This window comes from Varanus komodoensis, unplaced genomic scaffold (assembly GCF_004798865.1).
Source record: "Varanus komodoensis strain SLA01 unplaced genomic scaffold, ASM479886v1 scaffold24, whole genome shotgun sequence".
Classification (NCBI taxonomy): domain Eukaryota; kingdom Metazoa; phylum Chordata; class Lepidosauria; order Squamata; family Varanidae; genus Varanus; species Varanus komodoensis.
The window spans coordinates 16,222,236-16,510,593 of record NW_025335641.1 but is presented as its reverse complement, the minus strand read 5'-3'; the positions used below and the strand labels follow the sequence as shown (position 1 = coordinate 16,510,593).

The window sequence follows — 288,358 nt, the reverse complement described above, 5'->3', positions numbered from 1 at the left end:
AAAGGATAGTACAGGAAAATATAAGTAAATAAATAAAATGCTTTTTCTTCATTTAACTAGACTCATCATTTATATGTTGACATAATTCATGTTTTTCTTTGATTTTTTTACACCCTGCCTCCCAAAAGGTTTGCCTATTAATATTAATGGCTATTTGAATCTCATTACTCTGATTTATGCCTTTTCAATATATTTAAAGCTATGTCAATACAAAGTTATCTGTCTCTTGTGAGTGGCTGGCATAGGACTGAGACTAGAAACATTTTGGTCTGGGACATAGCTTACCAGCCAAGAAGATGTTTTTAATTACAGCCCGTAATGTGACAGCAACATAATTCCAAATTATATTTTTTGCTTTTATGTGTTATATTCTACCCGCAAAGATTTAAACCAGTAGAAGACAGGGATAGTTTTGCACAAATATGAACAATCCTACTAAGCTCTTAAGCCTGAATTAGTAGTATTAAGTTTATAGGCAAGAATTCCTCCAAGCCAGCTGGTTACAAAACCAGTTTGCAGCTAGCTTGAATAAAGATTCTGCTTATCATAAAGCTACTCAGTTTTGACTTCTTGAAATTTTTAACAATGTTTCCAAAGGGAAATGATGAATAGTGTATACAGGCAGTTCTCAAGTAACAAACACCTGAGTTATGAAGAACTCATACTTATGAACAAACTACCATATTGCCTATTAAGTGTAAAAAAGAAACCTACAGAAAATTGCCATCACCATAGAGAGAGAGAGGAAACGAAAGAGGAGAAAGGCAACTGTTAAACAAAACACCATAGAAGGTGAGGAAGGGAAAGGGGAGAGTGGAAGGGGCTCCAAAGCATCATCATAGAGTGAGAGGAAGGCAAAGGGGAGAGAGGAGGACCTCCAAAGCATCACCATAGAAAGAGGAGAGAGGACGCCAATGGGGATACAGGGAGGCTTCCAAAGCATGCCTTCCTGCCCCACCAATCCAGAAAGGGAAATCTCTCCAGCATTTCCTTGCTGCAAACAGGAGGCACTAGTGTATTTGGACAATAGGGGCCTAGAGATATTTGCAGTGTTTCCACTTTCAGGGGGGTCCTGCACCCCTAACCCTCATGAATAAGGACAGTTGACTTTACATGATCCGACTTAAATACAAATGCAACTTAAAGATGAATTTCTATTTTCTTAGGAACAGAAGTCACTCATCACCCAGGGACTGCCTGTACCTAGTTTAATATATAAAATATGGCCACATTTTCAAACTGATTCAAAGTATAGGTTCATAAATGTTCAAGACCTCAGAGTAAGGGAGAAGAGGTTTAGTAGACCTACTCATCTTGAGACCACTTCTGTCCTCCTCTTAAAGAAGCTTCCCCCTGGCAAGCCTTCTTCCTCCATCCCCAGTTCTTGCCAGTCTTGATGCCTTCAAGATGTGTTTGAGGAGACTATTGGCCATGCTGGCTGGGAATTCCAGGGATTACACTCCAGTATATCCAGAGAGTACTGGGCTGGGGAAGACTGTCCTCCCCTAACTGGATTATCCACAGGCAGGTGCAGACTGTCAGTCATGAAGCCTGATTTCTGAGCAAAAGGACAGAATCATGATTCTTGGAAACTCTCATGATTCTAAAATTGATTGCTAATTACTAGGCCTGCCTGTCTTCTATTGCTGTGTCAATACAAGGAATAGTATTGCTGTTGGAATACTTCAATACAATTGATATCCATATTAAACACTGGCTGTTAGACTATCCTTTTTCAGACTCTGCATGTTTATGGAAGATATGAACAAAAATACATTGGAAGCAAGAAGTTAGGCTCAATTGCAGTAAATACTGTAATTGTTCTGTTGCAATAAATCCCTGCTATTTGCTCAGATCATTTCTTCTTGCTATACTGAGCAAATGTGTTCACTGAGTCTCCTAGTTTCAGAGTATAACCAAAAATTGTTTTGATGGCATAGAATAAGGATACTATCTGAAGGGCTATCCAATTCATATTGGATAAAGATAAAGATAAAACTGTACCTTTATCTTTAAAGATACAGTTGTTTAAAGATAAAGAACTGTAATGACTGTGGACCATAAACTGTAGTAACGCCTGGGCAACAAGCTGAGTGTATAGATACATAGAAGACTAGCTCACAGTCTTCTGCACTATGGTGAAATCAACTGTATTTCCTTCTAAATTATAATACGAATTCTACACGCACATCTATTCATTCCTAGCAAGTAGGTGCAGATGATATATTAATTAGCATAGCTAAATTTTATCCAAATGTATGTTCCCTGTGGTCCTCTTTTTCCTACTGATTGGTAGGTGCTAGTTGCTTTCAAAGAGTGGTCAGAAGCTTCATCTTGTCCAAAATGCTGCAGCCATACCATTGATTAGGACCAGTTGTAAGAAGCACGTAACCCCTATTTTACAAGAGGTTCCTTGCACAATTCAAGGTGCAGGTTATGACCTGCAAAGGCCCACATGAATTGGGATCAAATTATTTAAACAACCATATTCTGCCATGTCGACTTGACTCAGTTTTAAGTCCTACAGGGGAGACTCTTTTTCTCCATCCTGCTAAACTTTGAAGTGCATTTGGCAGAAACTTAAAAGAAAACATTCCTATTGGATGGTCCCAGGTTTATTTTTATTTATTTATTTTCCAATTTATATCCTGCCTTTTTCCTACAAAGCAAGGCAGGATACACCATTCTCCTCCTCCATCTTATCCCCACAACAACAACCCTGTGAGGTAGCTTGGGCTGAGAGTCTGGGACAGGCCCAAAGTCACCCAGTTGGCTCCATGGCTGAGAGGGGACTCGAACCCGGATCGCCTGAGTCCCAGTCCCATGCTCTTAACCACTACACCACGCTGGCTCTCAGGTTATGGAACTCCTTGCCAGCCTTACTGGAGCTGGCTATCCATGATCCCTGAGGCTCCACCCCATAAAATCAACACTTTCAACAACAAAATCATAAAAAGTTGGATCACCAGGCTATTTTTGGAGGTCTACTGAGGCTTATTTTTGAATGGTGAACAACCTGTTTCCATCACAGCAGGTTATTATATGAACTATATATAACAATAAGAATCAGACCCTGTACGTTCTTATTTTCTTCTTCCTTCCCCATCTCTTTTTCCTTCTGTTTTTACACGCTTAATCTGTAGGCAGTTTTGAGAGCCTTTCCCTCTATTGAGTGGGGTATAAGTGTTTCAAATAAAATAGTAATAAAATAATACATCATACCAGAAGACACTCCAGGAACTTGCTTTAAAGAAGGGGATATAAATAAATGAATACAGTGGCCCAATTTCCAGAATTTTCATTATGCAAGTTTTCACATGCCAAGGCAACTGATTAAGATCGGTTTCCTTCTTGTTCATCTACTAGCTATAAACTGCCAAAAGTATTGTTTCCAGTTCTTTTTAAAGGTACTCAAGAACCTGCAGACACTCTCCTTGCACTTCCATGCTGATTACTGGTAAAGGATTGAGAGAATTCCTCCGTTCATTCACACACCCACACAGAGTCACACACACATACCGGCCTTCTGACTGTAAAACAGTCTGTTTATGGATCTGAACAATAGAAAGTTAATGTAGTGCATTTGTTAAACAGGAAGTATCCTTTTTCTGAAGAAAGTTTAAACTTCCCCCAACTACAACACTTCCTATGATTCTCCTGAGAAGTGTATACATTGAAACCATACTCCTATATAAGTCTACTCATAAGTGAGACCCACAGAGTTGAGCAGGAACTTTTCCCAAGTAAGTGTGCATAGAGATTGAAGTCTCAGAGGACCAAAATTATTTTCCTGATTACAAGTACACAAATGAATACAAATCATGTTTTGAGGGGGTTTATGTGAGTGAAAGAAGCTGCTTTCATATACTTGATATGCTTTTGGACAAGATTTTTATGCACTCCAACTTGCCTCATTCACAGAAAGTTACAGCAGGTGCCAAGCAGCAGCATCTTCAAGCTATAGTGCCCAGTGTCCTCTTTTGCACAAGACAGTCCTCAGTCTGAAGGGCTGGCAGGGGACTGTCCTCCATTCTGAGGGTGTCTTCTATTTGAAAGGCAGTTCCATCCAAGTACATTATATGGAGAAATACCATCACAAGCTATACCCTGAAGTTGGCCATCAACAGTGGCAGGATACTGATGGAGCTGAGTGCAAAAGTCAGCTGGTCACAGGCTCCTATTCCATGCTGAGATGTACTATATTTCTATTCAACTTATACAAATTATTTCTATATTTGAATCCATACATATAAAATAGCATGTTTAAACTTTGCACTCTCTGCTGTCCTCTTTTGTTCTTTTTAGATTATGCATAGCCCTTTCTTGCTGATTTTGAGTGGTCAAGCTATAACCTTCCCATGTTTCCTACCACTTTTTCTGTCTTTATTCTTACCTCCAGAACATCCATAGCAAAAGAAAAAGCGGAATAGTTGCATGATGCCTTCAGGCTGGTAGGACTAGGAGCTCTCCAACAGAAACATCCTGAGATGATGCATTTCTTTTCCTGAGCTGTGTACTGGGGCCTGGTTTTTGACAATCCTACTGCCTATACTGGATTGGTTCCAAAGGAGGGGTCTGTCCAGACCCCAGGTTGTCCTGTGAGCGCATAAAAGGACACCCTTATTCTCCATGAGCAAAAAGTCAGCCTTGGATCCAGCCTTTGAATCTCCAGGGACTGTATATCAGGCCATAGCTTTGTGATTAAATTAGGTTTGGGGATCACCACTCCTCAACTTTGCTGCTCTCTTGATATCTATTTGCTGTCCTAATAAAAATTAACAAAGGATCGTTAGCTTCATCCAACTAGGCTGTTGCACTGCAGAAGCAGACTTGTCAGATTAGGAACTGTGTATGCAAACAAGTGGCTTTGTGTGGCTATTGATTGCAGTTACCTCTGGGCCATGGCAAACAGTACCCTGATCAAAGGCTGCTCCTCCACTCACATGTTTGGGGGGAAAGGGGGACACAGTCAGGACCTTTCTCTTCCCTTCTCACAGGCAGGACCAGCAGTAGCAGAGCCAACAGCACCAAAAGACAGTTTGGTGCTGAGACATCATCGTGGGTGACCTCAATCTTCATTTGCAGAGAAGCAGACAGGACAGCTCTTCCTCTGAAGGTACCATTGGAAAGGACATTCAGTTCCTCTCATCAGCATCATCGCCTTATGCATGTCTAGACAGAAAAGGTCCTATACTTCCCACATGCTGCAGCCAGACAGGAGTTACTGGGTTGAATGCAAGGCATTCCAAGTCCTGCTTCAGTGAAAAAAAGAAAAACAAACCTCTCTTCCTCTCTCTCTCACACACACATGCACACACAAATCCATTTTGTCTTCATAAGATCACTTGACCTTAACTGGAAATTAGTCCTTCCTTTTCAGTATTGGCAGATTTATTGTTGCTGATTGGCTGGTTTAAGGAAAACATCTCAAATGAGAAATCCTAACTGCACCATTTGTTTTCAAGGTCCTTGCAGCATTATCAATATTTGGCACTGTTTTCATATCCCTTGATCCTGTATGGAACAGAATGCTGACGCTCTCCTATAGACTGGCTGTATGGACCTAGCAGTTGCCTCAGTCTCCTTCCTCATCTGTGAATTCTATTTCAAATGTGTGTACAAGAATGCCCTCATGCTGCTTTTTCTTCTGAGCTGGCCATCCATTCAACTCTTTTGGAAGGCAGAGCGGTCGGACATGCTACTTGGTTTATCCTGCCCCCCATCCCTAAACTAGACTGCTGCACTCAGGCGTGGTAGCAGATGCAATGAAGAGTTCAGAAGACAAGCTTGTTGGCTTCTGTACCTGCAATGGACCTGAGGTGGGTATCAAAATGTATCAGGCCAAAACTTGTAACTTTCTCTCCCTGTTGAACACCAGAAAGAGAGCAAGGTCTGAAAATGCCTTGGATAATGTTTAGATGATACAGCATTGTGTATAAGCCAGCAAGAATGGCACTCTATTTGATACTTGATAGGGATAAGAGAAAACAGATAAGTATAAATTTATTATAGTAAAGCAAAAGGGTGAGATGGGGACTCAGACCTGTGGAGCCACCCACCTCTCTGGGGTCCTCAGCTTTGCCCTCTGGGATTCTCATGGAATCATACACTAGTAGAGCTGAAATGGGGCAATAAGGACAGTGCAGGATTGCAAGTTAAGGCTTCCTGAACAGATGGCTGTCCAACTACCTCTTGAATGTCTTTAGTGTGAGAGAGCTCATGGGCACCCTTGGTAATTGAGTCCATTGCTGTACTACTCTAACAATTAGGACTTTTTTGTGAAGGTCAGGTAGAATCTGATTTCCTGCCACTCAAGCCCATTATTCCATGTTTCTCACCCTGGAATGATTGAGGAGAATGAATCCCCCCTCTGTGAGACAGCTTCTCCAGAATTTGAAAAATACCATCATGTCTCCACCTCTACGCCCAGGCTAAACATGCCCAGTTCATTCAATTTCTCATCACAGGGTCTTGTTTCTAGTCTCCTGATAATTTTTGCTACCTTTCTCTGAATCTTTTCTAGTTTATCTGCCATATTCTTACAGTTTGGTGCCCAGAACTGGACACAATAATGAGGATGAGGCCTAACTAGTGAGGAACAGGAACCACTACCTCACACGATTTGGAAGCTATCCCTCTATTAATGCAGCCCAAAAATAGCATTTGCATTTCTTTCTTTTGTTTTTACAGCCACATCACATTGTTGGCTCATATTCAGCCTGTGATCATCAAAATTCCAAACTCCTTCTTGCTTTTAGTACTGCTGAGCCAAGTATCTCGCATCCCTTTTCCTAGGTGCAGAACTTGGCATTTGTCCCTGCTGAAGTTCATTCTGCTGCTTTCCAAATGCACATGCCACATCCTCTTGGCCTTACCCCCTTTCACTGAGTTGCCAAATGTTTGCTAGTTTTCCAGGTTTTGCACAGCTTTCTTTTCATGCAGAAAAGTTTCAGTGCTTCTCCTACAACTTACTTCCTGGCAGCAGGAGTATTGCATTCACGCACACTGGCGGTTTTGGCATTTTGGCCCTCCCAGCAGTTTCAGGCAGGCAGCAGCAGATGCTCACAGGTAGACCCATCAAGGTTGCTTCAGAGAGTTCTGCCATTTGTTCTCTTGCTGTGGAAAATGCCACCATGGGAGAGTGGCTGGCAGGACTCCTCTGTGCATGCATTGGCCATGGTGCGTCCTCCAGGCCAGGGCAGGACCCAGAAGCACAATTCACTCGTATCCCTGCTTTGCTGCCTGATGCACAAGCGTCAGCCTGCATTTTGGAAGGAACAGTTCTGCAGACTGATGTAAAAGAACGTTGGGGACATTCCTTCCCTGTCTGTTGGAGATTATCCCATTCTAATCAGTACCATGACACAGCCCTGGACAGGACCAGCTGTAGGGGCTGGAATTTGGGCACTTGCTGAAATCCACACCACAACAGAGGCCCCAAAAGCCTATGGCCCTGCTGCTGCTGTGCCTCCTCCTCCCTTGCCTTGTTTCTCCTGCCTTCTTCAAGCAGTGGCATCCATTCAAGCACCCCCTTTCCTTCTTTTGTGAGCAGGTTCAAGCTGGAGAGCTGAGCAAGAGAAAAGGTGATGGTGCCAATGGTAAACATGAGGGATCCATTCAGGAGCGGGACCACTCAGGGAAGTTCACCCAAGACCCTGCTAAATCCAGGACCAAACACAGCCTGTGTCTCCCCTCTACCATCCCAGAACACAAGGACACACTGTGCCTAGACAGGCTGGAAAAAAGGAAGGTCTGATACATCTTCTAGTTCCACCTGCTCTACTCAGGAGCAAATAAAAGCAGGAGACATTGCTAGCACTGTGGTTGCCCAAGGAAGGAAATAAATGCTTATTGAAAAAATCATTGTTTATGGTTGTCACCGATGTTTTCAATGTTTTATTGGAGGTTGTATTATAATTGATTATTGGCTTAGCTGTTTAGAAATTGTGTATTTAGATTTTGATGTAACTCACCTCGAATCTCTTTGGAGGTAGACATGGAAGAGAAGGAGGAGGCAGCGCCAAGCAACTGTCCATGACCTGGTGACCTACACTTGTATGTGGCCAGGCTGTGTATTATGGGAGCTGTAGTGCAGCACCTCTGAAGGGCTCCAGGACGTGGAAGGCTGTTCTAATTCCCAAACTGAAGAGAATCAAAACTATTTCATGCCTACTGCTGTTAAGTCAAAGCAAATGCCACTTCCCAGCTCACACTCCTCTCCCACACTCTGCTTCCAAATAAACATTCTGCTGTTTCATGCATCAAACAGATAAAGAAGAAGAGAAACATTTGTTTTCAACATTCCGGTATCTGCCGGGAAACACAACTGTGATTGCAGAAAGGACAAACAGGAACTCCCACACCTGACAGCCATGAGGAATTCTGCTTCGAGTACGGCACGATTGGCCGACACTTTTTATGAGCTGGCAGCTGCATGACTCATTTATGTGTGTGTGGGGGGGATGTTTTGTTTCTGTGTGTGCGTGTGTGTGTGCGTGCACGTATGTTTTGCTTGTCTTCGCACTGAGAGGGCTACTGTAAATAGGAAGTGGTGATGAGGGAAATCAATTTTGAGCAAACACATGTTTTCTTTCTTTCTTTCGTTCTTTTTTTTTTTTTTTACTATGGTAAAACAGGAAGAGATAGGAAACCCGGGAAGATACTTGATAGACGTTCAACTCCATAAGAGAAAAGGAAGTAGGCACGGTGAAGCACCAGGGTGGTTATTTTTGAGTTGTTGAACGGAAATGGGACGTAGCACAGAAAGGATACAGATAGGGATGCCTCCTGTTGCATAGCAACACACGGGAACAGAAGCTTCTGTGGAAAGCTGAAAGGGGACATCTGTGGGCACAAAAGGGACAGAGTGGAATGCACAGTTAGAGGGAAAGTAAGAGGCTGCTGGTGGCATCGGGTGTGACTTCTATGGAAGTTGCTTACCAGCCTTCCTGCCTTATGGTGGTACTGAGGACGGGAATAGCATCAGCCTTACCCCTGATGTGAGATTATCTTATTGATTCCTGCTGTTCTATTTGGAGCTGATGCAGTCCTGATGTTCACCACTCTGGAATTTTTATTGGGAAGTGGTATCTAAATTCTTGAGATAATAAATAAAAGAAAGCCACTGCAACAAAACGCAGCAGCATGAAGAGATCCCAATCCCTGTCCTGCTGGTTTTTCATTTTTTTTTTAGCTCCACCCCCACACATTTCTCATTGGGCTGTTTTGGAGGGCAGTTCCCCCACTAAGGTTCTTTTCCCTTTTCTGCATCAGCTGAAGTTCACTGAAGTTCTGAAGCCTTCTGCTAGCTCCGTTGTCCAGCTGGGTGGTGCCATTTTTGCCCCATTGGCAGTGGCACCCGCAGCCTAGAAATCGAGGGAATGACGTCTGAGGCAACTTGAGCCTCCATCGAGTTCAGGCTTGTCCACAGTAACTGGCAGTGGCTCTCCGGGGTATCAGAATCTTTCCCAACCCTTCCACCCTTCCACAGCCCTTTCCAGGAGATGTACAGTGCTGGCATGATGTAAGAGGCAAACAAATTAAACCACAAAAGTCTTCTGGAAGCCCAACTATCCATTTGGAGAAGGGGACGGCTGTTGTATTTCTGTGTGATTTCCTGCTCTGATGGGAGGCAAATCTTCCACTATGTCTCTGGATGTGTTGGGCACAATTGGGTAATTCCTAGCACAAATGAGTTCTCTTAGTTCTCTAAAGTTCAACCTTTATGGGGCAATGATTGAAAACTGCTCCAGTTGTAACTCATATGGCCAAACAGTTTGGGGCAGGCTGATCTAAGGCCAAGTCCATTGTAGTCTGATCCTTTGCATATTTATTCAGGAAATACTTCCCTGTTAATTTAATCAAAGATACACTCAAAGACTCATGCATAGCCCAGTGAGGAAAGTCTATTATTCTACTTTCCAGGTCAAAAGTGGGCTGAGATGCAGAGATTCAACTAAGAGCAGTCAACAGCTTTTAAATGCTGCAGCTGAATTAAACCTGTATTCTCTCAAATCCAACCCCAGCACTTCATGTTAATGTATGAAAAAAGAACATAGGAGTTATAATTAGTTTTGATCTGAAGATGGAGTGTTTTGGGGGAACCTTTCCATCAACTGAAAAAAAGGAAAAGCATTTCCCTTTCAGTCATCTCTTGGAAACTGTGTTGAAGCCTAGGAAAAGTGTGCACCATGTTGAATGAGGGTAATCATTGAGGGCAACAAAACAGGAAAAGAGAAGAAAAACAAACAGTAACTCACAGGCTATTTTAAAAACAGTCACTATCCCTCCCCTTCTGCTGTAAAGCTTTATTTTCATCCCAAAAAGGGACAAACTTTGGGTGCACCGGTAGTTTTAATGTGTTCAAACAGAATAGGAAGGGTTGCAAACAGCATAAAAAATAATTCACATTCCTAACATACAGGTCCAATATACTCAGGCTTTCCTGAGTATATTTGCAGAATAAAAGAGCCAGAAAAGCAAAGAAGAGAATGAACACAGGTTACAAAATATACAGGGCACAGAAAGTCATGCAGGGTTTGTTTTTTTTTAATGCAGTTGGGCAAAGATGGCAAGGAAGGGAAAACCCAAGTGAATCTTCAGGATGCAAAGGAAAAATGGAATGCCAAAGGAGCCGATGACTCACTGGTGTTAGCGGCTGTGTTTAAAGAAGCGTTTCTCCAGAGGTTTACCAGGAATCAGCTGCATGTTCACAAACCTTTTCCCCTCTTGAAGACCTAAGTGTTCCTTAACTAAAATAACATCGCTTTGATAAGATTTCAACAATTAGACAATATGTGTATAGGAAAAAAATCTTCCCCTGGCTCCCAGGCATAGACCAAAAACAATTCAAAAGTGTGGGCAAGGAACAATTTTGCTTGTAAGCAATTCCTACACTTGTTGAAAGAAAAGAAGGCACAAGCAAGGTCTGCGGGAGCCGCAGACAGATTGCTTTACTTGAAGTGCCCCCAGTGCAGGGGGCCAGCACACCTGGCCCAGAAAACTCCAGCAAGACAGTCATGGAGTGAAACATTTTCTAAGTGTGAGATTCATGCCCAGGATTACATGTGCAGGTTCTCTTCCACTTATATGCGCTAAAACATTACATTTACCTATTTTTCAATAAAAGCAAATGATTTCAGGCAAAAAGCTACACAAAGACTAGAATCCTTTGTGTTTTCATTTGTTGTATGGGGAGTTTTTAGAGGGTGGAACATTCCAAGCCACTCACCACCTGCAATCAGAAATGGTACAACACACAAGAGCTATTCCACATGGTTTTTCTGATAGTGTGTTTTGAAGTTGTCGTTGTGACAAGTGTTTAGAAATGGAGGTTGACCTTAACAGAAACTCTTGAGCCTTTTATTATGAAAAGACCCTTCCTCATGCAGAGAATGTCCCATCTATAACTCCCTCCCCGTGTTTCCCACCAATTTTCCAACATTTTTTGCATAATAGTCTTCATTAAGGGGGGAAATGACTACACAGCTGCTGGGTCCTCACAACAAGATACCTACACAAGGATCACGTATGGGTTGATTGAACCACCAGTTGTTGAAATGTGATTGCTGTACTGTCTGAACCCAGCCATGATAACAAACTATGCTTTCTTAACTGCAAACAACCCACAGTTCACATCCCAAAAACAAACCATGGGTTCCCTTCATGGTGGTGGTTAATGTGCCAGGCTTTGTTCAGAAATCACAACAGCCCAAGTTTCAACAAAATCCCCAGTTCAAAAACAAGCCATCTTCAATTCAGCTTACATCCTGAGGGTAGGTTATCGTGCTGTGTGAACCAATCCATGTCTTTTGACTGGTAGCAGTAGGAGGTGTCCATCTGAGGCAATTCTTCTCTGGGCAAGACAGAGGAGACAGACGGCCACACTCTCGTGATGTGTTTCAATGGGAGTTTAGATGACCCCAGGAGGCATAGGTGACTGGCGGAGATGACTTATCATTTTCTCCTTTCCCCCTCTTCCCACTAGACAGGAGGAGGATGTGAGTCACCTCTCTGTGTATACAGGACACAAAGGAGAACCTAGCACTTCTGGAACTGAGTCTGAAAGAAGGACAGAAAGGGCGGAATTACTCTATGAGAACCGACGTTGCTGATGGTAGCCCTAGAAATCTCAAAGGGGACAGCTTCTGTCGGAGTTAATGCTGTGACTCTCTGTCTAGGGATGGATGATCATTTTGGAGGATTAATTATTTTTACAAGAACTTGCACAGACAGACAATTATCTGCACAACTGGGATGGGAAGATTTGATTTTAAAAAAATGAACATGGGAAGCTGACAAATATGTCTTACAAGACTGCGATGCTTTGCTTGCTTAGCTCTTAAAAGCCTGACTGAATTCCTGTGTTTTCAACAATTGTTTCTGGTGCTGGTGTTTGGTGTTTGCCAATGTTTTTAATGGCAGGCTCATCATCTTGAACAGCTACATGGCAGCAGCTCCATCCTAATCATCTCGGTACTGGGAATAGCTGGGCCTATTAAATACGGATGGTGCAGATGCATGAGAAATTCATTGTGTTCATTTTTTAATGTAAAAACTTGTCAAAATCCACTTTTTTTCAGGAAAGGGGTAGAAAGAACTAGACATTTTTTAAAATGCAGATATAGGAGAAAATGCAAATACCATATTTATCCATTAGTATTTCCATTTTATGCTCAACCTATGTAGGTATATAAACCCATACCAATCCATTATATGTTCCAAGGTACTACCTTCTAAAACAGTTAAGCCTGAATAATAATTGAAAATACTACCTGCCCCTCAAGGTTTTTACCAATTGGACAACTGGGGTAAAAGGACAAAACATTACTGTAGCAACGATCCTTCCTATAGGAACATTTTAAATGGTCCATTGCACAATACACTTCCTTGATGTTAAACATTTAAATAGCAAGGAGAAAATTAATCTAGCTTATTTTTGGAAGCACAGATGTTGCTAATATTTGGGAATCTTTACATGTGTTTGTTAAGTCATTTCATGTGGCCAATAATGATCTAAGATTACAAAGAATCCACCAATTAATGCTAGTGCTGTGTGAGGAATCCCATTTGGAGATGTGAATCCACTGGATTTCTTCAGCACAGCTCTCCAGATTCCAGCCTGCTTTCTCTCTCTCTGCCCTAAATCCACCGCACTCTAAGCCATGTCATGGGTATCCAGGAAGAAGAGAGTCCAGGCAAGGCCCATGCATCTGCTGTGTAAATGGAGTCCCATTTCCACACATGCAACTTGCATGCTTCGTGTACTTTCTGCAAAGAATTATGTGATTTGCTAGCATTCCCAAGTATCTGCAAACTCGATCATAGTTCAGCTCACTTCCTAACAAGGATCAAGAGCAGGAATGAGCAGGAATGAAGCCCCATGAGCGGCAAAGAGCCGGGTTCCTTCCAGACCTACCCATCCCCAGCAACTGTGAAGCCTCACATGGCTTAGTATTAGCTAAGCCAAACCTCTCCGAAAGCAAGATGTCCACCAAAGGTGTGATGTGCATGGAAATGCAGCCATAAAAATAAACTGAAGTTGAAGGTGTAGCTGAATTCCCAGTGCTCTTTCATTAAGGCGTTAAGGTGGCTCTGGTGTTTCCTGGTTGAGTTTACACAATCATGGTGCCAAGAGGATGCTTCTGGTGCAGTTTGGCCTTTACCCTGTGGGGCTGCACAAGGTCCCTGTGTTTTTTAACCTCTAAAAGAAGATGCTGAGGAAAGTCACATGAAAAGCTGGGCAAACTGGCATTGGTATGTTGACAACGTGAAGCTCTGCCTCTTGTTTCCACACACCAGTTCTGGAGAGGATGTGGAACTCCAGAATACATCTCTAGGAGCTGTACAGGGGTGGATGAGGGCAAAAAACCCCTGGAATATAAACCTGAGAAAATGGGAAAAGTGTCCATGGGAAAGCTGGCAGAGGTGTTCAGGTTCTAAGTGGGATTGCATGCTTGGTCCAAAAGACCAAAATTAAGGCTATCTGGGGACATGCTGGTGAATTTAGTAGCCAGACATGTCTGTTAGGAACTGATCCTAGTGCAATGGTTGAAACTCAGCCAGGATGCAGCTGATCTAGAGTGTCCATGTGTCATCTGTTAAAGAGCACAGCCTTCTACTTGAGTATCTGCCAGTGGACTCTCCTGTCTGAACAGCATTTGAAAGGCTGTCCAGTCTAAGCCTAGTTTAAAGATAAAGCTCAAAAGGAGAGCTGGGCATTGAAGTTGCCCATGGCTAGTACCTGGACACTACTGGGCAAGACACACAGGTCACTTCCTGTCTGGGTCACCGTCTTTCACACAATGCCAAGATTATTATATTCCTATTTAAGTTGTAATAATTCTTTCTAAATTTGCATAGGCATATGTAAATTAGCCTATGCACACCTGATGCAAATTGCGTGTCTGTGTTTTCTTTCTCGTTTCCTTTTTTTGCAACTCACAAGTGGCAACCCCAGGTGCTCATGCTTTGGGAACATCACAAATACGGTAATGCCGTGCACGCTACATGGCGTTGCCTTCGCAGACAGAAAGGGAGCATCCCCTGTGGCGGAAAGCAGCAGCCCACACGCTGGTGAACACGAGGCATTTGGATCATGCTGCACCTGTTTTGCACCCCTTGCATTGGCTGCATCTTTGCTTCTGATCTCAGCTCAAACTGCTGCTACTGGTCCTTAAAGCCCTACCTGCTGGAACTTGAATGAATGAGTGACTCTTTCTCCTTACCAGCTTTTAGACGTTCTCTCCTGGCCCATGCTGTCAAAGTGGTGGAGGGGGGGAACATTTTTGTAGAGATCTATCCCTGTGCAACAGTAAAAATGCAGGACTTAGAGAACCAAGGAAGGGAAGGGAGTTGCAGGAGACACAAAGGGCCAGAGAGACGGGACCTAGTGAAAGAGAAACCATCAAATACCTGGAGAATACTTCCTTGTCTCCAAGGCTCAGGCTCATTTTCCTCTTGCGGCATTGTTGAAGGTGAATCAGAACCGGTTGTTCACATCTCCCTTGTGCCTTCCTTCCCTTTCGCATTCCTTATAAAACCATTTGAAATGAGCATGCAGCTAAGCAGTCATTTTCAGAGCCATCCGGTATGTAATTGTCGAGGAGATAACCATAATAACTGTCCTAGCAAATTTATGGCTATATCTTGCGTGGTTCTGAATGGCTCATAGTTACATTAGCCGTGTTCACTCTGATTGTTTTCTTCATCAGACTGTAACGCAACATGAGCAAGGAGCAAACCTTATCAGCCTACTACGTCATGCTCTCCTAGAGCTGTCATTTTCCGACCTTTCTTGAGTCTCCACAGGGTCTCCACAGGGTAAATTTAATAAACTAAACCTAAGTTCCTGCTCCATGTCACAGGCAACTTCGCCTGCCTGGACAAATGGTGAAATCACATGTATGGCAAGACACTTGATGGAACGAGAAGAAGGGAAACCATGGAGAATTCTAAACGAGCACATCAGTGGTATCAGACCACTCTTTGCCATCATCCACACAGTAAAACTGCTCTACCTCCTGCAACTTCAGGTGGGGCCTCAAATGTTTCAATACTTCCCTGTAAAAAAAATATACATAAAAAAATCCTATATATCAAAAAGCTGGGTTCAAACCCGTCTCTATTAGCATCCCTTTTGGGATATACCACGAATTCTCCCTTCATAATGTGGCAATACTTGGTCCTTCATCTGCAACCCAAAGTGGTACAGTCCAGGCACACTTTCCTGTATGGTCTGCTATTCACACAAACCGGTTCAAAATCTGGCATGATGCCATTAGCATGACAATGGCATGGCTCTACCATTCAGGCTCTCTTTCCCTACTTTCCTACTCAACTCTTTTGTCTTATCTTACACATGGTTGAATGGGTCCTTAAAAGGGACAGAGCAGCAAAATGTATAGCAGATGGAGAATTTTCCGGGAGTACTGTGAACTATGCATACTCCAGTCTTCAGCAAAGACTGGAGGAACCCACTGGGATATTCGCCTGCAAATTCAAATAGCATCACTATGTTTTTCTGCCCAATTGTGTTCACCTTCTGTTGCTCCTTATACTTCATCTTATTCCACTGATTTTAATGGAACTTCCAGAACCACTTTAGAGATTGAGATATTGACAGTGAGCCAATAAGAAAAAACTAGAAATCACCAGGGCTTCATGCCCACGATTCATGTGCATCACTGTAATGTACAAGATAGATCTTAACTAGTGGGACCTGCAGGAAAATGTGCAGACTCTTAGACAGGAATCTGGCCAGCCAACTATGTCCTCTTTCAACAGGCCATTCCATTCATGGTTCTTTACTTTGCTTTTCTGTGTGGCAATAAATATTCTTGGTTTCAGAGCATGCCGAATCCTGAATTAGCATAGGTTTGGTTGTGGAATATGGGCCCCTTTTGAACATTTAAAATGTTTTTGTGCTGCAAACCTTGGAACTGCCAAGCATATGGATGCCTCTCTCTCGATTAGAGGTGGCCTCATTTTGGCCACTTCTTGTCAACACTCTCCATCTGAGTTTGCTGCTGGAAGGAGGAATGTGCACAGCAGGAAAATGCACAAGAGGACCAATCCTGACAATTTATGCAACTGCATATCATGGAAGATTCAAAAATTTGTTTTGGACATTGTGGTGTTGTGGAGGGACAGCAAGTATGACGCTCTGATGCAGAAGAACATAAGAAGAACCATGCCGGTTGCATCAAGGGTCCACCTAGTCCTGCATTATGTTCATGCAGTGGCCAACCAGCTGCGCACAAAAACCTACAAGCAGAACATGAGTGTGGCAGTAGCCTCCAATCCATGATCCCCAATAGCTGGTGCCAATAGGCATGCTGCTTCTGCTTCTAGAGGCAGCATATGGCCATCATATGCTACCTGCATAAGTCCAATATCCTTTGAAATGTGTCCAATCCCCTATTAAAGCTATCCAAATTCTTTATGAACTCTGGGATGAATGCCATCTGGGCCTGCTGATTTATTAACTTTGCCTTTGTCAATACGGTCAAGAACTTCATCTTTTGTCACCCTTTTGCTCAGTTCCTCAGACATCCATTTAGGCACAGGTATCCATTCTATCTGTTCTTCAGGGAGAACAAATGAAAAGAATTCATTCACTTTTCAGCGATAGTCCAACTGCCTCCCTACCTAGTTTCCTGCTTCTGGTATATATTTAAATAATTCTTTATGGGTGGCTTTCATGTTTTTAGCAATATGCTCCTCAAAATGCTTTTTTTAATCTCTTCATTTATGCTTGTATATTCTTTGTGCAAATTTGTGCTCTTTTTTATTTTCCTTGCTTTGACAAGACCTCAGTAGCTTTTCTCCAGTAGCTTCCAGGACACTGCTCTTAACCAGGTTGGTAGCCTCTTCAACTTGGTGCTTTCTTTACTAAACTGTGACATATATTCTACCTGACCTTGTATTATTGTGGTTTTGAGAAATCTCCAAGGGATTTTAAGCATCCTGACTTCCTGTTTACCAATTCATTTTAGAGAAGTTTCTAAAGGTGACTTTGTTGGATCCCTTTGGGATTTCTACTTAAATATATATTAAATCTGATAGGTTTTCCAATAGTTTCACTGGTTCCAATTGGTTCAGCAACATTTATGTCTCATTTTAGGTCTTGGGCAACATAATTCAGGATTAAATTCAGGGTTGCTACTCTTCTGGTTGGTTTCGTGACCAACTGTTATAAGGTAGAATCATTTAGTCATTTAGGACACTGAGAAGTGTAACCCCATTGCCATGACTGGAATATGCATTTATTGAGTCAATGTGGGGTAGCTGAAGCTGCCCATTATTGCAACACTTCTGGAGGCTTCCCTGATTTTCTTTGAACCCCTTGGGAGTGAAGATTTCCTATTTAGGGGAGAGGATGAAAGGAATGGGTCTTTGGAGGGAGCAAGAGGCAATTGCCAATGTGCCAGTGAAGTGCACAAAAGTAGCTGGTTTCAGAAAGGATACTGTTCAGAAGGGCTGAGTTCCTTTTCATGTGTTGTTAAACTAAATGATACACCAGATTTTCTAACTTGGATGGTTCCATTTTTGAGCCATAATTTATGATCTGCTCTATAAGGCCTGAAAGCCTGAGCCTTCACTGAACCCAAACCAAAGCTATCCTATGCTTTTTTCTCTCTCTCTATAAGCAGTCCCTTCCACTAATTAAGCCTGTACAATGATTCATCAACATAGAGCTATGTATTGCTTTTATTACCCCCTCCCTTTTAACCTTAACTGTGTAAGGTTCTTTTGCACCACTCAGTAACCTCTGATAGAGCAAGAGTTCTACTGGAATTTTCCTTGGGATTTAGCACCCTACTAAAGGTAAAGGACTTCTGTCTAGCATTTAGTCCCCTTTGCTGGGTCCATACTTTGGTGTCAGCTGATAAACAATTTCCTGGGGCAATTTAATAGTTAAATAGGTGTGTAAGTAAATAGCACTTACTTTGCAATGCTGTATAAGTTTAGACAAAAAATAGTCCAACAGCACCCACAACAAACCCCTGCTCGTTGTGTTGGCTAGGACATGCCAGGAATTGTAATCCTTCTCCTGTATAAACTTTCGTAGGATTTCACCCTTAACCACTTTTCATTCCTGTGGCTGCATTGGTACCTTAACTTTCCACATTCTTAAAAGTCAAGGTGTTCCTGTTAAAAGAGGGCCTCTGATCTGTATAAGTGGTAACACCTGTAAATATATTAAAATATTAAAAATGGAAGTGGCTAGATTACCAGCTGTGCAAACAAATATAATCTGATTTGATTGGCATGAAAGATACTCCCTCACACACAGCATCTTAAACCCATGACCTTTGGGTGTTTTTGCATGATCCTATGTTCTGTGCCATATGGTTAATTTCCATGGCCACATTGTAGCACTACAAATGCAGAAGGAACTGCAAAAGGACTGCAAAAGCCTAGGCTGAACCTGTCGGATGTAATGTTAGGAAGTGCTCTGGCTGTGGAGAAGACATTGTTATGAACAATAATTTAACCCCATAGCTTTTAAACCAGGATCCTGAGAGTTATTTGTTCTTGGCTTCAGTAACTATAGTTACTACTTAGCCAGTGGTATCAGAAAGGTGGTTACATTCGTGTCTTCTTTTGTACTGACTTAATCCCTATTGTTTTATCCTATTGTGCCACTGGCATACTATGCAGGTGATCCCCCACCTGATCCCTCACCTTCCCTCAACCTCTGTCTGTAACTGAGAGGTTATAAAAGTATCTTGTACAACCTCCAACTCTGTAGTCCCTTTGGGGGTTACCTACATGCTGCATGTATTTCTTGTATGTCTGAATAAAGTGTAAATGTTCTTTTGATTGTATCCCCCCAGAACACCTGCTTTCTGTCTGGTTTTTCTTGTCCCAGCACTTTCCTTACTCCACAGATGATATTGCCATTTTATTCAGTGTGCAGGTTAAAACGCAAAGAACATTTTAAGTCTAGTTTGGTACTTAGATGCACAGTACTGTGTTGTCAGACATGACATGTTGCAAATGACCCCTGAGGTTCCTGCTCTCCCTTTCCCAGCCTTTGATGCTTTGCCTCTTTCTTTCTTTCTTTCTTTGGTCACCAAATACAACCAAAAGGGCAATGGGACATTTCAAGAGACCAACACAAAAGTGAGTTACAGTGTACAACTATTGGCTTGTGTGTTTTAAATTCCCAACCATTACTGTCATATCTCTGTAAGGTTTCAAGGAAGGCAAAGAGTCCTGGGTTGTCTTCCCAGACAGCCTAGTGCTGGACATATGCGCTACATGTTTCTAGCCATTGCTCTACAAAGGACGCACTGTTCCACATATTTATGTTGCTTAGCTCCCCTTGACTTTAATGGGATCTAAAGGAGGTGGCCTAACAGCCAAAGTGTTTAGCAGCTGAGAAAAAAATGCACTCTCCAGCAAAATCTGATGTACTGTAATACTTTTTATAAACAGAAAAGGTGTTTCTCATATAGGAAATTAACTTCCACAGGTTGCAGTAGCTGCATATAGAATGCACTAAGTGAACAACACAGAGAGAGAGAGAGAGAGAGAGAGAGAGAGAGAGAGAGAGAGAGAGATATGAAAATGAATTGCAGTGCTAAATTTCAGGGTAGGAACCATAACAATCTGCAAATCATAGCACGGGACAAGATTTTCAAGATAAATCACGACCCTTGCACAAAATCTGTCATCTAAGTGCCTATGGGACGTGCTTAAAAGGTACTTGTTTACATGAGTATTGTGCAATTTTAAGCATTTTTCTGATCATTTCAGTCTATTTTATCCATTAGCGGTGCCTCGTCTGGAAGTCAGATGAAAAAATAAGTCACCATTTCTTTCAATCACAATGCAAGCCAGAGTTTGCTTGGAAATCCTGTGCCACAAAAAACCTCCCCTCCCCATTCATACTACCATAGGTGATATATTTTAATATATAAATAATAAAATAATAATGTATTTTATTTAATTTATTTTATTGGTTATATGTTATTTATTATATTGTTATAGATTGTTTTATTCTATTTTTATTTTAATGATTGCAAACCGTCCTGAGATGCTGTGCATAAGGGATGGCATATAAAAGTTTTAAATAAACAGATACATAATTAAATATTTTGCATGCCATTTTACTTATAATATGAAAGATTAGAATATTCAGATAGATGTATCTGGCTGGAGAATCCCTCTTCCATGAAGGGTCCCTTGCTAGTGCTTACATGATCTAAGTCATACCAGGTTCTATAGATGTGAATTTAGTTCATAGCTTAGATGTGTGCTCTGCCTAATTGCTGTGGTTTTATTACAGCACAGTGATTAGATTCAGACAACACTATAACCCCCACTGTGGGTTGTTGTTGAAATGCGGGATATCATTTTGTCTGAACCCAGCTGCTCCAAAAGACCATGGTTTGTTAACCAAAAATAAAACATGAAAAGAACCCATAATTTGTCTTTGGGTTGTAAACTGTGGGTTATCCATCTTTGCTGGGTTCAAATGAGCAAATTAGTCAGGAGCAACTTACCCTTGTTGTTGCTGCTGCTGCAGTTGTATGGTGCCCCACGGCCCATAGGGCTCCATGGGATTGTAAGTGATCCATGTTTGCACATCTTGGCCCCCTTTGATTTCACAGAAGGCAGCTCTGAGAGAAGGAGGCTGGATCAAGTGCAAACAGCAGGGAAAAGGGTACTGTACCTTCCTCATCTTCTGAGCCAAATACAAATACACACCGTTGCATAAAGGCTTTTTTGAAAATTAAATTTGGTGGTGCATCATGCATCGGAAAGACATTGGGACTTCCAGTTGCGCTGGGTGGCCAGGTGTTCTACAAAAGGGCAAATTCTTCCATTTGAAGGTGCCCTCTATTTGAAGGGCTCTCTGGTCCCCAGATCTGGTTTAAGGATCTAAAACCATGACAGTAGAAAGCAGAGGCCTTGGAAGTTATCCATCAACCACTAGCACCTGGATTGAAGAATGAGTAGGTGTGCCAGTCATGAGGTCACAGTCCTCTATTACAATTATAGGAATTTGTTCTAAATTCCCATCCTGTGTCAGTGTAACCCAACTGAAGCTATTTCCATGAGGTCTTGGGTAGGAGGGGCAAGTCAGCAGCAGGGGAGTCCCCAGAGGCAGAAGGCCTGTGACCTGGGACTGATGGACCGATGGTCTCTGATTTTATAGGTGCCAAGCCTATGCTGCAGTTCTAGCAAAAAGATCCTTCTTCAGCATTGGTGTGTGGAAGGACTTGTCATGAGCTCAAGACTCTCCATGTTCCTTCTGGGGCTTTCTTACTATTTTGCTCTTGCAGGGACCTGGTGCAACCTTTCTGTTGTGTGCAGTGAACTCTCTATAAAACTGGAATAGGACTGTTGTTAAGTATATGCGACCAATTACTTTGTTTTATAGATTTCTGATACTATACATAGATTTGATTATTTAATTTTCTGACTTTTTTCTGGAAGCAACTCATGATTTTATTGCTATGCAGAGTTAATATCCAAATGAATCTGTGGTCTGTATTGGCCTGTTGGGAAGGTTGCATCAGCGTATGCAAATGTTATAGAAATCTGGATCCTTTTGGGTAACATTTCAATAGCCATCCTCATCGCAGGACTTCCGCGTTACATGTAGCTTGGACCTCTGCAAATGACAATATACAGATCCTTTCTTTATATGCACCTCATAAGGGTAAACATAGTGCCAGTAATAAAACCAGAGGTCCAGTTTGGTGGGACCATCATAACCAGCAAGCCAAGTCTTGCTTTAGGAGCAATCCCCTTACCACCACAACCAGGTAGCATTTTAGCATTCAGCAGTTCTTTCAAAGGTCAAATTTTATGCTTGGTTCTGTGTTTCTTAGAATGTTCTTGTGGAGAAAGGACAATATTCCGTAGGAGGGAGGAAGAAGGAAGCATTGTACAATATGTGAGGACCAATCTAAGCAAGAGAAGGGCATCGGAATAGCGTGTCCGTTGTTTGAGATTAAAAGCAGAGCTGGTTAGATAAGAGGCTTGACTAATATGCCTGCCTTGCATTGAATCAAGGAACATGTAGTCCTTTCCATGTTACAATGTGGCTTTCCTCAAGGACAGTGTTAATATGAACACTTATTCTTCATTGCATATTGGAGAGATACATATAAGAGGAGACTTCATGTTTGCATTTACAGAGTCTGCTTCTGTTATCTTATCAAGGAGACCAAACCAAGGGAGTCCATGCCCTCCACAATGAATGCTCCTTCTACCCCTTGTCCCAGAATATGTGCTTGCCACAGTCTGTTTTTGCAGGAGCTCTGTCTGTGTTGCCACAAACGGAGAAGCAAGCATTATGCTTACTGGAGGGAGATACACCCCACTAGAAAAAGAGGGATCCTGTTCACCTGCACTGCTGAATCTGTGTCGCAACCAGGCCTCTTTCTGCATGAGCTGGGTCAGTAGAGGAATGTCCACCCCACTTCTCTCCATTGTGCATGTAGCATTGCATATGCAACAAGGGCTTCACCCAGATGACAATATCGGGGGCGGGGGGAGGTGCAAAAGTAGGTATACAGTTATAAGAGTTTTACCGAGTTCCTCACCCTGTGCCAACATATGCTTGAGTGTAGAAACTAGACTACAGGAATGTGTAAGCACTGAATGCCGGCAATTTAAGCACTTAGGAGATTGGGCTTAATTGCAATTTGTATGCCATCCTTATTGTCACTTAATAAAGCTATTGTTTTTTTCATAATAAAAACTGTATACCTACTTTTGCACCCCTTTGTATAAGGAATGCCCCCATTCACACACACATTTCCCCCTGATGGAGAACATGGAAAGATGCTGCAAATCAAACCACCATAGCCTTATTGGTCACTCCAGGCCCAACAGAATGTCACCAAGAAACAGCAGTGGTACCCACCTGCTAGAACATCTCCCATGAGCCATTCTAGAAACAGAAATGGTGGTACTTTTCAACTAGGGATGTGTGAGGAGTACATTTTGAAGGTGGGGATCCATCGGATCTCCTGGGCGGAGCACCCGACTCCAGTCCACTTTCTTGCAGCCATGACTCCAAATTCCTGTCAAGTGTTCCAGTGTTCGTGTGGTGCTCAACAAGAATCAAGTCCTGCATGATTGCTGTACAAGCAGCATTCTCCTTCCAGCCATGTGATTTCCAGACTTTTTTGTGCTGTATTTATTTGTAAGCCGCCCCGAGGCTTCGGCAAATGGGGCAGCCTAGAAATTTTCTAAATAAATAAATAAATATGTGATGTGGAAGAAAGCTGCTGGTTGTCAGGTTCTACAAGCATTCGCCAACTTCTTCTCAACTCAGCTCACTTTCTAAGACAGGGCCAAGCTTGCAACAACATCCATGAATTGAAGAGGGACAGATTCCATGGAGCTTCATTGCAACACTAGTTTTAGCATCCCTGCAAAACAAGCTTGTTTACACAGGTGTCCCTTGACCTGTAAGGGATTGTGCCAGTTCCCCACTTTATTTTCATTCCTGGAGTAAAGTTTTTAACTTTTTATTATTTCATATTGTTTATGTGTTTATCGTCAAGTAGGAATTCAAAAATATATAATAAATTGCATAGAAGTATTAGAAATAAATTAATCATGCAGATGGGCTTTTTATGCCATGCATTAGAAGCATGTACTTCAAAGAGGGATCTGGGAGTTTCTGTCTAAACTTGCATAGGATTGCATTGTAAATCATTAATCCTTCACTGATACATTGGGATGCATAACTCAATGTGAGATGGGATCCCACCACAATTTTCTTTTTTATTGTTGCATTTGTTTGTTGATCTGTTTTTCTTTTTAAAAAGAAAGTGAACAAATAATTGAATCAGAAATGGGGAGGAGATGTGTGTGTACATAAAATCAATGGAACTCATGTTGCAGGTTTATCACATTTAATTGAGCAAAAATTGATGTTTTGAGTATATAGGACACTACAATGTCTTTTCAACAAGGTCTTAATTAAATCAGCCAGTTGTTGGAGATGTAACAACTGTTTCTTACATGTTTGTTTTGGCAATGTCCATTGGCTGGTTTTTTTTTTTTGTGGGGGGGGTTGGGAGAAGGGAAGAATGTGGGTAAATGTTGTGACAGAAATTTCCTTAGTATTAACAGATATGCATATTTGTCTAAACTATCCATCTGTCTTTCAGATGCAAGGTCAATGTAAATATATTTTCTACTTGCTTTGGACAGCTAAAAGACCAATACTACAACACTTGGAATAATAAATATCTACCTGAAATCACACAATGGGTAAAGGACTTAAGTAAACTTCCAATTTTCAAAAGGGTGATTTTTAAACATAACCCATGAACAGACATATATGTGGATATTTTAGGTGACTTTGTTAAAGTCTATGCATGAATATCTTCAATAATAATAGCATATCTTGCTATGTATAAATATATAGAGGTCCATAGTATATATGTATGCAATAGATGTCTTAAGGAAGTCACTGGTTTTTTTATCCCCCCTTTTACAGATGATTGTCTTTCATTTTGAAATGCACAATAAAATAAGTTAGCAATGTTGCAGCTCATTTAAAACACAGTAAGTCCTCATTAATGTAACACAACAGGAGAAAATAGAATGAAGGAAGGAGTGGGAAAGAGCTCTTGGAAAAGAAATGAAAGAAAATGCTTTGAAGAATCCATTACTGCTGGTGAGACTGAGAAAGGGAGTTTCTTGTATCTCCCGCTTCAGCAGAGTCGTTCTGTAACTTTCTGAGAACTCTGTAACTTTGCCCAGTAGCAAAGCTGAGCATGCTGGCTAGGCATTGACTGAGTTCACCCATCATGGCAAACAACACTACCTTGTCTCCACAGCATGTGGATTTTTACCTGAACTTACCGGTCAAACACTTGCATGGTTCCCACAGGAATGTGGTTTCCGTGCTCCCTGCTCCATCCTCCTGCTTTCACCACAAATCTCAGCAGCCCTACAAGTGAAATTTCCTTCCTTACTCTGTCATTCCCCATCGACCTCAGCAGCAGCATCCTGATTGGCTCTGAGTAAATCCTGAGGCTTTGAGTAAATCAGGCTTTGACCTCATTGGTCATCCTGAGGATTTGGTAAACCAAAGGTATGCAAAAACTGACTGAGTTTGGATGACACAATGGACCAACAGTGGTACAAAATGTTCTGTTTATAATTGATTGGTGGATTGATCTTATAGGCCACTTCAATAATCCTAGCAGACTTCTAAGCAGTTCACAATCACAACACATAAAAAGAGATAATAAAATAGTGATGTGCAAACCTGGCCATTGTCAGTGTTTATGTTAAATACAAGTCCCAAAACCTCTTCTCCTTCCTGGTTCTCCCATTGGCAGTATACATTCTGACTAGGGGGTCTAGGAACATGAACTGGAGGGGATCCCCCCCCCCTTAGCCTTGTTCACCTTTCCAACCTTTCTCAGGAAAAAACAAACATGGTAAGATTTCTCATTTTCCCAGCATGTGCAATACCTCAGAAAGTGGCTTCACTGGTAGATGTTATTTAATCCATGCATAGCAGGTCAGACATATTTAAACAGGAGAGAGGGTTGTGTCAGGAGCAGTGTGGGAGTAACTATCTGTTTGTGCAAGCGAGTTCTGTGTACACATACAGTTTCTGATAAGATTCAGAAAATCACAGGTCACACACTAACAATGAGGCCCCAATTCATTATTTCAGGGGATGCTACAATAATGCTGCAATAAACAGGCCATGAGCTTGTTAGCAGCTGCTGAAATAAAGTGCAGCACAAAAAGCAGGAAATCCCTAAGATACAGGACAGGCAATTGTGAAAAAATTAACTGAACAAAGCAAAACAGCAAAAGACCTACAAAGGTGAAAATGCTTTGGAGACTTATCCCCCCACGTGTAGACCCCACTAATGTTCAGTGGTAGACTGAAGTCATGCAATTGCTTTTGGAAAATGAGGCAAGAAACCAGTAGAACATTTGTAAAAAAGAAAATTTAAAATAAATCAACAATAATGAAACGAATGCACAGGTGCACTTTTCAGTGATATTCAATTGTGTTTTACAGATATTAATGTTTTCTGATATTAATGGTTTCAAATCATTGCCTGTTGTTAATAGTTTCAAATTATTATCAAATCAATATGTGAGCTTTGCTTCTCTTCTGCAGCATCCAACCAAGTACATCTTTCCTGTTTCCACTAATGCCTCTCATTCAGGCTACTTTCTCTGGCTTTCCCTTCATTCATCTAGGTTACTCCCCACTCTTTTTTATGCTCCAATTATTTTAATTGTTACTTGGTCTTAATTGTGGTTTTTATATTTATCACTGGATGCTGTTCCATTTTTTTATCTTATTTTATTTGTGCTTGTTGTAAACCATCCCAAGACATCAGTAATGGGACGGTATATAAAAGCTTTAAATAAATAAATATACTCCCAGACACCTTCACATGTCCTTGCTTGGGCTAGAATGGCAATGTATCCTCTGTTCTGAAGGCATTCTCCATCTGAAAGGCCATCCTGCCCATGTCCAGTATTAAGGTGCCATCAGATACAGAAGCATCAGCAGGAAGAGCTGGACCTTGAAGTTGTCCATCAGCAACCCCTGAAGAGGACTGAGCACAGGTCATTTGAATATGGTCTTCCACACTGTGGTGGGATGCATTGCATTACACTAATTATAGTAATTACTTCTAAATGCACATCTACATATATAAATTAACATAGGTGAATTGTATACAAACTGGTGACCTCTTTTGCCCTTTTTTTTGGTGAGCCTTGTCTTCATTTTTAATGGCTATATGAACTTCTGCCTTTTGAGGCTCCAATTTCTTATACTCCTTTTCCTCTAGGACCTGCTCTTGGCCCTCCTGCCTGCCCTGCCGATTTCTTTGATCAGAACAGTGCTGCCAATGGGAAGCGGAAGCTCTCAGCCTGCCCCTCCCCCGATGACAAAATGGGACCTGAGCCAATCACTGCCAGAGTCTTCATCATTGAGATCATGCTGTCAAACACCCCCCTAAATGCAGTTTGCATGTTTCAATGACTTTTTAGCATGCCTCACTCCAAATGCTCTACAGTCATTTTCACCAATGGAAATAAAATCCAGTGTACTTGTTAAATACAATAAATGTTTGTTTTTTAAATCTGGTTTATGGTAGCATATGAACTAATTTTGGTGCACAGAACAATAAAAGGGGAGTCAAGCACAGCCTTCATAATGTTTTCACATGCACCAGCTAAGCTTGGTGGAACCCATCCCAAACAAGCTCAAAATAAGCACAGATTTAATCATACAGTTGATCGATGGTTTTAAAAGAAATAATGGCTTTGCCTTTGTGGGTTGGTTGTAAAAACATTATTTGGCCACAAATATTCTTAAGGCACCATAAAAAAACAATCTACTTGCGTAAATCAAAGAGTATAAACCTTGCAGAGCAATAACACTGATGTCTATTATCCAGATATGATTGATTATCCGCTTATCCAAAGCTCATCTAAATGCCAATCTCTGATGCACAATGCAAGCAGAGGTGTTTCTATAAATAGATGGAAAATAACTTGACCAAGCTGAATCTAGTACCCTTTATGCACTTCAGAGACATGGAAAGACAGATACATACATACAGACATACATACATACACATACACACACACACACACACACACACACACATGCACACTCCTGAATGGAAACACATTTTTATCTATACAGTAATTAAGTCAGATTTATTAGTAGCCACTAATGCTTCCAAGGAAAGCAATGAACTCCCCCAGGACAGCGTCCCCTAAAATACTTAAGCTTATATCACATGAAAACCAAATGGGAAAATTTAGCCGATTGGCTTAATTTGTGGAATTAATTTATCTAATTGGTTTAATTTATCCCATAGAGTAAATACATTGATTTAGCTAATATCACCAATAGAATTAACCCAAAGAAAGTTAAATATGCTTGTTTGGGCAATTGAATACATTAAGCAATGAGTTGCGATTGTGGTTTGGCAGTTGTTGCGTGTTTACTAAATTATGGCTTCTTGAGGTACCCTCTAGCATCTTCATTCCTATCTATCATGCCACAGATAACAGAGATGGTCTGAAGCACTTAAAGGTTTATTGGATGACAGAACCGATGCTCATAATGGCTATGGAGTTCATGAAATCATTAAAACTAATCCACATCTTGATCGCTGTGTTTAAGAAACAGATTAAATTTGGGACTCTTAGTCTTTTAACATCTTAATTCAGAACTGTTCTTTGAGCTTTTGAACACCTTGGAAAATAATTAAAATGGCAACCTGCAGCCATACCAATTGATGGAGCTCCAGGACATACAAGGGATTTCAGAACGGAATTGGTATCCCACCCTCTCTTGTATTGCCCATTACAGTTACAGAGAAAACTTTTGACTGTTATGGGAGAAATGAATGCAGGCTCTCATATCAGCAAAGTATTGCTTAGTAATCTGTACGACCTGGATCTGAAATCAGCACTTTGTTTATTTATCTTTTCTTCTCTCTCTCTCTCTCTCTCTCTCTCTCTCTCTCTCTCTCTCTCTCTCTGGCCAATACTAATTTTGGCCCTATGAACGGGATCATGCTGCATAATTCTACTACTACTCCCATGGCCACAGATGATGATGATCATCATCATCATCATTTTTTCTATATTTTGGGTTGAATCCAACATAGCATATACATGATACCTCCAGAAAACAGTTGATCAGCCATTCGGTAGGAAATGGGAAACAAAACGAACTAGAACCAATCTTTTGCTCCCAATCCCAAAGAGCCAATTGGTGGAATATTCACTTTTCATTCAAAAAAAAATCTAAATACATAATCTCAGCTGCTGGATTGGACGGCAAGACTGTTTGTTCAGCATCCATTTGCACATGAGGCTCCTCAAGGAGGAGGAAATTCATGAACAGCTTATATTGCCCCTAGGTGGTTCAAGGCAATTATCACCATAAACACAATGCATTGGCATATGCCATATGTTTTATACGGTATCCTAAAAGACAGGATTGAACTATCGCTTGAGGGATGACTAGGCAATTGTATTTACTCTTAAATTTAGAGTCTAAACTATGGCAAATGTGGGTTGCTTGCAAACCCTAAGAACAGCGGTCAGTAAAATATGTGGTTGCTAGCTTCTCCTGATTTTGCTTACTACAGCCTTTCCTTGTAGTCTGCTCAGAGAACACCAGCAATTTTGTTATCATGATAAATGATCCCCATAGATAAGTCACTCTTTTTTACCTAAAGCCACAATTTGCTTCTTCCTTTAGGTCACAGCCTGATTTTCTTTCTGAGTGATAGATTTATTACTTTCTTCCTATGTGAAAAAAATAAAAATCATTTGCAAGCAATTGCCCAAAACTCAATGCTGTCATAAAAACATTGTTCGTTTCTGGCCTAAACTGATGTACAGTGTAATGAACAACATTAGGTAAATACAAAACAATGTGCAAAGTAATGAAGTGATGTAAATATTTTCTGTGCTAATCTGAAGCACTGAGGTTACGGACACATTGCAGGACTTTGCTGAAAGAGAAAGCAGCAGCAAATACATTTAAGAAGCAATATTGTACGCCAGAACTAACTAAGCTGAAATGCCACCAAGCAACTCAAGCTAAGATTAAAATTAAGGCCAGTGTTTCAAACTAGCATCCAGACATGGCTTCATGAGAGAAGTCAGAGGTGTCTTAACTTCCTAATGTAGGGGATGCAGTCCAGGGTATAATCCTATGACCGGTAAGTATTGTCTGGCCAGTCATAGGAAAAGGTGGAGGCCCCACAGAAAAGGGACCACTCTTGTGAGGACTCTGTCTATCCCCACAAAATAGTTGAAATCCGCTGTCTAAAGCTTTCTGAGGATAAGAAGAATGTCTCATCATCACCTCTGTGCTCCTCCCATGCTTGATAGGATGCTAGTAGCCTTTGAAGCTTGGAAGGTTTTGCACATTCAATTAGGGCTGCACCCTCAACATCCTAATTGTTTAAGCATAGTCAAATTCAGGTGTGGCTACAGAATGACTCCTTCCTCTTTTAGCCCACCAACCCCATAGAATGAGTTCTTAAGGTACCAACTACCCAGAGTATTTATGCCTCAAGCAAAGTAAGAAAAGATGGAAGCAGCTTGGCCGTGATTCACACTGGCTGGTGATAAACTTTCTCCTCTTAACTCCTTTTGTCATGAAATGGCATCGTCAATAGGGTGCCAGTATATCCTTTTCTTTTCTTATTTTATATTTTATTTTATTTTATTTTTACAGAGGAACATCCTCTATTTGAAAAACTGTCTTGCCTGATTCCAGTTTAAAGATAAAGATAAGCGATCGTTGCGCATGAACAGTTAGCACCTGGACAAAAACTGAACAGGTGGAGACAAAGGTCACCTGTCTTCTACATTTATGGTGAAATGCACTATTTTTCTAGTTAAAGTAGTTCAAAATTTTCTACCCTATAAAATAACATATGTAAAATAATATGCAAATCACTATCATGTGCAAAATATTATGCAAATTATCCCTTTGGGTAATTCATAAATGGCTCGCCTAATTGCCGGGAACTTGGTGAGGCCCGTGTCCTCACCATCCATGATGCGGTCTCTTTTGCAGCTGCTCCTGCTGCTACTGTCCAAGTGAATGGGAAGCGACAGCAGTGAGAAGGGCCAGTAAGTTCTCCTTCAGTCTGAGAGATGGTGCTGGGCGGACATATTGGGAGAGTCAAGCAAATGCACAGCTGCATTGGTCCAGAGGAGAAAGAGGTGATCTCCCTTGGGCTTGGAGCCCACTGTCTTTATCTTGCCCAACCATGGGTAGCATCCCATGGTGCTCCAATGCACTTGCGGGACCCACCACTCATGCAAAGGAGCTTTGCAGTAAAATGTGTGGAAATTTTTACTTCCAGAACTGGACAAGACATCAGAGCTTGCAGAAGGGAGTTCTGCTGAGCTGCACTGATGGAAAAACTGGCTTTTCTGCTTGTTTCTGGGGTTGTTTTTATTATAGAAGCAAAAAATCCCCATTGCACAAGGAGTGTGTCCACAATGCAGTGGAACCAGTGGAGGTGGAAAAGATATTTATTTCTTTATTTATTTATGCACATATTTATATGCAGCCTATAACTGCCAAAAGGCCTTCCTGGGGAGCTTACAACCTCAGGCTGAGCATTTCCCATACCTTCTTCAAGCTTCGTATAGAAGTGAAAGGGTCTAGCAGCACTATCAAATCCTGCATGTGAAGTGAGTGTGAAGACCATAAGCTATTGATTAACAGGCTCTTCACAAAAAACAACCAAGGGTCTTGTAGTACTTAAAGATTAGGCTAACTGGCTATATACTCATACCTAAATAACAATGATGAATAGGCTTTCTTTACACTCTGATGTTTACTCATTGAGTTAATTCCTCATTAGGCAGCTAAGTATGTTAAGCCCATGGAGGGGGAAATCATCCCCATTTAGAAAATGTTACAGTTCACCAGTGCTACAGTGCTCAGATCTAAATATCTCTTTACTATAGAGCACTTGCCCAAATAACGTTCAAGAAATTTTTGTGGAATTCTTAAAAAGTTTCACTTTGGAAAACACTGCTGAGGAATAACTCAGGTTGGACAGGCCATTGGTTTTGATATGTAAAACTGATAAGTAATGAGCTAGTGACACATTCTGGCTAAGATTACAAACTGGGAAGTCCCTAGTTTAAATTTTGACACAGTGGTGAAGTCCCAGGGTAGCCTTAAGCAAACAATGGGCTCCCTTTGAAATTCTCTTTAATCTGTAATGTAAGAATAATAACCCTGATCTATCAAAGGATGGTATCAGGGATGGGCAAACCTATCAGTGTGGTGTAATGGTTAAAAGCTTGGGACTGGGGCTCAGGCAATCTGGGTTCTAGTCCTTGCTCAGCCATGGAGCCAACTGGGTGACTTGGGGCCAGACTCTCAGCCCAACCTACCTCACAGGGTTGTTGTTTCTTATAATCACATGGAGTTTTGTCCTTGTTTCTATAAATGATGGCTGCAAAAAGAGGTGATTGGCAGGCACAGAACAGACACTATTCAGAAGCTGAACGCAAGGAGCTCAAAGCAGATTTGCATGTGTTATTCTCAATATTACCTTCTGACTGTGCACAAATTCAGCCTAATGTTGCCAAAGAGCCAATGTGGGGCTCAAATGGGGTTCAAAGGCACCCCTCTTCTTTCCATGTACACCATCCAATTTTATTTCAAAAGGACTTCACTGAGTCCAGCTTAACTATCATACTTCTGTTTTCCCCTTTCCCATAGCAGCCCCAATCACATTATTCAAAATCATCTCATCCTTTTCCATCCTGTGTTGTTCACTGTGGAAATGGCCATATCATTCTATGGGCATGAGCTCTGTGCCTAAACAATTGAACCTCTTCAGCCCAAGGGCAGAATTCCATCTCAGAGCAGCTCTCAATGGCTGCATTCCAGTGGTGGGTGATGCCAAAACCCGCCAAATGCCAGCATATTGTACCTTAAGGCTGTTACTGCTGGTAGCTAAGCTGTAAGGAAAGCATTTCTGCCTTTAGAATGGGGAAACTGCATATAAGCAGGGTAGGAATGGAGTCAAGGGAGGAGGGTATGGCCACCTGAGCAAACCTGGAGCACCTGAGTTGAGCCCTGGGCAAGGGACAGTACAGCCCTGCTTTGTGCTGCTATCAAGCTAAACATGTGGAGCTTGGCAGCACGGAGAGTAAATCATCCAAACGGTGATTATAACATATTCTGCATAGTGCGATGGTTTCATTCAAATCAAGAAGAATGCAAGGAAAATCCCGGGTAAAGGCCAGAGGCTGCTCTCGCCATGCAAAGTGAGCATCGTATAAGCATCTCTTCATGCATCATGTTCCTCCTACTGTTTTAGCAGTGCTCATTGCTTTTAACATACATAAGAGTTCCATCCGAATTATTTTATGGCATTTAAGTGACTTTCTCCCAGCTGAAACCTTGTTCACACACACACACACACACACACACACACACGACCACTAGGTTCTCCCACTGATAGCACTGCTTCGTTAGAGCCACAACCTGTTCCCCTCCCTTCTGAATCTGCCAAAGTTCCCACTCATTTTCTCTAGAGTTATGCAAGGGTGAGGAATGTCAGATCTAAATATACAGATGCTTTACATGGTTCGTAAGAATTACCGCCTAGGAGTGGTGAGCTTTCTTAAGAGCTGCTTATCTTTATTGATTTGCAGTGAAGTTTGTTTTCTCTGAGATGCTTTCAGGACTGTTGAAAGAAAGAACTTTCCCCTCCCCCTCTCCCTGATGAAGCCCATCCCTTGTAAGAAAAGAAAATAGGATTGGTGATCATTAGCCAGTTTTTATGTTATTTGCCAAGATAAGGTTTACAACTCTGCAATAAGGCCAAAAAGAAAGAAAAAAAGCAATCTCTCTCTGGCTCTCGCAAAACAGCTTTTTAATACAGAAAGGGAGATGCAAAGATCTAAAAGATTCTGCCGTTCAACAAAAGATCTGCTATTGTTTGAATGTGGAGAAAGACTGATGACAATAGAGTGTCTGTGATCTAGCTCGCTGTCATATTCGCATGCCATGACAGACGCCATCTCCAATATTTTCAGAGTCAGTGGGAGGCTGCAGAAGGATTACCTGCTTCCTCCATAGCATGTGCGTGCCAACATGCCCAAATGTATACATGCACAGGGGCTTCTCTCTGGGGAACCGCTTTCACTCCAGAGGATGACTTCATTTTCATGGAGGTTCTCGAGGGCTGCACTGCAATGCTGGCCAGGGCCAACGGCAAAAGCACAAACAAATACCAATGTGTTGTAGTTTTGAGCTCTTTCTGCCAGGAACTGAGCCGCAGGAAAAGCATTTCAGTGCTTTAGGATGAGGAAAAACTGGAGAAGAACCAGGAAAGCACCAAATGATCATTCATTCATTCATTCATTTCATTTATGTACCACCCCACAGCTGAAGCTCTCTGGATGGTTAGACAAAAGCATCAAGGGAAGAGGGCTGGCCATGGAGGCCAGGACTGGGACCAAAGGAGGCCATCTCTGACCCCCCCAGGCCAGTGGTTCCTCTCATTCTGAACACTCCTGGATTTTCCCTCTGTATCACCTCCTATGTGTTTTTCATTCCAACAGGGGCTTATATGCCCATTCCTCAGAGGGAAAGAATCTAGGAAGTCACTTCTGCTTTCCTCAGTCCTGTCATTGCTTTCTTCACTTGCAGAGGAAAGGTGAATAGGCAGAAAAAGCAAGGCAGGACTCTCCAGGGACTGACTGATGCTTCTGCTTCCATGGAGGACCTCACAGGTGCTACCCAATGATGTCAATCCAGCTTGTTTCCCCATATTCACTTCATTCATTCATTCATTGAATCATATTTATGAATTGTGTATATTAAAGAGATTTCTAAGTGAGGAATAAAAACACCCAAGGCTTCATACAGACAATAAGATTGTCTTCCCTGTTAGGAAGACTCTTGGGAAAGGTTAGTTTTCAGTAAGGGCCAAAACCCCAGATGGGTTGTCACTGTGGATGTCAGAGAAATCTTCAGCGGGCTCAAAAGAGGCCAGATTTCACTAAGTCCCCCCCATGGATTCTTCAGCACACTGGCTTTCCCTGGTCGCATGAAGTCCTTGAGGCTTGTGGCCATTTTTTAAAAGGTTTTGTGCATTTTGGAGCAAATGTACCTACAGAAAAATGCATGAAACAAAAAGCAGCCATCAAAAACGAGCAAATCTCCCCACAGAGTAAAGCATGAAAACATACATTATGGAAAGATTTGTGCATTTTCAACTGAGCGGTTCATTTTTGAGAGTGCAAATGTGTAAAAATGAATTTACTCAACTATGTACTAATGCACTTGCACAAATTTTGAGCTGGCAAATTGGACAGCCAAGTGAAAGTTGCCTGAAAATCCACAACGTGAGGGCAGAGCACTTCCTCTCCATTCATATCTTAGCTGTCACTTGCCTAAAATGCAGAAGTAGCCAGCTCAAGGCAATTTGCTAAAGAACAGTGCTAAAGACAGGATTCCAAGCTGTGGTTGACCAGTCTTCCAAAACCTTGGATAACTTCAGGCGTTGGCAACTGAGCAGGTTGGCAGTGGATCAGGGGCTCTCCTAAGTATCCCAATCCAGAGTTGAATAGGGTTATGCACAAGCACACACTATTAGTCAAAATATGGCACAGGGAATCTCTGCCCTTTGACTTGCATGCACACATATCCACTCTCACAAATCTGTGCATATATACTCAGAGATTTGAAGGTTTTCATTGCCCACCAGACATGGGGCTGACCTTGCGCTCCATTTCAGATGGGATGGATTTATTGGTCCTGCCCTGCCAGCTCCTATTACAGATGTGAGATGAATCTGTTTTGGAAATGGGGATCCGCCAGATTTCCTTGACTCAGCATCCCAGATTGCAGTCCATTTTGTTGAAGCCCTGACTGAGTCCAAGTTCTTGGCTAGCACGACCCATGTTCCTGTGGCACTCATCAGGAATCAAGCCACATGCTGCACAAGCAGTGTCCCTCCGTCACATGCAGCAGCCTTTGTTTGCACACGATACAGAAGTTTTCCAGTTGCACAACCCTCATTCCATTTGTGTCCACAGATCTTTTCTTGGTTCAGCTTGGTTTCAAAGACCGGGCCAAGCACAAGAGGAAATTGGCAAATGTTAGAGGGATGGATTCCACTGAGTTTTGTCCCAACTCTACTCAGAGTTCTAGACTTGGGTTGTAGCATCTTTCCCCAAGCTACCTCCCTCCAGATGGCTACGCTGGCTTGAAATGATGGGACTTACAGTCCAACACTTTTGAAGCGTATTAGATTGGAGAAAGCTACATGCGGGAATAAGTAGATTGGGAGACATTTTTATCCCTGTCTTGTAATACAAGAACCTGGTATTACACCATTAGGCTGGTGGAAGTTCCAGGATAAATCTTCCACGCTGCACCTGGTTAAACGATGGAATTGGCTTCCACAAGGCATAGCAATGCCACCAACTTGGAGACTTTTAAAAGGGGATTGGGCAAATTCATGGAGGAGACTCTCAGGGCTACTATGCTATACGCTACTACATGCTACCTACAGCACCAGAGATGGTGCCTATGTACACCCTTTTCTGGAGAATATGAGCAGAAATCTGCTCTTGTACTGATGTCCTGGTTTGGGGTTTTCTGCGTGCAGCTGGTTGGCCACTGTGTAAATGAAATATTGGAATAGATGGACCCTTGGTCTTATCCAGCATGGTTCTTACATTCTCTCAGATAAAAGCTTCCTGGGTAACCTTGGGGCAGTTTTCCCCTTAGCCTAGCATAACCTGTCTTAAGTTATGATAGTGAAGACAAAATTGAAAGAACTTCATGTATGCAGCCCTGGTAAATTCAGGTGACTGCAGGGCACACATATAATAATGATTATTTTAAAATAATAACAACTAGAAGGAAGGAAGGAAGGAAGGAAGGAAGGAAGGAAGGAAGGAAGGAAGGAAGGAAGGAAGGAGATCAATGTATTAAACTGAAAATACTTCATCTCCTTTTGGTTAGGTTGAAGATCATACTTCCTCGGGCAAACCTGAAGAAAGAGGTCCCAGTCTGCCAAATGTCACACTGATGTCAATGATCAGTTGAGTGATCAGTTGAGTGAGAAAGGAAGCCCCTGATATCATGGACAATCTGATCAGACTTCAGTGGCCAAGCACTTACTCTTCTGCTCACCATTGGCAACTCCTCTGTAATGTTTCTTGGTCACCCAAGACAAGTGAGACTATGCCCATTATGCTCGCAATTTTAAAAAAGGTAATAACAACAATAGAACTGTACCACTATCTTGGGAAACACAAACTTTCCTTTGCACTCTTGCCAATGCAGCTGCTAGGACAAAAGTTAATGGACTGGGTGAGATCACTACATCCTGATCTCATTCAGTATATAATTGTTTAGAATGTTAAACGGGTGAAGGAAAGCAAGGCAAGAGATCAGGTTGGAGGGGAATGCTGAAAAAAGGAAGGCTCTTGCCCTTATCCAGGAATATACACATACAAAGTCCACTTCATCATGAGGATCTATTTTGTTTGTTTGTTTGTTTGCAATTTTGGATACCACTCCACCTCCAAACAGATTCTACAGTAGTGACCAAATTTTTAAAAATGAGAACAATGCATTAAAAACATCAGAAACAAGGCAGTATTAAATCTGTGGCTGGCTCACAAGAAAGGATTCCTGAAACAAGAAGGGCTTTAGCAGGAACTGAAAACAGCACCATGCTGGTGCCTTTGTGAACTTCCAAGTCAGGAATTCCTTAGAAATGGGCCCGCCACACCTCTTTCCTGCTCAGCCATGTGTCAGTGTGTAGCCACCTGGAGAATGTCCTCTGAGGACCGCAGTGACCAGGCAGGTCTGTGGTGCTCTCTCAGGTATCCTGGTCCCAAAACCTTAAGCCTGACCTGGCAATGAATCTGCAGCTCTAACAGGGTGTCCAACCATATCCCCCAAGTGTGGGAGCTTTATGCGCATCCTGTGCAGAGTAGGAGCAGCAGCAAAGACCAACCTTCTTCTCTGCATCCTCCTACCCTGCATATTTTGCTAGATGGGCATTTCCCCCCATTTCCCTCATTTTAAGTGCATACGATTTATTCTGTGTTCACATTTTGGATACTTCAGATGCATTCCATACTTTTTACAGGTTTCGGTATTGTTTACATTTATTACTGTACAGATAATATCAGTTATGTTGTTCATTTACTTATCATTTATACATATGATGTCCTTTGTTTCAAAACTAAGGCCCAAGTATGCTTCAGGAATTGACCTTCTTTTCAAGTTTTAAAATAAATTGTTAGCATTGGAAGCATTGGATTTTTCTTCACTTTTTCTAAACTAAGCCTACAGTTCTGCCTGAATTCATTAAATATCATTAGCAAGTTAATGGTTAAACATTGTATTTGTCATGCCATTGGTACAATATGAGCAGCACAATTGTTACAACTGAAAGCAAAGGTACATAAAGCCATTCAAGACTTTATTAAAATATGCCCATGAAATGCAAATAAGGTGTCCGATTCATCAGAAAACAATTACTACAAGCAGCACACACGCAACAGCACTAAAAATTGGAAATGTCTCCCTATGCAAATGTATACGCATTTTAAAATGGGCTTCAATTCAGCAAATGAGCATTCACAGTGCAAGCATCCAAATAAATAATGAATTCCACAGAAATTCTATTCCTAAGAAACAAAGTAAGCAATTTGAGAATCTGCTCTTTTTCCACTGAACATATATAAAACTCCCACACTGCACCAAGATGTTGTACTTGATAGCTAGATGCACATGGTGCAAAGGTCAGCTGGTCACAGTCCTCTACACTATGGTCAGATGTATTGGATTTCTGTTTAAATGGCAGTCATTTTTACATCTGCATCTCTACACATAAATCAGCATCACCTTTTGCCCTCAGTTTTGGTACTGTATGGCCCCCGTTTTAGCCAGTCACAAGCAGCCACCCTGTTCCTTCAGAGTGATTCTGTTGTGCTCTGTTTCGTTTTATTTTAATAGTAACTGACCATTTCTGAACATCTCTGTGTGTGGTGCTTTATTAAATACACTCCATTGGAAATTGGTGTTGGTTTTTGTGTGGAGAATTCAAACATCCAATTCCTGTGATCCCACTTTGAGCCTGAATTGATACAGTCCAGACGCGGCGTTCCTATGTGCTTATACAAGAAATGCGCACTGATTCCAAGGTGAAAATCGGAGCTCTCCAAGTAGCCATGCTGAGAAACAGCGAACAGCGGTGGCAGCATTCTGAGAAGTGCCAAGCACACGGACAGAGTCTACCAAGCATTTTAATACCTCCCCACACCCGGCATGCTCTGGAGAATTATAGTGATCCCCAATTTTCCTGGCTTGCAGAAAAGGTGTGAAGAGGCATGTTTTTTCATTAGCCTTTTAAATTATGTTGTTGTGATGCTTTTAACGATCTTGTTTATACTGTTTCACCATGTTAGGAGTTGGCTGTTTTAAATTCCTATATACCACCTTGATGAGTTTTTTTTTTAAATAAGATGGGGATATCGAGCACAATAATGACATCAATAATAACTGTATTTAGGGCAGTGTGAGGAACTTGAATAATGGCTAGATGTAGCTGCCGGGAGCAAAAGGGCGATGCAGAAGGTGAGGGGGAAGACGTGGAGCAACATATGGGCAAGGCTAGTGGGGGGCGCTTCCCGGGCACTGGGGCGTTAGTGACTGTCCAAGTCCGTTGGGCGGCGGCAGACACCAGCCATGGCTCCAGGAGAAGGGGCAGAAGCTGATGTTTTCTATTCCTCTTTCCCTTGCCTTCCTTCTCCTCTTCCTATGGGGCTCTGGGCTGAGCAGGGCACCATTGCTTTCCATTACAAAACAGGGCTGTGAGCATCTGTGGGGGAAAACCTTTGCTATTCTGCATGGTTAATCCCCCACTGAAAGCTTTATAGATCACATCCAGAGAGGCTGATGTGATGAAACAGACTTCATTGTGATGCAGGTGTCCAGGAAACCCAGCTGCAAGATGGTTCCTCCCCAGCAAGATCAAATGAGCTCAGTCTCATATCTGTGCTAAACATTTTGTCATGTTAATACTTTACTTCAAAAAGCAGCCACACTTTAACCAGCAATGAAAACAGCAGACAAACGGTACAATCCAAAGGCAAGAAATCCTGTTCCAGCTCCATGGAGCTACGGGTCATCCAGAAATGGGAAAAGAATAAGGAAGGCCATAAGTGGGAAGTAGCCAGAATGACTCTAGACAGAAATAGCTCTTAAAACCGGTGTTGTTTTCACTGTCCCTATGAGTACGTCTGATCCAGGGACAGTGAAGGAAATGCATAGAAATGGATTCACCACATTCAACTCTGCTTCCCATTCTTAAAGTAGAGTGTGAAGCAAAGCAAACTAAAGATATCGCCCAATATCTCCCCAGAGCTATGTCCCAGACCTGTTTGCTGCTCAATTTCCCCCTACCCCTAGCTGAAAAGTATGGCTGCCACTTGGAGTGGTTGTACAGTCAGGCCAATCTCAGGTCTGCTGCTCCACATCACTCCTCAACATGTACTTACTAGCCCAAAGAGTTTAGGACAGAGAGGAAGCCAATTGGGCCAAGCCATTTCAAAGCATACCTGACCTTAAAAATGGCCCAATGTTTCTGTGATACAGACTTGCACAGAAGAGATAACCAAAGGAATTCAGTAATAAACTAGGAACCACCCTGATAAAGACTAGGTTGAGGATTTCTGCTATGGAGGAGACAAGCAACTGGGCCTGCTTAGGATTGTCAAATAGCCAAGAACGTACAGGCCTGGCCAGTAAAACCATCTCCATTGTACCAGCAGTAAGTTCTGCCTAGGTCCCAGTTTTGCTCAAAGTGCCAGTGTTTTGGGATGCAACATGGTCGTTTCACCCAACCACAACTATTGGTGTCCACAGTGCCACAACAAGTTATGACATCATGTGGCATTATGTGATTCCCCCTCTGCAGGCCTCTTTCTGGTTCCAAGATGGAAACCGGGTAATCTTTCTTAGAAGTCAGGGCCCCAGTGGTAAATTTACAATGGTAAATTTTGAAGTCCCTGCATTCAACATGAAAGTCTACCTGCAGACTGACTTCTTTAAAGTATTTCTAAGCCACCTTCCATGACCGAAGCCTTCTCAAGGCAACTTAGAATTTGTTACTTAACTGTTATTTAATTCATCTCTAATTTTGGAGGCAGCTATTGGGCCACAGCAATAGTTGTAGGTGACACTGGTAGAGGATCTTTTGCAGACAACGGCAGTGACGCTCATGCTAAGTCTGGTTAGTATTGCACAGAAGGCAGTGGTAATCCACTTTGGAATTCTCTTACCTCAAAACCATAATAAAACAGCACAAATGTCATAAAAGCAGCTATATAAAACATTTGAAAAGGAAATATATTCACAGGAAGGCCAGAATAAACCAGAATAAACTCTGGGTCTTCAGAGTCTTCCTAAAAGCCTGCAAAAGATGAGACCTGGTGGACCCTCCATGACAATGTATTCCACATGTGTTGCTCCACTGTGGCCCCATCTCTTGCGCTTGCCCAGCTAACTTCCCTCAAAGGTAAGCAAGTGCGGAGGGCTCATTAGAGGACCAGTGGTCCTTCTATAGGCTGATAGGAGCTGATACAAGTGTAGTGTTTATGGCCATGACTCCCAAGAGAGACCAAAATGCAGGTAGCTGGATAGATCCATGAGTGTATGTGCATGCAGGTATGCATGCTTGACTGCCTGGCGACAGTGACACACGCACTGGTGACTTCCCGACTTGACTTCTGTAACGCGCTCTACGTGGGGCTGCCCTTGAAGACGGTCCAGATACTTCAATTGGTGCAGAATAGAGCTGCCAGGTTGCTGACGGGGACTGGGCATTATGTTCACATGACTCCAGTCCTCCGTCAGCTTCACTGGCTTCCCATTGAAGTCCGGGCCCAATTCAAGGTGTTGGTGATGACTTATAAAGCCCTTAACGGCTTGGGTCCTGGTTACCTGAAGGAGCGCTTACGTCCATATATGCCCGCCCACCCCTTGAGATCAGTGGGAGAGGCCCTTCTCCAGGAACCCTCCGCGAAGGAAATTAGGAGGGTAAGTACTCGGAGGAGGGCTTTCTCTGCGGTGGCGCCCAATCTATGAATGCGCTCCCCAGAGAGGTCCGCCTGGCGCCGTCTTTATTTGTTTTTCGGCACCAGGAGAAGACCTTTTTATTCAAACGCTATTTTAATTGTTAATATTATTTATTTATTTTATTTTCTGGCCAGGGCGACTTAATTTATATTGTTAATTTATATTGTTTTATTGTATTCTATTTATTTATGGTTGTGAGCCGCCCCGAGGCTTCGGCGAATGGGGCGGCATAGAAGTCCCATAAATAAATAAATAAATAAATAAATAAATAAATAAATGATATGTATGCATGTCCTTTGCAAAACAAATGGCTTTCAATTGCCTGTTCAGTACCAACCAACCACAAGACACTTTGCTTTATTTGATGGCACTTTGCTACCAGGGATAGCTTACAATAATAGATTATTGCTAGAAAAATCCCTCCCTTTCCCCAACTATTGCGAGGATGGCAGCTGTGCTCAGAAGGAACAGGGAAGGTTAGTGTGGGGTTGAAAGCAGATGATGCCATCATTCCTAGTAATCAAATGTCCTGGAGCTCTAACCCTTTGGTTGTAGCGAGCCAGGGTTCCACCACACTACTGTGCTGATGGGATTGTAGGCCTCCTGATGGTGTGCATTGACACACGTTGTGCATGTTTTCTACCAACAAACTGACATAGATCAACTCACAGGAGGACTTCTTTAGCAGCCCAGTAAAGTCTATATGCTTCATAAAGCAATACAGGATTAAAGGGGACATCTTGGTTGGTCCTGAGTGCACCATCCTCTCCATCTAGATTTCGGCCTGAAGTACCAAGGAAAAGTGTAGGTGCAAGGAATGCAAGTTGTAAGCTCAGTTTATGATATTGCACAATGCCATTACTGATTATGGAACACCTCTCCTCAGGCATCAGACTTAGCTTCCCATTTCCTGGCTTTGTCAAACTTGAACTGACACAAGATAGCCTTAACTCATGCCTTAAACCAGCAAGGAGTTTTTTAAATCATTGAGTACAAATTAAGAAGGGTAGAAACCTAGGAGTAGATCATCATTGCCAAATGGAGAGACACAGAAATGTGCTCATAACCAGCTTCCACTGGTCAGCAGGGGTCTTGGTACTGTTTATTGCATCTGATCCAACATCTGGAAATCTGTAAATTGGACTATCTCCATGACTGTGTTTCAGCAGCCTGTAAGAACAATAAGCTGTGTGTGTGTTTTAGTGACTTGAGGCCTGTGTTATGCCATTGGGCTCATTCAAAGTACCCTAAACAGCTTAGCAAGACAATGGTGTCAAAGCAATGGAGGCTTAAGGCAAAGTACAAAGTACCTCACGTAGCAGCCACTTTCAACATTGCTGGCAATCAAATCAAACAAGATAAAGCAGAGAACACCTAATTCATCCTCCTATCACTCAGAGTCCCATTCTTTAAGGGCAATTCTCTACATCTTTCTTCACTTTCCGTAAACTAAAAAGGAAAAAAACCCTGCAGTAGGACCTATTTAGGATAAAGCCAAGAATACTGTGTACAAAATTTTGCTGCACAACATTTTGCTTTGGTTTGAAGCACAAAGTAGCTTAGTTCTGAGCTAAGCTCAGCATGTTTAATAGAGGGATGCACAACCTCAGGCCTGAGGGCCAGACTGGCCCACCTGGTGCCTCAGTGCAGATCTCTAGAGTTCCCCAGAGATCTGCACCATACCATCTTCCCTTGACCACACCTGGCCAAATTGCCTCTTCTCAGGATTAGTTACTGGCAGTAAGAGCTTTCAGTTAAAACATGCTTGTATTCTGGTCTTCCCTTTAGCCTTTGCACCCTCTCCTTCTTTCCTCAAGTACAGTCACCACTGGAAGGGGAGCCCTGGAAGAGTCTCTGGAACAAAATATATCCCTTAGGCTAAAGAGATGCCATGCATCTAGAGGGATATCCCTTTCAGTTCTCAGTGGTCAAAAGTTATACACTCCAGATAAAATTAAGTTATCTGACACAGGGGCACAGAGGTTACCACTTGGACTCTAGAGGTAAATAACATTTGTTTTTATTTATAAACGTGTGTTTAGATTTCTAAACGAGAGGGGAAAGATAACATCTTTGGTGATGTTTAAGAATATCTAAGTTACTGAATGACACTAAATCCAAACTCAAACGATGACATGCTGCCATGAAAATCTGAGCACGTCAGCTTGCTTAGATTTGCCGCACATTGTCCAAACTGTCACCATCGGCTCACTGCTGCTGGTCTCCAGCATCTCCAGAATGTCCTCAAGTGCACAACTCAGCCTCCAGCATCCCTAACGTCCTATCCCTGAATCAGTGTAAAGATGGGTACATATCCTTCCAACAGGGCTGGCCCTACCTTTAGGTAGACTGCAAAGGCAATGAGTGTTAACTCAAAAGCTGGTTATATCATACAATATCCTGCACAAATTGTGACCAGCATACCTGAGAGAAGACGGTCCCCCATAGAAGCCAGCCTGTGTTTTAAGATCTTTGGGGGTTGACCCTCTCTCGTCCCACCACAGTCAGAAGCAAGTTTGGTGGGGACATGAGAGAAGGCCTGTTTGGTGGTAGTTACCAGGCTTCAAACTCCGTGTCAAGGAAGGTTAGCTTGATTCCATCCCTGGTGACCTTCCAGCTGCAAGTAAAGGCATTTGTGTTCAAGCAGGTCTTTGGTGTGTAAGTTCGTCTGTTGCTGAAGGGGTTTCACCAGGTCAGATTTTTAAAAATTTCTTCTATTGTTGTATATTTAATTTATATTATTCTATAGGTTGTTATTGTTTGTATAACTTAAGTTTATTTTCATTTTAATTTATCAGTGTTATCCACCATGAGCACCTTTTTTATGGAAAGGTGGGCATAAATCAAATAAATAGGGTACACATCTACAGTTCAATGTGTATCTACCTGTGTGTAAGACCTACTTTGTTGGAGGTAAATATGCATAGGATCAGGCTACATCCTCCACTGAAATGAGTTGGCTTTACATTGCAACATTGCATGCAATCTGCTGCAAGTTTACTCAGAAGTAAATCCCACCAAGTTAAATTGAACCGGCTTCCACATAAATGTGTCTAAGGTTGTAGTTCAGTTCATTCATTTCAATGGCACTTAGTCACAACTGCCTTCCACTATATGGCTATGAATTCAGGTTTCCTCATCAATTGCCCTTCTACTTAGCAACTCTGCCTCCCTTTGGAATATGCAGCCACCCAGTCCCTAAATCCTGTACATGACCTGCCAAACACCTTCACAACAAATGCACAAGCTTTCAAGCAGACTATGACCAGCCTTTCTTACTCAGCAATAAGAATGTTTCTGAATCACAGCAGGTCATCCAATACCAGAAATTCAAGGACACAGAAGGAAGAAGCAGGCCAGAGCTGTCTGCTAGGGTCTAGTTTATGTTTATGCTGTATACCAGTGGGCAGAGCTTGGCGGTTAACCAAAGAAAACATTCTTTCAGTCTTCCCCATCAGTTCTCATCTGATACAATCATAACCAGCTCACCTATTTTAATGAATGGAATCATAGCCTTTTCCCTTCCCATTGCGTCTCACATGGAGGAAAATAATCTGCCCCACTGTGTTAAAACTAGAATGTCAGATAACACCACCAAACAGGGAGAATTTCAAGAATGAAAATAAAACAAATTCCCACTGGAAATGCTCATTAGTGCAGTGCCAAAAGCTCATACAAGCTGAAGCATGTGTATTGGCTTCATTAAACAAACAGCTATTGATTACACTCAAAAGATGCCAAGGGGTAGTTGCATAAACTCTTCAGCAGAGGGGAAGATGTTAAAAGAAGCCATTTGGATGATATTGCTCAGATGACTGCAGTGGCAATGCTCTCTTTCTCAGAGCCTTTGAGACCCCCATGAAGCATGAGCGGTGCTAATACAAGGTAGCAATCCTTCTCTAAGCACCAGGGAAATAGAGGCAAGTGAGGGGCTTTGGTGACTGTTGATAGCCGTCCTTCTGGACCATCACCTCCTTCTCCTCTTCCTGCTTCCCATCTGACACAGAGAGAGAGGACTGGCAAGTTAGGAGGAGGAGAACAGGAGGAAATCCACTTACCAGTCTACCACCTCTGTTTTTAATGTATTGTTTTTATCCATTTAGCTCTTTTATACTATTCTCTGCTCTGGAATCTGCTTAGATATGGAGTGGTTAAAATACTGGAAAGACAGGCAGGCAGGCAGGCAGGCAGGCAGGCAGACTTCCCCTCTGGTTGGATTCTGTTTCCTCCACTGCTCAGAAGGAGACTTCATTCCCACTGAAATCAAGAGGACTTTAATTAGGTCATGACTAATTCATCCCATCGGTTTCAGGGTGACTAAATGAAACCAAGTTAGTTGGAACTATAGCCTAGCACCCTGGAACCTCAATAAACAGAGCAGAAAACAACAGCAGGATTAAATACTTGAAACTGGCAGGTGAGTTAAAACCATTTCTGGCTCCAAAGCATGCCATACAACAAACCGCCACTCAAGAAGCATTGATGGGATAGGCTTTCTTTGGGAGGGTCTTCCAAAGCCTGGACACAGCTGCTAGGCAAGACTTTCCCTGACCACAACCAAGCTTTCCTCTTATGTTAGAGGGGCTCTTAAAAGCTCCTTTGCTGAGGGTATCAATAGGTAGACTGGCTCACAATGCAGCGGGTGGCACCTTCTTCCAGATATCCCAGTCCTACACCTCAAAGGCACTGGACTCATCCTAAAAGAAGGATTTGCTTCTAAGCACTAGTTCTCCAATTTCCAACCATGAGGCAACTCTCCATGTCTGCCATCTCTGCGCATCAAAGAGGGTTGCAGTTCACATGGAGTGCTGGAAAGGATGTTACATCACATCCAAGACAGTGAACCTGATGCCTAGTGGACAAATCCAGAGTTTGGCACCTCCCTTTTCCCTACCTCTCCCACCTTCCCCTTTACATCTGGTGGCTTCCGAGCATTTTCATGAGCTTCCCGCTGCTCCATTCTAAAAGACTAAAATGCCTTCTCTTGTTTAGCTTCATTACTGGCAGTAAGAACTGGTCTTTTTGATATCTGAGACCCATTGCTTTGCCTTTGGTCCTTGACCTAAAGAAGAGAGCTCAAGACCAGCTACAAAATCAAATATGACCCCCAGGCTGCAAGATGATTGACACTCCGGTCTTCCAATAAATTGAACACATTCATTCCAGCAATTTCATCTATATAATGGAATTTGCAACACTGAGCATAATGGGTTTTATAAAAGTGTATTTGCTACAGCTGATTATCTCATTGAGGTACCCTGATAACCTCATAAAGAACCCCAATTTTTCATCAACGTAACTGGAAACTATTTGTGTGGACACTTGCACAAGAATAAGTGAGAAACTGGGAAATTCTAGTCACCTCCAGAAATGTGGTCCTAAGTAAACTCAGTGGAATACAGATGATAGATAATCTGTGTTATTTGCATAAACATTTTGGATACAGTTAAAGGGGAATAGTACACACATGTACACGCATGCAGGCTGAAATTCAAAGGGGCTATGTACAAAGTTCTATATTTTCTGTCTATTCTTCCTTTCCACTTTCCATTGTGAATAGTGCCTGGAATTCACTTTTGAAAACTACAGCTGTAACAGAGCTGCTGCAACTTGGTAGAATACCAGAACCTTGCTTAAATACAAGTGCTTTCCAGTGTTTCATTAGCCAGAGCAGCACTTTGTATGATTGATTTTCCCTCATGTCAGGTGCTATGTTTCCCACAACTCCAAATACAATAGTCATAAATCTAAAGGGCATACATTCCAGGTTACGCACACATCCAGGCAGGTGAGATGGCTTCTTGAACTTCCTAAATGTTTGCAGCTCGGAAATTTTGTATCCTTTTTCACACACACAGCCTCCTGTCTTCTTCCCAGCCTGTATTCCACTCCAGTTTTCCTTTTAGCAAGTTGGCATAACCTTCACCAACCTGGTTGCTCTCCAGGCTTGCTGGACCATACCTCCTAAGGTGGGAACAGTAATCCAACAGCCCAACACATATGACGGATACCAGGTTGGAGAAGACTGTGTTGGCCATTTTTCACACTCATGAAGATCTTGATGTGCTGTTCCACCATGCCCTTCCAACACCTGCTTCTCTGCCTCACCACAAGCTGTCCACACCTGCCTTATGCTGAAGCTGGGTCAATGGCATCAAATCCCATGAGACACCATCAGACATTCTCTCAGAGGCAAACCTGAGCATGCAAGGAGAGGTAGTTTCTAGGCCTGTCTTGCTCTCCTCCATTGTTGTGTTCCTTGCCTTCAATTTGTGGAGGGCAAGATTTCAAAGAGGAAATTCTCCTATATGCATGAAGATTCTCCAAGCAATTGAAGAACGCAATAGGGCTACTATCTCCGACCACACAGCTGGTGAGAGGATTGGTCTATAAACCAATGATCCAAAGGTCTATGGTCCAATACTGACCATTTCTCAAATTACAAATGGTAGGATGAAGACTTAGGATAGCCTAATTTCATGAAAACCTCTGTTCCAGTCAACATACAGACCTGAAAACTGCAAAGGCTAGGCCCACATCAATCATTCAACCCTGAAAGGCATTCACTTGGTTATAAAACACAACCCAGAGAGAACAGCTCCCCCATCTGCAAACAGAGAAAAGCTCAGGAACTCTGTATCTGGGAGCAAGATCGCCTAGTGACACAACTCAATGAACAAGCCTGACTCAGAAGCGTTTTAGAGATTGGGGGATATCTCATATTCTAAGCTATTGTGAATAAGAGGTTGTTTTGCCAGGCTGGCTGTTTTCCCTCCATGTCCTTTTTTGGCTTAGCAGCAGACAGGCATTCTCTGATGTACTTGCCACTTCTGGATCTGCTGTGGAGTCCTAGCAAGAGCTGTGCTTGGAAATCATTGTGTGTGTGTGTGTGTGTGTGTGATGCAGACAGTTTCAGCAACTTCAGTCCTCAGGGCCAGGCCTTGCCGTTACTGCAGTTCTGAGGCCTACAAGTGGTCTGGCTCCAAGGGTTGATTCCAGTGGGATTCCATTTTCAGGCAGGCATCCAGATGCACAGAAGGCTGCGCAGGTGAATCAGGTCTCACATGTGACTCACAGATTCCAATGCACTCTACTCAGAACTCCCACTGAGTTCAATAGGCTTACTTTCACCTTGGTCCCTCTCCACCCTAGATAGGGATTTTGGAGAAATCTGCAGAGGCATAGATCAAGTTCGGATTCCTATGAATCCAACTTACAGATTCTGTAGCAGACTGGCTTTTCCCAAGTTGCACAGATTCCACAAACTTGGAGTCCATTTTTTTGTTTTTGGACATTTTATGCAAATTTAGTCATGGGGGGCAAAAACACCAACCAAAAATACACATCTCTTCCCATAGATGCATGAAAATATGCATGCGGCACAGAGCAATTTCAGAAGTGTGAATTTGCTCAAAGATGTACAAAGAAGCTTACACAAAATTAGATTCTGCCAGTGATAGAATCAAAAGGTGCCTGACAAGACAGAACACACAGGAAGAAGAACCTTAATAGGGTCCATTCTTCCCTAGTTCCAGATGTGTTGGACTACAAATCCCAGACGCCTGCAGCCAGATCTATGATCATCTTTGACCATTAGCCATGTTCACTGGAGCTGATGAGAGCTGGAGTTCTCCCCACCTTGCTCCGTTTTAGAAAACAAAGGGTGAAGACTGATTACTTTAAAACCGGCTGTTCCATTCCACCTTTGTGGGAAGATCTTTATTTTATTATTGACTGAGAATTATCTGTATTTTCCTAGCATTGCAGACCAGCAGTGGCCAACCACCTGCTACTTGTTCTGCAAATACAAATTCTTTCCCACCCTCTGCCTCTTTAATGACAACAAAGTGTGGCATTTTCTCACAGTGAGACCTGGAAAGCTCTCATTTCTAGCAAATGAGCCTTCCAGATAAGCTTCAGCGTAGCTAATGCACCTCATTAATACCATTTTTCTCAGCATGCCAATAAGTTAGGCCAATGAGTAGTTAAAAAGCAAGCAGTTGCTGGGTAAGTCTTTCGAAGTTTCAGACACAAGTGCATGGTGCAGCTCGTACAAGCAACCATTGTCTGTGCAAAGTGTCAGTTCTCCATCTACAATTCCTGGGCAATATGGTTGTTCACCACCAAGTGCCAGCAATACTGCTATAATTAATGATTACGTAGGTGCTGACTTTATGAGTAGTAATACATTACTGCAGTATGAGTTCAAGCTAATCTAGCAACTACCCGTCTTAATAACACTAATGTGTTACTGAATCCATCAGAAAATGATCTATAGCTTGGACAGGCAGAGAAGACTTCAAGACCTGCTCTGTGTGATTTACTGACCCTCCACAAGAGCTCTGGATTCACAATACACTAACCAGTCATGGTAACCGCCACCACAACTAAAAGATCTTTTCTGCCGCCTCCAACAGTGCACTCCTATACATGTTTACTCAAAAGTAAGTCCTTCAGTGATCAGTGAGGCCTAGCTGCACCTGTACCACTGAGGGGGGAAATCGACATACTCCAAGAATTCAGTAAACTATCAGTTCTGATTATTATCCAGCCTGGCACCAGGCAAGCCTCAGCAGGGACTGTGGCCTATAGGACTGCGGTGCTCATTAAGGGCACAACTCTATACATTTAGACAACACACATCCTACTACTCCTAGCATCCCCTAGTATTCCTTGCTTGGGATGCTGGGAGCTATAGGGCTTTTTCTGTCCAAATATGCATAAGCTTGTACACTAAGCTGTGGAAATGGAGAAGTTCTAAGGAGATGGAGGGAAACCAGCATTGGATTACTGAGTGGTAGGATTGTGTGTTCAGTTCTGGTGTTGAAAACCAATTTCCAGACAGAGCATGTGCCCAAAGACACCCTTTTTTCTATTCTCAGGGTATGTCCACACCCTTGACTCACAGTTTTGTCCTACTTGGTTCATCCTTGGAGATCTACTAGAAGCAAAGTTGATTCTGCAAGTCTGAAGTCTAATCTGATGCATATACCAAGTAGATATGGAACTGTTGAAGGTCAGTTGCAGAAACTGGCAGAGAGCCAGTGTGGTGCAGTGATTAAGAGCTGGGACTGGGACTCAGGCGATCTGGGTTCGAGTCCCCGCTCAGCCATGGAGCCAACTGGGTGACTTTGGGCCAGTCACAGACTCTCAGCCCAACCTACCTCACAGGGTTGTTGTTATGGGGATAAGATGGAGGAGGAGAATGATGTAAGCTGCCTTGAGCCCTTCGTAGGAAAAAGGCAGGATATAAATCGAAAAATAAATAAATAGTAAATAATAAAATAAGGACATGTCCGCATGGCAGCTTCCCCCATTCCAGCTTCGATGCTTTACCACTGTAGAGTCAATGAAGGAAGCATCCTGTGAAACGACTGGACCTTTTCTCTCAGGACAGCAAAGCCAAGCATTTTATTCCATATTGCCATTGCAAACAACACAACGTGAAGCAACAGGTAATGACACAATGCCAACATTGAGCCACATTAGCATATTGAAGGCACAGTTGACTTCAGTGGTGTTCAAAGTGAGTGAATGCATACATTGTCTTGCTTTTGGAAACAAAGCTGTTTTATATGTAACACAAGCATCACAATTGTAGAACCTGAAGTGTTTGATCCTGTCTAATATTGGAAGCTAAGCAGGACTGAAACCTGGAGGGGTAACTTAAATATTGTGTATCACCTAGAAAGCTTCAGCTTTGGGCATTATAGAAATGTAATGCAGTCATCATCAGCTAGCACAAAGATGCTTTTACCCTGGGCAGCTGCCAAAATCTGCCCCAAAATCTTCTTCCTGAGGCTTTGCACCATAAATAATGTGTGCTATTCTCTGTGTCTCCCCAAAGGCATGCTTTGAAATGGTCATTCTGTAAATGAAAATTCAATAAAAGTGACTATTTGTAAGACTTAAGCTCATTTTAAACCAATAGTACCACTGAGGGGAAAAATCGACATACTCCAAGAATTCAGTAAACTATCAGTTCTGATTATTATCCAGCCTGGCACCAGGCAAGCCTCAGAAGGGAGACCATTCTACAACTGGGGGAGGGGGGACACCACTGAAAAGGCCCTCGTTGCCTCTTTCTTGACCTCCCTTGGAAGTGACAGTCAGAGGAAGGCTCCAAATGCAAATAGCAGTTATATGGTATAGAAGTGTGTGAGAAAGTGCATTATTTTGTGTGGGTGAAGGAAATGTAGGAAACTGTACAGTTAACTTATTTTTGCCTCCAGGGGTAGGAAAAACATCAGATGGTAGATTTTTAGAGAGGAAGAACACTGCTCTAGCTTCTCCAAGCAAGGCTTGAGGGTTATCCATCAGCCTAGCCACCCTCTTGCTATTTCAAAGGGCTGCTTTTCATGTAAGAGTCAGAAGTTCTTGGGCTATCTCTGCTCCAGCATCACAAATCCAAACCTGAGAACCAGACAGCTTGCAAAGTTCCCACATTTGTCTCCAGGAGTCACAGAGTTAGGAAGAAAGCCAGCCGCAAAATACTTCCTGTTAGGGGGCATTGCACAGCTATTCCAGCTTTTTCTCCTTAATGAATCTTCTGTGATAAGAAAGATGGGAGAAGCAGTAGCAAAATGTGGGAGAGTTACAAGGGAAAGGTGACAATGTCTAGATCTCCCCTACACCAATAAATGAATAAATAACCCATCAGTGAATACAAAGGTCTGATGGTACAATTAAGCAACCCACATCTAGCAATCCCATCTGATCCTTGAAAGGAGATGGAAAATCTCGTGGCATTCAGAGCCACTGAGGGAAGGAGTTCCTTAAGCCCTGAAACAGAAGCATTTGCTAGAAAAATAAGGAACCCCATTGTTCAGGTTGCCCAGTCAAGGAGCAGTTTTCCATATTAACCAAAAGGGCCTACTCCAGGTGTGCAGAGACTCAGCCTCAAAGGCCCAATCCAGCCTCTCAGAGTTCCCGTTCTCCTGCCAACCTTCCATCATGTAGTTTTCCCAGCTTTTGTGCAGGTTCTTTTCCACCCTTTTTTTCTAAGAGCTTTCTCCTAAGCCTTTCTTTAAGCTAAATTATACTAGGCTGATGGTTTTAGGTGTACTGCTTTCACTTTGGGTCCATCTGTTTTTCTTTGGACCACTCACTGCTGGGATGCAGCTCCTGAGAACATCTTTGAAATAGAATGTGGACTTTGGACTGAAAAAGGACTCAGATTTCTGAGTCCTGAGCTGCACCCCAGAAGAGGTCATCTGGTCTCTTGATTCAGTATGTATCTGAACCCTGCAGAGGGCCAAAGGGAAGAGTGTGATCTAAGTCTTACCTTCCTGGAGCCCAGTTCTTAAAGAGGCAGTACCTTGTCTCAGAGGTATGTATTTCAGCAAGATACACCTCCTGATGCTTCCACTGAGACTTGAAAAGCAGCAAAGATGGGATCCTTAGAACAGAGGACATCTTTACAGAAGTATGGTATAAAAGGGCCCAGAGCTCTGTCATAAAGCAGAAGATCTCAAGTTTATTGGAATCTCCTGGTAGGGGTGGAAGAAAGCTCAAGTCTGAAACCCTGGTAATATCTCTGCTAGTCTATGCAGAGTCACCCATCTTGGCTAGATGGACCAATGGTCAAATTCAGTATAAGGCAGCTTCCTGTCTTCCTATGTAATTGAAGACACATGAGCTAAGGGGGATGCTTTCAGGAAGCTCCTGGAAGATAAGCCAGTGCAGAAAGGATCCCATGTAGGTAGAAAACATGAAAGCCACTGATATGCCTCACTGTGGTAAAAGGTAATGAAAGAAAATGTTCCTAAGCACAGAAAAAGAAGGGGTCCTCAGAACCAGCGACTGCACTCAGGTATGAATGTGACTCTTAAGAGCCAAAACGTATTTTGCAGAATGAGATGTGGCTGCCAAACTGCTTCAGATTCAGACAGAGCACTGGGCTCTCCTTCTGAAGTCAGAGGGCACTTTCGGAAATTTGACAGGGCGTGGTGGGCATTCCCACAACATTGTGATGGTGGGGGCTTGCCCATTCATAAAATGTCTGCCATGGGAGGCACAGCTGGTTATAAAACATTTGTTCCTAGAAAGCAGACTGGTGAGCCTAAAATAGAAATCTCTTGCCCAAGAAGCTAAGTAGCACCCAAAGCCAGAGCCTGAGCTGAAAAACGCAAGCCCACTCTTTGGATCCAAATAAAAAAGGCAGTGGGAGGCAGCACTTAGCTTTTCAGCATGAGAGCCTCCCTGTTCATGAATATTTTAAAAAGACATCTTAAGAAATAAAATAAGGCAAGAGGTCTACTGGGCACTGAGAGAAGCTTATTTCTAAATTGCCCTACACAGCTGCCTCCTTCTAGTAAAAATCTGCATGGTACTGAACAGTCCTTATGCTGAGTTTTTATGGCTATGTTTACAATATGCAGGGGGAGATTTGTAAAGGGAATTTTTCAAAAGCAGAAGTCCTACTGAGTGCAATGGGACTTTCTCCCAGGTCACTGGGCCTAGGGCTGCAGCGCCAGAATCCTCAGCCTGGAAGTGAGGAAGGACCTACTTAGTCCTTGGGAGCTGCAACCTTCTGCCAACATTTACTGCTAACAGCCTGACACTTCGTCCAGGAGACAGCTGTGACTTATCACTATGCATCCGCAGTCTTAATATGTTGTAAAATTGCTGTCCATAACGTTAAAATGTAGTAAAAATGTCATTTAAACACTGTTTTCCCGTTCAAGTGTGATGGTATGGATGCAGTGTATGCCATCCTACACTGATGCAGCTAGAATACATTTCACAAAACATTCAACACATCCTGCAGAAGGAGGATCAAATGACACGTTACTTTAAATACGTAGCATGCTGCTCCGTCCACTTTTGGTTTATTTGCTTGTTTGTTTATGAACTTTAAAAGTAGAGCCCCCAGTCTGGATTTTGATCACAGCGCATGTGCAAGGAAGGCCTCTGAACACCAAAGAGGGTAGATTAAGGCAGTAAAATTTGGGGCCACAGTGATGCGATAGTTGGAACTGAGGACTTGGGAAATCCTGCTTCTAATCCCCACTCACTGGGGACCTTGGTGCGGTCATCACATGGTTCTGGTTTTTGGGATAAAATGAGGTTCTCTAAGCTACCTTGAGCTCCTTCCAAGAGGAAAAAGGTGGGATGTAAATGCAACGTAGTAGCAGGAATGATTAATAATACAATTTGGATTGTACCATTTCAGAATGCAGATGAAAAAGAATGTGCTGCTTCAGAATAGGTATGTGCGAAATGTTAGAGGATATTTTGTTGGTGGATGCAAACCCTCAGTAGGTTGGATGCAAAGACGGCTCGAGCGGAAACTTTCCCCATCCTAGTCAGGCTAAAGGAATAAAGAAGCCACCCCAACTGTGAAAGAGCCATTATTTTCCCCGGACAGTCATATTTAACCATGCAATAAAGAACTTAAGCTATGGGGAGGGGGGGAGTTTACACTTTTAACTGGTGACTATTGGACAAACAAGCTGGCGTTGGTCTCCTGTCTAATGAATAGGTACAATAAAATGTTTGTGTCAGACAGAAAATTGCCGTGGGCTTGCCCTACGGTATTACGATGGGATGTGGCGCAATAAATAGGCTGACAGGCCTAGGTTAAGGGATGAATGTTTGCTTGTTCTGCCTTCCAGAGGTATTTACAGAAGCCCAAAGAGCTTATGGTTGTTGTCCTCTTTGTAAAGAGATGATGACATTAAGTGGCCAAGACACAAACATGAGTTTATAAGTGTTACACTTTACATCATGATAGGGTGGGGGAGAATGTTATCCTTTCAATACGATCTGCTGACCCCCACAAGTTTACAGCCTTCCTCCCTCTGTTTCATAGCACCTCCCCAGCACCAAAGTTAATCATTTCTCCATCCTTATCTGCCAAGAGTTCTTATCTCCTTCTTGCTGTCACTTTATAACAGGGCTTTCTTATCAACCCTCTTGGGGTCATGTGACCAAGCCAAGCCTATCCCAGCTCCCAATTCTTCTGATTAGAGACCATCATGAAATGGGATGACTGGTTTACAGAGGGTCACTAATGCTGGAAAAAGTACAGAGTCCATCCAAAGACAAGCCTGTTACTTTCTGAATTATTGGACTTGTGAGTGTCTGTGTGTGTGTGTGTGTGTGTGTGTGTGCATGCGCGCATCGTTGACAGACTACTCCCTGACTTTCACTGAAGGTTACTGTAGTCTGCATTCCAAGGCCAGTTAAGTTTACAAGCCTCACCTTTTGCTGTGCTCAATGCTCTATATCTGCAACCCAAGGGCTCTATATATTTGCTCCTAATTATGTCTTCTGGTTCGGATACCAGCAGCCCACAGGATCCTATAAAACATGGACTTCTTCCAGGTGGTAAGTAAGAGTTTTCCTGACTCTTATGATCAGGTGGCCCAGCAAAATGAGATCCAGACCTTATCTGCTATTCCATATTGGGGAAACCATCACGATAGGGAATCCCTTCTCAGTTATCAGATGGAAATTCAGGTGGACCTTTGGAAAACTGAGGCTGACAAAATCCGAAAGTTCTCTAAGCGTACATTTATGCTTCAGAACTGCATGAATCCAGCACGTATATTTAAAAGTGTAAGGCAAGCGTGTGGATGACTAAGCAAGCAGGTTTTTCTCCAGATGTAACATATTTATTAAGGGCATGATGTAGCCCAAATTAAGTGAAGTCCCAGTCATTTCGTGAAGGAAGTCAAGCGCATGCTTAAATCCTTGGTCTTTAAGTAAATAGGACTGAGGGTGGATTCTTCTAATTGAAAGAACTGTGTAATAATGATCTAGAGAGAGAGAAAACTGAGAAAATGTTACATACATTGACAATTGTTTATAAAATTGCTAAACTGGCATTTGTGCTAAAATGAGAAGTAGAAATAACCAGAAACTCATTTGACCTTTGCAAAACTCTAATTGAAAAAATCCAAAAGATCTCTAAGTTTGTATGACCTGCTCTCTTACAACACAAAGTAAAAAAAAATAGTAACTCTTTTGACTAATAAAATAGTTAAGTTAAAATTAAAAAATAGTATTTTAACTTGGAATGTTGCAATAGCTAGTATATTAGTATGTTATGCAAACCTCTTGTTTCAGTGAATTGTTTTGCCTCATTATTTCTACAATTCTGTGAATGAGGGCTCTTTGTTTAAGATCATCCCTTCCCCTCACATCAATTTAACCAAACTGAAACTTCTGGAAATGTCCAATTCATTTTTGAAGGTTGGATAGATGCAGGTTTTCACATTCATGGTTTTGCTAATTTCACTGGGGGGAAATAAGACTTGCTTGCATCAATGGCTCATCATGTCATGGGATATGGGTTGGAGTGATTTTAAATATAATTTCTTTTGCAATGGTTTTTAGCCTTTCCTATTGTAGTCAACAGCAAAACTCCTAATGTTGCCTAATTTTATGTTGTGAGCCGCTCCGAGGCTTCGGCGAATGGGGCGGCATAGAAATGTTTTAAATAAATAAATAAATAAAATATTATGCTGGAAGAAGTCTGGGTTATAAGAAAACAAGTATGGGCAGGTATCCAACAAGCTGTGAGATGTTCACTTTTTCAGTTTAACAGATTAATTTTGCAATTCTGTGCACACTTAGTAGACAGTAACCCCCACTGAACCCTGACTTACAAATTCCCATGCATAGGACCGGCTCTGTTATATTCAGCTTCAACGCAAAGCACTTTCATGCTATTTGATACAGTGGTGTGCTGTAGCAGTATGCTTACTAACTTGGGAGTAAGTGCTATTCAACACAGTCGGATTTACTTCTGAGTAAACAGAGATAAGATCTCTGTGACACACATTTTTAAAAAGGCAAGTGTTTTTCACATAAGAAAAATCAGCACGTGCCAGCTTGTTCGACATAAGACAAGGACTTCAAAAAAGGTCAAGAATCATCAGATTTTCAGTCAACTAAGAAAAATATTCGTCCTTAAAATGAAAATCAAGCTTGCAGAGTGTATCGTAGTTCCTGCAGGAAGGTGCATAGGCGGCTGCTACGTTCCTTTATTCCTCAGTGTAAGGCCTGATCCACCATGTTTCCTTCCTGTGAACATTTTCATTTCTCCAGTCACTGTGTGGAGATGACAAAGCTGCAATTACTAAGCCTTCCCCTCTACTCTTTGGTAGGGGGTTCAGATAAGAAGGATACTTTCCCCCTACAAGGACTTTATCACCAATGGCATGTCAGTGTGCTGATAAGCTGATAAAACTTGCAAAGAGTTCAGTTTTTCTTTATGGAGACATTTATCTGATCTTATGTGTGCTTATTCAGAAGTAAATCTGAACAAAGTTCAAGAGGACTTACTTCTGAGTAAACATGCTGCATGGTGTTTTGCACACACAACATGCACACACACAATTACCAAAATAAAATACCCCAAAATAAAAGCCCCACATGGCAACATAATATTGCTTTACAATACATTCAATAGAATGGGGGTCTTGAATTTCTTGCAGCCCCATGATTGAATTCCATTTTGGAGAAGCTCTTTTTGGGGCCCACATTCCAGTACAGGGTGGGACCAAAGACCAAAAGGTCAGATTCAAAATACAAAGAACAGCATTTAACTAAGCCTTTAGAGAAGTGTTTTGACCTTTTAGAATGAGGAAAACATGTCACAAAATTTGGGAAACTAGCAAATAATTGGCAGCCAGGTAAAGGGGTGGGACCATATTGCCTGTATACTATGTACGGTATAAATGGAATATATTTATGCAAACAGAAGTAATGGAATGGCTATTATGAATTACTTGAACACCAGCACCTGTGAACAGATTTTGCAAAGTCTGTGCTTGCTTACCTTACTAGTTGCAAATTCTCTCTTTCTCCGTTTTTCAGTAGCGAGTGAAATAGTTGAATCATGGGTGAGGCTTGACTGGCAAAGAAAATTCTTCTTTTGGGGAGTGGGGGGATGCTAGCCATTTTGAATACAAATGATTTGGTAATCACTCAGGGACCACACATGTAATAGGTCAGCTCCAGCATGTTCCATGGGGATCGGGCATGTTTTTGAAGAATGTTGGCATTCTGAACTGGCATGACAGGTGAGGGCCACAAGGAAAAGTCAACCAAAATAATTGAATCGTTTGCTCAGAGATGATTACAAATTAAGATCCATAGGAAGTTCCATAGTTCCATAGGAATGCCATTGACTATGTAAGAGAAATAAAAGGGAATGTAAATGCCAGGATGTCAGGAACAAAGCATTTGTGTCATTTGGTGATAAGAACACCCCAAGCAGTCGAAAGCAAAGGTGGACATGACGCCTGTAGATGGATGCCTGTCATTACCAGTCAAGTTGGACCTAACTGCTGATGGCCGCAGTGGTTGCTTCTTTAAGGAAGATCAATGCTTCTAGTCCTGGTGACTGAATGCTAACTGTGTGCACCAGTTGCTGGAGAACATGGGCAGGAGGATTCTGCTTCTGTTGTGTCTTGCTTGTGGGTTTCGGAAGGCACCTGGCTGGCCAATGTGTGAACAGCATGCAGGATGAGATGGACCCCCATTCTTATCTGGCGGGGCTCTTCTCATATTCTCAGCACCACTGCTGCCATTGCATAACCTGTTTAGTGCTACGTAAAGGTATGATAGGGGCTGTACAAATCATTGCTGCCCAGTTACTATTGCATTACAGCTGCTTTCCCCAATCTGGAGCCCTCCGGATGGTTTGGACCTCACCTCCCATCAGTCTGAGCTGGCATGGCCAATGGTTAGGCCTGCTGGGAGCTGTCAGCTAAGAGCATCTCTCTGGGAGAAGGGCGCTCCACCACAAGCCATGCAGGCCAAACAGATCTGTGCCAAGCTGGCTTTTGCTCTTGGTAGAGTCCAAGATGACATAGGAACATAAGCCCAATTTAGTCAGATCAGGGTCCATCTAGCCCAGTGGTGACCTTCAAAGGCCTCTGGGAAATTTTCAAGCACTGCATGAATATTTTTCCCTGTACTTTGACCTTGACATCTTTGTTCAAATGTACACTGCAGCTGCAAACAGAGGATCTATCTATCATAACTCGTAACCTATGAAAGGCCTATCCTCATGGCTAAAATATTTTGCTGTCCAAAGCTCAGAACAAGATGGAAGTCATGCAACACACACACACACATTCCTTATGCAAACTGGAACAGAAGTTAAAATTTTATTTCAGTGCTGTTGAGAGGGGGCAAAGCAAATTTATGGTTTCTTCCTCACATCTGCCACTTGAGGTGGTTGTCTCTTTCCATGTGATGGTGATGCTGGTCATGTGTCCTCAACAATTTTGCTAACCCCTTTAAAGGGCTTTTAATGGCCTACATCTCATGGGCTTTCCATGGATTGTCTCTGTGTGTGTGCGTGCGTGCGTTTGTGTGTCACTTCCTTTTGTCTGTCCTGAAAATGTTCATCATCAGTAGGAAGCCACCAGCAAAGAGACTCAGGCACATTGGTGAATAAAACTGATGTACCCCAAAGCTCTACCAAAAAAAAATAGTGCCCAATCCGGTCAGATAATTCTCCAATTGCTTCTTCAATGCACCTAGCATGGAAGAGCACACAACCTCTCTTGGCAGCTGGTTTCACTGCCATAGTGGTCTCACAGGCAGGAAATTCTTCCTTGCATCTAGCCTGAACCTGGTATCCTGTACCTCCTTGGCCCTACACATTGTCAGACCCCTGGAGTTTTTCACTTGGAAGACATCTGTTCCTCTTCTTAAAAAATAAATCATCTGAGCTCTATCAGGTTGTCTGTTTCAGCTTGTTTGCTTAGCTAATCAGAAATACACATTCTTCATCCTCAAGCAGAACCTGCCCTATTGTTATCAGAGTGAAACAGCTGATTTGGAGTGCCACAAAGGGACAGCAAATTGTCGCTGATGTCATGTGTGGTTGTTGCATTTCTAACACCAGGGAGGGAGAGAAGTGCCTATAGGAATTCCCACCTCAAATAGCAAAAGAAATCTATCACCTCCCAGTCTGAGAGACCTTGATGGGCCGGGGTGCTATTCTCTCGGGGCCAGCCCTCCCATGAAGTGGGGCAAGGAACCCGCGCCAGTGGCAGGGTGCTAAACGTTGCTGTCTTCCCCACATCTCATCCTGCGGCAGTGCTATTCCCAAGGTGTCCTGCGGACATCCTGCCAGGCGCTCTTCCACTCTGCATTTGCCACAGCAAGAGAGTGGCCAGAGGGATGCTCTGGAGGCTTCCCTGTGTCGCTCTCCACATATCCTCCCATCTTACTTTTGGCACTGCCATCACCCCAGTGGCTCCGTAAAGAGCCATGCAAGTCCATCTCTCTTTCTTTTCTTGTGTCAGAAGCATCACGGTTAAAATAAGGCATATTATAAAACATGTTATCTTAGAATTTGCTATAAAGCAAGACATTTAAAATATAAAATCAAACATGTACACATTAAACAGATCTAGCCTAGAAGCTAGTAACATTAATTGCGTTCTGTTGAGCCGCCATAAAACCCTCAGGTGTGCACTGATCAGAGCACAAAGGGCAGGTATATGCATTTGTTGCAGTCTGCGTATCACCACAGTCACAATGGCAGAGCCCACCAAAAACCCACCTGTTCAGAGCATCTCTAGGTCTTGTTATACCTGCACGCAGTCGATTCAGGGATTTCCAGACTTCCCAGCTTTCATCAGACCCAGGAGCAAACTCCTCCATTGGCTCCATCCATGCAAGTAAAATAAGCATCTGTGGAGCGGTCATGAAACCCGGGAAAGCTCTTGGGAGGGCCCCACAACTGCTTTTTCCAGCCCCACTGCTCTTCATGGGGTGGATGCAGCCATGCAAAGGTAAGGAAAAGGGAGTGCGATGTTGTAACAGGGGGTCTTCTCCCAGCTCAGGTGATGAGTCACCTTGTGCAGGGTGTGCGTTTGCCCCTCTGTCGCAGGCAGCAAAATGTCTTGGGCAGTGTCTTGTCAAGGAACATTTCAATTTGTTCCTACAGCTCCACCTTTAGAGTCTCTAAAGTCTGCCTAAAATGAGTCCAGTTAATTAGAAACATTTCTTTATGGAGGGGCTTCTCTTGAGGCAGAGGAAGAACCAAGGTTAGTCTCATCAACCCTGGAAGTTCTGTTTCTTTCTTTGATGCTTCAGTGTGTAGTTGGTCCTGTTGGACAAGCCAGCTCTCAAACGAATACAGTTGGATACATGTGTACAGTGATCAGGGGATGTGTGAAAAAGAACAGCTTTGCTGCTTGCATGTGGAAACCTGGACTTTTTTCTTACTGAAGATCAAAGTTAGTCTCCAATTCTCACTGCCGCCTCAGGATGGGGGAGCAATTTGTTCAGTTTGCATTTAGTGTGTAAGGACTGATTTTGCAAAATCAACATGAATATTAGGAAAAATGCTCAGGGAAAATATTCATCAGAAATATTTTTGCATAGATGAGCAATAGGATAAATCTGTAGAAAAATGCCTGTATAATAAGAAATAGACACAAAATGCTGATGAATTATCAGGTAACTAAAAAACAATTCTCAAAGTTCAGGACGAACTTAATTTAATATTGGAATAATGAAGAATTGAAAGAAACTGGAAGTGACAGGTCCTTCCAGCTGCTCCTCGATCACTGTAAGTCTTGAGTCAGAAGGACCAGAGACTAATGGACTGTACCACTTTTTGAGGGACTTTGGTAGGATGTCCTTCTTATTGGTCCCTTCTCTATGAATGGTAAGACCCAGAGCCATCCCAAGACATTTTAATGCCTGAACAAGATGGCGGCCTTTCCATTACATGTATGGAAACCAAGCAGCCTGACAGTTGAATCTTATGTTAAGTCTGGCTGTGCCCTCCACGGCACCTAGGCCAACTTGCGTCAGGGCATATGGTAGTCACCACGCAGTTCTCCAATCCCTTGCCATTCGTTGTGCTGCATTGCATTGCGTTGCCCTGCTCCCACCCCACACCTGTTGCATCTGCCTGCCTGATGGCTTGCTAGTGTTATCTCCACATATTTGTATCTTCTTTGGAGTCCAGTCGGCTCCTCCTCCCAAACAGACAGAACAACATATGCAGAACCTACTGCTTGTTCCACTTGTTCGTCTCACTGCACTCTTGCTCAGAGACGGTAGGCGACCAGGCAGCAGTGCAAAAGAGGCGAGACCACCTATCAAAGCTAAATTCCAAAAGACCTCTTGGTTAATTCCCCATTTGCTTCTTCTGCTGGTTTCACATAAAACTTCCAGCAGTGACCACCAGATACAGTCTCACGTTCACTCTTATCAACTGAACTTCTGCAGCTATTTTATAGTCTCCCACATAAATCACTCTCTGAGCTTAATTCTGCCACCCCCACCCCATCACCTCTTATAAAAATCACAGACTTCCTGATAATATAATGCTTTCAAAGTCTGGTCTGTTTGACTGAGGGGGTAACTGGGACATTGACTTGAAAAACTGGCCTAGGCAGAAAGGAAAAACAAGCCACTCATCACTTCTGCCTGTGAAATTCTGCAGCTTGTATAATGTTTATTGCCACCTCACTAATGCCTGAAACATCAGCCTCTGAGCTCTACTGAATGGGCTCCTTTGCACTAATCTTATCAAAGAACACCAACCGAGAGTCCAGAGTGGAGTGGGGAGTTTGGATTGTAAGCTCCTTGCAACAAGGTGCTGCCTCCACGCATTCGTTCGTTTTGAATGTCTATCTGATTTTTCTCCCCAAAAAGGTTCAGTTCAGCTCTTCAGTTTATCTGAGGACAGACTCCCATGCACGTTGAGACAGAAAAACTTCGTACAACACCAAGCATTCTCCAGCCAGCTGGGCGTCATAGGACTTTATCTGGACATCCATAGGAGTGTCCTGGTAGTCTATGAAGTCCCACAGGGTTCATGGGCTGTGGGCATCCTGGGCTAATGGGCAGTAAACCGGAGGTCACATGCTGGCCAACGGTAAAGCTAAAGTTAGTGGTGAAGGGCTAGCAGGGTAGATTAATGCAGACTAGTTGGCAAGTAATGATTAACTAGAATAACAAAGCCCCGGGTTCAAATCCTGCCTAAGCCACAAATTCCCTGTATGACCAAGGTGTTGAACTTCAGATAAGGTATGGAAAGCTGGGTTGTTTTTATTTATTCCAGCGATGGGCAGGGCTAAAGGTCAAAGGGGCAGGAGGAAAGCAAAGGGACAGGTCCTGTTTAGCTGAAATGTGTGTAGCTTAAAGCTATGACAGGCAGTAATTAACCCTTAGGAGGAGCAACTATGGTTTTAGAAAGGGCTGGGTGGACACGGTGGAACTTCAGCAAAGCAAAGACACCACCAAAGCAACAGTAGTTGTGGGAAAGTAGGTGGGGCCAAGGCAGGAGGCCTGGTCCATAACATCGACCATGTTTAGAATGAGACCATAAAACTTCCAGTAATCAACTAACCATTTAGTCTGCTATGCCAAACCTTCTCCAGCAAATATTTTGGAAGGTGTGTTTATTTTTATGGCTTGCAAAAGTATTTCAAATGCTCCTCCCACTCACTGCTAGTCACAACTAACTTTTCCATGTGCAGTTCCCTGAACCTCCTCCTGTGTAAAAGCATATAGGATTGCTCTGTAAATTGCACCAACTTCAATGGATTCAGGCTGCAGACCCCTGCCCACTTTCTGAGATTAAAACATGCTGAAGCAATGAGCAGTTTTCTAGGTAAATCAGAGAGGCTTGCTTCTGAGCAAACAGCATAAGATTTTGCAGTTAACTAACTTTTGTTGGCATGATAGCATACCTTGGCAATAAATCCCAAAGAAATCAAAGCACCTGAAGTAATTTTTAAGTGGGGCTTAATCCAAAATAGGGGAGCACAGGATTACAGCTTTGATTAAGGGGGAAGGAGGCGTGTTGCTGTTGCTGTTGCTGTTGTTATTGTTGTTGTTTACAACAAGGTTGCAAGGCCTACTGTCCATTTCCATGCACATTACCTCCCTGTGCTCCATGGAGTTTCCTCCCAGAGAAAGGCTCATGGGTACACTGCCTCACATGGCAACCCTCTGCTCGCTTACCTAGGATAAACTGAAGAGGGCAGAGGGTGCCCTTTGCTGCTCCAAAGCACAATGCCTGGTGCTCTCAAGGAGGCATTTTTTGGAGCAGAAGTTCTGCAAGACCCCCAGGGCCAAGCCTTGGAGATGGCCTTTCCATGCCCAACAGGCAGAGCTATTGTGGGGTGGCATTTTTCAAGGGAGGTAACTTTGAAACGCTCTGATGGAATGGGCGAAATGAAGGTGTTGAAAACGACCGGGGTTCCGGAGAGGAACAGGCAGACGAGCTGCACCGCATCCCGCAAGAGGCGGAATTACTTTTACGACCTCTGCCTGGGCGACCTTCTCCTTCGCGCTTTCCAAAGAGCAGGGTTTGGTGCGTGGAACCGGGGATGCTGCTGCTACTGATCGCACGGGCGCGCCTTGTCGATTTCACTTGGAGCCGCTGGCGCCGAAGCGAGCTCGCTCCCGGGAGCCCGGATTTCCCTTCGGAAGAGCAAGGAGCGCTCTTACAGGAACCGGTTTGGGGAGACGGGGAAAATCCTGGGACAGATTCAGACGTAGGAATGAGGACTGCCTATAGGAGAAGAGGAACACCGGGGCACTGGAGAGGGCGACGTGATGCAGGACTGCAAGGCAGCGGTTTCAGGCTGTCGGTCAGTTCTGCTTGGCAGACCTTTTCCCAAACTGCTCCGCAACGCGGGGATTATAAAAGGAGCGCCTGGCGGACTCTGGACCGAGGCAGCTGGGGGAAGAGACTCTTCCCTCGCGTGTGCTGACGTGCTCTTTGCATCCTCGTGGCGGAGGATCAGCACAGGCAAGCGGGCGCGGGAGGCTTTCGAGAGCATCGCTTTCCCTTAAGAAAAGAGTTTCTCTTTGACCGCGCGCGCACACGTAGTTTGGAAACTGCGCCTCACTTTGGAAAGCTTCCCAAAGGAAGCTTAGGAATGGAGCCAGACCTAGCCAGACCTAAAGAAGGCCACGCTGTGGGACTTCCAGCCAGTGGGAGTGTCAGGGCTGACCTGTGCCTTATTAATTTAAAAGGATCTACTCTAAGAATTACTACTTCTGGATGTCCTCATTTCGTTTCCACAGAAGGAGGTTTAAGGTGCACTTCTATGCATGCCTAGACAGGAAAAGGCCTACAATTCCCGGAATGCCCCAGTGCCTATTTTCGGGCTAAACTAGGAGATTGCACCCTTAGGGAATTTATGTGCCCCAACCGTTGTACTGGGGGAGGGGGCATGGGCTGCAATCTATATGACTGTAAATCCAAATTAACTCTATAGATGTGATCTCCAAGAGATCGTGCACAGGAGCATTTTTACCTGGTGCTTTTTGGATTTCATTTTGCTGCTTCCCACACAAGCCTTGTCAAGATGGGTCCCTGATGCCTGTGCTGAGTGGCTGAAGTTGCAAGATTAAGTGACATGCCCAAGGCCACCTAGGGAGCTTGTGGCAGAGGAGGGATCTGGCAAATCTCCTTCCCCACTGGAACACATAGGAATGATGCAGTTATAAGGCTCAAGTCCTTAACATGCTTCCATGGGAGTAAGTCCCATTGGACTCAATGGTGCTTCCTTTTGAATAGACATGTACAACACACACACGCATGCACAAGCTTTTCTGGACTGATGCAAATCAAGTGAGAAACATGACTTGCATGCCTGAAATCCTGTGCAGAGAGCAATTCTGGTGATACAAATTTTATGTTCAACATAAACAAGCAAACCAGACAAACCAAAAAGTGAACATTTTTAGCTGGGACCAAGACAAGCAGATCTCTGATTTCCCTCCAGGCAAGGTTTCTGAAAAAGTCCTGTGCCATTAGTTTTTTAAAATACCTACCTATGAGTCAGTCAAATGCATTGAACCAAAGTGCATCTTAGGAAGAGAAAGATGCCTCATTACACAGAGAAGTTTGCAAACTTGGCATTGAAAGAATGGGGGAAAACTGGGTTTGGAGTATCATCAAGGTGACTGGAGGTGCTAAAAGCTCTCAATCAGGTTAGATTAGATTAAATTAAGTGTGGGCCCAGGAGTCCACTGAAAATGACTTCATCCTCAGTTGCTGCTACTCCTGGGCAAATGGGGCTAAGCACATGGCCCCTTTCCCTTAGCATGGCACTGTCAACCACGACTGATGGAAGCCCAGCACAATCCTGCAGGTGCCTCCCCTTCGAAGGCCACAGCATTGCCCTTTGGCCCACAGATGTGAGTCAGGACCTGTTCACAGAGAGGGGAGGGATGATGGGATTTGTGGTTTATGCCAACTCCTCTAAAAGAAGTCCCAGGGAGTTCAATGGGACGTAGCCCAGGCAAGAGCATGTTCATGTTGGAGGAATGGAATATCAGCCTTTGTGGTGCTTGCTCCAAAGTAAGCAGGCACAAGATTGTTCTCACCCTTGCTGTGATGCCAAATTCTGTTCGCTAGGTATAGATGCAGTTGTAAAATCATTTGTCCTTCTGCTGGCCAGGTGAAGGCATGGCCTGTCAATGGCCCTGCTTTGAAACCCTCTCAGAACTAGCAAGTCCCATGTATTTTGGCAAACACAGTCTCCTTCGCCTTGTGTCCTTCGGTTAGGGTGAGTAACAGGTATCAAATAGATGCCGCTTAAGCAGTATTATATCTTTCTTGTCTTAATATCTCTGCAACTAGACTCCAGACACTGGTTGGGTGGATGGAAAGACAGATCTTCTCCATGGCCCTCGATAGACAGACATTAATTACACAGTGTTTGATTTGCTGGCCTGCTGCTCCACACCCAGAATAAGTGCAGATGTGGGATGCAGACAAGTGTTCTAATTGGTCCAGCCTGGCTGACCAATGCAGTGATGCTCAAACAACTTCCAAGTCTTCCACTCAGAATCCTGCCTACAGGAACACAGTGAAGTCTGCTATTGCTGGGTCCCAGAAAGCACATCCCCCCCCCCCCCCGCCGCCTCTTTGTGGTGGAATTTATCAACCCAAAAGACTGAAATTTGGCATGTTAATGGCAAGTGAGAGGAACAAAGTGCCAGGTCACTATTAACTCCCAGCAGAACTAGGAATTAATTCCTAGCAATGTTTTATACACCCATGAACCTGTTTAAGGGTCACCTGTAATCATTACTGTATCCCAGGCTTCCTCCTCCTCTTCCTCCTCCTCCCTCTTCTGCACCTCCTCTTTAGAACACAAAGAGTCCAAAAGCCAGGGAAATGGGATTTTAAACAGATCAGTGTGGTGCAGTGGCTAGAGCATTGGACTGGAGCAGGAAAACCCACGGTTCAAATTCTCACTGGGTCATGAAGCTCTATGCGTGCCTTTGGGCTAGTCACTTTGGGCCACTCTCTGCTTAAACTGCATTATGGGGCTGCTGTGAGAGAAAGAGAAAGGGTTGTGTAGGCTCCTTGGAGGGAATGTCCGATATCAATACCCATAATAATAGCAATAGTAAAAATATATATTAAGTGGCTTGCATATAAACCATATTAGCCGTCTTTGGCTTAGGTGGAAGGAACAGTTATGGGCAAAATGCAAAGGTCAGAACTTGTCCTTCTTGCATTCACTTTTTGCCACCCCCGTTTTCAGGGGTGCCCCCCCCCCAACAGGGATTAAAATTGAGCCGTCCTGGAATACTAAAGGACCCAGGAGCCTTCCTGAAGACCTCCCCCCTTTAAATACCTACACAGAGAGAGCCTTCAGGTGGTCAACCTGGAGCAACATCTCTGAATGCGCTGCGTTTTCCTACTGCCAGGGCTGCAGCTCCCGCGGATGCCATGATGCGCGAGAGTTGGAGGGAACTGGAGTGGCGAGACCCTTTGGGAAGGGAGGTCCCCTCCGCTCCTCGGCAGGAGCCTCTCCGGTGCAGCTGGGAACTGGGGTTGAACGCAGCAGGAGGAAGGCGAGGAAACTTGGGGGGGGGGGCGCCGCGAACGCGCTCTTTTCTTTCCCCGTGCGCAGCCCCTGGCTGGTGGCCGCGCCTGGCCCGACTTCGGGGCAAGCCAGAGATGGAGAGTGGAGGGAAGAAAAGAAGCTGAGGGCGAGAGCGAAAGGGGGCTTACTTCCGCGTAAAGGACAGGGAATCGGGGCGTTAATCTGTTGCATGACTGTGAGAAAACTTCAGCGCCAAGAGCAGTCACCCAGTTCCTAAAGTCTACCCCCTCCCCGCGTCCTCCAGCGCCTGAGTTCCTGCCTTAGATCAGCGTTTCCTAAACCCAGCCGAACTTTTGCATAAATCGTTTCTAGGTCCGAGGTCCTCAGGATTGCGCTAGGAAAATTCTTTTCTTTTCTTTTTTTAAAAGGAAAAGAAATGCATCCGTCTCAGTCGTTCTGGGAGTTGATCGGCATCTAATTTCGGCGCAACGAAGGTCTTCTTCTAAGTATAGCAAGCCCTCCACCGGTTCTAAGTTTTTGTTTTGTTTGGGTTTGGGGTGTGTTGCGGCGTGGTGGCTGCTTCTCACAGGAACGGCCAGCGAGGTCGTGATTAATCTCGTGGGGAAAACGGTCCTGCCAGCCCCCAGCCGCCGGTCCTAAAACGAGCTGATCGGGAACCGGCATCCCAGAAACTTGAGCCCAGATTTCTGCTTCCGAAATGAAAAGACAGTTTATTTAAAGGCAGAAAGTGCGTGGCCCCCGCCGCCCTTCCAGTGACTTGGGAAAGTTCAGCAGGACGTGGAAGAGGAAAAAAGTTGTCCTGAGTTGGTTGGCTGACCCGCTTACAAGTTCACTAGGGGGTTTCGGGAGCCTGCAGGGCATGATCCATCCAAACTCGAGCACGTTTCGAACTCCGCGGATTTTGAGGGATGCCTTCCCATCCGGCTGTGCTTCTATTTCTTCCCCTGGAGAACGCCATTCATTTCAGGGGGGATCGATCCCTACTTGAGGGGGGGGTAGAGTTAGGTTAGGGTTAGGGGCGGGGGTTAGGCCCATCTTTGGTTCGTCGGGACGTAGGAAACTAGAGTGGTATTAAGCCGTGGAATTCAAAGGGAGCGATTTGCTCCGACTGATGTTGCGGAAAGAAGCCCGGGCTGGGCTGGCAGAGAGTGAAAAAGCTTTTTACCAAGGTAGGGTGAGCTGGCAACATCAGGGGACATGAAACTGCTGCGCGCAAAGAAAAGCCGCGATCCAGAAAACACACTTAAGGGGATGCGGAGAGCTGTAGGGTTCAGTTCACACAACTTCTTCCAACCTTGCGCAGGACGGGCCAGGACAAGAGCTTCCTTGGTCTGTCCCTAAACATGGGGAGGGGTGTTGGTGGCATTTGCCCCGGAGCAAAAAGCAGAAACAAACTTTTCCTCTAGGAGCAATCCCTGAGGGCCGAACGCCGGCTCTTTCCCCTCCACGTGGCTCCGGCTTCTCTTGGAGGCGAATTGCAGCTGCTCCCAGCTCCTTAGGCCGGAGGAATCCAACCCGAGGATCCTCTGCGCGCTTGCTCCCTCCGGATCGCGGGCGCCCGCAAGACGGCCAGGCGCGGGCCGCATCCTGCGCCCGTCTTCCCCGGGAGTCAGTCCCGCCGGGGTCGGCCGAACTGCCTTCCCAGCTCGCTGCGGCCGGCGCAGCGGGGCGCGAATGCAACGCGGAGAAGCCCCGGGGTCAAAGACGAACCGACGGGAATTCTCTCGCCCGGGGGAACAATCCGGGAAGTGGAGCAGCTAACGGCGTGGTGGTGGAGGGTGGTGTGTGTTTAACATTAGGAAAGGACGAAGCCCCCGAGAACCGCACGGGTCGACCGAGCCGCAGCTACAGCTCCGTGCGCGCGCCCCCTCCTCATCCCTTTTAAACTAGGAAGAAGAATGAATGGGTCGGTCTCGTTGGACCACCTCACCGGGGAGGGGGTGAGTAGGAGGAGAATGCAAAAGAGGGGAGGGTGGGCTAGAAAAACTGATTGGGCTTCCTCCTCATTGGCTGCACAGGTAATGTCGCGCCCCCCCCCCCAGCTTCCTCTCTCCGCTCCACACGCAAACGGTGGCCCTGAGCTCCCTCCTCTTCGCGCGCTCGCCCTAGCCCCCACCCCCGCCTCCCCCGAGCTGAGGAGCGCCTCTTTCTGCGCACACAAGTGCAGCGGGGCATTTCTTCGGAAGCAGAGTGACTCCGGAGTAGGGGGGCTCGGAAGTGCGCCGCTCTCTCGCTGCGCGCGGGCAGCGGGGAGAGGCGGACGGGGCGAGGGGTCAGGGCGCGGGTAGGCTGGGCAGGTCGCCCTCCTCTCCTCCGCTCCTCCCCGCCGCGCCTTCCCCTTAAGCGGATCTCCAGAAGCGAAGTCCGCGAGAGGCAGAGCGGGCGCTCCATTCCCGCCTGGGGATCGGGGCGCTCGGCGTGCCTGGAGGCTCCACCCCGAGGTCGCCAAGCCCTCCGCGGCGTCCGGCAGCGAGCGGGAAGAGGGCGGCGGCGGCGGCGGCGGCGGCAGCTGCCGATCGCGCCCTCCTCGCAGCGGCAGCCACAGCAACACAGCGGCAGCGGCGGCCGCCGCCTCCTCCCCCGTCGCCGCTTCTCTTCTCAGCCCATCCCTCGCCCGCGCCTCTGCCTGCGCCCAGGTGCCGCCGGAGCGACACGGAGCGCCACCCGGCCCGGCCTGGCCCACGGCCGCCTTGTCATGCTGCCCAAAGTGGAGACGGAAGCCCTGGGACTCGCCCGGTCGAATGGGGAACGGGGGCAGATGCCGGAAAACATGCAAGGTAAGGCGCGCCAGGGAGCGGGCGAGCGGGCGAGCGGAGGAGCGTGAGGTCTCCGTCCGGAAGGCGGGCGGGCGGGCGGGGACCAGCCGAGCTGCCTCTCGCCCGGCGCGCCGGGAGGGCTCCCGGCAGTCTCCTCCCCTCTGGCAACTTTCAGGCTCCCGAAATTGGCGAGGGCGAAAGCTGTGGCAGGCGCGTGGCGAGTTCTCTCCGAGAAGCGCAGTCTGAAGCGTCGGAAAGTCAACGCGCGTGGGTGCGCGCGCGCACGCAGGATTTCCTTGGGAGTTCAGCCGTCCTCGGGTCCTGCTTCTACTTCGGATCCTAAAAGGCCGTGTGCCCTGGGCTTGCCAGGCTGCAAACGGCCGCGGCGCTCAACGCGGCGCGGCTCTCCTGGGGTGTAAGTGCTTTGGAAGCCCATCTACGGTCGGGCTGCTTCCCGAGGCGCGCTGCGGAGAAACTCGGCCCCTGCGTGCGCGCGGGGACTTCTCTCCAAGGAAGTGCGCGGGATGGCTGGGCGGGGGGGCTCCACGCGGGGTTGGCGTGCTGGATCTGGGACTGGATCTGGCGGTGGGTTTGGGCCTGTGTTAGCAAGAGAGGGTGCCAGGAGCCCCTGACGGCTGGACTTGCTGGTCCCGGAGAACAGTCCCAGCTAACCTGGAAGCTGTCGAGCAATCTGCGGGACTTGCATGCATGTCACTGTGTTTGGGATGAGGCCTTAAAATAAAAGTAAGAAGTGGGATCCGCTTCCATTGTGCTTAAGAAGATGCCAGCTTTAGAGTAACACGGAAATCTTCATCAGGCACAATGCCACACAGAACTTTACTTCCACTCTTTCTGCGCCTCTGTATCTCTGAAAGTTGAATGAAGCGTCCGTTTCCTCAGTGAGAGGCTACTCCAAAAGTGTTTTAGAGCTATTATTTACTCCAAACAGTCGCCCATGAAGAAATTCACTGGGTTTTTTAGTCCGATTTCTGCGGGGAAAGGGGGAAGTTGGCAGAAAAACGCACGAGAGATTTGAAAGCGTTCGCCCAGAAATCTCCTCCTTTGGACAGCAGCAACGGGCTGTGATGTCTTTTGGGGAGCGAACTAAACTCCAGGAGGCTGGTGCTGTGCAAACGGAAAGCAAAAAAAATAAATAAATAAGGCAGGGGGAGCCTGTCGTTTCGTCTGTACAGAGTGTCCCTCCAGAGATGCGGAGGCGAAGGGTCTGTCTTGGGAAACTGGGAAGCAAAGGGAAGGTTTTCCTCTCACACAACCCTTTTCCGGGACAGAGTAGATCGCGGTTCCCTTGCAGAGGACCGAATCGTAAGCGGGCGGCCGGGGACGCTCCGTCCAGCCTTTCCGGGGATAAGATTCAGAAGGGCAGCAAGTTGGAGAGGGGCTGGCACAAGTTCTTTCCATGGGGGTCCCGACCTGGATAGAAGGGGATGAAAACGAGTGCTCTGGGGGACAGACGGGCTCCTGGTTCTTCTCCTTTCCCGTGATCCGAACAGGTCCGTGGGGCACCACGTGCGGCCGACCACCGGAGGCTTCAAGGTCGCGCGGGGATCTCCGCGCCTCGCTCCTGCTCTCGCCTTCCATTCTGGAGTCCAGAGCCTAATGAACAGTGTGGCGGGGTGGTCGCCAAGACTTGGCTCTTCCTCCCAAGTAGACCCCCACGGCAGCCAGCCGATCTGGGGGATCTCCTTCCGCAAAGGCTCTCTTTCCCCTCCCCGTCCAGTCCATCCATCCTGGCCGCCTCGCTAAAGCTGCGTTTCTTTCCGCGAAACGCACGTGCCGCGGTTTGCAGTCCCGGGGGGAGCGAGCGCGCGGGGCGGGGGCAGTTAAAAAGGCGCTTGCTGCACAGTCAGCTGCAGGCGACTTCTTCCCGACCATGCGGTGGCCAGAGCACGGGAAGGCCGTCGTAAGAAGCGCCGGGCGCTTCTTGGAGACCGGAGGAGTGCCCAAAAGTTTCTGCAAACAGTCGATCTCAAGCAAACTTTGCAGGAAAGAAATTCGGGTAGACCCGCCGGTGGGTTGCATCCTCCGTGGCAATCTACCCTAAGCCCCATTCACTTCGAAGGATCTACGTATACGTAGGATTAGCATTGGGTAGAACCTGGGGTGGAGGGCTGCTGGCAAGAGGAGGGCAGCGAAAATGGGGAGGGGGGGTTAAAGGCCAGGGAAATGGCCTTCAGAGAAAGTGCTGCGGAAGAACTAGGAGCTCCCCTCAGACCAGCTTGGTAACGCGGGGGCGGGGGGGATTTTGCAGGTGATCTTTCTCTTGCATCTTCAAGGCGAGGGGGAGGGATCCCTGGGGACTCGAGCGGCGCGTCCCATTCATAACGCTGCTTCCCAGCTGGGTGTGTGTGAGAGGGGTTTCTTCCCAGTTGAAATAGTGATCGATCGATCTTAGCAGGGAACTCGAGGGTGACTCTGGGATCCGCTTGAGTCACCCCTCCCCATAACCCTCCGTACTCTGGAGGCCTGAGCAGCCCTGGAGCGGGAGCCCCGAGGCGTTTTGGCCGGAAAGTTGCTCAGGACGCTCGCAAGGGAGCAAAGCCCACTGAGCTCAGTTGGAACCAAGACTGGCCTACTCAGAGGTTAGCCTCAGGCGAGTCCGATTGGGTTTACTCCCTACCAAGAGGGTTGGTTGCTTTAGGACTGCGGCCTCGGTGGACCGTCTTCAAGGCTTGCAGGCTGGCGCGCGTCAAGGCGCAGCGGACTCATTTCTGCGCGCTGCGATCGCGCCCGACGTTTATTTAACTTGGACGTCGGTTCCTTGAAAATCAGCGCCTCCAAGGCGACGTGTTTACGGCGGGGTGTTTATCAAGTCCCATCGACACAGGCGTGCTGCTCTTAAACACATCACGGTATCTGGCATGACTTCACCAAGTAATTGAATTACTGGAGGGAAATCGCCTCGGGGCGTGGAAGTCGGGGAAGTCCTTCCCCATGTGTGGGTTTGAGCTCAGGTGGCCCCTGGAGAAGGGGGCTGACTTGGGGTGCCTTGAGCAAGGGCAGAGGGTTGTTGGTTATGTAATGCGCTGCTGTTGCTGCTTCGGTGCTCACAGAAAGGCGTTCGTGGGAGCTTCTGCCTCGCCGAGGCAAAAGGACTGACCAGGCCTTGGACACTGGGCACCGTGGCTCTTTCATGAAGGGGAGGGGGCGTTCCTGCTCTCCTTGGGCCCTAAAAATGTCTCTGGATCGAGATGCCAAAGGTCCCTCGCGCACTTTTGCAAGCGCAATTGCGCTCTCACAGAGCCGTCAGAGGATTAACAGTCCCCCCTACACACAGAGACACATTCTCTCTCTCTCTCTCTCTCTCTCTCTCTCTCTCTCTCTCTCTCCCCCTCTCTCCAAAGACTGGCCTCCAAAATCGCCAGCAGCAGCCTGTGTGCTCCGGCTTAACTGGGACATGGATCGCACAGAAATCCCAGGTTGGCGAGAGGGTCGGAGGCTGGAAGCGTGTGTCCTCTTTCGGAGAGCACGATTTGGAAACTGAAAGGGGGTGGAAGCAGAGGGGAACCCCAGCTGATAGTCACCTCCTGGATGGAGGGGTCCTCCGCCTCGAAGTTGCTGCCCTGCGACCCTCAGATCGTCCCTACACCACATGAGGCAGGGCCTGCCAGACCCCTCGTGGGCCACGAGTTTCCCTATTATTGTTATCATTATTAATAATAATAATCCTACCTGCAACAGGCAAAGTAAAGCGCGAAGCCATGCGCCCATCTTTTCGTCTTTCTATCCATGCCATTTCAGCACTAGCCGGAACTCTCAAGCGACGAAGAGGCCGGGCCGAGGTGCAGCGTGGAAGGCGCACGCAGAAAGGAGCTGGCGGGGAGAAAGTTTTTCAGCTAGAAAGCTGACTTCCAGAGCCCTTTCTTTATTTCCCTTCTGTGGCTTCTCTCAGATTGGGAAAAAGGCGTGGGGAGGTCGCAAGACAAGTTTTCGTTTTCTAACAGCGCAATCATTCCTCTGTAGGTCTATCCAGAGGGAAGTGTCCAAATCGTGTAGGACTGGCTACACAAGTCGTTTGGGATTCTTGAATCAGCTGCAAAGCTGGGCTGTGTGAATTCGGTGAGGGGTGTGCGAGAGACAGAGAGAGAGAATGAGGGGGATATTGTTATTCCCCAACCTTCTTTAGCAAGATTGCAAAGCAGAGCAAGTGGCCCATGCGAAGGCCACTTGCTCTTGCACCGCCTGGCCCTCGCAACGATTCGGGGCTGCCGTGGAGTTGCCCATCTATTCCAGCCGAGGAGGGAGAGACCTCAGGGCCATGGCTCGGGGGAGGAGATGCTTTGCACAGAGCAGGCCGTAGGTTCGATTCCCGGCAGTGCATCTCCGGGTAGGGGGTGGGGGGACTCTCGCGAGCCGGGAGTGCCGCCGCCAGCCACCATCCCCAGCTCTGGGCTGGCTGGAGCAAGGGTCAGCCTCGGCACAGAGCGGCGTCCTCGGTGGCCTTCGCCGGCATCCAGGCCTTGCCTGCTCTCCTGGAGCGGCTCGGTGGCGTCCCGTCTGTCGCGCCCTGTCAATTTCACTTCCCACTTTCTGGAGAAGAAAGGGAGGGGGATGTGATGCTTCCTCGGCTCCCTCCTGGCCAAGGAGTCTGGCTGGGGAGAAGCCTTTTGCGAAAGGCTTCGTGCACGCCACCCGCTGCAGGGGATCCCCCCCCCAACACTCACACACACGCACACAGCCCACATCTCCGGCTCCCTCGGCCTGACCACAAAACAAAACGCACAACTCTCAGTGAAGCACGATTTTAGTTCTCCCCACTTCGGGCATCTTTCCCCCACCCCACCGCACCCATCCATCCCTCCCCTTCCCAACACCAACAGAGCATTTCGGACGTTGCTTAAAACACTCTTCTGGGCTCATGCTCCGGGCGGCCGCTTCTTTACGTACACGATGGTGGATCTGGAGCAAAGAGGTGGGAGGCAGCGCTCGTGGGAACGGGGGAGGGAGACGTCATTTCTTTTCCGCGATCTGCTGACTGGGCTTTGGGGGGTGGGAGTTCCATGGCAGCCCCCACCTCGGCAGCCACCTTTGCAGCTCTGCACCCCTCCGCGCCCGGGTCCAGGAGAACATTTCTCTGCCTGCGCTCCCAGCGCGGGGTCCCTGTGCGTCTGGACGAGAGTCGGCCCTCAAAAGATCCGCTGCATTTTCGCCTTAGGTAGCCTGGAAGTGGTTGAAGGGAGGGACCGGGCGCGGGGGCGGCGGCGAGATCTCAGACCGGCAGATTTTCCTGTTTGTGTTGCAGGCATCAAGATTTTTTTTCCTTGAGCCGGTGCGACACTGATTCCCTCCTTCCCGCTCCAGGAAACTGGCTCACTCGTGAGACTCTGCCCCTAAATCTGCTGGTATTTTTTTTTTTTTTCCTTGGGTTTAATTCTTACGATTAGTAGGACAGGAATTTCCCTGAAGGATCCTCTTTGCCACTGAGAAGAAGAGGGTCCCTTTTAAAGCACGCACCCGTCCTCATGTTTGTCTTAGAGTTTGGTTCCTTCTTTTAGTTCCCAGCGTGCGAAAGAGTTTGGAAGAAAAACTCCATACAGGGGAGCAGGGTCGGATCCGTGTCGAAGGCTGAGCGGCTCACTGACTCTGAGCGATTCCGGCGTAAAGTAGAAGCGTTTGGTCGGAAGAATGGATTTTTAGACAAGCTTTTGGGGATGCTATGATTTGGAGCTACTTAAAAAGAAAAAAAAAATAAAGTTCTGTTGGAGACATTGATTTTCGACTCAGGCTACTGGCTTTGTAAAGTTTGGAAGGAGGTTAGGTAAATATGAGAGAGAGAATTGTTACAGTAACGCAGAACTTTGGAAGCAGAGGTGGAAGTGATGTTACTATTTAAGCAGGTTTTCGACTTTTTACACATTTTCTTACGCGTTTTTCATTAAAAACATTAAACCGAAATGTTGTTTGCCTGTTACAAATACAGTGGCGGATGCTAAGTTGAATAACAAACCTTGAATAATAAACTGAACAACTGTAAGGCTACAGCCCCTGCACACCGTTTTTGGATGCATGCTGCCGTGAACATTGGGGGATTACTTGTGAGTAAATATGCATAGGAAATGCTTTGGGAAATAAGACGTTTTGGCCACCCAGGTGCACGCTTTATTTTCCTAAATGAAATCTGGAAGAAAAAAGAAGTCTGGCTCAGTCATTCAAATCTATTGGGTGTTGCTGTTGATTCAAACTAATATTTACCTACTTTGAGTGTTTAAAGTGAGTGGGGACAGGAACTATGCCTGGCCAGCGAATTGTTTCTCTAGCTCAGAAGCAATGGATCAAAGTTTGAGATGATAGAAACATTTGCATATGTTCTCATGGGGTATTATTCCCCTCACCTTTACTTTCTTGTTTTCCAGTGTCTCAGTTTAAAATGGTGAATTACTCCTATGATGAAGACCTTGAAGAATTGTGTCCAGTCTGTGGAGATAAAGTCTCTGGGTATCACTATGGACTACTTACCTGTGAAAGCTGCAAGGTTTTGTACAATTTATTTTATGGGAAGAGGGATTGAAAACTCTATCAAAGCATGCTGGATGGTCCTATTTCTGACTCTTTTGATGGGGATAGAATGTTATGAATAAATCAAAACTTTCTTCTAGGAAGACAGGAATTTTGTAAAGAGCAGGAAATGTCTCTTTTTAAGCCAGGGAAAGAAAAACTCACCGGGTGTTCTGGATAGGGTAGCTATATTTACTGCCTTTAAATATTTGGTTGTCGTGAAGAGATGCAGTTGTAGAAGGGCTTTCGTTCCCAGCTGTCCTCAATATTGATTTTAGTTGATTTATATACATTGAGTATTATTGTTCCTGTATCTTGTCCCTGATAAATTCCAGGGCTACAGAATTGAAGGCTACTGTTTCAGGTTTTTCATCTTTCAGAATGCAAATGTAAATTTCTCTTGTAATTCTTTTTATGTTTACACACTCACACACACGTGCAATTACACACGAGCACACAGAGATGCACACATTTTATGTCAATATTTATTTAGAAGGTTATCAAGTAGAAATCAGTCAAATGATTGTTAAACATCATACGTCACTATGCAAAAGAGTTTTGCACTTGGATTTCATTTTTATGCATATGTGCCCTGGGCCTCAAATTAGAGTCCAGTTCTGTGCAACTAGTCATGTAAAGGGGAGACAGAAAGGGAGAGAGAGATTCTTAAAATAATGATATTTTTAGAAAGAATTCTTCTGGTGGTCTGAAAATTAAATGTTTGTAAAACAGGCTTTTTGGTGCTATTCTGTGTACCAGTGTAATAGGATTTAAAATACTTTATTATTTTAAATTCCTTAACCCTATCCAATTTTTGGACTATACAGAAATCTTTCTGCAATAGCAGCTAGTCCCAGTGAATGGTTAATCAGAAGAAAGACCATTCTCAGTTCAGTGGCATAGAACACAATTCTATGAATGTCTACAAAGAAGTAAGTTCCACTGAGTTCAATAGAACTTACTCCCAGATAATTGGGTGTAGGATAACATCTTTATTCCTGAAGTAAGTGTGCAGAAGGTTCTAGTTTAATTGTCCATTATGAATTGTTTTCATATGTACCATAATGAGACATGGCAGTCATTCCAGAACAGATTAGGATCTTTAAAGTCCTCATTCATAGCTACAACAATTAATAGAACAACAGCAGTAGACCAACCACTTCGCAAATTAACAGTTACAACAAAAATTGCTGCTTCTTTTGTATTATATATATTGCATTTATACCCTACCTTTCTTCCTCCTACAAGGAACTCAAGGTGGCTTGCAAGGTTCTTCTCTTGTCCATTTTATCCTTACAACAACAATCCTGGGAAGTAGGTTAGGCTGAGAGTCAGTGACTGCCCCAGAGCTCCATGGATGAGTGGGGACTAGAATCCAGAACTCCTGTGTCTCAGACACAGTCTAGCCACCAGGACACATGGGCCGTCTAAATGTAGAATTTAACTGCAATGTTCTAAATTAAGATAGCAAGGAAAAAGTTGATAACAGAGAGAGCTATGGAAGATAAGGACAAGAGCAACTGTCCAGGCAGGCACAATGACAAGCATGGGCAGGGGAAATATGTGTACACATAGCTGTGCTTTCTTTAAGGTGAGGAATAAGGGCTTAAGCCTCAAATACCCTGTGCGTGGCTTCCTCCCACCTTTTGTGGGATTTCTTCAGAATTCTACATCTAGTCACTCATATATGTAAAGCTGAAAGTAATTTCCATTCTTTCTACAGGGTTAATTTCATTTTCTAGAGAATATGTGATAGACTATTTATCAACTGATGTTGGTAGATATGCAGTAAGGAAGTCTCTATAGGCTCTGGTGTAAGTCAACAGTAGTGCAGGCTAGGCTGCAGTCTAGGCTGTGGAAACTCCTGTCTGTGGCCTAGTGGGTCTCTGTGGGACTGGAGGGGGTAATCCGGAATCAGGCCTGCTATTTCGCAAGGGCTCCATTGGCATAATGACTGTAGAGCAGTGGGCTTGGTGAAGGTTTGTGAAATGTGAAAGGATCTTCTGGAATGAGCCATCCATGCAAAATGGGTGAATGTTTTGTGTCTACTTTGCAGGGATTCTTTAAGCGAACCGTCCAGAACAACAAAAGGTACACGTGCATAGAAAATCAAAGCTGCCAGATTGACAAAACTCAAAGAAAGCGTTGCCCTTACTGTCGGTTTCAGAAATGTCTCAGTGTTGGAATGAAGTTGGAAGGTAAGGCATGAAGGTGTTCCTCTACACTATAAAAAGCAGCACATCTGCATGCTCCACCTTGCATATTATGTAGACTATATTATGTCAAGTTGTTTGATAAGGCTGCAATTCTATCTTACCAGAGTCAGTGGGACCAACTTCTGAATTGCCGTGCATAGGAATGGACTGAGCATTGCTGCCATGGGTGCCTAATGCCCGGGTTATGACCTGTTTGGCTTGCCAGGACTGCTGATGTATGTGGTCCTTTAGTCATCCTTTCGTACGCAAGGGCTCCCTTGTTATATTTGCTGCTGTTGTACTTGCGGGCTACCTTAAATGTAAGCATTACAGAAATGGCAGATCCGGAGGTGTAACTCTACAGTTACAGCATCCTGAAAGAATGTGAAGCAGTTGAGCTAAGCCTAGACATTCAGACCCATAGAACTGATTCTTTTAATCAAGCAAAACTAAATCAAAAATAGATATAATGAATTATTGACGGGGAGGCTGATAAACTGTTTCTACGGTAGCCATTCCTGCTATGTTTGAAAGTGTGGAATAAGATAAGATGGAGGAGGAGATGTAAGCTGCCTTGAGCCCTTTGTAGGAAAAAGGCAGGATATAAATTGAAAAATAAATAAATAAATACAAAACAGCACTAGAAGGCTAATAGATTGGGTATTTTTCTCATGCTTAATTGGCCATCCTTAGAATCCTATGTAACCTTTTGAATGGAAAGATTGTGCAACTCGTCTTATCATTGACAAACCAAAGATTGACTAGCATTTGTTTGGTTGTTCCAGTAGAACTGGTTACATATAAGAGAACTAAAATGTTCTGTGTCAGATTTTCAGATTTCTCTAAATGATATGACTTTAGCATATTCTAGTCTACAGAATTTGCAGGATTCAAAATTCTGGTTAAGAAAGACTGCCATTTTCCCCCCTCTAACTTCTAAGTTTACACTGAAACTTCAGCAGTACAGTCTGAGTAAATATAGAAATGGGCGATTTGGGTAAGCCACCCATGCAGGGCAAGATTTGCAGGATGCATTAATTTACTGATAATAAATTGGCATTTAGTTGTCTGGAAATGTGTGAGCACCTTTACACCAAGAACTCAAGTTAACTCAGAAATGAAATACAGGGAGATTCTTAATGGCTTGCCTCTAAAACACACACAGAGAAAGTTGCAATGGATAATGTTATCATAAAGTTTTGACAATTGTTTGCAGGGTACAGTTTGCCCTAAACAGATGTTGAGTGACATGTTTAATACTCAACGTATTTATTTAGTCCTACACTTATTGCATTTTGGGAAATATCAGTCTACTAAGAGCTCTTTCTTTGTGTAATTTGCCAATGCAAATATTACAGGAATGATGTGTGTAATTTTGTTGCAGATTCCAAAGTTTGTTTTGCTTTGTTTTTTATGTATAAAGCATTTCAGTTGCTGGTTTTCTTCACTGGTGTTTTAACAGTGAAATCATAAATGGAGAAAGGGAGAAAGTTCCACTGAAATAAGTGAGAATTTCTACTGAGTAAATATGTTTAGGATTCTACCATATATGATTTTGAGCTTTGCAAGATGCAAGTGGATTAGGGACAATCACTGCATTTTAATAACTTCAAGCTTTAAGTTAAGAGATTAATAAAAGCTGGAGTTGATAGATGGTATGGACTAATATTAATTTGTGTGCCCAAAGTCTTAAAACAGGCGTGTTTATCTTTAAGGCTATGTTGGTTCTGAAATGAATGCCAAATATTTGTTCATCACACAACAGCGTAATTCCCAAGCTATCCCAGACTTTTTACATAGCTCAGAAAAACACCAATATTGGTGTTTTTGTAATATGACAATTTATTTAAATATAATTGATGGATTGATTTGTCACTTACTCAACAAAAGGCAAATTACCTACTTTTCCCCATCAGATTCCCAGGGTTAAAGGATCTTTTTGAAAATTCTCCTTGAGAATACTCCCCACCCATTACAAGAGGAGGTCTTGATAATAGTTTTAGGTTCAAAATAGCTACCATAATTAGTGCATTATTCTTACTGTTTTGTTTTGTTTTTTACTCTATAAAAGATCACTTAAATGTGATCCAAAGAGAAGGCAGTTGATCTGCTTGCATTGCAGTGACACTTTGGAGATTTACTGACACCACAAGTTATTTAAGAACAGTGTTGGAAATAATGGCTATAATCAAACAAAGCACTTCTTGGTATACATGAGGAAATATCCCATTTTCCCTTATGGATGCAGCCTTTTCCTGTACATTGAATTCTGCTCTGGAAGCCCCAGGTTGTTTTGGAAGGCTCCAAGGGCTGATCTTCAAAAGCTTTGGTGTTCACAAAAAAAAAAAAAAAGAGTAAATAGACCCTGAATGCCAGTTCCCTGCCAAATCATTATTTTATTCATCTGCCTCTCCTATCGCTAAAACTCCTTATAAAGCTGATCAACAAGGAAAGAATTCAGTTTGCAGCATTTGAACATGTACGCCACCTCTAGTATTCCTGAAAATACACATGCATCAGGAATACTAGAGGTCTCATTAAATCACAGCATCAGTGCATCTGATTTCACAAAAGTGAAGCAATCATAAATGCACTATCAGGGTTTAATGGTGGTTTTTTGAATGGACACAGCCACCATTAAAAAAAAGGTGGGGTGTATCACTGTTACATGTCAGTAAACCTTCCGAATTATGTGTAGAATTTTAGTGGACCCATTTGAAGACACATTTGATGGGTTTCTGGCAATCTTTTCTTTAAAGACAAAACCTGACCCTATTGCTGCTCTGCTGTGTTCTCATAACCCAACTTCCCCTTTACTATCAGAAAAATAGGAAGACAGGCATGCTCCTGATAGCATAAATGCCCATGACATTTATATGGATGTTTGTTTGATTGTGATGCATGGTCTTAAATTCGAGTTCATAAATTACAGTTTAGGCTGAAATCATTAATTGTTAACACATCTTTATGATAATGTATGGCCCTCTGTGTACCTAGGACTTTCTAATACATTTTTAATGGCACACTAATCCTGAAGATAAAAGGTTAGGAACATCACCTCCAGCCATCTCAGCGTGTCACCAAGCCGACAAAGGCTCTTCTTGCTATCTGACGGCCAGTGGGAAGAAGAGGCTTGGGGGAGCCTTCCTGCCACGGCTTTCAAAAATAGGCTCTGGCAACATGCTGCTGTGACAAGAGACCACCACTCTGCTCCTCAAGGCAGTGGTTGCAGTGGGTTTTCTTGGTTTCTTCCCCATCCTAATTCAGTTATGAGCTGAATGGGATCAGCAGTTGCAGGTTCCGTGCATCTTTGCTGTAGATGACACCAGGCTGTTTGGACCTCTCTGGGGAAACCTCTCCTAAAGCAGAATATAAACAAAGTGTTCTTGGAACAGTTATAGCTAATGTGAAATAAAAGGCAACTAAATAACAGTATTGGCAGTAGCTTTTATTTGTTCCCATCCCACCCAGCCAGAACATCTGTGAACATCTGCAATTTTCGAACAGTGTAGGTCCTGAGAATTTAGCAGTTGCCTTGAAATAGCATCCCTTTAGTGGGCTAAGTATATTAATTAATGAACATTTTAAAATGTGGTTCTTAAAAGGACAGGGCACAAGCTAGCCAACATTAAGCACCTTGAGTCCTACTGATTTTGGTGGAAGTACTGCATGTGTTTAACTCACTTCTGCTGGAATTATTGAGGACTTTAAAGTGCTCAATTTTGACTGGAACATGCCCATTGGCTTTCCCTACCCCTACTTTGGAATAAAGAACACCTGATCAATCAAAATTTCTCTCTTCCACCACCAGTCCACAACCTACACAGATACATACACATAATTTTGCTTATATCATGCCCTCTGGGAGATTCCAGGGTAGTTTACGAAAATGTTTTAAAATTTGCAATAAAACAAATTAAAGCAAGGCAAGATTAAAGCAAGAGCATTAAAACATCACAATACAAAGGGGTACTATAAGCACATCTAGTAGATTTAAAAACAATGTACAAATGATTTAAACACCTCAGAAATAAAAGAACTTGCCTGGCACTGAAATGATGCCATAGCAGGGACCAGTGAGATGCTGGGTAAGAGTATTCCACAGCCACACGGCCAAGTAGCTTTTTCTCCTGTACCACCTGCCATGGGACCCACAGCATAGCAGGCACAAGAGGAAACAGGCGGTGCTTCTGGTCTTCTGCTTCCAGGCCAGGTGAAGGACTTTAATGATCAAACCTTCCCCTTCGCACTGAGTCACGAAACAAGCTGGGAACCAAAGCTGAGGTGTGATGTGACCCTAAACCCAATGTCCCCAATGCCTCCTTCCTGCTTTCTTTGGGACTAACCACACTTTCAGGACAGGTTTCAGAGGTAGCCTGCATGCACAGTAAGGTAAGTTGCCAGGGCATGGATCACTGCGGCCAGCCTATTTCTGTCCAGGTACAGTCACAGTTGCAGCACCAGACTAAGCTGGCAGAAGATGTTCCACTGGCACAGGTAGCTCAAAGAGCACTCACAGACTGTGAGCTTGGTCCTTCAGGGAGTTCCTCCCCCAGGGAGGTGACCTTCTAAAGATGACCCTAAATTTAAGCAAGCTGGATTCACTTCACACGCATGCCCCAGTTTTAATGCCTATGTTTTTCTCCCTCCACCTCCAGCTGTGAGAGCTGACCGAATGCGTGGGGGTCGAAACAAGTTTGGACCAATGTACAAGAGGGACAGGGCACTGAAGCAGCAGAAGAAAGCTCTCATCCGAGCAAATGGACTCAAGTTGGAAGCCATGACTCAGGTGATTCAAGCAATGCCTACCGACCTGACAATATCCTCCGCCATCCAGAATATCCATTCTGCCTCCAAGGGCCTACCTCTGAACCACACCGCCTTGCCTCCCACAGACTATGACCGGAGCCCCTTTGTGACCTCTCCAATTAGCATGACAATGCCACCCCACGGCAGCCTACAAGGTTACCAGGCCTACGGCCACTTTCCGAACCGCGCAATCAAGTCCGAGTACCCCGATCCATACACTAGCTCCCCCGAGTCAATTATGGGCTACTCGTACATGGATGGTTACCATCAGACAAGCTCACCAGCAAGTATTCCTCATCTGATATTGGAACTCCTGAAGTGTGAGCCAGATGAGCCGCAGGTCCAGGCGAAGATCATGGCATACCTGCAGCAGGAGCAAGCCAACAGGAGCAAACATGAGAAGCTCAACACCTTTGGGCTTATGTGTAAAATGGCTGACCAAACCCTGTTCTCGATTGTCGAGTGGGCCAGGAGTAGCATCTTCTTCCGAGAACTTAAGGTACAACATAAGATTGTTTTACATGACATGATAATGAAATGTAAGTCAGAGCTTGGTAAATTTACCCAGCCTGGTAAATTCTTTTCCCCTTCAGTTCCCTTTTTCAGAGGATTGCACCAAAATAGGCAAATTTCTCCATAAATAGAAAACATTTAAGAAGACAATTCTAATATGGGAAACACTCAACTTCCCAATCCATCCAGGGCCAGTTCTTAAAAATCTGGATGGAAGTCCCTGTGTACTCAACTGGGTTATTGTTGAGATGAAGTTAAGGAGCAGGTCCAGGGCAATCTTGCCAATGGGCCCATCTGGAGTGTGGTCTCTTGGCTACTGCCCAACCAGGTCTACCCTTGAGACTGGCCTTTGCTCTTCTTTTGTAGAATCCTTGCTCATTTGCCTGTCCTCAAGAATTGCAGAGATACGAAGCAGAAGAAGGGAAGCAGGGGAGTGATACAAAGAAACACAAAAAGACCGTATCATAGGCAAGGTATCTTAGCATCAGAGGACTGGGGGAAAGGGATTGCACAGGGAGACCTTGGTGTTTGATGTGAGGAATGAGCTGCGGGCACTTTGCTCACTGGCTGCAGAGTTCACTGAAAGAAAGGACTGTGGGTATAAGTTAATTGCTTGAGCTGGCATCAGTCATTCTTGAGATCAGAGAGAACTGGCATGGAAGGACATTGGACCCAAGACTGTCAAGCTATGGTGCAGCATAGGATATATAAACACATCGCCTAGTTTCTTGAAATGTCCGAGGCATTTCAGATCTGCAGTGTTCTGAAATAAGGGTCATTCTTTGAGTTAGTGGAACATTGGTTTCGATTTCAAGAGGTTCTCCACTAGATACTCTGAGCAAGTAAATTTATAGCTAGCAGAATAGCAATGGCTGTGCTAATTAAGGATAACTTCATATTGGGCTCTGAGTGCCCCAAAAGACAATAGACCCATTTCTTCCAAAACTAATTTTAAAAAATCAATTGGCTTGGAGCAGCAAACTAATAAAGAGGGCAGCAAAGCTGAACATTTTGCTGTCATTTGCTCAAGAATGGAGTTGATGCACAAAAGTAAGAAGAAGGCCTGAAAGAACTGGGTATTTCTAGACTATGGAAAGAAATAATGTAGGATGGTATACGACAGTAGCTTTGAAGAAAGAAGATGGGGAAATGTCAGTTTTGCCTCTTTTTTACTTACTGCATTTATGTATTTCCAAACTGGCAAATGCCCCTGCAGCAGTTTCCATTCATAAAAAACACTTCTGTCTATAACACGTATCACAGGAAAATTGCAATCAATGCAATAATATAGCCAATGAAAAAATTAAAAGATATGAAGAACATTAACAATATTAAAGAATCAACAGTAAACCTGATAATAAGGACAGGAAATTAAATATGAAATGTCTGATGAAAGAGGAAAGACTTAGTAGATATTTATATAATGAAGGTGCCAGGCGGATCCCCCAGGGAAGGGCACACAAGTAGGGAGCCCGTACAGAGAAGGCTGTAACCCAAGAGGAGCCCAACACACCATTCTGGGAGTTGGGTGTCAGAGATGCATCTCCAAATAAGACTTCACCAGTTATGGAAGACAAGGTTATACCTATAATTGTGTCCTGGGACATTTTAGATTGCAACTCACATTAACCCTGGCCATTGGCCATGATAACTAGGATGGGTGGTAATCTGAGACATCTGCCAAGGGCTGCTTTAATTCTGAGGATGTAGCTTTCATTCCAGAAACAGAATATGTGTATGTGAGGTTGGGGGAGAACAAGCTGCAAAGACCCCCCACCCCATCCATGGAAGTGGGTGTCTGGGCAGGAGAGGATGTGGTGTGTTCTTTCCCAGAAGGTTTCCAAGGAAAGTTGCAAAAGTGTTGCCCGATGACATCAGTATAAAGCACAACCTGTCCTAGGTCAAAGAACTAGAACAGGTGACCCTTTGGAACTCTTTTCATTTGGATAATCATCCACTCTAAAATATTACCATGTGTTGACTGTGCCACACTTCAAGGGGGAGGAGATCAGGGAGGCCAACTCCTGATTTCACTTTTGGGTCACCTGTTATTACCAAGAGGTAGATTTCTTGTTTTGTGTAATCATAATAGCATTCCCAGGCTTGAGAACTGTTCTGTAGTAGAATCCAGTGGTGCGTTTATTCATATATTTGTTAGATAGTTTTATTCCATCCCTCCATTAAAAAAATCCTAAAGCAGTGTACAGAGAAAGGCATGTGTGTGTGAGAGAGAGAGAGAGAGAATGAGAGAGAGAGAGAACTGGCTAGGAAGCGCTATAACGAATATGCAAAGCTGAACAATCAAATGAACACAAGACCTTAAGAAGCAGCAAGACCTTAAGAAGCCAGATTAAAACAATCAATAGAACTAAAATGATGACTAAATGCCAGGCAGAATAAGGTCTTTGCCTGGTGCTAGAAGAACAACATGTAGGCACCAGGCAGACTGTCTGCAAAGAGCAGACAGTTGGGGTGCCACCAAGGAGAAGGCAGCTGGAATTAAGGATTTTATAGAATTTCATTTGCTTCACATTTTAAAGCAATCAACCTAATTCGCACTTCCTGGACTAATATGTGTATTGGAATGCAATTATCCTGCAGATTGCACACTCCTCTGAATTTTTCAGTGCCGTTGTCAGCTCAAAAATGTGTACAAAATGCATTTTGGTAGGAAATGCATTCCATTTAAATGCAAAAATCCATGCATTTTTTAAAAAGGCAAACTTGCACAAAATGGAGTGGAACAAAATTATAACTGAATACATAGGAAACTGCATAGTTTCTGGAAGTAGTCTAATCTGTCCGTCCTATTTTTGAATTGAGCCCAGAATCAAGTCAGGACCCAGTAGGTTCCAATGCCTGTTCCTACTTAATAATCTAGCTGCTGCATTCAGAACAGTTTCTGAACCATCTTCAAAGTGAGCCGCGCACAGAAGTGCATTGCAATAGCATCTTGCAATGGTCTAACTTGGAGGTTGCCACAGCATGGAACACCAAGGCTAGGCTGACTCTCTCCAGATAAATTCACCTCATGCTGGACTCTACCATTTCAGATTACAGGAGGTGACATCATATTAATTATCTGACCTCACCCTGCCATAAAAAGTTCACAGCATGTGGTAAATTAGCACACTGGGGAGATTGTGAAAATCTATTCTTCTGATGTATTAGTTTACTATTTTCTGGGAGATTTCTCTGGTCTCCTGCTTCCAAAACAAATCCTGTGACACTTCCCTTCACAGCTTAAGGTGGCACAATCCAGAATGTTACCTCTTCAGTTTACCACAAGGGTGGGCACCAAAGGTTGGCTGGGCTGCACAACTCACTGCAAACAAACTTGGCCACACCTCATTCTGTGCCACTACAATGCTGAACATGCAGCCAAAATTCAGCAGAAGCAAAGAAAAAGACAAGTGGTGATCGTTCTTGAAAACATAGTGAGTGGTGACTGCGTGTCTTGTTTGGAAGCAAAAAGACTCCTGGAAGTCTTGGGAGACTTCCAGGGATGTGATTTTGCTTCCAAAGAAGGGGCTGTTCTTTGCACAATACATTTTCAAAATGGTCGCAACACACACAGAGAGACACACACATTCATTGCCCTTGCTGCTACTGTGGCAGCAAATTCAGTGGCCAGGTGGAGGGGGTGAAAAAATGGCCAGAGGAGTTCCATGTGAGTTAGTTGTTGCCCACCCCTGTCTAGCCCTATATTCTGCACAGTGGAGGAACAGCCACCAGACAATGCCCTTCGCCTTATTTCCAGCTATTCTCCTTACCATTGGGCATGATCATGCAGATGACCAAGCCCCAGCCCAGAGTGAGAAAGTTTATGCTGGCGTAGTTCTCTTATCTGCCTGGATTCCTCTGCATTTCTCTCGAGACAGTCGGGAGAAATCACCTGCTCCAGGTTTTAGGGAGCCCTTGGGAAAAGCCCCTTCAGTGCTCTCCTCCCCAGGCGAGTCTTTCTGCTCGCCAGCATAGCCACCAACGGCTTTCTCCAACTCTTGCTATTGCTTGCTCGACAGGAGGAGAGTCAGTGAGAAAGTAGGACATGGCATCCCCAGGTCCTCTCTCTCTCAGCCACATCATTGTCAGGGCCAACAATAGCCCCAAGCAAGCAAGCAAGCAAGCAAGCAAGCAAGCAAATAGCAGGGACAGAGAGGAGGCACAGCCGCTGGCAAGGGGGCCCTGTCAGTGGCTCCGACTGGGGACTCAACCACGGTGGGTGCCCCACCACCCCACCTTGACACCAGGGCTGCATGATGACACACTGTTTCTTCCTGAAAGTCCAACCGCTGCTTCAGCTGATGCAACAACAGTTCTCAGTGACCCCTCCATAGTTATGGGAAGACAGTTCATTCATCTAGTTACAGCAAGAGAGTTGATCATCTTCTGGAACTAGCTGTTAACATTTCTGTATGAACTGGAAAAAGAATCTGGGGTTCCAAGCAAAATCCCTGCATGAGGAATTGGCTTTCCCATACCAGGCGGGTACTACTACCATGTTTGCTGCAACCAGGTTGGAGCCTTAGGAAGAAGAATGAAAAGGAAGGAGCGGCATGGAGGACCGTAGCCTTGATGACATTCCCAAGGCGTAGTCCAGAGGTGTATGATATTGTAACCATGGCAAAGGTTATTGGGTCTGGAGCCCGCTTTGATGAGAGACTACCTTTGAATCCTATGTATTTTGCTATGAGTGATTTATGTCCACTGTAAAAAGTGGATCTTAGTCAAATCAAGAATGGGGAACTTGTAGCTCTCCAGAAGTTTTTGCCTACAAGTCTCAGGAACTCTAGCTAACATAGTGAAGAGGGATAATGGGAGCTGCAGATGATCACATCCAGAAGGTCACCTGAACTAAATGAACCCAGAGGACCAGCTGCAGGAAAAAGTTGCCATATGGGGTGTTCCTGACCAGGGTGCCAGTTACCGATTACCTTTTGCAGGATGCTCCGTTCCATTGCCTTCTCCTCACTTGCCGTATTCCCCCACTCCAGTCTGTCAACATTCCATGGCTACAAAGCTTGTCTACCACTGATGGGGTGTTGGAGGGGTTTCTCCATAAGTTTACTCCCCCACCCCAAAAGATTTGTTGCACTTCTCACTTATTGGGATTCCCTCAAGTTTGTCACTATCTCTTCCTTCCATATAGATAGTAGTGTTTGGGCTTTATAAAGATCCATACTATGAGTACAACTTCGTTGCTATTATGAATCTCAAGAATGTTTGCTTTCAAAGGTTTTACTGAAAAGCAATGACAGTTAAGGGTTTACATTCTCTTGATTTCAGTGAGTCACAAGCATGCAGGGTAATAGCCATTTTTTTAAATATAGCCAATATTTAAAAATATTTAAATGGAGCCTTTTCATGGATACATTTAAACATTTTGCTGGCAAACTCAAAGTGTACAATTTATTTGGTACACACAGTGGAGGAATAGCTAGCTACGGGCACCATCTCTTCTCATGCTGGAGGAGAGACTTGTGGCACAATCCGTCCAAGTGAATGGGAGCTGCTACTGCACTCCTTTGTAGCTGTTTGCAAGGAGATTTAGGGTGTAAGTTCTAAATCTCTACAGCTGGCTGCGGTGTGAGGGGAATAGCGGGATTTCTTTCTCTCTGCATGTGCATTCCCTGCAGGCTTCTTCCTCCAGTTCTCCTATTCCCACCACACTTACTGACCACAGCAAACCCTTTGCCATCTGGCTCTGTTGCACCAATTCATCCTTGTTTGGCAACCAATGCAAGGGACAATTAGGAGATAGCTTCTTGTTGTGCTCTGCTCATAAGCTTCCTAGGAGCAACTGGTTCAGCACTACTGGACACAGTCACTGACTCTAAGCCTAAGCTACCTCACATGTTGTAGAGATAAAATGGAGAAGGGAAAAACTTTGTAAGCCGCCTTGGGTTCCTTGCAAGAGGAAAAAGGTGGGATATAAATGTTGTTGCTATATAATTCCTACAGTGCTCTTAATAACAAATCCCAAGTTTCTCCCTTTCTTGTCAGCTCAATGATGTGGAAGGAATGGCTTTTCAGAGATAGGAAGCAATTCAGAAAGAACATGATACTGTATATATGTGACTTTTGGGGTCAGCAACTGGAGACCTCAGAGCCAAAGGCTCCCAGGACCCTGGGTATTAACCCAGAGACAAAACAAAGGATCACATTAATCATGCTTCTCACTAATATCATCCTTTTGAAGCACTCAGTACTCTTTGCATGCATCATTGCATCGTTAACACTCTCTCGTTGCAGTTTGTATCATTCAAAGGAGCGTTTTGAACTCTTTGGCATTAGGCTTTGTCAACAGAAGCAATGTTTAAACAGCCCTTCCCTGAAACCTGTTTCATATCCGTACTAGACCTTGTCAGGAAGAGACCAGCAAATTTAGATGGGTTTACTTTTATCCTCACTATTACAAATACCTTTCTTTATACATTCCTGTCTATTTGTGTGAGGTCAGGTGAAATCCACCCCACCTCCCCATGCGTTAAAAGAGGGTTTTTTTGTGTTGTTTTTATGATGGATTTTTACTGTGTATTGTAATTCTTCGAGCAGTATGTTTTTATTGAATTTTCTCTGGAAGCCATGACTGAGAGGTGGCTAGCAAATGTTTTCACCAAACAAGCAATCTATATCTGTGGCACTACTATATAAGCACCACCGTAGTATCCACTCCAAGGAAACATCAAACTGTAAAACTAGCACAGGCTAGAACATGGGTATGCAGGCTGCAATGTGACTGGCAGGGACAGCAGAGGATTGTGGGAAAGCCACATAGAAACACGCTGCATTTTGGTCTGCGTCCAAACTCTCCTAAAAAGAGGCAAAATCTTATCAAGGCATGACTGGAAGGTTCTGCTTACACAATGCAGAAACACCAATGCATACTATGGACATAAACGCTTGTCCAAAACTCTGGTCCACTGGATTAGAATTCATCTAACTTAAAATTGGCTCTTTTCTTTTACCTTCCCCACATTAGCAACATTAATAAATATCATGAATTGAGAAAGTGGATGCTTGGCTTACTTCTTACAGGTGTGCATGTCATCATTTTGATATGACACTGGACCAAAATGTTCTTCCAAATCGTGAGACTTCTAAGCATGTATCCTCACCAGGGAAAAAAACGAGATGGGAAATGCAAAGGAATAAGTAAAATGCCTTCTGCCTCTTGGCTAAAAGTTGTAGATCAGGGTAAGCACCTTGTGATGCACAGGGTGTTTTGGCCAATGGCTCCCCTCAGCCCTAGCCAACAGGGAGTTGTGTTCCAAAATATCTGGAGAACCACAAGTTGTCCACCTCTGCTTGATAAGTGGTTTGATGTTCAATGTAATAAGTTACCTCCAGAAGCCACATGAGGCATTATGGTACCAAGGTGGCATTCCATGGTGCTATTAGTGTCTGAAACAACCCACTAATTGGCAATCTGCTGTTCTTTAATGGCATCCTAATCTACAAAAGGTTGGATGTCTCAATGTGCTTAAGAATAGGACCTGCTCTGGATGACGCTGTGGTTTCTGGTTACCTGTAATCCCCTGATATGTGAAAGTACTACTTTAAGATTGTGCCATAATCTAAACAAACAAACATGCAGAATAATTTAGCCAATTGTAAGACTGGTGTCAAAGAAATGGTCAGTTGTATGAGTAAATTTGTATGAAAAATAATGTTTGGTCAGATGGACAACGAAGGTTGAGGGTGTTTCAACTTTGCTCTTAACTGGGAAGAAAGTACAAGCTTTCTTCATTGACATGAAGGCTGCCATTGTATCGTATTTGCTCAGGATAAGTCCCACTGAACACAGCGCAGCCCACAGATGCATGGAGGGATTTCAAGCTGACCAAACCTGGCTTGCTTGTTTGGTGGAGGAAAGGTTTCTTTGAAAACGTGTTGCTAAATAAAAATCTTGGATCGAATACATTTAATGATGATTGAAAAAGCGTAAAGGTAACAATAAACACAGGAAATATACATGAATAAAGTGTTCTGAAAGGTCAGGCAACAACCCTTTAAAGACTATAAATATCACCTAAGCTAGGTCACTATTATTAGCAAAGGTTGAACAAAAGAAGACGTCCAGAAATAGATACGGTGGCCTGAGTAAGAGATGGTATAAAATATCTTGTTTAACCTTACGCAGAGATTGTTGCCATAGCATAGGAAATGGTTTTAGCTGGCTCATGAGTTCTATGGGGGATGAAGGATATTTCCATGTTGTCAGTTTGCCAAGGAAATTCCTTAACAGGCCTGTTTGCTAAACAGAGGAAATATCAGCCTACTGGGGTGTCACTGGATGGGATGGAAACATCGATCTTCATTCGGCTGCTGGCTGCTGTCAGTTTGGTCTGCTGGCGTGCATGGATTCTCCTGCTGTATTTATAGCCATACTTCATATTTATGCTGCACTTTTTGAGCATTAAAAGTCGCTAGCATTATATGCAGAAGAATCTCTTGCAAACCTTGTGGACTTGGCTCTCATGCCCCATTTAGTCATAGCTTTCTTCCACTTAGCACAATCAGGGACCTTCTTTGAGGAAATAGATAGAAGGGCACAATATATGATACCGAGGTCCCGGAGCCCTTGCTGCCTGCCTACACTTGTCGCCAGTCCTCAAACATTCAGAATTAAGGAACAGCTTTCCTCGTCATTCTTGTCACTGTAATTTATAGCACCCTAATACAAAAATGATGTTTTTCACCACGTACTTTTTTATCCAAGCTTGTATGTATTCAAGGGCACATTGAACAAGAAGCTGTTTGTCTCACTTTTCCATTAGAAACAAAATTCAGTGGGCAAATATGTGCTAACATAACCCTGGCTTCCAATCATTCAAAAAGATACAGAACATTCCGGCACAGTGATAAAGTTTTCCTGTGTTCCAATAATGCCTGTCCATTCCGTACCAGCAATTTCCAGTTCCTTTGTAGCTGGACAGCTTGTGAAGACAAACTCACTCCTAAGTAGTTAACCTGCAACATTGGTGAGAGAGTCGGAAACAGATGTTCACCAGCCTATACAATTTGTTGTCACTGTCAATATTACATGGCATTCTTCCCAACAGAAATTGTTTGTGGCTGGGAAAAAAAGGTCTGGGGGTGGGGGGAGCACTGGGTTCCATTTCTTTGGCTTGGTGCAGTACTCTCTTTAAGAAAATATGATTATGAAGAAGTGGACTTTGAGTCATTTAGAATTTATCGTTCGTTTGGTCAAATTCACCCATAGGCTTACCTGGTGTTTATTCTGTCTTCAAAATTACTATGAAATAGCACGATCCTTCAAAGCATAGATTGAACACCTTGTGCATGTTTCAGTTGGACTGATTTCCCTTGGAGAAATCTGAGCATGAATTTAAAGCAATTCAGTTTTAAAATGGTTAAGTGTGGATAATTCAGTTAAGATCATAATATCCAGTTCAAAGAAGAACTGTCCTACCAATTTTGCCGGAATTCATGTTTTCCCTATTTTCTCAAAATATGTATAGTGTTGCTTTTATATGATTTCCATCTAAATGTTTTGCCAGGATAAAATAGCTAACTTTCTGGCTGCATGTATATTATTGGAGAAAGAGATAGAGTTTGGCCATAGGAGCAGGGTATATTCACCAAAACATCAGTCTGTAGAAGGGAAAGCTACTAGAAATTAGGTACCTATTTCCATCTCTGTTAGCACAATTTTGGAAAATACAATGTGTAATAAACTATGATTCTCATTTCAGTTGCAAAATTCTACTTAAATTTCTTGTTGAATTGTCATGTGATATTCTTCTCTGTTAGTCAGTTCAGCAAATGCATTTAACTAGAATTTTTAAAAAGAAACTCAAATCAAAGACTTCAGCCGCTGAGCTGCTTATAAACATGAACCTCTTTTGTGCCCATTCTTAGAATAGCTGGTGGGATCACAAAAGCTGTCAGATCTTAACAATAAATATCAATCCAAAGAACCATTAGATATAATTACAAAATTCAAGCCTGTGTAAAAATAATTTTAAAGACTTGACTATAATAGGTTGCTCTCTTTCCTTTAAAGCAAAGATCTGTTTCTGCTTTAGTAATGTTTATTTGATTATATCCTAAGGCAGACACCTTTGTAGTGAAATCCTATCCATGTCTACTCAGAAGTAAGTTCCATTGAGTTCAGTAGGACCTACTCCTAGGTAAGTTTGTCTAGGATACTGCCTAATTGACATAAGATGCTTGCAATGTTTTTGGTCAGAACTCAGCAGAAACCCTCTGTGTTTGTGTGTGTGTGTGTGTGTTTTAAATGGCATATTATACCTTTTCAAGGGTTCATTGGATTTCCAGAAAGCTTTATAATATTGGACAGAATCTCAAGGCGTATTGTTCACAGTAAACGGTGGTTTCATTAAATGATTTCCTTTAGACAGCCAACTTCCCCACTTCACTTTCTGTTTTCATTTGTGGTAAAACTAGAATAAATAAACACACAAGCTAGATAATCTGAAACATGCCCCTGAAGAGACACCTACTTCAGAATGTATGAATGTGGCCTGGTACGGATTTAAAGCTGGCTTCCCTCAAACCATGGTTTGCAAGTCAAGTTCAAGCTTTGAGGGATGTACATGACCACCCCATTCCTTTCCCCTAAGCAAATTGCACTTTCTCTTTTCAGCATTAACAGAATACTGTAAACTAGAGTTTAACTGTTATAGTACAATGGGTAACACATATGCAAACCATGGTTAACACTGAGCAAGTTCTCTCATAAGACTCATCTGAAAGTTCCCTTCAATGAGCCCTCCCCAATCTGGGCCTCTCTGAATGTGACTTAACTTATATCATCCCCGTGATGATGGAAGTTGGAGCCCAACCCATCTGGAGGGCATTTGGCTGAGGAATGCTGACTTAAACTATGGCTGCACATTCCAGTTTGCAAGAGAACCATGGTAAGCAAGGTAATGTGAAGAGATCACATTAAACCATGCTTGTTGCTGTCTCAAATACATAGAGGAATTTTCCTTAGAGAATGGAGGAAGCATCTGGAAAAACCGTCAAGCTCCAATGCTGACCAAGGCTGGGAAGGAGCCACTATCATGTCTACGATGAAACCCGAAGATAGAGGCAAATCCAGATTCACTTGGTTTTAACTCTGCCTGGCATCCCAGTGGGAAATCTGTCCATGATGCTTCTGCAGTACCACCACAGCTTTGGCATAGTATGATTGCCAGAAGTTCAGAGACAGAACTAGGGGACCTGGTATGGCTCTCATTATCAGAAGGACAGCTCAGGTGCAATATTAAATACTATATCCAAGAGTAAGCAAATCCAATTTCAAGATGGAGTCACATTCAATATACAAGTTTCCACTTTTTCTCTCTAGAAGGACCCAGTTCCTCTTGGGCTACCAGACCAGATGGTCCTAGATCCAGGCAGATCATTCACAGGCCATTGGAGTAGTTTTGCCATCACATCACTTCTCTCTCAGCTTCATTATATCAAGAATATCTGTGGTTTCAGGTAGATGGAAACTGTAAGTGTAATAAGTTATGGGGTAAAACCTAAAAAAAGGTGGATCTAGGAAGACAAGAAAATGGCTTTGGGCATGTCAGAGTATTAGGCAAGGTGGGAGTGGGAGACATTTCTTCTTAGTGTATTTTCCTAAGCCCTGTTCAGGCATCCATTCTCTAGCTCATGTGGAGAACCTTCATAAATGCAGAAGACTCTCCACTTAGAACTTTTGCCTGTCATCAACTGAAGGAGACATGGAGAACATCAGAATTTTGATTCTCCTCACCGACATTCCATCTGAGAGTCAGGCAACATGTTATTTTGAAGAAATGACCAGTAGTAAGTGCAGGAGATACTCCAGTCTTTATTTTGAACCCTAGTGTGGGGGTACAAGACTTAAACCCTTTGCAGCCTTCCAGATCTCTTGAACTACAATTCCCATCATCCCTGACCATTAGCCATGCAGCCTAGTGCTGATGGACACTGTAGAAGAAAACATCTGGAGGAGTCACACTGGGGAAAGCTATAGAGCATTGGAAGAGGGATAAAGATAGAAGCAGTCCAATTGGAGGTGTCCGTTTTTAATCATGATGGCTATTGCACTGGGGATTACTCTGGAGTGGATTTATAGAGACTTGGTTTTTGAAGATAGAACTGTTGCCCTGCCAGCTTTGCTTTCTTGAAAGCTTTGCTTTCAAGGACCAAGGGAAGGTCCTTGGTCCTTCCCTGTGCTCTTCGTCCTGTTTGCTGCATCTATGCTACGTTATGTGCCTAGATGCAAACTTAGAAATAATATTATTATTTAAACATAAATCCAGTACATCTCACCATGGTGTTGAAGGATGTGACCAGTTCATTTGTGCTGTCTGTTCTAAAGATGTCGTCCAAACCCAGCTCTTCCTTCAGATTTATTTTATCCTTCTGCTAGACTTGGACTGAATAGCCCTTCTAATAAAGGACATCTTCAAAACAGGATTGTTCTAGGCCTTCAAACAAGAGGACTGTGTTCTGTAAAAAAATGACATGTGGCCACCCTATGAACCAGAAGAATGCCATATTCTCAGGCATGGTGGTGATGGGACGCCCACAGTGATGTCACAGATCACCAGTCATAATGAAAGAAAGACCCTGTATACAAAAGTGACCATTGTCTTGTTTGAAGGCTAGTATGTTTACATTTTAGTTGCCTCAGGGTGGGGCTTCAAGGCCAGCAAACAGATTTCATCTTAAAGATGCACCCACACAATTGATTTATTTTCTGTCAGAAGTCCATTTGCATTCCCCTCCTATTGCATGTGATCTGATCCCGTGAAGGTTTCTGGATTTTGATGTTCAAGCTTAGATTGGCCTATATTTAGCACAAGTTTAGAATTAATCATGGGTCTTGGGAGCACCTGGATATCCACCCATGTGACTTTTAGGAAACAACATAGCAAGTACAAGCACAGTCCAGCCAAATGAACTCCCATTGAGTTTCAACTCAAAAAATCAAGGAAGTGTTCAACTCTCCTGTTGAAATCAACAGAATGTAACAGTGTTTCACTTTGGCCAAATTCTTTCTTACTTGTAGATGTTTCCAGGTATCATCTTATAAACTCTTCAACAAACTCCTCTTCCCTTATAACAATTCAGAGAAGCCATGTTTTGTCTGACATGAATTTCAGTACTAGAACCTTTATTTTACTGTACAGTTTCCCCTGTGGAATTCGCATCTTTGGTGATCTCTTGATCAGCTTGCTTTGAGCTTTGAAAAATCTGAAAATAAAAAGATTCCACACTGGAAGGGGTTTTTCCACTTGACTAGGTGGACACTGATATTCCCATTTTGTTGCCTACCAGTTTTTAGTTATACTTCGCCTTTTAATTGTTTGTTGTATTTTTAATAGGCCTTTTCTGTTGGTGGTGCTGCTGGTGGCGATACAATTTTAATTTGGAGCCATAGTGATGACAAAATAGGGCCTAAAACAAGCAACAGTTAATAATAATTAAATCTGTTTTTGCACAGAAATGTTTCAGGGCCAAACCAGGCAAGAGATCTGCAATCTTTCAGGGCTAAATCCTACACATAGTGAGACAGGAAAAAGTCCTATACTCCATCCCAAATGGGGCATACTGGGAGTTGTCAGGCTTTTTCTGTCTTAACATACATAGGACTGTACCCATGAAATATTTCTGTGTATGTTTTAAAAAGCTGGAGAGAGGCAATTTGAATCAGGACCACGGCACAGGAAGCGTCTTTTTTTTGAATCAAGTTTCCTCCTTAAAACTTCCTGATGTAAATGTGCCCCATTAGGGAAAACTTCATATATATGCTTTCCTTGAAAGAGCAAATACGCAGCTTTGTGAGAGATCATTTACACTGGAAAAATGACAAGGGAGGAAAGAATTAAAATGCTTCCCCTGCATCATAGTCCCATTCCAACATTCCAGACTGGGGAAGTGGCATGTCCAGTTCTAGAAAAGAATAGCAACATGGATCTCTAATTTCTCATTCAGATTGTCCCTTGTTCTCTAATGTGCCTTGAGTGTTTCAGAATGAAGTTACGACTATAACATTTAGAATTTACACTTCAACTTCTTCATCATCATGCACTGGATTGTAAAGACAGATAATAATTTACTGAGAAGAGAAAAATTAAATGTCCATACCAGACAAGCCATTAAGTCACTGCAGGGGCAAGGGTAGGTTGTACTTTCATCTGCACCCAACAGAGAACTCCTGAATGTACAAAACAGCTGGGAAGTGTCATGTGTACTCTGCAACTTGAATTGATGAATCAAGAGTAAAAATTCATTCTGATTAAGATTTGTTTCTTTCCAATGTACCATTTTCTGGCCCTGAAGGCAGTAGCTTTTATTCAGGGTACCTTTGGAATTCAGAGTTGTATATTATGTTTTTCTATAGCATAAATACTTTGCTTGTCTGGTGCAGAAAAAAAAAATACTCCGTGCTTTGGTTGTATCCCTAATCATAAGTGTCAAATGTATATTTGTAAGTCTGTGAGTTAGATTTAGAGTCCCAAGATAGTTGGTAGTTTCAAAAGTTTGATTTTGAGAGTGTGGTCATCACATAATTTCAGGTGCTACCCCATAATACTTACTCTAAAGGTGAAAAACAATGCGGGGGCCGGGATAGTATGGCAAGAGAGCAATTCAATGGCCTCTAAATTTTGTCAGGGTAGGCAACTGTTCAGCTCCCCTCCTGAAACCAGAAACAGCTCCAGCCTCAGAGGGGTTAAATTGCACTCCAGCCCCATCCGTCCCTCACAACTGGTGGGGAAAGAACAGAAGATCATGGAATCGGCTTAAGAGAGGCGGCAATGGTGGCTGGATAGGGAGGAAATCGGGGTCACTAAGATACAAAATATCCTGACAGGGCTTCAGTCTCTCCCTAAGAAAACCCATCTAGCTGTACTGCAAAGCAAACTGAATGGGGAAACCTCTTCCTGCTTTGCACTGGAAGCTGCTAAGTGTGGAGGTTTACATGCATTGACAACACAGTTGATATGGTTTCAACCTAACACTCTCCCCCTCCCTCTGTCTCTTCATGTTCAATGTAGCACCAAAAGTGTTTTTCACTTAACTAGTCAATTATGGACAGTCCACACATTCAGTCCTTCCTTTCTCTGTTACTCATGAAATTATATCATTATTCATATTCGGTTGCATGTATTTATTTATTTATACCCCACCCTTTTTCTTTCAACGAAGTCAAAGTGGCTTGCATAATTCTTCTCCTCCTCTCAGTCTTATCCTCAAAACCCTATGAGGTAGGTCAAGCTGAGAGTCTGTGACTGGCCCAAAGTTGCCCAGTGGGTTCCAAGGCTGAGTGGACATTAGAACCCCAAGCTCAAGTCCCGATCCTGCACTCTTAACCACTATACCAAACTGGTTTTCCTTCATTATTCCATCTATTTAATGTTAAATATATTAGACACAGGGGTGGTCAATGTCTAATGGATACAACGGTAATGTTTACATGCTAGAATTTAAACTAAATGCTGCTTTAGTCAACCATTATGTGAGTGAGTGGCATTGTGGTACATTTGAGTGGTAAATGCACAAATGCATTTGCTTCATTTACTATGACTTTTCTTTTCCTTTCAGGCGAATGGGTAAACAGTCAGAAACAGCTTGGTGTGATGTCGGAATACAGGATTATGGCTAAGTGTATCCAAAAAGCCAACTTTACACCAAAAGTTTTTTCAAAATCTTGACTTGTTTGGGCATACTTAATCCTAGTCCTGTATGCAACCATCCTTTCTTGGTTTGTTTCTCTACCATTGCAAAGGGTAAAGTTAATGGATTAAATGCACCAACACTGAGCTAAGACATGCTGTGGTTTATTAAGCCAGAATTGAGTTTAAAGTAATGAGCAAAACTGGCCAATATCAAGCCATAGAACAAACCCCTAGCAAACCATAAGACTTATCTGGTCTAAATAAATAAATAAAGTAACTCGCTCTGTCTCACAGGCCTGAGAGGTTAAAATGGGCATCTTGATGTCCACTGCCTTTTGGCACTATCATATAAATACTTTTTCTACATGAGACTGTTATCTGCCATATCTACTCTGTGTTTCATCCCAGAATTGAGGTCTGAACACTATTTGGAGATTATTCGCTTTCCTGTTTTTCTGCTTCATAACCTCTAGGTGGCACTATGGTAAAGTGGAATAGGACAAATATATAAGTAGAGACATTTGCTTTCACTTTCAAAACTAAAATACCCCATTTGCCCTGCTCTCCAAACTTGGCAAAAGTGGTGTTTAAAAACAGAGGCAAAACTGGAGAGGTTTGTCATCTTGTAAAGAACCTGTGAACAAACCATGGATAGGGAATGATGTGTGCACAATAAATGTTTCATGTACAACTGTACAAAATATTGTAAATATAGTAGAACTTATCAGATACAACGATTTTCAGAATGGGGATGGTAAACCAAATAACACTGTGTATTGTAGTGTACAAACCATTTTGCTCTCATTCGTTCTGCATTTTCAAACAGATCTGCTGAATTATTTTGCAACCCAAAAAAAGTCTGTCCTAGTCCGTAAGCATGTGGTTTTGAAACTGAAGGCAGAAGGGTTCAAAGTCCATTCCAACTTCTTCTTTTTTCCCTTTCCCTGAAAATGCAGACAGTTTTTCTAAATCCTACAGAAAGAAATCTTGAAATATGAACTATTAATCACAATTATGGATGAGTGGCACTCCAGCCTATTCCTCCAAAGGGAAACAAAACCGTGGTTAATGGCTCATTTGCGTAATCATTTTTCAATGGAGCCATATTAAGACTTGTCCATTGCATATTTTTGAGACTGCTTATTAACGAGGGTCAGTCCATATTTTTGGTACCTCATTCCAGAAAGTCATTGTCCTCGTTTTGAAGAGATGCTGTCAAGGTCTTTTCAGATTACTGATCAGTGTGTACTGCACACTCCGGTCAGATTTTCAGCTTTGCCTGAAAGTATCTAGCAGTAAAAACTTTGTCTTCTGGGAAGGGATACATTTTGCATGCATGCATATAATGCATGTTTATGTGAATGCATATGGTACATGTACCAAAAATACCAGTGCATTCCTTCCCTTCCATCTCATCATCATCCATTACAGGTAACATTGCTGAATGTCTTTGAGTGCTAGTGCTAAGATGGAGGAAAATCCAGAGTGGATTCAAATGAGTTCAGGTTTTTATGAATCCAGTCTGACTTCTGCAGTGGAGTGGCTTTTTCTGAGTTGTGGCAATTCCATGGTCTTGTTGACCGTGTTTTAAATTATTTCAGAGGATGTATTTGCACATTGTTTGAAAATCTGCATTATGCTAATGTGCACATTAGTAGAAGTATGAATTTGTAAATGAACGAAGTCCTCAGACAAAAAACCCAGTGCCATCCATGACTGGTTGATGGCACAACAGATGCTTGACACTCCATGAAACACAGGCAAAAGGAATCTAACCAAATCCATACATCCCTCACTAGCAGCGCAGTCAAATCCATTCTCAGATTAAGCATGCTAGGAGATTGTAACAGTCAGCTCATCATCCACACAAGCCTTTGCAGGTCAGGCAGTCACAGCAGAAATTGGTACAATGTACGGCAACAGAAGCAGAACCTTAAGCAATGAGGTGATCTTTGGTGTGAGAACAGGAACCTGTTAACAAGTAGCCAAGTTTTTCACCTGTGAAATGTTGCAGGATGTGAGACTTCAAAGAAAACAGGGAAAGAGTTGAAAGAAGTTCCCAGATCGCTACTTATACTGACATAACAAAAGATTCCAGAGGGGTCCTTTCCCTATGCACCCACTCCCCATTTTGTGAAATGGCACAGATTCTACAGCCTTCCTGGATTTGTCGAAGGGGCTGGGGAGAGTCCTTAGAAAAGGGAAATGTTTGGCTCGTGTTTAATATTGCTTTTTAACTTCCCATGTTAGCCACACTGCGCTGAGCCTCCTCTTTTGATCTCTGGTGATATTTTTCTCTGTTATGTCATAGAGGTCACCTGGCTCATGTGTGACAAACTGCCTGCATAAGTCACAGTGCCAGTGGCAGAGATTTGTAACCATGTCCCTGGTCCATTGCTTTTGAATTATTTCGCGGGGCCCTCTGCTTTACATTTGCACTCTGTTGGAAGATGAACAAGGAAAGGGAGTAAAATCAAGGGCAGGGTCTCATCCTGAAGGACAAGGGGAAACAGGTGGAAGGTTAATGGCCCTGGAGCGTATCCACAAGCCTCTCTGGCTTGATATATGGGCCTCAGGCCTAAAACAGGCATTGGCTTTCAAAGATATATTATTTCATTTGAGGAGAGACATTCGGGAGATCCTGCATTTGTCTGCTGATAGATGATCCTCTGTCCACAATTGTTTATGGCGTGTGAGTTTTCCTTGGGCCTGCTCCCGTACATAAAAATTCTGCTGAGCTCTCCAACCTTTCACATGCCTTTAAGAATGGGACGTGTGCGGGTCTTCTGGCAGGCTGCAGGCTGGATTTTTGTCGCTGCTATTTTAGTCATTCCTTTTGAACCGCTAAGGCAAGTTTGGGAGGAGGGACCGTGGGATGAAAGGCACTTCTGTTCATTCATACATAACTTGATAAGGGGCGGCCTTGCAAAAGGAAAACAGAAACAATGTTAGGAATCAATTGTGTGTGTGTAGCTCTACTGGTGTCATGGGAGTGGCGGAAGGAATCTTGTCATAAAAGGCTTTCTAGTGTCCTTTGCCTGCATAAAGATGCACATCACAATAACTTTGGAGGGTTTTTAGGAACGTGAGCCTCCTACAGTTCAGAGACATGTTATTACTGTCGTACAAGAAGTTATTTTTCACTCGGTTTTGCACTCTCATTGGCTGATTCTTAAAAGCCCCCAGACATTATCTCGTGCAGTGATAGCTCCATATATCTGAGTGAAACCTCAAACCTGCATGCATATTCTGAAAATATAGCTCAACATTTCTGATGGAGCTCCTCAGCCCCAGAAATGAGACCCACAGTTCAGTAATCCCTACAACATCCTTGCAAAGTTGGGGAGCAGGCAAGAGGGCCCAGATTCACCCCAAGCATTTGCAGTTCGAGGGCTCATAGGTTGCAATGCTGCAAGGACCCAGTCTTTGAAAGAGATGCTGTAGGGATAAATGGAGTGATTCAGAACAAGGCATCCCTAATTACCCCACTGATTAGATCATTCTCACAGAAATGGGCTTGAGCAAGAGCAATCTGTTTACAGGCAAACAATGATTTTATACCTGAGTTAATCTTTGAACCAGGAGCTCTTAAGTCATTCTGCTCCACTGTGTTTGCCGGCTACCTGGTTCGCCTCCCCTTTTTTGCACCCATCTTTGGTGGAGTGTGGTTAAATGCAATATCAAGAGCGGTTCCATGACTGTCCTTCATCTGGACGAGAGCACTTTATGCCTAGTTTTAGGGTTCCTATTTATTTATTTAAAACAGTTATATGCCCTCCTTTAGGAGGACGTCTCAGGACGCCTTACAACATTAAAGAGATGAGATTGTCTCTGATATCTCCTGCAACTGAGATTAGTTTGGGAATCAGGTGCATATCTGATCCAACACCCAGAGAGATAAGATATAGCATGAAATAAGTAACAGCACCAGATTCAACAACTAGGAGGATTACAAAGTGATAAAAGAAAACAACTTGTGCCAATAAATAACAATCAAATAGGAATAAACATAACAAACCAACAGTATAAACAAGACTCAACAAAACACACCCGGCACAACAGTATACAGCTTCAAGTTAAAACATGAGAAGTTAAAATTATATAAGTTTTATATTCTAAGACAATATAAACTTAGTCTCATTAACATTTATAAAAAATAAAATAAATTATTAAAATACCTGGAAAATAATGTTGTTTTTGTCGGGCACAAAAAAGATTGTAATGAAGGTGCCTGGTGAACTGCTTTTGGGAGGCTATTCCACAGGTGGGGCGCCGCCACTGAAAAGACCCCTCTTCTGTTCACAATCTTCCTTACCTCCTTGGATGTTGGCTTGAGGCCCATTCATACATTACTAGGGGAGCTCCATTCTTTATGTAGTAGAGAATCATGTCCCACAATCTGAGTGCACATAGGGCTTCCTACCCAAACACATGCTAGGGACAGGTAACCAGGTACTTTCCAGATGTTTGGGACTACATTTCCCATCCACCTCAGCATGGATATCCAGTATCAAGGATTGTATTCCAAAATACCTGGAAGCCACTAGATTGCCTACCTCTGACAGAGACGTCAGAGAATCACTTTGCCCACAATTTGGAGAGAATCACATGAAACATGCTTACACATTGTATGGTTGAACATTTGCATTGAATGTGAGCTATAGCAGCTTAGCAAGAGATATTTGCTTCTTGTCTACTCTAGCCAGGCAGGTTATCGCAGGATACCTACATTGTGACTTTCCCCAGGAGATCATTTCTGCACTTTATATGCTATATGAGTGTCTACCTGTCCTGCACTTCCATGTCACCTGGATGCTTCTAATTTCTGCCCATGCATTTGACTACAGCATCATTGCAAGGCCAACACAATGCCATGTCCCACGTCTTTCTGCCGGCTGAGCAGATGGAATGTTGAATTTGCACATTCATTTAGGGGTCCATAGTCTAGGACTGGTCCTAAATTAGCTAAAACCCAGGCACTCAGGCAGAAATGATTTATGGATCCAAAGTCAAAAGAAATTTCATTTTTAATAACATTAACTGTTTGGAAATTGTCATATGGAGTCTATATAGTTTTCCATTTGTTTAACATTTCTGCAAATGCCTACAGTTATCAGTTGCAATAAAAAGACAAAATTACTCATGTGTTCACAGTGATGTATAGTAATAGTCTTCGACCTTTAGAGAATCAGCAGCCATCTTTAAGCCCAGCTTGGAATTGAGTCATAGAGTTCATTTTTTAATAAAATCTTATATATTGGCTGGGATCCAAATTGCTCCACGAGCACAGCCAAATCACCTCTATGGGCATGTGGGGACTGTACACATTTCCTCCAAAAGCTACTACTAGAGCATCTCTGGCTGTGCTGTGCTGGATATTACTCCAGAGGGTCTCCTGGCACTGAAAACTGACTTTTCAGGGTACATCACGCCATGGTGAGAAAAGATTTGCCTCGGAGCACGCATGGCATTTCACATGGCAGCCTTTGGATCTTACCTTTAATCTCTCTTTCTCTTCTTTCCCCTCTTCCTCCTCCTTTCTTGGTCACTCAGTTTCTTTCCTCATTTCTTCTCAGTTGTGGGGTACTGTAATCATGTAGAACTCAGCCCCACCTCTTGCTCTTAAGATCTAGATATCAAATAGTCTCTTTGAAAAATGGATATTTATTGGCACTTCGCAGCTATAAAACAAAATAACTCTCAAGCTTCTCTAATAAGCTTAAAGAGCCCTGTTGGGTTGTTTAGCAGCCTATAAAATTAAAAATAGATTTATTAATAAGCTGGAAGATAAGCATCTGTGCAGTGCTGGATTTACATATGGACCGAGCAGGCTACAGCCCAAGTCCTAATAATCTAGGGGGTCTTTGGTCTCGCAATATTTTTTTAATTACCAGTAATTTTATTCCATTTGTAATGATAAACATCAGGGGTATACCTAGGTGAAAGATCATTTTCTCTACACAGAAAATGATAAACTGCAACTTACTGATTTTAATGATATAATTGATAATGTGCATCCAAAAACGCTTCAAAGAAACTGTTCTGACTTTATATGTTGTGTATTGTTATAACATAGCTATGAGTCCTGTATGAATGTTCTCTGTGAACATCTTCATTAGTTCCATACTTTGGCAAGCCCATTAAAGTTTATAAATTTATAAACAATCTTTCTATCAATGCTAAAATTGCAGGGATGTTCTACTTTCATTGAATAGATAAAGAAGAGAATAAGGTTTTATTTCTCATGATCAGATGCTATTAAGTTTGGGCCTTCCAAAGTCTCCTAGCCCAGGTTTCCAGTTGCTTTAATCTGGGACTGCCTCTGTGCATACTAAGAATGATTACTGAACCTGAACTAGCGACTTTTCCCAAAACCATTTATCTCAAATAGCTGCTGCTCCACCCTTAAGGTGGCTCCTGTGGTTGAAGGGCCAGCCGGCAAGATCAGTTCAAGTCCTCTAACTGGGCAGCTCATCTCTCCTGACATCTTGTCATGGGGTTAGGGACCAGGCAAAGCAAGGGCTGTTCTTCTCTTCTCCAATCCTTCCCATCCCTTCCAACACATCCCCACTCTTCTAGTCAGCCTAGAAACCTGTGGGCAGCAAAACTGAGGACACTTCAAAGGTCTCTGCCTCTACTTCGTCTCCACAAACTCCCATCTCTGATGTCTCAAGGTTTTCTTCTTCTCCTTCAGAACTGCAGCCATGTTGACCCTGGGAAACACGCCAAGAGTGGTGATTGACTCCACTCACTACAAGCAGGGAACACATGTTTTACACATGTTCAAAATAACTTTTGAAAGAGCATACTGATAAACAGAACTTATGATCTAGAGCTATATCAGATTGACAAGGTCCTCATCTCAGCCATGTTACCCATGTTGGAATCAGCAGTTTTGCTTCAGCTTTGTTTTGTAGGTGTGGTGATATTATTTTTGAGGGAAAATAATTGGAGTAGCTGCCATTTTGTTTTGTTTTAAAAAGCTCTGTTCGGAAGTGCCTTTTGAATGTTGGGGAAATTCAAAATGGCTGCCATTATAAAATATGCCTTCCTTTTTTGCCACTTACTGGGGGCCACCATCATATTGGTCATCAGATTAATAGCTACAGAAAAACACACCCTTACATTCCTTTAAACATTCTGTTTATTCAAGACCCAAAGTGTTAAATAAAACCTCCTCCACTGTTTCAGGCAGGCTTGTTAAAAACATGAATTAACAGTTCATTGGTCCATTCAATCTGTTTTTGAACCTGAAGAACTAGGAAAACACATTTTATGTTTTGATGTCTTTCTCATTTTAAATGTTCATGTCTTGAAAAAAAGAAAGAGGAGGTTGCTTTATTGAAAGAAGACCTGAAGGGGTTTGGGTGGGGTGTGCAGGTAGATGTGAGATCAAGAATTAATACTGCAACCCCGCACATTTTTAATCTGAGGTCGTCTGTGATGTCTTCAATAGGAATCACTTCCAAATAAGCATACCAAAATAGCAGTGAAATGAATTGGTGAAACAAATTTAGGAAAAGAGCCATTACATGAAAACATTCCTCCTTGAATTACTGGGTCACTTTCATGAATGTTTTGGTTGCTTCAGTGTTTCTCCCACACCCTGCTACGCAGTCTCTGTGAAGTCATTTCTGGCTTCCTCTTTTTTGTCCTCCAAAACAGGGCCATAGGTTACATCTGCCAGTTGAAGTCATTGTTCTACAGTGGGTTTCTTGATCAAGGGTAGGCAACCCGGTAGGTGCCAGATGTTCTGGACTACAAGTCCCATCATCCATACCCATTGTAACATAAAGGGTTGTGTACCTGGTGGCTCAAAACATCTGGAGGATACCAGACTGCTTACTTCTCTATTAGATAATCACTTTACGTCTGACATTGTCAGGAGCAAGCTGTTAACAGGATAAGTCTGTTTACTGATAAGTTGTCAAGCTGCTTAGATCGCCTCCTGCTTCCCTTACTGACAGCAAAAAATGATTTGAGTGCAAAGGTCATAGGTTATAATGAGTTACATAAGAACTTAGTTACTGCAGGGCATGATTGTGTGTTGACTGCCCATCATCTTCTGACTGGATTAAATGAGAAAAAGTCAAAACTTAAATAAGAACTGTCAACATTTCAAAAGCCTAAATAAAGCAAACTTGGGTTCTTCTTCACAATCTGACTTGTGCTACAAATTCAATTTATCTTGATCAGATATGAAAAAGGGCCTCTGGAGACAGTCACTGTTTTGTGTAATAAGAGTCCAAGCCGGTAGGAAGTTCCTGTAACATCAACTCCCGTTTTCGGTCTACTCTATTGATTGATGTCTTTGTGCTGCAGTTGTTCTGATACTTGGAGGCTCCAGTAGATTACAAAGTAGGTCTTTCTGGTGTTAACTTTGCTACATACATTGGCCTGTGGAGCAACTGAGCTAGTCAATCAGAGCGGCTGTTGCAAAGCTTCTTGCAATTAATACAGATTAGGATAGGTCAGTACTTTAGATTAATGGCCAGAAGAAGATTTAGAAAAACTAATAAACCGGTAGATGAAATCCAGATACGATAAGACTTTATGGTGTGGGAGGACCATCCAATAACTTGTTTATTTACTGAAATTATGTGAGCAATTTGCTCAGTTGAGAGGGGGCTTTTAAAATGGATTTAATCCCATTTGCACTGGGCTAGCTGAAATAGTGCTGCTTTCCAGAATCTGTATTTTTCAAGTCTCTCAGTGCAATTCATCTCAGAGAAAAGTGCACAAAATGTGCATATTGGAGAAATCTGCATAAAACAGTATCCAGGAATTTAAGGTGCTTGGGTAAATGCATACATTTAAAAATGTGTACAAAATGTGTATATGACATACACAAAAATGCAAATGCTCACACTGATTTTTTTTTTAAATTGCAAACATGTGGATCAATGGAATAGAATGAGTTCAACCTAAAAAAGCTAGCAGTCTTAGTGAGACCAAGATCAGGATATCCATCCATCCATCCCTGTTACATTGTGCATTTCTGTAACCCAAACGTATTGGTGCTGAGGGCTTCTCATAGCACTCCTGGGGTCCAATTATGGAAACAAATAACCAGCCCTTGCTATCTTTTTTCATCCTTTTTGCCCCTTCCTGTTTGTCACCTTACAATCTTCCTTCTGTTCATTGCATTCCCCCACAGTTGAAATTTAGATTGTAAAGCCCACAGGATGGCGTCCTCTCTGTTTTGCTTATATTACATAGCAGGATGCAGAATGCACTGCTTGTGTGGCCGCTGTAGAGCTTTATACTTCAGGAGAACGTCAGATGCTTCAGATACAACTCACCTAGGCCTTCTCAACCAAGCAGACCAGAGCTGCTTCCTGGTTTTTGAAGGCCCTTGGACAAGGAACCCTGCCCAGGCCCCATCCTCAGTATAGCTACCATCTTGCCACCATTGTCACCAGCTCCTCAACTTTTGTCTGTGGGTCCTGTTGGGAAGTGGACCCTTGGCAAGGATCCCATCATGCCTGCCTTGGACATGAGCCCTGAACCAAACGCATCTGATCCTCACTCAGACTTGCTTTTTTCCAGCACCATTGTACTTCTACTGATGCTAGCTAGTTGAAAGGAATGGTTCAGGCTGGGAGCTGCACTCACCTGTAGGAATGTGTCCCACAGTGGGCACGGCTTCCCTGCTCCACATTCTTCCACTGACCTGATATACCACAAGCAGCTTCTATTCTCTGGTTAGAAAAGAATGAATCAGTCTTAGTTTTGCATGCATTAAATCATGATATTCTGTTCCAGTCTAAATCTGTGATTTTATTTTTATCACACAAAAGTTTGCTTTTATTTTCATACGTAATTTCCCCAAATCGATGCATTTGGGAGCACAATGTTGTATACATATGCACATCTTTGCATGCAACTTTTCTGACTATGTGCACAGCATTTCATAAAGTACCCAGTTTTCCTAATATATGCATTCTTCTTGAGCTAAGAACAGCATTGCAAAATTAGGAGAAATGCACACCCTGAAGAAAAACTGTGTTCCAATCTGCATTTTATTCTAGGAAGTAGGAATCAGGTTGGTTCACTTAAAAAATCAGGTTGGTTCACAGGACAAATGAAATTCTGCCTGTCCCTATTTATAATATCTGTCCCTGGTAAATCATTGCATATGTTTTGTCCTGTGGAGATATTTTAAGAAAGGAACATTTTAAAAATCTGGGGTTTATGAATTGTTCAAGGCAACCCACAGGCTTCAGACTCCTCCACAGGTCTCTAGGAGTTCAACCAATAAGTCAAACTCTGAGTAACAGGTAGGTGTATGTTGACTGTACTGCAAATCCATATCAATGCATGTGGATGAACATAACATTCCAGTGCATTGTTCTCCATTCATTTTGTCCAGAGAGTTAACCGGGGGCGGGGGGGGGATATGGAGCCCTCACTAGCCTCTCCTGCCATCATTGCTGCCCCTCAAAAATGTATTGAAAAAGATGGTGTCCAGAAGCCTTTTTACTATTTTAATTCTCTGAAGCTACAATATATATATTACCTTTTGGGAACTCAGCCTCATATATGGCAGGAGCCAAAATGACAGTTGCCATTCCTTGGTACACACACTGCTGCGCGTGTTAGACCTGCAGCTCTTCCACAGAGCTGATCCATTGTGAGATAAACTATTCAGCGACCTTTTAAAAATAATTAAATCATTTACTGAGACCTGTTGTGGCAGCTGGAAGAGGTAAATAACTGGTGTGGGGACTTAGGAGGCTGAGTGTCATTATTATCATGATGACTGAAAATCTTGCTAGGGTTAGGCTAGGCTTTTAGGCTAGGGTTAGCCTGTCACAAGAATTGGTGACTTGGGACAAATCCACCCCAACTAGCCTCTGATGATAAAAATCCTAGTACCTCGCTGCCCTTCATCCCTCTTTCCCTGCTTGATAACATCTGGCCCAGGCCTAACATGCTGAATGTGTCTGAGTGGTGCATCTTCTCTAATCAATATAATCAGACCACTGTGAGATAAACAAATTTCTAAATGTGTAACTTGTTGGACTACTTTTCCCATCTACTCTAGCCAGCATTGCCAATAGTGAGGAATGACAGGAATTACAGTCCTAAAATAGCAGAAGGGCCACGTCTTATCCTCCCCCGTTCTAAACCAGTATGGTCAGTTTACAGGCAAACCTTGGTTCAGATGCCAACAGCATCCCTACGTAATTTATGAAATGCTAGTTAATTTATGGTTTTGCCAGTTAGGCACTGAAGTGCTAAACAGCAGTGCAGTAATCTCCCATGGGAGATACCCTTTGTGTTCTCTAGACAGATTTGTGTTTGCTTTGTTCTAGGTTGGTTGTTAAGAGATATTAAAGCTTGAGATAAGATGAGGTTGAAGTGGCATTAAACTTCAAAGAGATATATTGCTACATACGATTTTATGAATCTTTTTCGGGTCCACTCCTGTTTCTGCAGCCATTGTTGGAAAACACACAGGGGTTGCAAGTGGAGCAGGGTTATTACGTCTTGTTTTTTCCTCTCACTTCTCCCTCTCCATAGATAATGCACAGTTGTAAAAACAAATGATTCCCCATGCCTGTGGAATTCTGCTGAGTTTTAGGTTAGACAAGCAGGCAAAAGACTTGAGAGACATCTTTAGCGCTGACAGCAACAGCGGCAAGGAAATCTGAGAGCTTGTTACATAGGAAGATTTAGCATCCGAGATTCTACAGAGAGAACTGAATGGACGGCATTAGAGGATCTGCTTTTTGACTTGTTGCTTTGATAATGGATAAAAGGCTGTCATAAAGTATATGTTACCAGCTGGGAGTGGACAGAACAATCTCTGCAGAAAGGCTGGTCGCTCAGTACTATATAAAAAAGTCCTTTATATCATTCTTATCTATTGTGGAAAATACAAAGGAGTTGTTTATATCACAGACATCCTTCCTAATAGAGGAGGGAGGTAAGGGAACCATTTTCCCACATAGGAAGCCTATGAAGATTTCAATTAATTTTTCATTGACCCCACTCTGCTCTTTGACCAAGTGCTCAACTTTACAGAGATTCCCATCCTTCCGAGGATTCATGTGAAAGTAACAGCAACTTAGGACAGATTGGCAGGTCTGATTTTAACAGAGCAACTAATGGCCGGAATGTGTGATGGGCTCTGAATGCACCCTGCCTGCCATCTATGCTGCATTTATATGTTCGATTTGCTTGCTGGTTTGTTGTCTTTCAGGTATTTTTTACCCCTGGATGCCCTCAAGCTGCCTTACAATGAAAACGGTTTTTTTAAATACCATGCTGTGCACTAAAACCACACATACACACACACCATGCAATATAATAAAACAAACAGCAACAAAGCAGTGAACATAAAAGACGTAATTACAAACCAAAGAATTTGGACTCCAAATGTCTTATTATTATGAATATTCATTTCTATACTGCCCCATAGCCAAAGTTCTCTGGGCAGTTTACAACAGTCCATAAAAGCAAGACAATAAAATACAATAAAATGCCATAAATTCTTATCAAAGAAATGATATAAAATTTAAAACAGCTAACATATATTGTAAAGAATGTCCCTGTAAAAGAAAAACAGCCAAGGTGGGTAAATCCTTTCATGTCCCTGGATAATCAGGTATGGCTTTAAACTCTTCAGTGTAAAGGGCATTACTATTAAAACTCATGAGAACAGAGTGGACCAAAAGATTACAGTGAAGGTGCCAGGAGAGCGTGACAGGGAAGGAAATTCCATAATTGAAAATGATAGCAAAATATTTGGACACCTAGGGGGGAAAAACCCCTCTAAGGAAGATGTTAATTGGCAGAGATATCACTGTGGGAGAAGGTAGCCCACTGGCTGTCCATCAATCCAGGCTGTTTCGGCAACCTCAGTTAACAGGCTGGCTACCATGTTCTGCATCAGATGATGCTTCTGGACAATGGAGTACAGCAAATTTCAATAATCTAGCCTAGATGTGTGGGATCCTTTCCTATCCAAGGAGGCTGTCCCTGTGAATCCTGAATTTCCAGGGTTCCATAACATGGGGAGAAACTCCACAAAATAGAGAAGGCTCTCCCCTTCAGAAAGTCACCCTCTACATGATGCGGGTGATAAGAAAAGCTGCGTAAGAGGATGAGCTGTTTATCCAGCTCCTCATATGTTTATTTTACTCATATTCAGAATGCTCCCCCACCAAAAGGATGATGCTGGTGCACCAGTTAAAGTTGTAGTACCAATTAGACGGTACTACAAATTCCTGAAAAATTCCTACCTGTCATCCTGTAACCATGATGAATCTAAGAGGATCCTCAAGCAGAACACATGCAGCTTAAGACAGACTACAACCTCTAGAGTAGGTTGAAACACTTCTCACCTGCTTGGTTTACCAAGCTAACAGCACTTCCGTTGTGTTTGGTTTGCATTTCTTCACCCTCAAGAATTAATTCATGATGTTTAACCCTTTGTAAGCCATCCTGAGGCATTTTGCAAAGGACGGGATAGTAATGTTTTAAATAAATAAATAAAATTTACAGGTGCATCATGAATTAGAGATTGAGTAGGTATCATTGGCATATTGATAGCATGTAACTCCCAAACCCCAGAAGAGTTTGAAATGGTTGTTAAGAAGCATGGCGGAAGAGGCCAAGACAGAACTTTCTGGGATATCATAGCATAAATGCCATGGTGCTTAACATGGTTCTCAGCACCATCTTCCAGAATCTATTGTCCCTATAGGAGCAGAACAAATGAAGAGGCGTGCCTCCAACTCCCATCCCACATGGGTGGTGCAGAAGGATAATATCATTGGGTTACACTGAAAGGTACAGAGTAGTCCAGTAGAATCCATAGATCCAGATACCTCCTGTCACTCTCCTGGTATAGATAGCATACTAGGACATAAGCTCATACATTTGTAGGTCTCAGATAGCATTTGTTCAAATACATTGCACCCCAGAAAGAGATCTTCCCCTGGCCAATAACTGAGAAAAGTCTCCAGACCCAGGGAGGGTTCCTCACACCAATCTTCTTTGAGAGGAACGGACATCCCACCTCTCTCAGATAAGCATCTATCACAACTCAGATCCAAACCATGAAACCTTTCTGGCTAGATGTACTCAGCCAGGAAGAACAAAGGGCAAATAAACTGACTGAACATCTCACAGTACCCTGTGCATATTCATGGAATGTGACACAGGCTGTTCATCCTGTTCATATGTAACTACAACCAGACAAAGCGATCATTCTGCTTATGAAAGGGAATCTGAGTTGAATGATTTCACCTGCAGAGTAGATGACAAGGAGCTCACAGTGGACTACCTAGGGCTCCATTAGAAACCTGTACAGAGCTGCCCTTTGCCAGAATGGATTGTAGGCTCAGTTCATTGGCAAAGCAACATGGCAGTCATTGCTGGCAGTCTCCAATCTCTCTAGTAATATCCTACTCACAAAGAGAAGCCACATAGATTGACCTGGTGGCACGATTTCCTCACATTCTTTCTCCAAAGGGAAAAAATTGTTGGAGCAGAGCAATCCATCTTATTTGGCCAACTTCGTGGTTCATCGCTACAATCATTACCAAAATAGCATCATACAGAACTACAGTGAAATATCTCTTATATCACTTGGGTAACAAGTGAATCAAGCCTGAGATGAGTTCACCTCTTCTCACATTTTGGATATGCCATCCACTCTGCCTTGAGTTAATAATAAACTGCAGCTTCATCATAAATCTTGATGTGGCGGTTTTTGAACACTCAACTGCCATTCCTTCCATCCACCCAAAGAACCACATCCCATAAACTGTCACAGTTGCAACAGGGTACAGCAGTTAGAATGCTAAACTTGAATCAGGAAAAGCCAAGTTCAAGTCCCAATGTGCCTGTTCCATGAAAGTCAGGCAGATCAGGGTTTGCTGTGCTAATCTTGAGGAAAAGCTACACATTCCTATCCAGACCCATAAACTTGTAGGTCTCAGCCTCATAAATAGCAGCTGAAGTGGAATATCTGTGAGTGGATTGTACCACCAGAAAGCAAGTGAAGTTCACATGACTGAATGTTCTTCCATACACACTACCTTCATATAGAAACATATATGTTTGGGGTCAGGCTTTGGGCCTTCTCTTTTTCCTGAGCTGCTAGCTTTCTATGTACATTTTCCCCCATGAAAGAGCATCCAATCATGTGAGGCTTCACCATCTGATATAGCTGAGTTAGGTTTACTGATCCCATCTCCTATCTTTAAGAACAAGGCTGTAGTAAATGCATATTGGGGAATACTGATTAGTTTTTATTCTCTTTCATGTTGATTTATATATTTGAAAATGTGTATCTTTGTATCAGATTCTACACTACAACAAAGGCTGATCAAATACCATAACAAACAGAGCTGATCCATAAAATATTATCTCCCACTATGAGTCCATGAAATAGTTGCAATCACTAGCAACCTCATAGGGTTGTTGTATATATAACAAGGAAAAGCAGATAAATTTATTTGGCTTGCATTTTAATGAGAACTATTAAAGACTTGCAAAACAATAACTATGCACCAAAATACAGCAAACCTTTGAAAATCACACTTTGAATTTTGTGGTGCAGTTTTCCAAGAAATAAATGCATACAAAACTGTGTATATTAGGGAACATGAGCACAAAGTTGTGTATATTAGTCAAAATTGTGCACAGAAATGTTTTATATTAAGGAATATTGGCTGGAAAATTAATATATTAGGGGAAATGTACAGAAAAAGCATTTCAAATGTGTGCATTTCAAAAGTCTCAGACTAAATCCATAACTCTTCAATCCTGCTGAAAAAGGACAAAACAACCTAAGACTGGATGCATGAGAAACTGGAGAAATTAAAATGAACAGTTTCAGTCATCCTTCCTTTAGAAAATGAGTTAACCCCACATATGCCACGCAGAGCTCTCTGAGATTGAGAATATAAATGGGACAAACACATAGACACCTCTACCAATATCTCTCTGGTTGATTCTTCCCCTTGTAATTTAAATATTTGCCAGATCAGGAATAATATTAGAGTTAATTATCGATTTCTTCTGGTTTTTTAATGCATTCTGCATATCACACTGTGATGCATCCCACACACTAAATGATGGTTCTTGGCATTTACCAGTCATTGCTAAGTTTTCCTTTTTTAAAAGCAGGACCACAGGAAATGTCCAAAATGTTTGCATCATCATTGTTTTGCAAATTTGTATCCCAGGCTTGTCAAATAAATGTTTATAGGTAAATGCTGAAAATGTGGAGGATTTTTACAAGAGGAAAGAACAATGCAAGAGATAAAAGGCTGTCACCAAAAGTATTCGTCTTCAGTCTCCTCTTCCTCCTCCTCTCTCAACATAACCTTACGTTTACAATAATAAAAATGCTTAGTGCAAGTAAGCTGAATGGCATCACTGTGGCAGAATTTCCCCCTTTCCGCTTCACTTCATTGCCAGCTGCTGGTGGAAGTGGGAATACTTGAAACCCTGATCCAAAAGCTCACATTATATTTGCATCACCTGTTACTACATACTCATCACTACCGGGGAGGGGAGAGAATGAGATATGGACCTGCAGTGACCCGTCCTTTGAAATGGCTACTTCTACTGAAGGTACTTGGTAGGCTTTGACATTTACTAGTACATGTCAGCATTTTCTACTTTGACTATGGAGCTCCTTAAACTCTTGTCAATTATCTGTAAATGTCAGCTTCCACCAAATTTGTGAAGCTTACAGTACAATTCTACGCAAGTTGACTTAGAAGTAAGTCCCACTGAGTTCAGTGGAACCTGTTCTTAGGTAACTGCAGAAGATTACAGCCTTGCTGAAGCATCCATCGATAGATACAGGTGCTGGTACCAAGGCAGGTACAGCTATCTCTTTTCTTTTTTAACACCACTGGGCATTTTATTTATGTGATAATAATTAGCATTGTAGTTGGAAACAAGTTTGGTCTGACACGCTCCAGACTTTCTCTGGCAAAATTCCCAGGGAGAATGAATGAATTTAGAATTTGGAAAGGTGCTATGAAAGTGAGTGTCGTGATCTGCGAATGCTTTGTCAAAGGCAAGCCACTACAAACTGGCATTCCAGCACCAAAAAGGCACACTTTACGCTCTGCTTGTCATTCTATAGTGTTCATTTTAATGATATATTTAGACCCCTGTCTTACTTTGTATTCTTAGGTGTAATTACCCATATTAAAAAAAACCACTCATTAGTGTTCTGTTCCACTGACTTAATTATACCCTTAATTAAATCTTGACAAACGGGGGGTCACTGTTGTGTCAGTGGAATTTGTCACTGTTTGTCAGCAGGTGTCTGGCCCCATCTATTTCTGATCTCCCTATCGCTAACATCCATTGAAGTGCCCGGTTTTCCTCTCCCGCCTCAGACTGCAAACACTGGTTTAATGCATCTCTTTCAAAGCACATTTTTAAATGACAAACACAGGCATTTATTTATCTCTTAGTGAAGTGCCTCTCCCTGTGTTAAGTGTATTTGTGCATGCAAGATCCACAGAGGTATCCACAGCAAATGGGAATTCTTCAGATATGGTTGCCCTCTTTATGCCTCATCCCCTTGGAAAGTAAATGTGTGGAGAGGCAAGTGTGACCACACCTGTTCATTCTGCCCACCCCGTGCCATCCTTTGGGCTGAATATGAAAAAAGGCTTCCTGATCAAAAGCCTTACGGTTTTTCCCTACATGGTTAAGCTTAACTCCGGGCTGTTCCTCTGAATGGATGATTAACAGGAGAGTTTCTGTAACCAAAAGGGAATCAAGGGTAGGGGGTTCAAGGAACATACATTAGGGGTCAGCTCTGTGCCGCCCTCTTGAATCTTTCAGTTGGGAGAAACCTCCTGCATGATGTCAGCTGCTTTATGCTTCTGCCCCCACTTCCTACTGTTGCTTCTGCCCCCATTTCCCTAACTCTACCCTGAGCTGTATAAGGTTCAAAATGTGCACCCCTGCAACCCATTTCGTTCATTTCCGCAGAACTGTGGTGGCATCCAACATTTACCACTGCATATCAAGAGCCATTTTTATGAGTTCCAGTCACAATCTTGTGTCTTGGGTTCTTCTTTGCTCCCTGGCTGGAATGGTACAGATTCGAACCACAGATCAGGAACCTACACAAAAAATGATGAACCAAGCTGAGTGCAACTTGAAATTCCGCTCCACACCGTGTGTTATCCCAGGCGAGCCACAAACACTGGAGGTTTATCAAGCACCTTGTAGGATCCAGATTCATAGCCATTGTGCTCTGCTCAGTTTGCTGTGTCACAAGTTGTCTGTTCTTAAGGAAGGTCAGCTATGAATCACCTTTTCCCGCTCCAGAAAATAAAACAAATAAACAAAAAAGCAAATCACCAAAAAAGAAGAAGAAAGAAGACAAAAGAGAATATGCATTTGCATCTGCTGAATTATATGCAGAGATACAAATTTAAAAATATAGTGTATCTCACCATGGCATAGAAGACATGGGTTGATTGGACAGCTTGCTTATTTAGTCTGGTGTCACTTTTGGTGCAATTGTTGGTGAGCAATGGTTCTTAGGGGTCCTGAAGCCTAAATTGGACAGGGCAGCCATCCAAATTGAGGGTGTTCCTTTGTAAACAGAAGAAACCTGGTCGTCCTGTGTGTTTCTATAGATGTGGTAGTGGGGTACATCTGTGCACAGAAATGTGCTTCTGCGCATGAATCTGTCCTTTGCTGGATCTGCCTTGGCTTTTTCAAGAAAGCAGGAGAGAGGTAGCTGTAAATGAATCCTCTCAGTACAGCCTTTTTGTTTCTATTCAGAGTTGGGGAGGGGATGTTGTTATTTGGGTCCTTTACTTCGGGGAAATGAATTCCCATTGTTAGGTATGAAATGTTCATCTGAATAATTGATCAGTCCAGTCATTCTTCAGTCAAGTCGGGCTTGCTTAATTGTTTGATGGTTTTCCAGTACATCCCCCACTTGCTGTCAGTTGAGTACCAATTCTGCCTTTTAAAAATATTTCATAGAAGTGTATTATCAAAGAGCTCCAGGATGGGGAATCGACACATCCTAGTTCTGCCACTTCAGATTAAAGACTAGATCCAAAGAACTACATAACTAGCTCAGCACCCCAAAGGAGCACTGGGCTTCATTTTCACCAAGTCAGAATAGATGTCTGTGTGTATATCTTGAGCACACGGTGGCGTGTTCACATAAGAAGCAGGATGCGGGGGGGTCTAATTCAAACACAAAAAGAATGACCCTCAACCCCTCCAAGACCTCATTGTGCTCCACGGGGCACTACAAGGAAAGCCAACTGTCCCTGAAGTTCTCAGAAGTCCATCTCAAAGCTCCTTTGATCTCATGTCCATATCTGATTACAAACTTTGGGCTTTAACATTTTGCACAAAAATGTGTGTGTATATTCATGCATATCTTTCCAAATGTATACATTATTTGGCCACGTCTTTGAAGCATGCACATTTTCCCCACTGATTAAGGCATGTTTTCAAAAGAACACATTTTTATGTACATTTTTCCAAGGTATGCATCTTTTCAAATACTTTTTTTGGTATGCAAATCACATGTTGAATTCAGTAAGGTACAGCCTTTGACACAGTTTGATTCTGTGTATTGTCTGAGAGGTGCGAACAGGCAAATCTTCCCTCAGAAATGAACTGAAACAAGTTTCTTAGGAATCCACTGGATTCTCCCTTATCTGGCTGTGGCACGTGTTCTGTATCAGAGCTGGAAAACAGTTAGAAACTAGGCAAGGTAGCAGGGCTTTTTTCCTTTGCCATACCTGCCCCTTTTCCTGTGAGAATCAGACAGTCCCCATTACCCTCTTTTCATTTGTGAACTTGGGCAAAGATGTTCTGGATCGTCCGGCTCACCTAGTCTAGTCCTAAGACAGCCGCCCCCTCACAAACCACTTTTGCAATTGCAGTTTCTGCAGTGGCAAGAGGAGAAGGGGAGTCTTTTGCTGGAAAAAGGTTAAGCATCCCACTGAGTGTTACTGAATATCCTTGGGCATGCTGCTTTTTTATCAACAATTTATCTCCAGGAAAATCAACTAAATGATTTTTAAAGAATTCTATGGGGTAACTAAAATACTCTCTGGTGAGCAAGTCTAAGCAGGATTCCAGACTTGGTAAAATTACCCGGATGGATGAAGGGATGGATGGACGGATTATATTTCTACAGTCCAGCACCCAATAGCAGGAGTTCTCTAGGTGCAGGTGTAAGCCCAGCGCCATGTTTCTTGATGCCTAAAGCACACGTGACCCCTGTCACCACCTCACTACCTTTCTTCCCAGTTGTGAAGCAGCCACCAGTGCCCACTAACCCTCACAGAACAGCCACCAGTCCATCCCAGAGTACCCAGTGCTCACACAGAGTCTCTCAAGAACTGGCTGAAGTCTCACGAGACCCAGCCTATTCTGACAGCTCATGGGATTTCAGGGAACGAGGGGCACGTGCCTCGATAACAGGTTTCTGCTCCACAGGACCCAGCAGCTGCTCAGCAGGAGAATGGCAGGCATGGTTTTCAAGACACCTGATGAACGGGGGCTGAACCCTCCTGTCCAGAAAAGTGGCAGTCCCATTCCACAGGCTAATGTGGCCACATGAAGCCACCCAGTAGAAGGAAAGCCATGTTCACAAAACAATCCATATTTGTTTTAGGCAGGTAGCCTGTATTTATGCACAGTCCTACACATGTCTGTTAGAGCGCACTGTGATTTACTCCCTGGTAAGTGGGAACAGATTGCAACCTTCATGTTATTTTTGGGGAGCAGTTTTAGAATACACATATGCTTACATCTCCACAAGTAAAAGGGATAGATAACTACTTTTTTTAAAAGGCAAATATTTAGGGAGGGGGCTGGAATACTTCTGAGGGGGGTCAGCTCTCCCCTGCCCGCTGTCTGGATCCAGTTTCAAAAGAACAAACAAATAATTGTTCCCAGAATATATAACATCCTATTGGAAATTGAAGAAGATGAGGATGGGGAACAGTCATAAAACATTTCCTAATGAGAAAAGGTTTAAGGATCCTGGTTGGCAATTCTACACACCCTCCTGGACTTCTCCACTTGTTTATATCAGCTGTTGCTTTGTTGCAGCAGTGGGCATGTTCCTCCACCTTTTAGCTGCAGCTTGTGCGGCTCCAAGGAGGCTCACTTTCAGAACAACAGGGCTAGTGTACCCAAAGTTACCATGTACCACAGCCCTTTAATGGTGCCCTGGTTCCCTAAAGAATCCAATGTGCAGTTTGCTGATGCTGGTTAATCCGTCATTGTCGCCTGCGGCCCAGGTGGCCTCCATTCCTCTGTACATCCTTGACTGGCTCATCACCTGCAACCTCTCAGCCTAGAGTTAGGCAGCCTAGCTGTGCTATTCCTTCCCCCAGCATCCCTCTTGCACTGAAGAAATTCCTTCTGCATGGGGCTCCTCTCCAAACTGGCCTGGATGCTTCCGCTAGACAGGATTCCTCTGCTAGAACTCCATTTGGCTTCTCTGGATCATGGGTGTTGGATGTCTTTCAGCCTAAGGACCAAATTCCATTTTGAAGAAGCTTTTGGCAGGGAGGGCATTTCAGTGGTACAAAAATGTGCAGAAGTAAAAAACGTCACCACTGCCATCACAGAGCCAGTAAGTTGGGCGATGTCTGAGGCTCAGACCACCACCCAGCAAAATTTGGGCAGGATGGTTGACTCATTTTACAGCATCTCTTACTTATGAGGATTGTTGAGATCCTGCACTTCTAAATGCTTAGAAGTGGTATATAAATGCTTAGCTATGGTCATCCTAACAAGAGACTGCTATACTGTCCCCCTAGGTCTGCGTTTGTCAATGATGCAGTAGAAAGATGTATCATGTAGACTAGATAAAGACATCCACAAATTGAAATATTTTTCATCATTACTGCACAACTTTCCCTCGTGTAATAACCAAAGAGTTCTGATCCTAATCCCCCTGGTTTTGTCTGAGCCTTTCAGTGTTTGTGTCGTGATTCTGCATGAGCGGTGCCTTAAAATGCTTATTATTAAGGCAAATAAATAATGCATATTTATTAAACAAATTTTCATTTCTTCACTTAGGCATGTGAACTGGTCATAAGGTGGAAGGGAGATCATATAAATAAACAATGAATTGTAAAGCTAAATGGAATGTCTACGGGATGGGACCGTTCTCCCTCCTCTTGGTTACAGCTAAATGAGAGCCATTATGCAGGCTTTCAGATAAACTCACCAAGCTCTTATCTGTACAAACCTGATAGACCTGCCATAATTCTTAGTGAATAACAGAAGTTATATCATTCCGTGTCATTAAAAATGCATTAATCCTTTTTTAGTAACCTTCCTCTAATTCATTGATTCAATTATACTCTGAAGGATAAAGACATTTTGGTATAATAAAAATAGAGTATTAAAAACTGTGTTTTATACACAAGAGGTGTATGCTTGAGAGATTTTGAATGGAGGGGGAAATTAGTGGTGGGGGTGGGGGCAGACTGGGAAGTAAAATATTAGAAGTTCAGTTTTACAAAGAGTGAAATAGCAACCCAGTCCAGCCAAAATCAAGCTGAGAGATCAATGCATTTTAAATTGGTGACCTGAAGAATATGGGTGGGGGATTCATGCTGTCCACCATGGGCACTTCTGACCAAATGAAGAAGACCAGCTATAAGAGCTCATACAGTCTCTTTGCAATGGTATGTCTATCAATTGAATCCTATGACCAATAGACAAGAATCTAGACAGCCATAGGATTTTTTGGAGTCCCAGCTCCAGCCTTGGAAACTTGCTCTGAGATTGGACTCTGAACCGAGAGAGATCTCCCCACCTTTGCAGCTGGAAAACAAAGTGCCACACCAGCTCCAGGTGGACTTTGAGGATAGGGAGAAGGTGGAGAAGAGAAAACAGGGTCTGCCAGCACATGAGCTATCCTAGCAGTGCCTTGTTCTTCCTGCTACCTGCTCTGTGGCCAAAAACAGCCATTCCCATGTTTTGCATGGTGAAAGGAGCTTGGAAGTCACCCTCATGGCCACACTCCTTCCGTTATGCACAGGTTGCCTGTCATCCTTCCGAGTTCAGGGGCAAACAGACAGTCTTGTTGGACTGCACCTAAATGATGTCTCCTATCCTCCTAAAAGTGTCCAGGGCAAGTTTTCTTGCTGGACTGAGCTACAAGGAGCCCCTTTCTTGCTGAATGCAGGTTGCCCTTGTCTTCAAGTGTGTAGGAGCATTGCCTGATGCAATGATTTCCAGGGAAGATTTGAAGCCAAGACTTAAAAAAGGCTTAACGTTAGATGGATTACAACTCATGGTTGTGAAAAATGTCCCATAAACTGCCTGTCAAACCAGGGCTGGCAATGTCTGGCGATTTGGGGTTACATTGCCACCAGAATCCCCTGGAGGTTACACCCCATCCCTGCCACAATGCAAGCCACAATGACCACTGCCACTTCCACTGAAAATGCTTCACTGGCAAAAGGAAAAGCAGCAACTTTGCAAGGAATTCTCTGAGTTCATAGCCCCAGCTCCAACTGTAGGACTCTATTCTGCTTGTAAGCAAGCATGGGTTTCCTGTAACATTGCTATTTTATTTTATTTTATTTTATTTTATTTTATTTATATTTTTTTTGCTGCAGCAGCAATTGTGGCTGGGGCAGGAGGGGTACTAAAAAAAATGAAGGGGGTACATGCACCCCACAGGGCACATGCTGTCCAACCCTTCCCTTAAACAGCTTTTCTGTCTTTCAAATGCTCTTCTATAAGATGGCAATATTTTTATGAGCCATTGCTAATATGTGATTCCATGCCCATAATTTAATCTGCAAAACCAAACTATATATACACGTGCATGGTGTTAATCATGAGCCTGCTCTTGAGGTGACGTTACCACCATGTTGACAAGTGTGTAGCCTTCTCTCGTGGACTGGGCTCAAGGGAAAGCTGTTCTGCTTATTGGATCCAACTGATTTTTGGATCAGGCCCCATGGTAAGTTAAATGATAAACCTACATACAAATGAGTGTGATTCTCCAAGACTGCACTGCTTTATGGGAACTGATAACTTTCTTGTGTGAAGCTAGTGAAGTCAGAAGACAAGTGCCCATTATATGACATCAGAATTGTGGCTGTGTGGAACTTAGCAGCAGTATTTCCAATAACATAATTCAAGTATTTTTTTTTTTCTAACTGGATTGATTTTTTTTCTGTAATGGGAGTAGCACAGAAGCCAGCCACGGGAGAGTAGGAAGGGTAGTGTATTTGGTCCTGAATTTCTGGCCAACACATGCAAGCATTTTACGTGATGGATAACACTGGACATCCCTATCTGTGTGTGTATTGGATGTGTTTTTATACCTAGAGAGAGGGGACAGTTTAAAGGTTGACCACAGGAAATCACATTTGCATTTCCATTGAATGTGCTTTATCTTTACATGAACTTCTTAAGCATAAAGCAGATTTATTAAAAGCAGCATCCTGAGGTCTCAATTCAAGACATGTGGTTTGGCAGGACTACAGATAATTTCTACTGCAGGGCAGAGGTCACTCTTTTACCGGTCTGTTAATGTGGTTGCTATGGGATGAGATCAATCTCCATACTTCACCATATCGATCGAATAGCTCATTGGTACTTCCCCTTTGTGGATTGATTAGCTCAAGTGTGAAAAATGATTGATAGATTTCTGACCCTGTGGATTCTATTTGGGATCCGAATAGGAGCAGCTTTTAGATTGCATTGAAATTACCTATGTATAAAAATGCTGTAATGGAAGAACCCTGAAACTGGCTTAGTGTTCACTACAGACAAAGTGTTTGGGAGTTCAAAACCAAATTTGGATTAGTTATGCAAGAGTTGGGGGCAACTTAGCCATTCCTGGAACCCACATTGAAAAAGCCATGGAAACAAAGTTGGTTTGCAAGTATCAACTGCATGCGATATAGATTTCATCACCATTGCTGATGCTATACAAATGCAGACTGTATCTCTTATGCAGGAATTGAAATGGCCCGTCTTTGCTAGATGAGAAATTCCTTGAGTTTGCTTTTTGAGGGAAATTTGCCAGTTTCATGTACAATGCAGAATGCTGTCAGACAGCAGTAGTCCCATTCCCCAAATATCACAAATCAGTTTGCAAATCAAAAACTGTACAAGAGTGCATAAGATGGCAGCCAGTTAACAGAAAATTTGTCCCACAAGGAAAAAATGCATTCAAAATATGTATATTTACCAAAGATGCACACAAAACTGGATTATATATAAACAATAACCCTGAAATCATGCATATTTACAAAGGGTACAAAATGCATACATGCCACAAAATGCATACCAAAAAGCACGTGAAGCATGGAATGAAGTGGAATAGCTAGATTCAGCCATCCCGTGTAAACAGGATATTGGCAACTGTTCAAACTCATGCAAGCAGAAAACCAGTGCATGAAGTAGGGTATGCATTACATCATACTACTATATGGGTATGATTTACCCATATAGTTTGTCAGTGTGGCAGCAGCAACAACAGCAAAATGTGACTATTTAAAAGCAAAATAGCCCCTTGTGGCAGCTACCACACTAGAAAAAATCAGTGACAGCCCCACAATTTTTCTTAGCAGTGGAACAAGTGGAAGCAGGAATGGAGCCCGGGGTAATTTCCCACTAGAAAGCTAGAAGTTTCCCACCCCTGAGGTAGGACTTTGAAAAGCATGCTGTAGCTTTTAACAAGTTAAGTGGCTAAAAGGCAGTAGACAGTCTGCTTAGAAATACATTTTTCCTGACTGCTATATCTGAGTTCCCTTTTAGCTTTCAAACAGAAACTGTAAAAGAGGGGTAGATCCAACAATTGTGCATAGAAAGAGAAAAATGTATTACTGCTATTTTGTGAACTCTTGCACAAACCAGTGAAGATGAGGGGTTCAACATCAAGTCCTGGCTTAGTATACCCCTTTCCTGCTGCATTCCTACGCCCCACATATCCTTTTCACAGTTATTTGTGAAGCAGGAACTTTTCTTAATGGCTTCCAAGTAAGGCCTACTTCAGAGGCCAGCTTTAAACCACAATTTCATATCCTGGCTTGTTTGGAAGCCATTAATCATAGTTTACCAGTTCTCTCATAACAGGAAGTTGTGATTAATCACAGCTTCCTAACTTGTTTCCGCACTCATCACTGGCCAACACATTAGTCTAGAACATAGGAAGGGTAAATAGCTTATGCTGAAGTGTGTCCAAGAACAGGTTAGAAGACAGGAAGAAAGAATTTTGCAACACTGTTACATTAGTATTAGTGTTAGTTTTATTTTATATCTGTACTGCCCTACTGCTGAAGTTCTCGAGGTGATGAACAAGAATTAATATAATATTTTAAGTATGTTGTTTGACTAATTACACAAAAGCCTACAATGCTTTTTGATTAAAATTACTATTGACATCTATAGGCCACTAGTGTTTTGTCCTTTAAAGCATAATTCAGTGCTCTTCTCTTCCTTGACAGTGTATCGAATGCAATAATTGCATTGTTCCTTCCAGCTATTCTTCAAACTGGAATAGGTTTCAATAAATCACATGTAAAGTTTCTCTTATGTTCTCATTGTAAATATTAGAAAACAAACAACTCATATCTCACAGGGTTCCCAAAGAGATGATGTATTGTGCAAAATGTGCAGTCCTTATTTAGTATGGTAGATCCAAACATCACATCTTCCCTACCCCAAGGAGCACAGCTTCTGCAGGGCAAATGACATCTTTTGGTGTTCTGGAATTATGTTACCACTGGCTAAATGTAATAATTCTTCCAACTGACACAGCTGCTGTTCTTGAAACTGTGGTGTGTACACATGCCAAAGTGCCTATCGGCTACCCTCCATGCCGTTACCGAAGACGTCTAACAATCTGGAAAATGCTTTGGTACTAAATAATTTTAGTGGCTGATATTTTTCTCTGCAGGTGTGCCCAGGTAGTTTTTAAAATATTGAAAATAAAACTTGGTGAATAGCAATCAAATTGGGTATACCCCTTTTGGGGATAGCAATCAAATTGGGTAAGCCGTTTCCTCCTTCCTTCCTTCCGTCCTTCCTTCCTTCCTTCCTTCCTTCCTTCCTTCCTTCCTTTTCTGTGGGCTCTGTAGTTTAATAGTGGAACAAAGCTGCCACTCTTATTTGCACTTAACTGGGAGTAAGACCCTTTGAACTCAGTGGGGCTCACTACTGATTAAATGTGGATGGGATTGCACTGTAATGCAAAATGTCGTGCATTCGTAGCTGTGAAGAAGCCCTATTAAATAGCACTCCTTATTTCAGAATAATCATGCATATGAATGTGCTGTTGCTACTTTAGAAGGGAAATGGTAACAAAGAAATGATGATAACTAATGTTGTGTAGCTAGTTTTTAAGTTACATAATATAACTAATCACTGAAAGTGAGGACTTTTTCCCACAAGTAATACAAGCAGTTACTAATGGAGAAAATTTTTAAGGAAGACTATTAGTCCCAATCCCATGGGACTAATAGTCTAATAGTTGTAGTGTAATAGTTGTACTGTAACACGACTAATAGTTGTACTGTAACACGACTAATAGTTGTACTGTAACACGACTAATAGTTGTACTGTAACATGACCTTGCTGTAATTTGAGAGCTGGTGTTTCTTTTCTATCTTCTTCTTCATCATCATCATCATCATCATCATCATCATCATCATAGCATTTAATTAGGGAAATGTTTATGCATTTTTCTGATTCCATGATCTGGATTATTTTAATATACATATTGTAGCCCTTTTTGAACCAAGGATTAAAAGAGGGATAACACCATTAAAATAAATACAAATTAAATGCAGCACCTTTCTTTTCAGGGCATTGAATTCCCTGCTTTGAGAACTGAAAGAGCAGCCTGTGCGACCAAGGAAAATGGGCACTCCGGACAATATTTGCATGGAAAGTGCACATACTTATCATATATATGTCTGTTTCCCAGAGAAAATTGCACTTCTCTGTGTGTGTACACTGCACTTCCATAGGGAAATAAAGCAAGGAATGTGGTCTTAGGTATACAATGAATTTTCCTGAGAGTCTCAGTTTTCCTTTTTTAAAAAAGGAAAGGAACATGTTTCTAGCCCTTATGGTTATTAATGTGTGAGAGCATACAGACTGACATATCCGAGATCAAAGCAGTTGCTGAATATATCTGAGGGTACATGCAGGCAAGTTTTATTGTGCAGTGCTTTTTGATAGTTAGTGCTCAGAACTCTGCACCTGGAACCATCCTGATTGGTTACAAATGTGAGTTTAGTACTCTGCACAGCCTGTCGCCCTATTTTTGGCTAGCAAATCAGCATAGATCAATATAACACAGTAGAATTTCAGAATTAATCATGCAAAATAAGAAATTTTACACATATTCCTAAGATTGCATAATTCCGGTAGGTTGCATAGTTTAGATTTCTCAGAATAGAATTCGGATCACCACCTGCAGGCTTTTATTATGTGAGTAGGTATGAAGCATACATAATTCTAGATACAGCGAAGGTAGAATGTTCGCAGCAGGCCTAGAGTCATATAACTTGTTTTAGGAATGAGTGTCTTCATGTTTATACCTGAAGATATAAAGGTAAGGAAAGCAGACCTAAGTGGCATTTTAGGATGCTATTAAGGTTGTTTAAAAAAAGAATTTTTATTGCTCTTAATAACATATTTGCTATATGCTGATTATGAGAAATATGCAAATATACACTGTTTATTTTCTTAATTATAATAAATAGAGAATATATGAAGCATTATGCCTAGCATATTAGTGAATGCATGTATATGGCAATAGTTTAATTTTTGATCGGTTCATCGTAATAGTTATTGCACCAGAGATTTGGCTCTGCTAAAAATTAAATAATGCAGTATCCTTTCTTCTACTCTTTCCCCATTTTGCAGTTCCTTAATTCATATCTTGAGGGAATTAGTCACATAAAATATGTGGGCAGGGCACAAGATTGGGGAAGGTTAGTTTAGACTTCGGGTGAGCAAAAAGTAGATCTCCAGATGTTTTGGGATTCAGCTGCCAGGATACCTGAGCATTGGCCATTCTGAAAGTTGGAAGTCCAAAACGTCTGGAGATCTACGTTTTCCCCACTCCTGGTATAGTTCATAAGAATGCTGTGAGGGTAAAAGCACTCTTAGACCCAGTTCTTGTTTCATATGTATTAACAAACTTCACTGTCTGTCAGAGCAAAGCAAGAATTAAGCCCATTCTGTTGTTTGCATATGGCAGGAAAAAGCCAAAATGATGTGTACTTAAATAGTAGTGCAATGTCTTGACTAACAGTCTGTTTGTAGACTTGGATATGAATTATTTTAAAAATAAAATCAGTCTAGTGATCCCAATGGAAGTCTAGTGGCCAGCATACACAGAGATGAAAGGAAAGTCGCGATGCTGCACAAGACCTACAGTTGGAATATGAAATGTGAGACTAATGGACCAAAGCAAGGAAACCATAAAGCAAGAAATGGAACAGTTAAACATCACAGTATTTGGAGTGAGTGAATTAAAGTGGACTTGAGTAGAATATTTACAGTCAGACAGGCACAAACTGTTTAATTCTGGGAATGACAAACTCAGAGGTAATGAAGTAAATCTTGTACTGAGGCAAGATGTAACACAGGCAGTAAGGGGTTTACAATCCAATCAAAATAATATTAGCAGTGTCTGGGGAAATCCTATCAATGTAACAGTGATGCAAATCTATGCTGCAGCTACAGATGCTAAGGAAGAAGTTGAAAAATGATGCAAGCATTCAAGAGGAAATTGATAACAGACCAAAACAAGACATGCTGATAGTCAGAGGTGACTGGAGCACAAAGTAGGAAACCAAGCAAGATCAACTGTTGTGGGAGCATTTGGCCTAGGGGTCAGAAATGAAGCACAATAATGACTCGCAGAATTATGTGAAGCCAACAATCTGTTTATTACAAATACATTCTTCAGGCAATTGATCAGACTACTGTATTCATCACCAGATGACCAACATAGAAATGAAATAGACTGTGTAATTGGAAGTTGATGATGGAGAAGTTGTAGTCTTGCCATCAAAACAAGACCAGGAGTAGATTGTGGTAATGGATATGAACTCTTAATATCAAAAATCAGAGTAAAGCTGAAAAAGATCACTAACAGAAGCACAGAGCCAAAATACAACTTCAGTAACATTCCTGAGGATTTTAAAGTACACACAGAGAACAGATTTGCATTACTGAACTCAATTTGGCCATGATCCAGAAGAATTAAGGACTGAAATGAAAGGCATTAAGGAGGAATACAGTACCTGAAGCAAAAAGGAGAAAGTAGTGTAGATGGATGATGGTAGAAACACTCAATATGGTTAAGGAAGGCAAGAAGCAAAAGCAAAATGTGACAGAAGCAGGGTCAGAATCCTGAATGAAACTTTTCAGTGACTATACCAGAGCAACAAAGAACTAATACAATGACCAGTGCAAAAGAAATAGAACAACAAAAGAGAAAAATTGAGAGACCACTTCCAGAAGATCCAGGATGTCCAAGGAAAATTCAAACCTAGATTAGGAATGATGAAAGGCCAAGAGAGCAACATACAATCTGTCAAGGATAAAACCAGGAGAAGATGGTATCATGGACAAGAAATTACTGTTAGGACAGAATATGAAGAAACACAGTGGTTTTCCTCTAGGTTTTCTTCTAGGCAAAGGAATAGGTGTGTTTTTTCTCCTTATATCAACTCAACAGAACATACCATAAGGAAAGCTGGATTGGGACCAGAGAAAGAAGGGGTGAAAGCTGGTGGAAGACATATTCATAGCTCAAGCTATTCAGATAATACCATATTACTGGCAGAAAGCAGAACTGAGACAACTCTTGAAAAAAGTTTAAAAAGTGCAAAAGCAGGGATGCAGCTGAAAATTAAGAAAACAAAAACCATTACTACATAAGGCTTACAGTTTACACAACTTTAACACCAACAATGAAGACATCCAGGACATTTCACTGTAGACCAAAGCCAAGCTCATCCACACTATGTATGGGTGTAAAAGCTGGACAGTGAAGAAATCAGAAAGGAAGAAAACTGATGTGTTCAAACCATGGTGCTAGAAGACAGCTTTGTGAATACTCTGGACCAACAGAAAACACTTTCAATGGCCAGAATTTTCCCTGGAAGGAAGGAAGAGGACATTGGAGAAGACAATAATGCTAGGAAAATGAAAGGCAGAAGAAAGAAGGGAAGACCAAATTTGAGAGGGCTCAGTTCCATAAAGGAAACCACAGCCTTGGATTTGCAAAAGCAGAGCTGGGCCATCATGAATAAGACACTTTGAAGTGCTTTCATTGATAAGGTTGCCATAAGTTGGGGATGACCTGATGACAAATAACATCAATCAGAACATGGATGGTATGCAAAAGACCACTGAGCAGGGCTGTCAAAGGCAGGAAATTTTGGAGGGTGTTCAGTGAACAGAGTCACCGTAAGTCAAGGATGACTTGATGGTACATAAAAGCAATAGTGATACCAATATAGTCATTTAGTCTACATTGCGTTAATTATGAACTAACTGTGCAGCCAGGGCCAAGCAACCACCCAACCCTGCCTCATCTTTTTAACTGTAAAACAGACATAACTGAAATCTACATTTCAGGTTTTTTTGAGGACTGATAAGGTAAAAAATTGTGAAGTGCCATGTAAATTATGCATAAAAGACAGCATAAAGGCAAGCCAGAATCCTAATTTAAGCCAATTTTATCCTAGTAGAATTCAGAAAATCCAGTTCAATTGATTTGACATTCCAAGACCAAAATACGTTGGGTGGGATACAAGCATAATTATGCTCAGCCCCCACTGAAATTGAAATCAGTCATAATGATTTTCTTTAGTCCTCTTGATTTCTGTAGACCTGCTCAAAGCATAACTAGGTCTGGATCCAACCCATAATACAAAATGAAGAGATAAACTACACAACTCCAAATACTGCTCCTGACACTGTGTGATCCCAATGAATTTCTTGCACACAGAAATCTAGCAAGCTGCAAAGAAAAGATACTTAACTTCCTTTATGCAAGATGGTTTTACTTCGTTTTTGGGAGGTAGAGTAGAGGCATTCAGTGTCCTCACCTTTCCTCTGAAATGATAGCGGGCCAGCAAGAGTTGCATACCATTTGACTCTCTTATTTGTGTAGCCAAGCTTTTAGCGCTATTGATTTTAATGAAACTTACTTTTACATAAAGCGTTGAGGCTTGGGAGAGGCCTAAATGGAATTACTCTACAGAGCAGAGCATTCAGTATCAAGTTCTGTTAGGGGACTGCTTGCAGAGCATTTTTTCAAAAGCACTGTTGTCATCACTTTGAAACCTCTGTTATCAGTAGAGTTTTCGGCAGGAATTATTTAAAAAGGCCATTTTAACAAAAAGAAAAAGAAAAAAGAATGAAGAGAAACCCTGGAAATTACATTTATAATTCATCAGAGATAATGCTGAGTGTCAGACATGAATAACCTGCATGTGATCTAGTAGGCAAAGCAAAACTAAAGTAAAAAAACAACAACTCAAGTGCCACAAAAGCCAATTCAAAAATACCAGAACAATGTGTGATGTCCTTCCTAATCCAAGTACCCAGTCATGGCCTTATTTTCCCCCTCCTTAGAAACCATGGGTAAGTCTGTGAAATGCTAGAACTTGTGTTCCCTTGGGGAGTTCAGCAACCCTGTAAAACATTAGCATGCTGGACAGGTGGTTAGAAAAGAGAGACCAGGCAGTCCTGAAGGGCAGTGCCATTAATGGAACCCTAATGCTTTGGTAGCAGTGTATTGGTCTAGTGCATTTGATCGAGATCCATATATCCTGATTCAGCCCTCCATTGCTTTTATATTGCTTTACACCTTTGACATGCTAGCTTTATTTGCTTTGGCACCTACAAGGCTACCACCCACCATTCATGGCAGTACCCAATACTTATTTGAAATGAGCTGCCTATGCAATAAATGTCCAATAATAGACAATGCAAAACCTTGCCTTGTTTCTAGTTGGCCAAACAGATGTTTAAGGCTCAGTCTTATACAAGTTTAAACAGAACGAAAGCCTACAACTAGCATGGGACATACTGGGAATGTAGACCTTTTCCTGTCCAAATTTGCATGAGTGGACCAATTCATCTGCCAAAATGGACAAGACCTGCTTAACACTTCCTGCTTAACACTCAAGACCTGAGTGAACCCATGATGCACAGGATTTCTGTATTGATAACCATGAGCCCGTAGGAGAGTTATCTGATATAAAATGCTATAGAATCTACTGGATACCATTTTGCTGGCTCTCCTGCATTTCTCCTGGCCTGACTGTGAGTTCTTCACAGCATGACCTTTAACTACTTTGCCTACTTTGATGAGTTTTTGAAGACGTACAATGTTGCATAGAACAGTACCTTTTTTCCCGGTAATATCACTGGATTTGTGCGTCAAGCACAGATCAGGCAGTCACTCAGCATCAAGTTTTGGTGTGCTCAAGCAGCTATCCTGTCCCGACCCAAAGCAACTGTGGCAGCACGGCCACCTTCCCAACCTGTCTGGGCAGCATGCTGGGCACGCCCAGAAGAGATCAGACCGTTTTCCTTTCCCGTGTCATCAATGAGTCGTCCACCCCAGTTTCCTTGTGTGCCAAAAGACAGAGGGCAACCAGGAGCAATTGCTGGTCACCACAGCTGTTCTCCTGCCCACTGACCCAAACAAGTGGGTCTCACTCAGAGAGAAAAGCAGGTCCCCGAGTGCTTGTGGTGAGGATTACTCCTAGCCTTCATGGTCATTCATTCGGTATTGAACCGCTATCCCTCCCAGTAGGTCAAGTCCTTAAAACCATCAAATGCAGGCCTGAATTAGCAGATCTGCTTTGTTGTTCCCAAGCCCCATTTGGAATTGTTCTGTGTATGAATGTAAATCAGCTGAGGTGACACCATTGCGTACATCTGAGGCAGAAATAAAGTCCTCCTTGCAACCTTGGCTTGCTTGTTTTACCAGTGCATAAGAAAGTGACCCATCTACTGGAAAAATCAATCTAACTTTTGAGATAACCTGAACGTTCCCTACAAGAAAGGCATTTCTAGAACTGTTAAGTTTCAGACTTTCAGGCACATGCTTACAAATGTCAGATTTACATGGAAAAATCCATTTGTGGAGAGGAGGGGCATTCAGTGCTGTCCCTCCCCCTGACATTTTAGTAACAATTCCCAAAAACCCCAGACTATAATTAGGAAATTATAGGCATTATAGTCCAAAGTATCTGAAGGGTACCAGGTTAAGTACAGAGAAGTAGGAACAGATCAGAAAGATTTCACTCAAATTATGATTCTAACTTACCCCATTGGTGTGAGCTTAAGCAAACTATTTATTTTCAATCTCCTTATCCCGTCTGTAAGCCCTACCTTACAGTGTTAATCTCACAACCCAAGATAATGTGTAGGAATCATTTTGAACACTTAAGTGTTCATAGATGAAAAAGATTAAAAAAATTGACTTCCCAAAAAATCCCTCCTAAAATGCATTTTAACAAAACCTATGTATTTCTCTTCCTCATACTGAATGGCTGTGGCAGTGTTCATCTTCAGAAGCAGCAATTATTTTTAATAATTGACAGAAACTGGATGGTGGGAAGGATAAACCCTCCAACAATATGACTTTTGTATTGTGCTAACCTCCCTCATTTTTAATACCATTACAAAGTGTTTCTCTGACAAGCGACCCACATTTCTGAGATAAAGCTTGCTTTTAGCCACAACAGATAGCTAGTCTGCAGGTTTCGGTGACAACAAAGACTCGATTCTATGTCTGCACCAATCTCTGGTGTACGCCAACAGGCTTCTCTGGGAACACTTTCTGAAAAAGTCCAGTTCCGTATGCTTGCTCCTAAAGGTGACGCAGCTTTTGGGATGGATCTTTTGTGTAGAAAATAGCAGCAGTTTATTCCCACAACTAGTTTGTACACAGTCCTGCATCCTTGAGGATTTCATGCAAAAGCCAACTACAAAGTGAAGCCCATATCATAACTGCCTGACATGGCAAATAAGATGCATCAAATCCAGCCTTCCCTCAACCAGCTTCAACCCATCACTAACCAGGAACCATGTTCAGACTTGCCCAAACATGACTAGGCATCTGGAGGTACCATTATCCAAATTACTGCACATCCAAGACTGGCTGTTCCCCTTTCAGCCACCTCATCCCATAACTCATCACTTGCTATTCAAGAATCACCTGGTGGGTACATAATCAAGCCCTTCAGGCTATGGATTGGTTAGTTTGAACTCCCAACTTTTCTGTGGGTATTCCTGCTGGTGAAGCTTTCATCTATGTTACAGAGACTACATGACCCTCAAATTTTGTATCACATGGGTTAGAGAAACCTTCATTCTTTTGTGGCAGTTGGTCAACCTCAGCCTTTAGGTAGCATGGAAAGTATCAGCCCTTTCCCTGAACTGGATGCCACTCATCCATTTTGCTTGGCCTTCTAGGTTGTCCAAGAGTGGAAATTATAAGCCCTGATGGTCTGCTGCCAATGGTCCTTCATGCATCCACATACCGTAGCCAGCTCCTAGTTCAGAGTAGTTCTACTATTCCCTTCTAACGTCTATTGCTGGCTTCTCTCTTGCATTCCTTCCAGCAAGCTCACCATCTTCCTTATGCCTCCCTTTTGGGAACAAACCATCAGGAGAACATCAGCCAAGATGGGGCAAGAAGAGAAATACATCTGCTTGCTGATGGAGGAGAGGTGTTGCTCTCTGTGAAGTGTGGCCCAAGGTAGTCCCCCTGGAGATTGTGTCATGGTAAAGCGAGTCCTGGCCCCCAAGAGACTTTTTGCATCCTGTTGAGAGCACAGGAGCAGTGACACACTGCTCCTGTGCGGGTTATCTGCACAACGTAGGTTGACTGCATTAGGGGGAATGACAATAATGGCAATCTTGCCCTGCATTGGATCAGAAAGCCTCTTATCAGGGTTAACTATTAATTAGTTTGCAAGTTTATACTGGAATGCGACTCGCTGGGGTCTTTACCAAATGGATCTGGCCTAGTCAGATCTATAGGACTTTATTCTGCCTTGGACTTCCATTGTGTGTTTATTAACCATTTCTGTATAACTCACTATGTAGCCCAAATATCTAGATATTTAAAGGAATGGTGTTTTTTGTTCCTCTACCCGAAGCAGTGAATGTCCTTATACTGAGGGAAGAATAGGCATCTCCAGCATTTTTCCCCTGCTGGGGCAGATCATCTTTGACAGCATGTTGTTGTTTCTCAGCCTGTTAAAAAAATTCCTCCCAATGCAAAGTGCAGTTTTCATTTGCAAAGTTGCTTCCTATGGCTGAAGCAGATGTTTGCTGAAAGCGTTGTCCTTGCGCATCGTTGGGTTCCGGGGTTTGCCTTTGCTTTACGTGTGATCTCACAGTCTAGCGATGGCTGCAGTACGAGTTACAGCTTCAGCATAGACAACTTCTTATATGGATCCTCCACACATGTGCAGAGTTTTCACACCACGCCACAGATCAGCCACACCACGGCTGAGCCCTATACATTGAGCATCATTGGCTGCAGTCCCATTTTGCTACATGCAGGAGCTTCATCTCCAGCAGCAGGAGCACAGCGATGGTTGTTTACTCTGCTATTGTCTCACACTGTTTGCACAGTGCCGGCAAGTTAATGAGTCACTACCAACTTAGGAGGAGCAGGTGGGTTTAGTAGCATGCCGATGACTCTCAGAGCCTTTGGAAAGTCACTGCCCCAGTGCAAGGGGAACATGGGGTTTTCAGAGTGGCTGCCTGTGATGGAATCAGATGTTTGCTGAATGAGTTTTCATTACCTGATGCTTTGTACTTCAGTTCCCATCAGCCCCAGCCTGTACAGCTACTGGTCAGGAATACTAGGGAGAGGAGCTCTCAAAGAAAATTGTAGTCCAATTCCCAGCAGAGTACTGTAGTGGTTAGACTTGGGAGATCCAGGTTCAAATCTCCCCTTGGCCATGAAGCTTATTGGGTGGCTTTGAGCCAGCCACTCAGCCTGACCTACCTCACATTGTTTGTCTGAGGACCAAATGGAGAGGTGAGGAATCATGCAAGTGGACAGGCTGCAACGAGGAAAAAGGTGGGATATACATGATGAATATATATATATACTCACGTCCGGAGGTGGGGAAGGCTGGTGCACAGCCTTACTTCAACATGCACTGAATCCAACAGGATACAATATTCAGGGCAGTAGACGGCATGAACTGCATAGGTTGTTCTAGGCACGTTACAAAGCAGGATTTTCTTCATGTTGGTGAGCTACACCCTGCCCTGTAGCATCCCTGTATAGCTTTCTCCAGCACGACAATGCCAAGGGCTTTCCCTGAGTATTGGCTGAAGATGTCTTGGCCTTGATATTGCTCCTGCCAGTTGTAGACTCTTCCATCATTTCATGTTACACTGACTTGAAATGTGTTTATTGAATGAGTTGCGTTGCTGCATTCACTTACCTTCTTTGACCTTTATTTCCCTTTGAATGCTGTTTCACAGAAAAGTAACTGATAAAGGAATCATCCTCATCATCACAGGAATCCATGTGTGGTGTTTCAAGCCATATTCATTCCACAAAGCTCAGCCATATTCATTCCACAAAGCCCCATGAACCTTGGAAGACCCACTTGAGTGGAATTCTGTGAGGCAGACTGAGCTGCAGCTCTTCTGTGCATTTATTTAATACTTTTGCAGCCCAATAAATTATAAGCCAATGATTTCCAATAATTACCAGGACTTGAAAAAGACTAATTAAATAAAGAAAAACTAATTTTGCTTTCAGATGCTCTCTGGAACAGAGGCGGGACAACTGTATGCATGTCTAATCTACCTGTTATTAGTCTTAAATTCAGTTATAAATTCTCATCAACTATCTACTAAAACAGTACTGAGAAATGAAAAAGCATTATATTTGAAACCAATTTGACAACCGGTGGGAAAAGATAAGGAGATAACTTACAGTAAACTTTGGGGGCTCATATTTTTTCAACAAGACATAACTGGAACGTTCTTTTCCAGATAACATGTGGCTTTGTTAGAAATGGCACAAGAGGTAAACACAACTGAGACAGAATTTTTAAAAATGGTTTTTTCATCTAGGATCAACCTTGTTTTGTGTTCTAAGTAAAAATGAATTATGGTTGCTTATAGCACCCCGTCTATGGAATACGCTCTGCAGAGAGGTTCGCCTGGTGCCGATGCTTTATTCTTTTTGGTGTCAGGTGAAACCCTTTTTATTTTCCCATTATTTTAATGTTTAGTTAATTTTAACTGGATTTTATCTTGACTTACTGGATGCTGGTTTTGTTACTTTGTTTGTTCCTTGTTGTAAGCCATTCCGAGATGTCAGTAGCTGGAGTGGGTACAAAAGTTTTAAATAAAATAAAATAAATAAAATAAATATTTGTAGCACAGGGATAACATAAGATTCATTTTGACCTACTAATACATCCATCTCCTTTGTTCAACTCCTCTTTCTTTCACCCAGCAATATGGTCCAATGGGATTGTGACTCATAAGTAGTGTTAGAACGTGATAAATTGTTTGTTCTGCACACCAAATTAGATCTTGCTAAAATCCAGTGGATCACCCAACAGCTTGACTGCATGTTGCTAAGGGGCCAAAAGACGGATAATGTTGCATGCATGTTCAGTCTTGGCAATCTGGTTTGTTTCTCAGCCTGTACTAGCAGCAACCAAATAGGTAGAATGGTAGTGGAGAAAGAGAGAAGATCATGGCATCATAGCAAGAGTGAATTCTACTTGATTAAAGGAGGGAAGGAGGACCTAGAGATGTCACTGCCATTTTTGGCCCAGAGGCAAAATCAATGGGAAGTCTTCTATAAAGTCACATGTGAAGCTTTCTTCAGTGAGATTGGCAGAACCTGGACCTCCAAAGCCCCAATCCCTGCCTGGCATAATCTGGCCCTGTCCGTTTTACTTTTGTCCATGTCTCTTCCTTCCTGGAGAAAAGAACTTGGGTGGCACATGGAGGAGCAATTTCTCCAAGTGCCAGTTAAGTTGCAAGGTTTACACTGCTACAGTAATGCACACTCACAAAACTGAATTCCTGCTATATCCAGTCAGTGTAGATAAAGAGCTGCAAGAATTCCTCCAGGGGACAGTGCTTAGAAAATGGCCACAATGGCTGGATGGAGAACTTCTGGGGGCTGGATTGAATGCACAGACAAGAGGTTCCCAATCCTGCTTTAAGAGTCGAGTTTAAAGGCAGTGTTAAGCTTTAATATCCATGCATGTGTGTTTGCAAACAAAATCCTGCTGAGGTACAATGGTCAGTTTTCTATAATCTAAGAGGAGAGGTAGCAGAAAAGTAACGCTATTTCTGCCCAAGCTACCAAAAGCATCCCACTGCAGCTAACTTCATCAACATTATTTGTCCAGAGAATATATCTGGTTATTCTCAGATATATAAAGTAATGACAACAAATGTTCATAAAATGCCATTTTGCCCATAACTTTGAACATATTCAAGGACAGGCCTTTGAACTTCACCGTGAATCTTTCTCCTACCTCCTCTGAAATCTGAAATAGTGTCCCTGCTGAATTACAGCCAAATGTCATTTTGAACTCACATTCTAATCTTAAAATCAGTTTGGTGTTATGGTACCACTGACAGCAGTAAAACTATGTTTGGGGCATCAGTGAAATGATGTTTGAAGCCAAAGTGAAGCTGTGATTAGTACCGGCTATTAACCTGAGTCACAAAACAGAACTGTAAATTGTTTTATTTTAGCTGTTAAAGAAATATTCCACTGTAAAGTAAACTATATTATGACCAAAAACTGTTTTTTTGGGTGTGTCCATCCATTTTCTAAAATCAATGCTTAGCGGACATGGCTTGTTTACATTTCATATGGATACAGGAGATAGATGTTTGGCATCTGGAAATGACCCTCAGGGAAGTCCATCTTGTCCTCTCCCTTTTGACATTTCACTGCTTCACAAACACCTTTCTTTTCAGAAACACCTTTGGCTTGTGACATACAAGCCGGTAGTTTGTAGTGACACTGGTGGTATTTTTCTTGATATGGGTTTTATACAGCTCATATAAGGCAGTAATTTATGTTGGTGCTGTTCTGTCTTTCGCTGCTATTTTGTAGAGTGTACTTTATCTCATTGTTTTATACGGTCTAGTTTTGAAGCTGAATTTCAACGTCTTTGTTGCTTTTACTGTAAATGTTAATTGCCTTGGATTTCTTTTGGAAAATGCAGATTATCTACTTTTGAAATGAGTAATAATTCCCTCTATTTCCAATATGGGATCAGTGATGTTCTATATTTGACCAGAATGCCACCAGAAGAGAAATATCAAAAGGCTCAGGAGCAAATAAGCCAAGCCAAGAGGAAGTCCATGAATGCTTGCAGATCACTCCCCATCAGGAGTGGCTGCAGGTCATGGAAAAGAAGTGCTGTGAGCAGGGATGCTATGCACCCTTCCCAGTGGCCTATCTTCTCCACTCAGTCTGGCTGGCATGAAGGAAAGGGGCACAGCTTATGCAGGGTGTGGGGCTTAATTCCTCTGATTTCCAGGAACTCGAGCTCTGGGCTGCTACAAAGTGAACAGGTGCTCAGAGAACTGAGCTCAGGGAATCTGGTGGATTCCCACCTGCAGATGGATTCCTCACACATCCCTAGCAGTACCCTATTTATCAGTCAGCACTTATCCAAGACAGAGAATTGTATGTGGTGGCCCTTTCTGGGCCTGTGGACATATTTGTGAATCTTAGAAGCTGTGCAGGCACCAGCACAAAATGTCTCCCGTAGAGGATGTGGCTAGTCAATGGCTCCAAGGGAGCCTGGTGAGTCAAAAGGTAGCTAAAGAGGTGAGGGTGGAGAAAATAAGGAGGCCAAGGCAGTGGGGTAGAGGGGAGAAGAAATCCCAAGGCAGTAGGGGAGAGGGGAGAGAATGAGCAATGCTATAGAAAGGGAATGGGAGACGTGGTATGAGAAAATGTGGAGGAAATATGAGGGAAGAGGCTGGGGAGGGAGGTGAAAACAGCAAGACGGGAGTGAAGGGCAGAGAAAGAGCCAGGCTGAAGGCTGAAAAGGGGGACAAAGAAGACTGTCCTAACATTTTCCAGAGTTTCTTTTTTTTTTAAGTAAAGTATGGAGGTGGCAGGGAATGGAGAGTGCCACTAGGTGCATGGGCACTGCATTGGATGAATACTATGGTCACACAATGCAGCTTTGCCATTGAACATTTAGCATGGGCTCTATCTGGGCCAGTGATTCTGTGGAAAGGACACTTCTGATCTTCCCCCACACCACTTCCTGTGATTGCAGAAGATACAAAATGGATAAATGGAAAAGAATCTCCAAATATGCTTCTGCAATGTTTTGTGGGCATTGAAATTCAAAATTTAGACTTACTTTGGGTTATAAAACCTCACCCAACAGTTCCAAACAGGAATCTCTGGGCAGTGTACCCAGGTATCAGACTAATTTTTGCTATTTTGCTCTGTTCGCAGGTTGATGACCAAATGAAGCTCCTTCAGAACTGCTGGAGTGAACTCTTAATTCTGGATCATATTTATCGGCAGGTGGTTCATGGGAAGGAGGGCTCCATTCTTCTAGTCACCGGGCAACAAGTGAGTTTGGAGGCTAAGCATATTGATTTTGTTATTAACCCTTTTTCCAAACAGTAGGGTTTTAAACTGGCCAGAAGTGCTTCTGCATTACAGTGGAAGCATTTCCATTGAACTGCGGCTATGATGCGACACAAGCAAAATGACACAGGAAACATTTTCCTGGTCCATTGACAATAGCTACACACAAGGCCAAATACAACATAAGCACTTTTAGAGAAAATATTCATTTCCCTCTGTAAGAAAGATAATAGTAGGCCACTGTGATATTTGAAGCATAATGTAATATAGAAGAGTCTATTATAATACAAGGGTTCTTCAAAAAGATTCTGCACTTTTTAAACTCTATTTATTAAGAGTTTCAAAAACAAATTACATCACTTTTCTACATAGCCATCTTCCTTTGCGACACATTTTTCCCAGCATCCTACCAACTTTTTAATTCCATCAGCAAAAAATATATATAAAATATATTTATAAAATATAAAAGTGCTGAAACTTTTTGAAAACCCCTTGTATATAGTATAGTATGGCAGTCCAGCAGAAAACAAAACAAAAATGTAATAAATAAATAAAATGAGTAAGTGACAAATCATAAGTCGGCCCAATCTTTAGACCATTTTTCCTTCTTCGTTTGAGGGTAGAGTTAGCATAGTAGTACGTGAACTAGATCCTGGAGTGGCATGCAGGGAAACACTCAAAACAATGAATTCTGACATTTGCAGAACTAAATATTGCTCCGCAGCCCTTCAAAGCATGGCTTCATTCCATAACTTTTAAACTAGGATTGATTGTGTTTTTGTCAATTCTATGCAACCGCTCTGCCAGCATAGAATTTGAAACTGATTATATAATTCAGCATCCTTGAACTCAAGTTTCTAGACCTTAAGATTGTGAAGGCAGGTTTGAAAGTCTCAGTACTGAGAAACATCTCAGGAACTAGAAGTGAAACTGAGCAGAATTTTCAGTTGCCGGGACAAGGCTGCCACTGCCACAGATATTTATTTATTTTATTTATTTAGAAAATAGAAAAAGATAGCTTTTTTTGCTGTTCCTCGTAATTGTAAAAAGCAGGACAAATTCTACAAGGTCAGCATGTGTTGCAAATGCAGTCCACAAACACAGTGTATGCTGATAGCAGAATCCATATGTTAGCAAAACAAAAAACAAAAAATCTTCATTTAATTTCTCTGAATTGGTGCATGCAGAGGGTAGCATCCAATGCAAAAGTGCAAATTGAATTAAATTGTGCTAGTGTCCATGGCCCTTGGAGCAAGACTAACATGCTTGTTGCCACAACAAGCTTTTAAGAGAAGCCCTTCATGGCATCAAGTGGAACATTAGACCCACTGTGACATATGTTACCCCAGATGCTGCCCAAGGCGAACGCAACCTGCTGATACTTTCCAGCAGTACCCTGTACCTGAAATACAAGACAGAGTTTTCTGGTTTGGGCTATTTTTCCAAAATGGCAGTAGGAGGAAAGAGAGGCAGACTGAACAAGGAAATCCGAAATTGCTTTAAAAGTCAAATATACAAAGCACGCATTCTGCCCAGATGCACAAAAACCTCTGCAAAATGACTGCCGCCACCTGCTCAAGAGCAAGCTTGCGATCCTGCATAGCCTGCCACCCGTTTGATGGGTCAATTCCAGCGAGCATCCCCTGCAACATGGCCGTGTGCATTTATAATCTCTAAGAGCTACGCAGAGTAAATGAGCACGACAAGGCAAATTAAATCAAAACCGTGCCCTTTGATGATATGTTTCAGCTCCAATAGAAAAATATGTACAGTGTCATGGGAAGGCAAAATGCATTTTGTGCATTTTATTTCTGATTCAAAGAGAAACCAAATGATGGTCCACTGGCATTTAAGTAGGTGAAACCTAAACTGCCTCCATTTATATACATATGAGGAAACAGTTGCTTGTTTGGACTGCAAGCTACATTATTCGATTGCTATTCAGAATTTGCACAGGGAGCTTTAGCCTTAATTTAAACCATGTAGATCATGCCTTTCTGTTTATAAGGATTGCTCTGCATCAGGCACAAAGTTGTACATTGTATGTGAGGCAGGTGAATAAACTCTCTGATCGCATCTGCATTAACCATAGGCTTCATTCTGTCAGAGAGAAGCTGTTTTAACTCCCATTGATTTCAGTGAGCACTGCATTGCATTATACTCCCAGGAAATGCATCAAACCTGGGATGAATTTTCCAGAAGCTAAGAGCTGCTCTGTATTGCTCCATGCCAGATAATTTCTGAACTCCACATGCCACCTGGATAGCCTTTAAATAAATGAGCATGAGTTGGAAAGGCAAAGCAGAGCATTTAATCACATTTGGAAAATAACAGGCTCAAGTGCAATGGCTGCAAATCATGAGATGCCTGCAGGAATTTCATTTTAGTCTCAGACTAAATCAAAATCATGCCTAACCGGGAACCTTTCTGCCATCCCACTTCTTCGTCACCCCAACTTCACATGTGTGTCTGACGATTTTCCCCACTGAAACCTTGAATGCTGTACAGATTTCTTTGTCTTTTTGGCCACCACAGAAACTCTTCCTTGAACTTACAATTCCATAAATACAAGAGGAAATGGGATGGGCAAGGAAAAGGAAGTAAACAGATTTCGTAACAATTTGTACATTTAAAAAGATGATCTGATCATTCAGCATTTCCTTCAAGTGAAATATCCCATTATTCATTTCTTTCGTTAAATGCTCTCCATCAGGCAGAGTTCATTACAAATTAAAAATGCCCAAGCAAAGGACGTTTTTCAACCAAACTTCAAAACAAAATGAGGAACAGATTCTTGATCATAAGCACAATATTGTGACAGCCCCCATCTGAATGCACCTTGTATTCCATATATGTCAAAATAAATTTAGATTTCCTTAGGTATAATAATGGTGCCTTTACCATGATGAAGATGATCTGCTATTGAGGATACTGAGGAAAAATGGCAGGGACAATGCATGTCAAGTGGAACATTCATTTGTTACTTTTCTGCCCCATTCCATTCCCTGTCAAAAGCAATGCAAAAGTCCAGATTAGCCAGTCATTTCCTGTCCTTTCCCCCAGGCAAATGCTTGTAGAAACCTGAGGATAACATGCTGGTGTTTTTAAAAATCCAGTATACCCCCAGCATCCTGACCTAGCTTCTCTGTACCATAGCAACCTACTCGTCATGTTTAAGCCACCCTCCAGGTAGAGGCCAGAATTCTGCAGCTTTACATCCATCCAGAAGGAATGGATTGGAAATCTCTTCCAATTGCACCTTTACTTAAACTTAGTTTGCATAACACAACACTCCATTATGACATCCAGCCATGGTGGGTTGCTGTGATGTCCAAACCTAGACAGCAAGCCAGCCTGAGAACCCATGAGCTATCTTACCCACCATGAGTTATTGTATCATGTGAACCTGGGTGACCACTCCCAATGTGGATAAGGGAAGTGGTGAATAATGTGCTCGGCAAGAGTAGCAAAGCCACTTTTGCCTTTGCACAGCAGGTGACAGGCTCCCCCTGGAGTTGCTCATCCCCTTCACAACTGCCTCATCGTTCATCAGCATCTTACCCTTTCCAAGACAATAGCAATGGAAAGGATGAGAAGTCAGAGTTGTCCCTGCCTGCTTGCTCACTGGCTCTCTTCCTGTGAAGAAAGTAGGTGGTCCCAGTGACCCAAAAAAAGATGAGGATATGTAAGAGCTGGTGACAATGGCAATGAGAAGATTGATTCATTGAGAGAAGAGATTCATAAAGGGTGCCTTATCAAAGGGCCCTCCAAACCCCAGAAGCTGTATCGCATAGCATGAGTGTCTGTCTGTCTGTCTGTCTGTCTATATATCTACCTACCTACCTAGCTAAATATTTATATACCGCCCCATTCTCATAGACTCAGGGTGGTTTGCAAGAAATCAAAACCAGCAGTGAGTATTATTGACTAAGACAGCATATTAAATAAAACTAAAAAATGAAACCTATTTTGGGAAGGCCTATCAGAAGAGATCTGTTTTTAACCCCCTTTGGAAGGTGGGAATTTGGGAAATCAGTTGCATCTCTTCCAGCAGATTATTCCACAGCTTAGGGACAAATAGTGAAAACGTCCTCTGGGTAGCTGACATTAAGCTTATAGGAGCAGACTTCAGGAGATTATTCCCAGAGGAACTTCACTGGTGAGGCGGAATGTATTGGTGCTCCTGAAGGTATTTTGGACCCAAGCCATCAAAGGCTTTAAAGGCAATTACCAACACCTTGTATTGTATTGGGAAATCTATTGGCATCCAGTCCAAAGACATTACAATAGGTGATATGTGGTCTCCCCTTGATGTCCCAGAGTCCAGTCGTATTTTGTACTAGTTGCAGTCTCCAGAGTAGGGACAAGGGTAGACCTATGTAGAGTGCATGGCAGAAACTGAGCCTAGAAGTTACCAATGTGTGCACTGCTATTTTCATGCCATTCTCTTCCAGGTAGGGATGTAGTGGGCATATCAGCCAAGTAGACACCCTTGACCATGGCTTCTGTGTAGCTGACATATGAAGGACCGGGTCAAGTAGCACCCCCAAATAGTGAACAGCCTTTCAGGAGGAGTGTGACCCCATCTAGAACTGGTTGGCACACCTCTAATCCTGGATTCAGACCCTAAACAGCAAGCACCTCTGTCTTGTTTGGATTCAACTTCAATTTGTTGCTTCTCATCCAGCCCATTACCAGCTTCAGGCAGTCATTCAGAGGAGAGAGGCTGTCTCTTGAAGAAGCAGCAGATGATGGTAAGGAGAAGTAGATCTGGGTGTCATGCCGATAGCATCCAGCGCCTCTCCTCCAGATGATCTCACCCAAAGGCTTCATGTAGAGGTTAAACAGATTAGGGGACTGAATGGAGCTCTGTTTCTGCCAAAGGGGTGGAAGAACCTTCAAATTAGGTATATTTTGAGAGCCTGGGGACTCTTGCCTTTACCTTTAGGTGTTGGGAGATGGAGGGGAAGGATGCCACAGCAGCACTGTGTCACTGCAGGGTTGCTGAGTGGACAGTCACCCTTATGACGTTAGAAGGGTGGCCACCTCTCCATCAACCCCATCGCCGCCACCAGTCGTCCAAAGCATTAATGCTGTCCTCTTTCCTAGTCCTATCCATTAGCCGAGACATAAACGTCTTAAGCAGACCGCACAGGAGGCTGTCCTAAGCTCAACTCAATGTGCCCAAATACTAAGAGCAGCCCAAATTAACACATCTCCCTTCACTCTCACCTCCTAGCAGTGACAGCTCATGAGACCTCCATGGTGCTGCGGCGTATGCCCCTCCCAAAGCTCTGCTTCCCTGGTGGAGCAAGTTGGGCGATATGGCCATAAATCACCTTAGAGTCAAGTGTGCACGGCATATTAAGCTTGTTGATTCAGTTGTAGTAGGATAGGTCTCACTTGCTCCACGTTAGAGGTGCAGGAGTTTTGGTTTTACACCACGGCCTAACTGAATTAGTGCTACAAATGAAACCAGCATTTCCATACGGAGGCTGAGAAATCACATGCGGCGCAAAGCTCCTAATTGTGCAATCCCTGGCAGGACGGGCCCTAGAGGAGTTAGCACCCAAGCAAAGAGCTTCTTCTGTGAGCCCTGCAGCCTTTGTTCAATGTTGTTGTTGTTGTTGAATTTGTAGCCCATGTAGATATTGATTCACTATTTACATGCAAGATTTATCTCTGTCATGCACAACAATAACTTTGCACACATGGATCTGATCACTGTCAGTCACACACAGACCATTTGTGCGTGGCCACTCCTGTTGTAAATTTAAACAAATTCAAGTACACACACACACACACACTTTAATGCAATGCTGACCATGCAGATCACTGTTAACAGCTTTACAAGGGAAGACAAACTGCTCAGACTATTTGTTTCAGCTGTTGAGTCGATGGCTGAGCAGATAACCATGACAGACGCCCCCCGAAGCCTGACTCTGCAGGCGGCCGTCGCCTGGCTTGCCTGTCCCTTCCTCTGGCCCCAGCACCTGGCAAGGACTGTAACTGGCATCGTTTAGGTCTGTAAGCCTGGATCTATTTAGACGCCAGATCAGGCTTGCGTGATGTAACCCGCCTATGACGAGCACAGCCCACCCGCCCTGCATCAGGCGTCTGCTGTCAGCAAAAGCACCAGGTTTCTCCAGTCCCAGGTGGGCCACAAAGGTGGCTGCTTGTCTTGGTGGGTGCCAACTCAGACAAGACTGCAGTATTGACCCGCATGCCCTTTCACAGGTGAGGACAGGTGAGGATAAATATGATTCAGTGGGGTTGTGAGATAAAGGGACACAGCTGATGCTTTTGCAGCTTTTTTTATCCCTTCAGGCAAATTGCTTTAATAAGGCATAGAAAAGAGAGTCTTGTGCTTTATTCAAACTTAATGGGATAGTCGGTCTCTAATTGAAAGGCAGATGTTGGTCAGCAAAAATAGTTAATCCATTGCAGCTCAGTTACTCTGCTCTGAAGCTGAAAGCCTCAAGGTAGCATGTGAGACCACACATGGAAGTGGACTTTTGCACGTGTCGTCGATGTGGGTGCAGCAGCTGCACATCTGGACACATATCCCTGTCTATGGCATGAAGCTTAACCGTGGCACCAGCTCAGTGCTTCTCTGGAATGTGCATCCCATCCAAGGCTATCGGTTGTCCTGCACTGTTACTTACCCACTGCTAGAGATGGACCATACAGTATATCAGGCTACTAGATTGATTGATTGATTTAAAACTTTTATATCCCATCCTATTCATAGAAGTTTCAGGATGGTCCAACAACTAAGGTACAGCATCACATCTATAATTTAAAAAATCCAATTGAAATAGAAATTAGGTCTTAAAATAATGAGAAAATAAAAAGGATTTGACCTGGCGCTGAAAAGAATAAAGAGACGGTGCCAGGCTCACCTCTCTGGGGAGTGTGTTCCACAACTGGGGCGCCACCACGGAGAAGGCCCTTCTCCAGGTAGCTACTCTCCTAATCTCCTTCAAGGAGGGCTCCTAAAGAAGGACCTTTGACCCAGATCTTAGGGGGTGGGCAGGCACATAGGGAAGGAGATATCCAGGTCCTTCTGGATATCTCAGAAAACTGCTTCCAGTCCAAGAGACAAATTCAGTTTTGGAGAACTTCTAAGGGGCGCATCCCAGTGGCAAGTGAGGCCAAAGGTAGAAGGGCTCAGGAACCCAAATCCCCAGCACTGGGTTTGGCCCTCCTGGCTAGTCTGTATAACCAGTTTCACAAAGGTCACTGCTCATAGCACCTTTCATCTGTTTGGGAGGAGGGACGATGTGAGGGTGAGCATCAGGGGCAATGATTGTCTCCAGCTAGAAATATCTGCACTCTGGGGAATATACCGTTACCTCTTTTGAGACCACCTTCTGTTGAACATCATGGAAAGGAACTGTCTCTAGAAGAAGCCAGAAGCACCAGGAAATTGCAACTGGCTTTCTTCTTCTTCATAATGCAGCATGGCTCTATAAATGAATAGCATGTTTTATCGCACTTTGAAGAGTTATCAGTTTTACTATTTGCATATTAGAACTAATTAGCAACCTCTATAACATTATCCTGAGGGAAACCTCTGCTGGCAACTTAATTCATTATCTTCTATTATTGGCATATCATGTTCAAATGACAGGCATCGCATACTGTACAAGTCATCACAATTTTAATTAATTTAATGAAAACTGATTTCACTGCGCCTGCTGTCTCTGTCTAGAATGAACCAATTTCCAGTGTTTAAATATGAAAGTGCTCTGCTTCCCCAGTACCACCACACACACAAAGTACTTGCTGAAGAAACTATATTTATACAATATTAAAAGAATTATACTTGTAGATAAAATGTAATCTGCAATAACTTAAATAATCTGCATAAAGTGCTCAGTTAATGAGACAAATTTGTATTGGTTGCATACTAAATTAATTTTACAGTCAATATAGTCATGTGTAACTGAAAACACTGCTTGAAGAGAGAAGGTTATTTAAGAACCCAGTGTTAATTCACCTGCACGATCTTCTTGGCAGAATCTGGCACTGTTGTTTCTTGCTAATGTACATAACACCATGACTTTGTCACTCTGCTCCAGCATGAAGACCAGATCCTGGTCAAAACATGGAGGGAGCAACTTAAGTTGACGTTGCCTTCTTTACAACAAAAGAGGTAACATACAATAGAAAGACAAAAGCACAATTACAAATATAAAAATAGACCCCAAAAATGTAGAGCACAGCAATATCTTAGAGCATTAATGGTAACAACAGAGAGGACATTCTGATGTCATGAATCATTAATTTTAAACATTCTCAGGTCTGAAATCAGATACAGTTTTTACCAAAATTTGATACTATTTGCACTAATACACATTAGCACTAATTTGCATTCATTAATGTGCTCTTGTACAAGGGTACATTAGTGCTGATCTGAATTAGAGCCTGTAGAACAGAATTATGGTTTAAGAAAAAGTTCTGTCAAAGAGCAAAGGACAAAGATGCCCAACAAATCTCAAAATATAGATGGAAGAAAATTTATAGAACAAATCACCATTTAACATGGTGGAACCTTAAAAAATGATGATAGCTATATACTCATGCTACTTCCAACTTTCTGAAACAGTCCACTGTCTGTTTCTAGTTTGAGAAGTGTCAAGTAGTATTTATATAACATCACAGCAGTATCCATAGAAAAAGCCAAGTCTGCTCTGTAGCCTCCAGTCCAGACAGTTGTGTTAGACTGCAATTCCCAGTATCCCCATGCCAACTAATTGTCACAAGGACCAGGAAGGCTGGAAGGTCACCAAGTTGTGGAAGACTGCTTCAAATCTTTGATGATCTTACTCACTTTATTCATTTTCTTAGTTACTTAGTTATTTATTTATTAGATCCATACTCTGTCTTTTCACTCTAATAGCTTTTATCAGGTTCATACCTGAATACACGTATGGATGTATGAAGACCTTCCCATTAAATTCATTTCCCTATTGTTAGTTTCTAAGATGTGATTTTGTCTCCTGAGACAAGTTACTCAGAGTTACCGTTTTTATTCAAAGACAATAGACAGTATTCAACATGGCTGGTTCACGTTTGTTGTCGACATACCGCTGATGGAAGTGACCTTTGGCAGTATGATGACAGTGCAGACTAGCATGGCGGGTTTCTGGAAAGCAGAATAGCAGAGCTGGATCCTGCCCACTGATGCACGGCCATGGGCACACTTACCATAAAAGGAAACATAATTTGCTCATCCAGTTAAGAATTCTTCACTCCAGTCAGGTGAAACTTCTCACTTCTTTCAAGATCTCATTGGAAAGAATGAGATCTTTGCATTGCATGTTTGCATCGTTGCTCACAGGCCTCCATCTTGGGAAAATGCCTCTGTAGGGTGCATCCTGCTATCTGTCATGGCAGGTGCATCACTGTCTCATATTCCCTCCTCCAAGTGGCTGTTTTCACATGTCCTCCAGCAGTTTTTTTAGGCCATATGAAGCTGCTACAGCCAAGAGGAACATCTGCACCAAAGGGTGCTGTGATGTGAGTTGGAGCACTGGGAGAAGAAACTCCATCTGTACTTCATCCTTGCCTACCAGCTCCCTGGGCCTTGCCACTCCCCTCCCAATCCCCTCCTCCATGGATTCCAGGACTCTCACATGGTGCCATCCACCAGCACCAGATCCAAAGCAAACATATTTATTTATCAAAAAATAGGAAAAAATCTTCTGTATAATAGTCAAAAGAAATGGATAGAAAAATGAAACCAAGATGTGAGTGAGAAAGCAATGTTGAATAAGGGTGGCTACTAACTCTCTAGCAGTTTTGCTTCTTCCAACATGCTTATCTTGTTTCAGATCCAAACTTCCCTACTGCTTGGTTTGGAAAACAGCCACAAAAGGGTTCTAGTGGCATCCTTCTGCCAGCAAGAGCATTGCAAACAGGAACTTTACATTTTCTCCAGAAAGTAAAGAGTTAGATTAACCTAAATCAGGACCCACACAGAGAAATGTCAGCATTTAGATGGCTGAGTCATGTGAACTACACCAGACAGAACGTAAATATCAACTCAGAATCAATCTCAATTTAAATATCAAAAATACTAAAATTCATTATACTATAGTTCATGTACCAGCTCAGCACACATTACATGCAAGGGCATGATAAAAGCAATGGATTCTCCTAATACATGAACTTCAGGTTCCAGAAACATACCTACAGATAAGTATATTCCATTCGGAATAGCAACAGTCCTTGTATGAACCTTGTTACTGCGTATGAAGGTCGATGAAGATGTTATGAATGATCAACAAGAGCCTGGTATTTTCCAGGCATATTTTTAGCATTCTCCTGTAATAATCTCCTGGATGAATTATACTACAACTTCAATTCTCCCCCGTCAGTGACCATGAGCCATGGGAAATGCAGCCCAACACCTCTGGATGGCTCCAAGTTTGGGGAGGCTGTGCACAAAGGATTCTTTGCAAGTTATAGGTCTTAAGTATCTGAATAATATTTTCCTGTAGGTCACGTTCAGAAGCAAAACACAGCCCTCATTTTCCCACTGTGGCTTTAAATCATACATTCTGGGCTATGTGTTTGCTCAAAAAGCTGCCTTTTCTCATAGACAAGTAGCCCATAGATTAAGCAGAGAAGTTAATATTCACTTTAATAGGGACTCTCCCCCCACCCCCTGCCCTTAGAAGAGACATTAACCGGGCCTTTTTCATGCACAGTTGAGTTTATATAAACTGATTGACACCTTTGGGGGTCCTCTTTCCACTGACTCATAATTTTGCTCACTCGTGAAAAAGGTTTTCTCGGTGCTCTGTATTCTCTAGTTAAAGCCGAAAATTCAACTCATCATATTTACACAATAAAAAAATCCATTCTGCCTTGTTTTTAATTGCAAATCTGACTCAAGGGACCGATTCTCCTGCTTAGGAGGCACCCCTGTGCCTTCTACTAGGGAACCAAGTGCAGTCAATTATGGTAATGAAATGTCAATAAATATAAAAATTTAATACAGCCAGCTCTGGGTGAGTGGCAGATGAAGACTTGCCTCCCAGATAAATTTGCTGGTTCCGCAAATATTAAATGCATCTGAAAGAGGAGCTCATGGCCTGAGAGCCCTCCAGTAGCAGAGGGTGGGAGAATCTACCTACTGGGGTTTCCCATTATGTTATCATTGTAATCACACAGGAACACTGTTATTCATGAAATTCAGCTGAACATCTTAACTTATTACTATGAAGTGGAGAGCATCCTTTCTCCCTTACAGCAACTACAAGTGGTTAGTTGACCAAGGGATTTCCACTACCCATTTCCACTCTCACCTGTTCCCAACAAATCACAGGGAAAAAAATTAAACCATGGATGAGAAATGCAGTCAAACCTTTCTGTAATGAACGAGTCACAATCCTCGGCTCCCTGTTGAGTTCCTGCTAGGGGGAAAACCTGGGTTTGTGATGTCATTTTTTTTAATGGCTGTAGGAAAATGAGCTATAATCCAGGAAGCTTCTGGTGCAAACCTTACCTAAGCCATACAATTATTTGTCTTGTGTAGGGAGGTTCAAAATATCTTTAATCTGCCTGTTTCATGGATCTTCCGTCAAACTTTTTTCATCCACTGATTGCCAGAATCAGATTTTCTTTTTGGAAAAGTATGCAAAAATAACAACAGCCACACCAAAATCCACTGCAATTCATACAACTTTTTCTGACATGTAACATCTTGCGTGTCTTTCTGAACATATGATCAGTACACACACACACGCACGCACATATGCACACACAGAGAGTGCTACATAGCAGAGGTTCCACACAGAGATCTACAAATCACGCGGGTTGTTTTGTTTTTTTATATCACTATATTTTCCAATAACTTCCATATTTCCACACACAAAAACGAAATTGCATAGAAATCCAGGCAGTTTAAGAAATGCTCCACATGACCTGAAAGATCTAAGTTGGTATATCAGTCAGATTCATAGAGGTCCAAAGTCACTTGGATCCATTTTAGATTTCTCTGATATTCCTAGACTATTGCTGCAATCCTGTTACCATTTTCCTTAGAAAAAGACCCATTAAAATTTTTGCTAGTTCCATTGCCCCCTACCCTCTGAAGTGGACAACATTTCTGGGCTGCTGAACATGTACAGCCCTCATTGGCATGTTTTGCCCTTTTCTATTTATTTAAAACTTTGTGTACTGTCCCATCACTGACGTTTCAGGATGGTTCACAATAACAACAATCCCTCACAGACTTTAGATTTCTTCCTTTCTTGGGATTACCCCAGGGTGCTGCTGATATTTCCCCATCCTTGTGTATGGACACTTTCTTTTGAACTGCATAAGAACCAACATTCCAGCCTGAACATCAGAAACAGGAGAAAGTATTCTGGAACAGCAACATTCGAAACACAACAAAATGAGGCACACCACACATCGGCACAATGCAAGCAGCCAGTAAAGAGAAAGCTCCTTGGTGGGATGCTGTTGTGTGTGTGTGTGTGTGTGCGCGCGTGCATCATGCGTGCATATTTATGAGAGCAATACTTGTACCATACCTTGTAGGAAGACCTAACTAAGATGCTCACAGTGTTGACCTCACTTTATCTGTGCAACAGTCATGTTAAGTAAGCCAGGCTACATACACAGAGAGCTTTGAATACATATGGAATGAAATGAAATTAACAGAGATAATTAATTGTGAGATTAAATGTATGGTTGCATTTAATATGTCTAGCTTTTTTTCTTTTTCTTGAGAAAGAGCAGTTGTGGCAGGGGCAGATTAGTTTGAAATTGCTGAACTAAGGGTGATTTTTTTAAAAAATCCCCTGCATCCCTACTGGCATAATATCTAAGAAAGACCTTCCTCCTTCAGAATTGCTTTTAGAGTACTAAATGACTCTGTCTAAGACAACTATGGGATGGGGATGCACTTTCTGGTTACAGTGACCCAACAGAAATGCAATATTCTTTTGCAGGTGGATTACTCAATCATAGCATCTCAAGCAGGAGCGACACTCAACAATCTTATGAGCCACGCACAGGAGCTAGTAGCAAAACTACGGTCGCTGCAGTTTGATCTACGAGAGTTTGTGTGTCTCAAGTTTCTGGTGCTTTTCAGTTTAGGTAGGTATTCTTATGATTTCATCAGGATATGGAGGACCGTGACTGATTTGTTCCACTGTTTTGCTGTTGTTTCCCATGCACAGATCCCCACTATGAGCTGATCCTTTTCACTCAGAGAGGCCTGGGAAGTGACAGTGTCATGGCCACCTTTCTTCTCCTTTAGGAAATACTATATGTTAGCAGCAGTGTAAACCCTTATACATATAGGGAAAGATCCTCCATGGATTTCCCCTGACAATCAGTAACCCTTTGAAAGGGGTATACAACTGCAATAAATAAATAAAGAAAGAAAGACAGACAGACAGACAGACAGACAGACACATTATTAGGTGCATCTCATCTGGGAACCATTTCCAAATGAAACTTTTAGAACGAGATGGGAAAGGGGTGGCACCATGGAAATGCACTGCCGAAACAGAAACTGAGCACATGAAGATGAAAGCTTCTTAACCCATTCCTTTACTGGCTGTGCTAACGTTCCATCTGCAGCAATGAAAAACATAGTGGCCATTAAGAATGTGGCTACCAGCATACCACGGTTTGTGCTCAATCCCACCTCCTCAGTGTTGAACTCCCACTCCCCCTATTCCACTTGCATGTACGGACAAGAGCAAAGGTTCCCCAGTTTGAAGGATGGTGGAATTTGTGGAAGGAGGGCTGGAGAATTTCCATCTTCCTGTACCCCCACCTGTATCCTAACCATGATCAGTACATGCTGTGATCATGCATAAGAACAGCGGAGTAGCAACTATCTGAAGCTACATAGCAGGAGGTTTTATCTCTTAACTGCTCGTTACATGTGCCATATGTACATAGGACTGTATTCTGCACAGAACTCCTGTCAGAATCTTTTGGTGCATTTCCCTGAGCAAAGGGTAATGCAAAGAAAGGATGCAAATCAATTGGGCTTGTATCACAGAATATATTAATGACCAGGAACATTTGTTTTATGGTATTTTTCAGTTTTAAAATTTTAAGCTCAGGTTTGGAAATTAAAAATAAGTGGCCATGGTAGAATGAATGGTATAATATGGATTCTGATGCTCTGTAAGGCAAGATTATAGTACACGTGCCTCTTTCCCATCCACACTCACTGTTAAAGAGTTTGCTTGTCCATTGCTTGATCTATTTCAGCATGTTGGAGGACCTTCCAGAACAAGTTGGGAAGTGGCACTAGGCCTCTCAGGTGGAATTACCTTTTTCCTTCTTTCCTCTAGTAGGGGGCTTGACTAAATCTCTGACCTGACCTGCCCTCAGGTAGAAGGAGCTCTTCTACTCTAGCGAGTGTGGATCCAACCAAGAGCTTTGTAGAAGTCCTAAATTAAGTCCATGGATTCTGCACCTTAATACTGCATCCATACATAAACAAAAAATAGGGACATTTTCCTTAACATCTGTGCTTCTTACCTACCATATTCAACCATGCATTTAAAAAAAAACTGGGACAAAGTCAGGCATTTGCTAGGCTTTCGGGTTTTGGCTCTAAATCTGAGATTGTCTCTTCCCAGATATTTATGATCAGGAAAGGTGAAGCTGCCCTGGTGGGAATTAATCTTTTCCCACAAATTAATTGGGTAGACAGCAAGACATCTCTTACCATAGTTTTGCATGTTAGGTATTTTCACACACATTAGGCAGTGCAACCGAAATGTCTAAGGAGCCATGTAGCTTGTTCTGTGATGAAATATTTAAAGCGATCTTTCTCACTTCAGTAGTATTTTAAATTAGCTGAATATCTGAATTGCATTTGAAAAATGCTCACGTTTACTTTAAACCGTTTTTACGTTTGATCACTTTCATCAGCCACTTCAAGTACTTAGCATTCATTTAGGTTGTCTTCGGCGCCCTGCCCTGATATTTCAGGCTGTTTGGCAAGAAGAGGAGACTTCGTTTCAAGGGGAAAATAGAGCAAATGTCTGCACTTAGGCACTTCTTCAGAATATTTATTGAACATTTATATCCCACCTTTGCACTTATGAGGGTCCGCCAGGGAGCTAACAACAAAATAAAACAAGTACGTAAAGCAAGAGCAAACAATACTAATCAAGAAGCAATAAATGATCAATAATCAAACTAGAACTAATGGCCAAAAAGGGCATGACAGAGAAGGGACAAACACACAAGACAAGACACATGAACACACAAGAAAAGAGGCATTAACTTCATTTGCTTCATAATATCATATTATAATATATGATGGATTTTTATTTATTTATTTAAAATATTTCCATGCCTTCCTAAATCGCAAAAAAAAAAAAGGCTTTTTATCTTATTGTTGGTTTTATTGTGGAAATGTACACTGCTCAGAGAGCCCAAGTAGGGCTATAGGCATGGTTCATAAATTTAAATAATAAATAAGGTCAAATTCTCCCTGAAGCAACATCACTTTTCATTTTCATGCATCTTGACCATGAGAAACCAAATGAATTTCTCTTTGAAGTGCTTTGCATGTTCTTGGCACCACCACCAAGAAGACCGGGTCTTGCTAAAACCTGAATTAGTCTCAACTAATTCCAAAGATGCATTTCCATTGATTTTTCTGGTGATGTTCAACACCACCTGATGGGGTGGGAAACAAAAGAGTGGGCAATGAACCTTTGCCATGATGTCACTGCTTTTGGCTTAATTTCAAATAAATTCATCAAGCCAACAAGAGTTTCACTTACTGCAAACACAGAATTTTCATGAGAAATTCAACCAAGTCTGGCTGTCATCAGCCAAGTCTGAGAACCAAGTCTGGCTGTCTCAAACACTAAGAAGTATATGTTTTAAGTAGCCAGTTTCTTAGAGAAGACATAGTAAGAACTGCCATCTGAAGTTTCAAATCATAGTTAGTCTAATTGCTCAAAGTAATAACTGTTGTAAAATAAGTTATTTTTAAGTTTTAGAAATGATCATTCTGAACCCACTTTCCACTGGATAAAATACTTCATTTCTTACAAATATTCACTCATTAGTTTTGAAGTTGGCAACTTGGTGTTTCTTGGGGAATAATACAAAAAGGAATTTTGTGAAAAGCCAGTTAGGCTGCAATGCTTTCCCCATTTACAGGGGAGTAAGTCACAGTGAACACAACAAGACTTACTTCTGAGGAGACACGAGCAGGATTCTACAGTGAGGTTGAGCACCTTCCTCCACGCCTCAACATATTTACTCAAACTTAACTCCCACATTGAACATTCATGGAAAACTAGCCTATAGGCAGCCCATATTTATTGCAGGTATCCAAGTTTCTCTTCTCAGCCCTTAAAATGGCTGCAGTGGAGAAAAATGCTTTTTCCTCCACTGCAGCCATTTCCTTCCCAGCCATTTGGCTATACTTTGGTGAGATCTTTACAACTGTCAGGGAACCACAGTAACCACAACAGTAAGTGATCCAAAAAGAAGCCATGAAAAGCTGAGACAAGTAACTCCCTTCTGGAGTAGCTAGCAACTCACTGAAGTGTTGAACAGGTAGAGGACACCTAGAAGTGTCCAACTGGTAAACCAAGCAAGTTATATTGATAAGGAGATAATATTGTTCCCTCCCCTTTTGCTGCACCTTCTTTTGAAAGCTCTTCCATCTTTTTCACTGACAGCTTGACAACTGGTCCCTGGAAAATCATGTGTAAAGCAGCCTACATGCAGTCTTTGCTTGTTAGTTTCCATGTCTATGACCAATTCTACTTCACATCTCCATTTGACAGCTTTAAAAAGACCAAAAAAAATGACCAGACAAGACTACACATATAAGACAGCTATAAGAATCTAATACGCTCTTGTGAAAGTCCAAAACACACACACACAAAGCCACAATGGAAATAAAATAAATCAAATGAAATGGTGCAATTCCCAAGAACTAGAGAAAAAAGACATGACCATGCTTGCACGTTTTCTGAGGCTCCAAAAATGTTTTTTCCTTTTGCTTTTGTTATTTCATTTTGTTTGGTTTTTTTTTTAAAGAAGAAGCAAACAAAAACAGGTAGCAGTTGAAGTGGGTAGGGAGAGACAAGGCAAATTCTTCCATGGAGGACACAGGGATATGTGCTGGAACCAGCTAGAGACTGAGGAAGAAGGAGAGGAGAAACAAACCATGGTGAGCTTGTCTGTCAGGCATACTGTGGATTGTGCTGCAGTCAACCAATCCACCATGGCTTCTTTGCAGCTTGGCTTAATGACTTGCATACTCATTCATTAGTACATACTGATGCACATTAATATATGAGAACAGAAGTCATTTAATTTTTAGCTTCTTTTTCACATGGACCAAACTGACCTCTTTCTCTGTTTACTCTGCCCATTTCTAGTGGTCCCAGCCATATTAGCTAGAATCCAGTCATGGTTTTCCCTTTACCAAAATTTTTCTATTTGTCCTGCTAGCTTTCATTACTCGAACTCAGTAAGGATGATTTGTCAAAGCTTTCAACTGAGCAGTTTGTAAAGTGAAATGCCAATAGGAAGAAAGTTAGACATCATTTGACCCATGTCCAGTCACTTGTCTGCCTGCTGAGCTTAATGCTAGAATAGGCAACAACTGATAGGTACTCTTCTCTTATCACTGTCAAGCACACAGATAAATGTACTTCATTTAAGAAATGAAGGCTTTATCAATGGGCAAATAATTGCAGAGCAACTATTGATTCCATGTCTCACTTAACAAGAGACAACTGGGACTTGTAGAAATGGTAAACATTTAATCATTATGTATGGCAAACACTGGGCGCTTACTGAAAACAAAGAACACCTTGGTGCTTCTGCAGGCCTCAGTCCCAGCATCTGGCCTCACTCAAACTTGTAAAATCCTCAACCATCTTGGCCCACACTGAGAGCCAGTGAGGGCTGAATTTTGGCACCTGTTGAAGTAAGCATACCTGACATGTTTCATTCTGCTGCAGCTTGTAGTGGGGAGGAAAGGCAATTCATATGCCCATTCTGTTCATTTCATTTTTCATTCAGTTTTGTTTTTCTGCTAATTTCAGTGGGGGACCCAGAGAGTTTTCTTCTGCCCGTAACTTTGATGTTCTGCACCCAAACAGGAGAGGAGTGATTGTTGTTGTTTAGCAAAGTCACATCTGACCCATTGCTACCCCATGGACAACATTCCTCCATGCTTTCCTGTCCTCCACCATCCCCCGGAGTCCACCTAAGCTCACACCAACTGTTTCAGTGACTCCATCCAGCCACCTCATCCTCTGCTGTTACCTTCTTCTTTTGCCATCTATTGTTCCCAGCATTAGGCTCTTCTCCAGAGAGTCCTTCCTTCTCATTAGGTGGCCAAAGTATTTGAGTTTCATCTTTAGTATCTGGCCTTCTAAAGAGCAGTCAGGGTTGATCTCCTCTAGGACTGACCAGTTTGATCACCTTGCAGTCCAAGGAACTTGCAGGCATCTTCTCCAGCTCCACAATTCAAAGCCATATTTTAGCCTGATTACCAGCAGGACAAAATTATTCCATTATTTGCTTCATGACAGATAACAAATATGCCATTACCAGAAAAGACATGTAGTGTGGGGATTCATCTACAAGAATTCAGCACAGTCCTGTGTATCAGGGTCGGCAACTTTGGGAGGTCCGAGGGCCATTTGCATCTCCCAGTGCAGGTGCAAAATTGGTGGAGGCAGTGAAAAAACATTAAAAATGGCATCCGAAGATGCCACATGGTCCAGAAGGGACTCAGTGGCAGTCTCAGAGCCCCTAAATGGTCATAAATAACTTTCGGAAAAGTTCACTTGCTACAGGCCAGAACTATGCTACTTTATGCTGACTGTTATTTTGTGTATTTAATTAATAAGTGCATGCAAGATCGAGGCAGGATGAATCAGCAAATTGGGACAAGCAGAAGATGGGATACACATCTTCATTGGGATTGATAGGCAAGACATTCAATATTTTATATGCTCAGAAGATGTGCATGAAACAATTAGAATTAAGCAATGTGGTCAGTCAAAGTTAGAGCTTTTCAAACCTTGCCAAAATTGAAACTCCAGGAGGTCAAAGCTTGGTAGTTCCAGTTCTGGGAAATAGGCAGAATCCTTTTTCTTGCCAGGTACCTGCCAAGGGCTGATCCTTGAACCATAGTAGGGTGAGGAAAGGTTCAAGCCACCTATATCTGTCTAGATTTTTTTTTACTAATTGTGAGGAGATAGTTGTCTAGTCCAATCAAAATTCAGTGTGCTTCCTTCAGGATTCCTCAGAAGTTCTGCATAAGGAGAGGCCTCCCCGTTCACCTCAAATTCAAGGTGACATTCTCTAACAAACAGAACGATCTTGTGAAATTTCCCTCCTCTTTTTACTTTCCCTCAGAATTCCTTGGATGTTTCACCTGGCCAGGAACACACTGTTTGACTGTAATTGTGCTTTGTATACAATTATCCAGGGATACAGGGGAGACAGAACTGCCTTCAGCAACTTCTGATTGCTCCTCAGGGAGCTCCACCACATAGTTATACGGATAATTTTCTCAGAGTGAATTAATTGGTTTGCCTTAAACATCTTATGCCTCTTTTTAAAAGCTGCCTCTGTATCTGTGGGAAGATTGTGTGTTTGTATGTATGGGCCTGATAGCCATTGGAAGTTTTTCTTTAACAAATCCTCATATATTGTTCCTGTTCATTGGCTAGATTCTTCCTACTGAACTCATATAGACTACTGAGCTATCCAAGTGTATCCATTACTGTAGGAATGTACAAAGTGCTTTAATTTTCTCAGCCTAATATGCTCATCTGAAAAAATACATAGCATGCCCTGATCAAATAGAAGCTGCCAAATAGACACATATACCTCAGTCCTTATTTCAGAATCATGTGTATTGAAAAGTGATGCCAGCAAATATACATTTCCTGAAATTTATGGAAATGTTTGGGATTCAGAAAGGATTGATTAGCATTCAAGGGAGGTGGCCGTTCAATATTTACACTACAGAGATTTGGCAGAAGCAAACGCTTGTACATAAAGCTGATGCTTGTCTTAATTAAAGTGGTATATAGGTGTTAGGTAAGGTTTTTTTTTCCCAGTGCACAAAGCAGTTTAGCAGTGCCCAGATATAACTCATTCTGAAGTTTGGAGTTTAAAGCTAATCAATATGTATTTATAACAAGGAAAGTGAATAACATTTATTACAAGTTGGCAGCTAACAGGAATAGATGGGGGTGCCATTAGTTAAGTTTATCTTTTTTCCAAACAATCACTTCTGACAAAATATTTATCCTGGGGGGTTTCATTATAATTGTCCTCAGTGCTTTTTTTGTAAGAAAAAAAGTGCCGGAACTCATGAAATTATTTACCTTTCACACATAGTCAATCACTGTACACACACCCACACACATCAGTTGTGTAACGAAACATAACGGTCGCCGCCCGCAGTAAGCACTCGGCGTGTGACCACATGACCAATCACAAGCCGAGCAGCGCCACAAGCCGAGCAGTGCCATCACAACCAGTGCGAAGTACGCATGCATCGGATCGACACACAAGCAGCCTGCATGCACCGTTTTAATGATTTTGCCGCCGACCTGCTACGCTCGACAGGGCGATTCAATCCGCATGGACCAAACATCAAATTTTCAAAAGTTACTTTTAAAACTTGGAAAATCTGTTGAAAAAAGGTGCCGGAACTCCGTTCCGTTGAGTTCTATGACAAAAAAAGCACTGATTGTCCTTATTAATTGCTTGGTTACTCCTTGGTACAATGCTCTTCTCTTTCCAAGACAGTTCTGAGGATTTAAAAAAATGCTGGTAATAGCTGCACCGACTTCTTACATAGTGGTCACTAATGCAGTTGCTGCGGCAGGTCCAGTAGAAGAACAGCACGCTGTATTTGGGGTACCTGGTGCAGATTAATTATTTGAATGTTGATGGGTAGGAAGAATGAAAACTTGTCAAAAGAGAAAGGCATATGCTGGTACAGGCAAATTCCAGGGACACCGCTTCCCATAATGCCTGGCTTTGTGGAAGCGGCCCTGAAAGGTCCTTGGGCTCTTGGAGGAACCAGCTCACTCCTCCGTCTTGCAGCTGGTGTGGCTCTTTGGAGAACAGCTGTAGGTTGGGTGATGCAAAGCCAAAGGGGTAAGTGAGCTGTGCTGGGCCAGGACAGGAGCATGCAAATACCATAGAATCATAGAAAAGTAGAGTTGGAAGGGGCCATGAAGGCCATCGAGTCCAACCCCCTGCTGTTGCAGGACACGATGTCACACCATCCCACTCAGATGTCTGTCCAGTTTCTTTCTGAATGTCTCTAGGGTTGGAGAGCCCACCACCTCTCTAGGCAGCTAGTTCCACTGTTGTATTGCTCTGAAAGTGAGGAAGCTTTTTCTGAAATCTAGCCTGAACCTGGGTTATTGCAACTTGCCTTGATTATTCCATGTTCTACACTCTGTTTTGATCTTGATCTTCCCCTTTATGACAGCCTTTGAGATACTTATAGAGGGATATCATGTCTCCCCTCAGTCTTCTCTTTTCAAGGCTGAACATGCCCAGTTCTCTCCGTCTCTCCTCATAGGGCAGTGTTTCCAAACCCTGGATCCTTTTTGTTGCCCTCCTCTGGACCCTTTCTAATTTTTCTGCATCTTTCTTAAATCTTGCTGCCCAGAACTGGACACAGTATTCCAGGTGAGGTCTATAGTAAGTGTAGTATAGTATAGTAAGGAGTATAGAAGAACTACAACTTGTGATTTGGAAGTTAATGCTAACGGAAATAGCATTTCCCCTTTTGGCAGCTGCATCGCATTGTTGGTTCATGTTCAGCCTATTGTTCACCAGATAGGGGGCACAAGTCCGATGTGGTGGGCTGGTGGGACAGGGGAGCTGCAGTGAGGAGAGGAGAGATGGACACAGCACCACCAGTGGTGAGTGGCAGGAGCACCTCTCCTCTTTCAGCCAACAGGGCAGCTTGTGTCAAAAGGTCTTCCACCTCAGTGGTCTAGCCTTAACTTTGGGCAGAATGAGGCAGCTGCCTTGGCCAGTAGAAGCTGAAGGATGAGCAGATGTGGTCAGTCTTTGGGGGAGGTTTTTTGGTATCACCTTGTGATCATAGATCAGATTAGTCTAGAAGTCATCAGTCAATGGATTCAAAGCCTTGTAATCCACAATCACTGATCCATGGAATAAGAATCGTCTATTATTACTACCACTCTACTCTCTAGGTGGGTAGGCATATTAATTATGGCATAAGTTTTCATGGATACACAATCTGAGGAAGTGTACAGCGACCATGGAAGTTTATGCCACAACCCATTTGTTTAGCCTTTAAGGTGCTGCAAAACTCATTGCTGTTGTTGTTGTGACATTATGCACCCCACCTTACAGCGAGGCTGAGATATGTTATCTTGTGCACTTATTGCTGAATTAGGATTTGAACTAGGAACATTATTATTATTCTATTCCACCTTTTTCTTCTCATGAGGGACCTAAAATGGCCTACATAGCTCATCACAACATCCACCTCGTGAGATAGTTTCAGCTGAGGGTAAGTGACTGTCCAAAGTCACCCAGTGAGTTTCATGGCTGAATGAGGACTAGAACCTAGATCATCTGGGTCCCCAGTCCAACACTCTAATCACCAACCAAACTGGCTCTTAATATTCCTGATCATAGTTCATAATCCTGACTACTATGTGAAATGGCATCTTCTGGTTAAAAGTTATAATGGAGTACAGAACAGTTCTAACAGCCTTATAGCTTGGTGCATGCCTTAAAGTTCCATTTTATGAAATGACTCTTTTCTAGAAGGTAGTCACTATGATCCCAACCAGAGCTAGAATTTCCAATGGTTGACTAAGCAGTTGTGGCACCATGTTGTAGTCTTCTGATGTCATTAGCATTCTAATTGCACAGAAATGAAATGTCAACATAAAGGAGCATAGCTCACTTGCTGGAACGGGGAGCATAGAGGCATAGCCTAGTTCATACATGACAACAATCCAGAGTACAAGTTCTCTGTGGACTAAGTATGGGTTCTTGTTGAATCCCAGGTTATGCTGAATTGTTAGTGGTTGTTCTGTACAAACCCTGCACTGTGGTTAAGAGTTGTTAGCCATGACAACCCATGAAGAAAACCTATGATTTGTTGAGTTGGGCACTCTGCATTGTTCTTGGTTAACAACACATAATTAAATCACAGTGCAACCTTTTCTTGTAACAACAGTCCATGATACAATAACAATCCATTCTCAAGTGGTATCGTGGGTTGCTGTTATGTGCAAACCTGGCCATTGAAAGCCACATTTCCAAAGCATACCTTTAATTAGTGGGAGTGATGGCTTAATTAATGAGAAATTGCAGAACGCTGGAGAATCCCTTTCAAGGGAATACTTGATTGCTTACAGTATTGTTGTTCCAGAAGGCTCTGGGAAATGTGCACAGCTGATTTTTATCTCAGATCTCTTAATATGGGGTTAATGGAAATCAAGCAATGATTCTCAAGGCTGTTACAAATGTTAAATGATGAGTTTGACCATGCAAGACTACTCTTTACTTTTAGAGTGGCGGGTAGAGATAGGAAAAGAACATTTTAGATTAATGCATGCATTTTTGTCTATTGTCATGTTTCACTTACCTTCTTCCAAAAAAATGTGCAATTTCTGGACAGATCCTCCAAGCTACTTATTTTATAATAAAAACACAGGGGCTCATTTCAGACATCATGCTGAGGGTCAAGTAACCAGGGCAGTAAAAGGGGCAAAGAAACAATATCTTTCTGCTTCTGTTCAGTCCCCTGCATGTGCAACACAGCTTTTTAAGGTTATATGTGGTCGATTGTATGCTTGCCCTAGGGAAGCTATGGAGCCATAAGAGGCCTGCAGTAATATGTTTGCAAGGCACTTGCAAGATAAAAATCTCTTGCTTCTGCCAGGGTGTTAGAGCAGGAGGACCAGGAAAGGTATACGGAGCACAGCTTTGCTGAATGAGCTTCAGTTGGTGCAATTCAAGGATGTTGACAAGGTGCTTGGATAGATTTGAGAAACTGCCTCCCTGTTGGATCCTTGCCCCTCTTGGCTTATAACAATTGGCAGAGGAAACAGCCAGCTGGGCCAGGGAGGTGTTTGATGCTACCTTGTAAGAGTGAGTAGTTGAGAGAGGGTTGCCTGAAAGAGGCAGTAGTGAGACTACTTCTGGCAGTTCTCCCCAGACCCAGCCGATCTTATTTTTAGGCAGAAGTCAAATGTTTGCTTCCTGGGCAAGTTCCCTCGGATGAGTCCAATTATCTCAATCCAGTTCAGTTGGGATTCAAGCTAGTTTTGGAGATGGACAAAGCTTAGATCACCCTATATGTCGACCGATGTCAAGTGAGGAGCAGAGCAACTTGTGCCCATATTGATTCCCTTTGAGCTTTTGATACCATCAACCATGATATCCTTCTCGAACGATTGGCTGAGCTGGGAGTGGGTTTCACATTGCAATGTTTTTACCCCTGCTTGCATGGTCAGATCCAGAAACTGGTGCCTAGGAGATACTGCTGACTCCCATGGATTCTCAAATATGGGATTCCAGAGGGGGTTTTTTCATTCCCCCATGCTGTTTAACATCTACCTGAAACCTTTGAGTAGCTCTGGAGTGTGTGTTCATTGATACATTGTTGAAATGTAATTCTATTTCTCCTTTTCATTTGGATCATGAGCTGGCGTGACTCACAACTGAGTGTGTTGGCACCAAACCAGAATCCTGGGGGAAGAATTGTTTACATACTTCCCCTCCACATTGTATTTCTCATACATTCCTGGCTCAGTCCAGACAAGACTAAGCTACTGTTACTGTACAACCTCATCTGAATAGGACTGATGTCCCCTGAAGGAGTAGTTTTATAGCCTGTGCGTTCTCCTGGCGTCAGCATGGTAATTCAAGGCTCAGGTGGACTCAATGAAATGGTGTGCCTCACCTTCAGTTGGTGTCCGTGCTATACAGCAATAATCTCCCTTCAGTCATCTTCACTCTGGCAAACTCTAAATTAGATTACTCTGACGCACTCACGGTGGGGCTACCTTTGAGGACAGTTCCAAAACAGTTTTGCAATGCAGCAGGCAGATGGATAGGAGGGAACATAATGCACTGCTGCTTCTTTCCAAATCCAATCCAAGGTCCTGCTTTAACCTATAAATACTTACCTGATCCAAGACCACAAAAGTTAATGAAATGCCTCACTTGTACATGATTTCTTCATCTGAATATCTTCTCCAAGGAAGGCTTTGAGGCTGGTGAGTAAGAAGGAAGGCCTTCTCAGTGGTGGCCCTCTAGTTGTAGAATGCTCTCCCCACTGAGTTCTGCCTGGAACAAGCATTGACTTTTTTGGCACCAGGTTAAGCCTGTCCTCTACTTCCAAGCATTCAGAGCATAGGATCCTTGGGTACGGTCTGAAGACGCATGAGGCAACCACCAGACTGAAGCTAAGTAGGTCTGGGTCTGGTCAGTGCTGGGAGGGAGACTACCTGTGAACTGCATGTGGCTGCTTTGAGTTCCATAATGGAAGAAATGCAGAATAGGAATGTAACAGGATTTTTCATTCAGCAGCTGGTATCTCATTGCCAGTAAGTTTTAGCAGTTTTTACATTTTCTGTGTGCAAGTGTTTCATATTGCATTGTGTTTGTACTTTTTGTGACCTGTCCAGAGAGCTTTGTCAATTGGGCAGGACAGAAAGGAAAGGAAATGCAAAACCTTGGTCAGCATAACATAACTGTGATACAATCTCTGAACTGGCAAACCATGGCTTGCAACTGGCAAGCAAATTGGAAGCAGGCATTGGGATTTGAAGTGGGTTTCTAAGCCATGTTTCCTGCTCACTATGGTTTCTGTGCAAAGCATTGCTATCAGAACTTTAAGAATCTGTAGCCATGGAACAGGTACCAAAAGCATTGCTTCTGTACTTGTGAAAAACTACCGTATACTAGTCCTGTGTTGTCTACTGCAACCTCCAATAGCTCTCCAAAACTTTTTCCCAACTTAGCTGCTGGACAAGCATTCCTAAAATTAGACTTACCAGGGAATGAAGCTTTTGCATGCAAAATATGAACCAAACAAGTATGATTCTTACCTTTCCTAAGAATATCACTCAAATATTTTCATTCACATGCTTGGGGGATTGGGCTTGTAGCTGTATATAAGATGAATGGATGGATGGACAGACACCATCAATCTGTGTTTGCTTTAAAAATCTCTCTTTAAAAACTTCAAGTCAGATTTCAGATGATTGAATGAAGTGCTTTGCTACTTTTTGCAATTAAATAATCAAGGTTAACTTGCCATCATTATTTAATTATAATTATTTATAATTAATTATTTAAGGCATAATTATTTAAGAAATTAATTATTTAAGTAATGCAGTAATTATTTAATGTGGATAATTTAAAGTGGATATCAATTTTTAATTGATAAAACAGTGTATCTCCAGAAAATCATTATTCTCATTGTATTGATCATTAATAGCCCATGACATCCTGAAAGATAAGGTGGCTAACCTTATGCTGAAAAACAAGAAATGGTTGTAATTCCACAAAAATTGCTAGATCATATTAGAAACATAGAAACAGAGCGAGTCAGAAGGTGTCTCCCGGGCCATCTAGTCTGACCTTCGGCACCAGAATATCAACTGATCAAAACACTATTGGCTTGAACTGAAATCACAGCCCACTGGGGAGTTATCAGAGGAAAACACCGTGAAGCATATTTTAAATCTCAGATTTAGGAGTGGGCACAACACCTTTCAAAAAAAACAACTCCTTTAGGAGAGGCCTATACCAAACTGGGAGGATATTAACCCTCTTCCCCTGTACCATTCTCCTGCCCAAAGTCACACACATTGTGATTGTTCATTGGAAGACGTGAAAAGAAGTAGTTGGAGTCATACCTTCCTGTTGGTGTAAGTGTGTGTGCCTGCACAAAGTCTCCCAGAGTCCACTGCACACTATAAGCAAATCCTGCCAGCTTTGCTTTCACTTTGCCAGAAAATGAGACCCCATCCAAGTTAAAAACCACCCTAAATTATTTTGTCATATGCAGGATAAAATCCTACACATACTTCTCCTCAACCCGGGCAGTAAAAATACAGTTTTAACAAATCAAATAATTAACAGCGGCAGCAGCTTTTTCATGACATCCAAAAGCTGTCTAATGCTAGGGCTGGCCCTGAATTAATGATTAGTTTCTTTGAATGAATGAATTTCAGCCCTATAGAATGCAACAGACATACCAATGTATTTCTCCTTTTTGTTCCTCCCTTTTGGATGCAATGGATACACTAATAGCAAACAATTAATCCTTCCTGTATGAAACAGACCAGCTTTTGGTAACTTAAAAAAAATGAAGCATTGTTTTCTGTCCTTTAGCGCTATTATGAGCCCTCAGTCTGTTAGAACATATTGGCTGATTATAGGCCAGTCTTTTCAGAAAAAGCCATGGGTTTCAAGTTAGCAGTAACCATCTATCAATTCCAGAGATTATGGCATGATTTACTGTCCGGGCATGGTGTATTCTCTGATTTTCTGCCTCCTATGAAACATTGTGCTTTCCTTTTCTATTGATGTATCAACTATAATAGTTACAAGCAGCTACAGAAAAATCAATAGTGGACTTTCATTACTGAGCACATAAAGTAAAAGAGACCATGCTGTGAGAGTCTCTCTGCTGTTAAATAGTCACTGACTGCAAGGTACACAATAAATGTCTGTTATTTTGGTCTAAATGAAGGATGTCTGAATTTGAAACATCAAATATCTCAGATTTTGGACACAGCTAGGGCTTCAAGTCAGGTTATCCTAGCTAGCAATTCTTCTCCAAGGCAGGTAAAGAGGCATCTCCGTCTTTCCTACGATACGATCTGAATTTAACAAACAGCAACAAGCTAAAAGAGAAAACGAGCATCCCAAATGACACATTTGTGTGCATTGTGCTGCATTCATTCATGCGCACTCACCTGGCCTGGCCTGTGACTTTTAATTGTATTAATGTTCACCATATTTCCAAAGTACCCTTTGGCCTAAGGTGAATGTTACAATAGCCCACATGAGGTGCACTTAAGTAAGCCACAGTGATCAGGGTGGGAGAAAAAGCTTCAAGGGCTCAGTATAGATGGCTGAATTCAAGGCAGTGGCAGCCCCATCAGGGATGGGGAGCCTTAAAACTAGCGTGCTGAAGCTGTTTTAGACGCATGCATCTGTTTTTCATACCGAATGGCCAGACTGTGAATGGAACAGCACCTGGTTTCTATAGTATCTCATGATGTGTGGATGCTTGATGCTATGCTTTGAGCCACATTTCACAGACCATGTTGCTTTTCAGCTGTGATATCCAAATTTTATCACATAGTAACCCTTTGAGAAAAATGATAACCGTTAATTACAGAGCATGTTCCTTTCCCATAAAAACACGCTCTTGGAAAACCTGAGATGCAAAAACCTACTAGACCCGGCTTGAAAATTTTATGGATTTAGCTTTATGCTCTGTGATTGACTTAGAAGTCTACCAAGTCAAACATAAGCCTGTGACATTACTATCCTGTCCAATGGCTGTAGCTCTCTAAGCTGTTGCCAACAACATATTAAAATGCATAGAAAAGATTACAATAATTGTCCATATGAATTAATCACACAATTTGTTGAAGTAACTAACAAAGCACCAGTATGCTAACTGAATGTCCCACAATAGAGGACAACCTTAATCTGGTGCTGAAAGGATGTTAAAGGATATTGGTGAGTTTCAGTGGGGAGATCATTCCATAACTGGGAGAGGAGGTCCACTGCAAAGGCCTTCCTCCTTGTTGCCACTATCTGTGACCCATTAGTACTAACAGTAACTAGTTAAGGGAATCTAGCATCTGAATTCTTATGGGTCTAGACCCATTGGAGTGGTTCAGGTGAAAGCACCAAGTCCCTCTGCTAAGTAACCTTAAAGTAATGGGCACATTTTACCCTGGGAGGATCCAGAATACAAATTGCCCCAATTCAAGGAGCCTCATACCCATTCAAGCTGAACCCAGGTCCGTTCAAATTAGACCCTGATTCATTTCAGGATTTCCCCTCTTCCACTGCCCTGTTGGCTCTGCCCAGCCTGTTCCACAGATCCTTTCCCACAACCTGCAGTAGGAGCACACTGGCAGCAAGTGCTGGGAACAAGTGGGATGGCACACTATGAAGTAATCCCACGGCACTATCGATCACAAGGGAGGAGTTTAGAGTGCATTGGGTTCGTCCTACTGAATCAGAGTCCAAAGCCAGCTGGCAAGAATTCACCAATAACTGGTCCTGACGTTTCTGGGACCAGCATTCCTGACGTAACCTTCCCCGTGCTTTGAAGTCCATAAAACAAGCTGACATTGTGCTTTTGTTTGTTTTTACTTAATTCTTTCTATACTGCACAATAGCTGAGGCTCTTTGTATTCCCCTTGGAATTCCCCGTTTTTAATTGATATAGATGAGGATCCAACCCTTTGGATCCTAGCCATTCCACCTCAAAAGAATTGAATTTGCTTGCCCTTAATAGCCTCGTTATGAAACCAGGCATCAACAAGGAATTGTTGCTGTTGTTTTTTTGGTCAGAAACTGAATTCCCTGGATCGTATCTCCTCCCTTTTGACTCGCGATCTTAATAGGGCTGCTTCAAGGAAAAGGAAGCACATTCAGTGTCCTTGAAGGCTGATCATTCGGAGCTTAATGCACACTCAGGCAATGGGACGCTATTGAGAAGTTTTCTTTCAATGCCTATAATGGTGATTGGCACAGTGAAAAACTGCTGGCTCAGACTATTGATGGCTCAGCAACCCTTGGCCACAGAAGGCATGTTTTCATATGTCTTATTGATTTCAGGAGAATACCACTGTGGCAGCAAACCATTTTTGTCTGCTGCAGTATGTGCCAATATGGCGGATATTTCATTTCGTCTTGACATCATCCTGGTGTAGTGCCCTTGAGAGCAACTTTCCATGCTGTTTCATCCAAGCATCCTGGCTGGATTACAGCTGCTCTTATTGCAAGATCACCATGCCCAGGCTGTGGTGTGCCCCATCCACCACCAAACCAAATGCAGTGGCAGCAGCAAATAATATTTTTGGGGGAAATGAATTTTTATAACAAAAGAGTGATAAAATGGTTGGATTTAGCCTGTGAATGAATGTTTGGCTGTCTATTTTAGTCATAAACCAGTTTTTTACTGGAGCAGGACTCCTTGTGGATAGCATGGCACTGCACAGTCTGGAATCTTGGAAAGGAATCCATAGAGATAAATGCAACTCATCTAGCCATTGCTACCCACTGAATACCACTGTCCACACAGGGAAAACCTGTTCTTCTCATTTTCCTTGCTGGAGTTGCATAGCATGAATTAGCTGACCTTTGCATTAGTCACAAAGCCACATTCCCCCAGCCACCCCTTCTCGGCCATTTTCCAAATAGAAAAAGGCTTTTAAAACCTCTGAAAAATAATACACAGTCAAACATGTCAATCATGAAGCCACCTCGTCTACCTACTCAGAGCATATTTTTAAACTGGGGGCAGAGGATGGGAAAGCTTTGAGGAAAGTAAAGTTTCACTGAATAAATAACTAAACGACTTCAAAGGAAAGTGAGTTGCCCACCTAGGTGAAGGAGCAAAGGAACCAGCCTTCGATCCAGGTTCTGTTCATGAGTTCACCTGAGAAGTGAATGCAGGGTGGGAGAATCTTCATTCAGCAGCAGAAAAACTTGATTCTGCTTATTTGCAAAAGCTTCTGAATATAGCCTATTATAAGAGGTTTTTTTTTCAAAACCCGCAGCTTAGCAGCCCTTCTCATAGAGGGCCTTGTACTGCATCATTTGATGGGGTCTCTGGTATTGTCGAATCCCCAGTCCACTCCCATGAAATAATTAGCTAAGCTAACATTTTTAACCAAACTCATAAAAGCTTGAAATGCCATGATTTCATGCAAATATCATCCTCATTCCACAGACCAGAATAATGCCTTTGAGCTAATATTTATAACAAGAAGTGTTCGACTGAGATCTCTTGTAATTTTCATCATACCTGAGGCTGTTTTCCTCATTCGATTAGCTGAATTTATCCTGAGGCAAGCCAGACATCTAGCAGCAGCTAAATTCAACAACTGGAGCTTAAAATTTGGCTTAATATATCCCCACTTGGATCTGTCTGCTTAATTCCCTTTCATATGATAACACTGCTTTATTCATAGGCTGGACTTGCCACCTGAACAAACTATACTACATATCTTATTCTAATAACTTAAGAAAACTTCAGGAAAGAAATAAAAAACCCTCAGAAGTTCTTGAATGAAAGTGAAATGAAAACTTGAGACTTAAGTATAAATATTTTGTAAAGTGATGACAGAGGTTTTTTTATTTGAAAAGGCTCTTTTTTAATGTTCTTAGGTTTTGCTCATTTGATATAGATTAATGTTATCAATGTACATAGTCTAACTCACGGGGATTCAACAAGAATTGTAAGGCTGTGTTTCAACAGTAGTAAAAATACATACATTACTTTCTTTATCAAGGAAAAAAACCCTTTGATTTTATACTTTGGAGAAATTGCTATGGGGTCTTCATTAGACCTTTCACCACATATAGAGCCAGGACTTAAATTTCCACATGGAAAGGGGGATTTTAAATGGGGAAAATAATGAAAACTCTTATTAATTCACTTCTGCGGTTCCATGTAGTTGGCAGGAATGCTAATGAACATATAGAAATCCCTGCCAGTACATAGTGCAGAATTTCATAATTACTTTGCTCATTGATCAGAACAAATAGATATTTGTAATTCTTAACTTTGTCAGGAGCCTGGATCAATGCACTATGAATTTACTATTACATTTGGAATGCAACACAAGCTTTGGAGCAGTAAAATGTTCAGAGCTCCCTCCCCAGTTTTTAGTCTTCTACCACGTAGACCCCCAAGAAACTTTTCTGAAGTAATGCCCTTCGCTGCTTTTAATTCCACAAGGAGGAAAACTCCATGAACTCCATTCTCAAAGTAGTGATGGGCAACAGAGAGTAAACATCATATTATATCATCATGCAGGCAGGCTGTGTGAAAACAACCAGTCAAAAGGCAGACATATTGCGGTGATGCATGGATCTTACCCTATCACACCGGCAAACTACCTTGAAACTGAGTTTGCACAAAAGCTCATATGCACAGGACGGAGTTTCATATTAGGGAAAGATTCCATCAATCTCACATGGAAGAACTGATCATTTTCTTAGTAAGGAATGAACCGACTCAGGGCTAAGTTTGTCCATTATGACCTATAAGTTGTTGCTTCCAGATTCATTTCAGAGGAGCAACCGGTTTTCTGTAGCAGACAAGAAGCGACTGTTTTAAAAAAGCATCATGGGTAGCCAGTCACAATTGGCTGTCATGCCATCCTGGGTTCCAAAGAACTGCTCAGGAAGGGTACCCCAGACCCCACCACTCTTCACAGGCTTGCCCATGATGCCTTCAATGACAGCTCCTCCACTGATGCCTACGTGGCATTTTGAAGTGACTGTCACTCATGTGCCACACTTTCTCGGGAAGGGGGACAGAAAATTGTATTCTGTGCTTATATTTTTGTCATTGTTGTTGTCAGACTTTCACAGATGTACAAGTGGGTTCAGGTGGCTGTCTGATTAGCGTAGTGTTGCCTGGTCATTTGTCTGTTCCAGCTCTCAAAGGAAGTGGAGAAATGGAATAGGGAGCAGACTAACAAGGTGAGACTATACATAGGTTAATTTGTGTACCGCTGTTAACAGTCAAGGAGAAAAAGCAGTGAAAGAAGGTGGACCTACTCAAACAAATGAGGTGAACCAGAAAGAGGGCAACATCATCCCCTTAGCAATGTAATCTTCTCAGTTGTAAATGATAAATTGACACTTCTCAGTGATCCTTATCTTTGAAATACTTCCCCAAGTCTCTGTCTATTCTAGAAAGGGAAGAGACTGGCTCCTCCAGTTAATTATTAGGCAACCTGTTCCTGGAAATAGCCTATATACAGTCTTACCTTGTCAGTTTCCGTGAATGTTGCCTTCTTCACGTCACCCTTCCCTTTGATACGTAGGTGACACTGACAAGCAAAGAGCCAAGTCAAGACTGCACGTATCGGACAGCCGTAACAGCACACTTTCAAAAGATGGATAACATTTCAAAAATATTTTAAAGAATTCTCAGGTTCCAAAATATTACATAAAAATACAATCTCAGTTGAGGCCAAAAAAGGAGGCAAGCGGGAGGGTTTTGCTACAGAGGAAGCCAGATGGTAGATGGGGAAAGAAAGGGAGAATAAGCCATGCTGATCCCAGTCATCTGTTGGGTGCGAGCTGGGTCGTCCTGGGAGCAACCCGCACGGTTCAGCTGATTTACAGACGGACTCCGCATGTTGTACAAACCAGCTGCCTGAAAGGTGCAGGAAAGAATGAATACACGAGACTCGTCTTGAGCATTTCTTCTCACTTGGGAACTGAAATGACTTCTGGGACTTAATCTGTAGTCATTTGTTATAGCAAAGCACCCCACGCTCTTCTTTGTATGCCAGAAGCATTGTTCCTGGTTCAAAGGGTTTCCAATCTAGCAAAGGAAAGAAGGCATAGCTGAACTCTTATGTAGGAAGGTACCATTTAACATGCATTTAAAAAAAGAAGAAGAGAAACATAATTTTAAATAATACACCTGGCAGCCTGATGCCATAAAATGTTGTAAAATGGGCTTTTATTTGAGTTGTTAGCTGGTCTGTAACAAATTGTAGTTCTAGCTATCCTTAATAGTTAGAAGCCGAAATGGGATTCACACCAATAATTCCAGCATTCTTCTCCTATGGAAGCATCATCTCCTGCGTTTAAAAGAAACCATCATTGAGCCCAACCTATTATTTCTGCATGAATGAAATACAGTGGTTGTTGTAATGCACTTTAAAAAGGCCAGACTTCCAAAACAATGTATCCATTATTTGACACTCCAATGAACTTTAAAATATTTTATGTCCACAGTAAAGAGACAGTGATAGAAAATTGCATTGCTATATTTGGTCGTAGGCTAGTGACAAAAGTTTTAAGTATCAGGAATGCAGAGTTGCATGATTTGTTTTTCAAGAACAAATTTATTTCATTGTACTTGAGAACCTTTTTGGCTTGCCTACAAGGGGAGTTTCACTCAATAAATCCCATGTTTTCTTTCACAGAAGATGATGCCCAGTCACTGGTTGATGGTTAGTTGATGTTTCCTTCCTGTTTGTTTGTTTGTTTCAGGATCAGGGGGCGTTCTCCTAAATTGCCTCTCCACCTGCAGTATTAATGTGTGCTAACATCAGCAAGTGACCCAAGCTGGTGGCATAAGAAAAAAACTGTTGGTGTACTGCTAGACATTTCTTATTCCAATTTGGATTCTGCCTGAGTTTTTCTTGCATCTTTTTCTGTGGTCCTTTCCTTTGAAAAAAAGGAACAATGGTTAGCAGTGTTTAAGATACCCCCTTATATCTCATTTCTATCCATAGATTTTTTTTCTGTTACACATCTTCTGTGGAATCTTCTTGCCATCCATCTAGTTGCACAAATAATCAATATGGAAGAAAAAATGTCCATACTTACTCAACAAGTGGAAAGGTTTTTATACAGAGGAGGGCCAGGAACTCTTCTTCTTCATCCAAGAGTACAGGGCATGGAATAATGGGTTCAGGTTACAGGAAGACAGGTTTCAGCTGAACATCAGGAAAAACTGTTAGAGCAAGATGACGATGGAACCAGTAAGCTAGGAAGGTTTGGGCTTTCCCATAGTAGACACATTCAAGAACTAGATAGTCATCTGTTAGTGATGCTTTTAACTTGGAGCCCTGCATTGGGCAGGGGATCAGATCCAATGGCCATCTTGACTGCTTCCAGCTCCACTATTCTGACTCTATTTTACCCACACATGGAAACTATTTCAGCATATAACCCTGCAATGCAAACTGCTATTTTAGGCTGTTAGTGTTCAGTCCAAATGCAACACATTTGGTAGACTATAATCAATTCCAGTGAATAGTTGCATTATTAACTTGAGTATTTGGTATTCTTCAAAATCCTCCATAACTCTAAACAGCACATTTAGGCAGATGCAAAACCATTTCTTAGGAAGTATTTTGTTGAGAGTTCCATGTTGCTATGGAAGACTTAGAGTGGGGTTACATTCATATACCATACATGTGGCATGAATGTTAGATCTGGGTGCATTTACAAACAACGTATCAATAATCCTCATGATACCCAATTCTCTATACTTTGTGGAGTATTATGAGCTGTGTACATCACTACAGTCCACATAGGTGCAAGTATGTGTGTCAGAATATTTTCAGACACACAAGAACTATTGGGACTTGGTAGCAAAAAGAAGAAAATATATTTTATACCTTTTGCTTCGCTCTCATTTCATCACTTACTGTTAAAATGAAATAGGTCTGCATCAAATAGTCACTGATTTGAATTTTCAGATCAAAACTAACCTTTTGGACAAGGGGAAAAATTCTCCCAACTGATATTTAGTTTGTACAAATATTCATTATTTAAAATTTCTGTTCAGAGTCATTGTTTCCTGTGTTTTAGAGGCTGTAGTTTCAGCATTTTTTCCTGAATTAAATTCACTGGCAATCTCAGCTAGTAAGTATACCAAATATGATGATGGCACAGTGCTGCTTAACCAGTAAGATTTGGTTATGTGATCCTGTTAGTGAGGTCAGTTCAAATGAATAAATGAAATCTGTAGCAAGGAGTACTAGAAAATAACCAGAAAAGGGAGGCATTTTCTCAGCAGTTCCAGCTATTAAGAAAACACTGGCTAACCCATAAGACTGATATCTTCAGCTGAATGTGTGAATTGACACCACTGAAATGCACTGATAGCATGAGAAGAAGTGCTTTTGTCTGTTGAGTGCTATCAGTTTATGACTCAAGTTTCTATTAATGTCATTACCTGATGCCACAACATTCAAGTGATCCATAGGCATCTGTGAGCTAATTCTTTCTGTCAGATAATCTCACAGGTGTGACAACATAAACACTGGCCATGTGCCCTGCTTTACAGAGGATGCTCTTCTATTTGACAGCACCCTCTCCTTGAAGGGCCACTCGGTCCAAGTCCATTTTAAGGATAATGAACCATCATAAGATGGCCAGTCAGCAGCTAGCATTGCCGTGGTAGAATGAGTTGGATTGCAGGTCAACTGGCCTCACTCTTCCATACTGTTGTGCAATGTATTTAAACGATATTGTTTCTAAATATGCAGCCATGCATATACATTAAGATATGCAAAGTTTGTGCAGGACTGTATCCCTTTTGTCCACCCTTTTGGTGATGCATTTCTTCATTTGATCAATGCATATATGACCATCACAACAACACCGGTAAGCCCAAACAGTGTTGTGCCTTCTTATATCATTGGTTGGCTCTCCACTTGTATGGATATCCTCTATGTTAGCCTTGCAAAAGGCCCATTCATTACAGGTCACTACCATTTCATTGTCTAAAAACATGCTATTCTATCACAATTAAAAAGATCTCCCTGTGTCTGTGTATCCATCCATGTCATAGTGCCATGACCATGAAACCCAGAGACCTGAAACTTGGCATGCTTACTAAGGAGTTTCTAGGAATGGGTCATTTTGTTTTTCTAATGCATTGGGGCAGATATTTAAGCAGAAAAAGTCCTACAGTTCTCAGCATTCCAAGCTAGCCAGGTTGGACGCAGAATGCTGGGAGATGCTCAACTTTTGTCAGTCTAAAGGAAAAGGGAATATGGGGTCATACAGAGACACATGGTAACTAGTCATTAGGGTCTTTCTAGACTTACAAAGGATTCTCTTGTTACAGGAGTTTTTTGGAAGGGTTGTGCTTTCATTAATTTTACTTAATTGCAGCCATATCTTCAGTCACTAGGGAAAGACTGCCCTAAGCAGACCATCACTTTGGTGTCCACAGAGTTTGAAACTAGGGACAATCAGTAGGCAGAGGGTCAGAGTTCTGTGACAGCCCTTTTCCCACAGCTGAGGGGCAGCCCTCTTCCTTCCGAGGTGAAATGATCCTTTTCTTAAGGAGCTATAGGGTGCACCAGGGCATGAATGGGGTCGGCTTTACTCAGAAGGATGTGTCCAAAGGTTTTTTCCACCTTTGCAGAGCTGGGTCCATTTGCAAAGGTAGAATAGAGATTAGGTCAAACAGCTTTGAGGGCCATGTGTTTGGTGAATGCAGCCAGTCAAACATCCATGTTGCTCACTGAAAATAAATTAACTTTCTTTGAAAAGTACTTACACAGCTCCTTGCACAGTAACCGCTTTTCAAAGTTAAATCTCTCATTCTCTTTCATTTTCCTCTTTACAATTCCCAAGCCAGTATGCACTCTCTATAGATTAATCGTACACCAAATTCCAGTTTTTCATGTCTCAAATACGAGAAGGGGGGAAGTCTCTGTGAAACCTAAATATTTTTATATTTCTTCCCCTCTAAAGGCTAGACCCATTTTTTAAAAATATGTGGATGTTCTCTCTTCAAGATGAATTTTGTATGCAAAGATTGAGCTAAAATTTCCATTTTGTGAAGGAGGGATAAACCGTTGAAAATTAGGGTTATGAGAAAATGCCAACAGGCCTTTAGAGTGACTGCAGAACTAATACTGGCACCTCTGTAAAAACAACAGCAGTAGTCTTTATCTTCAGAAGTAAGCTGTAGAGAAGACAAATTCTGTGTCTGGCAAAAATGCTATTGCAAGAGCTTGTAAAAAAATTATAATATATTCTAGAAGACCTCAGGGTTTACTCTCCAATAAGGATGGGAAAAGAGATGCGCCCCACTGTGAGCACAGAGTAAGACTGTTTCATATAAAAAGTTGGTAATTAGTCCCTGAGTGAATAAAGTGGAAAAGATAAGAGATTGATACTTACTGAGGCAACACAAAATGTTTTTTTCCTTGTAGTTAGAAGTGAAAGGGGGTACAGAAAGAAGGAGGCCATTTCCACCCTTTTTAATTGTACAAGTGTTGCAGAACTTGGAAATGCTGATTTCTTAGATTATGCTTAAGCAGAGGGACTCTCACTTTTGCACTCAGATGTATAAAGCACCTGAATCCTAGAAAAGAACAGAAGTGCTTTAAGCTCCAAAGATTGTCTTGTTAAAGTTACAGATTTTATTTCATGGCATTGCTGACATCAATAGCGTTCTGCTGGCAATGCATTTGTATTTCCCCAACATTTGTCATTAGTTTTTCATAGATACTTTTCCCCCCAGAAGGTAAGTAATTTTCTATAAATAAATCAAAGGCTTCACTGCTGTAGGTGCAACTAAAACATATTTCGAAGCATCAAGAACAGAAGTTTTGTTTGTGCCTTCCCTTTCCCTCTTGCAATATAAAGGAGATCAAAGTGACCACTTAATATCCATTTTAATGCATAACCTACTACAGACGTCATTATCCAAAAAGCAACATCTAACAAGTCATACTTTATGTTGATTTTTTTGCTCTAATCTTAAAGTCTGGGTAAGAGACACAAGAAGTGTTTTAAGAAGCATAATTTATTTAATATTTTCCTTTCAGAAACTATCTCCTGCCACCTTGCTTTTATAGACCAGACTGTTATGAAGACTTTTGATTAGAAAGCTATACATTTTCATGACAATATTTTGAATAAATTCCTATATGAATTGAGAGTGTTGGTCATCAGCAGCCGACTCGCCATCATGCATTTGATCTGCTATAAACACCTCTCCTGGGCTGCCGGCCCTTTTTTAGTTTTTCTTCCAAGAAAAAGTTGTAAAACTAACAGGATTTGCTTCAAGTCTCATAGCATGATCTCAAAGACACCCAATATGTTATGAAAGGATAATCCATCAGGACCAAACACCTCCAGAGCAGACCTTAATTCTTTTCAAAAATATATCCCTTCTTTTCACACATCACCTTTCAATTTCTGCTAAGGATTCTAGTCTGTACAAAAACACAAGTTGGGCAGGTGGAATTAGCTATGAGAGGGGTTCACTTATGAATACACGAATGTTCACTGCAGTTAAAAAGAGACATGAGCAAATAGCACAACATCATGGGTATTTTATATGATATTGCAAATGGACATATTTCACATGGATATTGCAAATGAGAAAAATATTTGGGAATGCAGGGTAAAGTTTGTCTGTTGTCAGTATTTTAAACCCTCCATGCCACAAGTGCCAGGCACTTGTCCACACTGACCAGCTGCAGACTTTCAGTGCTCTTAAAAAACTATTCCAAAGTTAGACATGCATCATTCGATGCAGCATCAGGTTAGCTTTGCAGCGCTGTGAAAATCTTTTCAGCTGGAGAGTTTGTGAACATTTTACGGAGTCCATAAAATCCATATCCATAATCTTCAGATTGGGTGTGATGGAACCCACCCCAAGTCCTGCCCAAGTAACAAGAGTGTTTTTCCTTACAGTGTGATGGTTTTCAGCACCAAATGCAGAATAGGAGGCAGCACTGAAAGGCAAAAGAAAGTACGAGAGTTAGGCACTGAAAGCAACAATGCACTTGCTTTAAATTCTGGACTTCATGGTCTTACTGGGTGGGGTCTTTAAATGTGTTACTTCATTTAATTCAAAATGTGGGAGGCCATCACTGCCATCTTTCAGGACCCATCTGCTCATTCTGCTGAATGGGACCCTGAACTTCTGCCTCCAATCCTGTACCGCAAATGGAAAGTGTGGAAGAGAATCCACCAATGTAAAATTGGCCACATGTTCTTGGCTGTGCTCAGCATGGAATAAAGCTTTTTAGGCTAGTATTTCCCCCTTAGTCCTTCTTTGATCAGACATCGGGAACCTTGAATTGTCCTTAAGGGAGTTACCTGCTCCAGAACATCCTAGGACAGTGGTGGCGAACCTATGGCACGTGTGCTGCAGCAGACACGCAGAGCCCTCTCTGTCGGCACGTGAGCCAAGTCACCCCAGCATCACCCCAGCAGCCGAGCATCAGATAACAGTGCACATAGGGGCCATGCGCATGCTCGGAAAGGAGTAGCGATGCCAGGCAATGACATCACAAGCCGCGACTCATTAGCTGCAACTCATCTGAGCTTTCACATGGCCAGTCAGTGTGCTGTCAAGGATATATATATATATATATATATATATATATATATATATATTTGCTTGGACTGGCTGTGAGTGGTTTTTTCTAAACTGAAACTTCAGTATTCAGGTTTTATTGCAGTGTTGGCACTTTGCGATAAATAAGTGGGTTGCAATTTGGGCACTCAGTCTCTAAAAGGTTCGCCATCACTGTCCTAGGATAACAAGCAAACTACTAGAGCAGTAACTTGATCCAGAAGGAGGTATTTCAGCAGTCACTTTTGCTTCAGGATTCAGTGGGGACATTGAAATGGCTGAATAAGTGCAGTATATTTAGAATTATTTGCGAATTATCTTTACTTCAGGAAACCAGAGACGGTCAAAACCATCCAATAGTGAGAAAAAGTAATATACCAACATTCAAACACCATAAAATATGCTTGTCAATCTGTTGAAAGGACAATGGCTTCAGTTCAAATAGGATGGTGGGGGGAGAAAAACCTTAGTAATTGAAAAATATATTTTTGAGCAATTCGGGTCAAGCAGGTTATTTTGGCAGTCACTGGAGTGTACCAGATGATTCATTAGCATAAGGGTAGACAAGTCAAAGGCTTTCAGAATAATTTAGTAAATGTCAAAAAGAAACAAGAACCCTGTCATTTTACATTAGAATTAACTACAGCCTGCTCTGGACAGAGATTTCACCTTGGGTCAGAAAAATTAATACAGAATTATATGAATTGTGTAATGTGTCGGGTTAAAGCTACGCCTTCCTCCAGGGACTCATTTGCTGGCAATATATCACAGTTCTGTATGTTAAGAATCTTCAACCTTTTCCTCCATAAGATATGTGGGGGGGAAAGAGCTGACCTTGTTCAAAATCCATTGGTGTCTAATTGATCTGAGGTATATGCGGAATTTCAACAAGACACTCCACTAACGCTAGGCTGTGATCATTTTCCCAAGAAACTTGGCAAAGGGATATAACTGAATATTCAGCAGCTTGTAAAGTATTCCTTTGTCAAGAGGAAAACGTAGTCATTAAGTGAAACTGCATTTTAGTAAACAAGAATTAGAGGGCATCTGTTCGATTAAAAAATAAATTATGATTATGTCATTTCTTTTGCTTACTCAGATGTCAAAAACCTAGAGAACTTCCAGCTGGTAGAAGGTGTTCAAGAGCAAGTGAACACAGCTTTGCTGGACTATACCATGTGCAACTATCCACAGCAGACAGACAAATTTGGGCAGCTTCTCCTGCGACTCCCAGAAATCCGGGCAATCAGTATGCAGGCTGAAGAATACCTCTACTACAAACACCTGAATGGGGACGTGCCATGCAATAACCTCCTCATTGAAATGCTGCATGCAAAGAGAGCATAAATTATATCCTTTACACAGCTTCCGCTTTTGAAAAAGAAAAGAAAAAAATACTCTGAACTGCTCCAAGCAACACTAATTAAAAGAACTTGGTTTAAAGGAACTTTTCAAAAGTAAAATGTAAAATGGTATAATAATCAAATACTTAATAGAAAATAAGTGATGTATCAGGGTATTTGTATTGCAAACTGTGAATCAAACACTGCACAGTCTCCCCAAAGGAACTTGTATAGGACTTTATCACTGGAATGAAAAGAGATTACAAATGGATGTGGATACCATTGCCAATGTCACAAAACTAAACAAAGGAAGGAACAATTCTTGTAAGTTAAACTTTGCCAGTTGCCACTGTGGAGAAATTAGGAGCACATTTTATCTGTATTATTCAGCTAGCAGGTCAAGGGGATCTGTATGCACTAAACCCCTTCATTGGTTAGCAGAACTGAAAGCATCTCTAAAGCATGCCAAACTGCAGGCATCTTTCCACAGACTGAATTCATATTTCTCCGTGAAAAAGATGTGGGGCACCAATCCGTATTAAAGATCGGGCGTAGGCCGCTTTCACAGTATACATGCATACACACTGCAGCAGCACCAAAACAAGCCAACCAACAAATATCTGCAGAAATCAAGCCTGGTTTTTGGACTGTCTGTGACTCAGGCCTACAAATAGTTGATACGGGAAGGGGGGTTGTGTTGATGAAGTTAGTGTGACATTATTAATATGTTTCCAAAGTTTGTTTTTGTCATTGTATTCATACCATCAGCCAGGCAGTATTCCTCTTCCACAAGCAGAAGGAGGAATGACTACAAGTGTTGGAAGGAAGCTGCTCCATAAGCCACCGTCGTTGGACCATATCTCCAGTGGACTCGCGCAGGCATCACTGGAATGGCTTCTCAAAGCTTTTAGTGCCAAATAAGCTTATGGATACTACTCAGTGTCTTGACCGTCCTCTAAAATAAAACAGTATTTCTTAAGAGAATTCAAACGGTGGCATGTCTTGATCCCATCACATCTGATTTGAATTGAACTGAATTACTTGGATTTAAGAAGGTCGTTTATCTCCGTAACTTCTAACCATACCCTGCGGTTAATCTTGCTTGTGACCTCTTCCACATCCCATGAGTATTTCACTGGCATATAGGACTGGACAGGTCTAGCCATGGGAGTTCATTTCTGAGCCAGCTGTTCAGGTAGTTCAAAAGGAAGTTTGTAGACCTTACGAGCCACCAAGTCAAATGCAGCCCAGCACACATGGATTGCACTAATAACCCAATAATAACCTATCTTTTGCTGCTTGCCTGGGACTGCAAAGAACAGAAAAGGGCTTGCCAAATATCTGACATGGTTGGTGGGCTGTGTTTGGTTTGGTGGGTTGCAGGTTGTGCACACCTGCTTTAGAATTGCCAGTTGACCATTGGTTTATTCCTCTAACCAATCAAATCAGATCCTAGCAGGTAACTAGTATCAAGGTCTGAAAAGTGGACCTCTTCTATTTCAGTGGGCAGGAGCTATGGGCTTTCCTGGAAGGAAAGAAGCCACCATTTTAAATTTTATCCTATATCCTGCAGTGACAACAGCTCAGGGGCACAGTGGGAAATTTAAAATGGCAGCTTGTAGGCCCTGGGTAGGAGCCAATGCCAGTGAGTTCTGTCAAGGCCTCAGGACCTTATGGCTTCAGAACTGGTCTGACCAAAAATCCCATTCTTGCCATGCTCCACTGGTGATCTGTTTAACTCTGCCCAGATTTTACCCAGCTCTACTGCCTTCCCTCCTGTTTATAACTGCACTCTAATCCTAGGGCAGTTGACTTGCTCACTTTGTAGCAACCTGCCAGTTGTTCCCCCTCAGAAGGATGCAGTGGTATGTGCTATTTGCACTATTGTGCTAGGAACCAATGCTTGTGCGATATCAGTAGCGCTTGCTAGTGCAACAGATTTCCCAGGAAAATCATCACAACACAACACAACACAACACGCAATGTTGCATGAACACTGGTTTCCAATAACACAATGTCAATAGCACTAGCGGGAACACACTGCTAAATCCTTCCGGAGGCCTACCTCTTGACCTATCCCTGGTTTGGCCTGGGACAATATTTCTCAAATGTTGTCATCCTTCAATGACCATCTCCCAGGGACTACACCTGAGCAAAGGGAAACCACAATGCATTATGGAATCGCACATTCTCTTGCATTGATGTAGCGTTCACCTCTCATTAGAGGATTCTTTACTCCAGCAGAGAAAATCCAAGTACTTCAGCCCGAACTAGCCTCTGGATCAAATTGTGGGTAATAAAAAGCCAACAGCAAAAACATGTTTCTACCTATGCAAGGAAAAAGATACTTCAAGTGTATACGCTGTTGAAACAAGCAGTGGGTTAATATTATTGGTAGTTCAAAGATTAGGCCAGCTTTGTACAGTACAGCTTTGACATCAGACAACACATGTGAAACCAATTTTTAAGCAAAAATGTTTAACGTGAGGACAGAAGAGTGATACTGCCATGTCTGTGTAGACCAAAGTCCACTGCAGAACCAATACTGAAGGGGATGTGATGATTTCTCTATACAAAATGAAGATATCAGTATTATAAAAAGCAGGGCCACAGTGATGAAGCTGCACGTGAAGCTTTGCCTTATCTCAGAATCCTGAATGGTAAATGTACAGAAGTGGATCAACATAAGTTTAGAACAGGAAAGTATTAATACCTTACATATTTGAAAATAAAAACAAAAAAGATTATCGTGTTTACATTTGTTAGGTCCTGGGGTGGGGTGGGGAGGGAAACTGTGATGATGTTGCAAAGCCGTGATTTCCTTAATGTTGCTTTCTGATTGGTAACTAGTTTTACCAGTACTTAATTACTGTATGTCGTGAGACACTAAAATCAAAAAGGGAATCTCATTTATACTTTTAATTGTTTTATTTTTATTTTTAGATTATTGGCTGCACAATCACTTGTAGAAACTGTATAAAACTTCTGCTCTCTTAGCTTTGTTTGTTTGTTTTCATGAAGATTGCTGGCTTTTAAATAGTTTATTTATATTGTGTATCACAGTTTTCATTGTAGACAATTATGATGCTAATTTATTGTTCCTTGGTTTCATCTTTATATAAAAATATAGCCAGAATAAAGAAGCCAAATATATGTGTTTATTACAGCATGTCTTCAAGTTATAGTTCATAGTTCAGGGACATACAAGGGTCTTCACCATTTAAGATCATTTGCTTGATTAAATGTCTGTAAGATCTTCATAATCCTAATTGTAGTTTCTTTAAAATCTAATGTAAAATTTGTGATTTGCTCCTTCCTTTGTTTCATGCAAACTTAGAGAGGCGCATCCTTTCCAGAATATTTTTTTTAAGCAGTGGACATTATATACCAAAGACAGCATTTATTTCTTTTGTATTAGTACAAAACAGAATATTTTATCACCATGTTCAATTGACTAATATTATTTTTACATGTGGATCAGGGCAGCACAGGGGAGGGATAGAAAATGGGAAAACTTTGCTCTGACAAAGTGATATTTCCCTGGCCAAATAGGTCCTGCTTCAATAAACCTGGTGCTCTGTGGCACAGTTAGCAATGGGCATCTCACCCTAGCCACTCTTGGGATCCTCATGGGAACATACCCCGCAGCAGAAACTCTAAAGGGCAACTTCTGTTCAGGTGGAAATATAATGGCCAGCTCTACTAACCTGCGTGGCACACCTCATTTAAAAAGGCAAGGCATTCCAAGAGGTGCTTGAGGGTCTATTCAACATGTTCACTAGCACACCCCATTCCTTGGATACAGCACCTTTTAAAATCCTAGTCCATAAGAAAAACATAAATGGCCATTTGATGGCATTTAATGGTACCCCAAAATTTACTGCCTCACCCTTATCTAATGATAGGACCAACCCTGTCTTCATCGCTCTAACAATGCTAAATTTAACAGCAGGTGAGGCAGCATTTGTAGTAGCATGTTGAGAACTACTGCTTGGGAAGGCCACTTTTTATAAGTAGTCTGGAGACCTTCCATCGGAAGAATACACCCTGGATTCTAACATTTGTGTAAACAGTCCTGGTGGGCCCATGGGGATAACAAATTTAACTATTCCCAGTATGTGCAAGTCTTAGATGTTTGTATTATATCACACTCACTATTGGTTCTACCCTAGGACACCTTGACAACAATTTTTCAGGCAAACAGGAACATCACTCTTTAAAAAAAATGGAAATCGGGACATTATTGATGCTATTTAATTCACACATACACAAGGCTGTTGAGGATTTTTACCCTGTCACATGTCCAGATTTCATAAACCCTCTGATTTGTTCATTGAAATGCCATGGAAAAATTCACCTAAAATTTAGAAACAATAAATTGCAAAGCACAATTACCTGTAAGCAAAGACCATTACTGGAAACATTTTCAAATAAACTAGAACATACATTAGCCAATGTCAGGGGTTCCAAGAATCCCTCTGATTGCCCAAGTTTCCAAAACCAATGTTAATTATTAACCACTTTGTAAGGAGGCATTTATTTACAATTGCTTTATTGATTACATGTTAGTAAAAGCAGGCGAAAATACAAAGGTTTCGGCTTTGGCTGGTTTCTTATAGTTGTTCAGTGTTTGTCACCAGACGATCTGTAGTGTCTGGCTATTTGTATTACAAATACGTTCTGCAGCTGCCTGGCGTTTAAATCCATGCAACTCTTTTAGAATGTGCAGTTACCTGTTAAAGTTCTCTTAACTGTATCTGTGAAGTTCATGTTGTCTCATGTCAGTTCTTGCCAGGAATTTTCTCCCCACACCGATGGATTTTTATTTCCAGTATTTCAATAAATATTGATATGGCCATTCTGATCATTTTAAAATTGTTTTTATGACAACTTCATTGTTAAATAAAATGTTGGGAACTTTAAAAAGAATCTTCAAGGAGAAGTGGAAAACATTGATGCAGGAAATGTTTTCCGCTGAAATGCATGAAGACTTTTCTTCCAAAAATGCAGGTTATGTCATTACAAACTCCCAGTGAGATATGCCAATTGTTTTTTCAGGCAGATGGTCCCAAGATGAGTCATCTTCAGCTACCTTGCTGCTGTTGAGGAGAGTAGGCAATATGAGCTAACAATGAAATCTGAGAAGCACATTACTCTCAAGTATGCATGAACAGAATTGCATCCTAAAGGATCTGACTTGATAAAGCCAGAAGGAGAATGGTTTTCCCTGACTGAATGCCCTTCAGCTCTCACCAGCCCCAGCCAGAATGACCAGTGCTTTGGGACTTTGAGAGTTAGCAACAAAATCTCTGGAGAACACCAGGTTGGGGAAGGCTAAACATAGAAAGTAGTTAATATTTAAGCTCCCGTGTACAGAGATAGCATTAAAATCCACATCCTTGTGGTGTATCTGCCCCACAGCTTTGACCCATCAAGCTGAATGTCATCCCCTTGCTTTATAGCCCAACCAGGCTTGTTGGTTTCTTTATTTCTCTGATTTGTACACTGCCTTTCCACAAAAAAAGACTGTTCAAACCAGATAAGCTGACATGCCTAGATGGTTGGTCACATTTAGCTTGCTCAAGCCTAGCTGAAAAGCTCTCAACCCCAGTGGTGTGATGGTAAATTTTGAAGGCCACTCATGGCCATCCCCAGAGCCAACAAAGACAGTGGTAGGGAGCAGTCTATTGAGCCAGCACCCCAAATCCTTCCTTTAGAGTTCCAAATCTGTAGGAAGCCATCTGCCCCACCACCCTGCTGTTGGTGGGCACTTGCTGAAAGAATGGGATGGGGACCTGGATGAGCTCTGCAGTTCTGATTGCCCGCATGTGCTTGACCACTCGCTGCTCCTCCTGCTGAATCTTTCTGTGTGCACTCTTTTTCTGAAAGCAAATGCTTCCTCTCCAATGCCCTGACACCCATTCTTACAAATCAGGGTCTTCTAAAGAGATGGTGCCCTTTAAAGACAGCGAGAGTGAGAGAGAGAGTGAGAGTGAGAGTGAGAGAGAGAGAATGAGAGAGAGAGAGAGAGAGAGAGAGAGAGAGAGGCTTTAGAGCATGTGCAACTTGGCATGTGCAGATAGGTGTTGCTGTCCTCAGAATCTTTTTGGTACCTACCACTGCCCTGATAGGCACAATCCTAGGGAGAGGTCAAAAGAGCAGATAACTGGGTTGATCCCTAGGGACAAAACCCATTCCAGCAGTTTTAATCTCCATCAGGAGCAGGGGGGTTTTAAAGAGAATGAGGCTTTCCTATGGAAGACACCTTACAATAAGGAACAATGTATTGTGCTTGGAAAAACTCATCCCTTTCCCCATGCCAGAAGGGAAGGCAGACAATGGCTGAGCTGGGAAAATCACAGGGCGAAGGAAGCAGACCCCCAGATGTCACTCACACAGCACAGATTATTGTAATTACTCTTACAGCTTGTGTCTTCCTATGTTATCTGAAGCCAGTGAGGTAGAGGCAGAGGGTGGCTTCAAAGTCACCCCAGAACCCTACAAAAAGCCATGAAGAACATCCCTCGCTGAGTTTGGAGAACATGGGAAACTGCATGTCACAATGGCAATTAGGGAAATCACACAGGGGCATGGAGAAAAGAAGCCACCATAGCTCTCTCTCCAAATATCAACATCTCCTCGTACCTGAAAGAAAGCTCAGTGGGACTAACTTCTGAGTAGACATGACATGGTTGCATGGTTAAGCTGCAATCCTGCAAACTAGCGATGCAGAACCTGCTCAAGCACCTGGGGAGCTTATGTCATCTGTGTCATGGTGGGAAGAGTTGCATGTACGTGTTCAGCACTATGGGAAGGATTCCTGGTGTAAACTGGGAGAGTTGTGCCTCCTGATAAGGTATGTGTGACCTGTTGACAGCCAGGAAAAATGTGTAGGTATAGAAGGGATATATCATGCATCTCATGTGTATATTTCTTTGGGTATTTGCCCAGCTTACACCAGATGCCTTAGACAATATCCATTGTCAATTCACTATCAATCTCGGCAACTAAGAACTATGGGAAGAATTGTTGGCAGCAAATCTTTTCTTAGGGTTCCCCACCCATCCTCCTATATTGCACGTGCGTGCACACACACACACACACACACACAGCTATCTTGCTTTTCCATCCAATGGTCCTAACATGACTGACAGTCATAAACTCATTCATGTAAAACCATCTTAATAGAAGACACTGAAAATAATTTTGAAATGTCATCTTAGTACACTTAATGACTGACACACCTCTGAACTAAAGGAAAAGCAGAAATCATTCCCCAAAGTCTAACACCATAGAAATGCCTCAGGTCAAATCTTTGCATGCAACAGAACAAAGCGGTAGAGTCTGAAAGCAGTCAAGTGGATTGTACCAACTCAAAATGCCAGTTGAATGTTCCCGGAAAGTATGAAGTTAGTCCAGCTGGGAAAAAGATGGTCCAGAACCCTAACTCTATGCCTACGCATTAGCATATGTCACACACATCCTGGGTACACCCATCCCATTGATCTAAAAGAGGACCTCTCAGAAGCTGCTTTTTTAAGGTGCCCTCAAACCTGTAGCCAAGCCTGCCTGGAGTGATCCTATGTATCACTCTGAACCAGACATTTTAATGCCCACACAGAGGAGATATTTAGTCTTCCTAAGGGAAAGTAGAGAATGAGGTAGCAGAGAATGAGGTGGCTTAGATGGAGTCACTGAAGCAGTTGGTGTGAGCTTAAGCGGACTCCAGGGGATGGTGGAGGACAGGAAGGCCTGGAGGAATGTTGTCCATGGGGTCGCGATGGGTCAGACACGACTTCGCAACAAACAACAACAAAGGGAAAGTATTGCACAACCAGAGTGCCCCAGAAGGCACCACATCTAAAGAGTACCTGATGAGGGAAAAATGCTTGAGTAAAACATGCTCTTTATCTGTAACACACAATATATACAAGCTTTGCAATTTGGGTGATTTTTGTTCTTGAAGGCACTTCAAGAAAATTGGGATATTACTGCCTACAACATGTAAAGTACAGAAAGACCATGGGAGTACAGTAAGCTCAGTGAAAGCCAGAGCAGAAATAGAAGTTTCCAGTACAGCTAATGTCAATCAAGTATTAACTGTACATTTAGGAACATATGGTCCTGAGATGGTACCAATCCACAATGTCAGATGTAATAATATAACAAACTCTAACATTGCTTTGGAAAAATGAGAGTACAAATAGTGTGAGAGGCTCAAGAGATGTTTTAGTGTGTTAAACATCAAATAACAGTAATCTGCAAGCACATACCCCAGTTCATTTATTCCAGGATCCCCTGATATAATCAAAATAAAACAGAGAATGGCAAATTGAATTCAAGAGGCTGGAAATGTAATACCAGGAGAACTTTCCTCTGTTTAGCAGCTGATGTAACTTCCAGCTCTATGTGGAAATAGTGAGCAGTGAATTTATTTTATGTATGTAGCTGCAGAAACTTATACTCTTCATCAGACTCCAGGCCCATGGAAAGGCATTTCTTTTTAAAAGGATAGAAAAGACGGTGCCTCCCTCCCTAAGAGGGTTAACAACATAGAATCTCACATTCATTGATTTATTAATTTGCTCAGATTTCATCTTGTCCCAGGGCCTGGACACAGTCAACCCTGCCATTTTTTTGGAATGGGCTAGATTCATTGATCATTCGGTAGGGGACCCATAGGGTACATACAGGGCTCAGTTTAATACGTTGTGGCCTTCATTCTAATTTCATATGGGTTCACACATACATATGACAGAGAGAGAGAGAAAGAGAGAAGAGAGAGAGAGAGGAGCTCACACAAAGAACGTACTGGGCAATACTGCTCTGCTTTTGCTTCTGGCTTCCCACATCAGCCCCTAGATCAGGGGTCAGCAACCTTAAACACTCGAAAAGCCATTTGGACCCGTTTCCCACAGAAAAGAAAACACCGGGAGCTACGAAACACTTTTGACATCTAAAATGAAGCTAACACTAAATATATCGTTTTTTACCTTTGTGCTATGTATAAAAAAAACTATAGTGTGTTGCATTTATGAAATCAATGAACTGCTACAGAGAAAACAAATTTTTATTTCTGCATGCAACAAAAACATATTGGGCATACTGGTAAACCAGTCTTGTCAGCAGTGAAAGCAAATGAATCTGCCCGCGTACCATTAAATGTTCTGTTTTCTTCTGAAACTTTTCTTTTCTTGGATTTATCCATGGTTGGCCTACCAGGGGTTGAAAAGCGCAATAAGTCGCATGCCAGCAGGTGTCGCACATTGGCGGTTGTGACGCATATTTTGAGCGACAGGGAGCCGCAGCAGAGGGATGAAAGAGCCACATGAGGCTCTGGAGCCGTGGGTTGCTGACCCTGCCTACATCCTTCCAGCTACTGCACCCAATTGGCTTTTTCCATGGGTCAACAACCTTTCATGGGAACACAGTTCCCACTCAATCTCTACTTATCCATCTAGGGACTATACACATAAACACACTTCTGGATGAACAGGCTTCCTTATGACTGCACCATGCAAGAACTACTATTCACAAAATGTCTGGTTCATATGCAACACCAAGTCATAGTTTGGTGTTCTGTGAGTGATCATCATGCTCACATGCTCTCCTCCTCACCAATGTGATAGTTCAGTTGGTTTCTTCTCAGGCACACAAACCGTAATTTGATATTTGGTTCAAACTCACATGATGGTTTGCCCTTGACCTCTTCCAATTCATGAGTGCAAATTGTGGATTGCAATTCTGGTTTGGGGCAGAGCAAACACAAGGTGTAGTTTGAGAGCTGAGGCTAGATTGCACAAAAGAGGACATGGCATTGTGCTGTGAACATTCAAGGATCAGAGAGGGAAGTTAGTCAGTGGAGGAAGTGAGCATCTCCTTATACAACTAGAGTACAGCCATACTCTTCTCCCATAAGATTAGAAAACCCCATCTGGGGGCCCCATTGGTCCCAGGACAGCCATAGCAGCATCTCAAGTAAACAGCAGCCAGCTGGGTTTGAGCCTTCCTTTATCCTTGCCCAACTACTCCAACAGTGTCATGTGGACCAAAATAACTATATCAGGAAACTAGAAGACCCATTGGGCTTCTTTGACATTCAGCCTATTTCATTTCTACTCAAGAAGAGATCTTCGATACTGAGTGTGCTGGATTATTATCATTGCTCTGAAGTATTAAGACATGAGTTATTCATCTTAGGATGTTGAACTCCTTTCAACACACAGGCACACAAATTCCATTTCAGAGACATTCTGGCTGGCTGGAGTCCAGTGGTCAGCCTCTGATTAAGGCAAAGGGCTGATTAATATGCCAGGATGTTTTTGCTTAAGGAAACAGTCCAGCTCCCAGCATGCCTCAGCCTGGCCACACATCCATGTTGAGCAGGGCATGCTAGGAGTTGTAGGAATGCATCCTGAAGCTGTTACGGGCAGTAACAAAGCCTTAGAAGAGTCATTTCAAGCTTTAAGAATGTGGGGCAGGGGACCATAAAAAACCCAGAAAACCATGAAACAATCCATAGCTGTGAGAAAGGGATGGGGCCAGGAAATAGGGTGATGTTTGAGAAACAGGGCTTGAGAAAACCTAGAGGGCCAGACTGGGATGCTCAGCTTAGGATGATCTAAGGTTCTGTACCCCTGATTTATGCATACAAGATAGTTGCAATATGATATGACAATACTATTAATCTTAAGGAGATTGCAATGAAGCTCTGCAGAATCTGTCCCGCTAACCTTCATGGACGTCTTCTGATGCTTGGCCCTGCCCATGAATGCTCACAGAGTAAAGATTGCACAGCTGGCATGCACAGCACAAGCAAAGGCTGTTGCATGTGAAGGGGAAGGCAGATGCCACTCTCACAATTCGTAAGGGGCTCAATTCCTAGCAAGCATCACAAGAATGCTGGGCCCACTCACCAGAATCTCAGACTCGGAGCTGTGACAAGGCAGCCTGGAGTCCAGGGAGCTGAGCTCAGGGAACTGAATAGATTCCCACTGCCCAAATGGGTTCCTCCAACATCCCTAATGAATCTGTGCTAAATGCAACATCAGCCTCTACCCAGCAAGCACAGATTTTGGGAATAAAATACCACAGTGATTCAACATGTTGCCTTTGCTGTAGGAGCATTTAGGAGATGGACTGATATTATATACAAAATCATGGAACAAATCTTTTCCTTGCACGTTGGCCCAAAGTGGATTTCTTTTTTCTCTTCAAGTATCACCCCTAAAATACACACTGTTGTTGTTAGTACGGTCTTTTCCTCACCCCCACCTAAAAATAATTTCAATGCAAGCTGATTTTGGTTATGATGGGCTGCAGTTGTAGAATTCATCTGTTCCAAAGTATGGAAACAATTTGGAAGTCTTCGCCTACTTCACTATAAACAGAATGTCACCATATCCACGTTCGCCGAGGCCTTGATCTAGCAAAACATGTAAGCGCGTGTTCCTCAGCTGAATGGTTTCATTGATAATGAAGGGTGTATTGTTGCAGTTGTGGCCCAAGGCCACAGGATATCCTAGGTCAGCTTATCCCAACCTGGTGCCCTCCAGATGTTTTGGACTACAACCCAATCATCCCCAGCCAGCGTAGGCTTTGTAGTCCCACACACCTGCTGCACAGCAGGTTAGGAAAGGCTGCCCTGCCTGAACATCTTTAGCAGAGTTACTGCAGTTCTGTCCCAGTTCTCATCACCAATCCAACAAAGAGCTTTTTGATAGCTGAGATGTCAAAAATGGTATTCCAACAGTGTTTGACATATATTAAGTTTCTGATTGCATTTGCTATTTCCTGTTTTGCATTGGATAGGTGACATGCAATGCTGTTTCACTTCTGACAGTACTCGTTGGCTAGCAGAGTATGAGCTTTCACAGCCGGTGTCTGCCAAAAATCAATGTTTTGTACATGTTTGCAATGTTTTGTTAAAAATGCATTTGGTGAAAGCATTAATAATGATTAAACTGGAAACATCCACAAGTGCATAGTACCATGACCTCCTAAGGAATTGAGAGAACTGTCTTCTGGTGTCTGTCTGGTTTTGGTTTTGGTTTTTGTGGTACATTTGCTTGCTTAATTTTTAAAAAAAAATGCAAACTGTCTTGAGTTCCTTGGATGAAAAGCATTAAATAAATGAATGAAAAAAAATTAAAACATTCAAAAATTGAGAATTCAAAATTCAAATCCAAATAGAGATGACAAAGTTACACATTTTTGTCAGATCATATGTCCTTATAAGGACATTTGTTTGTGCTATAAAACTAAGAAACCATAAAAGAGAAGCCTGGAATTAAATATAAAATAAAATAAAATAAAGAGAAACATAAATAAAATAAAATAAAATAAAATAAAATAAAATAAAATAAAATAGAAAAACACATGATGTACACCTTTGGTACATCATGGTATGTCTGATCTCTCATGGAATATTACCTGTCTAGCCCTCCTCCCAACACCATATCTATAGAGCTCTCCCAACACCTCTATCTGTTACTACATTAGTCGACTTCTGAAGTTCCCCCATTTGGCACCATCTTTTATCTCCTCAGCACATGGCCAGGCCCCATGAAGAAGAAGCTGAACCCACACACACACCAGGCCCGTGAAAGACCAAGCAGATTGCCTGAAGTTATGGGGGTGGTCCTTGCAGCGCCTCACAAAAGGACGAGGCCTTTGAGGTTGTCATGATGCTGCTTCAAGCAGGCAGAGAAAGGACATCTGAGAGTCAAGCAGGATTGGCAAACCTCTCCATGGGCCCTTAGGAGAGGTTCACTCCTCTTGCCAGCAAGACAGGAGTCCAACTCTAGCCAAGAAAAAGCATCCACCAGAGCAAGAAGCTGGTAAGAGGGTAACCACAGCTGTCTCACCTTTCCTTGAATGACTCTTGGTCTGCCAATTTGCAGCTGCAGGCTTCATGTCTGTGACGCACTTCTTAAAATAATTATTTCAAGCTTTGCATCTATGAAGATTTTCTGCAAACCCATACCCTCCTACAACCTCTTGTTTGCTCCAGTCATCATCCCGACGGGCATTCCTGAGAAGCGACTCTTGTCCACCCTATATCACGTAACATTTCCTTTAATAAAAGTAATTCATAAATATGGTTAAGTCAATAAATAAAGAATCCCAAAGAATCCCAAGCCATTCTTCTGTGAAGAATTAGCATTTCCTTTAATATAAATTTCAAAAATCTCAACAGTAGAAGGGGGAAGAGATGATATGGAAAGCAGCATGTTTAATTGTTTGTTTAACTTCAGGGAATCCTTCACGCAATCCCAAACCGAGTTGTTTTTGCTCCCTTTTTAACAGAAACGTCCCGCAAGAAACCAAATCATTGGATAGAACTTTTTATTATGTCTAGCAGATGCCCTTAAGGCGAGTCCTCATTCCCATGTAATGCAGACTGCCGTTTCAGTCCCGGCGGCAGTCACTTGATATCAGAAGTGGTCCGCCTCTGGAATGAAAACGACACACTTGCAGCAGCGGTACCTCTTAAGCGGCCATGTAGTGATCAAAGAGAATGGCGGAGTAGCATCTGTTAGCTTGGAGAACTGCTTCTCGTCACTAAATGTGCCAAGCTGTCAGAGCTGTCTGTGACCTATCACAGCTACTTTTAACACCACCACCCTACTCGAGTTGCTGTCAAAACCAAGCAGGGCTCTCAGGAACCATCACACACACACACACACACACACACAGAGAGAGAGAGAGAGAGAGAGAGAGAGAGAGAGAGAGAGAGAGAGAGAGAGAGAGAGAATAGTTATAGGCAGAAAAACTTTTTTGAACTGCTCTGTTATCCGTAAAGGTAGGAAATGTAAGACAAGCGAACATTTAAAAGACTGCAAAGTGGAGGCATATCTTTATTTTCTTCCTCATTCTCTCAAAAGCAGGCTTTTAGGTTTTCCTCATGATTAAAAGAAAAGTCAGTAGAGAATTGTTCTTGTCTCATGGGATAAGCAGAAACAAAGCTATTGCAGACGAACTCTTGGAATTGAGTGAATAATGTACATTTCAAGGTAAAGATAGATACCACCACTCCAGTGATGAGAAAGGTAACCATTCTTTGTTCTTCTTGCTCCTTACTACAGAAGGAAGTGTCTTAGGTATGACTAAATGGGTATTATATACACTGATTTACAGAACTGATTTATAAGTTTACTTTTGCTCACAGGGGGCAAAAAGCACACTGTAAAAAGCACACTTGCCAACGTCTAACACAGGGAAAGGGGTGATCGAAACCTGCACTGCTATTGCATTTGGGTACAATTCAGAGTACTGCTGTTTGTTTGTTTGTTTGTTATCCACTCCTTTGCTGCCCCATAACCCAAGGGTCTTTCCCTGCTTTGTCCCCGAAATGCCATTTTTGTTATTTTTGCATTCAGGCTACCTACAGTAGGGCAGCAAGGACAGTGAAGGTTTCTCGACCCACACTGGGGATATTTCCAGCAAATTCCTTTCCCTGCCCATGGATGGAGAAAGTCACACCTTATATCTTGTAGCCCCTCAGATGCATTTCCAGTAACCATGGGATGGTGGTATGAATAATACTTTGATTTCACCTATTTATATCCCAAAATTCCACTTACCAAAGTAGTGAGCTGTTAACAAAGTGCAATGAAACAACTAACAATTGAAAAGAAGAACCAATCAGTCCAAAAGTAGCATAGCGTACTGTTTCAGCTTCCTGCTCAAAATGTCACAATTAAGGGGAAGCTCTTTGGAAAAAGTACTGGCTTCACCTGGCAAGGAAGCACAAGAGGAGCAATTGATCTGCAAGTAGCCAGAGGGATGCTTACAGAAAAGGCCCTCTCACATATCCGGACTCACCTGGCATCCATCCAGGCTGAGATGCCAAGAGGACCTCTCCATCAGATCTTAAGAGTGGCCTTTAGGTACCATGGGCCCAACCCATTTAGGGTTTTACAGCTAAAGACTGACACTTTGCATTGCTGCAGATGTTCTAAAATGAGAGCAAGAAGTTCACACAGCTGTGTTCCCATGAGCATCCTCACCGCAACATTCAGGACCAACTGAAAACTCTTCAAAGCCAGACCCACCTAGAGTGCATTACGGTAGTCAGTCTGAATTCAGCCAAGGCATGCATCCCTGCATATTTAAGCTCACCAGCGAATTTGGACTTGTCTGATTACACAGAATCACATTAATACTATTAATACTGCAGCAATACTATTAACTCTAGTACTTGTCATCCAGACAAAACTCCAATTTATTTAAATAGAGTTCTTCTTGAGAGCAGCTTAGATCTTTACCCTAAATTGCTGATGCAGCTCGGAAGAGACTGCCTGCATTCTGTTTACCAGGAGAAGAGGCATGTGAACATTTCCCAAACATAATGAGGGTACAACTACATGTAGCACAGGAGTGCTATGATGATGATCTCTTCCCATTTTTAACAACAAAAACAACCATGCAGTAGCTCATAATGGAAGACAAATCAGACAGGGGGACAGTAGGTCAATGCCCCCATGCACTGACTTTCCAGTTAAATCCATCCATAGACGCAAAGCTACTATTAGACACATAGGAGAAAATGTGAGGTGCCCTGTATAAGCAAATTCTGGAAGTGTTGAGTCTCACTGATCTACTGTGGAAATGTTGCATCAGCTGTCCTTTGCACATTATGAAGACAACATGCATTTAAAAAGCGGTCCCAGCTAAGTAACAGGGAGGAGTTACTGTTTTCCATTGGCTCATATTTTGCATGCAGAAATTTTACAACTTAGATCAAGCCCCTTGTGTTTTTAATTCACTGAATTCATATCAGCCACTGGTTCCTCCATCCAGAGGGTGGAACTATGCATGACTTTAACTGTATGGGCATGAATCTGTTTTGCAAAAATTCACCCCGTCATTCTTAGAAACATTTTCTACCTTCCCAGGTTTAGCAAATCTAGATGCTCTGCGTAGTGGGAATAATATGGGAATATTTTGAGCTATATGTCATAAGAGCAATGGTGCCTTAACGATGTATTACATTAATACATCATCAGCACTGTGGCATTCTTATGAAATATTAGTTTAATACATCTTAGGAATGCTGCAGATTTGACAACATATTATTCAAATACATAGCAACACCTAGAAAGATCAAGATAAGTTTATAAGGGGTTTTTTTCCTAGCTTAAATTTTGGTGTGTCTTCTTTTAGCATGTATAAATAAAAGTATTGTTCACAAGGAGAACAAGATTTCATTATTTTAGTCTGCAATCTTATATACACCTGTCTGGGAGTAAGTCCCATTGAAATCAATGGAACATGTATAGAATTGCTCTGTAAGAACCTCATACTTCTTTTGCAAGAATACATTTGAAAAATAATTACCTTTACTAGTGAGGAGATCATCAGTGCTTAGAAAATAGTTCTGGCAGTGTACTTTAAGCATACCTTTTGGCATCAGATTTTATACTATATTTCCAGGAGGTAATATCCTTGCAGATAGGATTTCAAGCATGGTTTTAACTGAGCCTCACTTCTCTCACATCTGTACATCCAGCAAAAAGGCTATATGGTTAACACTTCTGGTTCCATTTTCAAAATACAGCATACAGCTGTATTCCTGTACAGCAATATTCAGAATTAATCCTGAAGCCTAAAGACTTTGTAGCAGCAGTTGTGAAAAATTCTGTTATACCAATAACATGTGCTGATGCATTTTTCAGAATAGGTACCTTCTCAGTCTATCTTTAAAAAAAGTCATGAGAGAATTATTTTCACAAAACTGCACTGGACGTCTTGCCATATTCAAATAAGGCAGGTTGCTTGGCAATGCTGTGGAGTAATACAATTATAATTTTATTACAATGAGGATTACCTCATATGTTAAATCATTGCTATTGTAAAGTCAGGGTCGTTCCTTTAGTCCAGGTCCCAACCACATACTCACAAATACATTCTTTCTATATTGTATCTCACTCTTCCTGTAAACAGTTCATAGCTGCCTGTGAAAGTTTCTTACAGAAATAGACCTGCTTAATTTCAGCATTAAAAGCTGCACCCTGTGCCCATTCTCTGGACCATTCTTGTAACGTTCTCTCCTGTTTCCCAAAACTGCTTTGCTGTTTCCTATGGGAAGTGGCCTAGGAGAGGTGATAAGCTATTCCAATGTGAAAACGAACATGTTATGACAACACACAAGCCATGTCTACCAGAGAATGAGCATGTTATGACAGCGTAGGCAGCTAAGATGATGTCCTTCAACTCAGATGATTGGGAAATGGCCAGACCTGAGCCTGGATCAGTGACAACTGGCTTTGGCCAAGCCAAGCGATTGTGCGTGATTGGAATAATAAGCACATGAGAATGATGTCAGACATTCCACAGGCCAGCTCTGATTTGTAGTTTATTTGAGTCACTTTGGTGTAATTCCAGTCTTGTACTGAGTTATTTCTTCTTGTGCAATACAAAAACAAAGCTCGTGTAATTCCAGTCTGAGTTGGGGTGTCTCCAGTCAGATGGTTCTTATCACGAAAGATAAGTGGCATTGTACAGCTATTCTGTCTTGTCTGCCTTAATAGATGTTTGTTCCTCAGACAAAAATAAGACAAGACGTGGTGGGAAAGCACAAGGGGGCTACACAGTCAAGGTGACAACATCGAAACACCACACACAGGCGTGCACACACACACACACACACACACACACACAAAGAATTTGGTAGATGAGGCAGTGTGATTGCACCATAAAAGCCTCAGTGGGAACCATCCCTAGATCTGTCCAATCCTCAGTGTGGAGTAGAGAAATAGGAATGGGTATCTGTGCTTATCAGGAAAGAGGGTAAAAGATTTGCTAAATAAATCACTGGCTAGTTTCTCTCTTTCTACCAACACATCTGACAATCCATGTGAACTATGTAGGCTGTTCTAAGAGGCTTCCTTGCATTGTTCTCCATGGCAGAGCAATCCACAGCCTGATGGATTGTTGTGAGCATAGGACGTTTGCAGACACTTTATATGCAAGGCTATCTACAGTACAGCCTGGAATTTTGCATATATACACGTCCTAACAAGTAAGGAAAGAACTTTGTTTGTTTGTTTGTTTGTTTGTTGCATTTGTACACCGCCCCATAGCTAGAAGGCTCTCTGGGCAGCACACAGCACAATCATAAATGATAATACAGATAAAACTAGAAAATACAGGTAAAAATAAATGACAATAATAACAACAACTATAGAATAAAAATACAACATAAATACAACAGGAGGATAAACACAGTATAAACAATAAAACAACAAACCAACAAAACAAAAAGCAATAAGCTCTACAAGGAGAAATGTCAGAAATGAACAATAAAACCAAGCGAGATGAAACATGGGGTCAGGGGGAGGAGTGGTGACCAAATAGGGGACAGTGAAACATGATTTTGCTTGTGTTAATTCATTCCTTTAACAGTTAAATTTTAACAGTTCTCTGATCCTTGGAATTCTGGCTACCCACCAGGTATCTTGCTGATGGGATGAGTGGTTGTTTGCCTGTTTAGAGCTATAAAATCTAGGAGTAACTTTTCTATTTAAAAGAAATAACCAAAGCAATTTTAGAGCTTACTAAGTTAAAAGCAGAGGAGCTGTGGAAACTCTTTGTTTGGGCCCTCGTCTGGAGCCCTGTGTCCAGTTCTGGGCACCACATTTTAAGACAAGCCGGAAAAGGCTCAGAGGAGGGCAACAAGGACAATCCATGGACTGGAAACAAAGCCCCATGAGGAGAGAATAGAGGAACTGGGCATGTTTAGCCTAAAGAAGAGAAGACTGCAAGGAGAAATGCTAGCACGCTACAGTTATGTAAAAGGCTATCACAGAGAGTAAGGACAGGATCTCGTCTTGATCTTCCCAGAGTACAGATGTCAGATTCGGGCTAGATATCAGGAAAATTTTCCTGACTCTTAGAGCAGTACAACAATGGAAACTGAGGTTGTAGGCTCTCCCACACTAGAGGCATTCAAAATGCAGTAACTGCTTAATTTTACATATTTTTAGTAATATTGACATCCTAATGATAAAAAATGCACTGCAGAGGGGAAGATGCATGGGCTGAATGATTAACCTGCCATATGACATTGGTTTGACCCTTACTCTGTCCTTTGTTTAGCTATCCTGAGTTTCTTGCAATGAAAGCCAGAAAGCAACACAAAATTAATAAATGCAGTTTACATTTTTTAACATTTAAGAGACAGAAGAAAAAGCAACCTTGATCCACTTTATCCGTTCTTCCTTGCCTTTGCTTTTGCCACACTCCACTCATGCCTCATTCTCATCTGCCGTAATCAGCAGGATCACACCTGTTTCAAAACCACAACTCTTTTGGCTTCTGGCTGGGGAGTTATTTTGAAGGTTCAAAGCAAATTTCCAGCCATAGACTGAGTTCTCAAGATCCTTACTAACCCTGTTCTTTTTGTAGGCTCAGGATATCTTGAAAACAGGAAGGTTGTCATGCTGCTGGGGAGCCCTCCTATATGGCTGATAACGGTGGCTAAAAAATTGCTTAGATCTTAACTGACCAAGACCTTAGCACCCTTAGTACCTGGGTGATGTCGGTGCTTTCAAGTCACCTTACAAGGCGTTTCCCCATTCAGACGATCAGCAATGCTGCATTCCAGGACATCATCCTGCAGTGAAACCATGGCTACACGCCCGACTGGTGAACTGTTTCATTGCAGGAAGCAGCACTACTGGGTGTCATTTCCTCTGGGTGAAATCTCACTAGACTTTTACAACTGCATTTTTACAAATATGCAAGCAGAGTACACACACACACCTAAAATGACAGATCACCCAAAAAGAAACACTGGGTAGGTATCTCTAAATGCATCACTGTTCGTTGGTAAAATGCTGTCTCTCATTCTCTCGCTCCCTTCACACACACACACACACACACCTTTTCCATACAATCTGTCAAGTACTTATCTTAGACCCCAAACTGCCTATTTAAGTGACCACCCACAACTTCTAAAAAACATGAAATTCTTTTGACAGATCTCAGGTACCAATAGTTAGGTACCAATAATTAACCAACTAACTAATATTTAGGCAGAACCATCATGATCATTTACAATAATCAGAGCACAAATACTCAATACTCTAAGGCACGCCACATAAAATGATTTCTTTAACTGTGAGGCAGCACGAGGTTTTGAAGGACATGCTTTTTCTCTTTTTGCAAAACATGTTCAGACTCTTGAAAACATAATCAACTTCTACAGCAAAATTAGATCCTTTTTGTCTGTTCTTGGCCTTCCTTCCTGCTGCTGCTGTACCCTTTGCTTGTTTGTGGATTGTTTTCTACAACATGGCGGTTTCTGCAGAAACTGATGTGCTTTCTGCATAGCCGCCAAAAAGGAACACCGTTCCAGCATCCCTCTTATCGGCCAGCCAAAAGTTCCTACTCTCTCTATCTGCGCTTGTTTGGCAGCTTTTTCAGGAAACTGAAAGCTAGTATAGCTTGCTGGTGAGAAGAGCTCAGGACCAATCTTGATGCCGTGCACCTTAAACTGAACAATGGCAAGCAATAATCTCCTTGAGAAAGTCTAAACGCAGCAAGGCGTATCCATTCCATGAATATTTTTAGAAGATAAACAACACATGGAGAAAAGGGGGAAGGGTTTACTGAAAGGACAGAATGAAAAGAAGTGGTAAGAGAGAGCAGTCATACTGAAGCTGCCCTAAAGAAAATGTTACAGCATAAAGCCACTGATGGAAATCTAAATTGGAAATTAGTGCTTGGGATATCTTCACATTAGGTACTGAAACCATCACCAAAGCTTACTTTTGGTCAGTCTGCTCCAACCAGGCAAGTGACATTTGGCCCCTCGGCTGAAAGATGATCTACACCCCAATTAAAAATAGCAAATATCATTTATTTAGTTTCCTATGATAATTTGGATGTGCCTATACTGAACACCAAAGTGTGTTCAGCCATCACTATTAGGAAGGTACTTCTATATTGCGAGAAGTCTTAGTGACGAGCAAATATTATCAAACCCATACAATCTCTAAATATAACGCTTTAACTTGATGAGGTAAGAAACAGCAGATAATGCAAAGGGCTTAAAAGAACTGGTCCAAAGTTTCACTGTGCTCCTCAGCTTTCATATTCCTAGCCAATACTTTTGTGCCTCTTATTTCAGCTTTCCTAGCAAAGTCGAGTGCAGATAGTCGCCAAAATTTATTGCAAATTTTGCAAAGCTTTTGACCTGTATCGTCTTATTAAACTTTTATGAAAAATCAATGGAGTTCAATCATGTTATGGGCTGTTCCTCAAACACGTGTCAGTGGTAAATGGAGAAGTCTATTTATCCCAAAGTCTGAAGGAAGATGTTGCAGCTGATGAAGAGCCCTGGTTGTAGCTACACGCTTTGTGATGCCTGTGAGCTTAGCATGAAGTCCGAAGCGAAATTACATAAAATAACCACCTGAAGAGGGTGGAGTGAAAATCACAGCGGTATGCTTGGAACATATCCCTCTTCTAATGGCACAATAGTAAGTATAGCTACTTAGAAGTAAATCTTAATGAGAAGGACATCTCAAGCCTATTTCCACTCACCTGGTAATAAACCTCCCTAAAGAACTCAATGTTAGTGGACTTTATTAGCTGCCAAAGATGTATAGAATTACTGTTTCAATTGTTAGAGAAATTTCATTTTCCAGCTATTTGGATTATGGACTGAATTTCAAGAAGTCTGTTTGAAATAGAATCTTCTTAGTGGCTAAGCATCTTTCTTGCATATTGAGAAATGAAAGAGATTCAAAGATAGCAAATTTTGTACATATACAAAAGTTATAAATACAGTTTTTATAATTACACATCATCCATCAAGAATTTCCGTTTAGTAAAGCAATTGAAAAACACAGATAGATAGTAATGTGTTTGCATTAATCACCAACCACTGCAATTAATATACAAAATACAGCTGAAGGAGAACAACTATAGAAATAAAAGTGATAGCAAATTAAGACCAACAAATTAAAACAGCACGGTGGATCTTATCTCAAGGAAAGCTGCTAAAAATGTGCACTTGACTGTCAGCAAATTGTCTCAGTCTATGAGGACAAAAGAAATATAAAAAACAGAAGAACGCAATTTTTAAAAATCCAAGACTGTAATTAATACACAAAAATTAGAACCTTGCCAATTAATGATTAGAATCTGTCCTTTAAAAGAAGATGAAATTAGGAGTTAAATCAATGTTATTGGCATTGTCCACCAACTTTCTCACACTGTAGTAAGTTAAGAATAAAACTCAGAGTTTCCATGCTAGAAGCATGGTCTGCCACTCTGCCATCAGTGAAAGAGGTTTTTTGAGGAACCCTTTGAAGCTCACAACAAAATGAACCGATTTCTGTTTGCTTGCTTGCCAAACTTGGTAGATATGTTTGTTTTCATTCCAGCTGCTTTTAGAGAGGCATCATACATCCTCATTATAGCAGAAATAAATGGACAGGAGATGAAAGGTATGCATGGAATCGTCAACACTAATTGTTAAGATAGTATCTCACCCAAACCAGAAATTCTATTTTGCAGGATACATTAAAACTAACACAGGCACTTATTTACGAAAATAAAGTGATAAAAAGAGCATCTCAGTGGATTTAGACAAATTGCTGAAGGGGTGGCAGAAGTAATGAAGCCATTACATGGTGATTTTTTTTCAAAGCAGAGTGATCTTTCATGTGAATATTTTGACATGCCAATGCACAACCTTGGCAAAAGCTGGACACAGAGCATTCACCTGGTTGTAGAACCAGAATAAGCTCTTTCTGCCCCTTCTCCCATCATACAGAAACATGCAGGACAACACTGTGAAGACTAGAGCATCCTCCATCCATGCAGGCTCCCCCCAAGTTCTGCAACGCTAGGACAGGACTGCAAGGAGAGTCCTCATGGAGGCTTCCTTCATTCAGCAGGGCAATGAAGGGGATCCAGCTGGCTCTTCTCTTCAAGTGTTCAAGCAACACACTGATTGGAATGCCGGAAGAAGCCTCAAGGCAAACCCACTGCAATCGGATGGATGTACGTGGATGAACCTTGGTGGGCACATCTGGTTGGGGTGGTGAGTGTCAGCACTGGGGACAGCCTTGGATCACTGGGTGTAGGAGTGGCCAGCTTCACTTTCCACAATGCAGCAAAGGGTAGGACCACGTTCAGGTCCCACAGTGTCTCCCCAAACCAGGGAGAAATTAAAATAGTGGCCTTCGCAGACTCAACTGTCAAGTACTGAGTGGAGCACGGAAGTGGAAGAATGAAGGAATCAGGAACTAAGGTGCAGGAATCAGGTGCAGGCAGACACTGAACCTGGCCCTTAAGCATATGCTTTAGGGGCCACCTTTCCCACCCACAGCTTTCAGTGTTCCTATAAGGTCTTGAGTGACTTAAATGTTGCCTCCAACTATGGTTAAAAGCAGGGGATGCTGCGAGTGGTGGTCCCACAGATCTGGAAAGCACCTGCTTGGGGAAGGCTGTTCTGCTCAGCTTCATTGTTCCAGCATTATACTGAAAGTGTCATAAACCACCTGAGAATGTGTTTTAATTGAACTGAGGTCCATAACTTATTGTTATCTGGTCCAATGTTTTATGTAACTGTTTGAACTGTTTAAATTGCTTTAGATTGCCTATGTTAAAGATTTTATGTTGTGCACTCGTATTTACTTATATTGTGGTGTGTGATCTTTGTAAGAACATTATTGATTATGATAATCTTTCAAATTAAGAAATACAAAGCTAGCCTTCACAACTAAAAATGGGATGAAGGTGATTGTTTTTTACATTTATAAGTAATAGGGATGGAGCTTTGGGAACACAACTGATAACAGAGTGAAGCTTTATACTTTTTCAATCTCTGCTTGTCCACATTACCTTGCCCTTTTTATTACATGGTTTCTGGGCAGAATCCATATGTCAATTACATTATATGGAATACTCGTACTAGACTAAAACATCCTTCAAACTTTAATCTTGCTTTTTTATATAAATCAAAGTGCCATTTTTTAGAGATTTAACCCTTAATGGAGTCACCCAAGAAAAGTTATAGTTATATCATTTAAAATACCAGTGTATGAATCCCATATTTATTAGAGTCTCCAGATGTAAGCAGTTCACACTACAATCCTATGGCCTCCCAACCACATCTAGACAAGTACAGGATTTTTCTGATTCCTAGCCCTTGTTATATGCCATCAAGTCATCTCTGACTTATGGCAGCCCTATGAAAGAAAGTCCTACCCATGACATCCCTGCTTAGCTGTTCTAAATTCAAGGCTGTGGCTTCCTTTATAGAGTCAGCCCATCTCTGGTTTGGTCTTCTTCCGCCATTGACTGTCTAATGGCCTTTTCTGGGAAGTCTTGCCTAGAGTTCAAAGCATCCCAGCTATGAGTTTATAGTTCCTCTTGGAGCCACTTGCTGCCACAACAGAAAGAACCACATCAGCTGCATCCCTGACATTGCAAAAGTGAGAAGAACTATTGGGAGAAGCCTCTTGGAGAAGAACTATTGGGAATGTTCTGGGGGACAGGAAAGGGAAGAGGCTGATGCCACCAAGATATGAGGTGTCCTGGCAGCACCTTGCTCTGCTTCCCTGCCCCTATGAAGCACTGCACTGAGATGGCCACAATCAGCCGTCTTTGCCAGGCTGGAGGAGCACAGAGGTACCTAAGGCAACCCCACCTCTGCAGGCTTCCCACCTCACATAGGATGGCTGCAGTCCTCCAAGTTCAGAGGGTTCCAGTGAGAACAGCATTCAACCGAAGCCAGAGTGAAATAACTACTGTGGAAAAAAATATTAACTATAGGGGCTCTGAGCTAAGACCGAAAGACAAACATGTGGCTCCTTGGTGAAATCAAGGCAGAACTTTCCCTAGAAGCAAAAATGAGGCTGTCATACTTTGGGCACTTTGTGGGAAGGCAAAACTCCCTGAAAAAGACAACTGTGTTAGGGGAAGTCAAAGACAGAATAAGAAAGGGAAGACCAAACAAGAGATGGATTGACTGCGTTAAGGAAGCCTCGGCCTTGAATTTGAAACAAGCAGAGATGTCATGTCATTTTGGAGGGCTTCATTCATAGGGTTGCCTTAAGTCAGAGATGACGTGATGGCACATAACAACATAACAATGACACATTGTGTTTGGGGGTTTAAAGTGTTCTGGCATATTACTATAATAGGGAATGAAAAAGAAACTACTAACACTATAGTACTTTTTGCTAAATGTGTTATTTATGGTAGTCCATACCTATAACATCCCATAGCCAAAGACATTGGGGCATTTCACAAAGATTAAAATCCAATAAAACATAGTATAAAACCTTTCCAGTTATAGGACAGAATGAAACCAAGGTGAGCACCAAAGCACAAGCTCTCAGCAATGTAAAGAACTAAAACCAAGCATTTAAAAACAAACTGGAGGGGCAAAACCCTAGGTAAATCAAAGGTCTTCACCAGGCACCACAAAGAAGGCTATTAAATTGTAAGCGGTGCCACTTTGCTTTTGATATCTCAAAAGACATCTCTACTAAGGGTATGGCAGTATGCAGAGTTATTTAAATTTAATTACTAAGTAATGTTTTAATCAGTTAAATCTCAGGTGATCAATCAAATGTTATTTAAATAGTGGACAGTCCTAACATTCATATTTGAAAGCTACTCTATATTCATTAGGAGCATCTTTCAAGAATACATTCTAGTAATTCAATTCAATCATTATTCTTTACGGCATGCGAGCCTAAACACAAGGGTCACAATCAGAACAGCCCCATGGGTCCAGGACACACATGGGCTTTGTGTTCTCTTTAATATGATGAAATCTTCATTGTGCAGTTACAAATTTCCCATGATGCATAAAAAAATGTTCTGCTTTTAAAGAAGCTGTGGGTATAAGAGAAGAACTAGATTGGAAACATTCTATAAATGCCGTTACCGTCAGTGAAACATGGCATCAACATACACAATTACTCTGGGTACATTGTGCAAAGAATTTATAGCCTGGAACTATTTCTAGGTCATATCTGCATATATTACTCAAATTGTGGTTTTAGTTGTTATGTTTCTAAACCACCTAGAGATGGAATTCTCCTGTAAGGAGTCCTAAAACTTCTTTCGGTCAATCAATCCATTACATGGTTTGAGTGAAGTCTTAAGTCACAGTTCAAGACAGATGCATAGAAACAGAGTGTGCTTCTTCTTGCATGAAATGCTCTACCACACAAACACAGCACCATTGCAAGGGAGCAAAAAGTGCCTGTCTCCAGCTATGTACCAGTACTTAGGATCTTGGTGCAAAAGTACCAAAATAAAACAGTCCTGAATGGTAGTAAATACCATGCATAAGATTTCACTCCTAATTGCCTGAGGGTGTTAAGGGGGTAGGTTCAGAAGCAACCAGTGTTCAGATATGATCCAACACATATTCCAACTTTATAAGTAAAAACCACGTAAGAATGTAGGTGGAGCAGGTCTACCTATCGGATGCATTCTGTTCACCTACCGGATAATGAGATGCCCAAAGGAAGGTCCACAAGCTTGTTATGAGTGCAAAAGTGGCCATCTGCTCATGTTCTTTAGCACCTAGAATACGACATACATGACCCTCAAGACAACGAATGGCCATGGATAACCTTACCCTCTGCAAGGAAGCCTTGTCCTCCAGCACCATCAAGTCTAGATCAGTGCCAATATTCACAGCAGTATTGTTATGCAACATAAAGCTAAAATAGCATTAAAATAACTTCTAAGCAATGTCCATTGAGAGCGATGAAGAATAATTGGCTCAGCCACGAAGAAGGTAAAATTGTGAAAGATTTTGCTTACCTTGGCTCAATCATCAATGCAAAGGGAAACTGCAGCCATGAAAACAGAAGAAGACTGAGACATGGAAAGGCAGCAAAGAAGGAACTAGAAAAAATCCTCAATATGAGGACATTTCACTAGTGGCCAAGGCCAAGATCAACTGCACAACTGTATTCTCTAGAAGCAAAACTGACAAAACTGAAGCTGTCGTACTTGGGCATATCGTGAGAAGGCAAAATTTCCTGAAGGAGACAAGAATGCTAGGAAAAGTTGACAGCAGAAGAAGAAAAGGAAGACCAACTATGAGATGAATTGACTCCATCAAGGAAGCCACAGCCTTGAATTTAGTAGAGCTGAGCAGAGCTGTCATGGATTGGACACTCTGGAGTGCTTTCACTCATAGGGTTGTAGACAACTTGACAGCACATAACAACAACATGGCATCCCCGATCACTATGTATGGCTGTGAAAGCTGAACGGTGAAGAAAGTTGACTGGAAGAAAATGGATGTGTTTCAAACATGGTGCTGGAGGAGAGCTTTGCAGACACCCTGGACCAAGAGAAAGACAAACAAGTGAGTCCTAGATCAAATCAAGCCAGAAGTTTCCCTGAAAGCAAAAAAAGATGAAACTGAAATTGTCATATTTCATGCAAATCATGACAAGGCAAGATTCACTGGAGAAGACAATAATGCTGGGGAAAGTTAAAGGCAGAGGAAGAGGAGGAGGAGATGGCAGCAACAAAGACAAATGAGGTGGATTGGTTACATGAAGAAAACCACTACACTTGACTATGCAGTCACTGAGCACAGCTGTCAAAGATAGGACATTTGGGGGGCATTTACCCACAGGGTTGTCATAAACCAGAGGTGACTTAGCAGCACATTGCAGCAACAAAATATCTGTTACCCTCTTCAAGAGGACACTTGAAACACATTTTATCAGTTAAAACCAAGTCACTTTTAAAATATGAATATATGGTATACTACTCTTTCTCCAGAAAGAGCATATGGGGGTGGGAAGGGCTGAAGACCTGCTTTGCTACAAAGATTGGGCCACATTATGTGTTTTCAGAAAAGTCTCTAGTAGTTTCTTTCCAGTCAACAAAGACGTGCAAGACACGACTTATTTTATATTGTTATTTATTTTATATTGTTATTTTTATATTGTTGTTTTTGTATTTTATTTCATGTTGTGAGCCGCCCCGAGGCTTCGGCGAATGGGGCGGCATAGAAATGTTTTAATTAATAAATAAATAAATAAATAATGCAAGAGCAAAATGAAGAAAGAAAAACTCAGTTATTCTACATGATTGAACTACTTTAACCAATTCTTTTCTATATACAAAGCATCATTTGGCATTTCCACTACAGACAGCTGAATTATTTATTTAAACTTCTCTTCCAGTAACTTTGCCAGAGGCTATTTACCCTATAAGAAGGGTCAAGACATTAAATGTTACACCTTTCTTCAGTGAGAATTCTGCTCATATTTAAATATTTGGTCTTACATATAAATCATGATGACAGTGCAATTTTTAGTGCTTTTCCTTTTGTCCCAATTTTTTATAGTGATACCTTGTTTATCAATACAGCTACTTTGGTTATTTAAATCATAGTTTGTCATCTTAGCTAAGGATTGCTTGACAGATGATCAAACAAACCATGGTTTGGTTCTCAATCCTGGGGTTGTTTGCTTCTCTCCTTCACTGCTCATTACTTTGCTGTACCCTGAATGCATTGCAGTACTGCATTAACAACAATTTAAAGAGGCCTTTTTATTAATTTTGCCTGCTGCTTGCTGCCCTTAAGATGTGAACCTTCAAGGTGTCAGTATATCAGATTGTTCAAAGCATCCATATTCAGGCTTGGTGATGTCACACCTTATGTCTTTAGATGAAAACTTGGGGCCAGATTGTCAGTCACCCATATACAACCCACAATTCTGGGTTTGAATGTAATGACAAGTCATGGTTTAAACAACTTACAGTTCCCAACCCAAGAACAAACCATGGGTTCTTTTTGTGGAATGTTTGTTAACAATCCATAGTTAAACCATAGTTCCAGTTTCTCAAGCCACAACAACCTACGATACATTGATTAATTAAAGCATTGTTTGCCGTTATGTGTGAATCAGCTCATTCTCTACAGGTCCCCCATTCCATGGAGTCCCAGCATCTCCAGAATAACTGGTGCCACCATCAAATTTACATAAAATACTATTTACAAATAGTACAAAATTACTGTACCATTTACAAAGTATAGTAAGATTTTCTGTTTTATAGACTCAGCCAAGTAGGGTGAGATGTGCAACCTTAGATCCACCTATGCTAGAGCACAGGTAGCTAAATTATGCAATATGTTTTATTATAGAACGTAACATCCCAAAACAACTTTTCTTCTGCTACTTTGATGTCCCAATCATCTGCAGCTCTCTAGCTATTCATGGGCAGGGTTGGACTTCGGCCCCCAGGTCCAGACCTACCTGCACCACTGATCTTCAGTTATAAGACACATTTTAATTGTGTGGGATGTCAGATCTGTTTGCAGGATGCATCTCTGGTAGGCAGTAAAGTTGGTATCAAAATGCACCGTTAATGCTCTCTTTGAGAATGTATAATGTGTGTGATTAAAATTGCCCCTTCTTAATGTTAGATGCCTTTAGCTAATAAAGTATTTAGCGTGAGCTCAGTAAAACAGGAATTAGCAAAATTCCAGCAGCTTGTTTAAATGATAAGAAGCCATTCTAAGGAAGGGATCTCCCAGGGAGTACGGAAAAACCTGCAGCTGAAAGCAAGCAAGTCCGGATATGTAACTTGGCACAGGCATAAACAGGAAGTAGAGCAGCTTGCTTTTGGATTGACACTGTGGCTGCAAGGGCTCATCTAAAGGTATAAGGGCTGACCTCTGTCAAGTCTGTCTGTGGAGGCTTTGCAACAGCCTGATATCCCAACACTGAAAGGCACAGGCCTGACGTAAAACAAATGGCAGCAAGCAAATGGGACCTTGCAGCCCACGGAGAGCCATTCTGCTACAGAGGAGATCTGTTGTGCTTACTAATAGGCAAGAAGAAGTCAAGTCTTGTGATGCCTCAAGAAAAGACCCATTAGCAAAATTCAGTTAAGACATGTCCCATTTCTGTTTGTCTTAGCTTTATCCCAACTACTGTCATCCTTTTAAGTTTCACACTTTCTCAAAAGCATTCCTACTCTGATTTTCTTAAGTAGCTTATAGGTGTAATCCTATAGCCATCAGATGTGCCTGGACCACCACAGGAAAGGCCAGTGTTCCAGATCTAACCTTGGGAGCATGTTCTAAGGGCAGAGCTGGGGCTCCAACCCTGCAGCTGGTATAGCTCTTTCCATACCAGCTACAGCTCCAAGGTGACAAGACCAACCTCAGAGGCGCTGGTGCACTGATCCATAGGACAAGGCAGGATATGATGAATCCAAGAAGAATCTCAGCCTTTCCCATTTGCAAGCAAGTGCAAAAAACTTAGGAAGCTGAACGTGGGCTGGGGGAGCACCACAACAATCCTTGCCACTTGCCACTGAAGGGGTAGCCAGAGCTGGAAGAATCAAGCAGTTATGTTCTGGTCCTCCTTCCTCTGCATTGTCCACATTGGCAAGAGATAGTGTGGAAGGCCAGTGTGCAATAGTGCTTAAGAACATGGACTGGGGCTCAGGAGATCTGGGTTCTAGTCTCCCCTTGGCCATGGAGCCAACTGGGTGACTTTGAGCCAATCACAGACTCTCAACTCAGTCTACCTCACAGGTTGTTGTTGCAAGCAGAAGGAGATGAATGATGCAAGCCACTTTGAGTTCATAAGAAAAAAGCAGGAATGAATGAATGAGTGAGTGAATGAATGAATAAGAGCTATCAGTCTTCATTAATTGTAGGAATTCTTTAGGTTCTGGTGTGAAGATTCTCAGCACTCAACTTTGGGCAGCTAGCTACATAAACAGTCATAAATATTGTTTTCAGGCAAAATCCCAGCCTGACTCAGAAACCTTTGTAACCTTTCCATGTCTCGTGAAAACTAATGATTGCCCAGGTGGGTAGGGTTTCTCAAGATCCTCACACTTTATCCCAATCCATGAAACCCTTGAACCATACCTCTGGTGGTTTTCCACAGAAGGCAACCAAGCTTAGGTCCATGAGCTCCCAGTTCCAAATCTGATTGTCCTTAAAATATATCCCAATAAGCAAACTTGGATTTGCTAGTGGTGATTGGAAATGATGCTATTTCCTCACCCCCACACACAAATCTCCCATCATGATGCTCCCGGGGCCTCTCCCTTGCCCCCTTTTGCTTCCTTCTATTCCCACTCCACCACGCTTGAGGTCCGGCGTTCAAAAACCTCAGTTCAAAAAGCTTTTTTGTTGTGCTGTGCTGTCGCGCTGTCTCTGACTTATGGCAACCCCATGAAGGCCCTCCAAAATGTCTTGTCCACAACAGGCTTGCTCAGCTCTTCTAATGTGATGTCATGAGATAAAAACACCCCAGCCATAAACACGCTGCTATATTCGAGAAGCTTAAGAGAATGGTGGGCAGGAAGCAACGTTTGCAAAGATGATCTGTTAAGTGGAAGGCTGAAGAAAAGAAGCCCTGCAAATATTTGAAAGTAAGCAATTAGCATACAATGACCTCTTCCTGCTGTTCTAATGTCCCACAGCACGTACGGAGAAGGCATGTTCATACCGCTATTTTAACACATAAGCAACAATAGTTTATAAAGGCATTCTGCAGGCAGAGGATGGAGCTGAGCCACTCAGAGGTGACACAATATAAACGTTCACTGCATGAAATACTGGAAGTTGATGTAAACAGCTTTTAATAGCATTGAACATTTGTTCACTTTGTTTAGCCCATCTGGATGTTCTATTGTGCTCCATTCGACACTGACTGCTGTCGGGTGACAGTTGATATATGTTAAGTACAAGCAAAGTGCCACAGCCCATATGAGAGACCCTCAGGAGAACACTCACTGTTTTGTGAAACATTCTGTCACCTGGCTACTGCGTCGCCTGCATCCTTAATGGCTCAATGCCAACGTCTTCTGGCTTTATTATTATTATTATTTTTAATCAAAGGAGAAATTAGCTTTTACTGTTTGCAGGATAAGGCAAACTGTGCCAAAGTTCTTCCAAGCAACTCGGAAAGTATCAGCTGACGGGAACGGTTTTCAATATGGATCAAAGAATAAAGTAACTCACTCATTCCAAGAGACTTTGGCACTGTTGATACGTAACCGGCTCTACAAATCATGCTGTCAAAAAGCAACAAAAGAACAATTTAGTAATAAATAAAGCAATGTTTGTGGATTGAAAGAGAGGAGGAAATTAATATTTTAGAACTTGTAGGCTGTTCCTTCTGCATAAAACAATGTGCTGTGTATTATTTCATAGCATTGTCATGGAACCTTATGCCACCCCAAAAGCCCAGATCAGCAATTAGTTTTTCAGGAAAGCTTCCTTAATGAAGGATGCTGGGACTGACACCTTAATTTCAATCCCTGCAAAGGGGCTGTACCTGTCACTCCATTCATACCTCTGTTTTACTTCTGGGCTGAGCTATATGGGGCCTGATTTGATGCAGCAGCCTCCAGTTGCAGTATATAGATCAACTTTACACAGGTAGCAGGAGTTTAAGAATTGCATAATAGTGTTGTTATTTTACTTCTATACCACCTCATTGCTGAAGCTCTGTGGATTTTGAATGACAGTCAATAAACGCAATAAAATGCAAATATAAAACACCGTAACAATTTTAAACAACATTTAAGCATCATTTAAACAACATTTAAACAGCATTACAATTTTTAAACAACATTTTTACAACAAAACAACTAAAACCAGTCCATACCAATGGGTTAAAAAAGAAAAGAAGCTGGAAATACCCAGGGAGTATTTAGCAGGGAGATCTTTCTATAATTTGGGGGCTACCTCAAAGAAGGCTTCTCACTAGCCAAGCCTCCCTTGGATGTGTGCTGTTGTTGGGAGATCCCTGTGCAGTATTCCAGGACCCTTGTACAAAGAAAATAAATTTATGCCAGAAAAATGACTGTTCCAGCAATTGTTGTATGACACATGCCCTACTCTGATACCTTGCCTTTCCTGTAAGCAGCTCAAGAGAGCTGGCTACACACAGAGACACACGAGCAAGGCCATGGCCAGGATCAAGGGTAGGTAGGTAGAACTGGGAGATTTCCAGGAGCCCACTCCCCCGCAAGGGCCCACCAAAAACAGCGCCTGGAGGTGCTCCTGCAGCCTGCTTATTTAGATGCCTCCAGCTCTGGCCGAGACAGCACAGTGAGAAGGAGATGCAGTAGATGCCATTGTCCACCTGCCAAGCAGGTGGTCGCCCTCATGAGAAAGCGAATGGGGAGCAAAAGCAGCTGACAAGAAACGTGTCTAAAGGATAAACGGACTTGTGGGGGACCTACTGCTAGGGACCAGCAGTGTATGATGTAACTAACAATAACTAGCAAACACCCCAATCTTTCTGAGAAACTCTAACAGGAGTATCCCTATCAAAATTGTTAAAGCAGTTGCTCAAAAGAATTCATCTGTTAGAGTATCCTTTCTACAGAAATTTTCACCAGCTTATTTTCTGCCGTGAAAATTCCTGGGACTGAATCACACATGCTTTGCTTTGCTTTGCCTTTTATAGTAAATGGACCCTGGGTTGCAATTCTCCTGCCATTTGATACAGCAAAGCCTTCAGGCAAACTTGCACAGCTGTCAAAATTTGAAACATTAGAGCTGAGTGACACTCTGCCCAATGGCACCCCAAAGTTAGGGGTTCACTGCTCTTCCCCAGAATCCATCCCTCTTAGGTTCAAGAGGCTTCTTCTCGTGCTCAGCCCACACTTAGGAAGTGAGCTGAGCCCACAAGTCATGGACGAGGGATGTCGCCTGCTCAGCAGGCTCCAGGAAGTCAGACTCATGGCCACAAGAAAGAGGGCTGGAGTCCGGAGAGCTGAGCTCAGAGAATCTGATGGATTCCCACATCCAAAACAGATTTCTCATACATCCTATCTAAGGCAAAGTCATTGCACTGGTGTACTCCTAAAGCCTGTGAGACTGGCATGTGTTCATTCCATTCTCCTGAGCTTCACTGGCTCTACAGTAGGACAGAGGGGGCAGGTATGGAAATCTCTTCCTTGGCCTACAAATCTGCCTTGGTTTCAAACTATAGGGACTGCTAAGCTATGTCCTAGTTAGGGAAAAATTTGCCTAGTGGTTATAGATGTTGCTGCAGGCTTCAAACACACGGATACATTTTAATTAATACATGCATTTGAAAAACGAAATCCAGTCAACGTACATTAGTATGCTTACCAAGGATTAGGTGACTAAGTCTTGGCACTGTGGTGCTGACAGGAAGACTTAGACTTATGATTATAGATTCGAAGCACCTATATCCCATCCTTCAATTTATTTAGGATGTCAAGACAGTGCATAGCTAAATGGTCTCATATTTATAACAATAAAAGCAACAGATGAAAATCCTGACTGACTGATTCACCACAAATGTATCGTCATCATGGAATTTCATTTTGCCTCATCACCTCCAAGGGAACCATACCCAATGAAGTTAGCCCATGCATTCAGCTACAAGCCTTTCTTCAGACATTCAACAGAACATTCATGGATGGATAACTGAGCTTTTGTTGCAACCAAACCACACGCACGTGAAAGGGCGCATACACAAAGGGCTCTCTTCCGCTCGTTCATGGTTCCTGATTCTCCAGAAAAGACCTCATGTATGTACAAGTACATATGAAGTGGCATATGAACCACTGTGTATGTTAATACACAGGGAGGTGGGACCTGCTTCCACTCCCAGTATATATGCAGCCCATACACCTCAAAGGTACAAATAAGGTTCAAATGTATGCAAATCAAGAAAAGGGAAATCAAGAGATGGGCATACCTGAGTAACCTGCATATTCCTATGTTGTCAATTATTCTGCTCCGGAGCCTCTTTTTAAGGGTCAGTTTGCTGTTAGAAGCTCAATCATAAATTGAGCCACACTCTATTAGGGTGGTTCATGTGTCCTAATTTACAGAGGACAGATTGAAGTTATTTTCCATTTGAAGCTGTCCTCCCTTTGAAGGACTATCCAGTCCAAATCCACTTTAAAAATAAAGAAGCCTAGAAAGGAGAGGAGAGCAGGGGCCTTGACTTTTCCCAGCAAACTCCACACACAGAGATCAGCTAGCCAAACTCCTACCTACTAGGGTGAGATATATTTCTGTTTCAATTATAGTGATTGCTTTTCCCTTTGCATCTGCACAAATCACTATCACATGCAAAAATATTTGTTTTGGAGGACAAAGACATCTCCTCTTTGGGGCAATTCATAAGCACTCCACTTAGTTATTCCCTTTCCACTAGTTTTCCCAATGGCGTGAAATGAACTACCGTGTTGAATAAAGGAAGCTAAGAAATAACCCTCTAAACTGAACATGTTTCCAAAGAAAAAGAATTCCTTGAAGAAGGAATTCATTGAGCCTCCTTTCTAGTTGTGCCTGTGTATGTCATTCTTCCAAGGAATTCAGCTCCAAATGGAGCCGTCCAATGTTTTTCTTCCCGAGAGGTTGTTTGACTTAGATGGTAACTTGCTCAAAGCCACAAATGAGCTTTGTGGTTGAACAGGGATTTGAACTCAGTTCTCCTTGGCCCTGGCCTAATATCATATCCACTTCACCACAGAATAATAGTTATGGTAGTCAAGGCATTACAGCTAATATTTCTCAATAATTGTATAACGTCTGTCATGTTAGGATTACATGAAATTCTCTTTAATGTACCTATTCAGTCCCTTGTCTTCTGTTATTCCTTCCTTCCTTTTTTCTATGCATTAGTTTAGCAAATGATAAGCATGCTTAATTTGTGCTAGCTATGATCCTAAGAAAATGCATATTACTTAAGCATTCAACAAGTACACCGTATATACATAAAAATCCAACATATCACTACAATTGTTAAAATACGGCATTTTATACGTGTCAGATTTTTAACAAAAACCCATAGAAATAGCCATTAAATTACATATCTAAATGAAAGCCAACCTTCCCCCCAACACACACACAATAATTCTATTTACATGTATTGTAATTGAATGTGTTGGAAGTACCTCTAGTTGCAATTTTAAGGTAGACTTGACTGTATTTGCTCTCAGTGCAAAATCTCATGCTTCTTTGTTTCATACTGGAGTTACTCAGTAAAAATTTAGCGCTGTAAAAATAAGAAGCATGGATAAAAAAATAAAAACATCCCAAATTGTCTATCCAAATTTAGCATGGACTGAACTGCAAGCACATCACACAGGATTTTAGTTACCGTTGACTAGAGCACACCAATCAAATTAATGAAAGCTGAAGCTTCCCATTTACTTACAAGGCAGGTCTGTCTACCCCTTTCTCTATATCACTCCAAACCTTAGTCTCAAGTGCTTTGCACTTTTCCCCCTTCTTTCTCTTCCTCTGAGCCAGCCTTCTCCAACTTGGTGTCCTCCTGATGGGACTCCAGCTCCCATCATGTCCAGCCAGCTTAGCCAGCAGTGGTCTACTTCTTTCCAGAATTAATCTTGCATGCCTGCGTACGGATGTGAAGCCCAGTCACGGGCAGCGTCCACTGTGACCAGAGATTTCTTGCTAATCATGAAATGATGTCAGACGTTTGACACCCGCTGCTATTTTAAAAAGTACATTAAGGGTAAATGCATTGTGATAAAACCTGACCTTATCCGAGAATCCAGCAGTGTATGCCCTGCTGAAATCATGCATCGGATCAGAATGTATAGATAAATCATGCATAATACTCATCTCTTCAAAAACGATAAGTGCAATAAATATACTTAATATAATACCTGATGTGAATTAAATGATAAGATACACACAAAACATTTCTACTGTTGAAATGCACTGCATTTTTACATTTTTTAAAAAACGGATTCATGCTTTTGTATGAACTAAGTTTATTTGCATGTCAGTCTCTTGTTTTTCCAGCAGACCATCATGTCTTATGCTTTAAAAATAAAAGTGACTAGACTGCCCTTTGGAAAAAAATTACTATTATAAAGGAGGACATGCATTCGGTGACACTGAAGTTCCCCAACAGCTGATAGATGTCATACTGTAAAACTGAATGCCACCTAGTTGGTTGTGGGGTGTGGGGTGGGGGGTTAAAGCAAAGATGCTAATTCTGCTGATTAAGATATTGTTTTTCCCCTCTTGTGCCCTATTCATTATGCAAGGCTGCAGAATATGAAGTGTGGTGTGTGATCCGGGCAATCTAATGATCTCCCACACCTGCTCATCTGGTACAATTTTAATTAACACTCCAAGGAGGTTTGTCAAGAGTAATCAAAAACATTGTCGCTTATAAAGCTGTGGCAAGAAATCAATAGTTTTCATCAGAAAAGGTAAGGTCTGGCATAACTGAACCATTTAATTGCTTCATTCCAATAAACAAAAAAACCTGCACATTTTAATGACTGGATTCTGGGGATCAATACTGAGCTGCATATTGCATTAAACAGCAACATGTGGTGGGACGTTCGCAGTCATTTCCATTCAGGAGACTGCATTCCTCTTTTTTATTTTCATCCCGAACGGCCATGGGTTGCTGAGCCTACGCAGTGCTATGATTTATATCCAATGAGTGACCTTTAGGGCTGTAAGACTCGAACGGGTGACTAGTTCTCAATGGTAAGCTACTGGCACTTGACAAAGTGCCTGGAGCAGAATGAATTTACTTCTCTTTTCCTCAATCATCAACAGGCTCTGCCCTGACCCCCATCCTGACTCCTATAACAAGATCCCCTGTCTGGGACTGAAAAATTTACTGTCATGTCTACTTCTCATTGAGCTCAAGTGAGTACTTCTGTCACCTTCAGTGAACTGAGCCTGTAAAAGATTTAACTAAACACCAGTCCCACTTTAAAAACTAAGTAAGGACATCTCATATAACAAAGATAACCTTTGAGCACATCACTTCTTAAAACCACTTTGTAGCTACTGGTATTGGCAACAGCAGACCTGTGATTACTGCTTTGTTCTGCCTTTCTGTAGATGAGTGGCATTCGTTTACTCTAGAGGAACTGTTTTGAAGGACAAGAGACGAGCGCTACGAACCCAGAAAGGCTCTGTGGAGTGGAATTTAAGATGGTTTGTACAGGGCTTTTTAATCCAAACAAACCATAAAGACTTTTCTGGTGCTGAGTCACTATCTGGGTTAAAACAAAAACATTAGGTTTCCTGAAAGCATTTTAGGGTTAATATTCTATAGTTGTTTTTGAAATATTCCTAAAACCCAGGAAGAAAATCTAGTGCAGAAAACTTTACCTTTCTTCTTCTGCATACTGTCAGTTACGCAAGTTCAGAAATGCAGCGATAGAATGAGAATTAAACATTAAACCTCTCAAAATACCTGCTTTGGAGTAAACTAAAGGGCTCCTTCAGAAATGGGTTGTTTGAGTTTGTGCTTTAACTAGATTTTGATTTCCTAAACTGGTATAAAAAAAAAATTAAGTGCATTAAATAACTTTGTATAGTTTAAATAAATGAACTGGTAACTCTAAATAGCTAACAAAGTAATGATCAAGGCTGAAGTCTCATTGGTTTTGAAACTAGCTTTCCTGAAATGAAGGTAAAATATACCAATATATGTTTTTACTAATATAAATACAATATGGGAATATATTTTAAATGCATTTGGCATGCATCTCACTATGCAGGCTTGCTCAGATATGCAAGCACAGAAATTGTACTTTTGTGAATGCTGCAATAACATCAGAAATAGCTGTGAAAATGTTTGTTTATCCATTTTCTCTCTATTTCACCAAGTAATGGTACAGAAAGAGTATCCACAGATATAAAACACCTAAAAATATACCTACCACAATACAGTTTGTGTTATTTAATCATTTTAACCAGGCTGCTTAAAGTCATAAAAATTAAAATTTCAGGACTCCCTCCACATCAACAATAAGGCAATTAAACGGGTGACATTTGATGTTTTATTCCAACCTCTCAGTAAAGCCTTACACCAAATTTTCACTCCCTCTTTAATTTTCAATTCTTCTGCCCTCCCTGCTTCATAGCTCCTAGCTATTGGCTTTTACAATCTGTCCCTAGAGAGCCAGGAGTTATTACCCCTGTCGATGGAAGAGAAAAGGATGTTATTCCCTTGTCACCCTCTCCGACTCCAACAGATTCCTAGCTCTGATCTATAGCCTTCATTGGAGAAAAGCGTCTGACACGCTGTTAGTTCTCAGCCCTGTCAGATCCATCTACCTGAGCTACCGGTATTACTTACTGGAGCTGGAATGACACTCCAGAAGACTCGCAGGAGTCAGACCAAAGGGTTTCGGAAAGAAAACTCCCCACAGAACACTTTTTAATAGTAAGTGGGGTGTCAGTTGCACAACACAGCAGTAAAAATCAGCTGCGAAAGACACGTCCAGCCTATGTAAATTCAGCAAAACACTCTTTGAAAAGAACTCCTGGGTAGCCAGGAGACTGTTTTGTCTGAGACGTGCGTTTCAGAGCTAATAGGTTTTAACAATTTATGTCTACTTTCTGTACTGCTTCTCTTCCAAGCTTCAGAGAGTTAGCAATAGTTTAAATTAAAATCCAATAAATAAAGACAAAAGGCCATGAAATGATGATGATGAGATGGTGAAGATCATGATCATCTCTTCCATTATTTTACATAAATGAATATGGTAATGTCTGCTGAATTCTGTGAGGCTCAAGCAAAAATAAAGGATATAATTTTTCCCAGTTTCTGGACATAAGCAAGTTAATATTGATGTTTACATTTAGATGTCTGTCTTTGGTTTATCTGAGTTTTCAGAGAGACGTGGTATTCAAGAGAGATTGCCAATATGCATGGGTGAATGTCCACATTGAATGAGAACATTAATTATAGCCTGTGTAGCATATATCATGTAGAATTTAAAATTAGCCTGCTATTGTAAGCCTGTGTAAGAGGGTGCTTAGAGTGTTGGATGCAGGACCTGCGAGATCTAATTTTTAATTGCCACATGGCCATGCAGCTCACAGCTCACTTTGTGCCAGGCACTCAAATTCAGCCTAGCCTACCTTACAGGGTTGTTGTGAGGAAAAGGTGGAGAGGAAGAGACTGCCTTGTGTTCCTTGCAAGTAATGCAGTGTAATAATATATGCTTAACCGTGTCCCAAATTAGGGATTCAAAGGTGCCTCCAAGAAGCATAGTTATTTGGACACTACTGCAGAAAAACGACAAAGAATGCCTCTCACAGACCAAAGTGACAAGTGCTTGTTCTGTTTTAAGTAGAATGTACCACGTTCCCCCTTCGTATTCTCTCAACTGTTTGCATCTTTTTGTCTGCCACCCATGGCACTTTGAGCTTTTTCTGCTTTCAGTTTTTGCATAGAATTTTGTTCAGAGAATTTTCCTGCTTTTCCATCACATGATCTCTATCCATACCACATTCTCTGTTGTATAGCAGAAAAATGCAAATACACAAGAGAAAATGCTGCTTACTTTCACTATAGCAAATAAATGCCTCATTTTCCCTTCCCTCAAAAATACTTCTTGAAAGTGCTGCTTAGACATAAAAGTGAAAAAGTCACTACATCATCTAAAGAAACTGTACATGACTGTGAGTAAGAAATGAGGAGCACATAATAAATACCTCATTTAGAAGAGCACCTGAATCAGTACCCTGAAAGCTTTGGGGAAGGAAGGGGAGAGGAAGTAAGACAGGTGCCTTCCCTAGTACATGCACAAGCTCATGAACAGACTGAAACTAGCATCCTTTGCATTCCTAAAACAAATAGAACTTCCTGCAACCAATGAAAGAAGTTAAGAAGCATTTGCTTATACTTAATATTTCAAAGGTAATATACACATGAAGAGCCGGATGGCAAAGCCTTCCTTAGCTGTTTCAAATGAGGGCATATTCTGTGAAGGCAAGTGCAGAAATTAACAGTGGACAGATTTCAGCATCATGAAGATCTCATCATTCATTTTAAAGCATACTTTTAGGGCTATAACTACATTTTGTTACGTAAGTCAGCAATCCTATATTTTGGATTGCACTAAGCAGGGACTTGCACCCAGTAGACTTCTGGCTCCTTCCAACTCTACTGTGATTTCATTTGCTTGAGGTTACAATCTAAGAAAGAAAGAAAGAAAGAAAGAAAGAAAGAAAGAAAGAAAGAAAGAAAGACGAAGAAAGCAAAGCAAAGCAAAGCTTTACATTTTTATTGATTTCCTCTCTTGATATTTTAATCTACCCAGTAGAGATATACTTCTGAGTAGATATACAGGATCACATGAAAGAATTTTTAATTTTGAAATTCATTTCTGTGGACAGGAACTCCAGCCCCCTGCAAATATCACATGACCCTTCATGTGCATTTTGGGACTTTGCTTTGTGGGGAGAAGCATCCCCCCAAATTAAGTAAAAACACCTTTGATGAGAGGAAGCCTTCCATCTATAGATCCAGGTCCTGGATCTTACCAAGTATTACCTAACTGCTATTTTCAACTGCTAACATTGAATTTACCACCTTCACTGCTGCTGCACACTTGTACACTGCTGAGTTGATCCTTCACAGTCCCAAAATCCCCAAGGGTGGATCACCATGGCAGTTCAGATCCCATATATATGAAGTTGGAACATTTTGCCCCTTTGTGCATCACTGCCTCTATAACAAGAGCAGAACCACAAACCCATGCCAGATCAAGAATGTATTAATTTAAACCACCAACAACTAGCACCTTTCCACAAATACATCTTCTTCACAGGAACCTGTAAATGTATAATAAAATTAATGCAAGGATAATGTCATTCATTAAAACCTTTATCAGAGTTCATAAATGCCATCACATTTCAAAGCAAATAAAATAGGGAACTAACAAGACAGAAAAGTATGCATAGCACTTAATCTGAGATAAAGATTATTTGCTACTTCATCTTTTAAACTAAATTGGCACTTTATCCAGGCAGTGCCCTCCCGTCATCAGTTAATTTTCTAACATTTCAACAATATGATAAGCAAAAGTAAGCATGATTATTGAAGATGATTAAAGACTAACCCATTTATTATGGCATAAGCTTATCATATTATTAGTAGTACAACTTATTTCATTTCTATACTGCCCATAGCCAAAGCTCTCTGGGTGGTTTACAACAATCTCTAAGAACAAGACAATAAAACCAAAGGAACATTTAAATAAACAGCTAGGAGATACAGTAGAGAAGCCCCTGTAAAAGAAAAACCCACTGTGGCTCACACTGCATTTTATGCGCTTAAGAATGGTATGCCCAAACCTGAATATCTGGTGGTGCTGGAGTCTGGACAAACAGCCTGGCTGTATGGGAAGAGAAAGGCTGAGACAGCCACCATGCTTGGTCATATGGGCTGTCCAGTCCCTCTAGGACTCTAGATATAGGGTACCCCAGGATGTACTGGGAAATCTCCAGGCGATTTGCAGTAGATATCCAGGAGTTTTGAACTCCCAGTATTTTAACAAACTGAGAGCCAACAGGGCTGCGTGGGTGGTATACAAACATTTTTATAAACAAACAAAAGCAAATAATTGTTGCAAGGAAAAAACACTCTCTCTTAGTCGACTAATTTGTTGTACTAACTGCTTCTTTCTCAGCTCTGGTGTTATATTGCATTTATTATTGTGTTGCATTTATAAGCAGCTTTTGTTCTTGCAAGGAACCCAGGGTGGCTTACACCTTTCTCCCCCACCCCATTTTATCCTCACAACAGCCCTGTGAGGTAGGTTAGGCCAAAGGTGAGTGACTGGCCAAAATCATCCTGAGAGTCTCATGGCTGAGCAGGGCAGAACCCAAATCTCCTGGGTGGTCATTCCGGCACTCTGACCACCACACCACCTAGCACCACCCCATTCCTCATCAGTAAAATAGCATGATTGATCGGTGGTGCTTGATGGAGCTTTTATTCAGCTCTGCTGGCTAGTTTAAAATTGTTGTTTTAGAACCCCTGTTCTTTGGGTGACTCAAAGACAGGTCTTATAAATTCCTATCAAATCCATTCCCCAAACCACTGTTTTGAGTCTTTCTCTGATTAGTAAAAATAAAAAATTTAGTAAAACCAAAAAGCAGCACTGTTCATCATAAAACAAAACCTGCTTGTCTAACAAAAAGTGGTTGTTTTTCCAAAAACAAAGTAACACCTAGACATTGCTAACTTTTAATTCCAGTTTCCCTCCTTTTCATGTAAAAGCACAGCACAGGGTAATGCTAACAACTGTTTAAAAAGAAAGATGTATGTATAAATGCCAAAATAATCATCTCATATTGTATGCAAACAAATGAGTGGGACCTTCTAGTAAATCACAAAGGTCCTTACAGCCAAATGTTGCAAAATAATCTTTTTAAATACATGCAAAGATAACATGATTACAGCTGGAAAGGGATACCAAGTATGGGGAGCATGAAAAAACCCAAATGTTATTAATTCCAAGAGAGGCATGTGAGGCTGTTTAAACCTTGGAAATAAACCTAAAACGCATTCTAAAACCTAGGTCCCAACTGTAAACCCCTCCCGCAAGGTCATTACATATTCTACGTTGTACCAATTGATTATTTCATATAAATCTAGCATGATAATAGTTCAACAGCCAGAGTTGATAATACTCTGAACTGTGAAATTATTATGCATTTACATGCCTCCGCGCCATCCTTTACTTCTCATCTATTGTATTTGGCTGCAAGTCTCAAATATAATGCATCTGAGTGCTAAATTACCAAGTCTATCTACAATCAGAACATATCCTTTGTTGGTCCATTAAGACATCTATATTAGAACAAGATTGTTCAACGCTTGTAGCCTCCCCTAAGGAAGGAGGAAAGGTTGGCGTGGGAGAAGACTCAAGGACCTACCCAAAAAGGTGGGGGGGGCAGGGGGGAAGCAAGCGAAGGGAAGGCAGAATCTGTTCTACAAGGCCTTAAAAAGTAATAAAATGAAATGCGAGGTGAAAGCAGAACAGATACTGGTAAAAAGGATACCAGAACAGATACTGGAAGAGTGTCTGTGGTGTGATCCATGTAGAGGCATTGATATGAAAATGAAAGAGGCAGGGAGAGAAGCATCCCTCTATCTGGAAGGATGCAACAAAACAAGAGCAAAGTCTGGGTTTTATCACAGTAGCATCCTGCATGCAGCGTTGGCCACAGAAGCCGTGATTTTGCAGGCAGCGAGAGTGCTCCCAGCAACATTTTGGATAAAAGGTTGAAAAGGAGATGCATCAGCAGCTAGAATGAAAAATGCAGACAGAGGGGGAGAGCCGTGCAGGAGACTGCATGGCAGAAAGCTGTTGCATTTCAGCAGCAACTTCTAGAAGCTTATCAGATCAAGTGTGTGTGCTTATAGGGATGGTCGCCAGTAAGCTGGCTTCTGAGTAAATACGGGTTGTTCTTTTCTGTTCCAGGAATTCAGGCTTTCCCCTCGACTGTGGGATGGAAAGCGCACACTGCAAATCTGCATAGCAGATTTTTATGCTCCCTGTTGCTGCAACACTTGAGGAGGCCCATCTGCAGCACCAAATGCTGAGGCTTGCTGAGGCTGGTGGCTGTCCAGTCAAACAGGATGGTAGGCAAGGGCACTGAACCGGTAGCTGAGAAGGGGCAGCATCTCCTACCCTGCACCAGATACATGTCTTAGGCCAGGGGTCCTCAAACTTTTTCAACAGGGGGCCAGTTGAAAGGTGCTGGTGGTGGGCACGGGCTGGCAAGGGGGTGCCGGCGGCCTGCTTGGGCTGGCAAGGGGGCGGGGGCAGGGCATGCACGGGGTAAGGCGGGGGCACAGCGAGGTGGGGGCGGAGGTGCGTGGCAAGGCAGTAGCGGGCACGCGACGTGGTGGCTTGCTCATTCGGAGACCATTTTCTCCAAGTGAGTCCACAAGAGCAAGTCGCTGCCTCCCCATGCGCGCAGCGAGGCGAGGCGGGCGGCAGCAGTGGGCGCGTGCATGGCGAGTAGAAAACCTCAGGCGGGCCAGGTAAATGGGCAGGGCAGGCCAGATCCAGCCCACGAGCCGTAGTTTGAGGACCCTTGTCTTAGGCAAAGTTCCCTTTTTCTCTTCGAAACAAGTTGACACAAGGGCTAATGCAAATTGCACTGATGCCATCTCTAGCATAAGACCCATCGAGTTAGCTGGCATAATTCAAGCAGGAAACTCTGGAAACTTGGACAGGGGAGAGAACAATGGGAAAAGAAAATGTTCTCTCCCTTTGGAGCCTGAAGAACATAATTCAGAAAGACCTGGGAATGGAAAAGACAGTTCCCAAAATATTTTTGAGGTCATTTCAGCATTTGAAGCCCCTGAGAAGACTCATCATATTAATCATTATGTTACCTGAGATATCTGTAGCACACACTTCAAAGGATTGGAATGCTTCTTGTACATTACCCAGTAATCCTTCCACACACCTGTAAAGCAGATCAGTAGTATTTGCTCAATACTGCAGTTGGAAAGTGGATTTCCCAAGCCCACCTACTGATATTGAGACTGGCATGACAACCAAACCAGAATCTTCCCGGATTTCTGCTCACATACATACCCACTACAGTGCATCAGCTTTCCCCTCTTCTAATTACATATTTTGAGGATTGCTAATACCCGGGCTTCCAGCAAGCAGCGAGTGCCAGCTGGCATGGAGGGCTCACCACACTTCACTAAGTGACTGCGATTGCTTCCTGACGGTGAAGTACCACAGCAGACCTCCGAGTTGGAGAGACGGATGGCAACAGAAACCAAGCAAAGCCAATCCACTCGCACCGGTAACTTTGCTTCCACTCCACTCTTGCAGGTGTTGCGTAGTGCAAGACCTCCTCTTTGCATTATTATTCATCCATTCATTTCATGCATGCATATATGCCACTTCTTCGGCCAACATGGCACACACAACAGCATACAAAAAGGCAACAAAACAGCATCAAATGAAACCACAAATACAAACACGCAGATTAACATTTGAAAGAAATTTGAAGTCCCTTAAACTAATGAAGTGCACCAACCCCAGGCATTTGTCACCGGAGGGAAGGCCAAGATGGGGGTCCAACTGCCTATCCCCCACAAACTGAAATGGACCAGTCTGGCAGTTTTATGTGCAGACTGGCAATGGGAACGTGTCCTCCACCCCTCCTGAGCTTGGCAGGCTGGCGTAGGGGGCTCGTGGAAGGCTGTGGGGTACACACCTTGCTGGCATTTGCCTGGCTCAAGGGGATGCTGCAATGCAACAGTGGTACCAGCATGCGTTAGGTGAATGGAGCCGCGTGTGTGCCATGGGGGAAGGCGGCTGCCCATGCCACTGCCTGGCCTCCAGCCCTGCAGGATGTGACCTGCCCGGGAGCTGCCAGGGAGTGGCTGGCAGGCACACCATGTTGCTTTCCCAGTAGAGCCGGTCCCCCACTGCCCGACTGTGGGACCTTCACATTTTCTGACACAGGCACAATTTTGCTCCATGCATGGCGGAGGGAAACCTGTTGCTCTGACTTCCGGCAGAAGCCCGATTCACACATGGGCGGCTTCCAAGAGGGAATCTGGTGCAGGTGCCAGCAGTGGTGAAAAACTTGCAGCAGAGGGACAGGTGGGGGGAGAGTTTTCCCTGCAGCAGAACATGAAGAGACTCATCTGGACAAGCCTAGGTGTTGACAGCCTAGAAGAGAAACAGATAAAAACAACACATTGCTCGTGATAATGGCAAATGGATTTAAAATCAGAAATGTTTCCACTGGAGGAATTGAAAGTGGGGAGCCAGAGAGTTATAATTAGTATTTCTGTTGTTGGTGTTATTTCTATTCCTATAATGGTTATTGTTATCATTTCTATAATCACTATTGTTATTGTTTCTGTGATTGCTATTATTTCTATTTCTATTAGTGTTGTTATTATTCTTTCTTCTTACTTAATTTCTATTTCTAGTATCAGTTTTATTTCTATACTGCCCATTAGGAGAAGCTAGCTGGGCAGTTTGTTATAGTGCATATAATACAATAAGAACACAGCATGAAATGAAAAATAACAGAAAACATTATGCTATGGAGTTATACAGGGGAAGCCAGATTTAAAACCACATTCAACCAGTACACCATGTAGCACAAATTAAGACATAAGACCTGTTAGCTGACGTAATGCCCCAATATATTATTTGGTCTAATCAACTAAAGTCTTTCTTAAACTGGATCCAAAATGATAGGAGAGTTGGTACCAGGAGGTCCTCAGTGGGGAACTTATTCCATAACTGGGGAGCTGCCGTTTTCACTAGAACTGGGCCTTCCTCAGAGGTCAAGGGCAGACTCCAGATCCTCAGCATCACATCTGGGTATATTGCGGGGGGGTTGGGGGTTTTGCAGTCCCAAGCTGTGTAGGGCTTTACAGGGTAAAACCAGAACCTTGAATTGGTCTCAAAAGTGTATAGGCAGCTAATGCAAGTGGACCAGACTTGGTCTTATGTCAAATTAATGTGCTTTCCAGGATGCAACAAACCCAAACTGTTCTCTAGTTAACCATTAAATCTGTGTCAACACATTTCCTCAAAATTAGAAATTAACCTGCAGCTCTACTAGGCCTAAGAATTTACTGGATTCACAAGCAAATGTTCATTTTGTAAAATCTCCACCCTTTAGCAACAGTACCTGTGCACAGCCTTGCACACCTGTTTAGGGTGTTTCCAGACAAGGATTTTATTGTGCAGTTGTCCCTCATTCACAGAATATTGCAGGAGATCCAAACACCATTGTTCTTCACGCTTAAGCCTGCCATGCTGTCCCACCACCTTCCTACTTGTTTTCTTCTCCCAAGAAAATTGAGAAGAAAAAGTCAGAATAGTTTCCCAACATGGATCTAGAAACTCCCTTTGTTTGAGTAAGAAATAGGGTTAAGCTGTGTGCATTCCACAGTCACACCAGAAATGTGTGAAACAGCACTGGACATATAATTTGAGATCCAGGTTATCTCAGCTTTCTTAGAATAACAAGTTTCTAGCCCATATGGTCTTGAAAATGGTAATCAATAAAATCTCAGAAGCTTCATGAGTAGAGCAAAGTGTCCTATGATCAGGAGATGGGCTTCAATGCCCTATATAATACCCTATGTATAATATAATGTATCTTTTCCCCTTCCACAGACTCAGAAGCAGAATAAAATTGTGGAAAATAGCTTCATTTTCATAGTTTATATCAGTTGCAGAGACCAGCTTTTCTTGGAGCACTGTTTGGATGTCTTTGAAACAACAGAGCCTATTAATGTCATTATATTGTTATCGATATGGAACATGAAATTCATAGAAACTCGTCCAAGGCAAATCATGTACTCTTGTTGTGATTATTTTAAAAATGCTTTCTTTGGAATCAAAGTTGGTCCTTCCACAGCAGAATCACTCATGCAGCTATTTGGCCAAATTGAAAGGACCAAAGCGGCAAAGGGGTGAGACCCTACCATTTCAGAAATATTTGGATTCCTTCCTCCCCCACCAAGTATTGGGTTGGTACATCCCTTCTCCAGGACAGGAGCACACAGGTCCTACATATAGGCTATTAGCAAGCAAGCCTATGTGTTTGCAGCCCAGCTTTTGGGCTTCCTATACCATGGCATGTCTTAGAGTTCAGGCAAGCACATGGGAGAGGGCAGTGCACCTACAGAAGGCCACATTCTTCAAAACTGACCAGCAGTTCTCCACCAACACAACATCAAAGGATACAAAACTTCCAAAACTCAATGCAACAGTTGAAACAACTAGTTGATGAGTGGGACCGCAGAACCAGAAAATCCTAGTTTGAATTCGGAGTCGCTCAGTAATTATTACCTCATTCTCCCTGATACTAATGGTGGCAGATATTAAGCACAGCATCTGCCTCTTACATCTTGACAAATTCAGCATGGCGTTACATCAAGACTTTCAGTGCAGTTTTACAAGAGTGTAACGTGCTAGCCCCAAAAGCCAGAAACTTCATGTTCAGGAGGAGTATATCTTCAATGCTGGATATAAGCAGTACCAGGGTACCCTTCCTGTGAACTTCCAAAAACATCCCGATAGCTACGGGGTGCTGGACAAGATGCACTAGCGAGGAGATTTTTACGGGCTTAGCACTTTGTTTGCCAAAGCTGATCAGTTACATACAGACAGTCCAAGCACATCTGGTAAAGAGTTGACAAAGAGAGGAAGTCAGATGCAAGGACTGGCTTGCGTTTTATGGTTCCATAAGGAATCAGGCACTAAAAGTCAATGTGTATTATTAAAAACAAACGGCTTTCAGTAACAACAACAAAAATCTATTTCTGGAGATTGTTTGCAGGAATAAAATGTTTATTCTCCAGGGCAGTATTAAAAACTGTAAAGATAAGTGGTAACTGTTCCTGAAGAGATAACTCATGTAATGCAACAGAGAAGAGGGGGAAAACGGAGTATCAGCATTGCATCAGCTAATTGACTGGAATGCTATGCCTCCCACGGTTGTTATCCCACTTTAGACAGCGGAAATTTGGTGCACGCACAGTACCCGCTTCCCTGATTACAAGAAAAATTCAGCGGGATATTTGTACAGCTCTTCTTCGCTGTATGCTTGAGTGCAAGCCCTCTCTTAGGAGGGAAGCTTCCTGGCATGACTTTTGACGGTTAGATGCAAAGCTGTGCCCTCTTCAGACTTTCAGGAATGTGTAGCTCCGCTTCGGCCTTCACTACTGCACCCAGCCATCTGATGAGGTCCGGTGAGTTCCTTTGCCTCAGGCAACATTGCAGGAAGAGGGGCAATTGATTGATTTATTAGATTTCTACCCCACCTTTTTTCTTTTTTAATAGAGCAGCTTTAATCCTGTTACTCTCAGCCTTATCCCCACTGCAACAACCCTGTGAGGTAGGTTGGGCTGAGACCCGGTGACTGGCCCAAAGTCACCCAGTTGGCTCCATGGCTGAGCGGGGACTAGAACTCAGATCGCCTGAGCCTCCATCCCAGTCCAGCACGCTTAACCACTACACCATGGTGAGTCTCTGAAGTGCTGCTCCTTCCCCTCCTCAAAAGGCAGCAGTGCCCAGACGTTTGGAGTGTCCCCTCAGGGAAGAGCAGCCAGTGGGGCTCTCTGGAGCTGTCACCCACCCAGGTAATCAAGGGATGCTCCCGGGTAATCAAGGGATGGGCAGCCCCTCTGAAGAGCTAGACCTGCTGGGGAAAGGGACCGGCGCAGCGCTTCGGAGAGCCAGCCAGGCACAAGTGCCACTTCCGACAGGGTCCTTCTAGGCCAGCCACGGAAGGAGGGCCTTCCCAAGAAACTGCCTGCAGAGGCATTTTCCAAGCAACAAACCCTGCGAGATGATGCAGAGGGCAGGCAGCAGCAGACGGAGGCCGTGGGGAGGGACAGGGTCGAGTCGCGGTGCTGGCATGGGGGGCAGGCAGCATGGCAGAGGGAAAGCATCAGGAGAAAGAGGAAGGGGGCAGTGGACAACACTGCAGACAGAAGACAAGAAGGAGGGAGAGGATGCGGAGGAAGACGGGCAATACCAGGCGGATAAAGGAGGTGGTGTGGGCAACTCAGCCAGAGTGGGATGCGTGTGTTCTCCTGCCACCTGCCGGCACTACTCCCTGCAGCCACTTCACCGTCAGGCAGAGGGGATGAGAGAGGTGGCACCCACTGCCTGCCCCTCGTTGGGAGAGGATTTTGCCGAGGGACTGCCACAGAGCAAACTAACAGCACTAGCAGCCAGAATATTAAGAGGCTGGGGGAGAACATGTATTTATCATACTTTTATCCCATTCTTCAGCTAAAAGGCTCCCAGAGCGGCTTATGTGTGAACTGTAAAACAAGACGGTCCCTGCCTATGGGTATGACACAAGGAAAAATGAATGGGGAGGGAAGAGGAAAATCAAAGTCCTTCCCTTAGCACAATTACAATTCCAGCTTGAAGTATAGGGTGGGGCGGCAGAATTGGGGAGTGACAAAGGGATCCAACTGTGATCTTCCTGACTGACTGAGAAGATCCTGTCCTCATTTCCCAGCATGCATCACCCATCTGGAACATGGTAGAGGGGGTAAATACTTAAACCAGAGCACACCAGATGATGTGATGCTGCCCATGGGTCAAACCCAAAAGGTTTTTCATGAATCCCACTGGTAAAAAGAGGGGCATTGAAAATAAAAGTTCCCTGGAGGATACCCGCAGCAAGGATGGCTTGATGGTTTCTGAGCAAGGACAAGTTATTCTTCATGATATGTTCTCTTCACATGAAACGTTGTAAGTTAGGGGATAATTCAAGCACTTTTGGTATGGGGAAGGCACTTTAGAAAGGTGCTAAGTCTTTTGTGTATGAATTGATATTTCTGCTCAATTTCTAGAGCTTGAGAAGCACCTCCCTATGATTTGCAGTATATTGAAGCTTTGCAGTTCCTCCCTCACACATACAGTCCTTGCAGTTGTTATAAATTGCCACAATCTAAGCCAACTTTCTCCTCGCTTCACGTTGTTTTCTTTCTCCACCCTTAATAATCCTCATTTTGCTTCTGATCAACATGAGATCAGAGACTGGATGTTGAGAGATTGGATGGACTGATAAAGCGCAGTTTTGGCCCCAGCATCCCTCTTGTAGAATTCCTTTTTCACAGAAGTTCCCTTGACACTTCCTTTGTTATCTTTTAGATGCCGGGCAAAACCCTTATTTTCCCCAGTCCTCAAAAATGTATTTTCTGCTATCAAAATATATATGTTTCCTGCCATCTGATGCTGTCATGCAGTCCTATTGTTTTCTTACCTTTGTTACCCAAATCACTTGGGATCAAATGTTGACCAGCAGTGTAGAAATCCACTCCCTCTGCCATAAAAATGAATAAAGCAATGATGACTTTGTTAATATCCAGTCAATTCCATTCCATTGATTGAAATATTGATTGATGGTTAATATTAATTAACTATGGTGGCACCTGATTACATATGCTATTTTTAAGATATAAATCTGTATGCTTTCAATTTAATCTAGAAAGGTGTGGCCGATCTATCAAAAGTTTGTTCTTCCCTTTCATGAGGTAAAAGGGAAAAAATTAAAAGACTGATTTATCAATGTGCAGTTAGAAACTGGTAGCTAGAGACCCAATAGAAGGATTCAGTCTATTTTTGTCTGGTTAATCCATTTAAAATATTCCTTTTCTTTAAAAACACCCAGAGAACGTTTTACCAGTGCAAAAGGTTAATATCATGGACTTTCCCCACCACTGTCATTTTATTTTTTATGTATCTTTACTTCAAACAATCTTCCCAACTAAACAGCGTTCTGCTCTGAAGAAGAAGGAAACGCTGAGGGTGTTTGTCAGCCTTACTATCAAGGAAGTCAAAGGCAGATATGTAGGAGAAGAAAGATTATCACATTAGACAGAGAAGAAAGATTAACTTATGAGAGCCAAGGGAGCAGAAAGATGAGTGAACAGCAGTAGACTGGGTGATGCAGGCAGATTGGTGATGGGCTATGGAAGCACTTTGCCTCTGGATGGCTGGTTCCCAGCCAGCCTACCTCAGCTGTGACTGAACACCATTCACACATGATGGACTTCAGATGCCCTAGGAGGAAACAAAAGGGTGGTTTCAAGAAAGGTTGCTGTGGAAGTCATTAAAAGCAGGATTCCACTCAACACCTTCCAGGAACAGTGTGCCAAAACAGCGCTCTGCTTCTGAAATGCATGTTCATTTGGTCAGACCTGTTACAGATGCATTGATCGTGAAAATCCTTTTTTAAAAATCCTAGCTGTAACATGGGAGGGGGAGAGGAGGTTATCTTTACAGAGCAACTTTTAAGATTACAGAACTCTTGATGTAGCAGAACTGCAGTACCAAGGCCCAAAGGGGAAGGAGGAAAAAAATATTCAAGGCTGCATTTCAGTGTGTGAGGCTGCACAGCCATCCACATTTACCTAGGAGAGAGCCCCCAACCTCATTGAGATTTACATCAAAGTCGGTTTTTGGGGCATGCAGCAAAACGCCTCTTTATACTCTGCTGCCTAAAAACCATGATGCAGAATAACCAATGCATGCATAACTGAAACCCAAAGTATTTGGTTGAAGCAAACAACTGATTCTAGTTAAGTAATGGCAGCATAAATAAAACTACATTAAATCTCAGTGGGGTGAAGAATTTTCTGTAAATATCAGCTGCTCAAGAGAAGGCTAGGAAAACAAATTTCCAAATGGAAGATTTTACTCATCTATAATTTCATTTTGGCCCCTGATAGTTAAATACAATCATTATAATAAACACACTCTTACTTAACATGTTAATTGCACCCTAATTTTCTGGATTATTTACATTAAAGTATGCATCATTAACTACCAAGCATAATCAGTTCATGTAATTTGCCAATATATTAACCTGCACAAAGATTAAGAGCCAGTTGTACAAACACACAGACACATACACACACACGCTACATAAAATGCCACTCACATATTTCTGCATCTGGAAGAAACATTACAAAAAAGGAATAAAACACAAATCTCCGCCAAAGCTAGATCTGTGTACACTAAACGCCCCATTTAGACCCTAGATAGATTACCTCTTTATGGATATATACAGGTGCATGGAACCTGATATAAAATATATCCAATTTGGCCTCCAGGTCCTTCACAGAAAGATTCCATCATTGATAGATCATGTTCCAACCGTGAACAGATGCATATACTTGTTCCGACTAACACACACATGTGTGCACACACAGTTTACACTATTCTATTTAATTTGTATTTTGATTCTTTTATTGTATAACAAGCTTCCACTGAAGCTGTTTTTCTCTAGCTCTTCCACAAGCATATAAATGAGAGACTAAAAATTATATTTAGTGGGCTTCTTTATTTATTTAGTGATTATTATTACATAGTACTGCCTTCCTTTTTAAACTGTATTTCAAAATAAAATTGCACGGGCTCTGGGCACAATCCCTTCCGCTTCCTCCATTGCCTTGTTTTGTTTTCTTTTTTCCTTCTTTTCTTTTTTCTTTTGGAAGCAAGAGCAATTTATGACAGACATAAGCTGTCAAATGCACACAACAGGCTCAGAGAATGCCAAATGAATACGAAAATAAGTAAAATGCAATGTGCTCAATCCTAGGGCGCCCCAACATCTTGGCAGGTGGCTGCTGCAGAAGCTTTTGGAGTTCATACTCTGAAATCCAGTGACCTCGGTGGTTCAACTCCAAAAGCCCAGTTTCTACCCTGTCCCCCTTCCAGACTGTGTTTCAGTGAGGGCAAAAATGTCAAGGGTGGAGAGAGAAGTGGGCTGGGTCCAACTTCACTGTTGGTTTTGTCTTTTTTGCTTATTGCCTTGCATTTATCTCCGCGTTTCCCTCTTGTGAAGAACTCAAGGCAACTTTAATCTTCACAACAACCCTGTGAGGTAGGGTCATCTGAGAGGTAGTGACTGGCCCAAAATTACCTGGTGAGCTCCGTGGCCAGATGGGCATCAGGACCTAGATTTCCTGGGTCCCCAGACCAACACTCAATCCACCACCACACCCTGGCTTTGTTTTTAAAATGGGCAGGGAACCACCTGGCGAGTGCTGGAAATTGTCCAGGCTATGCAGGTACACTGTTGGTGACTGCACAGAGCAAGGTGTAGCAAGAGTCTGATTCCAAACTCGTAAGCAGCTTCATGTGTTCCCATTAAATCGGTTTATCCTCACCCGTGCATTGCACTCTGCCTTATTGAATAAAAGCATGCAAGTCAGCGGGAAAAACCACAAACTGCAGTTGTGTTGCTGCTGCTTGGAAAAGAGTGAATTCAGTTGCAGGCCATCTAGCACATTTCAAGAGCACTAAATTTATTTAAAACTTGACATGTGCCATCATCTGTCACAGGCATCATTACAAGTAGCATTATCTATCTCTCCACACTCCAGTCTATTCAAATGCTCGCCAATTTACCATGACAATCGTTCATTCCAATGGGAGCCCGTCCACAAACATTCCATTTGATTAAATGGATAAAGCTGCAATGAGAACTGATTTCTATTGCATTCAATTTTTTCACTTGATCAGATTCTATACGCCGAAAGAGCCCGGGGAAAATACAATGGAAAACTTTATTTAGAAAGCAGCACATCAGTTTTTGGGGCCCTGGAAAGACACACAACTCCACTCTGCCAGTTCCTTTATATTCTAGCAAGAGAGGAGTTCTCAGATGGAGAATCCCTGACTGTTTGGAGTCCTCCTCATCATCTCCTGGATCGAAAACAAAGAACTGGAACCAGAAATCCCAGGGATGCATTCTAAACAGTTGTCTAACTATGGTGACATGAAAAGCACGTGTTTATGGTGGACATTTCCTAAAGGCTTCCCAGAACCTCTTGCATGTATACAAGTATTATCTCAGTAAACCATGTAAGAACCCCGTAACAATAGGCTCGTATAACCAAAGCTGAATCACCAGCTTACCTAGGGCCACCCAGAAAGTTTATCACTGAGGCAAGACCTTTAATGGGGGACTTCCTTTCTCAGGACTCATTCTCTGAACAGCATTTGCTCTCTCTGACTCATGCAATAGCAGCACAGGCGTTAACCATACCATATTCCTCCCTCAGGCTTATGATGGATATCCCTCCAGAAAATCCATTATTTTTAAGTTAGCTACCCTATGATTTTGCATACACATGCACATCAGAAATGCATTAGAACAGAAAAATAAGTAAACACGTTGTTTCTTTTGATGAGTTCCAAAGAGGACCATGTCTTAAGGAAAGCTGTTTTGGATTTTCTGATTCTGTCGTCTATTCTCTACAGCTCCCTTTGTTCTGGGAGCCACAAAATTTGCCCCTAAAGCTTTTTCATTACAGTAGATTTCAGTTACCGGTTCACAGTAATTCCGACAAAGTGAACCAAATGGACCACGCTCAGTCGCCTGGAACCCTTTCCTTCAGAGCTGGCTCCCCTTGGGAATACTCTGTACGCTATAAAAGCAGACTACTTTCCTGGCATGACAACATCCAGAAACCAGCTACTAGAGAGACCCCAATTACATTTCCTTCCCAACCTTGCTAACCACAGTAGGAAGTCAATTAAGTTCTCTTAAGGGGAGAGACATGTCGCCCTGAACGCTCACACGTTGCCACTGAGCTTTGAGCACCCCTTTTGCCTTTGTAAAAGCGTTTTGCCCTTGTCAGCTGGCACCGGGGGTCGCCCCGTGGTGTAGGGGCCCACTTTGAAGTGCAGGAGCTTATCACTACAGTCCCTATAGCCCTGGCCCCAAGGGACTCCCGAGAATGCAGGCAGAAGTGCAGGCATGCTGCTGATCTCTACCTGTGTGCAAGTATCATATGTCTTTGCAATGCTAATGGGTCCCATTGGCCCATTCAAAGGCAAGCAGACTGCAACCTATTTTTGCATTATAACAGGGATTGCTTGCAACAATATATTGTTGCTAGGAAAAGCCATTTTCCCATCTGAAGGAATGAGAAAGTGTAAAGGAAATGGCAGATGCCTAAACAAGAAGTCTTCAACACTGGGAGCCCTGCCAGGATGCACCATGGAGTTGTGTGTCATCACAACATCACAGTGAGCCACCATAGAGGCTGAGCTGTGCACCACAAGCCCTTGCTTTGGCCATCACATCCCCGGAGAGTCACCCTCAGTCTCCAAAATGCAGCTAATGATCTAGTCTGGTGCACATGAAGTGACCTGACCAACGCCATACCCATGCAAAGAATGCTCATACTTGGTGAGATCAGTGGAGAGTTACCGACTGCATATGTCACCTTTTCCGGCTGATGAGTGCTGGTGTTACAGTCCTAAGATTTTGCCTGCCCCTTTAGTGAGCAAAGCAGCTGCTGCTCTGCCTCCTGGTCAGCTGCTCTGCCTCTTCTTGCCCACCCTCACTGCCCACCTGCTACAGAAAAGCAGGGGGGTTAAGGACCATACTGAAGCATCCACACGCAGGACCAGCACCAGGGATGAAGGAGCCCTGAGTTAGGTATCCTAGAAAAGAACGGAATGGAATCGGTGTTGGAAGGGGCCTCAAGTTCAATCCTCTTTTCCTCTTCCACAAGTGATCACCCACCTGGCGTAGCATTTCCAAGATATTTCATGTCCTGTAATGCAGATGACAGATATCCTTTGAAAAGCACAATACCATTGATACTAACTTTATAAAAACTGAAGTCAATCTACATAGAATACTTTGTGCAAATCCATAGCCATTCACTCAGCAGAAAAGAGTGAGTTATATCTTTCTTCCATTTTCCTGCAAATGGTATTTTCTCTCTTGCATGTTCAAAAGCAGCTTTCAATAATTTTACTAATATTTCAATTATATTTTGGCTAATTCTCTTTTTAGTCATTTCTATTTTCTGGTTTGCATTCTGGATGAATTTTGTTGTTGCTTTCTTCCATTATATTGGTTTTTTTTCTTGTAAGCTGCCTTGAACTGTACAAGAAAAGGAGGCATATTACATGTCAAAAAAATATATAAATGCATATTTATTCCCAGAGCAGGGCAAGGAGGAAGAGAGGTTTTTTGTATTGCATTTATTTACCTAGTGTAAAGATCATAGTTATAAGCACTTCTTCAGGGAAAATTCTGGGCTGCAGCAGCTATTACTCGGGTTCTCTTTTGAAACAAGGTTACTGGGGCTTATTTGTACTTGTGGTTTATTTACAAATATGCAGGTTGAATATTTGGGCAGACACACAGCCTGAACATCCCAATGGACCAAGGAGGTCCACTGCTCCGCTCACAAGGTCCCCAGAGATACAGGCCGCTCCCCACAAATGCTTTCAGCTTACAGAATCAAAAAACTTTCCCCCTAATTCATAACTGCCATCTTCAGACTTGGTTCACCTGTAACTGTTAACCCACAATTGGCAATAACCCACAATGGTTGTATGCCTCTGTCTCTTTAAATAAATTATCCTCAGTCAGCTAGATCATACTTCGATTTATTCATGCAAGTCACAGCAGGACAATTTTGTCCAATTCCATTCTTTTGCTGCAGTGCTCCCCTTTCAGAGAGTCTTTCACTTTTCAGGGGGCACCCAGGCTGCAATAGGAAGGAGGAAACCAAGAAATCTTTGGTGATATTATTCACATAATACATGAGAAAGGCCCAAATGCTAAAGAATAGCATCCCTATTTTAAAAAATTGCAGTTTGGCTAGTATTATACAGTACACCAGCAGCCGCTTCCTTAGCTATCAGTCCAGTCTATATGACAGTAAAGAAAAAGTCATATGCAACCCTTTAATAGTTGTTGCATCTTTAAACACACACACACTTCCTGCCTTTTGAGTTCCCCCATCCATATTTTACCAGTTCTGGAATATAGCCATCTTGACAAGCTCCACCAGAGCCATAAACTAACATCTCAACGTACCAAACCACACTTTGGACATTTTCTAAGATACCTTTCACAGGAACTAACCCTAAGCTTTAAAAACATCATAAACTTTGTTCTGGAGCTGACACACTCTTGCTGCTCTGTGCATTACAGAAACATATCTAGACTTGATGAGATATATGACGTTTTGTCATCACCTCCAGACACTATCTTTCAATTATATATTTTTTAAAGGAGGCAAGCACAGAGGAGAGGGGAGGGGAGGGGAGGGGAGGGGTTATAGGAAAGTAACTTCTGGAAATGCCCTTTGGTTCATAGAATAGTAAAGTTGGAAGGGACAAGAGGGCATTCTTTCATCAGCATGGTTTTGCTCCCAGTCCAAGTGGGGTTGAAGCTACAAAGAAAACAAGTTCATTCAGCCCAAGTGGGACAGTGTGTTTCACCTGTTCAGGAGTAGAATGTAGAATGTGATTTATTATTGCTCACTTGGGGCAGGGAGTGGGGACCATTGATCAGTTAAACCAGAAAGTTGTTTGTTCTTACTTTAAAGAAGCGAGAATAATTTCATGTCTTGGTATAAAGTTCTCTCTGCATTGCAAATTATGGATGGAAGGATATTACGTATGTGCATGTATGCATGGGTGTGTACAAATCCTCAAGGTAGAACAAATGGGGGAAGTAAAGTCAACACTCGGGAGAAATTTGAACACTTCATAGATGTAGAAATGTATGTATGACGTCAAAGAGACCAAAGTTAAGGACCAAGGCAGACTTCCCCAACTTGCTGCTCTCCAGGTATTTTTTGCTCCAGTCGTCAGGAGTGCTGGAGGTTGTACCCCAAACCCTCTGGAAAGCAGAGGCTGGGGTGACCAGATGCAGAGAACGGAAGGGGAACCTAATGTGAGTACTGGGGCAAGCACCAACTACACCTCCAAAGTAACATGTATAGCTCAAAATGGAGAAGCGCCCATTCAGAAAGTGTCGTTCATTATGCATTCACAAAGTACACAACTAAAGAAACACGTGAAATGGTCATTTTGTGCCAAGTCAACAGTTCATAATTAAGCAGTGAACATCTAATTTTAAAAGCTTCAAAACTGCTTATTTTACCAAAATGCGGCTTTTGTTTACTTCAGTGTGTTCACATATAATCATACTTAAACTAAACTGATTAGGTCTAATCCCATTTATAAAGTAACATATGATTTAAAAATACACATAGACAAAGTGTCTAATAAATTATCCAGAATACAAAGAAGAGATCGATGTGTTTTGTGCTGGCGGTTCACAGGCTTTGCTTCCTTTCCCTACCAATCGCTGATGGAACACTTTCTCGTAAAGTGTCCCTTTCCCCGCTTCTTCCTTTTTTGCCTGCAAGTAGAAAAAATAGCTCTAATGAGGATGGGCAATGACAATGGAGAGTGTGCTGCCATCTTTTGGCCAGCTATGTTAACAATGCAACTGAGGACACACAGGGACACACAGGGGAAAAACTGCTCCGTCGTGTTCATTAAGACACGTATATCTTGCAGGCAACTTAACATCCAGTAGTAAAGAGATGAAAATTGGTGTCATCCCTGGTTTTTTTACTGGTCAGTAGCACAGTATTGCTGCAGCAGGAGACCGTAAGAAAAGAGGGTTGCTTGCCTGTCATTGCCATTTACATATATAGGCTCAGCACCCATGCAGAGCCTCATTTTGGAAACCGCTGCAGGTGAGAAGCTTGGCCAGGGTCTCTCTCCTACCACCCCAGTATTCATGTCCTCAGCAGGTCTATCTTCTCGGTTCACTCAGACCACCTGTTGTCTCTCCAGAACCAAGAGAAAAGTAACTCGGTATCCGCACTAAAATGGATAAAAATGAGCCCACTGTGCAGTGAAAATACCATCAACAAAAAGCTGGGTGCCAACACGAAAGCGAAGATGAGCTCAGGATCAGCAGCATCCAAATGTCATCCACACCAATGTTGGAACGGTGGGTGACTGCGGAAATGTACGGATGACCATTCAAAGAACTACAGATACAGGTAAGCAACCTGTCTTTGTGGTCCTTTCGCATCACACACGAGACAAAGAGCAAGCTGACTTGCTATCTGGAGAAGGGTCAGTGTTGTAATGCAGTCCAGATAAAAGAACTGCACAGCACTCAGCTTGGGTTGGAGCATCATGCTCAGCGACATCATTATGAATAAATGCAGGTGGCTTTGACCATGTTGTGGCCCAACACAGGTCAGGCAAGGCCACGGCATATCCAAAGGCTATTGAAGTAACAGCTCTCCTAGTTGAATGTACCTTCTCTTGATTGGTACCTAGTGACCACTCAGCTTATAGGCCTGTTTTGTAGTTTGAAATACCTAAGATGGAAACCTCTGGGAAATGGCAAGAAGACCTTGTGTGGTCAGCTTCCTACCATGGGCGCCCCATACATGGAGAGATGCATCACTAGCAAGAGCTTCTAAGGGAATAAGCTGCAGGAAAGGGATTCATCCCAAAGATTAGACATGGTTGTCCACCACTGAAGTGGCAGCCCTACTACACTCAGGATGTTCGAACATCATCTGTGGTTTGAAGGAACAGAGGAACCAAGCTTGCAGTGCCTCGTGCACAGTTGGGCCAACAGCACAACTGCAACCGTGGCTGCCATCAACCCCAGGAGGTGCGGCAAGGGCAGAAGCCTGAACCTGGGGGAGACATAGCCAGCCTGTGTCTGAAACCAGCATGGCACCAACATATTGATTCGCTCACCTGCCCTGATGAAAAGGCTTGTCCCAGATGACAAACAAACCCAGTCCCTGCAAGAGTTCATGAGAGGGGTAACTTTGAAGAGTTCCCTCCTTGTAGAAGCAATGAATCATCAGACAAGAGGGCTGTTTGAAAAGGACACAGCCTCAAGATACCAGGAGTTGTCAAATTCAATGCCTCATTCCCTTCTAGACTGCCAGACATTCCAAGCTCATCACAAAGGAAGAGACCACTCAGATTTTCCCAGAGGCAAATAGGACTGAGAACAGGCATTGTATTCATGCAGCCGGTGAGATTTATCTATGCATCCTGGTCTTGGCAACTCCAAGGCCAGAGTCTGGAAACCTAGCCCAGGATGCTGACCCATCTTGTGAACTCATCCTCTGATTGAGAGGAGCAGCGGGGGGTTTCTTATTTCACCATCCACTGCTGACATTATCTGAACTGGCTCAGGCATCAGTACCTACCCATCAGGTTCCACCAACATCAGCAAAACCAACCAAGGAGTGAAGAGAATCGGGACCAAAGAGCCTGGGGAGATAGGTTTTCTTGACTCCTCCTCCTTTTGAAGATCTACTGATTTCATGGTTACAAGCTCTCTTAGAGCAGCTTTTTGCTACACAGTAGGCTAGAGACTATCCAGGGGTAGGAGAATCAGTAGCCCTCTGCTGGGGATGAAGCAGATTCCAGAGTGGGGTTCTTGGAATGGGCAAAAGAGGCCTCTCCTGGGCCATGGGTGGTCTGAGCACCTCCACCTCTTCCAGTGCTCTTTTCCACCAGCTCTAGCCAAAGCGATCTACTTTGGCAAGCTTGTTTTGTGAGTGCCTGGCAGTGGGTGCAGATGTCAACAATGTGTATTCTGTAAGCCCAATGAGTGCCCATCTCTTGAAGGAAACTTACTCCCAGACCTAAAAAATTTGCAGAAAGGCACCTTCAAAGCTATATGCCTGGAGGTATAAGAGCAATCATTAAGATTGCAAACAAAAATGCAATAACAGAAATTTATTGGTGCTCCCATACTGGAGATATTCAAAAAGAACATAGACAGCCATCTGAGTGTAACATGGTGTCCTGCAACATCAGGGAGTTGGACTTGATGGCCTTCATGGCCCCTTCCAACTCTTCTATTCTAATCATAGATTCTATGATTCTATGAAATAAGCAACAAAAATGCAGAAGAGAATGATAGGGGAGAGATTGAATAAAACAGATAAAAGCAAAATAACACAGTCCAAAGGGCAATAGAAACTCCCACAAAATGGTCACAGTGATGGTCAATGAGGAACTGAAGGAAGAGGTCAGAACCTGCTAAGAATATGGGTAGGAGATTGGGAGAAGGTTCCTGGCACAATTCATTAGCCCAATGAATGAGGCTCCACGCAGGCACTGATCCCATATGGGTTAATGCATAGATACCATAAGAAGAAGAGGGAGGTCTTCATAAAATGTAGAAGACACCAGCCTAGGAACCGGTTGGCATCTGAAAGAAAGAAGTAAGGAAGTATACCAAGGGCTGATTCAAACAGACCTACTCATCACTTAATCTTGCATAGCAAATTTACGATATTTTTAAACCCACATTTCAGGGCATGCTGCCCTTACAAGGCAGTTTACAATAATGACCTCATCACAGGATTGCACAGCAGCGGATGACTGTCAGGCAAATTTGTGAACTGCTTCCTCTGGAAATATGAATGAGCAATAGATAACAAATGTTCTGTGATGGTTAACCTGACTTGAGTCCTTCAGCCATTCAAGTTGTGACTCAGTGCACCAAATCAACATGTGATGAGCCAAGAACTTGTAGTCCAGCACTTCACTGAGTCAAAATCCAGGAAATATTGGGAGCAGAAAAACATTTGTTACTTTGTGATCATCAATGCATCTTAGCCATTATGAATTATCACAAGATCCCCAAATTGTACAAAGAACAAAGGCAATGATAAAACTCCAGAAATTTTATTAGTACAATGTCTTTATTAGGTTAGTTCAAGGTCAGAAAAATATGCAAGCTTTTGAATGCTCCAGATTTTTTTGTCAGGGAAGATGCTCCAAAAAACAGTGGATGAAGAATTGGAGAAGGGTACCCAAGTTGATGTTGAATTCATGATGTCTACGCAGTAACAGTCTTAAGAGAACATGGGGGGAGGGGGGCGTTTGCACATCATGACTTAAGCATCAAGCAGTTTCTCCCCACACCAGCTCTGCTATTCCTCCCTGTCTCTTCTTGCAACCTATTGCCTGATTAGGTGATATGGAGATTTCAAAAGTGTGCACATTTTGGTGCCTTTTGAATAGGCCTGATAAAGGCACCACCCTAATATTTTATTATTTATTTATATTGTTATATTCATATTCATATTTATAAGCCACCAAATAGTTCAAATGACACTTTAGGCAGAGCATACCAGGCAAAAATTAGAAATATACCACAAGACATTAAAAGTCATTATTAGAATATAAATAGAAACATAGAAACAGAGTGAGTTAGAAGGGGCTTCCTGGGCCATCTAGTTTGACCCCTGGTTCCAGCTGGTTCTGCTCATGATATGCCTACCATGTGCATGTCCAGCCTATTCTTGAACACCCAATAGCGCCTCAACCACTCCCATGGAACCCCATTCCATGCCCTCGAAGTCCTAAATGTCAGGAAGTTCTTCCTGACATCCAGATTGAGCCTTGGTTCCCTGAACTTTGCTCCATTAGGAAGCATCCTGCCCTCCTCTGCAGGGAAAAACATGTGACACCCCCTCAGATACCTGTATGTCACCAACAGATCCCCTTGGAGTCTCCTCTTCTCCAGGCTGAAAAGATCCAGTTCCCTCAGTCTCGCCTCATACAGCTTTCCCTGCAATCCAGCCACTATCCTTGTGGCCCTACGTTGCACCGGCTCTAACCTGGCTACATCTTTCCTGTAATGTGGAGCCCAGAACTGAACCCACAAAATAATGAATTATTATTATTATTATTATTATTATTATTATTATTATAACAGGATCATTCTAAAACATAACAAGGTAAAGCTGGCAACCATAAATTACTAAATTTTCAATACAAATAGAAAAATCTACAATCAATTATTAATTGATCATTAATAACCTTTGGGTTATGGGGTAGCATAGAAATTGAATTGAATTGAATTGATTGATTGATTGATTGATTGATTGAAGATCCTCAGCTACTAAATTATTTATAGAATAGGTTATGGGGAGCTGAGTTACAGCCAAATCTAGTAAAAAGACCATGGAGTTTGCTCAAGTTTGGACTGTCCTCTCATTTCAAAGTTTATGCTTTGATGTTGGAGTTCTTTAACATTCTTTAACATATACCTTAACTACACTCTCAACAAGTTTTTTGCCATGAAATGAACTGTTTTTCAAATATCTACTACAGCACAAGTGGATCCCATAGTCAAATATCTCCAAGCAGTATGTGTTGCTAAAAGCAGAAGCATCATCCTGAAGAGAGGCAAACTGTTGCATAATGCTACACAACTCCAGCTAGAATCTTTGCCTTTTTCCTCCCCTTCACGTTTGCTTTCTGAGAGTTTTATGTCCCTCTTTCTTTCTTTCTGTCTTTCTGTCTTTCTGTCTTTCTGTCTTTATTTATATTGCAATTTATAGCATGCCTTTTTCCTACAAAGGGCTCAAGGCAGCTTACATCATTCTCCTCCTCCATCTTATCCCCACAACAACAACCCTGTGAGGTAGCTTGGGCTGAGAGTCTGTGACTGGCCCAAAGTCACCCAGTTGGCTCCATGGCTGAGCGGGGACTAGAACCCGGATCCTCTGAGTCCCAGTCCCACCCTCTTAACCACTACACCACGCTGGCACATTATGTCCTACCTTAAGTCACATCTGCTTCCTCCTTGGGTCTTCTCCATCAGATAAAAATTGCGCCTTTTCCTCAGCTCCCACCAAGTCATAACTTGCCACAGAACCAGGGAATGCTGGCCCTTACCTAGACGGAAGAAACTTCAGAAGGCTTTGTGAAGATATCCCATCTCTTTCTCCATAACCCATTTGCTGCCTTCAGAAAAAAAGAAAAGGAAGAAGCCGTGGGTGGGTTATACAAGCAAGGCAATGACCTGTGGGCTCCCTCTAAAAGCCTCTGAATGAACAAAGAATTGGTGCGACTGGAGACTTTTTGGGACGACCCACAGCAAGGAAGGTTTTATGTTACATCCATCTAGCAGAATTTCCTCCGCTTTGCATGGTGCATAAGGCCTTCATGGAACACTGAAGGAGTCAATGGCTTTTTACCTGGCAAATGACAACACGGTTATTTGCCTGTGTCAAGGTTGTCTTTCCCACAGCGAGATGGAACAGGATGCTGTGGTTCCTAAGAAACCGGAGTGCAAATACTATCAAGTGAGTCTGTTCAGCGTAATCAAGAACCACATCGACGTACAGTGAAAACCTGCATTGCATAATATAATATAAATCACAGCAGGATGTTCAAAGAGAACTAAGGGAAACGCATGACCACAAGCCCTGTTAAGAAGCTGCTCTTTCCTCCACCACCCCCTCCCTTCCCATTCGTTTTTCCTTGTGCATTGTGTCTTTCTACATTGGAAGCCTGACAACAGGAACTCTCTTGCTTTACTGCTTGCATGTAAACTGCTCCAGGAGCCTTTTTGGCTGAGAAGTAGAATACATCCTTTAAATAAATAAACAGACATAAGTGCATAAGAGACGTACTTCATTGCACTGAGGGTCAATCTAATCCAGCTTTCTGTTATTTATTCATTCATTGCATTCATAGCCCGCCTTTCTTCCTTCCTAGACACTCAAGGTGGTTTACAGAATCCTCCTCCTCTTATTCCCACACAGTAAACCCTGCGACATACGTTGGGCTGAGAGTCCATGAGTGGCTCAAAGTCACCCAGTGAGCTCCATGGCTGAGTGGGAACTAGAACCCCGAGCTCCTGATTTCCATTCCCTCACTCTTAACCACTACACCACACTGGCTTTCAAGCAATGGCCAACCAGCTGCCCCCGGGACACCCAGCAACACAACACAAGTGCTACAACAGGTCCCCAAGCAACTGGTGGACAATGGCATACTGCCCCCGACAATTGAGCATTTTAAAATCAATCAGCCCCAGATAAATCAAGAGCAAGTTGCCTGAGCACTCAGCTTAACTGCAGCACAAAAGAACTTTGCAAGCTTTTTGGTTATTACAGGAAAGTATGCAGTTAAACAATAGGAACAAATCTCTACAAGGAAGCTTAGATAAAAAGGGCATTAGTTCTTTCCTACTATCATAACAGTTGCCGTAGTAATAAGAATAGCCAAATATGAGCCTCCATCCTGGGAACACAACCAGAGGTCATGATCTTGTTACATATTGACCAGTATTAATGTTAAATTATGTAACGATTTCTTTCCAGTATGAAACAACCAAGCATGTTTCCAGGAACGACCTGATGCTGGCTTGCTCAGAGGCTTTGTGAAGCAAGTATTGCAGCCAAAATGGGCACCGACCAGCCAATTTGTACCATCAATGCGTGGTTAGCAAACCACAGGTTGTTTTTGAGTTTGTACGAGTGAGAAAGTATGCTGGTTCCTGCTCACCCACCTGCATTTTGTCAAATAACCCAGGAATTCCTGATGTGTGAACCCAGAAATTCCGGGTTGTATCTGATAGTTTCTGGGATTAAACTACCTTTGTTCACACACAATGTAATAGGTAGTTTTTGGGTTAACTCTGGGTTGTCTAACCCCTGGATTGTTCTAGAAAGCAGAAGGGGCAAGCAGGCACCAGGCACCATTCACATTCCTGTGCGGCCACATCAATCATTCCACAGGAATTGGCCAGGTCTGCAGCCTGAAGTAGTAGTATATGCACTAGCACTTTGTCGACATAGCATAGATTATCATGAACCATATAAAGACAACAGTTATTCACTGTCAGATTTGCACAATCGATACTGTCTAATCTACCTGATTTAGTAACATGGTTTAGTAACATGATTGCAGCTATTCAAAGTGATAACTCCTTTTCTTTAGCTTTTCATTCATTTGAGCAAGTGTGAATGGCTTGTCCTTTTGCATGCGGCAGCTGATTTGCAGCATTACAGAAACATTTCATACCTCTCCTGGAAAAATATATTTATATGTCTATTTGCAATGATCCGGTCTTTTAAAGCAGTGTATAGAATAACTTGACACCACGTATTTGTGTTTTGCATTCTGATTTCCAGCATGCAGTGTCTCCCACCACAGACTCAACCCTCTTGGAAAAAATCAAAGGTTATCACATTTCACATTTATGAGAACAATATTGGAGTTCTTGTGGAAGCGGAAAGATCTTAAATGCTGGGGATGTTGAACCCTGTGCACCCTTAATCAATCCTTTAGAATGAAGTCCAGTTTAAGAGAAGTATTTGGGCATATACCATGTTAAATCTCTTCCTTTCAACAGCAGAAGCCTTCAGGCAATATCACAAACTCACTCTGAAATTCCCCAAAGTTTCAAACATAGGTGGCAATGAGACCATGTGAAGCTGCCACCTCACAAGTCCAACGGTTCTTCCACACAAGGCAATGTGTGATGCTATCGCTATGTAACATGAACTCCATTTTATGTTACTGAATTGCTTGGAATTTTATATGGGCTTCAGATACCATCATCTTCCTTGCATTGCCTTCCCATGTCCTCTCACTGAACCTTCCTTCTTGTTTTCTTACTGCACTAAGGAGAAAAAGATGGAATTGCGTTCTGATTGGTGACGCTTCTACCTGGAAGCACCACGAAGCTCTGCCAGGTGTGCAGAACTAAAAGGATAATCCTCTTGATTGCTTCATGACTAGACTACAAACCTAGATGATGTTCAGATCTTTTCAGCTGCTCTGCCTCTGTACCAAGGCATGCTGAAAATATGAAACAAGGGACTTTTTCAATACAATAATATTCAGCATCAAAAAGATTGTAATCCCCAGGATTATTTGTGGAAGAAAAACTGTAAGATCCTAAGAAGTTCCATGATGGATCAAACCAAAGGTCCATCTACTCTGGGATTTTGGTCACTCTGTGGCCAACAAGATGTTTGTGGGGAACCCTTGGTCATCCTCGTTGCTCTTGTTGCTCTAATTGCTCATTCCCTCCATTTTCACAATGCTGCAATATCTCTTTTAGACGCGGACCAGTATGGTCAAGCTGTAGATTTGTGGAAGGGGAATAGGAAATTGGCAGCTTCACTTTTAATACCTTTCCTAATTATGCCTAACCTGGAATTGACCTTTTTCATAGCAGCTGAACAGTGGGTTGATGCTTTCACTAAACTATCTGCTACAATCCCCGATCTCTATCAGTGACTCAGATGCTATCAGCACAGTCATAAAGTCTGGATCTTTTGCTCAACTTACATCACTTTACATCTGAAATTGATCTGGTCTGATATTGATTTAAATTTGCAGAGTGTTGACACACTACCAGTTTTCTTCAACTTAGTACCATCTAGATATGTAACACTACAACTCCCATCATCCCCACTAAGTTAGCAAAGCCTGCCCCTCTGTATGCCAAAAGCCTCCTACCATGCTGGATTCCCATAGATAAGTTGCCTTGCCTTGCCTTGCCTTATTTTATCTGTTTGTTTCATTTGTGGAGCAGAATTAAAACACCTGATCCTTGAAGACTAAAGAGTAAATGTCCGAGAAGGGCTGTATTACATGACTCTTCTGAATACATAGTCCAGCACTCAGTAAAGGGACTCAAATAAAATTTATGTAGGCAGTGTAGTTGAAAATGCAATTTCTGTGCTTTCTGTATATATAATCATTCAGTCCCTCTTGTGCAGCATATGTACACAAAGGAATCCTGGCTGGGGTTTTCCCACTCTCTGTTCAGCAAAGGAATTGTCTGAGGACAGGCTTATGGAAGCCTTTCAGGGACCACTTTGAGATTCCTGAAGCGAGGAAGAGGAGCAAACCCAAACAGGAATACGGCCAGTGCACGAACATCTCTCATTCCATAAAACCATCTGGTGTGAAGGAAAAAGGGTTTTCTTATGCCTTATTCCCAACCTGGTGCTCTTTGCCAGAGTACATTCTGCTTGGGGATCCTGGGAGTAGTAGTCCAACTCATCCAGACGGCACCAGATTGGGGATAGTAATCCTGTGAAGATATGCATATTATGGGCATCACATCCCCAGTGGACTAAACAGACTACTTCCATTTTACAAACAAGCCATGCATTTTTACAGCTTAGAAATTAATAATGCTCATTATTTCATTTTAGAATGAGCTACATTAAAGAGTCTACAGCTATTTGCAACCATCAGTGGAGCAGCATTATAACTGAATTGTTGCCCATGCTTTTGTGAAATTTCTATTTCCTCTCTCTCCCTCTCTCCCTCTCAGTTCTTTTACCATTGTTTATGTACGCAGAGAGAGCAAGCAGAAATTTACTCTCTAAAATTCGGTGCAGAGAAGAAACAATAAAAGCAAGGCAGAGACGTGGAGGCAGAGGGAAGAAGATGGGATCATTTGGGTTCATGTACCCAGGGACCTATGTACAGCAGGGCGTACGAACAAGTGGGGAAGGTATCAGATATTACCGTGTAAACATTTTTGCTACATTCAAGGAAAACACTGCTGGCAAATTTTAATCACAATGGCTGCCAACCAGCCCTTATGGCAAAGATGTTTCACACTGACTCAGGCCCTCTTGTGTCCATAGCCTGATCGAGGGAAGGTGAAAATCCGCCCCAGGAAATCCCACTGAAATAACAGAAGGCTTGGAGCAGCATTCGTGAAAATATGCCCTCAACCAAGTAGCGAGACTCTAAAATAATATCGATGGAGATGTATGCATGTATTGATGTTTTTAAAGCAGGAGACTACATTTCCCACAAAGGACTTAATCCAGCCAGGCATATTTACCCCATCACTTCAGATCGGAAGCATTTCCAAAAGTGAGTAAAAAATATGACAAAGGCAGCCTCCTTGTCTTGAGTATTTTACATGCTCTACATAGTTTAAAAATATGTGGCTTATTAATGACTGGTTTTTCAACCTCCCCAATAAGCTGCTTTATTATTATTAACAGGACCCTCCTTTACGGATGCGGGTGTCACACAATTCTGCCCTGCGCAGGTATCCTTTATGATGTTTAATATAAAAGATAGCCCAGTATTTATATCCCTCACAATAACAGAATGGATTGTTTTAAGGTTATACAGTCCAGCTGTGATAAAGAAAGAAGGAACCTTACAAAATGATAAATATTTTCATTAAAAAACTTTAAAACTAAAAGTTCAAAGATATGTTCCCTTCTCTTATATCTTGTCAAAACATGACTTAGGGCCCAAAACTAATCTACTTTCAATTTTATTCCATATTTCAGTGCTGTCATAGTACTCAGCAGAGAGTATTGGAATACGATCATTTTTTATTTTGTTGATGTTACCGACAGCTTTATTTCACAAAGCAATCTTATACTATGTCTACCAGTGGCAGGTCACAGAGGTCAAATAGTCTATCCTTACAGGTAGAGAGCTTATTAAACTCACGTCTATTAAACCCAATGGACAACATAAAGAAACATTTCAGCAAAATATTTTTAACATAGTTCAATGGAAATATGAGTGGAAAGTGTAGTAAATAATTTAAAATGATGCCAGGATGGAACTTAGGTCACAGTGTTTTAGAAAAGAAAGGAGGAGGGTACAATCCTGAAGACAAATCCTACAACAAAAACGTTTGGACTGACATTATTTTTGGTTGTTTAAGAAAATACTTCAGAAAGATCAGTGCAGCTCATACATAAATTTACTTTGCGTTCTGCATTTATTTATATGTAACTGATGCCTAGCCATTAAGAGTGCTTATTTTTAAAATGAACTAGTGCAAAATGCAATAGCCAAATTGATTTCTGGAGCCCACTTTGCGGATCATAAGACCTGTTTTGTTTCATCTGCACTGACTTCCAGATTGTTACCAAGCATAATTCAAAGTGTGCTATAAAACCTTAAGTGGTTTGGGACAAGGATATTTGAAGGACCGCCTCCTGCTATACAAACCTGCCTGCCCCTAGTGTCCACGCTGGAGGCCCAGCTTTATGTCTCACCACTTTCAAAGGCATATTTGCCGAGGACTCTAGACAGACCCCTTTCTCTTGGGGCATCCACTTCAGTTGGCTCCTCTGCCTTTTGAGCTTCAAGCACCAAGAAGTTCATTTTCTGCCAAGCTTTTACTGGGTTTTCTTTCTCCCTTTCAATACCAAACTGTTTTGTCCTGCTCTTAGTTTTCACATGAGAAATGAATTTTCATCATTTCTGCTATCATATTATAGCTTAAATTGTTTTATCACAACCACTGTTTTCTGCTTTTACGTATTTTGTGACTTTGGAAGTCCTTTTCATCTATTTTCTAAAGGGAAGTGGGCTATAATATTTTTTTAAAAAATTGAATGGATAAATTAAAATTACAGTCACCTTAATCCTACACAAGTATTTGGTACTGTATAATACTTAATACAATGCAATATTAATTAATATGATGCAATAACACTTTCTTCTTGTTCCTTGCTTCTCCTGTTTTCCTCCAATCATGCTGTCCCATAAATTGCTTTTTGGCTAATGCAGTGTATGAGAAAGAACTTGAAATGGCACAAAAACATAAAGGCTGCATAATACAATGTTCCTTGGCAAAATGCAATGGCACAAAGCAATGTTCCTTGTGTAATAACCTAGAAAAACCTGCTTTAGCTAGCAAACACCATTTTTGAAGGTTTTTTAATATGAGGATGTTCATTTGCTGTACCTACTTTTGAACTTGTTGCAGCATTGAGGTCTGAGGGCTACCAAAGAGGATGTCCTTTCCTGCTTTTCCACTATGCAACCTCTAGGTGTCACTGTAGTACAGCAGAATGGTGCAATTACTAAATGGGAAAAAAAACCCTTTCTTTTGCTTTTACAAACAATACCACATGTCCCTGCACTAAAAAGACTTGACAAAAAGTGGCTATTTAAAAACAGAAGTGAAACTGGAGGGTAGCAACATGATCTAAGGAAACTGTAGACAATTATGAGTAGGGAATGATAAGCAAACAAGAAATGCCTTGGCTCTGACTTCTGTATATGTACTGCAAGTAGCTAAATATCATATTCAATACTATGATGGGAATACATCTGTTGACTGAAAACCAACTGATGCCTTCCTTCCACCCATGAACTTCTGTCTGTCAGCAGTGAAGAGAAGGAGACTTTCCCCCCTTATCCCCGTAAACTTACGCCTCACAACACTGCTCCAGAGGGTTGTACAACTGAACAGAGTAAATTTGGGGGCATGCTGGAGGGAAAAAGAGATGGGACTATCTCCTCCCTGAGAGGATGTTTGCTTCTGTAATATTGGATCTTGCCCATTGCTTTCTTCAAAGACACCATCATTTCTATGGATCACCATGGCATGGTTTGTAGGGTTACATGTATGTTTAGTTATTAAGTTGGATCCAAAGAACATCAGTTACACTTGGGTCCAGCTGAAAAGGGCTTCCAGTTAGTTCTGGCTATACAGTGGAATGTATATATCACCCATTTTGTCTGAATGTAACCCACTGATTTAGAATAGTACATAAAAGGTTCCAGATCAATATTTGAGGAAAAAATGATAGGCCACAGTTAGTGCTATGCAAATGAACTACCTCTATGCTCCAAAACTGGAGAGATAAGCTTGTCCTTATCTAGCAAAGCTTAGCTTTAGTTCTAGTTCTACACACAGAGAGAGCTTTGTTAAGATAAGCTATCAGTGTTTCTTTCTTTCTTTCAGTAAATTATATTCAGTGACTGATTGACTGACTGGCATAAAGTGAAAAGCCAAGAGGATGATAGGAAGGTGTCTTGGGCAATTAGTCCATCTTGCTGAGTACTGTCATCCTGACCTAGAGGGGTTCTCTGTGGTCTGAGAAAGAATATTCCCAGTCCTACTCGGAAATGCTGTTGACTGAATACAGGACTTTCTATATGCAAAGCATATGTTTCACCATGCCGTAATTTTTAATAAAGTCTAAAGAAACTTCTTATTTCTACATAATTGACAATTTAGCTCTCTGTCTCGCATGCAACACTTCTGTTGCCTTGTTCATTTGTGCGTTGCATGTCCCAGCTTCAAGAACGTGTTTTTAGAAAAGCATTTAGATGAGGTTCAGAACACGAGTCATGTATGAGCTTTGTATTTGCGAAGAGCAATGCAGGGCATCACCTTCAGGCTTAACCCTTGCTTTTCAGTTTTGCAATCAAACTCATCTGACTGAATGTCAGGCTTAGGAGAGCAAGTACAGGAGAGACCTCTAAAGTGGCATTTTAATGGTCCACTCCCAAATTCCTTATCAGCTAATGACTTGATTTTGGCTTTTGAGACCTTTCAAGTGGATCCTGGTGGACACTGTACACCATCTACTTTTGATCAATAGAGTTATCTGGTCGGATAATTAATGAAATACCAAAACATAAAACATGAGTTGTTAAAGTTCACAATTACCTTCCCTCTCACAGCTTCCCTCTGAACGTACTGTCCTTGCTTTAACACGCGGTAAATCATCTCCCTAAATGTATTTGCACCCAATCATTTTTTAAAGTCACAATCTTTGTAGTGTCAACTTGTCAAGGGTCAAAGGGAAGAACAGGCAAGATTCCCAAATCAATCTGCTTGTAGAAAGTGTCTCATTTCATTTCAAATTACCTGCTGGGGCTGAAGCAGCAGGCTATGGACAAACTGCCTTCCTCCATAAACCATGACAGCACAGGTCGAACTTATGTGATCATTCATAAGGGGCAAGTCAAGCTGGGCCTGTCATTAACTACTTTTAAACTGCTGTGCAGGGTTAAGTGATCTTGCAAGGCAGCAGCAGATATAAATACTATTTGGACAGTTTAATGTCAAGAGACAACTCCTCTGGGATTAAAACTGTGTAACCCAATAGTGCAGTTGTCGATGGAAGGATTAAAGCTGTTTGGGGCTGTTTCTTCGAGTTCCAACTTTGCATGTGTTTGCACGGTATTCAGATGTCACAGGCAGGATGCATCTCTAAGCACTGTCCCCCAAATGCAACATCTAAACATTTGTGATGCTGGGCCACCTTTCGACACATTTGAGGAGGAAACACCCCCAGATAGTGCTTCTTATTTTTCTTTTCTTTTTCTTTCCCATTTTTCTTTTTCTCTCCTTTCTCTTAAGGCATGTTTCAACTGGAGGTAGACAAAATTATCACGTGATGATGTGACTACCTCATTTTCAAATTGGAAGATATTAGCACATTTTTTTAAAGCTGTAGTGTCAGATTATGAAGCCAGATTGGGATACTCTTTCCAATGTTTATTTTATTTCTATAATTGATTAGTCACTCTGTGGCAAGTAGCTGTCAGGACAACATCCAAGACAATAAATAAAATCCCAAATTCCATATATAGTCAATCAAAAATCAATAGAGAGCCTGAAATAGCACAAGACCCAAACTACTTGAACACTATATTGCAGCAAAAAATAAACCGAAAATTAAGAAGCCTGTGAAAAACCTTAATTTTTAGCATTTTTTAAACTATTTCCCATCTCAAGCAGATTCCAATGTGGAAACAAATCAATGAGGATCACCTCATGAAGACTTGATCCATATGAAAGAAAAACAACACAGTGACTGGCTTCACGTGACATGACAACCCATCATGGTAACTATGGGTCATGGTGGGTTGCCATATTGTCCAAATCTAGACTTCTTACAGGATGGCTTATTTGGGTGCAACAAGCCACCCTGACAACCCATGGCTTTTTCTGGGCGTTGTTCAGCCCATGAGAGTTTGTCATGGCATCCAGACCCATGAGACCAATTCCACTGTGCTTCAGTTGGCAAACCACTTTTCATGATCTCACTCTCGCTGCCGCCACTGACCGTTCCTCTTCCAATGCCCAAGCAGCCATGAAGCCACTTTGCAGCTGCCGTGGCAGCGCTTTGGATCAAGCTTCGTCTGTTCACCGCCTTTTCTTATTTGGGCCCAGCATACTGGGTCATTATTGCCATTTTGCTACTGTGCAAATGTGTTCTAACAGTTATCCAAAGTGTGTAGGCCTGCCTTGAGCATGGCCTGGTAAGTTTCAGCTTTCCGAGAGAAGTGGAGTAAGTAACAGGTTTGAAGGGTGAGGTTGCCTATAGGCTAATTTGTACACAGTTGCCAGCTGTCACTGAAAGGGGGGAAACAGTGAAAGTAGGTGTGCCAAAAGGAACAGGGACAACATCACTGCTTTAGCAATGTATGACTCTGGCTTTTTACATGCTGAGCATGCACTGTCCTCTACCATTTCTACTTCCCTGACTCTCCAGCTATTCCAGAAAGGGGAATAGATTAATTCTGCTCTTCTTTTGGTGCACTTATCACTGTGGTTATTGTGGGTCCAGGACAGTAACTTGAGAAGACAGCCAAGGGGAACTAAATGAACCCAATTGTGGAATGGATATAATTTAATACTGGTGCTGATGGCCCATCTTCTCTGTCACATTTTGCCTCCTCTAAGGTTTAGAAATAACCATCTAGAGGATATTTGCACAAGTTTTGAACTGGGAAATATTTGCACATTTAATGGCTGGGAAGTAAATGTCAGACAACTTTGCACCAATTTCAGGGCACAGCAGTGAATGAAGGGAAAATATGGAGTCACTGCTGCAGGAATACAAATTTCCCCTCCATTTGCTTCCCAGCCACTAAATTGGCATCATTTCCAAGTCCAAAGAATGTATTTTTTAGAACTGACAAGGACTCACAGTAATAGCAGCAATAACTGCTCAAAAAAGGAAGGGTGTTCAGATCCCCTCTTCCTGCAGAATCCAGAAAGTCAGGGAATTGTTGAAATGATAGACAACTGTGAGAACTGAATTTCAACAAATAAAAAGTTGAATGGCTGAATAGGTTATATTAAGGTCACCCACATCTGGTGCACCCACTTTTGCCTCTCTTCCCCTTTTAAATTGTCAGTGGAATGTTAAGCACCTGACAGCTGGCAAGCAGGCACAAATAAGCCTATATGCAGCCTCACCTGGTCAGTTTCCATGTTTGTTACCTATTCCATTTAGTTGCTCCCCTTGACAGCTGAAATTTAAAAGACTATTGACAAGTCCAACATATATTGGAATGGCTTAGCATATCATGCAAACATGCCCATGAACTTGGGATTGTCCCTGGAAGGAAGTACTCCAGAATGCAAGTTGTAATGGTGGGAGCTGCATGTCCAAAAATGCATTTGGCAAGAAATTAAAATGCAAAGAAATCTAGTGCATTAGGTGGAGAGTTAAAAGCTTTCTCCCTGACAGCCTGGTTTTTGACACGTGGAGCTTTTCAGGCACGTGGTTTCCTGTCTGATGAGCTGAACCAAGGAATAGTTCCCTCACTCCAGCTGCTGCTATCTGCAGACCAAGCCATAGTGAGTGTTTAGCCATATGCATCTGAGAGGAAACCAAGCAGAGAAAAGGAATACAAGCATTGTGCCATCCGTGTTGAATCAGGGGCAGGTACTTCTAGCAGGTAATCTATGCCGCGTCCCAGTCTACAGAATGGACATTCAACAACCAGCAACCAACCCATTGACTGGGTCAAGACAGTGCAATAACCCACAGTCAAGCACTGGCATTGTTGTTGAAATGTGGGTTTTTAGGTTGCCTGAACAGCTGCCCAAATAACTCCTGGCTTGCTCTTCACAAACAACCCACAAAGAAAACCCATGGTTTGCGCTTGGGTTGTGAACTACAGGTTGTTCAATGTGGCTTGTTATCTTGGCTGTATCTAAACAGAATAACATCCATTGCAGCATCAATCCATGGTTTAATGAAAACTCAGAATCAACCCTTGGAGATAGGTTTTCAGGTTGGCTGAATGGAGTCCCTACAGACCAATATCCAATGTGGTTTTTACTGTGTAACACATCTAGATCCACTCTGGGGCTGCATGTGGTAGGTTTACCTAGAAACTGGCAATAGAGACATCCAACAGAGAGAAGCCATGACATTTTAAGAGTACAAACATGCCAGTTTAATATGGCAAATACGTGAAGTAAATGGCCACTAATTCAGGGCAAACAGTTTACTAAGAGTTATGCAATGCAGTTTATCCATCTCTACATGGAATCGAAGGCAGCCAGTTGCCACAATAAGCTACAGCTACCCACCCCACACCTTGCTGTGGGGAAACACTGAGTTCAGCAACTCCTGCTTTCTGTTTCAATGAACATACAGAAGTTTTCTTTCAGATGCACATGCCATTGTTTTATATCCCAGTTCCTGACTTGCAGAGGACATTTTGACAATACTACCCATGCCAATTCTATGCTAATAATTATGCCTGTGGTCCCATACCAACATCCACTAAGATGTTCAGATAAGATTATCTCTGAAGAGCCATTTTCTTTGCATTATTCTAGTAATTCCATGAGCTTGCAGACTGAAAAGGACTATCTTAGGACTTTTGCAGTCCTCAAGCCCTGGTAAGAAAGAATTGCAATTTAGAAGCTACACAAGAGCTGCCATTTTAATTACTGGGGGAATTGCAGTTAAGGGAGGGCTAATATGCTGAGATGAATTGGCAGACCGATGCCAGTGCAACAAAGGAAGATACAAAGGTTAAAAAATAGCATCCCTTGTGCTAAACGAATATTAGTATTCTACTGTGTTCAGGCCATGACACCCCTATTCATTTGGATGCCTGAAGCCCACTGGTGACACTTGAGAATGATCATGCAGCTTTATTCAAAGCTGGGAGAGTTTTGTTTTTCACCAGTGGTGGCCCCAGGAATAACACTGGAAGCACAGACAGAGCAAAGTGCATTCTGGAAGGCTGGGCCTCCATCCCATCCATTTGCTTTCTGAAGGAGAAATAACAGAGCTGTGCTCATTTAGAACACACCTTTTTTCCAAGAAAAACCCTATAGGCTTTGATGGCTCTCAAGTAGGCATGCTTAAAATTACAAGCTTGTTTGAATGTTTAGATTATGACTGTATTATAATGTGATTTGGCTGGGTTGGGGGATTAACCCTCCCCACAATGGGGCTGCCTATGGGTTTTATCTCTGTGGTTATAGTTAATGTGATTTTTCTATTCTCAAACTGCAGCCAAAATTTGATGGGGATGATCCTGCCCTATGCAACAATATAGAAAAACAGTGACATATTTTCTCCCTGCCTGCCCACCTCACGCAACACTGCCTATCAACAGGAAGTGGAAACAGAAATAGCAAGGATGGCCTTCTCCAATTAGGTGGTCCCTGAATGTTTTGGGATGACGGTTGATGTTTACCTGGCTGGGGCTGATGAGAGTTGAAGCCCAAAACATCTGACAGGCACCATGTTGGAAGCCCAGATCAAACATCAGGTCACCACAGGCCAGAGGTTGCCTGGTGCCCCTTGCCATTTCACACATGGGCATGGGAAGCTCTCTGGTACCGTCTAGGTTAGTACAGTCCTCTCAGCTCACAGTGGTTCTCTGGATGCCAGTTGTGGGTCTTTCCCAGTCCTTCCCCGAGAGACAGAACAATGCCAGCTCCAAGTTTCTAGGGCAAGATGCTCTCCATGGTCCCCCTATGTTCTCACCACCACTGTTCACAGCTGCCCTTCTTCCTCTCTTTCTTGTAACCTCCTTGCCTGACAGTGAGCAAGCCATCAGGGGCATCTACTGCTTCTCAGTCTCACCACCACCGTTCTCAAGGACAGAGCAAGAAGTAGGTACACAAACAGGCCTCAGCAGTGATGAGGAAGGACACAACCGGGGGGATCTTGCTGCGAGCCCACAGCCCAGGCCTCCATGCCCACCTTTGATGCTGATGCTAAGCCAGAAATTGAACCTGGGGACTCCTACATGAAAAACACACACATACACCACCAAGCTGCAGCCATCCCTCATGAGGCCGCTGTCTTAAGGCTGATATTGATTGATTGATTGATTGATTGATTGATTGATTGAATCTGTATGCCAACCCATAGCCAAGGGCTCTCTGGACAGCTTATAGTGCATTTTTCCATGCACAGAGACCACTTCTTTGTCTATGATTAATGGACACTCGAAGGCTGAGGGTTGGGAGCATAAATTTCCATTCTGGGGCTATATAAAAGTTCTGTTTCTGATGTTGCATCTACAATATTACACTGGTGTCACCAAGATGGGAGTACATTGTGAACCGGCCTTTATATTGATACAAATGCTGATGCATCACCCTACAATCCAGTAGCTACAATCACAAGGGATTCCTGAAGATCTCAGGCATAGTCTTACCTGTGTATCCCTGTGACATCCTAGGAGGGTTTTGAGAAAGCCCAGTCTTCAGCACATGACTTCTCTGACCTCAGTGAAGTTGCTGACTTCCCCAGTATATGGACATCTAATTTATTGTGGAAGCATGACTCAGAGTAGAACATTGTTTGCAGATCAAAAGCTCACTTCAGATGGACAATGGTCTGAAGTGACCGCCTAAGGGAGCACCCAAAGCCACACATTGGCTCAAAACCAAGTGGGCCCAGCAGTATAAATCACATGAATCAGCACCTTGACATGCAGCCTATATATGCACTCACAGTGATCTGTATAATCCAAGGCTTTGATTCTAAGCAGTTGTTGACATTTTTCCCCACAGATTCCAAGAGACCTGGTCTTTCTATCCAAAGGGAAGACTCTGGGGAGACTCCCTGCAGATGATAAATCAATCAACATTCCAGCTGACTCAGACAATTCCTTTACTCTAAGTACCTGGATGACCCAAGCCTCAGAGATATTCAGGATAAACTGTATATTGTCCAGACTTATTTATTTATTACATCTTTATAGGTATAAAGCTCTTTGAGCAGACTGTTTAAAGTATTAAAAAGTAAAACTACAGTATAAACTAGAATAAAGTATAAACTAGAAGGAGTTTACTAGAGCATGGACCACTGTAGCTAGGCGGCTATTCCTGTTCAGATAAGGACATAGTTAGTGTATAAATCTAAGATGATAACATCTGTTCTGTGCCAGTGAGTCCACCTGTGCCTTTTGTGAAGTGCTGGATGCAGGAGACCCCCAAACTATGAATCTGATCCTTTAGGACACAGCTTGGACACAGTTGAGTATTAGATAAACATTGCCTGCAAGTCTATATAATATATCTAGAAAATACAATAATATAATACCTCAAAAAAGAGAAGAGATCCTGGCCTCTGTCAAGCTCTTTCGTTTTCTTGTCAGCTATTTATATTTAATAATTAGTGACTTTTAAATGGCTTCTGTGGCTTCAACAGTAGGCTGCAAAGAAAAAAATGAAGCATGAAATGGAAAAAGCTTTCTTCATGAACATGAAGCGCAGGATTAGTCCAAGCTAAGTGGCAACTTCTCCAGTCAAAATCAAAACTAGTTTCCCCCTACCCCCTCAATCAGAACTATTGTAAAATGTGCACAGTTTATTAAACATTTCCAACTGCAACTTGCTGCTGTAACTCAGCCCAGCTCTTCATGAGGTGCTCCACTTAGCCATTTCTTTGGCTGTCTGTATTTTGCGTGGCAAATGAGAAGGGGCAACATGACTGATGCATGGAAAAACAAACTGGAGTGTTACTTTGGACCTACTGATTAAGTTAGCTCTCAGATGCCATTGTGTCACCACCTTTGTGGCAGAATATCAGAAGAGTTAAACAAAATGAAAAGGAGAATTCCTGAGCTGATAAATCAGCCTGATAGCATGAGAATGGCTTTGGTGATAAAATGCAAATGTTGGAGGAAGACAATAATAAAAGAAACCCAATAGGCAAGGCAGGCGGCAATTGCACAAGTCCAGCTGCAGACATTTCCAGAATCCTTTCAAGCTCCACAGGCATCAATTTTCTGAAGTTAATTGGGGGATATTTTATGATGCTATAAACATTGGTGTTAGCCATATATAGACACCATAGACTGGATGTCTTTGCATAAGATTCCTAAAGATCACCCAAGAATGAAGGAAACTGGATGAGAAGCTGAATGAGGGCAAACAACACAGCTCCAATGTGATAAAGGCCCTTCTTGTCTGTCCTCATTTTGCGGCAGTATAGTGGGAATGCATGAGAACAGGTCTTTTCCATAGTGGCACCACAGCTTTGGCATGGGCTTCCTTTGGGGGTCCATCAAGCGCATAATGGTAAGCTTTTGGAAGGTTCCTAAGTCCTCTCTGACTCTCCAGTTGTTTTTATTGGACTGTTCTGTTTTGCAGCTGCAACTGTGTTACAGATTTTAATAGTGTCTGGGCCACATATTTTATTGTTGCTGTTTCTTGATGTTAAGAATTTTGCTGTATTATCACTGTGCATGCTTTGCTATTTGGGATTTTGTTATTCTAGGCAATCTAGGAAAGTATTTTAAATAAACAAACAGTTCACATCTCAACAGAAAATTGAAAAGTCTGGTAAAATGTAGAGAATTGTGGAATAGTCTTCACATGAGGCTGAAAGGCTATTGGTGCAGGGCAAACCTCCTTGGTGAGACCATTCCATAAATGGGTCACTATAGCTAGAAAGGTACCATGAAGATGGCTTCCAACTACCGTGTTTCCCCAAAAATAAGACACTGTACAAAATGTACATTTAATGTACACCCTTCTGCTCAGCACTCCAGCTGCTCCCAAAAGCTGTATGCACCGATCCTTTCCAGCGCCTGCTACCGGTACTGTCACAGGCAGCGGAGGAGGCAGAGCGACATGAGCCAATGCCTCCACTGTAGTGCCGGCTCCTGTGACAGGCGGAGTGCATTGGATATCACTCCGCCCTTGACAGGAGCCAGGACTACAGAGGAAGCATCGGCTTAAGCCGCTCTGCATCCTCCCGCTGGCACGCTGCACCCCACTGGCACTCTGCAAGTAAGCCAAAAAAGTAAGACCTATTACCAAAAATTTTTGGTAATAGGTCTTACTTTCGGGGTAGGGCTTATATTATAGGGCGTACCCCGAAATAAGACTAGGTCTTATTTTCAGGGTAGGTCCTATTTTCGGGGAAACATGGTAATAACTGAGAGTATGTGGGCCACAGATGGCCCAAAGTAGCATGCAGACCAGTGAATGGCCTGGAAAAGAAGGGACCTGTCTTTCCTTTGTACCCAGAGCCTGGGTTCACATGACATGGCAAGCCATGACAACCACCCACCATAGCTTACATATTCCAAGTGGTGGCCAGAACATACCTTGATGCCTTGCAGGTAAATTAACTTAACATTATGTGTGAAACAGGTCAATAGGTGACTATTGTTATAAACACTTGCATAGTCCTATGAAACAGGAATGCCTGCCAGAGATTGTTTTTTAAGTGGCAGGGAGACTTACAACTTGCTGTCTTAATCTGTGTTGATAGCACTGTTCCATTTATTCTGGGGACTTGAGACCTAAACAATTAACCACAACACATGTTCTTCCATCGCACTGGGAATTCTGGTTTGTTGTTTATTTTGGCATTTAGGATGCTTCCAGGAGGAGGTCTGCGAGAGCTAATAATCAAAAGGCGTTTCTCTTTTTTCTTCTTAAGGAGATTTTAGGAAGAAGAAATAAAAAGAATGAAGTAACGTGAGAAAAATGCAAGAGGGCTGCAAAGCAGCATTCTCTGAACACCCCAGTACATTTCCATGAATGAGCCACGTGGCTACACAATAAAGGCTCCTCTGGATGGACCATGTTTTCAAGTCTATCCAAGAACATACAAATGTTTTGAGAGTCTTGGTCCAACACCCCCAGCATTAACTCTCTGCCCTCCCAAATCTGAAATGGCACCTGCAGCATGAGATTGCAAATTATCCATTACTGACAGATGTATAGAAAGTGACACTAATGCCAGGAGAGTGGAGCTAGCTAGGAAATTAAGCAGTATTCCCTGTATCTCCAAGCACAGGTCCACACTTCCTTTTTTGAGAATTACAAATTCAGGAAAATGACAAATACAAATAAAAGTGTTTTAAAAAATCTAGACAAACTACTGATTTCCAGCTAGCTATCCTAGCCTGAGAGAAACACTTCTGTGAAAACAGGGTTTAAATGAAACCATTCATTTTAGCATAACTAACTTACGACTGGAGCAGAATAACATCTGTACAAAAGTTAGCAATCTCTTTAGTCATAACCCCAGGTTTCAAAGTACACATAATCCCACAGCAATGCAGATGGCGCAACACTGTGCAGTGACCTAAAAGGCACCAGACCATATATCGCTTCTTTTTCTGTCTTGTTTCTCTACTCTGTAAGAGCCTGGCCATTGCAAAACCACTTCTGAGTCAGCAGAGGTAATGTGTACACTCAACTCTGATCCATCTTGATGCAGGGAAGAAGCCCCACTGAATTCAGTGCAACATACCCTCACATCAATTTTTGTAAGATGGAAGTCTTAATCTTCATGGCACATTTCTGGCTCACTTGGGCTTTACACCCCTCTCAAAAGCTGAACATGGAACTGTTTGCAAGCAAAACTTGTGCCTGCCTAGAGCTACAAGCCTTAGTTCTAAAAACAAACAAAAATGTGGTACTACAGCCAGAGAGCAGGTAGCAATCAAAAGAATTTCAACTCAGTAGCAATGTGCAGGGAAGCCAACCTAGCTGGATGCCTTTCAGGTTTTTCTTTGTTGATGTATATTCTTGGGTGAAACTAGCCCAGGTTTCTTGATCTCCTGACAGTGGAGAAGCTGTAGTGGTGGTGATATGGAAAGATCAGGCAGTAATTTTATAAAGACTTCTCCTGAAAGAACATGAGATAAACAAAGAAATATCTTCCTAATTTCTTCCATGTGTGCTTTTTCAGCAAAACAAAACTATTTAAGATCCAGGAAAGCCTCACAATTTCTTCCTCTAGCCTCATTTAAAACATAATTCTAAAATCATAATAATGCATTGTTCTTCACCAGAGAAATCTAGTGAAAATGCATTTTTAAATTTACATTCTTGCTTTGTATTGTCTAACCATCACAAAAACAGCTTTTGTGATTTGGAAGGAACTAGACAGCACTAAGTAAGATTGTATCTATTAATTGAGAAAAGTGGGAAGACTTGCAGGCTACTTCAATAGCAGATAAATAGTAATCTTACACTGACACATTTTTCAACCATCTTCTTGGTCACAAATCTATCCTCAGATCTATCTTTCTGAGAAAGTCAAGGCCAAGTTATTCTGAAAGTTTTACATTTAGTATGAATAGGTGTCTTGAAAAGATTTCCCACTGAATGAGAACAAATTAAGAGAGGAAATGTTGAATAATTATCAGTGTCGCAAAGCATTTTCCAAGAGTTGATTTACATAAGGTCATTTTTCTTTACCAACCATGCAATTTTGATGTAGGTTTTTCACAGTCCGTCCTCCCCCCCCCCCCCCCCGCAAACATTAGGAATGTGTATGGGCACTGCAGGGTCAGCTACCTCATGAGCTGAAAGAACTGGAGATCTTTGCAAATGCAGATTAGACAAACAAACAAATGGAATTAGTATTTAAAGGAACACCGCCCACAAACTAAGCAGCATATGTTTCACACCAACTACATAGCTTCAAACTCTCACACTCACACACAAAGAGAAGTATCCAATCACCACTAGTGTAAATGTTCATTACACTAGTGCAAACAGTAACAGTCCATAGCACAACTCCAATAGGGTTAGTTGGCATAATTGAACCAGATCATTGTGTTTGAGATTATATGAAAACACAACCACTGGCATCTGATTTGGGAAGATCACTTCACACATAGAATTATAGAATCGTAGAACAGTAGAGTTGGAAGGGTCCATGAAGGCCATTGGGTCCAACCCCCTGCTGTTGCAGGACACCACTTTACACCATTCCACTCAGGTGACTGTCCAATTTCTTTTCGATTGTCTCTAGTGTGGGAGAGCCCACCACCTCTCCAGGCAGTTGGTTCCATTGGTGTATTGCTCTGACAGTGAGGAAACTTTTCCTGATGTCCAGCCTGTATCTGGGTTGCCACAACTTGAATTGATTATTCTGTGTCCTACACTCTGGCATCAGCAAGAAGAGATCTTTACCTTCCTTTTTGTGACAACCTTTGAGGTACTTATAAAAGGATATTATGGCCCCAGTCAGTCTTCTCTTCTCAAAGCTGAACATACCCCATTCTCTCAGTCCCTCTCCAAAGGACAGTGTTTCCAAATCCTGGATCATTTTTGTTGCCCTCCTCTGGACCCTTTCTAATTTTTCTAAATCTTTCTTAAATTTTGGTGCCCAGAACTGGACACAGTATTCCAGATGAGGTCTGACTAGTGAGCAGTACAGGGGAAGTACTACTTCTCATGATTTGGAAGTAATATTTCTGTTAATGCATCCCAGAATAGCATTTGCCCTTTTGGCAGCTACATTGCATTGTTAGCTCATATTTAGCCTATTGTCCACAATTACTTCAAGAATTTTTTCTTTTCCAGTTCTGTTGAGCCATATATTCCCCATCTTGTATTGACGCATTTGGTTTCTTTTTCCTATGTGGAGGACTTAGAACATGTCCTTACTGAATTTATTTATTTATTTAGTGGACTTATATGCCGCCCCATTCGCCTAAGCCTCAGGGAGGCTTACAAATAAATGAATAACATTAATACAATAAAATACAGCTGGAGACATCCTGGCCAAAGTTGTTAAAATCAATAAATAAATTAACAATTAAAATGCTGTTTAAATAAAAAGGTGGCGAAAAGCAAGTAACGACGGCACCAGGCGGACCTCTCTGGGGAGTGCATTCCATAGGTTGGGTGCCACCACAGAGAAATTCTGAATCTCATTCTGTTGCTTTCAGTGCAGCATTCAAGTTTATCAAAATCTCCCTGGATCTTCATTCTGTCTTCTAGGATGTTTGCTGTTCCATCCAGTTTTGTATTGTCTGCAAATCTGATTATCTTTTCTTGTACTTCCTCACCCAAATCATTAACAAAGATGTTGAAGAGCACTGGGCCCAGGGCTGAACCCTGTGGCATCCCTCTAGTGACCTCCATCCAATCTGAGAAGGTGGCATTGATGAGCACTCTCTTTGTCCGATTCAGCAGCCAATTTTGGATCCACCTAATAGTTTTTCTATCCAGTCCAGTTTTTGCTACTTCGCTTATCAGAACATTGCGTGGTACTATGTCAAAAGCTTTCCTAAAGTCTAGGTAGATTATGTCTACAGTGCTCCCTTTGTCCATTTGGGATGTTATCCAGTCAAAGAATGAAATTAAATTAGTCTGACAGGATTTATTTTTGATGAATCCATGTTGGCTTCTATTAATCACAGCATTTTCTTCAAGATGCTCGCAGATGGATTGTTAATAACTTTCTCCAGAAATAATTTGCATGTCATCACCTATGTAAAATTGCCAACAACAGTATTTGATGGCAGAAACCATAACATCCCTTAAAATCAGCAATTACATATCTGCCCATCCTTAGAAATTGAGGATGTGATGCACTAGTCATGGCTGTTTCCATTTCTTACATTGTGCCACATTCCAAATTTCTTGCAGACATTATACTTGGGTTGAATCCAAATTGTATCCTATGAAACACATGCTGCTTACGGTCTCCTGAAGGTTGCCAAATGTCTCAACAATTGTCTTTTCTGCTCTAACAATTTTTTAAAATGCATGACAAGGCTTTAACTGACATTGTAATTAATTGTAACTATGATTCATTGCTTAAATATGGTTTTCTAGGTGTAGTTTTAGTTCAGATTCATAAAACTTCCTTTTTAATTGTTCTATTGTCCCATTGTTTTATTTTTCTACCTTGTAAACAAATGAATCATGTGACCTAGTAAACTGGCAACCAGTGACATTAAGATGTGATTTGCCCAAACCACAATACAGTAAACTAGAAAGTGCTCAGAAGCATTTTGAAACTTTTTTCAGATAGAATAATTGGCCCAATCCCACCCTTTCCCAGACATGACAAGGTGTAAGGGAAGGATTCCTTACCTCAACCACATTTCTGTTGATGATACTGCAAAACACAGGTGATGTGAGTCCTTTCACCACACTTCCAGTGAGGTGCAAATCCTTCTATTGCAGGTAAACAGAAACAACGGGAGAAAGACCAAAGCTTTTTCCATCAGACTTTCTGGTCCAGGTGAGACCCAGGCTCTTTCTACTTGGACTCTGGCAGCAGGCAACCATTCCAAAGAGGCCAGAAGAAAAGGATACTTCCACTGTTTTGCAGAAATCCGCTGTGACATTTCCAGCCTGATTCTCCTTTCCTTGCATCCCTTTACGTTGTGGCAACCTGTCAGTAAGCTTGCAGAGAAGGAATTCTAAGTGCTCTCAGTCTAAGGCAGGAGGAGTGAGGCCACGGACAGCCTAGGGCCTCTTATTCTCCCTTTTTGTACAGTATCTACCAGATTTGCTACTTAAGCAGCAAATAAAACATCAGGTAATAGAACATAGTGCTGCAACAGGCAACAGGGAGGATGCAGGCACCAGTGTGTCCCAGACACCTTTCAGCAAGACAACTTACTCATCCCGGTTTGTACTTACCATTATTTTAACGTTTCCTTGCTCACAGCTGGAATTGCTTCAGAGCAAAGTGGGAGAGTCCAGCCCTTTTAATTTCCTGCAAATGCCTATGGACAGATTATTTCTTCTTTATGACCCCCATTTCCACCTGTGCAGCTACTTATGGCTGTACCTAGGTTGTGCTGAAATTTCCATGTGGACCCCACAGAACTAAGAAAGGGGACAAGATTTTGTCTTGCTTCACATTTTAGTGTTTCTTCACAAACTGTGCAGAAGAAAAAAATCATGTTTATGGTGGCTCTTGGCCTTGACAGCCAAATGCCTGTTCAGATGCAGTGCAGTTCTGAAAACTGCAGACAAACAATGGAGAAGAGCGACTGCCTTCACATTATGCACATCAGTTTTCTAGAGGCATCTGGCAGGTCACTATTCGAACAGAAAACCGGGGAGAGAACCCCATTCTGATCAGTTGGACCAACTTGGGGTCCTCCAAGTGCTACAGACTTTGCAATTTCCCATCATCCCCAGGCAACATGGCCAAAGCTCAAAAGGAATGTTGGAAGTTGTAATCCAGAACATCTAGAGGTCACCTGGTTGGGAAAGGCTGACTTGGTCTATTGGGCTCTGTTTTCATGGTTGTGGCACAGAGCTGCAACCATGGCCAAGATCTAGGCATGGTTGGGCACTTGCAAATGGTTCACACTCCAGCAGGGCCAGCTTGTTGGCCTGCTTCCACTCTGTCCAGCAACAGAGGTGGAGAGAAGGAGGAGCAGTGGATGCCCAGTGCTTCCCTGAGCATCTAGTGATGCTGAAAAGGAAGTCAAGGAGCAAAGCAAGAGGAACCTGAATTGAGGGTGTCTTGCCCATGCGCCTTCAGTACTTGGCACTGCATTGCCTGAATCCAATCACTCCACCCAGACAAGACAACAATGCATATTTTTGTAAACATATTGTAATCGAAAGGTGAGGTCCACTGTTAAAATATCTTAAGGTTTCCATTTGTAGGAGATTATTAGTTAATAATAATAAATGATGATGATGGAAGTAGCCCAGAGACTCATATCACTACATCCAGGTTAGGCGTACTTAAAGGTAGACATACTGAAGCAAGAAAAATTAATCATAACTAACTTTAATTCCATTGATTTCAATGAGTTCACTCTGGTTCTGATTGTGCTTGAATCTAACCCAAAAATATCAGCTTTTATTTTAATTAAGCTATGTAAGAAACTATGTCTGTCTCAAAAGAATTTTTTAAATGCTCATTTTTAATTCCACAGTTTGGAATATTAGTATTTTTATTTACAATCTTTTTTTACTCTGTGGTTAAGCTAAATACTAAACCTGCTTTGCGCAAAAATTGTTCAGACCTTGGGGTCAAGGAAATCGCAGTATTACATCCCAATAGAAAATGTGTTTCCCTACTCTAAAATAGCCACTTAAGCAAGAATGTGGAAATGATTTATTTGCGGCTAAAACTTCACCTCAGCTGTGTCATGACTGCACAATCATTCATAGAAAGGCTGTTATACTTTAGATTGAAAGAAAAGAATACTAATGAACAAAACAGTTGCGTGTCAAAAGTTACAAGTTACAAAAATTACAAAAATCACCACAGGAAATTCCGCCTGTCATGTATATATTTGGGATAAGAGTTTTGCATTTCTGCACACACGCGCACACACATCACACACGCATACCCCCTCCCCCACCTATGGTTTTATGTTGCAAGCAAATTCAGCTTTTCACTCAATTATAAATAGTGGACTGATCTGGCTTTAGTTATGGACAACTAGCCATGTTTAAGAACCAGCGCTGCAGTGCTAAATTTGCAAGTGAATCTGCTTATCATAAAAGTCCCTGCAGCCAAGAACCAGCAGTCAGCAGCTGTGTTGATCCATTATTAACAAATAATTTGCATTTCAACAGGGAATAACATACTGTGGCTGAGAAAATTCATACCTCTTCCACTTTACCTACTGCAAGAATTGCATTTCAGCTCAGAGCAAAAGGAGAATCCCGAGGAGGATGCTGGCATCTGCTACGAAAAAAGTGCTGGGGATGCATCCCTGGGAGCCCTGGGTCTACCGTATCACTGATGACGACTTGTAGCTCAAGATGCGGCTGCATCCTCATGCGCATCAGGAGATGCAGCCAGCCAGCCCAACAGGGCGCAGTTATGCTGCAGTGTGAGCTGCTTAAGCACAAATATGTCTCTTGCTTAATTGGAGCAACACTTTCAAATAAAAATAGCCTTTAGAAGGAGGGCTGGCACCAGCATTTGGCATCCCTGGAGAACTGCCCAGGCCCCTTTCCTTTCTGGAGCAGTCCTCTGGGCAGAGCTGGGCAGGTGGTTCTAGCCGCCATTTTAATTTCCCATAATGCCCCTGACACCAAGTTGCTTGGAATACTGCTGCTGCCTACTGGTCCCTGCCATCACTTCCCAGTAGGCCCAGCAAAATCCTACCGGGATCAGAAGCTAGCCATGAACTGAAGGACCAGAGAGAGCCAGTGTGGTGTATGGTTAAGAGGACTGCCTCTTAACAAGTGATCTACAAGTGATCTGGGTTCTAGTCCCCACTCAGCCAACTGGGTGACTTTGGGGCAGTCACAGAATCTCAGCCCAAGCTATCTCACAGGATTGTTATCGTGGGGATAAGAGTGAGAGCAGCAAGAAGAGAATTATGCACGGTTCTTTGAGTTCTTTAAAAAGAAAATAAAAGAAAAAGTCAGAATATATTGCTGATAAATAATTAAGGACCTGAAAACCAAATTTCACCCATCTTATTGAAAGAGATTTTTCTCTCCAGAATTGCAATACTGAAATCATAACGGGTTGCTTTCTTGAAGAACATAATATCCAGCAGGGAAAGCACAGGTGATCTACACCTGAGCAAGTCTACACTAAACCTAGGCTGGCATGATCACAGAGGGAAATTAATTTCCCATTTCTCTTGGGCTGCTCATGGGCTGCCTAATGCAATGTAATTATGGCAATTAGGCAGCTAGCAGAGAGGGAAAATAAGATGCCCTGCCTCCTTTTGCTTCCATGATCATGCAAACCTCCCCTAGGAGTCAGGTCAAATGCACACTCAACCTCAGTTCCTGTGCTGGACCAAAGTGACTCAGTTATCTAGGCCTGGACCTTGTCGCTGAAGGAGATGAGCTGAATCATCAACAGGCCTGCCATCGCTTGTGGGAAGTACCTGCTGTGATTGCAGAAGGGCCCATGTCCTGCCCATGGTGTCTCCAGGGAGTGCTTGGAAGATGTCCTGGGAGAGACTGCCAGTCGCTCTTGGGCTCAATGGACTGACACAGGTGCTGCAGCATCCTTCTTCCTTTTAAAGCATTTTAAGCTGGGTGTATCTGTAGTCACAGTTGTGTGTTTTGCTATTTTTAGTTTGAAAAGATACACTTTTAAACAATGACATGGTGCTTTTTCCCAAGTCCATGTATTAATCATCAGGACAGCCTGAAGGAAACTCCACTTTACTCCCATAAGTCACAAAATCCTACAATATAAGGGAGTTTAAAATGCAACACTGCACATCCAAGAAGCACCTGCTTAAACAGGACTCTTTAGCTTGTTTAAGCTGCAAGGATTGTGTAAATGGACAGTGAACCATTAGGTGGATTCTACATTGATAGCCCCCAATACACCCATTTCAGAACTGAGCTCAACTTTTTAGCTGCCAATCAAGTCCAGAGAGGCCAACTTATCTATTACATTCTCCACTGTAAAAATGTTTACATTACAGTAAAAATAAATTCCACAAGGTTTCCATTTCCCACATCAAACTTTATCCACATTTGTATAGCAATATAGTGAGCATGGCCTTTAACACACTATTGAGTTACTGTGTACCACTAAAAAATTGATTTAAATGGAGGTCCAAAAGAAATAATATCTAAATACATTCTCCTACTGTTCAAAGGTAACCCCCATTCCCCAGTCTCTACAGAAGTCAGATTTGAACTCATCTGCTCAGAAATTGATTGCAATCTCATAAAAATGAGAGGTTCTAACCTTTTAGAGGATGAGTAACTGAGTTAAAATCCCTCCAGACTAATATAATGTAGAATTGATATTAAAGCCAAATTTTTAATTAGGAAAACTCAGCTAAAGCATTTTATGTAGCAATTGGGGTTGGGGTAGAAGAGAAAAAGAGGGAAGTGAAAAAGCAAAGGGAAAGGTCCAGCTTAAAATGTCAGCTGGACTTCTTCATAATACAAATTCAATCTGCAGGATTCAAAGATACTTCCTTCCAAAAGGTGGTTTATCCTTTGCCTTGCTGAGTATTTCTAATTAATTTATACAGCCTAGACTGGAACAAGTAAATTTAGCATTTTATTAGTTGATCCTTGTGAAATCTGCCTGGATAAATTCTGTTATTAGTGGTTTTAAAATAGAAATAAATATAGGCACAATCCTATGCATGTTTAGACAAAAAGTGTTCTACAGTTCCCCAGCTGGGAAAGGTGGGAGTTGTAGGACTTTTTAAAAATCTAAACATGCACAGGATGGCACCCAAAATAAATAATACATGGAGTAAACCATTTGTATAAGAAAACGGAAAATCTGCTGTGCACTCCATATTTAGAAAATCACATGTGAATTTGGATTGGTACCAATAAAATTAATCTGTTGGTGGAATATTGTGAAAAAAGGAAACAAACAGAACATGGTATTTAATGAAGAACAGTGAATAAAAATATTCAAAGACCGGCAAAGTGCAAAATGTTGTGGTCATTGGCTGAAGTTTGTAACCAGTGGGCTTAATACAAGGGTGGAGAACCTCAGTCCAGGGGACAAATCTATGCTCTTTGGGGTCTGAATCCTGCCCTCTGGGGATGGCCATGCTGTCCTGCTCAGGCACACTTTGAGCTACGGGGCAACCCAAAAAAGGAAAGTCATAAAAAAGGCACCAAGGTTTCAGTCCAATTAGGGAGCAGAGTGGGTGGACAGCCTGAGATGGTCCAGGTATAAGCAAAGGTCAAAGCACAAGATACATTACTCTGTCCAGGAGAAGAATCAAGTAGAAGTCTAGCAGTCAGTATCACAAACCATCAATGGGGGTCTCAGAACTAAGCAATGGAGCTCAAGAGCAATGCTGGCTAGCCAAACATTTAAGACTTCCAGAAATGGCTCAGCCTCTGCCTTAGAGGCGGAGTGCCTTGTCTCTGGCAGAGATGGAGTTATGGACATTTCCTCCAAGGGCCCAGGCTCCTCCTGGTTTTCTAATGGACAGTGCAAGGACATCCATCTCTGGAAGCTCTAGTTAACCCCTCTAAAAGCTCAACTTCCTCCTCAAAAGGGAGTCCTCATGCACCTGCTCCCTTTCCCCCAGTTTTGGTGGCTTCCTAGCTTTTTTTTCTTCCTCACCTGAAAAGTTTGAATTGCTCTACCTATCAGCAGTAAAAACTTTCAGCTACAATATTATTTCATTTGGGCTCTTTTCTTTTATGTCTGACTTCTTTTATCTTCATCCCCACGCACCACTGAAATGTATCCTATCCAGGAGCAAGATTGTATTTAGCCCTCAAATGAAAAGAGGTTCTCCAAACCAAATGAAGGACATTTCTGTCACCATATGTTGCCGTGCAGCTAACAAAGAGCTTCTCAACCAGATGAATACATGAAAGGAACTGATAGGCGGGATGAAAAGCTCATCCTCTGTGATGAAGCCCCTGCATCTGGTAGTCAAGTATCCCCTAGGAGTAGCAAATGCTGGAACGCAACCACAGGAGATGGAGCTTACCATCAGAGACTGCTTGTGAAGTTCACTAGGCATGTGTTTTGCCATGGTCACGCATTGTTCACATGGCCATTCTTGCGACCTGCTTTCGGGCATTCAAGTGCAGTCGATTAAAAAGGGGGTTGGGGAAATGACTGGGCCAGGAGCAAACCTTCTGTGTTTCCCTAATGAAAACCTCTCCTCAATCCTTCCCCATAGGCCAAGGCTAAAATAAGCCCCCGAGGAGTGGCATGGGAGGTCCACTTTCAGCAGCATGGCTCCACTTTCTTTGCACGTGCAGCCAAATGAGACAGTCAGGCAGTAGGATGCTGTGATGTACAGCACACTGTAAGACTTCAGGCTCTGGGTGGGAAAGGCCATTTTTCAAGGCTCAAAGCTCTCTGGAAGTAAAACAAAAAGGCAAGTGCAGCAGAGGAAAAGATGTCACAGCTCCACTCTCACCTGGTACTACCAATGTCCTTTTGAACAGAGGAGCATTAAAATATGTGACCCCAGCAATATGCAACTTAAAGAGAGTCCGTTGCAAATGCCCCCCGGACTTTCCTGCGTAGACCAGGTCTCACAGGCCTGCATAAGAGGTATAGGAGCCAACAGTACCTGACAACTCAGTGTCTATGGTGAGCCAGATGTTGGTGTTAGGTGATATGGTGCAGCACTGAAACCCTAGGGTGCTACTGGATGTCAGATTTTAGGACTGGACTATTAGCATATCAGATGCTTTGAAGATACTTAGGTATGCATTTTTTTCAAGAAGTAATTCACAATGAAGCCAGGTACAACCGAAACATGAAGAAAACTAAGGAAGGAAGGAAGGAAGGAAGGAAGGAAGGAAGGAAGGAAGGAAGGAAGGAGGGGAGGGAGGGGAGGAGAAAGATCTCTGCAACACTTGATGTGTATAAAATACACACTGTTGACACTTTAATTAGACTGATCTCTTCCTATCACTTCCAAGTATAACCTGTATATTTATGGACATTTTATTGAACCTGCTAATAGTGTAAAACAGGAAACTTGCATGTTACAGCTATCTTAGTCTGTCCTTCTTGCCACATCAAAATATTGATTCAGCTTTCAAAAGCCAAAAGGACTTACCAGGCAAGAAAGACAGATGATGGTTATCAGGGTAGAGGACAAGAATTCTGGAGTGTGTCCTAAGGGTGCTGCACATCTGGAAAAGCAGCTCTTCCATATTATTTCTTGTCCCCTAGACATGACATCCTTATTTTATCAGATTTAATATTCATATACCCTACAACATAACCCACAGGGTCACTGGCAGCAGCAAATGAAAAATTAAAGCGTTTTAAGTCAGGAAAAAGACAAAATATAATGATATAGTCATAAAATTCAAACACATCTTCCCAAGATTCCAGTAGATTTGTCAAAGAATGCTAACCTCTGAAAATACCCTGCATTTTTTATTCCAGAATGTCTGAAGACTAGACTGCCAAGCCTTGCCACCACCACTTAAAGCATAACAGCAGTTAAATATTTTCTTTGAACACAAAACATGTATTGTACAGAAGACAGAATGTTGGAATAATCTGTCCTTTGCTAAATGTGCTTTCATGAGGAAATCGTCCCATAAAAACCAACCATGACATAAGCTCAGCCCCAACTTTATGCCGGTGGGGAGGTATCTAAGCTAATTAAGGGAGGAAAGTATGCAAAAAGATTGTTGTTCTAGCTTATTAATAATGTCTTTTTAAAATAGCACAAAAGAATTTAATGGCACAGAAATAAATGTTTCAAAATCTTCTCAAGAATTCAGAGATAAATGACATGAGTTTCTCATGGGACCAAATGACTATCCGTTAGCATTCAAACAACACTTACCTTTTTCAGGAAAGACTGAATGACAACTTATGCGGGAGAAAGTGAAGGGACAGATTCAGGGACAAAACCAGAGACCACGGCCATTCACAACCATGAATATGTCTGCTTCCACATAGCTCTATCCGCAGTGCCAGGCCCAGAATGGGAGCCATTGGGCAAGATATCTGCAACACACACCCTTCTTCCATGGTCTACCATTCACACCACCCATTTTCTCCAGAACCTTTCGCTCACCTTCTTTCTCATCCTCCTGCTTGATTGACAGGCTCAGAGCCTGTGAGCCGCCACTGCCACCGACTTCTCCCCACCTCACTACCAACATTGACTAGGCCAGAGTGAGTGGCAGACAAACAGGTCCAAGAGTGAAAATGAGGGTAAAGTCTAGTCACCTCCTGCAGGAGTATTCCTATCTTGGACATTACTCTGCCTATCAAACTGCACAGCATTTGATCTGTTTCTGGATCATCCAGGGAACCAGCCAGAGAGTTTCAGCTACTAGGTGGTGGTGAAGATCTGCCTCTGATATATTTATACATAGGGACAATAGAGAGATTTAATTAAACACTCTGATTTCATAAAAACAAAGAACACTGCAACCTGACATAATATATTTTGTGCCAACACTTTGTATGCGCCTTCACTTATAATGTGCCCTCTGGGAAAAAGCCAAGGTGGACCATACACTTTACACACAAAACGGTGCAGGTATGATTACAAGCATCTTCCAGAAGGGCTGGCAAATTAAAACGATGTTTTAATGCTTTACAATCTTTTATTTAATCTTGGAGACATGTCATTGTAGAAATCATGAGACCAACTCAATGACTGTGACTCAGTTTCCTAGGCACTCACACATCCACATAGTTAATTCCCAAAAAGGGCATGATGTCCCACATTTATTTTATTATTTATTTATTTAAAACTTTTGGAAGCAATTTACTGGCATGCTTAATTTGCTATGCAGCAGGCAATGGACAGAGGGGAAAGGAACATTTGGATACAACTCACAAAGTATAATTTTTGAAGAACAGGGACTATACACACATCTTCACACACAATCTTACTTATGAGCTTGCTTTTCCTACAGCTCTTTCGTAATAGCTGTAGCTTTTATAATAGCTTTTATAATAGCCAGTAACTCAACTTTGTAAGCCTCACAAATGTTACTCGCCTACCACAGAAGAATAAAAGAACATAACGCAGGTGCCTGTGGGGGACTAGCAGAAGGAGGACCAAAGAGTTGGATCTTTCTCTAACAGCTCACTGCATTTCTCCTGTAAGCAGGTTTCACAGGAAAGACGGAGTGCCATTCCTTCTTTTGCCAGCCTGCTCATTCACATCCACTGAATTCTTTGCTAGCTACAGTTACGGTGACCAAACAAGTGCTAAAAAATAGATGTCTGGACTTACAATTATAGTGTCAGAAGGCTCACCGTTTTTCCAAATGCTTGGAATTCTGGGGACAAGGGAAATACATCTTCTTGACAATTCCTATTCTGCAATATTCACTCCAATTACTTAAAAAAAATTTAAATGCTTTTCACAAAATAGAGGACACAGCTGCCAATTTGGGCATACCAAGACATGATACTTAGTAAAACTGAAACTTCTGCATGGCACCATCCATAGGGTGAATTCTTATGAATACCCTTGAAAGAACATTCCAAAATATTGAGGCACAAGAATAAGATTACCCACCTCAAAAATATTCTGCATACCTTTCTCTTCCCCACTTGGAAACCTATTAACATGACTGGAAATTAGAAATGCAGCATTTAAATGTAGTCCCTGATTCTTTGGTTAAATGGTCCAAAGAATACATGTTACTGGATATGCAAACTGTATTCACTGAACATCGAAACATTCAAGAATCAGGAACACTACAGAACAGCAAAGGCAAGTAGGTACACTAGACCTAGGGGCATGGCGTTTGAACCACACATCAGAAGCTGACCATCCAAGACCTATCATAAGAAGCTACTCATACATAGTCAAAACAAGCCTTTCCCAGACTTGGGCCCACAACTTTCTGTCTGCGAATCCTAGCACATCTGAATATTGGCCATGCTGGTAGAGGCTGAGGGGAAACGAAGTTGGAAAGATCTGGGGGTACCAAACTGATGAAAATGTAGGTTATACCATCAGACTGCCGAAACAAAAGAGCTGTTGAAATGACAAACCCCAAAATATCTTCTTTGGGCAAGCTTGGCGGATGGGGTTTACAAGACAGATGCTTTTGCCATTTTAGTTGCACATGGACCAGCAGACTGAAGCCACTGAGATAGTTGATGAGTTCACCAGTAAAATGTGGAGGCAGTTAACATTTAATGTATGCTCTTTCAGTGCAGCAGATCCGATTAGATTTATTTCTGGACCATTCCAATGTATATTATCTTCAGATGTCATCCAAATATTTTAAGCAATTCTGCCCTTGATTCTGTTATTTTTATGAGAGCAGCATAAAATAGTGCAATGAAATTACTAGAAGGCAAAATTATTAGTTCCACCTAGCACTGCGAAGAAGGATCGTAGCTTGTCTATATTCTGAAAGGGACAGGATAATGAGAAATGACTATTGGAAAGTTCTCCTTAAAAACCCAAGCAAACATGCTTCCAGTGCCTTGTGAATTTACCCTTAAATTTTCATGTTTCTTCCCCACTTCAATATAAAGTGGGGAAGTTTGAAACAATGACTATACAGGTGAACTTAGAGCATACACGAACTGTATTGTTTAATCATTAGTTTTTAATGCTCTCATTCACCTTTTTTAGAGATCGGAAAAACCATTTTTGCCCACAAGTCCACCCACATATTGAAGAAAAATTGCTTTTAAGCATCTAGGCTTCTGGAGAACTTTTGCAGTTTATTGCTGCAACAGTCTTCAAAGGAAACATTCAATTCCAATTTACAACATCATCAATTTTTACCCCCATGCGCTTCCCATTCCTATAACTAACACTGTAAAAGAAAAAGGCTGCATTTTCAAAATGTCTTTCACTGCCTTTATGTCCATTAAGGTCTAATTGATATAAAGGTAAGCTCAGGGTTTACTTAAAAGGGACAACTGTGCTGCCATTTCCAAGTTGTCTCCCATGTCTCATCCATGATCAAGCACATTCTAAAGCTTCCAAAAAAGTCCCTTCCTCCAGAGGAAAAGACATTTTGGATTCAACCCCCTAAATACCAGTTTTGAAAAGATGGGAGGCTACTCATCCAGTGCAGTGCTTGTAAAGAATGGCTTTGCAATTTCTTCTTCTACTTACCAATTAAATATAGTGACTGATGTTGAAAGCTCATGCATGTTTACTTGTAAACAAGTCTCACTAAATAGGTTTGGACAACATGCCACAGCTTCCCATGATGAGCCATGTGACCTGCAGGCACAAGACTGAATATGCAACACCTGCTCAAGAGTCACGGTGTCCTGTGAACCTGGTCAGGTGGGGATTACACAATAGTTGAACCACCCTTGCGTAACACTAAACTGTCCGTGAGCTTTGTAAGGGTTGTTTAACCCTTACTTAACATTTATTTATATTTATTTAAAACATTTATACCCAGTCTATACCAAAATAGGTCTCCAGACGTACACAGTACGTATAGATTACAACACATGTGCATATTCAAAATAGCATGCACACACGTCAGCCACAGCATGGGTTAAACAATACATGGTGGACTGCACTCCTGTGTAAATGGTCCCACCTTGCTCAACAAGGTCTTAATCCCAGGCAAGTATGTTTGCAATGGCAACCAAAGAGATTGATCCTTGAATCAGAAAATACTCAACTGAAATCTTGCCTGTTATTTTACTCATATGATGGCTTTAGGACAACCACACTCTCTCAGATTCCCATCTTGCAATATGGGGATAATGGTAGATTTTTATGCTACTGCTGTCCCTATCTCTTTAAACCATTTCTTTGTTTTATTGCTTTAATATTTTCTGTAAACCAGCTTGAGCATTTTTAAATGGAAAAAAAATCATTTACTTAAAAGTGAGAGAAAAGCTTTGTAGTAAGGATTGTTTGTAAAGCACTTTAAAAGCACCAAGAATGTGAACTAAAATAATCCAAGTGTCATGGAAAGAGCTTCTTTAGTCATGCCATAAGCCTCCACTCTAGAATAAGACCCTTCCCACAACATATACCAAAAAGAGATACTGGAACTCCACCACATCCCCTCACATCTGACAAAAAGCCCCCTTTGAGATGTATTGTTCTTTAGTCCCTTGATTTGACTATTAAAGAGTACACCTCAATCCAGTGGCAGTGTCCAAGAATGGAACACTCATTCATGGAACCTGTTGTGAAAGCTAAGGTCTCCCTCAGCCTTTCTGCAGGGAGAGAAATTGAATCCAACCCTCTGTGCTGCCTCTTAAAATCTTTGGGATTTTAGCTTTTAAAGCATTTATGCACAGAGCCTTAGCAGGTGGATTCTGAGATAGAAAGTATGCCCACTATTCTCAGTTATTCATGCAAGTCCCTACCCAGCTTATGGATTCATATGAAGAAGCTGGTTTCCAAGTGTGTAACATCCACAACTGGATGGGGACAATGCAATAACTATAACAGATTTGATTTATATCCCACTTCTCAACAGGTTCCCAGGTCAGCTGGGAACTAGAACAGATATTTAAAGTTAACACAGTAAAAGATGCTGGAATGATAAGCAAGCAAGCGTTTGCCAATTTGTTCTATTAGCAAAAAAAGGATCACAACTTAACACTACTAATCGAGAATAGTACCACCAAACAAAATTTGCAACACAAACATTTCAAAGAGAAATTATTTAAATCTCAAAGTAACGAAAAAGAGTGTTTTTATTGTTCACCTAAACAAGTTTTACAATAAAAATACCTTTAAAAGCAAGCATGTTCTTCTTCTATTGTTCCAGCAATTTAGTTTAAAACATTTTATGGAATTTTCTTGACAAAGCCAGTCATGTAACTGGATAGATAATACAACAGCATCTTCTTTCCTTAGATTTTTGTGAATAGCATTTTAATTGGTCACAGTCTAAGCAAACAATCCCGGAACACATATACTATCCAGTACACACAATATAAAGAAAATAAATCATAACCGCTGTGGAACAGAATATCCCCAAAACAAAGACAAAACCCATAGTAGAACACAGTGGTTAAGGTAAACTCCATCCCTTGATGATAAGTTGTGCTCTGTGCCTGGAAGGCAGGGGAAATTAACAGCACTAATTTGAAGGACGGGAAATACATAATCAAGTATATATACTCAAGTAGGGTTTAATTAATGATGCATTAGTAACAAGGTGGTAGTTCATTTGGTAAAACAGTGTTCAGGTTGATTTGGTGGACGGGGTAAAGAGAGAAAATGGGTATGTTTAACATTTTGTAACAATTTAAGAATTTCATAGTTCTGTAACACCATCTTCGTAAAAGAAGTGTTTTACACTCGTACAATGTTAATTACTTTATTATACATGGTAGCCTGCAATAGGCCCATTACACAATAAGACTGCAAACAACCACTGGTACTTTTCTGCCTTCAGAAAGTACGTAAGATAGAAACATCACCAAAAGTACATTTTTAAAAATCTGCATAAACATCACCAAAATTACATTAAAGAACTAATTAGGAAAAAAATACATCTGAAAAAGTGGTTCTGGGCAGTGCAACTGCTTTTTAGCAGTCTGAAAATAGCCACTAAGTTTTCTAGCAGGTTTCCGTGGCTCCACAGGTTCTAAACAAGATTCACATATCATAAATAATGTACCACAAAATATACATGAATTTGAGCAACAATTCCTTGGGAAGATCTTGGCTACAATAAGCCACATAGGTATTGGTCACATGGTTCATTCATTTAGGCCAACCTCTGAATGGAAGTGCAGACTTAATACACAAGCCTGCAAAGTGTCCTACATTTCCTTGTAACCACATGTACTCTTAACCCCCACCCACACCCTACCCTCAAAATACTCAAAACTGCCTGTGGACATGGATGACTAAACTAGTAAATCCCAACGCATGGTGCAGGGCTTCGCTATGTACAACTGAGTAACTGTTCTTAGTATGGAAACCTTTATGGCCTTCTAAAATAAAGGGGCATTCAACTTTTTTAATTGTTCAGCTTTTGATGTCACAAGACATCAGAAAACACATAATAAGTTATGCAATCTTCTGGAATGTAAATCTTCTAAAATTCCAGCTTTTACCTAAAAGGAACAGGAAGAGATCACAAATCGTGGAGAGTGGGATTGATATAAAAAATAACTGATAAAATACAGGGACCTAAGACACTAAACAGAAATACTTAAGCAGAAGAAAGAAGATTTGGAGGCCAATTTGAGGGATTAAAATATATAATAAATAATGCATCCCAAAACGTATATAAATTATGACTGTAATTTTCATTTAGGGTTCCAATGACATAAATTTGCCTCTTTAAAATTCTTCTTGTGGATTATACCACTCAAATCTCCTTACAAAATTACAGTCTTCAGGAAAAAATGGGGGTGGGCATTATAGTTTGTATTAAAGCTATCATTCTAGGCTTATACCAAGGATCTGAGAATATCTACCCCACCAGTCTGGAATGAGTATCATCATCTGGAAAAGAAACAGAGTACATTAGCATCTATAAACAAGCTGTAGGTAGCCAAGTTCTCAGAAATTTTTATCACCCAGATATAAGACAGCAAGTTGTAATGTTTTAGATCCCTTTGTTAAATGGTGAAGTAGATTTGCCACTTATCTATAAACTGGAAACTCTAATACACCAGTAGTGCACAGAATCTCCTTGCTTCGTTACATTTTCCTGAGAGTAAAGCAATTAAAATAAACCTTAATCCTAGGAACAAAGGTTTTTTTGTTTTTGTTTTTTTCTCTTTTTTAGTTTTTTGCATTTTGCAACTTTTGGGCTATTCCCTGACAATCTAAATATGTAAATTGGATTGCTAAACACTGTCACATGAACACATAAAATGCAAACTATCAAGTCTATTGATCTGATTAAAAACCATAATACAAACTGATCTAAAATTACATTAACAAAAACTAAATATGAAAAGTTGCATTGAAAGGGCGTGTTACATTATTTGTATTAGACTTGTGTAGAAACATTCCAATGGCAGTGTTATCAAAATAAAACTAATACATGAAGATCACCCCAAAACCTAGTCACACTTGGAACTTTACCTATAACTTTGGCTAGTTGGGGTTTTTACTCTTGTACTACATGGCTCACTTACATCAGACATTATATTTGTATACCCTGAGAAATCTGATACTGAAGTCCTTACTCTATGGTCCACTTCCCCATTAGAGTTAGCAATAAAAGTCATTGGCACCCTGCTGCCCGTCTTAAACTGAGAACCAAATGCTTGTGCAAAGGTCTCTATCTGATATGTTGCTCGATGTTCCAGGTCTTTTTGAGGATCTATCTGGTTAGCTAGCTCCTGAGATGGAATTGGAAAGCTTGCTGAAGATTCTAGGTTTTTTTGTTCCTTCTGGCTATTCAATTTTTGAGGCGTAGACTGATAACCTGATGAAGTGTCTAGATTTTTCTGAGAGTCTATCAGGTCATCTAGCTCTTGCGAAGGAGTCAACTGTTGATGGGTTGCCTCCAAAGCAGATAAATAAAAACCAGGCTGAGATCCAAGCAACATCCCAAAAGGAGGCTTTGTCAATGCAGAGGTAACAGATTGGCCAAAACCACACTCAAGTGGAGATGTAGTGTATATTTGTTTGTCTTGAAACAAAGTATGGTTATGAAGGCTTGAAGACAAACTTACAAATTGAAAACTGGGTCCAAAAGCAAAACCAGTACTATTGGTTGTTCTTTCAAACGCATGTTGGAGGTATTTTGAGTATTCTTGCAACACACTTGCTTTGTCGCTTGGAGCTGTTTGGGAGCTGGGGCTCAGGTTCTCCTCTTGAACCATGTCTGTGTGTTCTCCTGAGGCATGCAAGTCCACACGCTGTTCAGTGATGCTGAAGGGATCTTCTTTCTGGCCTTCTGATTTGTGAGAGTACTGCTCTAGAATACTTTGCAAGACTTCATCAGGAATGCTAGACTTGTCGTGACAAGATTTGATGTCAGCATTTAGGGATGATGAGTCTATAAGAGATAAAGGGGTTTCACTGTCCATAACACTTACACCTGCAGACTGAATAACAGACGGTTGGGAGGCCATATGCCCAACATTTATAGAAAAGGCACTGTTACTGCTGGCGGTTTGCAAATATCTTCTTTTCTTTGAAAATTGCATGGCATCATCATAATTGCTACTTAATTGACCTGGTTTACTACCTGCAGCTTGGAGAAGGCCAATAGCATCTACGCTAGTATTTGCAACTATGCCAAGAGAGCCACTGGGTTTTCCAGACAACTGTTTTTGACCAAGAAGGTCAGGTAATGGTGACACAAAGTTCAGAAAACTCTTGTCTGGAACTTTCCTGCTTCCTTTTTTAAAGACTAGTTTTGGCACTTTTTTCTGTAGTTCTTCTATCCCAGTGCCAATCAAGCCACCACTGGAAGACACTATAGGAATCTCCACCGCATAGTTCGGCAAAGTCATATTAGATACAATTTGAGACTCGGATACTTTATGACTAGGCTTGCTGTCTTTGTTTTCAGTGGATATACATTTTGCTTTGCTTTTTCTCCTTGACGAACCTGTATTTCCCTGAGACAACATAGACAAGTTGCCCATGCTATGGTTTGATGGCCCAGGATCCATTCCAGCACTTGCTTTCCCTATGGCTTCTCCACACGTACGTCTGTGCTTCAACAGTCTATCAGTCCTTGAAAAATACTGCTGACAGGTTTCACATTTGTATGGCTTTTCTCCACTGTGCGTCCTCTTGTGTCTCTCCATATGATACTTTTGGATGAATTTCATACTGCACTGGTCGCACCCAAACGGCTTCTCCCTGCTGTGGATC

General features: G+C 42.2%; 2 protein-coding genes across 2 annotated transcripts in view; one reads left to right on the top strand and one right to left on the bottom strand.

Moving 5' to 3' along the window:
• The first annotated feature begins 71,535 nt into the window (after positions 1-71,535).
• On the top strand, positions 71,536-187,249 carry NR5A2 (nuclear receptor subfamily 5 group A member 2). The gene is made up of 7 exons (XM_044432611.1): positions 71,536-71,747; positions 78,098-78,216; positions 80,296-80,437; positions 85,093-85,742; positions 142,916-143,035; positions 156,025-156,172; positions 184,297-187,249. The coding sequence occupies exons 1-7, from the start codon at positions 71,666-71,668 to the stop codon at positions 184,542-184,544; spliced, it is 1,509 nt and encodes a 502-aa protein (XP_044288546.1). The 5' UTR covers positions 71,536-71,665; the 3' UTR covers positions 184,545-187,249.
• A 96,986-nt stretch (positions 187,250-284,235) lies between these two features.
• The window catches only part of ZNF281 (zinc finger protein 281), a 5,106-nt gene continuing 983 nt past the window's right edge, over positions 284,236-288,358 (bottom strand). Inside the window, exon 1 of the mRNA XM_044432571.1 lies at positions 284,236-288,358. This exon is cut by the window's right edge and continues 983 nt beyond it. Within this exon, the coding sequence (XP_044288506.1) occupies positions 286,606-288,358 (1,753 nt within the window). The 3' untranslated portion in view covers positions 284,236-286,605.

Coding starts and splice junctions, on each gene's coding strand:
- NR5A2 (XM_044432611.1), top strand. CDS start 71,666: ATGCTGCCCAAAGTGGAGACGGAAGCCCTGGGACTCGCCCGGTCGAAT. Junction 71,748..78,097: donor GATGCCGGAAAACATGCAAG/GTAAGGCGCGCC, acceptor CTTGTTTTCCAG/TGTCTCAGTTTAAAATGGTG. Junction 78,217..80,295: donor TTACCTGTGAAAGCTGCAAG/GTTTTGTACAAT, acceptor TCTACTTTGCAG/GGATTCTTTAAGCGAACCGT.